The sequence below is a fragment of the Sturnus vulgaris genome, chromosome 10, assembly GCF_052056855.1.
Source record: "Sturnus vulgaris isolate bStuVul1 chromosome 10, bStuVul1.hap1, whole genome shotgun sequence".
NCBI lineage: Eukaryota > Metazoa > Chordata > Aves > Passeriformes > Sturnidae > Sturnus > Sturnus vulgaris.
This window is the reverse complement of record NC_142252.1, coordinates 9,098,090-9,386,447: the sequence shown is the minus strand read 5'-3', so window position 1 is coordinate 9,386,447 and position 288,358 is coordinate 9,098,090. Positions and strand designations below refer to the sequence as shown.

Genomic DNA, 288,358 nt, shown 5'->3' with positions numbered 1-288,358 from the left:
TGGGTTGATCTGTCCCGTAGCTTTGCTGCATGGGGTGTCTCTGACTGCACTTGGAGGAAATCTCAACCCAAATCAATTAACTCTGAATTTAAAAACAGAAACATGGAAATAATAATCAGCATTGGCACGGAGATCACAGTGGCAGAAAACTGAGCCTAAAGATACTTAATGAAATACTTTTTGAAAAAACATATTGCTCTACTTTACAGCTTCATTTCCCTCTCCCTCTCTTTTATGACTTTTCACAGCTAATAATTTAATTTTAATTTTGAGATTTGCAAAATTTCCAGTTTTCCCTTTCCAGAGTTGAATGGAAAATGCTTATTTTAAATGCACATTAGAAGAGCTTGGATCTGTTTTAAGGTATTAATTATCTTTGGTGCTCTCCACCTCCTTGTAACAAGAGAATAAGTCACCACGGCAGCTTGCCATAGAACCAGAGACAAGGAACTACTTAATCTGAAAGGCAGCACTGGCACAGGAACAAGTATATGGATTGATCATAAATGCATTTAGGCTGCAAATGAGAAAATATTTCTATGCATGCTTGAGCACTTTTATGGGGGAAGAAAATGTAATTGTCCATAAAAGGTAAATTTCTGTTTTTGTGAGAAGAATTGCAAGATATGGTGTGTGAAGACAACTGGAAGTGGTGACCCTTGGAAGGTTTGTAGATCATCTCTGGGGAACAGGCATGCCTAAAACCAACAAATTACACGTTTGTGTCAAATACAAACTCACATCTCTCACTGTCCTCATTTTCCCAACCCACCTGCCTGAGACCAGAGCGAGATCTGTGGCAGTCTAGCTACCATGTCATAGCAAAGTGCACCATCTGTTAGCCAGAGAAAAATTATCCTGGCTTCCTATAAAATACACATAGCAATTAACTGCTACTACCTTGATTTCTGCTGGGAACTCTGCATAAGCATAGGAGGGCCCCCAGGCAGTGGTGACTTCTGCTCTGCAGTTTGCAGCCCTTGTGAATGCACCTGCACACAATTCATCTGTGTGAGGTGGCTGGGTGCAATTTTGGTCTTCATGGTAAGTTTATGCATAGAGTTGTGATGCTCCTTTTCTGCTACCCCTTCCATCTGTGGTGGGTGACATGCACAGGGGCTCTAGACATGACAGTTTCTCAAGTATATAGTTCTAAGCTACCAGACCTCTGAATTGTACCCAGCTCTGCAGAAATTAAATTAGTGTTGTAAAAAGCAATATGAATTTTACTTTGCCAATATACTAAGGAGGAGACTCTCAGGTATAGCTGTAATGCCAAGGAAGGCATGTGAAGACAGCAGCTGGGAAAAAAGTTATGGAAAGGGCCTCTAGAAATCAGGAAGAAGCATTCTGAGAATTAGCTCTTTGAACAGGAGGGTGCAGTAGGGTCTGGATACCCTGAATTTTGCCTGGTTTTTGGAGTTTGGTCTCCATGGAAAAGTAGCAGCACAGCTAAGCTCTTTTCAGATAACTGGAAAATCTGAGTGTTCTAAATAGATTCTCACCTAACAGCTTGATCTGTGACACTTAATCCAGAGAAGACAGGAAAGTTGTACATCAGGCTAGAAAGGACATGGTGATTGAGTGATTATAGATGTGTATATATAGGAGATTGTTACATATGTGTTTGCTAAGGCTTGTTTCAAAAGTGTTAATAGACCTGTAATATACATAGAAACTGTTTCTGAAAAACCACCTGTTTTCTGAAATTAACTGTGTTATTGTCCCTTAGATTCAGAACCTGGACTGAAATTTTTTTTAGATCAGTTTTCAATTTATCAGAGCATTTTTTACCCAGCCTGTTCTTATGACTTCTGATATCTTGGTGTAAAGTCAAAGTATGCAAGGATGTTGTGCACTCGGTCAGCTGTAATATTGTATATGTAAAATTCTTTACTGGTATTTGGGCTGTTATAGAGGGTGAAATTTCATCACCCATGCCTCTGCATTCAAAGCTACAAATAGCATAACTCTCATAGAAGGAACTGTGGAACTATTTTGAAAAACTGAAGGAAGGCACAATGGTGTCTACTGAAGTTCCTGGGGGGGGTAGGGTAGGGCTGTCATTTTGGTTATCTCTGAAATGCAATCTGTATACAGCACTAAGCAACCATGAAAACTTCTTTTGCTGCAGAGAAGCCATGTATGGGTACATATTTTTGCAAGACAAGAGAGTTTTCTTAAGTGCATTTCCTGATTGTTTTGGTTAGAAGAAACAAGGTTGTCAAATCCACGTAGACAATTTCCTTTCTGCTGCAGCATTAAAAATGGTGTGATACCTCTGGCAAACCCTGCAAGAGCTGGTGAAGAAAATCTAATAGTTCTCCATTATGATTAGGACAGCAGTTTGCTGCCTATCCCTGCTCTTTAATGATGTTGAGAGGCTTGTGACAAGCCTGGGTGTCCTGTCTGAACTCATTCTTCTAATTAATGGTAAATGAATGTGTAACAACATTTCTCCGGAGGTGGTTGAGTAGTGGGTATATTGCACTTCACTGAGCTTGCTCTCTTTTCCTTGGGGACTAGTTAAGGGATATTTTTTTAACTATTTCTAAATACCTAAGTATCATATTCTGGCTAGGAGGGACAAACTGTTGCCGCAGGAGTTGCATTTCGATAAGGGAACACACTCTGCATACAGCATTGATTCCACAAACTTCTCCTGTAGTTTAATGTCTCAAAGAATCCTGATAGAAAATATTTGGCTGCTGCTGTTGCTTTGATGGTATCTTTATCTGTTAAAAATGTTGAGGGATCTGCTTTGATATGAGATAAGGTTCTTAGCTCGCTGAAAGTGAAGTGAATACTGTTCATCTCTACACTGCATTGTAGAGTATTTGTTCCTGGGACTCCTTCACAAATCAGTTAAAAATGCCTAAAAATCAAGTAGACTGGAACTGTAAAGAAAGGCTCTGTGATCAGCTCTTCAAAATCTGCAGAACAGATCCCCAGTTAATTAAACTTTTCATATCTCCATGGAAGTTGATGGCCCTGTAGGTCAAGATGATTTTCATGGAAAAGGCCACGCTACACAGGGACACATCTGACTGATTGTTGTTTCCTGCTCATCGTTATCTGCATTCATTTATTATTATCTTTCCATAGACCTAAAGATTTTGGCAAATGTTAATGTAGCCAAGTGTACACTGAAATATATAGCTGAGAAAATTACTGCTACAATCCAGAGGATCAAGCTGGGAAAGAAAGAATGCAGATGCCTGGATTAAAACTATGTAGGACATGAAGTTTGGAAAACTATGCAATTCTGACAATTAGTTTTGTCTGATAATTGTAACATTTTCTTTCCGTCACATCCTTCATGAGAATAATTTATCTTGTAAATATTTTAAATTTTTCTACCCTATTTTTCTTTAGCTTCTTTTTAATACCGTAATTTCATATTACATGAAATTTTTCCTATTTACTCCATGCATTGTTATGTAAAGATTTTCTAGTCCTATTCACTTCCATGATATTTAGGCCTTCTACTGCTGGTGTGAAATCTTTTCAAGTATGTTAAGAATTCTTTATCCTTTATCGACTTTTATGCACTGCTTCACTTGTCTCCAAGCCTCTCCAAGTTCTCTTCATTTAAATCAAGCCCTAAGACCTGACAAAGTAAAGTGTGTTTCTCTTTTTATGTGAGCACATGTCAATTATTAATGCTAATGGAAATTAGGTGTATGCTGAGACTAGAACTGACCTGGTGGAGACCATTATGAATACTAAGAGAAAAAGAGATATTTTGACTGAAGAAAGATAAAGATATATCATCCTTTTTTTGGTCATATTACTTCCCCTTCCTTTCCTGTTTTTACTTCCCCTAAAAAGTAACCTTTTCTTTTTGTGTAACTCAAGGAGTTCTGGAAATATTGACAGTAAGAGAAAATAGTGAAAAGGATAAATGAATGGAGTTTAACTTCTCTCCTTTATATAATTGTTTTTACTGTATTTTTCCCAATAAAAACATGAAAAAGTTGAATTTTTTTTTTTTTGGTATTAGTTTCCATTATATTCTTTACAGAACAATAAAAGGAGATAGCATCATACACCAAGATATCTCAGGCTGGCTTGGTTTGCTCTCAAATATCAGGCCATGTGTTTTAGGCTTTAGAAATTAATTTTGTCTCATTTCTTTGGTACCAGAATGGTTTCACTGAGATTTATTGGTAAATTTTCTTAATGCTGCGTTATCAGCTATATTTTGAAACAAGGATTTTGTGTAATAAGAATTTTTACATTTATATGTGCAGACTCCTTTTGTGGTTAAAATCTTCAAGTTTTTGATGGTTAGGGGTATGTCCATTTAGTTTATGTCTAAATCCTTCCCCCTATTGTTCTGCAAAGAGCTGAGCATGCTCCCTTCAAAAATCAGGCCCATGTCTCAAAAGGTGTGCTCAAAGGAAGACACTTTTTAATGTCATGATATTAGAAGAAAAAAAAAATAAAGTAGCATGCTTAGAGAATTGGCTTGAAAGCAGAAGAAATCTGGGACTCACATGTTGTCATTTAGAGTATGGTCCTGACTGAGGCAAAGTTCTTCCTCAGAATCTTCCATCTTCAAGGTCATCTTGTCCTTCATCCCTCAGATTCAGCTGCCTGTAAAAATGCCCTTGCCCTCCTAAAGGCAGTGAGAGCAGAGGCTCTGGTCTTGAATTCAGAGTGGGGAGTGTTGCTCACAGACTTGCCCATGAGCTTTGCTGTTTCCATCTGCAGAGAGAATTCCCCACAGCCCTGCTGGCCTGGCTGGATGCAAAGCTCTGCTTAAGGGTTCAGCACTGAGCAGGAAAGGCTCAGCTCTTCAGTGCCATTGGTGAAGTTAGGGAGATGTGGCTGAAGATCTGGTTTTGGTGCCTATTGCTTGGCAGAAGACTTTGAAATGCTGATGTTCTTGAATCCCAGGCTAACTAATAGCGCAGGGGACTCTTTGTTACGGGGCTAGTCAGTGGTTTTCTGTAGCCAAGGAGCCCTGACTCTGTTGCAGCTGTTGTAGAAAGGAAAAAGGATTTTATTGCAGGCTGGGCCATGTGTTTGCACAGCTGGTGCTTCCTCTGACTGTTGAGATGTGATCATACCTTCAGCTTCTACTTTGGTGGAGCTGCAGAGCGTAGGGCAATGGTTCTGGTTTTTGCATCTGTGGTGGATCTTTTGTGACCTGAAGTCAGCAATTGTTTGGAGGACTTGCTGGTAAAAATATCAGCAATGGATCTTCATGGTAGGGAGGCAAACAAATCATCCTGGTGGAACAGCATTGCAGTGTGAATTCATTTTAAATGATGTTATGTGCTTTGTTTACTCCAGTCTCTTTTAAAATATATGCTCAGTAGAAGGAGGGAAGCAGGAAGTGATACAGTAATTGAAGCCAAGATACTGCACTTAGATAAATAGATGTCATATTTTAGGGCAGATATTGATTTACATGTATTATGCTTCACTGATCTTGCTCCTCGATCACACAATCTGTGCTAATTGACACAAATATATTTCCTGTAAGTTAACTCAGAAAGCATTTGTCATGGCTAAGTTCATGGTAACACACAACAGTTGGTAGGAGTAGCAGCCTAATGATTTCCACTTTGATAATGCAGTGACATTGCTTTTATATTTAATAATAGAATTTTGGTTCCTATCAAAAATAAATTTAGGAGATTTATTAGTTTGAAGAAGGATGTTAAATAATTTTGTTAGCCTCCAAGTGATTTGTACTGAACAGTCTATGTAGAAGTCTCTCGTAGCACTGATAGCAACATGAAGAATCACACATTGTTTTGAAAAAGTGTTAAAATTCCCAGAAAATTCTGTGAATCTTTGGGTGAAGCAGTAAAAATATCTCGTATCTGTTAATCTTGTTCCCTCACTTACCCTGCTGTAGCGAACTGTTGAAGGTTATGTAAGAACAAGGCAACTTTCCTTAAAAAAACAGAACTTTCCATGAACATACTGGGGATCAGAGCTTGCCTACTGAATCAGCTCTACCTTTCATGTTTCATAGCCTGTGCTGTTTTCTTCCTGCTCATTGGCTTCATGGGCAAATAAAATGAAGAGAAAGCAGCATCACTTCTTTTGTGCTGTGTTGTTTCATGGTCCTGCCAATTTCTGGACAGTTTGGGTTTATTTTCTGGTTGCTCCTGCCCCAGCTTTGTAAATGAAAGGTTTATTAAAACCGCTGGTGTAAACCTTCAGGGCAAAGAGCCCAAGTGCAAATATGTTGCTACATTTTGACATCCCAAAGGTTTCTAATCACAACAGAATTGTGGTTTTTCTGGTTTAGTAGCACACCTCTGCACAGCCCACCAGTGGGGTCAGTCAGGGGGAAAAACTGGATTTATTTGTACTGTTGCACTTGTAAAAAATCCAGTGAACTAGAAACTACCACTGTATTTCCACTTGCCTGAGTTACATTATTCCAGAAAAGAGCAAGAGACAAGGGAGCTTTTGTGTGTGTAAAATCTGGCAGGTTACAGTCACGTTTTCCTTGTAGGCATTTGCACTAAGATGAGCTGAGATTATCCACAAATCTCATTTCCCCTTGTCTCAGGCGATATCAAGAGCCTCCTAACAGGATTACAAGGACTTTGATCTGTCTCCTGTGCTGACTGCTGACCATGTGGCACTGCTGCATGGCAAGAGGGATAAAGGAAGCTGCTGTGCCTGGCACAGCACATGCTCTGGCCTTTCTGTCTCACACTGTTGCTTTTGCTTATCTTAAATAACACTCCATGGGCAGAAGATTCGTGTGCCGACCTTTTTGTTGGCCAAACTCTTTCTTTCCCTATAAAAACCAATTTCAATAATTTTTCTAGAAGTACACCAAGCTTGTCCTCCAGAGGAAGCTCTCCAGATTTAAATGTCAGTTAAGCACTCCAGATCAAAATGGTAAAATCTTCATCTAGCAAAAGCTGTGGCAGTTGTATTGAGCATCCTCTAGAACAACATAATCCCTTTAATCCCCAGAAGACTTTAACTTGGCCCTGTAAAAATCAGATTTTCTTCTCTTCATAAAACCTTTAACAAGCTTTAGTAAGTGCTGATAATAAAAGTGTCCTGCCACCATAATTACACATCCTTGTCCAGACCAGATCCCATTTACTCCCTGTCAGTGGATATGAGAAAAAGGGGAAGATGTCTTGGAGGTCAGTCCACAATGGCACATGAAAGATAACTGGGCATGTTCACTGTAGAACATGAGCAAAAGAAGGTGTGAGTACTTGAGAAAAGTATTAATGAATAGTAAATGTGTGAGAAATAAAAGGAAATAAGGGGGAATTGCCTGATGGCCATCAGTGTCTAGTGTCTTAGGAGGGAAATGATGTGGAGGAATACTCTGGAGAGGATATCTCTGCAGACAGATTATCAAGCTTTAGCCAAAGCAGCCATTACTCCTGCAGCACCAGCACAGATTTGGGATATCATGGTAAGATTCAAATCAGGAGTAGGGGTGGGAGAGAAGCCTAACATCCATCCTAGGGATTTCTTCTGTAGAGGGGCTGTGAACTTCACAACTTTCTTCTATATTCCTGAGCTTTCATAAAATGGAATGAGCCAGAAGATGGTTGCAGTTGTCACTTAGATCATGCCACTAAATTAGAAGATTTTTATAAGCAATAATCATATACACAATTTCTTGAAAAAAACGGGAGAAATAATAACATCCCTTATTTATTGTCAGTCATTTTACTTAGTACTGTTCAATAATTCTTTAAATTTTCCTTTACAATGCTACAGAACTGTGAATTTTTTGTTAATTTTATTCACCTGAATTCTGGCCAAGTACATCAGGATGTTTCAAGACGTTGACCTTACGAATATTTCTCTAACCCACCCTGTAAGTGAAGATAATTTCCAAAACTGATGTTAGATTGGTCCTGTAGAAATCTTGGAAGTGTTTTACTCTTTGCAAGCAGTGCAGGGGGGGAGTAAAAATGAGAGTTTAGCAGGCACTATATATTGACTTCATAATTTTTCATTGATGTAAATTAGGTATTTTCACTTTCCCAGCTGAAACTTCACTGCAGAGGGGAATCTGAACCTAAGTTTTTAAAAGGCCCCACTATGAAATTTTAATTTGTGGCTGATTTCAAAGGGTGGTTTTTTTTTTTTAATTTGAAATTCTTTCATCTTTTACGTGTTCTGTGCTGGAGAAAATATTGTCCACATCCAAATATGTTAAATTATGGTAGTAGTCCTGCCTTTATGTACTCTGTTGAGCCCATTATTGCTGTATTTTTATGTACAAACGGTAACTTTTAACTTTAAGCAGCTTTAAAAAATCAGCTGTTTTCTAAAAATTAGCTCAAAATTTATCAGAGAAAATCTAGCACTAAACAGGCTGTGCTGTCACATGGACTTGGAATGCATTAAAATTCAGTATAATTCAAAAGTTTTAAATATTACACTCTTATGCTTCTACTTCACTGCATTTCTTGAGGAATTTAATGTGAAAAGTTAACATTTCTGCTAAAAGGATGTTTTATTAGGCTGTGCTGTTTTGCTCATCGTGCCATTAGCATATTAATAGCTATGTATTTTAAGAACAGTAAAATACATGTCTCTGTATGGCATAAGATAATGTGAAGAAATTAAAAACAGTGGATTCTCTGTCTTCCTAGCTCTAGGTAGCTGTAGCATGTGACCTAATTTTTGGTCCATGGCTATAAAAATACCCCATCCTTAAAACATAGAGGTTACCTCAAATAACCCATCCCTACACAGAGTTATATTGCTGGCTTTCCAAATCATACAAATTACTCTGAAGTGAAAACCGCAATGGAAACAGTCCAAAATCACATTCTTGGCTCAGCTCATCATACCCTGTGTTATTTGCCAGTTCCCTTTTCCATGAGCTTTTAGGATCATTTACGGCAATGTTTGTGTGTCACATTGAACACTCAAACCAATGTTATCTTCTCCACGTTCATTAAGTGCTGCTATCAAGACACTGTATCAAGAAGAAACAAATTATTGTAAATCAAATGGCACATATATAGCTTGAGCTTCTTTATTATGTTAAAAGATGGTAGGTTTTATTGTCTTTATATGCTCCTTGTAGAAAATATTATAATTCAATACTTGGAAAATAAATAAGGTAATGAAAAGATGGAAAACATCTTTGTGATATACCGCAAGCTGTTGTCTTGTTGCTCAGATCTTCAACCAATCACTCATGAGTTTCTGGATTGTTTAAGTGCCTTTGGGGAGGGGTGTTTCTCAAAAAAGGATTTCAATGCAAGACAACATGCAAATAATCAGAATATGTGATCTGCACTGGGCATGTTCCAGGAGAATGAATTTCAAGGAAAAAAAGAGACTTAGTCCAAAATATCCACATGCATGTAGCACTGGTAGGTGGTAATTTTGCAATGTACATTCTGCAGTTTGTGTTGTTCTGTTCAGTGCCCCATTAAAAAGATTGATTGCTCCATGATGACTTGGTTAGAAGAATCTAGGCTCAGCACCTCGTATTCAACAGGTAAAGGCCAAGGTGGACAAAAATTACTCTATAAAGAGGAGGGGAAGGGAACATATAAAAACATGCCTGAATATCAAGGAGAAACTTTCTGATATGTTCAATTGAGAGGATCCATACTGCTTAACACACTTAGAAGAAGCTAAGGATCAGATTATGATATCCTGCTGTACCTGACAAGTCTCATGAGTCTTCCAACAAAGCTAATAAAATCCAGTTGGATTAGGAAAAGAGGATGTTATTCTGTAAAGGTAAGTGTATCATAATCTCACTATTAAATGGTAAATCCTCTGAAGAATTTTTCCTAGAGTATTTTGGAACAGATATGTTATTACTATTGTTCACTATACCCAGGCAAAGTAGGGCTGAATTCTAAAGACAATTACTTCCCCCTGTAGAGGCAGGCAATGTAATTCCAGATCCTGAAAAATGAAGCCCCTATATGTTTAATCCCAGTGTTTGGGTTCCTCTTTATTCGTGGAAGGACAGATTTAGTTGGTGATTTCAGCCCTGAGTGAGTGTATCAGCTTGTAGTGCAGTTTGTTCTGAGACTGCTCCTGCTTCACACTTCAATGATCTATAGGTAGCTTCATGAATGGACCAAAACTATGCTGGCAAGTGCTCCCATGCTCATCCCAGGCTTACTGCAGCCTTTTAGTATCTGGATATTTGTACTCCTGGATATTTGTACTGCCACAAACATTTGGATGATGACTGGTCTTCACAATTTTTTAGTCTTGTGTGAATACGGTTATTCATTCAGATGTAAAACTTATTTGCTAATAAATCATTAATTTAAAGATTTCAGATATGTATCTTGGAAGAAAAAGAAAAAAACCTGTATGATATGAATGACCAGTTACACAGCATAAAAGTGGGAAAGAGTCCAAGTGAATATTTCACAAATTCTTTGCATAAAGTTTGTTCATCTACAGCCCTTTCCCATAGCCCAGTGAAGTCAATGAGAGTTTGGGGCTTTGGCTCAGGCACTTCAATTGTCTGTCCTGCAATTACAATAACAAACACAGCAGTAGTCTGTTTGCAAACAGCTGGTAATTGGAAAAAGGACTGAAGTTGTCAGCAAATGTATTTGTCAGCACTGATTTGACCAGTTGTACACATTACCTTAAATGACATTTCTTCCCTTCCATGAGGAATGTGGAGTTTGTGTCCAATGAGTTTCCTTGGTGGCTGTCATGCAGTGAGCATGGCAATCTGTGGTGTGTACCCTTTGCATGTTAAATACCCTGCAGCACTTGATGTTTATTATACAGGGTGAATAGGCTGGTTTCCAATTCATTTGTCAAAAAAACAGTCCTGGTAACACAGTAGACATATTTGTGACAAGTGGATTTAGGCAGCTCTGTCCAACTTCAGATTTGCCTATTGATAACAGTTAAATGTTCCCTTTTGGCAGGAGAATGGTGACACTTCTAGAAGAAAAATATACCTTAATCCAAGCTATGGTTTTGTTTTGTTTGGGTTTTGTTTTATTTGTTTGTTTTTTTCAGGTTAAGAAACATCCTAGTGCACAGTTCTCTAGAACAAATCAAGTCTGTGTAGTAGTCACCAATGCTCACAGAGGACTTAATTGAATTCCCCTACTTTATGTCCTTTTTATAGGATCATATCTCCCTGAACTTATCTGCATTTCTAAAGGTCCCTTTACCTGAGAACTGTGCTGAATCCCTGGCTACAGTAGAACCCTCCAGTGTGATAGCACAGACGGCTCTTTTGCCTGTATGATGTAAGTGCTGCTATTCTTGCACTTTCTCACGTTTCCCTTTCATGTTTGCAAGAGCCAGCAGCTATCACACATCAGCTCGTGGCCATTCTCCTGTTTCCCACACTCTCTGTGTGGGTATGTGGATACCTTGCTTTTCTTTTTTTTTTTAGATTTTTTTAAGAAAGTAGACGAAAAACTCCAGTCACGTTTGTCGGCTGAGACAGGGTTATTGTTCTGGTCTGAAGTTTGTATATTCTTTCTTATTTATGATTTATGGTTGGTCCACAGGTACTGATAGCAAACGTTCATGGATGACTTGTTAATCATCTCTTGATTTCTTTCTGGTTTGTTATCTTGGGGTTTTCTCCTCCCTATATTGCAATCTACCTCTGTCCATGTTGTCTTCTGTTCTTTTTGCCTGCTTGCTGTATTCATCTCTGAGCAGGTGCCTCTACAGCCTGGACATTCTGTATTAAAAAATATGTTGGCATGCTGTTCCTTCTAAAATTGCCTGTTTCTTTCTGTGTCCTACAGACAGGAGTGAAGGCAAGGGTCACTGTGCCTCAGCTCTGGTCTGTGTGTCTCATGCTTCTGTTACTCAGGCAGTTGTAAAATTAGGAAATACTCTTGGTGCTGTCATTGACATATGAAGAAAAAGCAAAGCATGAAAGTGAATTAATAAAGTTTTTGTGAAGCAAAGAAAAAAATATGGATGATACAAGAGCAGTTTTGTTGGAAATTATTTTTGTTCCCTGAGCAGAGGGAAACACAGAGAGCAAAAAGCTCTTATTTCTCCTAATATCAGACACAGATTTGGATTCCTTTGGGTAGGAAAAGAATGGGATGGAGAAAAGTTATGAATCTTGCTACTTTCCACTGCACTGATAGGGTGAAAACATACATAACAGGCTTCATGGGGAGTGAATCCACTCCTGTATTTCATACTTGTTCTGTTGTCACTTCTTGACTGTAGAAGCTACCATGGTTTATTGCACATCCTCTTTGCTTTAGTTCCCTTTCCCTGGCTTTTCAGATTGTGGCCATGTAGATTGATAGAGAATTTTGCCTTTACAGCATTCCCATAATGGACTGAATCATTTTCAAGCACTCAAGGAAGAGAATGGCCTACATTAATATAGCCAAGTAAGTATACATTAGTATAGCCAAGGTATCTGTAAAAACATTACTGGTTTTGCAAGCATGAATTTTGGAGTTATCAGGTTAATCAGGAGTTGATGAAATTAAATGGTAAAGTGCTGAAATATTAGCAATTCATTATAATGCTTAACAATTAGGAAAATAGCCTATGGGATGCATATTTGATCAGCTGGGACAATGGCACTGTTGGTGACACATTACCAGTCTAGTGGAAGGGAATTCTGTCTCCTGTGTGTCTTTTTCTTTGCCCTAACACTGTGTGTGCTTTCCTTCATGCTCTGTGCTTATTGTTTGTAGGTTTCTCTTTGGGCTGTTAAAGGTGATGTTTACATTGGCAAACTTTTCATTATCTTCTGCCACTAACCTGTGATCCAGAGCACAGCCTGGTTCACCACAAACCCTTACCAGGATCCTTAAAAGGCAAATCCTAAAGTGGGAAACAGAAAACCTGGAATGAAAATTCTCTCATCTCTACATGTCCCATTATGACAAATGGAAGATTGTTGAATATTTTTCTACCAGTAATCATCATGTCAAGGCTAGAAATATTCTATCCACAGGGAGCCAGTGGATACTATGCTTTTTAAAATATTCTATATGCATGATAAGACTTTCTTCTCTGTTGGCTTGCTAATCATTTTGACTATTTCTTTTGAAGTAAGAAACAGATGGCAGCATTCACTGTAATAAGTGCAGAAAAACATGCCAGCCAATTAGGGATGTTTCAGCTGACTGAAAACCTGGATCCTTTTCCAATATTTTGGTGATTTTTCACTCCCTCTCTATGTCTAGAGGAAATTTTTATTTATCATGTGTTTAATAGAATAATAAAATTAGAGATTAGAGCAATCTTACATCATTAAATCTCTAGTAATGAACCTAAGAACAAAGAGATGAAATACAATTTATGGATTCTTTTGTTTTCCAAAAGTTTGTTATTTGATGGAAGATAAAAAAAGCCCCAAATCAAATACCCTTGTTAATGTGAACCCCATCCCTCACTTGAAGGGCCAGTATAAAATGTATCTGTATAGGATCCAAAAATATTTACTATTTTTTCAAACTCTGCTTCATTCAAGAAGTTAATTTTCAAATATTGTAGCATTTAAATACCTCTTTCATCAATCCTTAATGTTATGTTCCTGAAATTGTGAAATTATAATTCCAATAGTTCATTTCTCAGCAACATTTTGCAGGCAATATATGCTCTTCTCACTTCCTCATCAGGGAAGGTTACTGTCCTCTCATTTCCTACCAAAATCAGGCAGAGTTTAAGGTATTTTAGATCCCTTAGAAAAGGAGATTCTTCTTTGTCTCGTGCTATGAAACTGAAATTAGAGGTCACTGCTGAAAATGCAGGTCACTACTGATCTGCTCCTTAAGCACCTGTTAATGCCTTTATCCCTTTATAGCAGTCAGTATTATTGAGACTGTAGGAAAAAAGGCATTCTGGCTCCTAATGCGTATTTTAGTCCCTGGTTATGTAGTGCTTTGATCATTATTTTTTTGTTAGGTATTTTGCAGTCCTGTCCTCACTTTTCCACTGTTTCACTTCAGAAATAAACCTATGCAGATTTCACTGCTTCAGAGTTTTCAGTCTAACTTGTATATCTTTCTTTTTTTTATTTTATTCCACTGCTTTCTGTTACAACATTTCTATTCTTGAGATTATACCCTCTAAATGTCTACTTTAATACCATTATGTATATTTTTCTACTAATCTTTTGGAATCACTCTTCTTCAATGACTTCTCAATTGTAGTCAATGAGCTTCTAAGGATGTAACTTAAAGCAAAACTGGTGCCACTTATTAGGGTCGATTTAGCCTATGAAAGATGAAATTCTGCTTCAGGCAGTAAAGCAATTTTCAAAGTAGCATATTGGCTTTTATCAGGCTTGGTCTGCTCTTCCTAAATGAAGACATTCAGTCTGTTTATGGGTGACTATGGTCACTCTGGGAAGCATTTGGTGGTAGTTAAGGGTAAAATACTGATTGTTCTTCAAAATTAGAAACAACTGGTAGCTCTGCAGTGATGATTTAAATTTCTTTTTAAAATTCTTTCAAACCACAAAGCAGTGTGTTGCTCAGTGATTGAATGCATTTGAACTTATGGAACTTTTCATTTAATGCTGCTCTCCATTGTTTTTGGCTAAAGCCCAAGCCTCACATCTTTTAGTTGCAGGATTCCTTTCTGTAAACTCCATCCTTTGCTGAAGCCTCAGTGTAACATGAGACCATCCCTGTTTCCCAGCAGGCAGCACATTAAAGGTTTGCCTGGTGACCAGCTGCAAAGACAGGTGTTTTCTGCTCTTATTTTTCCTTCTCCCTTTCTTTGGTCTTATAACTTCCCTAACACACTGTCAAGTCCTGAGTGAAATGAATGATTAAACTTTATAAGCCTGGAAAAAGCTCTGATTCAAACGGAGTGGAGCTGGGGATTTTAGTCTAACATTGAGTGTTCTTAACTACTTGTTTGCCACATTTTCTTTGGGCCAGCAAGAGGCTGAGCCAGACTGGAAATTCAGCTCACAAGGATAACGGCAAAGATCACAGGCATCGAGCATTTCTCTTTCCAGGGCACTTAGCACTTACAGCACCAAAGTGCAGATGCTGCAGGAGCCTCAAGGTTTGGGTATGGCACACTTGTACTCTGCACACAAGTGTTTCCATGTAAAAACCTGTGTGAGCCCTCAGTGCACCCCTCACTGGTATCTATCCCACACCCATGCTGGGTCTGTCTCACTGCAGTCACAGGCTGTGTGAATCACAGACTACCTCTGCAGTGTTCACAGATCTTCAAGAAGAATAAGTAAGGCCTGAGAATGATGGGCAGTGAGATCGAGTCCAAAAAGCAGTCCTGTCCCATTATTGATGAGATGTAACTCTTCTTCCTGCTTTTGCTGCTACTGTACACTCCCAATATTCTGTTTAAAATCTAATTAAAGCTATAGTTGCCTCTGCCACAGTCCACTTCTCGTGCTTGCCTGCATGGTACCATGTATACGTCTGGTGTTCTACTGGTAACACAGAATAACACATTTTAGGAGCAGATTATTTCTTAGAGGACAGGAACTGCTCTACCAACAAAGAAATGACCTGGAATTCAAACCGATCCATGCCTTTAACTTCCTTTCCTACCAGTGAGATCAACTCAATCCAGAAATGCTCTGTCCATCACTTAATTTATTTCTGGGTAAGATTTAATACTCTACATCAGCTTTGTGGGTCTCCTGCCCTGCTGTGTTGAGAATTGAGAGCAATGCCAATCTTAAGGCTCAATTTTCAGCTACTGCCTCTTTTTAGGCCTCTGATAGCATGAGAACATGGGCATGATCAAAAAGCACTGAGGCTGGTATATTCATGGGTTCCCTGTAGGCACATCCTGTGCTGCACCCACTGTAATCCTGAGTTCTGCACTAAGAAAGGCCTGGTTTTGTTACAGATGCAAAGGTATTTACAGGTAAATCAGAACAGCCTCATCTCTGAAAGACACAAATCTTTATGAGTGAAACCCCTTAAAAAAAAGAAATAAACAATCTTCTCTAAAGTACCATCACAGAATGCATTAGCCAGCAAAGGCAGCAATGTCAGAAATAGTGATAAAACATAGATAGCTTCCGAGAAAGTGAAACGTGTTTAAGTTTTTTCAAGTAATAAGGGATTTGCTTTCAGCTCTGTGGGAAATGCAAGATTTGTTAAACATCAGATATGAGCTGAAGCTATTGTAGAATCTGTTTGCATTTCCTATTTGGATTTCAAACAAAATTCCAGAGAGTTTGTAACTCGGGACTTCTATCAGCTTGCTGTTAATGTGTGACACCTATATATAAACAGAAGATCAAAAATGGAACTAAAAAACAAATTTAGACTCTGAAGATTGACAAGATACCATGCATCATCCAAGTTGCAATATTTATTTCTGTGTGTTTCAAGTAGTAGCAAGAGAATAAAAATTTGGATAACCCTCTTTGATAGCAGGCTAAGTTCAATTGAATTAAACTTGCAGTAGACTGGTGAGTATATCCAGACAGTTACTGTGGCTCAGTCAGTTTGCAGTAGCTTGAATTCCTTGCATCATCTGGCATGTGTAACTCTTTTGTTTTGGGTAGCAGGAAGCTGTTGGCTGCACAAATCTGAGATATCTCAATTTTCACAGACTAATTGTATTTCTGGACTCCTCTCTACAAAAGACAGAATGTGATCTTCCTTCATGGAGCTTTTGGTTTATAAAGACACAGCTGTAGAAGTAACACTTATACTTTCAGCTGAAAAGGACCCAATTCTGCAAATCATGTTCTGTCAGTACTTTTCCAAGATAGCTCATTGACATTTCTTGTTGTGTTTCTCCACACAAACAATGCTACTCCAAATCTCCTGTACTGCACCAAAGCTGTGCATTGAGCTGGCATCTCTTTCTTTTTGAAAGCATTTGTAATTTCATTTTTGGACTGTAAGGAACGCTGCTAATATGAAAAACACCAGCTTCTCCAAATGTACTTCTCACCACAGCATAATGACTATAATCTCATCATCAGATTTATCATGTTTTAATTTGACCAGATATGTCAGTAGTTTAGAGGGTTTTGCACTAATAAATTGCTTTAGGTTAATACGAAGTACCTTCAAATCATCAGAGATTTCATTGTGGAAAATGTTTTGCAAAGCTGCATATCCTAAATGGCCACACTCCAGAGTCTGGAATTCAAATCTCATTTACTGTAAATGACTGGCAACCAGAAGATGTTGAAGTTTTTTTAACATACTTAATAGAATATAGGGGAAAGGGGGCTGATTTTTCAATTCCTATGTAACTCAAATGGGTTTATTCAAGAAATTAGCTGTAAATAAAAGAAATACTTGTCAGATAGTAATTTGGATAATGTGTATAATATTTGAAAGCAATACTATGAGATTTGACATGTTCTCAAGTAGTGGTATAGAGCTCATGCTGTTGCTTCTGTGCCATTTGGTGATCCCTTTCAGGTGTGGTTGCTCAGTGCTGGTCTGAAACCTCGAGTTACAGAAGCCCAGTGGGAAGAAAGATTTAAATGGATGGTGAGTGCTTTTCAAAGCCCCACATATGGGCCCCTAACAGCAGTTATGTGGATGTGGGTGGGCTCTAACCTAGGAGTCTTATGTTCAGCTGGCAAATCAATGCTTGTTATCCATGGTCCTCCCTACCCAAAGCCACCACCTGGGAATCGAGCAAGAGCCTAAAAAAAGAAATGTGGAGTCTAAATATGGACTCTTTTTTCAAAACTGTGTATTGACTTAGATCTAACATCTGTTTGAATGGACTAATAGGCACTGTTTAGCTCTACACACTTTCAGTATGCAATTAAAAATACAGTAGCTTCCATCCTAATTTTGGTAACTGACAGTTACAATTATGAGCATTGATAGGAATAATATTTTGCAATAAACAAGTTTTCTTTATTGTTTTTGGGGGAGTTATTTATCCATCTGCTTCATCCCATAGCAGTCATTACTTCTCCCATTCATACAAAGGAGATCCTTCCAGTTTCCTCCAAAGAAAAAGTTTCTATTTTGAGGAGAAAGAAAGAAAGCAAAATAGAGCAAAGAACAAATGATGTCTCTAAATATTAATGAAGGACTTGTAGTGGCCTTGCCAAATACTGTAGACTAATCAGGCTCTTGATGGGCCACATAATTCCCATTGCCACAAGTAGTACACTAAGAAACTTGGATTCTATTTCTGTCTTTGCCATTGACTGGCTGGTGTAACCCTTGGCCAGACATTTAATTCCCTTGTGGTTTTGTTTTCCCTATTACACATAGTCTGTTTTGTCTGTTTGGTTTGTAAGCATGCCTGGACAAGGATTGTCCCTGGTGATGTTTGCATAATGCCAAGCTGACAGGGCTTCAGTCTTGGCTGGACCTTTGATGTGCTACCTGGGTATAAAATTATTATCATGTTAGTACAGTTAGCAGTTATCCCAGTTTATGTTACACTGACAGTTTGCTTCTTTGACTCTTGGTAGTGTAGATGAAATCAGAGTGGGTCTCTGTGTATTCCCACTGTGGGCATTGCTGAGCTATAGAAATAAAATAATCTTAACAAAGAATTTGTTGGCACCTTCTGTGCAATCCTGGCACCATCTGAGTTGTTGTAACAACTCTTCCTTTCTTTGGGCTGAATCAGTTTTGGGATAGAGATTGTAATGCTTTGAATGGGAGCCACAGTCTCTGCAAGACACCGAGTGACTGTGGCAGGTCACATCCCTTGGGTTAAACACCTCTTTTCAGAGCCATGGCACTTGCTGGCTCCACAGGGATGTCACAGGCTGGATGTGCTCAGACTCTGAATTACCCTGGGTCTCACCCAGTTCCCCTTTGAGCACAAGAGGAATCCCATTCCTTTTTTCATGGGAATGTAAAGGGGGTGGAGATAAACTAGATGTCACACTGTTAGATTGCCTACAGATAAAAACTGTATAGATACAGTTTTTTAGATCAAAGGCACTCATGGCAATTTTAAGAATACAAATAAAGCCAGAGGAATGTTGCTAGAAAGACTGTCTATCACCCAATGTGCTTAATCGTATTCTAAATAGCTTAGTCAGTATGCCTCTCAACTTTTCAAATGTTGCTCTCCATGTGATTGCTTTCATGGGCCCTCTGGCAGCAGCCCTGCTGGTACTCACTGCTGCTGTGCAGTGTGGCAGCCAGGCACGAGACCATCCTTTTGGGCTGTGACCACGAGATCTTCTTTTCTGTTCTGAGATATGAGCAGGCAGATCTCTTCATCCACTGCACTTTAATGTGTGCCTTTGAGGGCTTTCAGAAAGAGAATGGGAATAAAGCTTAAATAAAGCTTAAATAAAACCTATAAACAGAAACCCCCAAAACTTTGGCCCAGGGGAGAAGCTGGCACTGTTCATAAATAAAAGATCCTGAGGTGTGACCTTGGAGATTGGAGCAATGTCCATGGAATACTTTCCAACAAGGTGAGTGGTGAGCTGTGCTGGCTGTAGAAGCAGCAGTTTCACAATACTCATGGAATAGGAATAGCACAGGAGGGAACAGTGTAGCAGGTAAGAAAAATTGCCTTTGTTTTTAAGTAAGTCTCACTTTGATAAATATATTCTTGAGCAGCTCGAACCTTACACATTAAATAAATTATCGTGGTCAGTTTGGCCTGTTCCAGCAAACAGGTACCATTCACTGTTGCTAAGAACAGTTGTAATCTGGGGAGTAATGGATCACGTCTGAGTCAGAGATTATTATGGTCATCTCTTAGGAATATGTAAAATCAGGAAATTATTTGTTCATACTGTTACAAATGGTGGCTTTTGCTAAGTATAAGGCAATTCCTGTTGCTGAAATGTGTATTTATACTTGAAGTTTTTCCACAGAAGTGTGGAGAATTAAATCTCTTATGAATTATATTGATTTAAATTACATGGATCTAGGTTAAAAATGCAGGTCTTTACTTGTTCCATAAAGTTTTGAAGCCCCCTGTAGTACCCCATGAAATCCAGCACCTACTCATGACACTTTCCCTTTTAACTCAGCAGTGGGTGATTGCTGAGGACCTGAATCTGTGATCACCTGTTTGCTTATGATTGTCTCTGTTTTGATTCTTCTTGGAGGTGTGTACAAAATGTCTCTTTTAGCTGGGATTGTCACAGTGTCCCATGTTTGTACAGAACACTTGTTTTGTGGCTGGGCTTCTGAGGAGCTTTCGAAAGAGAAGGTGCAGTAAAGAAAGAAATTGTTTTGTTAATGGATTTAGTGTGGCTTTCAGTGCAAACATACACTAAATGAAATCTGGCCAGAAGTTTGGTTCTTTGGTCTTGCTGTGAATTTCCTAACATGCCAAAAAAACATGATTAGGGCTTGACCTTGCAAGGTGCTGATCATGTTTGGAAACTCCAGATGTTGCTTAACACTGAACACAGGATCTTTTCTCTTAAAAGAAACTGTTGCACTTTGGACAGAAGCAGCTTGGAGTTCTCTGAAATGGCAAATGTTTTGGAAGAGACATAAATTACTATTCGCTTTTGCAACAGTGGGCTCTTTGGAAACATTCCCCTTGAATAACATTAAAAGCAATTCTAACTTCTGTAATTTAGCTCATCAGTATGCATCATCAACATCAATAAAAAAAAATTTACAGATTCCAGACTCACCAGGACCTTTCCTTGGTATGCTCAGAGCCAAGTGACTTATAAACAATGACTATTGATCTCAACAAGTGTGTCTGTTCTTGCAGGATGTTTGTGTGTGCTGAAGTGGCACCAGAGGTGAAGAGCTTCAGCTGCTGCCATTATACTTGCATTGATACCTGTCAGAATCACTACCAAAGCTGCACTGGCAGATAAAACCATGCAGTGTCTGAGAGGTTACCCAGGTGTGAACTATTAAGATATAAATTGTGTAGGAATTAAATTGTATTTTAGCTTAAGGGTTGTGCAAATACTAAGAGTTTTAATTGTTGTATTCTTTTGGCCTCCATGAGCACCATGTTTTGTAGTGCTACTGTATATCCTTAGAAGAATTGCCTTCATGTTACCTGCATGTCAGAAGATTTTGGTGTGAAGAGAATGAGTTTTCTAAGAACCCCAGGCTTTGCTGTATTATCCATAGCAGTAACTTGTGTGCTATTGCAGGGGCAGGAGTGAAAGGCCAAGTCCTCAGCTGATAAAACTGTGCACAACCAAAACATCTTTGATGGTGTCCTGCACTGCTGTTTTTCTACCTCCAATTCAGCTGAGTCACTTTCCCATAGCCCTCTTGTACTTAGCTGAAGTAGCAGGCCTGAGCCATGATTTTACAAGGGTATCAAGGCCCTTATTCTGTAAGGTATTGCCTATATGCAACACAGTCCCTGCTATGGTATGAGCTCAGCTCCATCTTGTACACTCACAAAATTTCTGTGTTCCTGTGGCAGAGTTCCTAGGCCATTTTTCAATCCTTGTGCTATTCCAAAATATGTTCCACCTGCCTCCCAACAGTGGTATGAGATGAGATGCCTTTAGTTTCCCTGTCGGATGGAGGATACACCTAAGACTCACAGTAAAAAGACTGCCTTTTTCTTATCTTCTCCTAGTGTTTTTTCATTCACAGAATTGAAACCTGTTGGTTTTTGTACCACTGGCCAACTTAAAAATATTAAATGTGCCATCTGCTTTCAGGCTGATACAACATTCATCTTCTTTAGCAGAACTGTCCCCTGGCCCTGTGTCTGTGCTGGCAGGTACAAACTCTTTGCAAGTGGCACCATTCCCAGTCTGGCCTTGGCCTGGCCTGTGCTTGTGTTTGCTCCTGCAGTCTGAATGCCTGCCAGGAGGGCTGTCCTCATTCCCCTCTGTCCTGTGTATTCTTTAAGGACTCTTGTCACATCCTTGGTGGCATGGTCATATCCACTCCTCATGGCTTTCACTCAGGCTTCAGGACAAGTGTCTGTCAAATTGAAATAGCATATAAAGAGTTATTGTGAGGTCCTTTTGTGCTTTAAGTTTTTTTCCTGGATCCAAGTCACCTGCTCATCCCAACACACACTGGGCCTTGCTGCTCAGCTTTAGCTGAGAATGGCTCTTCTGCTTCCTTGTGCTTTTTGTTTATTTACAGCTTGTTGTTGTTTCATTTCTGTGCAGTATGCAATACTTAGATGGCTGCAATCTCAATGCCTAATTAATAGCAAAATAACAAGAACATTGCAGTGCTCCTGAAGCAACCATTTCTTTGCATTGCTCTGTCATGTGACTGGTTTCTCTTTGCAGACACCCACCACTTGCAGGTAGCCAGTGAACGTCACTCAGTTGTCTGAATTAAGGGTCTAAAGAGCTTAGGGGATAATGGGAGACACTAGAGAGATATGTAAATACCCTTAAGATATAAGCACCCTCAAGATGTAAACTCAAAGTAACTTTCTCATTTTCTGAAAGCTGCAGCTTCTAAGAAGCTTCAGAATCTCTGTTGTCCCAGGGAGAAGACAACAAATACATTTTTTACACTGAGCACCATGAGCTGTATTCAGTGATAGTGCAGGGTTAAAAACTTCTTGAAAGAGATCTGTTGCTCTGCATGGCTATGTTTGAAAAAACTTCCCTGTACCCTTACTAGATGTCTAGAGTCTGGGAGACTTCTTCCTTAAAGACAGAACTAGGAGAAGGAACAACTTCTACAGCTATGGAGAAGGAAAAGAAAGGTACACAGCCTTTGTAATACCCACGTCATATGAATTCATCCTGCCTCAGAAGGGCAAAAAAAATGCAAGTGAGAGGAGAGCAAAGCTTCTTCTGGGCTTTTAAGTTGATATTTGCCCTTTTTGCATGTTTGCAGGATCACCATCCACATAATTGAATTGGCAAATGCATAAAGCTGTAGTCAAAGCCTTTGTTTTGTATTGCACAATGAGATATTGTATTTCATTTCTCCTGTAAGATGCTTTATTCTTTTTCAGAGTGTTTTAGCCAGCTTTTTCTGGCTTGAAGCAAATACTTTTAATAACTGAGACTGACCAAGAGGATGTTGTCTTCTTCTGTAGTTTAGGCATGAGGTATGATAGATCATTTTGTTACTGTCAAAGAATGGTTTTTTTCACTCAATTGGCAACATGTTTAATTCTGGATCTTGTTATTCTGCTCTCCCTCTGCTGCCATTCACCAGGACAGAAAGAGGAGAGGAAAGAGGAATTTTGCCTTTGAATGTTCTGCTGAAGTCACTCATTTTTATTGAGAGGCAAAAAATGTTTTATCCTATTTGGAAATTAGCTCTGCAAATTGACTGACACATTGCTGGAAGAATAAATAGAAAAATACAGAGTTGCTTGTCTATATCTGACAATGTGGATTTCTTGTGAAAAATTTAAGTACTGGATAGCACCCAAATGTAAAATCTTGTGCTGGCTAAAATCTGAAGTGTTCTTAAAATCAGTTTCATTTGATTTTGGCTGTAGGCTGAAAGGGCTAGAGGTTCAGTCTCTTTCCAACAATCAATTGGTGAGATTGCAACTCCTCACCTTTCTAGTGAAACCATTATGTTAGATTAGGGCCTGATTATCTTTTCAAATCAGTTTTATGGGAGAAAAATACCACTGATCTCACCCAGTGGTTCACCCAGGGGAGTGTCCTGATTCTCCTCTTTTTCCTGCTCCTGCAGGCAGGTTTTATGTGAGCAGCTTTTAGAAGGGTCTATGCTGAGAGTCCCTGCAGTGTGTCATTCACAGGCCTGGAGGATTTTGTCAATAGGTCTTGCTTTCCCTAAATACCTGTTGCACAGTGTCATTCTGGGAGCAAAATGTGGACGCTGATCCCTCTGCTGCCCTTCCTGCCCTGCTTCCACACAGCCCTGCAATGCCAGCCCCTCACTGCAGAGCTGTCATAGCAGCACTGGGGTCCTGCCTTCTCATTCAGGGGCTTGTTCATTTGCATTCTGGCTGAAACGTCCTGAGCAATGTCTTTGGGAACGAGGTGCTTGGAGTGGCTTTTCACTTGAGGTTTGTTTTTTGGGGTGTGTCTCCCCTGTGGCTAATGATGCAATGGCAGCTGTGGGGATGGAGCAGATCTGCCCTAAACTGTCTGGGGGTGATGACAGGGCTGTATTCCAGGGCACATAGGGATCCCTGGGATTCTGCTAACGTGGGACTCTGGACCCTCAGCAAGGGCTCTTGCACCCTGTCAACTTCTGTGCTGTCACAGCTGCAATGTGATACCTGCCTGTGCTGGCTGGATGTGCTCCTGTTCCTAGGAGAACTACAGCACCTCAGCCATCAGCGCTCCCACCTGGAGATGTGGGCTCTCTGATGAGTAAGGTAGGTGCTCATGTGAGCAGGGCAGCACCCAGTACCTTTGGATAGGCTGTTGATTGCCAAAATCCCACTGTCCAGAAAGCTGAATAAGATTTTAAGACAGGATAGATCCAATTCATTTTATTTGGGAGTAATACAACACTGCCTTTTGGTAGCAATAGTCAGTTTTATGTAACTGCTTGGGAATTATGGACTCGTCCTGATGGTGTCACAAATTCCAGGGGCACTTGGACTCTAAAGCCAAAGCTTGGACTACATGCCTCAAGTTGCTGAAAAGGTCTCAGATCCTAACATATCCCACAAAGAAAGTGCTTGAAGACTAGGATGTGAATTTTCTAGTTCTGGATTATTGCAATCAAATTTTGTAATAAATCCAGAGCAGGAGATGCTATACATTTTTTCAGATTCTGCTCAGACTGTATGCTTAGAGTACAGTGTGTCACTTTTCTAAATGGGAAGTCTACAATTCCACAATTTTTGGCTGTATAAGCCACCTCCAGCTCTCTGCAACAGGATGGTGGGCTCTCTTTAGTGTGTTGATATGCACATATGGTACATAGGCAGTTGGTGAATGCTAAAGGAATGACCTTCAGGACTGACATTCTTCTATATTTTCATGTTTTTGTCATGCTGTGGTGGGTTTGTTCATTCCTCTTTCATCTCCTTTGAGTGAAAAACTTTGCAGTCTTCCAGACAGCGTCTCTCTCTCTCTCTTTTTCTCTCACTCACTCAGACCATCTGTTCCCAGATTACAGATTTCTCTGCATGAGTACCAGGTAACAGACGTGACTTTGCCCAATAACTACAGCAAAAAAGGCTTTCACACACTCTCCACAATCTGTGAACATATGATCAGTCTAGGATAACATGTCGTGCCAAGCACACACCAGAGACATTTATATGCAGTAACAGAATGAACCCTGAAATCAGGTATTTGGCAACCCCAAACCTAACGTTTCCTCTGTGTGTTTTGAAAAGAGGCCTCTGTGCCCACAAGAAAGTCTGTGTTCCTGCCCTGGTGCCTTTTACTCAGGGGTGGAAGAATACAATCCTTCTTTCAGGTTTGGCTTAAAGGGAAGCTGGTAATATCTCACTGCCCCATGTGAGTCCTCGAGGCTGGTGTGGGAATGAGGTCTCTGTTCTCTACTGGCAGCTCCATAATGAGCATTTGCCAAGTGATGGGAGACATCAGAAAGGATATTTTATCTATCTTTTATCATATTCACTGGATTCTTGCTCATTTTGGGAGTAGGATACAGAGACAGACTGATACCCTATACATAAGTGTGTGCATGTAATAAATCTTCAATTGTATATCTGAGCTCTTTTATTCCCTTTCCCATTGTCACATCAACCCTCAAAAGATCCTAATGAAACTGAATATTAAAGCAGGGGTTTTTTTAAACCTGGGGAAGCTGCTGCTCACTTACTCAATGGCCATTGAGCACTTGCCTGAACCCTGTACTGTTCATTTTAAAATTTATTTTCTGTAATGGTTGAAAAGTTAGGGAGCTGACTTGAAGCTGACGAACCATGTGTGGGTACCAAAGATAAATTAAGTACAAAGCAATGGTTTGTTGAGCTATCACATGATCCGTGGGCCAAGGGTAGTCTTTATCTCTGCTGCAGGGTATGTACTGCAACAGATTCTAACTGGTAATATATTTATTTTTTGATAAGTAGATGTGTATGTTAAATGTCTCATGTTAGTCTTGTCTACTCCAGTGACTTGAAATAAGAAAAAGACCTTATATAAATTAGTACCCAAGAGGAACTGGTACAGAAGCTGGAAGGCAATTTGCTAGTAAGTCTTTCTTTTAAACGTCTTTTACAATGTTGTTTACTATCCCTTGTGTCTTATGAGAAAAGTACTTTGTCATCTGCTACACAGCTACTCAGCAACTCAAGACCTGAGTGCAAAGATTTTTCCTAAAAGTGAGAGAACTTCAATAGATTGTATCTATGTGTGCTAGCAACCACAGAAGCAAAACTATAAAATAATGTTCAGAGAGTTGGGATGCACATTATATATTCATTTATTATCAACCTGCCTCATATGGCCCTGCCTGAGTCTTGTTTCCCAAGAGCCAACATCCACTCTCACAGTGACAATATGAAAAACAAGAGTGATAAAACAGTATTTTGACAAGACTGAGCTGGAAAAAGAATGCTCCCTCCTAAACGTGGTGCAAACACAGGGCACAGAGATGCTGTGAGTGTCCAAAGGGTGTGGTCCAGCACAAAAGACAGTGAGTGTGTACAATTTGCTCCGTGTGAACTATTGCCATGTGCTTACCTGGGACCCCATACTTGCTGCTCTAGGCTTAATTCAGGGATGTGTTGCTGTTGGGATGAGCATGCATGTCTTCTGAATGTCTACAAATGAATATACTCATTTAACAGAACATCATCATTTACTGTGCTGCTTTGTGATTCAAATACACAAATCTAACAGGGCGTTGTTGGTGTAAAGGCTTAATTTTATATTCCATAGTAAAGATGACTTTTATTGTATGGTACATAAGCTATGAGCAAGCTCCCAGTTAAAATATGACCTGGTCTGATGCTTGAGAGACACTTGCCACACTGAAACAATTTCTATTCTGTTTTTGCCCTGTTTGCTGAGCAGCTGTTTTTTGTGCTAACAGCTCTTATTGGGCCCTAAAAAGGATTTCATACATGTAGGAGATGCAGTAGGGTGATTAAGTGGAGGTTGACCTCACATTTCCTCATGCAGTTGTAATATTTTAGTCAGTCAGTACTGCTTGGGTTTCAGTAAGAAATTGGAGAAGGGTCTTCTCAGAGCTGGGCAGAGGCCCTGGGCTGTGTCTGTGTGATGAGGTGTGAGCACTGGGTGGACAGGGCTGAGCTTGGGACATAGTAGTGCCCTGTCACTCCTTGGGGTACAGCAGAAGAAGGGCTTTCTCCACTTCCCTCTCTTCAAAGCAGGGATAATTTTCCCATGGAGTTTAGAATTGTTTCTAGAGCCTAGGGGTAACAGTGCAGTGTGTTTCTGGTACAGAGAACAGGAAAACTTGTCTATTCCAGCTTTCAGCCAAGGCAATTCTCTTGTGCAATCAGACCCACAAACAGTTGCTGAACACAGACACACTCAAATATTTGAGAATGAAATGTAGTTATAGACTAATACAAAAGAGAAGATTTCCACTGTAAGCAAATAATTTGTTGCTATTCTTTCCTGGAAGATTAGCTCTCAATTTGGAAGAAATCTCCATTTATCCAAGGCACCCTCCTGTCTCTGCTTTGGAGAAAACAGGAAAAGCAGTTATTTAAGCTATGGAATGCTAATATCTTTGTCAGAAGAATTGCTATGTTCTGAAAATCAAACTGGTCTGGGTGTGATTATCTCTGTGAAGAGATTTATGTTTTCAGCATTAGGCAGAAGGTGTTAAATAAGTGTTGACTCAGGCTTCTGCCTTTTCTCTCTAATTTCCCACATCTTAATTCTTTACTTTGGGCAACTGATTCTGAAACTTGGAGGTAAATCTTCATTTTAATGTTCTCTTTTATGCTTCTTTCACTGCTTCATCCACATCTTTCTGCTTTAATGCTACAATAGTGTGTGGGAGGATTAGTTACATTGATTAAAAAAATAAAAAATAGAGCAAGAATGAATTAATCTACAAGCCAGACACCTTCATTAAGCAAAGTAGGGAGAATAATATATATAATTAGCAAGACTTCTGCTTACTATATGCTCTAATGTAATATATTAGCCATCTCATTATTTTAAAATATTAATTGCTTTGAAATTGGTAGCTACTGTTGTTAATAGCCAATTAGGGCTACTCTTAAAAGGGAGCTATTTACTGATAATAATTAAATCTTAGAAAATTGGGGTACTTAGCCACATTTGCTTTCATACTTTTTGTTTATTCCTTTTCAGAATCTATAATTTGTTTCTCCCTTAAAACAGAAGGGCAAGGAGAGACGAACTCATGTTACATAAAAGGTATTTACACTGGTAAAAAATAGAGAAAAAGACCTTTTATTTTTCTCCTTTTTGTTAATATGAGTGTCCAAATACTCAGTAAAACACGTGGTGAAGTGGAAGCCCATCTGTTTACTGCTCTCTGCAGTGCTCTTTGCATTGTACCTGTGCTCCACAGCAACATGATTGATACTAGCACAGCCTCTGCCTTATTCCTGGAAGTATTTTTCTCATTTAATGTTAATGTTCTCAGAACAGAGATCAAATTCCTGTTCACCGAGCTCCAGTTCTGTAAAATTTGTTCTGATTCACTCAAAACTTTTGCATCCATTTCCTTCCATGTTATTATAAATAGTTATTTATTATAAAATAAAAATGTATGTTATATATTATATTATTACATGCAGCTTATTGCATGGTGGGTGGAGGAAAGGGCTAGAAAAAGCTAATTTTTTTTTTTTGGGCATTCATTTCTGCATAGAGAAAGGGATATACAGAAATGCCCAACTGTGGCTGAAAGCTCTGGCATCTATGAAGGCTGTAGATAATTTTCTTTTCTGCTGTGATAGCTGGACATTTACAGAACCGACAGAGAGGACAGTGGCAAATATTCTTTGTATAACAGAAATATGGGTTGTTCTGTCATTTGTCCCTTGCTGGTATGCTTGTCCTGAGCAGCAGGACATGACATCTCCCTGAAACAGGGACATGACAGATACAGGAAATTTAGCACTTCCCCATCCTCCATGTCTAATTTAGTATCTCCTATCTATAACTAGTCTGGCTGAGATTTCTAAGGAAACTTAGAGAATTAGGGACTGCTACTGAGCTTCTAACCCTCTGTAGGCCTTTTTTGGAGCCCTTGCTCTGATTTCCAATGGCAGTCACTGTCACACAGCCAGCAGTGGCTCTCAGGGTCCCCAGCAAGCAAATCAAACTCAGAAGAAACCCATCAGCAGCTGGTACTTCAGTGGTCCAGCCTTCCCTTGGTTGAAATAAGCCCAATCTGTTAAACAAGCAAAGATGCTTCCACTTTTAATCTGGTTGTGATCTATTGACTGTTATCTGATTATGACTAAAATGAAAAGGAAAACTCTTTAAACCAGGGCAGACCTTGATGGAACATGAACCGTGCTTTACAAATCTATCAGAGGTCTTTGAAGAGGTCAATAAGAAAGTGAATAAGGGTGAGCTGCTTGTTATACTTGTATTTCTGAAAGGATTTTCATGAAGTCCTGTGCCAAAGACTTTTAAGGGAAACCGAGAAAATATGTAATGGATCTCAATAATGGAGTTCTGCATAATCTGTGCTGGTAAATACACCATAAACTTCTGGGAAAAGAAGGTGAACAGAGAGGTGAGACAGTTTGAGGATGATAGGAAATTAGCTATTCAGGGTAATAATGAATGTGAAGGCCACCTATCAGGAAGCACAGAAGTACCTCAAGAGACTGTGTGGGCAAATGAAATTTAATGTGCACAAATCTAAACTGATGCATGTGGGAAAAAGCAATCCTAAATTCACATACAAAATTATAGACCCTGATCTGACCTTTATGACTCAGGATCTCAATCCTGGGATTATAATAGTTTGTTCCGTGAAAACATTGTCTCAGTGCTGTGAGGCAGCCAAAATGTTAATCAAGTGTTAAGTGAGGAAAAAACTAGAGAGCAGCTCTATAAATCAGTGTTCATCCATGTACTGAAGAGTGTACATAATTCCAGTCCTTTCACCTCAAACGGAGTGTAGTTCAATTGAGATGTGCTCACAGAAGTCCAAGCAGGGTGCAATTATTTCCACAGTAAGAATGGTCTGTGCATGCTGGGGCTGTTCAGTTTAAAACTGTGACAGTCCTACAAACTGATGAACACAATGGGCAAAGCTGGGTCTTTGCTGTCTCTTCTAATGCAAAAGAACCATCAAATGAAGGTTGTGGGAGCCAAGTTCAAAGGAAACTAAATAAAGTTTGGTTTCTTCATGCAACAGGCAGTAGATGTGTAACTTTTTCCAAAGGATGTGGGGGCTACTCTAGCTTTACATGGATTTGACGAGAGACTGCACAACCCTCTGGATGAGAAATTAAGTAAGAACTATTACATTGCAGAAATGGAAACCACTCGGAAAATCCCTGCAGCTAAAAATAGTTGTTCTGTGGGAACTGCCATACGTACATATCCTCTTCCTGCTTTTCCCAGCTCAGCTCCTTGGAAACCTTGCTGGAGACAAACCCTGGGCTCAATGGGCATTTGATGTGATCCACTGTGGCTCTCAATATTCTAACAACACTGGTTTTGGGCCTTGGTGGTGTCAGAGAGGTTTGGGCTGTGTACAAATGGCTGGGGTAGTGAGACACTTTTCTTTCTTTCCCATTATCGTGTGCTGTGATAGATATCTGTTAGCCAGGAGATGATCACCTGGTCCTTAACTGACCAAACCTGCCTTGCCAGAAAGCACAATTTTAAACTATGCTCTAAAAATGAGCCACCTCTGCTGTATTGGGCAAAGCTGCAGCAAGTAGCTGTACCAGTTGACAGACCTGTGAGACCCTGAGTCTTATTAGATACCCCAGAACAAATAAAAAATTCTTTCATATTGCCCATGAGGAAAAGCTGTCAGAAAATGTGATAGTATTTCCTTCACTGCGAATTTATTTCTTGTATTCCATAGATAGACCAAAGCAGGATAAAAATCTGGCTTTTGCAGAAATGATGTTACAAAATAAGGTGTACAAAGCCATAGGACGATGAGCTCTGATTGCTCATTCCTAATTTATAGCAATATACTGATATAGCAGAATGAAAACGTACCTTAGTAAACTGGTACTTTTAAAGCACAAATGCAAAGGAAGGACTGTGTTACCTGTACCAGTGGTGCAGGAACTATGCAGGCAGTGATGGGAGCAGTGTTGCTGTTGAGGCTCAGAGAAACCAGCCCAGATGTGGCTGTGCATTAGCAGCAAATTAAAACTTGTTTTAGAATCCACAATGTTAATTTGGTATGAAATAACACGAAAAATACAGCTATTATATTCCATTTCATCATTAAATCAGTTTGGAAGATTTGGATTTGACCAGGTAATACAGAATTAATGTTTGTTAAATTCTTAATTTTTAGTGGTTTAAAATCTGAACTTCAGCAATTTTGGTTCTTTTGTAAATATAAAGTCCATGGATAGAAATAAGGGAAGGCTTATGGTAAGAGATGCTGGTTTTTATGTGGTGTGTTGAGAAATGTTTGGGAAAAAAGGACACTTGAATCATAAAACCCCACAATCAAGTAGAATGAAATTAATTGAGTTTCTAAGTGTGATTCCTTCTATCTTGAAGACAGAAAAGCAAATGTTCAAAACTTACCCAGTTGAACAAAAAATAATTAAATTTTACAAAATAAAGAAAAGCAGTTTGACTTATGGCACTCCAGTTGCAAAATGTCTTTCTTGAGGGAAGACATCTGCCATGATACAAAATACATTATTAGAGGGGGTGTTCTTTAAGAAAAGACAGAGAGACCTTCCATTAAGTTCTGATTGTCATTGTGTTGGGAAAATTACAGATTACTGAGATATGTAATTTAAAAGAGTTCTGCCACTTGAAACATTGAGTTCTTGGCTAGCTTGAGGTTGTTCAGCTTTTGAGACAGAAGAGGTGACTATAATCAAAATGGGCCATAGTAATTCACAAAGTTATTCAAGCCACAAGCTGAAATGTCTTTTGTAAAAGTTCCCAGTCCTGAAAAGTAGAGAGTCTCAAAATACCAATAAAATGATGTCTGGACAATATTTGACACTTATATTTGAGGTGTCAAGGAGAGGCTAAAAGGTCTTGAAGAGGCCCAATCCATTGTTCCTGTGTTTTTGTTTTTTCTTTTTTAATGGTGGTGCCAGCTGTCTGTAGTTGATGCTAGTAAATTCTTACCATAGTAGAAAAGTGCAGGGAACATTAGAAGCATCTTCCCAAAGATTTTCCTGATTTGCCTTGGCTCTGGCTTTTACCTTTCTTTGAAATGTGCTTATTTCCTTTTTTTTTAAGTGCAGGGACCCACTAGAGAATGAACTTCAGATAATGCATCCCAAACCTGAAATCAGTTGTAGGGAAAGCTGGAACCTCCCACAAAGTTCACTCTGTTGCTTAATTCAGAAGTCAAGAATGGATTTGACTAACTTGATAAAGGAGTTAAGGAAACTGAAATAGCACAGAGCTCTTATAAAACACTTAAACAGAAGTTTACAAACTTTCTCCAGAGAAAGTTTGCCCAGGGCTGAGGCAGGTACTGTAATCTTTTAGGAGTTTGTTTATGAAATGGCTCAAGGGATAAAACTGTAAAAACAAATTACATGGAACTCCTTCCACCCATGCCCAAATTTCCATGTGAAAAGGTGAACCAATTATTACAGTTACTTATTCCTTGTTATAGTATTTATCTTGTCTGTTTCATGATTTCTTCCCCTATAAAGTTGAATTTGGATATTAGTTTCCTTTAGGAAAATAAATCCTGTAGCTGTTGTTATACACCTCACAGGATAAATATTCATGCAAATCAAAGGAAACCATCTTAAATGTCTTTGCTGTACTCTGTGCTTTGTACTTTTGAGCAACAGGTAAAGATTTTTCTGGAGTTTGATCCTGTAATGGTCCATCTCCTGTCTTCCAGGCTTGTAAACTTCAGTATGATATTCAGGCTTGCTTCCTCTCTTTCTTTCTCTGCCCTAGTACTCACTCTAACTCACTTTGCAGCACCTGCTGGGAAACAGGGGTATTACTACGCCAACAAAGTACTTGGAGAAAGACAGAGTTCAAACTAAAAAACCCACATTCCCCAAGCTATCCAATGAAACCAGGCATTTTTTACAGAACTAGGACAGTGGAAACCACAAAACATTTCAGTTCCCATTCAACTCCAGCCCAAAAACACACAGCTCAATGCAAGTCCTCAAGTGAATACAACTTACTATCTTTGACTTTTACACATTGGAACACCTAATCTTAAATACCAAAATGAATAACCTTTCCAACCATCTTCACTGATAAAAGCCCACACATACCATTTGTATGTTCTCCTAGGAGAAAGAAGCACCATTTCAGGAACCTACCTGCTTATAATTAGAAAAGATTGCTGATGTCCAAGGTGGAGATAACAAGTAGAATAATGACATGTTATGTTGTGATGAACTGAGGCTTTGTGACAAGAACTTAAACTGTGATGGAGTGACAGGGCTCCTTTCAATTCTTATTGTTAATCAGGGTACAGCACTATTGTGAAATGGCTTACTCCTGTTTTGCATTGAAGTAAGGGGGAACTCGTTTAAGGAGCACCAATTCTCTTTAGAAGATATTACTAATGTTGCTAATATTTCCAGTTACTGAAATCCAGATTTTTATATTGTGCCTGCAGCTTGTTGTAGTTATAAATTGTACCGAGCTTCTTGGTCCAAAGTGAGAGTAAGCAATATCTTAGCAGCAGTCGTGATCCCTGTACACCCTGAAAAGTGAGAGAAGCAAAGCAGCACGACTGGAGAAAGATTGCTCTGTGCTGGGGTTCCCATAGATCTGATCTCCTACCTGAGTGTTCCTGGTGTGGGTGGGTTCTGCAGGAGCTCACTGATGTTGATGTTGATGTGTACACACCACTGCTCTGCTTCCCAGTGTGGCACAGACATGGAATGGCAGCTTAGACCATGACTCAAACAAACACCACCCCCTCTGTCCTGAACCTCCACAGCACCAAACCTTGAGAGATTTCTCTTTCTGGTGTATTTGTGACATACAGAGGTGAACAGTGCAGTGGCAGAGGATTGTTAAGCAGCTCCTTCAGTTTAACCTTGGGAATGCAAGTTCTCTGAAGGGCCCTGTGAATTACATGAGGATGGATGTTTTTGGGATACCATAGGTATCAGGCAAGTTAACCCTGATTTATGTGGAAACAAGTGATTTCTCCTCTTCACAGTGTGCTGAGCTTGAATTTAATTTGCAGTGAGGCAAAAGTCTGTTCAGTAAGCCAGTCTTGCCTAGAAGAGAATATGTCTTAGCTTTTGAGCTTTCGTTGCAAAACTGAATTTCCTGAACCACTACAGGGAAGGAAATGCTGTTTATAAAAATTCAGCACTTCCCATCTTTCAATTAAGAACTGACAGATCTCTCACCTACATGTTTCTTATTCACTCCAAAGTCAGTCTTGTTTTGCTTTGTATTTCCAAAGACAATTAGAGAGGGAAATCAAATGAAATCTGTGCATTTTATACATCTAGAAACATTCTCACACAGAGAAATGTAAGTCCTTCAGATCACCCAAAAGAAAGAAGAACCTTTCTGAAGACCTGATGCGGTGCTATTTGCTGTCTGGTCTGGTTCACTGAGGATGTGATCCTAGGCATGGCCCTGTTACACCTCTGTCATTCTTAGCAATAATTACAGATTAGTTGGGAGCTGTGTAGGGAGTGCTGGTGCTTACGAGTCAGACTTGAGGAATCAAGCACTGCATTTTTGCAGCTAGCTTCTAGATTTTGTTGGGAAGGAATGGTACAACTTGCTGCATGTGTTGTCCACCCACAGGTCACTGTGTAGCCGAAGCTGAATATTTAAGTAGGTTACATGTATTGTCACTTCATCCTGTGGCAGCTGTTGCTGAAGTGAGAGGCTGTGAGGCCTTTCCTGGGGATGTGGGGATGAACCTCTGCACAGGCTGCATCCCAGAGAGAATGTCCTATCTGCTTCCAAAGGCACAGCTTCTTTTCCTGACACTTAAGACTGGTTAAACCCATGCCCAAGTGTGCTATTTATTACCTAAAATTATATTCTAAGCAGCTTTTAAGCCTGTTACTAGGCTAAAAATTACAAATGATCTTGGCACCTGGTGCATTATTACAATGTTTTTGTCTGTGAACAAAGCAAGCAGGTTTCAAGTTAGCATCAAAGATGTGTGATTTTGAGATACCAGACAGTTTTTTCATGGTCCTGCTGATGAAATGGATCGCATTTAGCCTGTGGAGAGATTAATATAGATATCGTGTGACATCTTCTCTGTGACCATTATTAAAGCACAGTGCTTTGTTGTGTCATCCCTCACCCATTTGTCAACCATACCCAATTGATTAGGCTACTGTAACATTTTTATTCTGCACGTGAAGTTCCCTCCTCAGCAATCTCTCCCTCCCAAAATGTACATTCATCATTAATTACAAAATCAATGGGAGAGATGCTCTGGACATATACAATTGATAGCTTCCCTCTTCAGATTAGCATAACCTCCCAATTCATTACGTGGAGTGAATAATGCAGTTGCTGCCACCATGAAAATGGGCAGGTCACCTGCTGTAAATTTCTTAACAAAATGTGGTGTCATGAGCCTTTTCATTTGCTGAGTGTTTACTGTGTGTTTGGAGGAGTCCATCTTTTTTCTGAGCCTCTCTCGGCAAAGAAGCAATCATAAATTTAGACAAATAAATGCTTCAATGTTGAAAGGCTGAGAAGTTCCATGTGAAAGCTCCAGTGCTCAAAGTGAATCCTGCAGAGTGCTGACACTGCAACTGTGAATAAGAGATTAAAAAAGATGATCAAAAAATTTGGTCCCTATAAACCCAGTGATGTTTCTTGCCTGAGAAAGGTGATGGGAATTTAGGCCACAGTGTGCATAATTTTCCTGTGTTTTAACATATTAAAACATTAAAATCTCACAGATTTTATTTTTTTTTTACTCTGTACTATATTTGGATTAGAGTCTAAGAAAATATGCTTTCAGTCACATTTTCCAAAATAGCCTCTGTGCTCTTTTAGTAGCTACCCACTTACAACTTTACAAGTCAGGTCAATTATGAAATAGATGCAACATTTCCTGTAAGAGTCAAAAATGTAACTGATATTAATAATAGAAAGATAGAAGAGTTCCACCCTTTTTTTTTTTTTTTTTTTAAATGACAATTGGGGATCAGGTTCTGATATTGGTCTCTGTGTTGTACCTTACTCCAGCAGCTTCACTAAAATTAATTGGACACCTTGGGGAATAAGGAGGTGGACAACAGAGTCTTCCTGTCATTGCCAGGACACTGGAACCTTTATGCTGAATAAAACTTATCACAAGGTAGACACATATATGAAGCACATATATCTTAAATTATAAGATAGGAAAGATGATTTAGCCATTTAAGTAAAGGGAATGTATGCTTGCAATTCCCATAAACATTAACAGAAATTTTATTGGAGTTTTAGGGGAGTAAAACATCATTCCAAATTAATTAACTTCAAGACAGCCCTTCACCTCAGCAGGATTTGGACTAGGTTTCAAGTGATTTAGTGACTTTAATAGACTTTATTCTAGGGATTATAAAACCATGCCTTGTAATGTTTAAATCTGGGTTATAAAACAAAAGGTAGGAACTGAAGCAGTACTAGAAAATTGACATTTGTGATAAATAAATAATATACAATACCTGAAGCAAGGCTAATACTAGTAATTACAACCAAATTCAAGCCAGACTATGAATAAGAGTATTGATAATCGTCTTCCTTGTTATGAAATGGTAATGTAATTATCTATGTGTTAGAGGTCAATGGAATATACAGATGGTTACAAACGTGCCTTAAACCAGATGTGTCTTTATCTACTTTGGTATGAACAGAAATTTATGGTCTGATTTCATTAGCACTTCTGGGTTGTCCCTTGAACTGCTTTTGCAAAACTCCCAATGTGATTGCCATCCACGGGTTTTATTTAGATCTCAGTGAGGAAAATGACTGCCATCTCTTGCTCTTCAAATGCACATTGTGAGTCAGATACTCCTTTCCCAAAAACTTTCCAATAGGATTCACTGGTGAAAATCCAATTGCAAAATCAAAGTCTTTGTCTATTGAAATAGTAATGTCTTTCAGCACATGAAATAAGGGCAGAGTGCATGAAATGATTGAAACCATATTTCTAGTGGTACTTCCCTGTAAAATATATATTTCTGTTATTTGTTTCAATATTATTTCTCATGTTCCAAATCATGGGGCTTTCCTGTATTTGTCAGCTCCTCAGTCATCTGGCAGGTTTTCCTAGCTGTTGTCTTTTTCCAGTAACCATAATTCCATGATATTACCAAAATCCTTGCCAGAACCTTTTTGTCTCACTTCAAATAATTCTTGCACAGCCTCCTGGGGTGCTCTGCAAACCTCAGCAGCTGTGTGTGGCACCTTTCCTGCCTTTCCCAAACTGGATATCCAGCTCTGTCACTGCAGCACATGGAAAAGGGAAAGAGGGATGAACCCTATCTGACTATTTCTGCATGAATAAGGTTTTCTTAGCTAAATAGAGGCCCTTTTCATGTGAAAAAAATCCCTTGCAGACTATTGGCCTGTAACTACATTTATGAAGTTTTCTAAAAGAATGTTATTGTCTTGTTTGTGATGCATTGTTGCTACATTTTATTATATAAATATATACTTAAGAGCCTTTATAAAATGCAGATTATTGACCCAGTCCTATATATATTTACTCAAAGTTTTAAACCTGATTGTATGGATATTCATTCATTTAAAAAAATTGAAAATGCCCCTGTAGTATATATGTATTGGGAATTTAAAAAATAGTTTAGAATTACCTCAAAAAGCTGTTAATAGTACTTTTGGAGTAATTTCAAACTTCAGACATTGTGTGTTACTCTTACAGTCTAATGGCTTGCAAAATTTTGTGTTTAAGATATAATTTTTTTTTTAATAACAGGAAGAAAAAAAATTTAAATATGTTTCAGTTCTAGAATCTATTTTTTAAGTTTCAGCCCAGAGCAAAATTTTTATGGTTGAGTTACAAACCTCTGAAAATAGGGGTTTACAATGGAAACACTGACACCACTTTAACTATGGCAGTACTGGCAGAGCAGTGTAAGATACACTAGAAATAGAAAGCAAGATTAAAGATGACATTTAGGACATGAGGCCTTCTCCAGGCTGCGGGGGAAAAAAACTGTGTTCTATTTTTTTCCACAGCCTGGAAAAGGCCTCCTGGTCTAAGTGTCATCTCTGATCTTATTTCCCATTCGTACTGTGCATTTAAGTAACTCCTTTTTTAATTATTATTGGCAGCAATTTGTTGCAGTTTTAAGTACCAAGCCATGTCCAAATCACAGTGTCCCTGGCTAGCACATGCCCAGGTGATGGGGAGGGCACCAAGGAGACCGAGTACTTTGCTCATATTTCTGTCTCAGAGAAGCCCAGTGCCACACCTGGCTGGCTGCTGTGGCTCAGGGCAGGGCAGAGCCCCCTCACAGCTGTGCCAGAGCAGCACTGTGCACACTGTGCACACCTGCAAACTGCATTTCCTAAGGGCAGAGCAAAGCCTGACAGTCACATACACACACCCTGGAGTGTCTGCAGCTGTAACCAGGACAGGCAGGTACTCAGGTGCAGTGACTTCCACCACCACTTCTGAAGCAGGTCACATTTCCCACCATAGTTTAGCCTTGATCCAGGGTCCTGAGTACTCCAAAGTGAGGATGTCCTGAACACTAAGAAATAATTTGGTAAGATGTGACTCTGGACTAGTCTGCCTTCACCCAAAGCTGTGGTGTTAGTATTGTCAGGAAGATCTCTCTACCTGTGTGGTCCCCATGAAAGGAGGGACTTGGTACTGTCTCCAAAGGGTAGCTAACCCTTTAAGGGTTAAGTTTTAGATTTCTCTATTTAAACCCTTTCTCCATACTTAGGCGTCCTCTCACTCATAGCTGCTGCAGTTTCATATTCACTGCATTAAATGATAATTCCCTGTGTACATTTATGGCCTTTTAATGCCTACTGTGCCACAGCATTACTTTGCAGTGATCTTGCAATCTCCATTCTCAGTGTGGGGTAAAAAGTAGCAATAAGGAAAGAAAATGCCAGTGCAGAACAAATGCAATTGTAATTATTTCTTGCTCCCACCAGAAAAATGCCAGTAGGAGATCCATATCCTGAGGGTGATCAGACAGAATGCATCTATCCTGTCTATGTTGCTTGAACAGTCAAGGTAGAAACTTACTCCACATTTGAACTGCATTTTCAGTACTCATCTGATAAATTCTTTTTATTGCTGTACTCACAGTAGACAGACACTGGTAGCTATTGCCCATTCTCCAAGAAATGTATCCTGGGAAGTCAATAATAGAGGCAAATTTATTGCTGAAGCAATTGCCTAGTGCAGGTGCTTCACTGCAGTACTGTGGAAGCTGGTATTAATGTAGGGATAAACACGACCTGTTCTGTGTGTACATGTAAGTAGGTGTATAATTTTGTTTGTAAGCACAGTGTCTTCTTGGCAGGTACTCTGCAGCCAGCAATTGCCAGCTGCTAAATGTTCAACGAAACATGATTTGAATTTTTCTCCACATTGGGAGAATGGCCAGGAAAATGCACTTAATATAATCAGTGGATTCAATTCTTACAGCAGAGATGTAGAAAAATTTGCTTACCTGTGGACACCGTTTGGATTTTAGTTTTCAGAAAAAGCAGTCAATAATAACAACTATTCTTTCTTGCACAAATTGTATGTCATAAAGTCAGAAAAATTGAAATATTAATTATTTGGTAAAGTTGAGCTTTCATGTTCATTTTTCTACAAGATTTTGACATTGTTATTGGCACAATACTTCATTCTATTTCATGTTGTTTATAGATCCAGAAAAATGTCATATACTTTCTTTAATCCTTACAAAATATAAACAATCTTTTAAAAATGTTATTTTCTGTGGTTAGATCTCTGACTGAACAGTGCTTTTTGCCAATGCCAAATGCATGATATAGTCATTTGTCAAAAAGTAGCATGAAGATTTGAAATGCCATTAATTACTAAAGCTGCTGTAAAATGCTGGTAACCACAGTACTTGTGCACAGGCAACCACTGGGACACAGAATGTTCTTCCAAAAGCACCTTCTTGGTCGTACAGGGCTGTGAGTGGGGGACATGAAGAAGGGGTGGATTAAAAGTCTCTGTTGGGAAACCAAAGCCTGCACTTGAGGCTATAGCTGTGCTAATCCCTGAACATGGAGTGCAGTTCCTGTCAGAACACTGTGTTACACCAGCCACTCTGTCTCACTTGTGACAGCCCCATATCATATTTTTGGCCAGGAGAGCCAGACTAGAAGTTTCTGAGACAAGATTGTCTAACCACAGAAGCCGTGAGGAGTTGACGTGAAAGAACTCTGTTACAACAGTGCAGTGGAGTGAGTTGGCACTGATGATAATCTCACCTGGTCCGGCCCAGAGTGAACCAGCGTAACTCTGGTTAAAATGATTACATGACTTTCCATGCAAAAACCAATTTAACCAATTTAAGCGCAGTCTTGCATCTTCTGTTGCCATGGCAGAGCCCTATGTCCAGGTGATTCTATCCCACCCAACCTGAAACAAAAACTGGGGCCTGCTGTTTCCTAGAGGAAAGAAATGTATTTACAAAACAAAGCTGATGGCTGGCAGGCATGGATCTGCAGCTTTCAAGATCACACCAGCCATGCAAGTCGTTGACCCAGAAAAAAAACTTACATTCCCTTACTAGGGACAGTAAGTGACCTTGGAAGGACTGTGGCAATTGATCATATCAAGTCAACACTAGGTCTTTTCTTCTGTTTGCTCTTGAAACATTTTGTGTGATGATTCTGAACATACATGGTACTACTGTTCCCCAGTAGTACTGTCCTCAGAATATTAATTCTGAGCTGTAACATGCAAGGGGAAAGAGAACATGACAAAATTTGCCTGGATTTGGCACTAGTTCTGATTTTCCAGCACACAAAAAATTAAAAGTCATTGTTGGGATATTGAGCAAAGCAAACCACCTCCTGGGACAGTTTGCTAAAGCAAAAGTAAACTAAAGTTCAGAGCGTCACACAACTCTGTGTCCAGCTTATCCAATTCCAGCAAAACTGCATGGCTTCATACTGCATTTCTTCCTCTGAAAGTGTGTTGATATTTCCTGGTGTTTTATATTCTTCTTGTGTACCATAGAGTTGTGACAGTGAAAGCTTAGTTGCAGTGTGCACGCACAGCACAGGAGTTATCTCCTCCCAACAGCAGGTCCTGTTCTTCATCACTTTGTTAATAGGAAGCATTAGGAAGAACGTTAAAATGCTAAATTGTGAAGATTTACAGTAACATTTTTCAATGATAACCTTATATTTATGCTAATTGGAAGCTACTTGTAGTATCCTGTGGTCTTATAGTACTACTACACATAATCCATTTTTATCTTACAGCTTGGGAGGCACACTGGCTAGAGTTGACTGAAGAGATTTTACTAAGTGATGAAGATGTCTTCCTCTAGACTCACCTTGGTTGGTTCCCCTCCTTGATGAATCTCTTCTTTTAAGTCACTTTAGGAAGCAGAACTATTGGGAAGCAGCAGGAATCCTCCTGCAAGAGATGAGGACTCATGTCAGGATGACTATGCTGAGGATTCACAGTACATCAACACAGGTAACACTGTCCTCCTTTTTATAATGTGGTCCCTTTGGATCAGGCTGCAAAGCTGACCATCAGCTCTCATTTCTAGGTGCCCTGACTCGAGTCTGAAGCTCCTGAGTGGCTGGAGTTGGCTCTTCACTCTTTTACTTCACTCTCATTTTCTGTGCCCTACACATTCTTTACTCCTCTCTGCAAGCAGGGATTTGAATCACAATTTCCCAGATGCCAGAGAGTGCCTTGGCCACTACCAAATAAATTTGCAGTACTCCTTTATCTGGTTCAGGGACTGTTTTGCTATTCAGACCAGGCTGAAATGCCCTGGCAGGTGGAGAGTCTGGCTCTCAGTCCAGGACTGCCAGTTACCAGGTGTTCTGGGCACTCAGCTGGTGAGGATGTTCTTGCTCTGACTTAGAAGAATCTGCCAGTCATTCTGAAATCCTCTCCCATTGCATCAGATGTGTTACTCTGTGGGAAAGTTCACATCTGAGAAGCTTCTCAGAAAAAAATACTGATGAGCCTAAAGCCCTTCTCCATCCACTGACATCTCATTTCTTTCTACTCTCTTTGGTATCCTTTTCTGGAAGTCTAATCCTCTGCCAAAGGCAGGTTTCCCCAAGAATATGTGCAAAGACATTTAATAATCCAGAGTTTCTGATGCTGACCCTAAACGAGTTTATGCAAATGTTGTTGATAAGCTTTCTCATCTTCTTTTGGTGCTGCTCATTGCAAACAGGGCAGGTTTTCTCTTTGGTTTTAAAGAAAATGCCTCTCTGATTTGCAAGTTAAACTATTAAAAAGTGTAAAACTAAAAGTTTTATACATAGTGTCTTACAAAAACCCTTAACTATATCATGATTTTGCAATACTCTTATCAGAATTAAGTTATAAATTCTTACATTGAAACTGCTGTTTTACAGACAGAATATTGCCTAAAAAAGACACTGTTAATTATGGTAGTGGGTAATGCCAATTCCTGCAGTCTGGTCCTAGACTTTCTTTGAACATTTGTTAGGGAAAATATGTAAAATTGATTAATTTCTGAAGTGTAATAATAGCAGCAATATTATACTGTAGTGAAGGTTATTTTGCATAACTTTAAAACACTTACAGAAGGCTCAACATTTGGTGCCTTAATACAGAATTATCTTCCCAGTGACAATTAGTGGTTTGTGGTGCCTGCTGCAGTAGCTGCCACAGCCCTGAGGGTCTCAGTTTGCCACACACAGGGCACCATGCAGTGCCCACACCTTGGTTGGGATCAGTCCAGGGTGTTGGCTGAATAGCTCAGACCTCAGCTGTGACAAGTGGACAAGCTAGGTGACAGTGTCCATGCTAATGTCTGCAGGAGTTTGCACAGAGGGGACCAGGGCAATGGTGAGAGCACAGAATAAATCAAAGTGTGAAAGCAACTGCAGTCAAATATCACACCCAAGCACTCAGGGGCCTGGCATGCTGTTCAGAAATAGGTTGGGTTACCTGTCAATGTGGCATTTTCTTTCTGTTGCTGGAGAATAATGTTACCTGAGGATAAAACCTAAGGAGCACAGATGGTTGTTATACAGACCTGACCCTCTAAACCCGTGCCATAGCAAATTATTCCATTGACGTAAATGGGATTACTCCGATGTAAAAGATCTCAGTTATATTATCTAATTCTTCCATTATTGAAGTTATCTGTTGAATAAGTTTTGAATAAGAGCAGTTTTGTTCTTTGTGTGTGTGTGTATGTCTATACATATAAAATTAAATAGTGTTATCTGCGGGACAAACTCTGTCATAGCCCAACAGTACATAGTAGTCACAGACATTATGTAGGACTGTAGGATATAAATTCTCACTTTATGAGAAATTAGAAACTTTATTTCTGCACTTTCTACACAAAGAGATATAAATCCTCATTTGACTTTGGAATTTTCTTTGCTTGGGAACCATCAGCCCAGAGTCCAACACCTGTCTAAATGCTTCCTTTTGTAAAAACATAGACATTGAGGACTTGTGGTTGTGGAGCAAGAAGAGTTTAAACCATAAGCAAGAGTAAAATAGATTAAAATTTATAATCAAGTCTTGTTTGTTTTTACCTATTTTAAATTACTTTATATATTATGATGCAAATCTCTCTGCATTTCTTGAAATACTGATTGTTTAAATGTAAATTATTTTTTCAGCTGCTATTTCTGTTGTCAGACAAGCCTCTAAACTCTGTGAATCTGTCATGAACAGAGGCCTTATTCCATTCATTGTTTTAGGAAACAGTCCTGCTGGCTTCTGAAACATCAAAATAAGGTAATTTGCCCTTGGATGGAAATCTTGCAGCCAAGAAATTGACTCAGTTGCTTAACTTTACCATGTACCTCACAATGTCACTGCACAGTTTGGTTGGAAAACATTTCTCACTTCTTTTTGTCTACTTAGAACTGAAGCCAAACCCTTGGAAATCCCTTTTATCTAGGAAAAGATTAAGCGTAAATATTGAATGCCTTCTCTCCTTCAGTTTTGAGAGGAAAAAATTACAATTTTTGCATAAAAGCCATGCAGTTCAGCTCTGAGCCTGGCAACTTTCAGTGGTTGTAGTAGTTGGGCATTATTTAGACCTTCTCATTTACAATCTACTCCACTATTTTTAATTTGAGGATACCTGCTCCTCAGGAAAACCTGAAATGTTAGAGTAGAAACTATCCCTGCTTAGGGGTTTGAAGCCCTGGATTACAGGACCACCCTTAATTTTTAAATCATGCTGGCATGACTGGACCAGGTAGTGACAGACTGGTTGCACAGAAACGAGCCATGGTTTTTGAAAACTGGATTCCCTCTAATTAAAAACACATTGTGAATTCTCTGAAAGGAAAAAAACATCATACCATGGCTGATTTCCATTATAGCTGTGACACCATGGATTCAGCTAACTGAACCATTTTTTTTATGAATAACATTTACTTTGAATTCTGGAACTTTCAGTTGAGGGAGTATTTTTTCATTATTTTACCAGAGATGGATTGCAATAAATCTGACCACAATGCTTCTGACCCCTTTTTTTTTTTTTTTTTTTTTAAAAAACAGAACCAACGTGATGACCTGCAAATGTTTTACTTATTTTTGTTCTATTTACTCCAGAATTCTCCTCTGGTAGGAACATAATTCTTCACTAAAGCCTGCAAAACATAATGGTATTAGTCCTAGGTTCTCACACTCCAAAACTATGAAGGAAAAAAAATGGAACCATTTTCACAAATAACAGACCAGCCCAGAGCTCTTTTTAAAAAACAATGCAAGGAGACTTTATACAGCTGTCTGTGCAGAAAACAGACAATTCATGTGGTTTAATTTTTTTTCACAGAAACATTTTTGCCTCTGCTATAATGGAGAATTCATCACTGCCCTTTATCTGAACCTAATCTATAGAAATTGTTTGGAGCTAATTTTCTGGAGTTCCACCTGAATCTCACTATGTGTCCATATTACTCATACTGTTTACAGACAGTAACTTGTTTGGTGACATGAGAGGAGAGCTCTGTATGTCGAAATGAACGGGCCTGACACCATAAATGTTAATAAAACAGTGCCAGTGAAGCACAGTGCAAGCTAATTCTGGCATTCATTTCGGAAGCTGTAATTTAATTCAGTCATAAATGAGCTTGGTACAAGTATTAATTTGAAGTCGCTTTTATTTCTCATCTGCTGGCTAAAGCTTGCAAACAATAGGGGAAAGGTCTTGCTATATTGCTACAAATAAGTAAACAATCTTTTCTGCCAAGAAGACTCCAGTGTAAATGCAGAGTCAGGGAATAATTTTTCGACTAATTTATCCTGCATATGGATACTTGGAACCTGCAGATGCTACATAACTATCTCTATCTAGAAATATTTCCCAAAGGACAAGAGAACTTCAATTGCACCTAGCTTATAATAAATCATTGCCATGGGCTGCTGCTAGCCCATATTAGAGAAGCACTGTGGACAGGGTGAGGTGTGGGTGAGCAGTCTGGCTCAGCCTTAGGAGCACAGTTCCCACCTGAGGTAAGGTCAGAAGCTGGGAAGAGGACATGAAGAGGATACAGAAGAGAATGAAAATCTCAGTCTATCAGAAAGCAGTTGCTAGAGCTTCCCTTCTCCCTCCCCCAGTGCTTTCTCCCTCCATGCTTTGACCTGTTCCTGGGGCTCCTCTTCCGTTATTCTGTGCATACCACCAAACCCTATCCCAGAGATTGCAGGAGTACAGGGAAAACAGGCTGCAAAATGAACTCTCTCTGTATTTACATTGGTTTCCAATTCCTTCTATGAACAGGAATATGGTGTTAATCTAAACTGTCCAACACATTATTGGGAGGGAATGGCACCCAGAGGATTATTGCAACATTTTACCTGGCAGATGCCACCATACTTATTGGTATGAAAATTTCCTCCCTCCATAGCAGCTACTGAAACCTCCCTCTGTGAAATTATTTTTATTTTAGGCATAGTTCTATTAAAATATTTTGTTAAACTCCTTAAGTATTATTGTGTCTAGAATGTACATTCATTATTCAGGAAAAGTTATTGCTAAAGTCAATAGAATTTTAAAGTAATGAATGATGTGTTTATTGTAGTTGGCTGGTTGAACACATTGCATTTTTATGAGTAATTTCTGTGGGCTACATATATATGTGTCCATATGTATGCACAGGTATATATATGTATGTATAAGTGTATATATTTATGTAGATTTGTGCATTTGTATACATATGTATTTTTGATTTTGATCTTCAAATCTGTGATTTTATATCAAATATTACTGAAGGGAATACTAAAATCAATTAGCAATGGTACATCAAAATGCTAAAAAGGAAGGCCAAAGTATCATTGAATTAACTTTCAGATAATCCTGAAATGTGTAATAGTGTCAAGCCAAATCTAGAAAGCATTTATAAAATAATGCAGGATATATTTGAAAAAACAAAATTAAAAAGCAAAGTTTCCTTATTTATCTTTTAAAAATAATATTTTGCAATAGATTTCCTACAGATTTTATCAAATAACCAGAGCCACTATAAATATGAAGAAAACAGGTAAAAGACAATTTTAAAGGCATCTTTTGAAAGGCAAACACTTTCAGTTTGGTTTTATTTTCACAGAGAAAAACTATATTCAATTCCATCAAGCTTTCTGTTTTCAAATATTTTGTGGTTCTGGCTTAATTCCAGAAAGGGGAAAAACTTCAAAGTTAAGGATCAAACCTCCAATATGACAAAGTTGGGTAAAATTAAAGCTAGTAACCTGTTGTGATAGACAGTAGGGAGGGAGTGATCTCTGACCTTGAATTTCCTTACTTTTGCTCAAATCATAACAAACCTCAAATACAGATGAGTTTCTTTTGCTGTTGCAATAATATGTCTTTTTATTTTGGAAGCAAATAAAGTCTAGAATGTTTGCATATGTGTATTGGTAATAAAACATTTCATAGCTCTAAGATAGCTACAAAACCTGACTCCCCCTTCCTGGGGAACTGTTCTGGGTTCTTTCTGTCCACAGGGCCTTGCAAACACCCTTTTCTTCCCTTTAGTCAGCATGAGAATGTGATCATAATATCCAGTGGCATGCAGTATAGTAGCATGTTGTGTTCTACTTCTAATAGGACTTATATTTGAGAAGAGTCAAGGTCCACACATGGAAACATCATTGATAAATCCATTGATAGAGCTTGAGAAATTGGGCAACTTTTTGGGCTTGAAGCTAATCACCTTTAGTGCAATTTTCTGTAGCAAGGCAAGTCAGTGGACATGCAGAAAAGATTGAAGGGGGGGGATGTGTGGAAACCACACATGTTGCTACATCTTATAGATTAAAAATTTTCCATCTCCATCTGTTCCTTAAGAGGAAAGTTGGATTTTGTGAACATATTTTTTCCACACACAAAAAAAAAGTAACTGCTTTCTGTAGAAAATTAGAGCTATTCATCAGACAGCCAAACACCTGCAAGCCAAATATTTCTGGCTGAAAGTATTGATCCTCTAAAGAGGATGGGAGTTTGGTGCTTCATTTCCATGCTCTTTGTGAGGGGCTTTATAAGTGCCACATTTTCAGTGTCTTGTGTGGCTGAGCTCGAGTGGGGACAGGAGCACACGTGACAGCAGTGCTGCTGTGGAACTGAATTTGGGTGTGAGCTGAAATCCCACTCCACTCCTGCAAGACTAGAAACTGCCTGCAAGCAATCCAGAGCAGTGGGGATGCTCAAGGACCTTGGGCTGGAAAAGAGCTCCAGGATCAGCTTAAGCAGACACAGATTCTGATACAGCACTGCAGAGAACAATCATTTCTTCAAGTATCTAACCATTTGCATGGTTAATGTTTCTTGCTGTGAGTTTTCAGATGGAACCTTTGTTATTTTACTGTAATAAAAACAAATCTTTTCAGATTTTTCCAATTAAAAACAAATCAATAAGCTCAAATAGTTTTTGGAAAGTAATGGGTCTCACTCTGCTCCATTAAACTCAGAGACATTAATTGGGCAGTTGATTACCCAAAACAGAAGCTTGGTAATGCTTGAATTTAGATTAGATATAAGAAAGAAGAACTTTGTTTTTTACAACAAAGTTGGTAAAATTCTGGCACGGGTTGCCCAGAGAGGTGCCCCATCTCTGGAAACACTCAAGGTGAAGTTGGATGGAGCTCTGAGCAGCCTGGTTTGTCGGAGTGGTCTCTGTGTATTGCAGGGCGTTGGAATAGATGGCCCTTAAAGGTCCCTTCCAGCCTAAACCACTCACTGAGTCTCTAGTTATTGTTAATAGTTCTATCTAACAACTATTTATTTTTTCAGAATTGCATTTTAGTTTTGGTCAAATTGAGTTTTGAAATACAGCTGGCAAAATAAAAAATAATCAAGAAAAGTATATTTTTTCAATCCAAAATATTTAGTTTCACTTCCAAAGAATGGCTTCATTTATGGTTTTGAGCTCTTTTATGTGTTTAAAAGCTTTTTCTCTTTTCTTTTAAAATTTAGAGGAATTTAAAAATGGACAGATTAAAAGCTTGTTTTGAAAGTTTTTGAAAGTGTTTTGGCAGTTCTAAAATGAACCACCCCATTTTGAAAATACTAAAATGAAGTGCTTTGACATTTAAATTTTTTTTCTACATTGTTTCATCTGGGACTATTTGCTAAATTCCATTCAAATTCATGAAGAGTCTCACTAACCCTGAAATTCATTTGTGTGGTGTATTTATTATTTGTCAGACAGCAGTGGTTCATTAAACTCTGCATCAGTTCAACCTTAAATAATGGGAGAGAATTCTTAATAGGGCCTTGTTCATATACAGCTACCATTCTCACTCCCCTTATAATTACTGCCCTAAGGGGCACTCAGCTGTGCAGAGCCACATTTACCTCTCTGGGAGAAGAGGTGGCAAGACAGACCTCAGCCCTCTGAGCTGGTGTTGCTTCCTCCTCTCCACTCAAGAAGGAACTCCTGGAGTATCCATATCACCCTTACAGCTTAAACCAGTGTTTCTGTAGCCTCTTGCTGAGCTCTGCCTTTCTGCCTCAGGCTGCTCCTGCCATCAAAGGAAGACACTTTGCTGTTAATATCACTATATGTGGTAACTGCACTTATGCTTTATTACCTTCTTTCTCAGTTTTTTATCATTAGTGAAAATTGGCCTGTTTATACTCCAACTGGTTTAAATGTTTCTAAAAGCCATTCACCTGCAGTAGCAGTCAACAGCTGGCATGCCAACATTTTTGTCTTTTTTGGCTGCTCAGCTTCACCAGGGCTATTCACAGCTTGCACTTTGCTAAGGTCGTTGGTATCACCCTTACACATTTCCTGTATTACATGAGGATCAGGTTCCAGTAGTTAACAAGTCAAAAAATATTCCTGGGGGAGGAGAGGAACTAGGTAGATAAGTGCGTTCCACATGTGCACTTTATTTTGGGAATTACTGCCTTCACCCATGTAAGAAATAATTGTGATCAAACATGGCTCTGAAACATGGCAATCCAGATCACACAGAAATGCCTTTGTACTCTGAATGTTCCAGTCCAGCAAGGCCAGAGTATGATGGGATGTCAACTGCTGGCCACTGCTCGGTGCCTGAATCTATAAATAGTCTCTGGGTCAAACTTTGCACTACTGTAATTGGGAATAGCTCCAGTAAAATCAGTATCTCCACATTTATTCTCTTGAAATTTAAAGCCAGGTTTGGCCCACTATGTGGACAGAGTCCAACTGGAAACTAGGGCCAACCTGACTTATGGGAGAGGAGATGAGAACTAACTTTCCTGCAGTTAGTTAGCCTCAATCCTCACGTGTCTCCCAGATATAACTGTTCTGACCTCAGTGGAATTGATCCTAATTTATGCCACTGTAACTGAGATTGCAGTGTGCATTGTTTGAATTCTGTTGGGTGCGCCTTCTTCTAGATGGAAACTATTTGCAAACTATAACAGCCTTTTTCCTAACGTTGAGGCTTGCCATATCTGAAATTTTTGGTGGGGCAGGGGTGTGGAGAAAAGGATATGATGCCAACTTTGTGCTTAGTGCTACCTAGTGACATTAAATTCTGTGCTGTTCTATTAAATTATCAGTACCTAATTAGGGGATTAGAAGACTACTCTCCTCTCATCCTAATTACAGAATGTGTTCCAAGATCACCCAAAAGAACGAAGGAGGTAGCTTTAGGACATTCAGAATGGCAATGTAGTGATTCTGTGCAGGCCTTTTTTCTTGTATAGGCGTTCCTGCTAATTGATTTTTCTTGCATCTGCAGCTTCTGTTTTTTCCAGCTTTACATATTACATTGCTGGAGCGTTTGATGAATGGGATGCTGTGCAGCTGAAAGATCACACGTCTCAAATGGCTCACTTGGCGTTCTCAGACTGAACTGACTGGCAGAGTTGCAGCTCTCTGACAAGGGGAATGGCTGCTTTTCTCTCAGAAAAGCACTGTAACTCTTAAATGCAACATAAAGGCAATATATAGCAAGATATTATGCACACATATATGAGTGTGTCTGTCTATATACACATGTATATGTGTGTGGATATATGTGTTTTTAGAGTGAAAGGCCACTTTGTCTTCCTGTAATTGCACTGGAAATGTTCAGTTTGTCAGCCTGACTTTTTTTCCCTGTTAGCAATGAAATTTGGCCAGGAGTCCTAGCATGCCATAAGAAATCAAGCCGTGACCACATTAAGCATGAATGGCAGGGCAAGGTTATTGCCTGTAACACTATGCTGGGGTGACCTGTTGCAGAGTTAGAGGCTGAGGTGTGAGGCTGGGTCAGATAACTATTTGCAAGTGAAGCACAAAATGAAACTCAAAGCTGCTTTGACTATTTACTCTTTCAAAAGGCATTTAGTGAGTATTTTTTATTTTGAAAGCATATATAGAAAACTTCAGCTGCAGGGCTTGCAGCCAACTCTCAGAAATCAAACCAGAATATTCCTTAATTTTACCTACAAGTACACTCATGGCATATTCCTACTTTACTTTTCAATGATTTGAAAAGCTTTTCTATAAACTCATGTATAAAGTGACTGCTGAAAAGCATCTGACAAAGATGGAGTGAAATAAAGCACAGGATCACCCAACCAATAACAGGAGTAGGTTGGTGGATCTTTCCTGTGATCACCTCTGGAGTTGTTCTACTGAGCAGGAAGTTAGATTCTCTTAAAGAAGAAAAACAAGAGAGGTGCCAGGGAATTGCACCACCTATAAACTTTCTGCCCTAGATCTGTCTCCTGAAATACTGAATCAAATTCAGATTAAAAAAAACAAAAACAAAGACATGTTTAATTTTGAAGCCTTCTTATTAATTTCTCTCTGCCTTTTTTTTTTTTCGTTTTTGTAATTTTTGATTTATTTTGCTTAGTAGACCCTTTAGCCCAAGAAGTACATTTGAATGCAGCTTTGAAGGGAATTTGGCTCAGTGCTGTAAGGCAGGCTAAGGAAGAGCCTGGTCTTAAAATAGACACAAAGCACAGTGCATGAATTGGCATCCAGGATCTCTCTGAAGCAAAACCTGAACTTTGCCTTGTGGAGTAGAAAACTTGAAAAGTACAATGAAAACTTTCACCAGAACCAGGGCTGCAAAGGATCTGCTGTGTCCCACCCTTTTACTGCAGCAAACAGGCTGATGTAACACTGGTCACCAACCAACACCAGCTTTGCCTCTAAGACTGCACACTTTTGTGTGGAGTCACTTGTGAGTTATCTTTCCGTGAGGAGAGGACAGTCTGACTTTTTCATCCCTCAGTCAATTGGAAAACTATTCAAATTTCATTGGATATCACTAAAGCTGATAGAAAAAGAACATTTTGTATTTGTAGGTTGTGGCTCATGCTTCATAGTAAGGTCTGACTAGGATAGAGGTGTTTGGAAGATTTGTACTACAGCCTTGTTTGATAATATAATCCAGAGCTGGACGCTGGACATAGGTATGAGATTGATGGCAGCAGCCACAGCCCAGGGAAGTGCCAGAGTTCAGCAGACTCCTTAGGAAGCTGTGGATTGTCCCAGCAGGAAAACCATTTCCTCCTATAGCACAGAGCAGCAGAGCATTACAGAATGCCAGTTCTTGCAAGAATTTCCAGATTAGCAACATTGTGAAGCACTTTCTGCATCCTGGAAAGCTTAAGATGCTGAGGACATAAAAGGTCATTTAAGGACTGCCCCAGTAAAGGCCCAGCCATATCTACCCCATTTCTGATTGACATTAGTCCAGTCTGTTCTTAAAACCCTGGTGGCACAGTACCTCCATAGCTTCCTACAGAGCAAGCTCTGCCTGGACTGGTCCTTAGCATTACAAAGCTTTTCCTAATAATGTCCAGTACAATTCTTTCTTGCTGCCAGTTATGCTGCTTTCACTTCTTTTCTGCCAAGCTAATTCATTTTTATACCAACCTTTTCTGTGTATGCTGACTGTTATCCCAGGTATCTCTTCTGCACGCTAATTATCTATAATCATTCAGTCTTACCTTTTAAGCTGTGTTTTCTAGAATTTTGGTTCTTCTCAGAGCTCCATCTAACAGCAGTCTGTCCGTCACTTAACAACTTTCTGGAAGTCATGTGCTCAACACTAGACCTTGGTACTTTAGCTGAAGCCTTACCCTCATTATAGGCTACTTTTAGCCTCCCTTGCAGGGCTGCTTTCACCAGACACACCCATGACTGCTTTCAACACTTAATTGTAAATAGCTGAGGCTACTTATAATTAAATTAATTACTTGATATAATTAAATAATTACTTGAGGCTGAACTGATGCTAAGAAAAGCCAGACATTCATCTGGCATAAAACTGATGCAGTGTCTCAATGTCTCTAAATAATACTGACTTGCATTATCTGAGCACAGTGTACAGGTTTACAAATGCCCTGGCATTACAACACCTGAGTCTCCTGAGCTATTTCACTACAGGTGCTGCTTCTGTCAACTGCATCTGTGTCTCAATCTGAAGCTCTTTCACTCTTGTGATGGACATAAACCCCCAATGCATGAATGATGCATGATTGCATAATTAGTACCAATTTTTTAACCAGAAGCATTTGCTGCATAAAGTATTACATCCAAATACTGCTTTGTTTTTCTGTTTTATAGATACTAGTGTTTAAAACTCTAATTAAGACATTATAATTAATGATTTAAATTCTGTTAAAATGTACAACCAGTGTGTTATATTCATAATGCCATCAGCTCTGATCAACTCTAAAATTGAGAAACGTTTGACTGATTTAAGGCATCACAAAATTATCATAATGTTATTGTAATTAACAATGTAATTAAGATTTACAGGTTGCATAATTCATTTCACATGTATAACAATTGAAGTTTAATCAATAAAAATTAAGTCTGCTAATTAGCAGTATTTTCAGAACCAAAAATGTTTCAACAATGAAATTTGGATAATATCGTTTTCCTTTCTTACCATTCTTTGCTGGATTGTTATTCTGCTTCCATATTTTCAGATTTCCAGATCTTCTCTTTGGTTGTACTTCTTTACTGTAGAGGAAAAAAATGAAGTTTTTAAAAACTGCAAATCTTTAGCTGATAAACCATATTATTCCATTTTAAGTTGCTCTTCTTTTATCCACAGTGGTCATTGTACTTGCTGCTGCATGTTGTTATCTACACCTTGGTCATATATTCATTTAAGTCATTTTATAGTAGAAAGAGCGTGTTATATTTATGGATTTGTAAGATTGAACCGTTTTAGAGACTGATTGCTGTAGTTTCATTTATGACAGTGTAACTTAGTTGGAGTCTTAGCTGAAGCCTTTTGAAATGGAATGGATCAAGCAATAATGGTCATTAGAGTATGTTTAACTAAAATCAGGCAACGCCCTTTTCTGTTGCTATTGCTGAACATGTAGCAATAGCATGAAGCAGTAGAGCTCCATTGTTTTAATGATTTTCCAGTCTTATTTAAATATATTGGTAGGTCCCCTATCCTGATGTTGTGATGAAAGAAGACAGTTTTGATACTTACAAGAGAGATTAAAGCGTTTAAAATGTGGTCCCTGTCTGAAAGGTGACAGAGTAGATCATTCCATGTAATCAAAGCAGATAAGAGATGGCAGTGATTATTGTAACTGCTCCATAGTCTCTCCACTGCTGTACCCAAAGTCCTTCAGTAGAATCATTTTTCTGAGCACTGTTACTACTTTGCACTGGCTTTGTTGCTAATACTCAATGCAAGAAAACAACACTACAGGTGTCTTTCAATGCTGACATTTACTCATTGTCATGGAACTTCTGCAGGTCACACCTCAGAGTGAGGAACCGCTGGAAAAATAGATCTTTTTATTTTGTTGTTGAAGGAGTCCTTCAACATAAAAGGACACAGCTTACAGGATTGGGCTGTCAGACAGCAGCTCATGACTTGCATTATGTTATATTGACAATGTCTTGGCAAATAAGACGCTGACAAATTGTTTTGCAATGAAAGCATAAACTATACAGAATATTGTGCAAGGCAGATAATATAAGGAGACACCCTCCAGTCTCCAAGGACTTGCATTTTTTTATTGCTTACCATATTTTTTCTAATATCTGTGCTGATGCAGTGTCTGATTTGGGAAGTGGGATTTTTTTTCCTTTCTGCCTCATGCAAAGCACCTATCGAGGCTGAGCCCAGCACCACTTGTGTTTGTCAGGGGATGCAAAGGAAACCCAGACTGCTGTGTTACAGAGGACAGAAGCTGCAGTAGGGGCTAACATCAGAGACTGAAAGATTCTAAGTATTCCAAGAGGTAATGTCAAAGAAGATTCAGGTTAGACTTTAGGTCTACAGAAGTGCAGGTGGATACATTTTATCTGCATGTTATGGAATATCCATCCTGGTCTTAACAAAAACCTAACTTTAAGAATAATAAATAAAATAAAATCTCCTACAAAACCCCACCATCATTAAGTTAAAAGCAAAGGCAGCATGCAAATTTGATTCACTGCTGAGAATTCAGAGGAACTCTTGCAGCCCCTTCCACTGCTGCTTTTAAGGTCAGATCTTGAACTGGTGCTGAATTCCTCACATTTGGGTGCACTCAGCATGGTTCACTGGTACTGATTTGTGTTTATCTCCCTTTGGTAGGAGTGGGGATTTAACTGCTTGACAGTCCTGATACTCATCAATGCTCTGTCAATCTTGTGTTTATCAAAATTTCAGACAAAGTGATGTTTTTAAAATACACTTAGATTAAAAACAGTAATTATTAGATGTGGCTGCGTTTCAGACTTCAGCCATTCTGGAGAGATGTTTCTAAAGAGATTAGGTGTGTGGCACCAGTTTACTGTGCAGAGAAAGATGAATTTTTTCGATTTCTGTCTTTCAAAAGCAAGCAGAAAATGGAGAAAATATATTTTCTTTAGCTTGTTAAAATCTGTAGTTAAATAAGCTTTCCACTAAGGTAACATATGGAAAACACTGATTCCAAAGAAAAAATAAATCTAGAAACGCCTGAATTAGTGAAAAGGGAGATAAAGATGAATGTAGTCTGTAAATAAATGTTATAATAGAAATCACAGTGACATAACACTATCCTTTCTGTCATATTTTTATGCTCTAATGAAGCCCTGTTACATATTTCTGTGGCCCCCTCTTTGATGAGTTCTTCAGTACTCCCTGCTGTAATAAGCAGTCATCTGCAATACCTGTGGTACTGGCCTCTCCCAAGACACCCAGTGTGGATTGTTCCCTAAATACTGATTTCTACAATTTCAATGGCACAAAGGATTCTGTGTTTTGACAGGGAAATCTTTATAACTTTAAAAATGAATTAAGTATTCATCCAATCATAAAATGACATCATGAAAGCAGCTCTTTCTCTGATGTGGTGACTATAGAGTTGCTTGACATTATTCTGCTAACACAGTTTGACTGGATATATGTTTTGACATCCAGACAACAGGGACACTGATGGAAACTGATGGACCCAATGTCAAAAGAAGAAAAGCTGGCTGCAGGAGGACACCCAGAAAATTAATAGGTGGATTGCAAAAAACCCCTTTCCCAAAGGGCAAAGTCAATAAAGTGAGGACTGAATAAAACGCCCAAAAACTGAAAAGAAAAAACAATTTGTATAAAAATAGCAAAGAGATAGTGAGAGGAGTTTTGGATGCAGGCTGAGGAATAGTTAATTTGAACCTGAATAGTTGACATTCAATATTCATATTTTTGTTTCTGTCACAGCCTTCAAAAATAACTGTGTTGATACTGTTGAGAACCTCATTATTAAGCATCCTTAATCTTGTTCACACTTTTAGTCTTTTCCTTAATTTTCACCATAAATATGTTCCAGCATACTATGAAAAAAATTCCATCCACAGGAGGACTAGCATTTTTAGATATTTTGGGAGGGGACATTTCAATTTAGAAGCCAAGACCTTTTCTCACTTCTATCGAGAGCCTTTGTAAGCAGTTCTGCTTGCACATTTATAAAGTGTATTTATATATAATCTTCAAAATCTCCAAGATTAAAAAAAAAAAAAAATCCAGTTTTGGAATCAGCCAGAAACATACTCCTTCACATATTTTGCCTATTCTGAACTGAACATTTGTATCTATCATAGACTTGTCACTTTTCCCTGTGATTGAGTGACATATGTTATAGGTAAAGGACTTGTGACAGGGCTCAAGGCAGGACCATGTTAAATAATGCAGTGCCAAAAATCCAGTATTTGCACAGTCAACAAACTCCTCTTCTCCAGGTAAATGATAACATTTACATATTTTGCCACCTGCTGACATCATGCCTCCCTTTGCACTGACTCCAGTATCAGACTATTTCTAAAACCAGTCAGAGAAACTTCATTATTCTGATTTTTTGGAGTAGTCTCTCAAGCCCCTGAGAAGCAGATTTTGGAAACTGTGAGACTGGTATAGCTAATATATGTTTACTGTGCTCTTATATTCTTCTGTAAGCCTCCAGTGGTGGCCACTGTTTGATACATGACACATATTTGCAAAATGGACCTTTGACTTGCTCCAGAATGGCCATTCTATTGTTCTGTGCAAAAAAACACACCAAAACAACCCTATAAAAAGCCTCAATCAAACAGTCATCCAAAGTACTAAATAACAAGAAACAATTCTATTACCAAGAAATGATTCTTAGATCAAAATACTGAAAATCAATAAAAAGGAAAAAAATAAGTTTTGTGAAAGTAACTTGGCTTCATTTTCTGTAGCTCTTGGCTAGTGCATTTCCATTGATAGAGTTGCTAAGTGTATTCTATTTACAAATATAAACACTTGATTTTGATCAGCAAAAATGCATCAGCACACTTGAACAGTGTCAATGATGACATAATTACACTCACAATTTCCTCTCTGTAATGATTTTTAAATGTCAGCAGTCATTTTTTGTCTAATTGTAGCCTGCATGTCAGCACTTCCTCTTAAAACAGCATGTTCCTCTCTGCTGGAATTTCACACCTCTCCACTCACTCACTCTCTCACTCACTTCACCAGTGAAGATAATGAAGATGATAAAGGGCTCCAGGATATTTTCACTCCTGTGCTGCTTCACCATTTAACATCAAGCAGGCAGAATGGGGACTTTTTTTTTTTTTAGTAGAGTTTGATCAGTTAAATAATTATTCGATTTTAATGAACAAATCAAAAAGAAGTTTTCGTTTTTCAGACCCCCTCCTGGTGCTTTGCTAATAACCTGTTAGAAAGTTGGGGCTTGTGATAAAAACATGCTCACGCATGGAGAACTGAACTTACTCACTGGAGGAGAAGGCTGACCCTGCAGTGCCAGCCCTTGATCACTTCAGTGTTTAACACAGTGCAAAGCAGGTGATGCTTGCTCTTCAATGGCAGCCTGCTTAGAGATGTTATCGCTCCCATCTCTTGCTGCTGCCTAGAAAGTCAAATTTCTAATTTCAAATGTTCTTTTGCAGGATTCCAGGCCGCAGAGCCCACAGCATAACAAATAGGTGCTCCTCAGAGCTCTCTTCCCCCTCCCACAGTTCACAGACCACATCATCAAGTGTATGGAAGTGCAGCGATCTGGAAGCTTTGCACTGAGGTTACAGCAAATATTTTCTACTCACCTGAACATACACTGGAATTGGAGACAGGGGCAAGGAGACCTCCTTCAATCCCATTTGCTTACAACTCATCTTCAGCTCTCTGATGATGCTTAACTGTAGGGTTTAGGATATAAAGCTTATAATTTACTGGCCCATTTAGTATCAGAACGGGTGAAAAGCCAGAAAGAATTCACACAGTGAAATCAAATCATGAAATAAGGTTGAGATGTCTGATAAAAAAAGAATACGATTATCTCTAATTACAAATACGCACATACAATGACATATCAACTAGTTATTTGTCTGAATAGGTCCCTAGAATAATGAAAAATTGAATAAATTGATAAACACAGGTGAGGGGGTGGGAGTATGTTTTCTACAGCTCATGATAACATTCATTATGTCCCTCTGTGACACATCACATGCGACTCCTACTTACCCAAATGACTGCATACACACAAGCGTGTGGTACCGTGCACAGATTCATACAACACCAATGCAGACCTGTGGTTTATGCTTCATTTTGTGCCCTATGTTTTGAACTGTCTTTTAGGGCTAAATTGGTGCCTCGGAAATCTGGAGCTCTTGGAAAGGGCAGGGTTTTCTTAACAACTGCATCCTATGCACTTGTGAGATGTGTGGATGTGTAGGGACAATCTGAAAAGAGATGCTCCTGCACCCCACTGCAGAGGGATGTCCCCAAGGAAACAAAGCAAACCAAAGACATAAACAACCAAGCAATCAAGAGCAAAAGAAACCAGTCTTTGAGTACTCCTAGGAGAATATGAGTGCTCAAGACAGAGGAAGACCTGCCATGGGGAGTGTGGTGTGTGCAGCTAGCTTGCCTGTGCTCACTCTTGAGAGAACAGGAGTCAAAATCTAAAAATACTAAAAGCTGAAAGGCTATGTATGAGATGAACCTGGAACAAAGGTGCACTGCTCTAGAACTTTCTTTCTCCCCTACCCCTTTCTTTCCCAATCTTATACCAAAGAGAAAAGTAGACAATATTTAAATTAGTTTTAAATTGGGTGTAATATGCCCATAGGTAAGTCAGCTATACCGGCGTGTTACCACAAAGCTACCTATGAGCAGGCTCCTCTTCTGTGCACTACACCACAGAAACGATCAACACTTCCTTGCCAGGATGTTCAGCTAAAGGCAAATTGAGAAAAGGGAAAGCAAGGTAAGAGCCATTTCTGGAGTCTTCTGCAGATCCAGGTGGCTTGCTAGAGGCCGTGAAAAGGTTTTTTGTAAAGCTAATAAGGCGAAAAGGCTACTTTGAAGAGCATGTTCTTTTGTTTCCATAGAAGAGCAAAAAGGACATTTACCAGTCAGTTTGCCTCTTTGGGATTACCTGCCGAAGACAATCAAACCCCACACAGAGCTGAGATAATACTCAATTTTCCTGGACAGGACGGTTTTTTTGTTTTGGTTTTTATTTGTTTTTTATTTGGTTTGTTTTGCTTGTTTGTTTTTTATTTTGTTTTTGGGGTGGTTGTTGTGTTGGGTTTTTTTATTATTATTATTACTTTTTAAAATTTTTTTTTTAGTTTATTGCTGAGTTTCTCTTTCAGCTGGAGCTGAAACCCCAGCTTTTTAATGAACTACCAAAGGCAAATTGCATATTACACCCACCCCCAACATTTGACCATGAGGAAATTTGCAAAGGGAAAGGGGAAATGGAGTTTCTGTTTCAATGGACCAAAGGTACTGGAATATTGATGTTACACATAGGAATTGAGCTTATGTTTTACATTACAGTCAAGCATTCCTGTAGCTTCAGACAAATAAATAAAGGCTGCTGAGAGAATGACACACTGTTCATTTAGTGTCTAACAGTGGTAAGTTCAGCCTGTAGGAGCACAGAAACATTCCTTATACTACCTGAAACAGGTTTATAACCTTGTAAAAGAAGACTGTCACGGATTGTGCAGTTTGGCAGATTATTCATGACTCACTCACTGCATACAGAGCTTTGGCTTCTGCTGTGTCTGAGGGTGCTTGACATCTCTTAAAGTCGTGCCAAAAGTATTGCAAGTTGGCCCCTCAGAAAACGAGGTACATTAAGTTAGAGACCACGTCTGAAAACTTCACTTGATTTGCTTCACATGAACTTGAATTGAACCTCAACCTTACAAAACACGGCATATTAAAACATAAAGACAGCTGAATGGTAACCATGACAACACTACTTCCAAAAAACCCAGAGGTATAGCCAACATTTATACATATATACTGTGAGGGATAATGCATTCTTTTGTACACTTATTAATAGCAGTTCATGCTGTGTGCATGACTTTTCATCAGCAAAACTGTATGTTACACAGGAATTTCCAGATATTAATTTACCATTGATGTTTCTCGAAACTCTGATAAGGCCCAGGCAAAATGAAATTAATCAAAATGTTCCAAGTTTTATGCTTGGGTGCAATATGGTCTCAAAATATTGCCTCAATTTTAAAAGTCTGTCTTGTGGCAAAATCTGTGCTGCAACTATGTGTTGCATTCCACTGAGCCATAATATCAGTTATAACATTTTAATTCCTTTTATTTTTTTATTGTGACAAAAAGAGTGACTTTTTACATTGTTGTATTTTAGGAAGATGAATACCAATTTTAGAAATAGATTATTATGTTAAATGAGCCTTTATTCCATCTAAATGTCTGCTATTTTTCAGTCTTTGGACTAAAGGATGATTCTTGAGTTTGGGCCCTTGTCAGCACTGATGTAAAGTGCTTTATGTCTCATTTTTATAACCCATTTTGTCCCAACTGGGGTGCCTTTTTAATCCCCTTTTCTCTACCTAAATTGATGAATACAGCCCTTTCCATCAGTTTGGAGAGGAATATGTTTAGTTTACTTTGAAATACCCTGCCAAGGGACATTTTCTTAAATGAGTATTTTCTAAACTTTAATTAGTATCACAAATACTTTTGCTGCCTGCACATTCTTCCAGTCACTGCATTCTGCATGTCCTGTGGGACTGTGTGAGGAGCTACACACTCTCCTTTCACACAGTGAACAAAAGCTAAATTCTTGCTTTCTTTTATTTCTTTCTTTTCCTTAGGTCTGAAATGCTAAAACTATTGGTGCAGTCCTGAGGGCTGAATACTGATGCTCAAACCTTCTTGGGTGGTACCAGGGTAAGGCTTGATGCAGGTCTGTGATTCATCTGCCATCTCTTCTTTTGCAATTACATTGTTTTTCTGACCTTTTATATATTTACTTCATAGCATAGATACAGTGTTTACTACTTTGGGGACATAATGAATTGCAAACACAATGTCCTTTCCCCCAGCAAGACTAGAGCATAAACAGTTCAGTTGCTATCAACCAGGAGCACTGCCCATAGGTAATTCCTTATGTATTTTTATACATGTATATATTTTTACAGATATATAAGGTGTAGAACATTGACAATGTACCCATTATTGACTTGGGTACGTGTCTTTGGCATCAGCCTCTTCTATTACACAGCACACAAAAGCAATAGCAAAGGCAGCCTTAGAGTGCAAAAATCTCTACTCTGGTACTATTAATGCTTATCATTCTTAGCTCATCTGTGACAAGTTATGTTAAAGTTTTGCTAATTAGAACTGAAATCATACCTTTTAATCCACTCTGTGCTTTGGAAATGAGACCTGGCTTGCATCTGGTCTGTCCTCAATAACTGTGCCTGCAGTCTCAGAGCACTGATTTTGGTGAGGTTTATCCATCCTGCAGGAAGAAACCTTAAATATAACCTGGTGTTTAATTTGTCTTGACTTTCCCTGTTGGCTTCTCCCAGGCTAAAACCAGAATGTAAGCTGACACATAAGGAGTATGGATAATATGAGTGCCAGGATTTGACTGTAAACTGCCGCCCAAATTAGCACAATGGTATAGTTACTATTAAAATAAATTGCCCAGTGTTATAAAGAGACCTCCCAAAGTTAAATTAGTGAAGCTCTCATGGTCTTAAGCACAAGTATCTATTTCTTGCCTTTTCATAATACAGAGCTTGACAATGAAAATGTTCACTGCCCTTTCCACTTGCCTATTCCAGGATTCATGTAGTTTAGATTTAATTAATTCTCAGATAAAAGGCCTGGTATGTAAGCACCAGTTATGAGTGACAGCTGCAGTTGTGGTGGCATCCACCTCCTGTTGGGTTTTTTTGGTCTATCCTTTCCTTAGTGTATGGAGCCTTGTTCTCCTTTAAGGACAGCAGGAATATGTAATCTGAAACATCCCATCTCCATCTGGATGCTCCCCTCTTTTCTTCATCCAGCACTTATTGCATGAATGCTACTGTAAAGATACCATGAGACTGTGCTAAGAACACAAACACAGCTCATTAATTGTTCTAGGAACGAGAAATGAAAGAGCAGTGACACCCTGGAGGCATTAAAGACAGAAGAATCATGGCATGAGCAACAAAACTGTCAATCCTCTTGCTGCAATCCTCACTCTGGCTTTTCATTCAGCCTGGGTGCTGCTGTCATGACATGAGCTACCACCATGGCAGCAGCCCATGCCATCAGCTTCTGTGACCAATGCCCACTTAGGCTGCTGGGCAGGCAGAAGTCCAGTCTGGAATCAGCCATAGCACTGCTGCATCTTTGGGTGTCACCTGCACTAAATGAAAGGGCAAGCAAGGCCCTTCCATAGCTATTATACAGTGTCATCCTTTATTCTTTAATGCAGTTGGCCTAAGAAAACTTGACATTGAGAGCAAGGCTAGCTAGGACTGATGTTGCTGTGATGCTGTGAAATCTGTAGTGAAATGGGGTTTGTAGCTACTAATACTCCCCCTCTCCTCACAGGCAAGACAATACCACCCCACTGCACAACCTGTGCTAGGAGTTACCAGCCCAGCTGTGCAGGGCATTGCTATGCAAGGCTCTGTGCTGGGCTGTGCTGCTCACAGTGCCACACCAGCCTGTCTGGGATCTACTCTAGCTGGGCTTGTGCAAAAAGCCCAGCACTCTGCAGTAAGATTTGAATTCTGGTTTGTAGAGAATATGGAGAAATGTTCTGTCTCAGTCTGCTGTGAAAAATTACTGCTTCCTCAAATGATTAAGGTCTTTAGGAGACAATCAACAAACTGACTTATTTCTCTATAAACGGGAAAAACACATCCCTTACTGCAGCAGAGGTTCCTAAATGAGGCACAGCTGGATGGCTGCCAGTAAAGCCTTAGTATAGCAGTTGGCTGGGGAACAAGGATGCCCTGGCAACCACGTGTTTGTTAGCGAGGATGCTGCATAATTTTTAACAAATGGTTGTGAGCTAAGGTTGGGGGTGGGGGTTTGGTGAGGAGGGAGGTCTGCTTCCCAGAGATTTACACAGGAGCTGCTTCAGAGAAGGTAAGCACTCTCCATGGAAAGCAGTACTGGACCAACAGAAACCTTAGATGTTTAAGGCTAAAGAACCCTCATTTTGCAGGTGTAGTTAACTCTTTCTTCTGCCTGCTTGAAGCTACAAATGTGACAAGGTGCCTCATCATCACAGGACAGATCTAAGAGAAGATTGAACAGGCTCCTTTTGAAAATAACAAAAATTAAAGCTTACAGAGAGAAAGAGTGAAAAAGCTGGGTTATGAACTGTGATTGGTTTGGGCTGCACTAACACGTGCTTGATCTCAGATTTACTTTTGTAGTTTCAATCTCTTCCTTTGTGTAAGTAAGTGTGCATCAGTGCACTACTCGCAGGTACTGATGGTTTTCTTGAGCTCCTAAAAAGCTAGGTCAGGTCACTTCTTGTATACTGAGAAAGAAAGGTAATTCTATTTCAGACAATTGCTACACATAGTTTTGTTGATCTCAGCCTGAAGCAAAGATCTCCAGGGTAAAGGTTTTTGTGCTTTCATAAATCTAAACTTCTGAGGAAGACAATAATGCACAGACAAATACACTATTAAATAAATCTGCAGAGTACCATAACAATTGCAGCTATTAACTGAGGCCTTGCAAGCGTGTTCATTAATTCTGTCTACTAATGACAGCCCAAAGCCTAGAACAACTTTCTGTGAGGGCAGGTGTGTTCTGGTGACCTTGCACATATATTCAGATGGTGGTTCTTCTTCCAAACCTTCGCACAACAGGAATGGTCACTGCTAAGGAACAGATGTGCTTAACGTCAAAAAAAGCTCCAGTTCATTGGCCTGGGGAATCAATTCAGGGGCATATCTCATGTATTTCACAAAGATGGTGTAAATCTTATTATTTGATAGTATTAGTTAATATTTACAAAGTATTTTATATTCCCAGAGAAATCATTATGAAGTTGTTGTAGACATTATTATTCCTATTACTGTCAGGAACAATATTGTGTTTTATAATCTGCACAAATACTAATATTGTTTTGTTTCTTAAGAGTACTTATGTGCTTTATAAAATGTCGTGTATTGTTCACTGTGTCCTCTGATCCGCGGTAACTTCATAATGATATGAAACATTGACATTTGGGAATTGCTTTTTACTGTCTTTTTTTCATACAGACTTCCATGGAGGATTTGCTAATGGTATATGTGTGCGTTTGAATTAAACCCTTTAATGCTAGGGGAGGAGATCAGTTTGACACGGAATTCAACAGCTGTTGTTTCTTTAAAGAGAAAAGGCCTGCTGGATTTAAGTGTGTTTGAGTATATCTGGTTGACTGAACAGTTTCCTCAAGGAAGTATTCATTCAGTCAATGTCCTGAAGGGTTAAGAAAACAGAAACCCATAGTGTTACTGAGTTGTTGTTATGTATGTTTCCAAGGGAACTGTAGCTGGAATGTTTAAATGCCTTGTTTCTCCCCAAACCCACAGGAGTGGAGCTTGAGTGTCTTGGTGTGCCCTAATCCTCACAATTAGTTTCTGTGTGGTGGGGAGGGGCTTATGGGGCTGATCAGACTAAATACATGTAGTGACACTGGGTAACATTCCCACCGTGCTGGACAGAGTGACTTTAGCATCATACTCATCACTTAGGAGAATCACAACCAAAAGCAGAAAAGGGAGTATATTAAAAGCCTCCCTTTTTGCTTCCCCCTGAGCCCTGTGGATTTCTTTTAGTAATGCATAGTATAGAAATTAATGATCTACAAGTAGATCTCCTTAAGACTTTGGTAAGAGAAATCATGACAGTGATTGATCTTGACTCAGATCTTTAGTATCAGTATTGCTTTGTCCCACATGCCATCTAATTTGCTTCACTAGTGTAAAAAGGGAGGAACATTTGTTGCAAATGACCATTTCAACAGAAGAGGCAATTTTTAGCCTTATTTCCATGCAAAGGTGGGGCTCTTGCACTTCAACAGATCAGTCTACAAAAAGTCTAATCAAGCACTCCTTATTGCCAGATAATTGTTGTAAGAAAAATACTTAAATGTATCTGTAGAGGTGAAGATATTCCATAGATATTTCAAGAAGCTAGGAACAACCCTTCCAAAGCCTTCCACTGGGCCATCACTCCCAAATGTTTGGCCTGTTTTACCACCATGTTTTTTTCACGGGTGATTGGCAGCACTCTGTTGAGTCAAAACTAGCTGAGGAGCACTCCATCCCTTGTTGAGTCAAGCATTTTTCCAAGCACAAACTGACCCACACTTTGACTGATTTATGTATTTCTTCTGGCATGTGGGAGGATTTGCGTTTAAGGGAATGTTTTCACTTTTGTGCTTGTACCCCTTCCTATCACCCAACATAAGGTTTTTAATATGGTCTAAGATAATTCTGTCTTAATATTCTTTGAACCAAGTCTAGTAGCAATAGATGTGGAAAACACAGATTACTTGCTCCTTGCAGCTGCCCCTCAAGTGCAAAAGCTCAATGCTTTCCCAAGGCACATGTTCTGAACACCTGATAATTCTTATTGCCTTCTAAGCAGGACCTACATGTTGAGATGGAAATATCCTGAGACAGAGGAAGGTCTCCAGCTAGTCAGCATTGGGGCAGATTACTTTTTATCTACAAAAGTACTGTGTACACATCCTGTTGTGATGTTTCCTTTTTTTTTCCTGTTCTTTTTCTCAGTATGAAACCACTGATCTACAGGCCAAGAGGCCTTTCTTTCTGTATCCAGATAAAACAGTGAGCTTAGGCTTCATCATGTCCTGGAGCCCTCACCCTCCAATTGTCCACACTGGGAGTCACCTGAACTGCAAAACAATGAGGAAGACTGGTTCAGAGTCAGGTCTTCTACCAATTGATTTCAAAAGTTCTTTCAAGATCTTAGATTTATAAAAGTTAGGAAACCAGACACAGTGATAGTAGAATCCTGGGGAGTTCCATCAGTGCTCAGAGGCCAAGTGTCCTATTTCCACTAGGATCAGAATGAGTGGATTGTGCTAAAGCTTGGGAATGCTGACACCCCACATTTCCCAGCTGTGATGAAATCTTATGATTTAAAATAAAAGAACAAAGAAATAAAAGCCGAAGCTTGATCAGTGATTTCTGTGTCTCTTTTACTCCATGACTTTTGGTATTGTGATGCAAAGAGGGACAACTCACAAGCATTATTTTTTTCTTTATTCTATTACCTATTTTTGTGCTTTCTGAAACTCCTGCACAAGTTAGTTTGACCAGGCATTTCTGCATAGTTCTGAAAGTTTTGTGTAGGGCAGCACTGAAATGCATTGGCAAGAGCTGAATGTGGCTTGCCTACAATCTTGTTGGCTCATGTTTGTATTTCATCACCCAGATACACCCACGTTTTTATTTAAAATAGTCTTTTAGAAGTCTCTTTAGGTATTCTCAGGTCTTGTAAACTGAATTCAAAACAGAAGCTATGATATGAGCAGAGTCCACTATGTAAAAGACAAACAACCTATTAAAAACCCTATAAAAAGCAATGTAACAAAAGCCTTGCACTCAGAAGAGTTAATCCTGCAATGGGTGCTAAACTCCAGAGCCCTAATGATGGGGCACTCCTTACCTCTCTTTCTTTGCTATTTGCAACCACAAGGTGAAGGTGAGCAAAAATCTGACTTTTTTCTTCTATTAGGTGCGGGAAACTTTTGTTTTGGCAGTGCTTCTTTTTGTCCTTCACAGAGTTTGTTTTTCTCTTGATTTTTTTGGGCACTTTTTATTTCCTGTCAGAGTGTGGAGGAGAAAGCTGTTCTAGTCTGAAAGTTATGCACCCCTTACAGTGCCCCTTAGTTACACAGCACAAGGAAAAGAGAAACAGAATCCATGGCACCGTGCAGAAATGCTGCACTATATAGTTTGCCCTGGTTAAACATTTCCAGAAAGGGAATAACACAACGCTGTGGAGCTCCTGAATGTCTTTTGGCCCTTGTGCTGCAGAGGTGCAGGCATTTAGGGTTAAACTGAAACAGTGCTGGATTCTGGGAAAATTGGTTTTCAGATCTGAACTGCACAGATTAGAATTATTTCCTTTTCATATTACCACAACACTGTCTCCTCCATACCTGAAATAAGTGGCAACTGGAGCCTTGAAAAGCAATATGCAACAGCTGTGTGAGAATTTAACTTGATATAGCCACATGCCCCCATCTTCAGTCATCTTTTTTGATCTTTCTTCAAACAACTTGTAATATCTACAGAATAATGCTGAAAGTCTTGTATGTACAAATTTTTTTGGTAGTATGTAATTCTGTCACTTTTTGCCTTGTCTTCTCCACATGCAGGGAGATGTCAAACTGGAAAAGAAGGAATGGTTATTTACATTTTTCAAAGCCTACAAGAGACAAGAGTTGCATTTTTTGAATGAGTTTGGGATAGTCTCACTTTCTCTTCAGCACTTAGCTTGTAATTCACTTTATCTTGCTCTAAAACGTTTTGGTGAGGGAAGGTGAGCACTGAATCTAGTCAGCTCCTTATAGCTGCTGGGGTTTTCTGAATTCTCCCTCAGTGCATTCATGGCTAGTGGTGCCTAATGACGGAATGGATCAAACCATTAGACTTAAGAAGCAGCTTACATGAAATTTGAATGTGCACCTGTAGTTTGTGAATCTTGTGTCAGCTGCTTCTTCTTTGCTGCTAATATTTTAACCTTGCACATTCCTACATTCCTATGCATATGCTTTAAAGATGCAAACCCTTTATCTGTTTATACTTATCCTTAAAGCACCATGTAGACTTTCAAGCTGCAAGGACTTCCCAAAGCTAACTTTGTCTATGAGAGGCTGAGTCCAGAAAAATGCTGGATGGTAGAGCAGGTTCTGGATGTGCTCAAAATCAAATGCAAGTGGGAGACAACAGGATTTTAATAATGTAAACAAGAAAAAAAGAGTCTACCTATTAAAAGTGTAAGTTGGAATTATATGGTAGCTGAGAACAAGTTTCCAGAGCAAATGTACTATTAACTAACAGAAAAGCTCTTCCTGATTTGAAATAATACTATTGTAAACTCTGAATTATAGTTTATCTGCTGTTCTACCTATTAATAACTTTCTATTATGTTCAATTAATTAGCTATTGGAAAAACACCGAGGCCAGCAGTCATACAAACCTTCAGCACTGTCAGATGCAGGGGGTGCTGGCACACATCTGCCTTTTCTGCCAACAACAGAACAACAATAACAACCCCAGCAGAACCATGGCCTTTGGTCAGCCCCTGCGCTTTTACACAAGGATTTGTTCAGTTGATATAAAATGGTAACTCAGGCAGTCCAAGTCAACACTACAGGGGGCCTCTATAGGGGAAAACACAGCCCCTAAACAGGCTTCCAGAGTCCCCCCCCCTCAGGTTCCAAGAATGCGGTTTTAACCATCCCTAAGACGAGCCCCCCACCAACTTTTACAGAGGCCACCCTCTGCTCACAAAACCTAGTCCCTTCCCTGAAGGCAGTCAGGATCCTGTGAAATGGAAAATTTATGCTGTACTGAAATAGTTCATACTATAATAAACAACTAGTGCCATCATTCTGCTGGTATTCAGAGCGCAATTAAACCTGAACCTCATGTGAGGACTCCATTTGGGGTGGAAGATGGTGCTGTGGGGAGGACAGGCAGCTCGCCCCAAGAGTCTTTCCTACTGCACCGGGTTTTAGTGCTTGCCCTCCCTGCCCCTGCAGTGAACAGCCCCCTTCTCCCTCCCCACATGTACATGAGGCACGGGGGCTTGTGGGGGATTATATAACTTATAGGTCAATTTGTTGTTTGGGCAGAAGAATGTGGTATGTTGGCCGAAGCTGTTTGTTTGCTTAAGTTCTCAGAGTTCAATGAGGTCATTTTCTCATCTTCCCTGTGTTTTCTGTATTTTCCACAGACCTGCCAGCCTCAAACAACACCCTCTTTCTTCGCATTAGAAATGGAAACACGTCCTCTGCAGGAATTTTCCACTTAATAGCTCCTGCTTTCCTACCGGGGGCCTCAGTGCACCACCACTGCAATGCTGTATTTCTTTCCACTGCAGTTTGACATTTTGCAGCCAGAACAACGAACGGCATTCACTCCATCCTGATTTTTGAAAAACATATCTCTATAGGCCCACAGAACATACCCAGTGCAGCAATCACCAGGGGAAAATGGCAAAGGTATTTAAACATCATTACATGTCACTGAGGCTATGACATTGTCTGGTAAAAATGCTCTTTTATACATTTGCTTTTCCTAACTCCCCATTCCTCCCCCCTCCAACCCTTTATAGACACAGACACAGACACAAACCTCTGCCCTGCTCTCCCACCACCAGCCACTCTCTTGTTCTACACTCGCTTGTAATTGTTTGCCTTTGTGAATTATTTCCTCTGCATAATATTTGCAAACAGTGTATCAGGTCCTGACACTGTGAGGAGCAGAAATGCACATTGCAGATAATCTGAGCAGTAAACAAGGAGCCTGCTTTAAAATGCACCAGGTGACCTGTCTGAAGGCAGCAATATTTGCAGATTGTTTACTGCTGAGATGCAGTGATGTCGCTGAAATGCAGCAGCTTGAAGATTGGAGCAAAATGGGATCTCAGACACTCAGTCAAGCACAACCTGTAATTTTTTTATTTACTGTTTGTGTTCTGCTTTTTTTTAAAGTTAGAGATGTATTTTAAATTATTAAAAGCTATTTTCTAAAAATCTCTTTGCTGTGTCTATGAAAAAAATTAATTCCTTTACAGGGAGCAAAATGAATGGAAGTAAACATGTTTATTGCTAGAAGGAAGGTTTCCCCTGTCTGCACAGTGGTAGAGTCTCAGACAGCAAGGTCCCAGTAGGTCAGACTGGCACATTGAATTGCGTATCAAATGAAACCGGTATTCTGGAAAAAGGGTGGAAAGAGGAAGAGGGGTGTTAGTGAGGAGGTTGCTCAGGCCAGGAGGGTGGGCCACTGGAAAACAACAAGTTAAAAAATAGGATTGATGATTTGCAGGACACCTAGGGTATTTCTTTCAGGGGGTATTACTTCCACTTTTAACCAGGAACAAGAGCTAGAAGAAAAAAAAGCGGCAGGAGCTGACAGCTTTGTGCTGATCAAAGGGATGGAGCATTGAATGCCTTCTTTTGCTAGCTATTTATTAGAGAGAGAGAAGGGCTCCTTTGCCATTCTACTTAGGAGAGAAGGGATTAAAGATCAAAAAAAAAAGGAGGGGGACCGGCATGAGTTCTTTGTTCAGAAAATATTTCTCTCTCTTTTTTTTTTTATGGTGTGCCGTTCTGTCCACTACAAGACAAAAACAACGTTTCTTTTTATAGCATTACTCTCTTTCTTTTCTCACTGACCAAAATTTCTAGTGATAAATAATTGCAGTAGCATTTTTTTTTTTAATGTAAAGAAGGCCCCCTTTGGGAAACTTAGTTAACTGTCTTTTAGCCTGATTAACCTAGGAAATAAAGTTTAAATGCACTGCTGGGATTCTATTAGGATCATCAGTTCATACAGATAACAGCAAAAGGTGTTAAAATGCACTTCACTGGTGCAAGTGATCTCATGTTGTAAAAATGATTATCCCCAGCAGAACAGGGAAGGATTAAGGGGCCACGTCTACGTCTGGGAAACTCCATAAGTGTTTTATTAGCATTAGTACATGTATTAATCACACAGACACAAAAGAAGGCCCATCAGGATGGTGGCAAATGGCACAGTGCATTAAACCTACTCTCTTAAGTCAGTGGAATGCGAGCATCTTTATTCCTAGAATTGCAATAAAGCTGTTAAGTAGTATGAATGAAGTTGGGGAAAGCCTGCTTGTATGATTGTGGATCATTGTGGATTATCTAAAAAGAGAGACTGCTTCTAAAGTAAGGCACTCTCATTGCGGAGACTTTGAAGAAATGAAGGGTAAATTTAGTGTTCCAGCCTCAAATGAGTTGAACTACACTGCAGATGTTTGATCGCAGTGACCTAACTGTTCATTTATATTCTGGTTTCTGTTACATAGCTCAAAAAGGAAAAGTCTGTCCATGTCCCATGCTTCTGCTCTGTCCTCTGCTCCTTGGTTCAGGTTGCTGCTTCCCAGCACGAGAGAGAGTCAGGCTAAATGGCCGTGCAAGCAAAGCTGAGGTAACACTGATAAAAGCAAATGTTGCTGATCAGACACGTGAATAATTCATCAGATGATCACTGTGGGGTTTGAGATGAGCAGCATTTTCCACAGTTTCATTCCATTTCCATTTGCAGCCCCTAAATTTTGTTTCATCTTGATAGCCACCACAAATAAAAAATGAAGCATTGCCAAATACGTGGTGATTTTACAGCCAGCTTTTTATAAGGCCTATTGCCAGCATTAGATTAGCAAAACAGATACATGATGATGATATTTAGGGTTCTCTTTGATCTCCAACCTTTACCACCACCAAAACAAATCTAAATCCTTTAGTGGAGATCAGGAATGCAACTCTTGGAGAAAAAAAGTGCTCATGTTTTTGCTGTAGTCTCCTTTCAGCTCTGTTTGTTGACAATCACTACACTAGAGCAGCATCTAGGAAAGTCTTGATAAAAACTACTTTAGCACCATGATAGATGTGATAGTTAGACATATTATTGACTTCAATGCTAAAAATATTATAGTTATACATGTTGAAATCCTGTCAAGAAGTTGCCTCTTTCATTCCAATATTAAACACTTCTCTTTCAGTGGATATTTGGAATATTGTATATGTCTGTCACCACAGCAGTGACATTTGTTATTTTGTTCATCAAAATGTCACCTGCCTATCAAGATAGCTAAGATAAGTAGGACTGGGAAACTTTGTTGAATCATCATACACAGGCTTTTTTCTGCCAGCAGATGTATTACATGAGACACTTATATTGATGTAGAATAGCAACAGAAGTCAGCTTCCTTGTCTGCAAAGTTAAAGAAATTATCATTTGCCTTAGAAGGATATTTTAGCAATTCCTTCACAGCATTTAGGGGACAGATGGACTATAAAACCAGTCAGTCCCTAATAATACAGGGTTGTTCTTGGAGTACCTAGAGTTGCAAAGAACTTTGAGGAGGAAGGGGAGTCTGAATATTAAGCATTTTAAGTGCCATAGTATTTTAAGCATGCTTAGCTAGCTTACTTGGCTGCCCTCGAAGCCTGAAAAAAAACAACTGAGGGCCTAGTAAGTAGCCAGGTGACAAAAGAGACGGGAATTAGGATGCTAGAAAAGTGGAAATCAACATTTAAACAGGGAAACAAAGAAGAAATGAAAAAACAAGCCCATATAAACACGGAGAGGGTTTTAGAACTGACACCACTCTGACAAAAGATCAACACTGTTTCAAATATACTGTATTTCTCCACCCTCCCCGAGTAGATCTTAAGTACCCTTCACTGCCTTGGAGTCAGATTTCAAGCCAAAATGTCTGTGTTGCTAGTTTTGCAAGTGCTACCACTAATTGAAACCACATAATGTTGCAGATCTGAAATAAGGCAGGCAGGGCATCCCTGCTGAAAAGCTACCCAGCAGGACAACCCCTTTGTTCTCTTTTAAAATAAACTAATTCAAGGGAAATGTTGTATAAATCATTGCTTCTAAATGTATACAAATTTTCCTCCCTGCTCCCCCCTCCCCAGTTTTCCTGATTACCTATCAAAGGACTTTGTTATTCTTGTAAACTGCAAAAATGGTTTTAATATGCATGCTTGTTGTTTCTAGGTGTATAAATTTTGCTTTTGCAGGAATTTTACATGGCACATATTGTGATCACCTGTGGGTAGGGTAGTTAATTAGCAGTCCAGGTCCTATTTCATTTAATTTATACTGGAGCAGTCTAAACTAGCAGAATGATCACAGCTACACTCAGTAATTTAACTCCCTCCTTTCAAAGCTGTTTTAGTAATTATACTTTGGTTGTAAGTTTTCAGAAAGCTTTTACAGTACTTGTTTTCTAGCCATGTAAGCTCCCTCCCTTCTCAACTCCCCTCAATCCTGGCTTTTGTCCTTCTGGGTACTGTTGGCTGCATTCCATTAAGAAATTAGAAAGGATGCAGCTGTCATTATTTTGTCAATCGTAAAATCTAAAACATGGAAAAAGTCTTAGGAAGGCAGGGGAGTCATGTAACTTCTATTGAGAAAACAGATTATTCCTCAATACTTCCAACAGTATTTTCACTTGACCTAAAAGGAAAACTTTTATGTGGTGGACTTTTATGATCCAGGCTTGGATTTCCCAGTGGATCACTGAGATGTGTGTACATAAACATCACTTTATACTTGGTTTGGAAATTCACAAAGCCACCCTCAGCACTTCTTGGGGACGAACTCATTATATAATTTCATTTTGAGCCTCATCATCATTAAAAGTTTTGGATCTACAGCAATAATTTATCTACGTACATTAACACCCGTGGCATAGACAATATGCTTGCAGCCCAGACCAAATCAAAGCATGTTTCTTGTCACAGTGATTGGAAAAACAATAGCATGTAACTGGTAATGTGCTTATAAGTTGTTCACTTGTAGCTTGGCAATGAAGACCTTGCTCTTTGTGTGCCCTTTTAAAATTGATCCTATTTTACAGTGACTTTGAGATTTAGAAAGACTTTAAAGGATGGAAAGACTTTAAAAAATCCTGCTTTTGTTCTTGTCTCTGAATAGATACAAGAAAAATAATTTCACTGTAATGTCAAGAATTACACAAAACCCCTGCAGTTTTGCCATTGGAATTTTGATTGCAAAGTAGCAGACAAATAGGTTAGTGCTTGCTTGTCACTACTGTAAGAGAGCTGGCCTTTACTGACTCTGCTAGTATTTCCAGTTAACCATATTCTCATCAGACATGCATTACAATTTAAAATGAAATAACTTCATAAATTCCTATGAGTTTCTGTATGTCTGCTACAGATTACACACCAAAGATCAAACTTTTAACATCTGTTCATGCTGGAAAATATTTTTATGTGTGTGTTTTCTTGGCTAAAAATTCTTATTTAAGTATGTAAAATAATTTGGTACTTATGAAAAATTCCTTCCTGACCAGTGTTCATCTTGTTTGTGTGTATGGAAGCCCAAATCTCAACAGTTACATCACTTTTAACTTAAACAGCTGGTGGCAGTCTAATTATTTATTTTCTTGAGTCCATGGCCTTTGGAGACACAGATTTCCAGTAACTGGTTAGTTTCCAAGTAGTGGGAAACCTTTTGTAAAATATGGCACTTCCAAAGGAGGACGGAGGGCTTTTCTTTAGAATAAGAAAAGTGTCTGTGTATTGTGTTTGAAGAGACAATGTATGATTAATGATCCTCTATTCACTGGAAAACAGCAACTCTTATTAAGTGAAATGAGAGTGCATCAGAGTAAAATGCAGCCTGACTGAAAAAATGAACTGAGCCTAGGAAATCCAAGCATCAACCTATTTTTCTGGGCAGTGAAAAACAAAGTGTAGATGTATTAGGCTTAAATTTCCAGTGAAGAAGCTAGATATATTTTGTTGCTTTCTCGCCACCATATTGATTGGTCCTGAACTCTGCCAAGGGTTGCATGTTGCTTGTCTGGGCTAATGAGTAAGATATCAAAATACAAGATTTATGACAGCAGTCAAGGAATTAATGAGCAGAGTTCTGAGGGCTGAGGAAGCCTTTGCAAATCCCCAAAATAGAGAGCAATTTCTGCTTGAATCATCTTCTGTTGTGAGTTGGTATGGCATCTGCTGCTCCAAGTCTAAAAGCGGAATGAATAGACAAAGAGTTTCAGATGTACAAGCTATGCTTAATCACCAAATAATAACAAATAGGAACTCCCAACAGCCCTCTGTGTGTTCACGTTCAAATTAGCTACACATTCAAGTTTTAGAGCAACAATTTCCTCACTTCTATTTATGGGAAAACTGCAGTATATATACCAGCCACAGAACTTCAGTATCACATGACATGGATGATTTTCTAATTGACTCACTCTCTCTATATTGCTTCATGCATGGTCTTTTAGGAGTTTTTTTTCAATGAAGCTCACTGTAAAGCTCCTCTCAAGAGCATCTCCTGGCCATCTTTTGGATGTGAAGAACAAAAACATTGTCAGGCATTTCATGGTGCCTAAGAGAAATATTTTGTCTCTGAGCGTTTATATATTAGTCCTGGCTATATCTATTTGCCTCCTGTGTTTTCATGTCAAACTGTGTCAGATGACACAGAGAAGTTTGATTGCTACATAGTGTTTTTCCTACTGAAATTATCCTACTAAACATAGACAAGTTATGAGTGTTATCAGAGGCTGATAAGTGTGCTTAGTGGGTAAGCTGAATAGAGAAGTCAAGTTGTGTTTAGTTATAATCCACATAAAATCCAGACAATGAGAACTTTTGTCTGAGTGGGAGAGTAGAGAAATCTTGGCCATAGAGTATATCACTGTACCCCTGACTATTTTTCCTTTCATTCTTTCCTCCCTCACCAAAACTCCCGCTTAGTTTTTAAAACTCTGAGAGTAGTCATCCAAACTTTACTTTTCTTCTGCTCCTTAATGTGCCTTTTTCTCATTCAGGCAGCCATAAAATACTGCACTTTGCTGCGTAAAGAATGAAGTGTTTTAGGAGTAGATTTTAAAAGTGTTAGACACCTAAACAATACAGTTAGTATGACAGCAGGATTTTTCAAGGTAGAAGCAGAAGTAGGAATTATGTACCCTTTTGCTTTCTTAGCTGCCAATAAAATAAAAAAGAAGCAAAACAAAACAAAACAAAAGAAATCTTACTCTATTTCCTTTTGACGGTCACTTGTCCAAGACCCACTTAGAGAAGAGCTGGGCTGAATAATTTGGGTTAAGGGGAAATTAGAAAAGTAATTGGAAAAAGCAGAACTTCTTTTAGTATTTCTGAAATATCGGGCCCATTAGAGTTTATGTGGTGTTCTGCAGAACAAGATATGTGTCCTGTGCCTTGTGGTAGAGCCCCCTTCAGCACAGCTCCACAAGAGTGTATCTGAGGCCCTCAGATTGCATTCTGCCCATGACGCACATTTACATTTTGGGTACTAATGAAAATACAGCAATGCTCCAAAAAACTCACACCAAGAGCAACTGATCTATTCATTCAAAACTGTTCTTTGAGTTGCTGTCTGAACTATCTCTGCCAGATAGTTTAACACGATTCTGTGGGTCTCTCTTGATGAAGCCATTTTATTTTGGATGAAGGTCTACCTTAGTCAATGACATAAAGAGCATTTGCATATTTACCCAATGTAGGGAGCAACTGGGTGCCTGGCTGCTTATCAGCTTCAATACTGGTATGTAGTCAGGTATTTAATACAGAGCTCTGGCCAGATACCCTGCCACTCAGAATCACCCATAACCTGGTGTTAAAAGTTTCTCAAAAAAGTAGAAGGCTTAAAGAGAGTTTTATTACAACATGAGAGAGTGGTGTGGATATTCCTGTATTTTCATTGCTGTAAACAAGAATTTTTTTTCCAATTTCTTGCATGTATAAATCATGCCTCTGCATTTCCACTGCTTGGCTTTAAACAAACACAAAAATAATACAAATTGATGCCTGAAAGGGAAAGAATATGCTTTTCAGAAGACTGAGTGAAAACAAATGTCAGTTTTTGGTCGACTGAAACATTTAATTCCACCCAAAACCAATTGTTCACACAAGGCTAAATAAAAGGTGCTAGAACCAAGCCATAAAAGCTGTTGCCAGAAGCAGAGCTGCATGTGAGTTACTCAGTGCTCTGAAGCTGTCTGCCTAGCTGTGGTTCAGTCACTAGAAAAGAAATACATATATTTTCATGACAGATAGTAAAGACTTCCTTCCTTCTCCACCTTCACTGCAGGTGGCTTCTTCACCATACACTGTCCCATCCTCTCTCTCTGCTTTAGCCACAATTAGCACACGTTTTCAAAATAAAAATAAGCCTCTCCCTTTGTCCTCCCAGCTGTGCTTCCCACCCAGATTCCCATTATGAATCAAGACAAGTACATGTGTTTAAAATAACAGAAAATATGTATTTCTTCCCTCCCTAGGATTGCTGTCTTTTTCTACCCATCACCTCAGCTTCACTGAAGTATTTCCTGGAGGGCTCCAGAGTTTCTGCTGAGCTGAAGGTGCCGCAATGATCTGATTTCTCCTTCAGTGTTTTAGAGCACCACATGACCAGCATTGCCCAGCAACACTGGGCAATAATGTCAGGAGTCTCTGTCACACTTGTTTAAGACAGTCAGGCACCAAAGTACAAGGCAAGCTGCATGGAGGCTCAAAGACCAGAGGGGTGAAAGCTCTACTTATGTTTGTGATTCCCCAGGGGTTCCACTGCAGAGCTGAGCTCGCTGGCAAACAGGCCCTGCAGAAGAACTCTCAGTTTGAACATTAGTCAGTGTGCAGAGCCCATAAGTACAGAGGGGTGGGAGAATATCCTAGTTGGGCAGGTTCACATATATTCTGCTAGTTGGATTAAATAATAGGTGCCAAGGAAACTTATCTATGCAGGATTCCCTCCACTATTCTGGCAGAAAATGAGAGTATTTCTGTAGGTTTAAGTGACACATCCAGCAGCTCTTCTCTGAGATGGAAGCATGTAGGTTGGTTGGAAATGCCATATTTTTACCACGATGAGGATAGTTACATTCAACATCGTTCTCCATGCCTCAGTTCCTGTGGAGCACAATTGCATTAAATACCTATTAAATATCTTGAAACACTTCCGAACAAGCATATTTGTATTTCAAGGTTGTCAATAAAAATGCTCTAGATATTTGAATAATGTATGCTTTCTCAGAGAAGTTTTTATGTTGTTTTTATTCAGTGTTGTATGTTTTCTAAGCCAAACACTAAGGTAGCACCTGTTGAAATCCAATCCATATTTTTTCAAACCAAATCCTACTTCATGTTTCTCACCCTTCCACACCTGAGCTTCCATTCAGCCTTCAGCTCACTACTCTGTGTAACCAACTGAAACTGAGTTTCCATCCTTAGGTCCCTGTGTTCTAGTGAAGCACTGCTACAAATGTATAACATTTGAGACAAGTTTGTTGCAAGGTCCAAAACTGGCATTGTCTGGACACTTCCCTGCAGAATTTTTCCCGCAATGGATACCACTGAGGATGTTCTTGTTTCCAGTAACTTGCAAGAAGCTGTAAGGGTCCTGGTTGCTTTAAATAAGCTTGGCAGACTAATGAAGAAAGTTATTTTTTGCCTGCCTAACCCCTAGGATTGCATTCATAAACAAGAGGCCACGGACATTTGCTCCGTTTTCTGATGGCTGAAAGAGCATATTTTGTACAAAATTGTTACAGTTTCACCTTCTACAGTTGTCTTTTCCCAGTATCTTACATCCATACACAAAATTTCAGGACTGGCTGATGAACAAAATGCCAAGTGTGAGCCCTGATTGCAGAGCAGAGCAGGTCCTGAACCATGCCAAGCTCTCTGAGCCCTCAGGGTAAGTGGCCAAAGCAAGGGCCAGCTAACAGCCACCATGCACATGCCAAAATCGGACCCTTAGCCCACGGGATGGGCACCTGCCTGGCTTGCCCTGCCCAAGTCTGGAGCACATGTACTCCAGGCAGGTGCACCAGCTTTTTCTTTTTCAAAAAACCCAACCTAGCTCAAAATAATTTTCTGTCACTAGGAAATAGTCAGTTCAATTCTTACCATTAATTACAAATATTCATAAAGGCACTATCCAGCAAATCAGAGGGGACATTTAAAGGACATCTCCTAGTATGCATATCACTATTGCATTGCCTGTTGTCATTGCTCTGTGAGAAATTCATATTTATTATTTCAGGCTTCTAAAGGCTGAAAAGGCCAGGACAATAAGCTTACCATAGGTAGGCACCACCTCTGTATGCTGAACTATCCATGACTTGTTTCCCAGTTTTCTTTTATGGGATCTCACACCAGTCCACCAGCTCTGATGCCTCCACATCTACCAAAGACTTCGTAAGGAAAAGGACAGTTTTGATCCTCAAAAAAGGACAATAGATGACATTTCTGCTACAGAACATTTCTTGTCTATGCTGATTCAGGTTCCAGGGGGGTGAATTTGAGAATGTAGTTGTTCCCTTGAGGGCTTAACCTCCTTTTCCAGCAGCCTTTGATGGAGAGCAGCACGCAGGTGCCTCCCCTGGCAGAGCTCTACCTGGCATGGGCCATGGCTAGTTTCAGAGCCAACAACTACGGATGAAATACAGCCTCTTATCTTATTAACAGAGGCCAGAACAGGTCTTCAACCCACAGCATGGCTGTTTATTATCTTCATTCGCAATACGAGTTAAAACATGTATTTACTCTTCCCAAAGCAGCCTGGCTCCCCATGGTGTCCTTCCCTGGAGGATGAGCTGCCTCTGTGAGGATTGCCTGTCTTCCTGTTCTGGCTGCTCCCTGCCCTGAACATCCCTGCTTGGAGCCAGTGCTCAGCAGCCAAATGGCCACTGCAGCAGAGGGGCACTTTGGCAAGTGGCACCTGGCCAGCACATGGGAGGCAAGATGGGCTTGGATGTGGAGGGGAAAGGGGTTTTGGCTGTCTGTGGCAGTACAGGTACCATATGCTCAGGATCAACCCTGAACAGCCTGGGTGGTTTGGAGTGAGGCAGTTAATGGGTCCTTGACTGCAGCCAAAATTCTCTATCATTTGAACCAGAGTCAAACCTTGGTTTCCCACAGCTCCTTTGGAAGAAAGCTCTGTCCTGACTCTCCTAGGTAAGATACAAGGTGATGCCCTTAAAGCAGAATGAGCATCTGCCCAAACTATCTTCATCCTGATCTTGATGCTGTGAAGAACCTTTGTTGGTAGGAGTGACCCATGGAAGCGCAGGATAAAGGATAGTAGGATTCCAAGCACTTGGTTAGGGTCTGCTGGGAGCAGGAAACTGAAAGTACTGCTGCCTTTCATGCTATCAGGCATGTCAGAGTGCAAAGACTGCAGTAAATGTTTTGATAGTCCTGTAGACATGAGGCATAAACTGCACCAAAGGAACACAAGGAAAACCACACCTTGTTTATGCCATATTTATGTCTGGTGAATACACTTTTCAGAGAAGACACTTCTTTTCCCTTTTTTTTTTTCCTTAAGAATAGGGTTTGCCTGCATAAAATTAATTCTAGGCAGAGATTGTACCTTGGGAAGATAGAGTTTAGGGTAATAGATGTTTTTTTATGGTTAGTTATTAATTTATTGTGTGAGCAATGCTTGAAACACATTAATGCTGCACAAGCATGCCCAGGGAAAAAAAATTAAAAAGTAAATTGAATCATTTACAGAGAACAGGATGGTGCAGACTTTCTGCTGGGGTAATCAGACAGGGGAGAAAGTATTAATATCTCTGCATTATTATGCTTTGGTGTGCTTGTCATAACCTTCTACTAGCTTTTGCATTTACTGACTAAAACCTGGCTACCAGATGGCATTATTTGGCTTTGCCTATGCTTCTGAGACACCCTAGTATCATCCTGTATTCTATCCAGAACCCCTTGGTGTGTTGTTATACAGTAAGAAGAGTGAGTCTGGCACCTTTCATTAGCAAACCATGCAATAAATAGTACGAGATCCCCAGGAACAAGCTGGTGCTGTTTTAATGCTTGTTTAAGCCTAGTGTTTTTCTGGCCAGTCTTCTCTGGATTTTAATTTATATAGTAATGTCATACTTCTATTTTTGCTTCTAAAAACATCAGGGAAAGGAGGCATAAAATCTTCAATCAATTAATTCCTCTCCCATTAGTTTTCTGTCTTTATAATTCTAATATCAGTATTGATTGGAGTTAACCCCTAAATTTACTGCTATAAATAAAAAGCAAATTGGCCCAAATATATTTCTCATCATCTTCCAAGTATTTATTTTCTACAGCAATTTTTGTTATTCTGCCTCACTCCAGTGATGCCTATCAATATTTTTAGCTTTTAACATTTAATGAAATTATTTATATCTGAAAACAGAATTTTCCCCCCCATTAAGTCTCTATGAAGCAAATCATGAGGTTAAGAAGTTATGGCATTTCATAATCAGTTGACTAATCATCCTCACATATTACTGATAGCTAAATTTTAGTTCTATTAATATTTTGCTTATAGCTTCTATTCTATGAAGTTTGGGGCAATTGTTTGCAGCATTGAATGCTGCTGTGAGCTGTGAGTCTTTAATCTCCCAATTTACTAAAGTGCCTGTGGTGGCTACCTCCAGCCTTAGGCACTGCAGAACTGTGTTTCATAGCTTACAGAGGTTTCGGGTTCTGTTTTTTTTCAAATCAGTTCTGGAGAACAATCACATTAAAAGTTCCAAAGCTCTTTCAAAACAGGGAGCTAGCAAGCCCTTGACTATGAGGTTTTATTTGTCAAGACTGAGATAAAAATCCCTACTTGCAAGAAGATGTTTGGCCCTTCAGCCTCAGTTCTCTTAAGGAAACCTGTATATAGATCCTGTAAGGCATGTGGCTCAGTATGGGATTAACTGAAGGATGCCTTTAGACCTGATGTTCTCCTGAACTTCCTCTGGCTGTGGCTATGTAGATAAACCCTGGGTCCTGTGGCCTCTCCTGTTCCTCTACACAAAACTAATTCCTTTAAAGTCTTTTTTTTCAAACTTTGACTTTTTCAAACATTGGCTGCACTGACAGAGTGTGTGCATGGGGCATGGACTTTGAATTAGGAAAAACCCTCAGTAGGATTCAATTAAGATTGCATCGCAACTGCTTGTTAGTATCTAATTTTAAAGGTATAAAAGGAAAATTCATGGTCATTTGCCTATATAAATAATGAAGGAGAACCTTGACATCCTGCTGCCATGAGTTATGTTGTGTAGTAAAGCTCTTCCGATAGGGCCTGGTGCAAACTGCAGAGTCAGTGCCCTTGACACACATTTGCCTCTGAGCTGAATTCCATTTTCTGTAGCTAAAGCACAAGGACAAGTATGTTTACAAAATTTTAGGACTCCACAGTTCCCTTTGCCAGTGCCTCCAAGTAATGGCTTTTGTTCTGTCAAGCTTGAAAGGTCTTGCAGTTAAATTGCACATAGAAATCTGAAGACAAAGCAGTGAATATAGTGAGTATCCGCAGCCATTCATTCACTGTATTTCCATAATGCAGTTGCTTGCCCATGTGGTTAAATAACATATCTAAGCAAAATGCAGCTCTGCAGGAACAACATTCTACATATTAAAATCATATTTGTCACCTACTTTTGGATTCCTCTAGTGATATTACAGTGAAATGACATGAAGAATAGGAATAAACATTTTTAATTTGGTGACTTGTTCTCAGTATTTCTATAGAACTGGGTTCTACTACAAAGACATCATCTGTGCTTGAACATTTGCTTCTTTTTCTCTCTTTGTAACCCAAAGTAGAACATAGGACAAAGCCATTTCTTGTACAAAGGAATCATGGACGTTGTCTACTTTTTTTTCTCTCTCATCAGATAGTTTAATATAACCTCTTCTCTTCTTTTAGAATCAGAATTGTCAGGGCTGGAAGAGATCTTTAAGATCACCAAGAAAAACTATCAACCCAGCATTATCACTGTAAGTCCCCAAACCGTGTCACTCAGTGTGACACCTCTCAAACACTTCTGAGGATGGCAACAACAGGGCCTGGCGGGAAGACTGGCATCTACCACGGAAATGAGAAGACACATCTTCATGGAGATCAACAAGGCCAAGTGCAAGATCCTGCACAAAGTCCTGCACATGGATTGGGGCAATCCCAAGCACAAATACAGGCTGGGAGGAGAATGGATTGGGAACAGCACAGAGGAGGACTTTGGGATGCTAATTGATAAGAAATTTGTCATGGGCCAGCAATGTGCACTCGCAGCCCAGAGAGCCAAAAGTGTCCTGGGCTGCATCCAAAGGGGTGTGGGCAGCAGGTGAAGGGAGGGGATTCTGCCCTTCTGTTTTACACTGGTGAGACCCATCTGGAGTCCTGCATGCAGCTCTGGGGCCTTCAGTATAAAAAGGACATGGACCTGCTGGAGCAAGCCCAGAGGAGAATCACCAAGATGATCAAGTGGCTGGAGTCCTCTCCTATGAAGACAGGCTGAGAGAACTGGGAATGTTCAGCATGGAGAAGACAAAGCTCTGGGGAGAGCCTATAGCATCTAAAGAGGCCTACAAAAAACCTGGAGAGGGACTTTTCCTAAGAGTATGTAGGAATTAGACAAGGAGGAAGGGATTTAAATTGAAAGAGGGTAGATTTAGATTAGCTATAAGGAAGAAATCCTTTACTGTGAGGGTGATGAGGCACTGGAACAGGTTACACAGGTGCCTCATCCCTGGAAGTGTTCAAGACAGGGCTGAATACGCCCCTGAGCAACCTGGTCTAGTAGAAGGTGTCTGTAGCCATGGAGGGGGTGTTGGAAGAAGATGATCTTTAAGGTTCCTTCTAATCCAAACCATTCCATGAGTCTATCTCTTGTGTCTGAAGACCCTGCACTGGAAAAGTGGCTTCTGGTTGCTCTATTTTCTGTGCAAGAGAGGATAAGTTTCCATTTGTTTATAGGGTTTGTGAATGATTATCAATCAATAAATCTGCCATCCAGGATCCCTCAGGAAATCATTAGAGCTGCATTAACTGCATTCTCCAAAACCAGTGACCTTCGTAAAAACCTGATGAGACACTCCTGCTGTTGGTGAATGTCAATAACAGAAGCAGAGAGAAAGCTGTGTGGTCAGGTTCTGGGCTGAACCCCAGATGTGCTAAAAACTTCAGTACAATAGCCCTCACACTTTACTTCTCTTTAGAAGTCCCTGTCACATCATCTTTTAGTCTCCTTATTTAATTTACAGTGAGTACTGTCTTTCATTGTGCTGTCTTTGCAACACAGCTCTCCTTAGAGATGCAAAAGCCTGCTTTGCTGAAGACACTTATACAAACCCCTCATTTGGAGCTAAGGGCTAAGAACATTTTCTTTTGGTAAACTTAATGGAGGCTTTACCACTGGTGTCAGTGAAGCCAAGTTCCCACCTCTTTTTCAGGCAAGACTAACAAAATGAGGTCAGGTGAGTGGTGGAAATTATGCAAGAATTATAACTCCCAGGAGAGAAAAACAGTAAGGTGTCATGTAAATCTTTGGTGTAACAGGATCAATGAATGTCAATGCAGTTTTATGAGTAGACATTTATTTATATATATCTCCCTTTTGAGGCACAGCTTACGTGTCCTTGGGAAGTGCTGCAAAGCTCCCACACCTCGTTATATAGGTGTATGCAAATATGTCATGCACAGTAAATACACTCATAAAGTTTTATTTTTGAAGTTGCCTTTTCAACCTCTTCTAATGTTAGCTCTGAGCAAACAGGCAAACAAAACCTCACAACCACACAGGGAGAAATGAGTTATGAGCAGCATTTAAGTCACCTGTCCAGGAAATTGCTTTGGGCCCATGAGATGTGCCAGCAATGGAAAGGTCTGAATGAAGATGCTGGCAAATAGGAATGGAGCACAGGGTATAGCTGTGTTCATATATTGACCATTTTACTACTCTGTCAGAGTCTTGAGACTGCTGCTTGGGTTGGAAATGGCAGAGAGCAGCTGTGCAGGTCCTTTCAGCAAGGTGACCTGGGGACAAGGGCCTGAGCAGACATTTATGCTGCAGGGGGTGATTAGGGGGCCTCTGATGAAGTGGAAGGAGCAAGGTATGCTCAGCTTTCGGAGCAGAAAATATGAGGGCAGAAGAAGCTGGAGGAGGACACTTGTTCCAACAGCTCTGGTGGTGTCACAAAGCCAACAGCACCCAGATGCACTGACTCCACACAGTGTCAGGAATCTGCACAAGCAAGACATTCAAGTATGCAGCCAGCAGAGCCCACATTCAGGCAGCAAACAGGAGAGAAGTCCAGGAACATGCTGAGTAAGCTCTAATCTCATTTCTCATCTAGTGAGGGGTGGCATGTGCTAGTGTACACCAGGATGAATTAATAGGCTAACTTCCCCAGATAATTTCTAGAGAAAGGCTCCTCCTGAAGAATCCTGGACTGCCTTAAGTGGCAGAATGATATAATCATCCATGGACTGATAACTTAGCAGTAAAAATCGATGAATAAATCAGAGAGAGCACACTTTCCAAACACATCACCAAATATCAGAACTCCTCCCCAATAAACAGACCACCCCAGTGCTGAAGTAAAAGAAATGGCCAAAAATTTCTGACTAAGTGTATTTCCTTAGAAATCAGTCTCCACTATCAAAGCATAAAAATTTCTGAAAAAGTACAAATTCAACAAGTTTATACTGTGAATAATCCTGTGGTGCAGATCATTTCCAAATAGAGACCTAAAAGGGAAAAAACAGGCTCAAATAAATGTGATCCCCTTCCTCCTCCTCCAATATTTAATATAGACAAATCCAGCACTCCTCTTTTGCGATATTTTCTGAAGATCATATTTTGTGTGTGCTGGGGTGGAACAAAATTAATTTGAGACCTCCAAAGTTATCATAGAATGGAATTGTTGTTCTAGGGCCAATTATTTTAGCAGACTTGAAGTTATGAGAAATGTCCTTAGAAATGAGAGATGTAAACAAAAAAAAAAGGGCATAAGAGCTGAGAAATCTGACTCTATATTTAATTCAAGGGAAAAAATGGTAATCTCTTTGATTCCAAAGACAGTAGTGTCTTAAGGGCAAAACATAAGACCTTTGGAATGGAATAACCTAAAACAAGTGACGATGCACCCAGAAAGTATCTAATAATATCATAGCAGAGAGATGGGGTATTTTTTAAAGTTGCCTTTATCTCTTTTCAAATAGCCTTGTAGATGCATAGCCCAGCCCAGAGACTTTGCAAACATTAACACTTGCAAATAGCTGATAAGTTCTGCAAGAGCCAATGTCTCTCCTAGGCTTGCAATAAATAGAGATCAGAATTTTTCAGATTATTAGAGTTTGGCTGTGTAATGCTGAAAGCCAGAGATTCTTTTTAAATGAAAAAAAAAAGAAAGCAAGATGGTCTCTTTAAAACATTTTTATATTTATGAAAAGAACTTGCATGCTGTTTCTGCACCTCATGAAATCATTATTACTGGAGGAGCTATCATCACCTAGTTCACCAGCTGGCCAGCCTTTCAGTATTGGCTCCCCTTTAAAACAAGACATCAAAATCAGTGAAGAAAGTTGCAATGATTGTTGCTAGAATTTCCCAGTTTAAAAACAAAGAATTAATCAGAATGCAGAGTTTTAGAAAACAGAGTAGGACAGAAGACAGGCTGGCTGCCTTTCTTTCAAAGCTTATCCTGAAGCCTCCATATCAGCTAGAGAAGCTGCAAACCCTTTGGGAGCCAGGAAGTCTCTTGCTAATGTCTGTAAAGTCCTTGTCACATTTTCAGCTCTGTGTTACTATTAAAGCCAAGTTGTAGATTCTAATGCTGTACAGAAAATGAAGTGTGTATTAAAAGGAGCAGTATTGTGCAGCTCAAGCACGGTGTGTATCTGCTTCATCCCATTGAGACAGCGTGTCCTTGTGCCTTGTTTGTACAGCATGCAAAAACCCTGATCCGCAGGTGAACAGTCCTTGCAATTGCCCACATTGCAATGGAAAGCATTTACTGAATATTCTTCAGAGGAAACAAACTTAAAACGTGTTGTACTCTACTGAGAGATAGACGAAGATATGCAGTATGAATTTATTTTTGTTAACAGTCAGAGAAATAATGCTAGTTATTTTAACTTGCCATTGGAGTTAGTGCTCTGAAGGAATGTGCTAAATGCTATGCATTTCTCATGTGTCTATTTGAATATGAAGATACAACAGCATGAGGCTACATCTGTTCCAAAAAAGAGAGATCAGTGCCTGGCATCTTGGTGTGTGCTGTGTACAATTCATTTGATTCCTTGCAATGCAGCTAAGATCTACATTTTTAATATTGGCTAGCAGTGCCTCCAGTTTTGGGTTGTGAGCCTAAATTGCCTTGCAGATGTTGGATGTTCTGGGAGTGAGTACTCTGTGCTGCTTTGAAAAGCCTTAAATGAAAAAATTCAGTATTATTTTGGGAGGCACTCAAGAATTATCCATTGCCTAAATACATGAATATTTCAAGTGCTCCTCAAGATAATAGTGCTTGAAATCCTCATGCAATAATATTCTGATTCTGTAGAGCTTACTTCTCATTATATCTCTTTGATCATTGATTAAATATTATTCACTACTTCTTCTACAATTCATGAGAGGCTCTACGCGACTTTAAAATATCTTGAATTTGGAGTTGCTTAGTCAGGTCAGAAGCCCTGTTGCTCAGTTTGAATATTTATCAAGTTCAGATTTTTTCAAAGACAAAACAGCAACACAGTATTTTTTCCATGGCCTCAAATTTTGCAAGTCATTCCAATACTTTTAGGTAATGACACTGAAATAGTCTAACCAAGTGCCATAAGCAGTGCTTAGTATCACATAGAATTAAATTAGAGTGTACACAGAAATTATTTCAATTGAACCTGAAAATCTCACTTAATAAATAAACAAACAAAAAAGTCAAACTCCCTGAGTTCCAATTTAACACACACACACAAAAAAAATCCAAACAAAGAGAGTAACAAATACTGACAACTGTATCCATATCTAGCTATAATTTTCATAACTAGCTTAATTTTTGGATTGCAAGAGAGGCAATAACCAACTAGTGCACCATCTGAGACTTTCACTATTCAGCTACATTCATTTCATCCAGCATAAGCTATCCAAAAATGGTGTGTCTAAACTGGATATCTGTACTGCCTGCCTAGTCACTGCAATGAGAGACTGATACATCCAGAGATGTCTGAGAGAGGATGCAGTGAATAGACCTTTGGAGGTGCTACAGCTGGAGATAAATGTCTCTCTATATTTGCTAAAAGATGGAATCTAATTCAACTTTAAAATACAAGCAGGCACTTGGGAAGATCTGCATTTCTAGTACTGTCTTACTGTTTCATTAAGTCAGTTCTGCATGTGGACATTTGCATCGGGTAGAATCTGTGCTGCTGGACTGACCCCAACACACACATTCTTGACACTTTTAGAAGTTGTGTTCAACTGTTTATGAAACAGGAGTTTCAAAGCTGTATCACAGAGAATTTGTGGAAACAAGGTTTTATCCAGCACATGTGAGGAATTGCTTCATAAATGCTTGAAGATGTAAAATGTACTGTGTGACTTCTCTGATGAACAACAGCTCAACAGCACAGCTTGACTTTCAAATATTCATAATCAATTCATTAAATAAAGAATGAATGGAAGAAAATTATGACCTCAGATATTCCACAAACAGAAAAGAAAGTGAAATGACAGTTCTTATGTATCCTCTGAATATTTTCATGAGGAAACCATATTAATATTTAATGCATGTATTACCTTTTTCAGCCAGCTCTAATTTAAGTGAATTTCATTCTCTGTGAAATGTCTACTAATAGAATACTAATGCTACTAATAGTTGCTTGCCATACTTGGAGAGGCGGGAGTTAATATTACCGACGTCTGTGTCTAAAGATGTTATTCTTAACACTGAATTAGAGAATGTTGTAACCATGTAAATTTATAAACTAGCACAATAGAAATGGAAGCAGTGTGTCAGAGAGCTATTTAATCTATCTACATAAATACATAACCTCACAGATGGCAAACAACCCCAGATTTGAGAAACAGACTGTGAGCAATACTGATACTAGAGAAAAGCATGTCTCTCAAATGGCAAAAGCTGGGGTGTCTAACAGTAAAGTCAATACACCATGTTTCTAATTAGCCTGAATTGCTAAAGACCTGCTTTGAACTGCCAGCTTCTCTTCCCAGGTCTGTGATCCTTTCTGTGGTGGAAAGTGCTCTTCCCTCCCTCAGGACAATCCAGGCTGTGTCCTCCATGGCTACTGAGCAGCACTGCTAAGGGTCTCCAGCCTGGTGAGCAGAGCAGGGGAACCTTCCCCACGCTGGCTTTTCCTGCAGACAGCCACTTCTCCTCCTTTCAGGGCTGGCACTCCTGAGGCCTTGCTGATTCACAGGCTTCCAGGACTGATGGTAGAACAGGACCCTAGAAGCCTCAGTGCTATCAACCATGTGCAACTCCCCTTGCATGCAGCAGTGAGTCTCTCCTAGCTCCAACTGGCTTTCCACTGGTAGGTTCAGTCCTTGAACTGGGAAGAAAAATCGCAGTATAGCTGAACAGCACCACAAAGTTGCCAGAATCTGCTCTAAAGCACAGAAAGGGGGTTTTGCAGCTGACATGATCTACTGTTCTCCCAACCTTGTGCATTTCAGAGGGTATATGGACTCAGGATGATGCTAAATTTGGATTCCTTCATGTGGGAGAATATGAAAGGAAAGAATATGAAAATAGGAAAGCAATAATCCCATCTCAGAGGCAAGCATAAATATTGCCTACAACTTGAATGCTGGAGGATTTCAACATTTTCTTACTTTTTACCTCACTCTAGTGCTATTCAAGCATGGGAATGTAAGAAGTCAATGCAGTGAGGGTTAATCCTGGTGCCTGAATATCAGATGGGATGACAGTCCTTTTACTGCTATGTGCAACTGATCCGAAATCTGAAGAAGAACTGAATTAGATGCTGAGCCACTTTTTTTTTTACATCAGGTTAGATTTACAGGAGACACCTGTACAAATTCCAGATATCTTTAGGAAATCCTCAAGGTGTTTCTTCTCTTTCTCAGTCTAAACACTAGAAAACTCCTTTAGAATTGAGAGGTGTTTTTATAGTGTTGCCCTATTTAAGTACACCCACTTTACCTAGATCAGGTCATATCCAGATATGAAGTGCACTGAGAAAGTAAGTTGCTAAATATGTTTTGTTTTTCAAACTTCCTTATGTGAGGAACTTTCTGTGCATGGGCAGTTCCCACATCAAAACATGACCACTCTGCCATGTAATAGGAAAGGTGAGACTGGAGTATCTCTCCAAACATACGAGAGCTCGGATTGTTCAGCCTGAGGAGGCTCAGGTGATCTTCTGCATATCTATAGTACCTGAAGGGATGGTGCAAAGAAGGAGGAGCTGGGCTTTTTCAGTGGCAACCACTGTTCATTTGGCTCAGGGTGGCCCTTCTTCATCAGGGACTTGGACCAGATCTGGAGATCCCTGCTAACACTAACTGCTCTGTGAGTGTGTGGCACTGGCACAAAAACCAGCAGAAATAGGACTGCCTGAAATGGACCTGAGCAAACACAGAAATATGAAGCCCACTGCCAGACAGGCTTTCCATCACAGTATTTGTCTCTGCAGCTTGGGGAGCTCCCAACATTGAACTGCTGTCCACACCTGCCTGTCACTTTGGCAGGCCTTGCTTCCCCTGAGTAGACCAACATTGGTGCTAAGAGTGTTGGAGTCCATGTCTGACCCAGCAAGGGCAGCTGAGCCTGCTTGGGGCCATCACCAGATCGCCTCCCAGTGCCTTCTGCCTTTTAGAGAGATACAAAGATGGAAAATCATGGAGATTTAGATGGGGAAATGCTGGCGAGTGGGAAGTGGCTCTTTGGTACTCCCCAAAGTCTCACTCTGAGCAGCATTCTCTCATCAGAGGTCCCAGGCTACACCAGGCATCAAGGTGGGCCTTTCTCTCCTTTCCCAGCACTCTAGGGAAGCAGATGGGAGGATGTTTGCAAGCAGCTTACTGATACCCAGAGGAAGATCTAACCCTCACAGGGCCTTTGGCAAAATCCCTGCTCAGCCCAGCATTTGGCAAAGCTCTGACCCTTACCTGCCATGCCAGCAATGAGAGAGTGTGCTCTTGTGAAACTCAGATTATTAGAGCCACGTGGTGCCTGTGGCACTGGGATCCATTTCTATGTTTTGTCCTACATCCCCACCATCTCACCTGTGCTGCTGGCACAGCATGACCCAGGCTGGTGCTGCAGCTGTATTGCAGGGCAGTGTTAGCTCTTTCCTCATGAGAGCTGAGTGGCAGCCCGTGCCTGGGTCACAGGGATATTTAGAGCCTGAATTATTAATGGATGCCCACTGCAAAACTGGTATTTAATGGCTTTGATCTGCCGCTTCGTGATTTTATCCCAGTTCCTTAATGGAATTTCTCACGTGTAAGTGAGCCCCACTAATCCATCCTGTCCATACACAATGGGTGCTGATGAGGGAAGGAGCACAAACAAACCTTGCTGGGTATCAGTAACAGATGTTCAGGCAGGTGTGGGCAGTTGGCTGCTTGTGAAGGATTAATGGGAATGGCTGCAAGGGATCTGAGGGCTTGTCACGTTCTTAGCTGTAGGAAAGGCGAGGCTTTCTGCACAAAGCTTTGGTGGACACGGAGCATTTCATAGTGCTAGGGCATTGCCCATAAGAGCTGAGCCTTTCTCTCTCCTCTTCTGGAGCAGGTGAAGTGCTCTACTGAGAGCAGGAAAACAAATTAGGTCATTGACCTTTCCCATGACCTTGACACAAATTCCAGTTTCCATTAACCAGCAGAGTGCCTGCTTGAATGGGACCTGTCCTATCCCCTTTCTCACCACGCCTCACCCATTTCAAAGTGGCAGAAACAGAATAGAAAATGAAAGTTCAGATATAAAGAAAGATATTTTAATAGCAGAACCCTCTTGGGGCCTCCCTGTCTTCCTAATTTAAGGAAACTAAGTTATTTCATTCTAATTCTGATATTTAGCAATGTTGACAGCTCTAATACATTGTAGATGCTTCAGATCATATTGTTAAACTGGCTCACTTTTACAATTTTATCTGAAAAAAGACAGATATCATAAATTGTGAGGCTGATAGGTAATGACAATTGTGGCTGCATTTAAATGCAAAGTGCATTTCATTCCTTCTTGTGCTGCACTCTCTAGTCAGAGAGCACTCAAACATTTTCACAGCAAGGTTTGTATCTTAACAGTTTGTTTTATGGACCACCTCTTGTGTCATGGGAGACCAACACAGATCACTTCTCCTCCCTGTTAGTTAAATACCAGCAGTATAACAGCTACAGTTGTTTATATCACGTTCTTCATAATAAAAAAAATGCATTTAAGTTTGTCTTCTAAAGTATATGGCTGTGCATGTAAACAAGCATTCAAGTATGGCCACAGCTTTATCATCATTTAGACTGGGCCTGCAAGATCCAGGCAGCAGCTTTTTGGAAACTGTGTCTTCTTGCAACTGAGACATCTCCTGCATGCTCCCTGACTAGCTCTAGTTCTAGGCTGGGAGTAGATAAATATCTGGAGGGTTTTTCCCAGGAGTAGCTATAAAGCCAGTGCTAATGAGAGGATAAAAAACTCTTCAGTATCACTCCTTCCCCAACGAACCCACGATTTTGTAGGTTTCCCCAGACATCATACCAGTGATTACTGCCTCACCAGGAAGGGAGCATGAAAGGAGCTGGAAGCACGGCCTAAGGCCATTAATTGCTGAAAAATTTTTCTTTAGCTAATCATGATGCAGTTTAATCGACAGAGGAGTAGGTCCAACCCCATGTGCATAGTCACAGCTTTCAACACCCTTTAGGCTACTAGTTGGTTTTGGATGATGATTTGAACGTATGTGACAACCAAGAAAGTGTTTGCCAAAGCATTCATCACAAGCCTAATTTGGTCTCCTGTAAGTCAATAATGAATTCTTGAGTTTCTGTCAAACGAAGCAAAGTTAAGCCAATGCTAAACAGTTTTTAAAAACTCACCCAAAAGTTATACCTGGCGATTCAATTCCTGTTAAGGATCTGCTTGTATAAATTCACAAGTGATGCAGATGCAGTCCTAACATGGGACTGCTCCCTCCACACAAACAGGATGGAGTGGTTTATGAGCAGTTAGCAAAACTGACACATCCCTGATCCTTTTACAATTAGGTATTTGATCTCTTTGCATGAGGAATTCAAGTGTGTGCTCAGCACAGGTATAAGTCATTGCCCACATATTTTTGCTGAGGGAAAGAGGGTCAGAATAAACACTTTTTTGTTGTTAGGTGACTTTTCTTGTTTATGAAGACATCTTTCTCCTTCAGCTATACAACCTTAAACACAGAAGAAGGTTCTGGTTCACAGAAAAGCTATGTGCTTTGTTTAAGATTATCCTAACAGTTACTCAGTATTTTGTTGTTTTAAATAATTATGCCAGCTGCAAGTTATTAAGATTAAATATGTGATCCTATCCTAAGAAGAAGGCCAGTCTCCCACAAAGGGAGATGTGCCAAAGTCTACATCAGCTGAAATAGGAATTTTAGTTTTGCTCCTCAATTTTTTAAGGAAAATGTTTATATACAGTGCTGGCAGAAAGACAGATGGGTGAGGAAGGTTGATACATGCATGATCTGTCATGGGAATTTCGGATGAACTGCAGGATTTTTTTTTTTCCTAAGTAACAGGAAAGAAAAAACTTGATTAGGAGGATGTTGGAAATCAGACAAGCAACTTTTTACAGAAGGCTTGACAACTTTTCTAAATTACTTCAGTAGAAATCATCATAGCTATTAATATTCAATAGCTAAGTGAGAGATCTTTAGCAATAAATAGAGAAAACAGGAGGAGGCACTTGTGTATTTAAAGCAGAAATTACTTATCTGTCTGTAAGGTGTCCCTGGGGATTTGTGCACTACTCCTTGGTGACCAATGTTTCATTTTCTCATCTGTGAGTTTACCCTGACATTTTCATACCAAAGCAGAGCTGCATTTCTTGCTCAGTGTTTGAGCGCCTCCTTCCTCCTTGGCCCCAGGCTGGAGCTGCTTGTCAGGAGAGCACTGCGAGCTGGCTCTGTCTCACTGGCTCTCCAGACACACCAGAAGGAGGGCTCTGGTTTTTAGCTCCCAACCATTTTTAAATAAGCAGTAGAAGTTTGCTGCCATGCAGCGAGAGCGCTTTCCTCAGCCTTCCCCTCTGCCACCACTGTGCCATACATGATCGTAAAAATTTTCAATCATCATAGCTATAAAAAAGCAAAGCTTTATAGTAACAAAATACTTATTTGTCTCCTTAAGTGCTTGTCTGTAATTCAGTTTAATGATGCTGCACTTTCTTGTGGTCTTTCATTGCCTAGAGGGTACTTTGTATTGATTAAGTCATTGTGTAGGTCTCAGTAAAAAACAACCACATAAAATGCAGACTGGAAGAGGAAAAACCTTCTTCAGGTGGAAAACCTCATATATCAGAGTAATGAAGCTTTTGATTTGGAGAAGTATTTAGAAGAAATACGAAAAAAAAGAAATGTAGTGCTTAAATAGAAACCTTCATGAAGAGGATAGGGAAATAACTCAGTCTGAGGTCCTCTTTCTTTTCTTAAACTGACCATTCCCATCACAAACCATGAAATACTCCTCCATATGCACTGTGTCAAGTCCCAGTGAGAGATACAATTGTACTGGGTTTGCATGGCCAGGTTTTTGCAGCAGAGGGGCTAGAGGGGTAGCTTTGTGAGAAACTTTTTTTTAAATACTTTTTTTTTTTCTGTGAAATCACTAGAACTGGGAATTTCTCCCCATGTATTTTGTGCCATTTTCATAGAGGCCTGATGAGGAGGAATAAGTGTTATAAAAAAAAAGTTGTTGCAGGCTGTCACATCAAAAATTTAATTTCAGTAGCAGATTTTGCTTCTTTGTCAGCCACTTACAGACATCTAAGTCTTACTTAAATATATTTATAGCAAACAATTTAATCAATTAAATAGATTCCTTAAATAAAAACTACGTTTGTAAGTGTTCTAGAATTTTTGAGTGCATTATTTCTATTCAAGCAACTAGAAATAAACATAATATTCATATAAAAATATCACATGAAACATTAATACTACAGCACTAGTAATAGTGCTTGAAGTAATTTATGGCAAATAAACAGCACTTCAGGCATTTTCTTTGGCAGCCTTTAACAAACCATGAACTCCAGGTTTACTACAAGTCCTCACAGCTGACGTATGATACTACAGGGTGTTGTAGCTCAACCAGAAGAGAATAAGAAGGTCTCCCCACTCCAGTGTCTTGAGCTGATTCACTGACACTGACCCCCAGGGCTGCTCACTGGTGTAGCTTTACTGAGGAATCAACAACTGTATAACCAAACATTCAATGAACTTTCCAGATTTTAAGAATATAGCCCTCTGTAATCTGAAGCTAAGAATCATAACCAAGATTAATGTTTCACTCCAAAGGAGTACATAAATTGACAAAAGAATTAAAAAAATCTCATGTAATCTATGTAGATAACTGAGACAGTAGACACAACTTCTCTGGTGACATTTTCTGTTCATACTTAGGACTCAGATCCTGTGCAATACAAGAAATGCCAGATTCTTCACAGGGTCTGCTTCCTATGCAGGATTCACAGACTAAGTAATTACATTTTGCTGCCTGATGCACTACCTGGTGCCGGTGGCTGCTGGAAACAGCACATCATACTAAAAATATATCAGCCTTAGAGAGTAGCTACAGGATGTTTCCTAAAGCCTAGAGCAGAAATGTATCTACAAGTAAAGCCATTTGGAACATTTTCTTCATTCAAGTCTTCCAAAAGATATAATCACAGTGTGGGAGACAGAAACACAGTGTTGCAGGGGTAAAGGGAGGGTAATAACTTAGGTTACTTGATAGTTTCAACAACCCTAGGAAGAGAAGCAACAATCCTATTGCAGAAGAACAATGGAGAAGCCAAAAATTTGCATCCTTGTCATGCAAATCCATGAAAATCTGTTTCTAGTCCTAAGTAATCAAGCTTTCATTGCAAACAACAATTTCTCTTACCTCCACTTAAAATAAATCCAGCCTCTAGGAAAAAATGATAAAGGAACAGTGAGAACAACGTGAACATTGGCCCAGAGTGATTATGTTAGATGGTATGGACTATCTACATTACAAACCCTTACTTTCTGTAAATGGATCTGTTAAATGCTCAGACCCCTACCTTATGTTCACAGGCACTCTGAAATCTGGAACTCAAACTACTCACAGAAATGAGTCTCTTCAGTCATTGAAAAATTATTTTGAAACTTCACATCAGTTGCTGCATTGCCATCTGGGAATGCCAGAGCCCTCATCTTCAGCCTACATCCTACAGGCTCTACTCACTTTTCAAGCAAGTCCTCCTGAACTGGCTGTAACTTGCACAGGGTTGGGGTTGTAGTAGGTTACAGCAGCACTGGGCTCACAGCCTTTTACTGATATTTCCACTCTAAGATGTCTTACTTTTAATCAATAGGATAACTGTGCTTTTTCCCAGCAAGAGTAACAAAATGTGGATTTCTGACACCAAGGAGCCACGGCTACTGCAGATGCTATCCCTGACCTTGAAGGATAATCAGTGCTTCACCTGAGTGTCCCAGTCTACCCACACCCATGATGCCAGATGATTCTAGCTTGTCTTTGACTTAATGAACACTGTCAAGAGAAAGAGGCCTAAGGCCAAAGACAGCTTATAGCACAAGACTGGGAGATGCCATCCTTCCATCACCTGGGAGCAACACTAATTTTTAGAGAGATGTGTTCTGTTCTGGGCTATGTGCCTGTCCCAGTACAGCCATACAAGCCCATTTCAGGATGCTGTTTCATGCTGTGAACCGTGACAGCTTGCTGCCACTCTTCCCCATGGGAATGGCAGAAGGGCAGCTCGTCTGCAGGAGCATAGGAAGCTCCTTCTGTCCAAGACCTTTGTGAGCTCCAGGAAAGATTTGCTATTAGGCCAGGCATAGCAGAGAATGCCATTTGAGGATGGCTCCTTTAGAGACTGAAACTGCTCAGAAATGGGAGTTCTTAAGAACAAAATGTGTCCTGGCACTTATTTTGTAATCAGCTGTCAGAAATAGAAAATAGGCTAGAGAGACTTTTTGTCTGGTCCAGTACTGTTATTCTGATGCTCTTGTTAGAAAAAAAGCTGATTTGAGCATGGTTTCTAGAAGCACCAATCATAAAAACCATGTCTAAAATCAATGGCAATTTGGGTGTTCAAATCTTCAAAAATACCAAGCCTAAAGTACTTAATCTATTGAGACTAACGACCAATTTGAAATTAGCAACCAGTCTGAATATTACCACTTTACATGGCACAGCATTCTTCTGGCACAGTTCTGCTTTCCAGGAACACCTTGGGAATATCTCGTCATTTGTGTTCATAGGAAAGCTAAATAAATGCAGGCTTAAGTAGCACTGGTAGCTCTTGTGATGTTATCATAAATCTGACAGTATTTTATGTTCTCTTCAATGTCTAAAATCTTGGATTTTTTATGAGAGTCACAGATTAGACATTTGAAAAGGCTTCTGGTTCTCTCTGCAGAGAAAGCTTGAATATCTGAATTTAGACTCCATAATCACAAATCAGCCACTTCTAAAGTCTTTCTGTTAAAAAAAAAAATAAAAAGGAAAAATAAAAAAGCACTACATATTTCTTTTGGGAAACCTAATTCAAAAATTGAATGTTTTGGTTTGGCATTAATGCTTAACTTCAGCCTTACAAAAGAGTCATGTTAATATCTAAAAATGAAGTTTTCCATATGAAATTGGCAGCCTTACATATATGTTAGGGGCTGTAATTCCATGACTGATCAATATGAGTTTGCAAAAGCCATAAATACAATTATTTTCTCACATACGTTTTCTGGATCACGCCCCACTTGTTGGATTTCCTGAAGTGAAGGAGGCAAATATTTATATTTCAAGCACATTCATATTCAAAGCTTCTGATGGCTTCTATCAGCACTGCTGGACTCTTGTATCAGCACTGCACTGAGAGTTCTGACATTAGGTCCAGAGCAATGTGCATCTGCAGCTTCTCGATCAGAGAAGGACAAATGTTTAGTTTCTTCCAGATTGAAATATAAACTGTGGTTGACCCTTGCTGGCAGAAATGAGAAAAATTGATTTAGAAAAGAGAATACAGAGATTTAAACCTAGCTGAGTAACTGCCATTTACTGCAGCTGCCCTGATGTTTGATTTCAGCTCTCATTTCGTGGCTCCTCCTCACCTGGAGTGGACAAGTGGCAAAGTTGTCCCAGGTCATGCAGCCTCCTGACAGGTCTCTGGCCTGGCCAGGAGGGCAGCCAGTGCTTAGCATTGAATAACATCATGAGCCTCTGTGCCAAGCCAGGCTTGTCTGATCTCCTGTGTTGGATTCACTCATAGTTCTCCTTAAGTTTGCCTTCCTTGGCAGGATTGGCAGATGGAGAGAGACAAGTCCTGCAGTATCTGCCAGACACCCACAATGCAGTTCAGAGTGCAGTTGTTAAGGCTGCAGACAGGAGTTTGCTGGATCCCTTTGTGATGCTCTGCTAAAGGTTTCTTCTACATCCCCATCTGCAGAACTCCTGCAGAAGCTTGCTTTCCCTGGAGCTCTCCAGCTATGCCCTGCTTTCCAGAGGCTGTGATGTTTAATATTTGTATTGCTGGGAGAGAAAGAGAAATTTCAGGTCCTGCTTTCTTGAGATAGGAAGTAAGTATTACCAAGCACTTTTTCTTTGACACCTGCTTAATGCTATAGCAGAAGGGATGACAGGAATATGATCCTCAAAGGACAGAAGTGGAGAGAGGAGCCTGGTGACACTCAGGTATCTCATTTACCTGAAAAATTCTCTCTGGAAACAATGCTGCAGATTGTTGTTACTGTCTGTTGGAAGCAGATGGCTTGCAAGGTTCTATCACAGGGGATTTGGTGGTAGAATTCAACCAGCTGCATCCATACGTTTTGCAGGTATCAGAAATATGGCATCCAAAGGGTGAATAATAAGCAAGACTGAAAATAAGCCTGAGTGCTTGTGTTTTATAGCTTGAGCTGTGACCAGAAAGAGTTACCCATGCTTGGTGCCTCTCTTGAAAGCTGAGAACAAGAGGCAGTTCCCGATCACTACAAGCTATCAGCTCCAGCTCTGAGCCACCACAGCCCCTGGGAGCTGACCAGGCAGAGCTGAGACTGTGCTGCCCTTCCCCACCTGCCCGTGGGAGCACCAGTATGGCCACAACTCTAGAGCTTGCATATTCTTCATTCCAAACACAGATTCTTTAATAGGCACCAGGAAAAATTATTCTCTCACCAATATGCAAGTTTTTTTCCTACCTTCTCCATCCATGCAGAAAGATTTCAATAGATACTAATGACATTTTATATCAGATTAAGAAAAGAGAAAGAAGTAGAAGAATACTATTGAAACTCATCTTCAGCATGACCAAATTGTAGAATATTTAGCTTTTGTTAACTGTTTATTGGTACATAAAAAGAGGCTTTCATCTGAAATATAGCCCTGTGTTATCCCCAGCAGAAAACTAATATCCCATCTAATATTCACTTTTTTTTCATGGAGAAAATGAATAGTCTGTACTAAACTTTCCTCTTTTAGGGAGACTGTAAAGCAAGATAGTGCAGTCTGAACAAATAGTTTCAGTGTTTTGTCACCAAAAATTTTAGGGGGCTAGGGGAGAAGGAGAAGGGTGGAGGAACCTTCTGATCCCCGAGCACTCCTAGATATCAGAAGTTCCTGACAAAACCTAAACGGAGCTTAACAGGGAAAAGCACAACTAAGCCTCTGTAAATAAGTGTAATTCATGTTAATAAAAGGGGAGGGAAAAGGAAAGAAGAAATTTAGTAACTTCAATGTCATGCTTTCTGAGATACACAATACATAGTGACCAAAGGACTGTACATTTGCCTGAACCCAGCCAACTAAAATTGAAATGAAATGGGTCTGAAAAGAAAGGTTATATAATAAAATAATTGAGAAATACCATTATAAGCAACATGTGGTATTTGCATGCCAAGCCCAATATCACTTCACACCTGCCCTTTCTTGAACATGAGGTTTACTTGTCTTTGGGGCAAGGGAAGAAATCTCACAGCCTTACAGATAACTCTACCAAAACCCTGCAACAGGCCCATTGCTATGAACCAGTTAATAAGGTAATTCTAGAAGCCCAAGTTTGTTTCCGTAGCTACATAACATTACACAAACATTTTGGTTGCAATTTTGTGGCAATGGTTTCAGTTATTTGATTAAACTGCAGGGCTGTACTGCTTGGAGCCTGGGAGTGTCTGATATCAGTGAAAGCTCTTTAGAAGTGCTACAATTTAAAATTATAGCTTACCCAGTTTGAAGGGATATTTTTAGTCTATTTATTCAGAGTGTAAATATAGTTCTGTACATCACTGGTTTAATGTCTCTCTTGCACTGGTCAGAAAGACATTTTACCCAGCACCAGACAAAGGTCAACAAATGGGTATCTTTTTTTCTCCCCTTCCTTTCTTTTTTTGTAAAGCTGCATTAAGGGCTTTAGAAAGCAAAGTATCTTGTAAGCAAAGGCTGCACGTCTAACCCCTTTACTGCAGTGACCTACTTATAGGAAATACTCCTATTGAAAGGGGCTTTTTCTAAGACCTAGCATTTCAAACAAAAACATATCTACAATTAGCTGGAAAGAGTTTAAGGGATCCCTGAGCAAAAATAATCAAAAGAATAAAAGGCGAGGGAAGGGAAATGGTGATGAATCACCACACAGTCAGGAGGAATGATGTAGTGCATATTTCTATGAATGGCCGTTCTCTGGCTTTATTATCAACAGCTCCGCGAGTTTTTTATTTCTGATTGTTTGTTTGGGTGTCAGGGGGACTTTTGTGCCTGCAAACCCCTGGAAACCAAAGTTTTATGTACATACAAAAGGCACAGTAGTGACAGTGCAGGCAGCCACATCTCTGCTCAGCTGTTGCCCTTGTCCTTGACCTAAAGGGACCCTCCTTTCCACACAACCACCCAGCAGCACATATTTGGTTTCTGTGTTAATGTAGCTCTGGGCTTTTCTTGAGCTGGGCTTGCTCATTGTGCTGAACTGTGACAAATTCTTCACAGATCAGTAGGGCTGGGTTGATTTCAGGCTTGATGTGTGCTGGGGGGAATGGAGGAAGAGGTAGAATTTCTTCTAATAATGGCTTCTCCTAAACACGTTGTCCTTCCAACTGGAGCATACCTAAACCTTACTGTAATTTACAGAACTGGGCACACAGAAAAGACCACAAAACTAGGCTCTGCAGTTCACATCTCAGTGGAGTTCCCACCAGAAAAAATCCACAAAAGCAGAACCACTTTCGTGTGGTGTTTCTCAGCATCTCATTTGAGAGGCACAAAAATCTTAACATCTTTCATATTATGAATTAGGGAGTGACATGCATGCAGGGGGGCAATGCATGTAATGTCCTTTTGAGGAGTCAGAGAAGATAGTCAAGCTTTTTGAGGTGAATGCCTCAATGAAGTAGCAAAGAAGCTTGTCCAGGATCTGAGGAAAGGCAATGGGATTTCTGCATATGTGGAAAAAGCCTTGTGACCAGGACCACAGGCACACAGATGTACACTGCCCTGAGAAATGTGTGTTGTTTCTAAAGAAACACATTTATCAAAGTACATAATAGCTGTTCAGTCACAAGATTTTAAACATCTTTTCAAGATGTAATATTTGAGATAATCTATTTATCACCAGCTTACAGTAAATAAGCAAATCTTCTTAGATGGAGCAAGGTTTCAGTGAGGAATGTTGTTCTCATGATTTTTTCCAGTTTTGACTATGTATTTGGAAGATCTTCCCCAAAAATCATGCTCCAGAGAGGCAGGAGACTTTACAAGTCATTTCAATCCTGTGCCCTGTTCACTATAAGTCTAGGCATGTAGCATGATCCTTGTATGTCCCAGTTATTAATGAAAAGTCTCTGGTGAATCTCCCAGTTTTATCTCTGCAATCTGAGATTACACTTTTAACACACTTTTACAGATTACACTCTTAATCTACCACACAGACAGTGGTGTGACTAAATAGCACAATTACAAAAAAAAAAAAAAAAAAAAAAAGAAAAGTCTAATTAGTTTAATCCTCACTTCATTACCCGGCCCTTTTTTTTTTTTTTTTTTGATTCCTTTCTTTACTCTCCCCGTTTCAGGAAATAGAGATTTCGACTTTCTCGGGACGATTAAAATGCAAGGAAGAATGTGGAGCAGTGCTCTCCTCGGCAGGCTGCAGCGCAGGGGCTGCGATCCCCGGCTCTGCACTCGCCTGGTGTGTGGAATACATATCCACGTCAAGGGGAGCTCCTCCCGCACAACAAAGCTGGAATGCGCAAGCGGGAGCGGCCGGGGCACCGCCGAAAAACAGGGGCTGCTCCTGTGCGGCAGATGGAAGATAAATCCAGTCTCCATTGCAGGCAGAAGAATGGTGTGACGTAAGTGGTTTTCCTGCTCATTTCTATCCCACCCCAAAGAAACCTTTGGACGAAATCTCCAACTGCTCAGCATATAGAATAAAAAATATTGGAGAAGTCACTTGACACTCCAGTGAGGTACGCTGGAGCCCCAGAACAGCATAGTAACTTCTGTGTTGGGTGGGTGGTTTTTATCCCCTGAGTACTCGAAATACAATTTGCAATATGTGCAGGCTGGGACAGGACACCCCTGAACACTGCAGTTCTCACCACACAAAACCTGCCAGCTTCAATGTGCAAACAGCCCTTTCTGTATTCTGCTTGTGAAAGACGGGTGGGTTTCATTGTGATCTCAGCCACCAGCTATTCACTAGATATCCTTTTCCATTTCCTTGTGAATTATGATGGTCAAAATAAGAAATATGCACTTTAATCTGGACTTTTGCAAGTCTTTATGATCTATGTTGCTTAGTTGGAGAAGTAAAACTTGCTAGCTCCTTCCCCAAGTTAATTTGTATTTTTTAATTGCTGCTAGATTAAACAAAGATTCTCCATTATTTTTTTGTATATTTGGAGTTTTAGGACTACATACAGCAATCTGTATCCTACTGCCCCTAGAAAAATGCTATTTCCTATTCATGGGGTAGAAATACAACAGACAGAAAACAATATGATTGCTGCATAACACATCACCTACCCCACAGCAAGGACTGCACCTGGAAAATGTTTATTATAGCCAGAAAGTCAGCCCTCACTGTAGATATTTTAGATATGACTCATGATAATGACTAATAGAAAGTTACTTTACTCATAAATCTGCCTTGTCCCTAATCCATCTGTTATTCTTGTTCTTACAAAAGACAAAACAATTTAGCTGAATGTTTTTACACAGATATAATACATTTATATGATCGACTCTCCATTGCTGCTGGAAAAACAAGCCACTCTATCGTGAGAATATAGTATAGGAATTCCTCTTTTGGATAACATTTTTGCAATGGCAGCTCCAGGTGAGCCATCTAGAGGCAAACCCAAGATTTTCTTCAGAATTCTCCACACTAGTAACATTATAAATTCCTCTCAAATAAATGTCCTCAAAAACTCAAAGTATCATATATACCAAGAGCTAAGATTGCCATCTGTTAAATTCATAAACCTCTTACATGCTTTAATTTCCTGCATGCTCATACTATGAGTTTAACAGTTTCCTCTGCTTTTAAAAATAATTTCTGAGAGTAATAATAACTTCTTGGATTGCTTTATGCTAATGTAGTATCAAGAAAAGCCTATTAGTTATAATAAATAATGTACCAATTAAAGGAGGGATTGTAGAGTTAAGATAACTTGGAGTAGTCTCTTCCTGCTCTTGACTCAGTGTGACACTGGAAAATTCTCTTAACTGGAATCAGTTTTACCACCCATAATGTACAGCTCATGATTTTACCAGCTTTGCAAAACACTTTATGATCTTTGACTGAAATACTAAAACACTACAATAAAGATACATGCACAGTAAATACAATGCATGGCCACATTCTGCCTTTACTTCCCTCTTGCTTAATCCTATTAAAATCAGAACTACACGGTGCATAAATCAGAGCAGAGCAACTTTGCACTTAGCAGCATCACAACACAGCTTATGAAATGGGGATAAAAGTCACCAATTTAAAACACAGCTGGGCTCATCTTAGAATAGGGGTGCACCTGGTGCACCCTCTGGGAGAGTTTAGAGTGGGTAGTAATCAAAGCTGATTTACTATTAAAATTGCTAAATTATTTTGAAAACATTTCAATTCACACTAATTTTCCCAATGCCATCTAACTCTACAGAAATAGGAGATATTTTTGACAGTGTGCTGGCTAAAGTAATGCAGCCAAAAGCCTGACCTCCACCACAGGACCAGCACTCAAGCTGATTACAGGGTGCAGGCTCAGCAGGGCTGCCCAGGCTGTCAAGTGGGAGGTGTAGCTTCAGCCCCAGGGACTCAGAGTCCCAAATCAGACTGAGACTACCCTGATTTAGAAATTGCTGATGTCCAGTGCAGCCACTACTACACCAGATACTAAAAGTAGACACACACACTCTGCCTTTGTACCAACTACAGCAATTGCAATGGGAAACAGAAGTGAAAAACCTCACTTAGTGGCTTTGTTCCAAGCCCACACATGGGCATCTCTGCTACACACAGAGTCACTCCTGGGGTCTGGAAGAGTCCTCTTTGGGCTACCAACAAGGCCTCAATGACTGTGTTAAAAAATTTGTATGAAGCCTGGGATATAATCTATCGTTGAACTTTTCCTGGTAGTACAAAACATGAAACCTACAGCATATGTCAGACTGGACACACACTGCCTTGAGTACTGCTGTGTGAGGCTGGTCTCCCAAGGACAGAGGTTATTGCGGCTGGGAGCTTTGGGAAGCAAGGAAGGATGAGAAAAAGGAACAGACTGGTGATTTCTTCCCCCAGGTTCACAGAGCATACTGAGATAGCCACTCTGGGAACACACTGTGTTCTTGTCAAAACAATAAAGGAAACAGGTAGAGGCAAGGAGACAGAGGAATCATTACATAGAATGAATTGGAGAATGTCCCATACTCTGGAAACACAACCTTTTCACGTGGCATGACATTATGCATGGAAGGGGGTGGTGAGGATGCACAGACGAAGGTGAAAGTCAGGCTATGAGAGCACATGGACTTCTGCCTTGTTTTTTCCAGCAAGAGCTGGTGTTTTACTGGGTCCCCTAGAGACAAGGCTGACCAAGTTCACAACCTCGGTGTCTTGGGTACTGGGGGGTGGTTTGGATAAGGAGATTGACCCCGTGCCTGATCCTCTCTGTACCTCTGGACTTTGTGAGCTGTGGGCAGCCCTTGCCCTGGCTCACACCATGCCCCAGGTGTTCTTCTCTTTTCTGTGCAAGGGTTGGACTGCAGTCCCCGTTTGCTGCAGACAGCTGTTGTCTCCTGGGGCTTCCTTCTCTGACCCAACACCATAGACACTTCATAATATATTTGAAGAGGTTCTTTCACCTCTCTCTTTTGGGAATTACAGAGGATTTTGTTAACCATTTAAATAGTGCCAATAATAGCCTCGTATCAGCCTCATATTAATAAAAGAATTCACTGATTTTCCACAGGTACGAGCAGGATAAACCTCATGTATATATCACAGACACTTATTCAGACAGAATAAATAAATCCCATCCTACAGCTGTTTCCTAGGTAACTGAACCAGGACTACAGATACAGAATGTGTGCAGCTTAGAGTTGAAAAAACAAAATGCAGCATTTCTTTGTGTCTCCAAACTTTTGATTTTGTGGGGTTGCAAATGTGATGGAAATTTTTCAAACATGAAATATGTAACTGGGAAACATGCATCTATTCTCATACAGCCAAAACATGCAATTCTGAGAGTCCTGCAATATATCACTTCTCTAAAAGAGTCAGAACAACCTTGTCTATGATTGGATTTCTGGTAGTGCCCAAACCCTTGGGAATCTGCAGGGAGCAGTCACCAAAAATTTTGTGGTTGTGTTTTTCAAACATGAAATCCAGTCATCTTAAGCAAATAGGCTTAATGTGCAAGCTGAGAGGAAGTCAGCCCTGTACAAGGGAAATTTCTGGTGTCTTCCAGCAATGTAAAGTCTCCCCACCATTAACAAGCCAGAAAGTCCCAGTGGATGGTACCACCTTGCATCAGCAAGGTGTGAGCAAAATCGTTCCTTAGAGAAACTGCACACCACAGATGTGCTGCAGGAAAATGCAATCAGATCATTTGAAGCCCTGTTCTACTTTATCTTGTCCACGAGCTAGAGGGGTAAAAAAACCCCAGCAAAACTAAACACCCACAGTCTTTGTCAGGGAAAGCAGCAGGTGCAACTTTGCACCTGCAATGACAACAAAGGGAGAGCAGTTGTGAAAATTCACTGGAGTTAGACAAAGGTAAAAAATTATTTGGCTTCCCACAGTTCAAAAGGCTGAAGTACTTTCTGTTAAGACCTTGCATTCAGCTAGGAAAATCAGAGAAAATAAAAGCCATTGTGCTGGGAATACCCTCCTTTCATCAATGGGAAGAGTAGCATATTAGTAATCAGATGCTAAACTACATTTGTTTATGACATTGTAATAATTACGTCCAAATATATATTTTGCTGAAATAAATATATTCGCTTTTTTGTATAAAGCTATGGAACAGTGCTTCTGCCTTATGAATTAGCACATTTTTGTGGATGAGAATCTCTCAAAATATGACAACAACCTGATAAATATTTAACTGAACTGTTTTGTTAGCTGTAGGACTACAGAAGGGCAAATACACTTGATCATCATTAGAACTGAGGTGATCTAGTTTTCATCTCCTGAGTATGAAATACTCTGAAAAATCAAGAAATGTAGTAATTTTAGTGTAAAAAAAAAAAATTAAAATAATAACTCCCTCAGTTGTTCTATTACATCTGATCATTTTTTAAAAGATGCAAAACATGCATGCCAGTGTGGGGAAGGAAGCTCTTTAAGGAGTGACACCAAGACTAACTCCTATTTCTGTATAAAAGGGTCATAAAATCATGAATACTTGTGGGAAAAAGCAAAGTCTTCTGTTTTCATGATGAGTTAAATGCAGTTTTTAGAAAAGGAATTAGAACACGTGCCTAAAAGGAATTAGAACATGTGCCTATCCACCCCACCCAGAACCTTGAGTTCATAGACTGAACTTCAGGAAACATGGTGCCAGCTTTTTGCTGAACTACATTTTTGGGGTTCTAATGAAGGCAGTGGGGTTATATGAGGTGAAAGTCCATGCAAAAATGGACTCAGGCAGTCCCTCTAGAGGTGCATATAACCCATAGGGCCATAGTCCATCTCTTCACTGATTTGAATGTGTTATGTTAAAGTCTATTGACTTCAGGGGATGAACTGTTAATGTATGCCTATGTAAATGTAGTTAGAGTCAGATCAGCCACAGCTGTATCCAGCCCTGCAGCTGTGAAGCAGAGTCAAATTCTGATGATATGGGTTCAATGGTTCTGGCCCATTTCACTTCCATATGCAAATTCTTAATCTGCAGGGAAACAAGTTCCCATCTTTTCTGCTTCCTATTTCAACTCAACAACTCTGAAAATTGCTTAATCTTCCCTTTCGCTGTTCATTAGCAAAGGGGACTTGCAATAGTAATTGTTCATGTACAGCTCCCAGTAAACCAAAGAAAACAAGTTTTCACCTGTACTTCAAACAGAACATCCTTAGGTGACTGGAAAAAAAAGCTTAGTTTTCCTGTTACTTGGCTGGTCAGAAGCATGAATTAAAACTGAAGAGAAAGCACACTTTGTCACCAAAATTCAGAGATTCCATTTCAAAGCCACACACATTTGTCAAGCAAGAAGGGATTTAGTTGCTGTAGTCCCTTGCCTGAATGTACCTATTTTAAAATTTGATCACTGACATAAAACTAAGAATAGGATCATATCATTTCATTGGCTGCAAGTCATAACCTTTCCAGGTCCTGTGAATACATCAGGCAGTAAAATCCTGATGTTCCCATATATCACCTAGCTAGAAACAACAGTCCCCTGGGGTGAAGCTCTTTAGTAAGCATAGCAGGTCCAGGATTTTGCAGCCCAGCCGGTTCAATCTTCCTCTAGGGAATGGGGAAGTGCTTGAGGGCCAGGCTGGGCACACAAATCACTCAAGTTTGGTGCTTTCTCTTTCGACATAGCTGGCCAGACAACCAGGACACAGCCTGCTGTTACCTGTTTCCCTGCCAGTACAGATGCAAGGGGACTTAAGGTACTCTGACTGGTTAAAAGGCTGGGGATACCTCTCCCGAATAGAAGGTCATTTGCCACAGAGAACACCTGATGTGAACAGAAAGCTGCAGCCTGCCAGAGGAGTGCAGATGATCTCCAGGTGGATTGTTTCACATGGAAATCTGCCTCTGACTTGTTTTGCTTCTTCCTGCTGGACAGTCTTACTTACAAAGAGAGTTCAAAAGCAACCTGTAGAATTAATACATCAGTGAATTACTAAAACTAGATAGTCTGAATGTGCAAATACAAAAGGGAATGTAAAAACAGACAAGAGAGCCCTGAGGAGTCAGAGTCAATGCCATCCTGATGATGAGCTCCAAGAGAAGAATCTATTAATACTGCCTGATGAGCTTGCTTGTCCAACTTATTGGAACACACAACTAAATGTATGAGAAAGCTGTACCACAGCTAAACTTTAGAACAGAGATAAGGACATGATCACGAGTAAAGCTACATACACTCACTGAATTTTCTAATGCAAACTGCATACAACTTACAAGGCACAAAACGAAACGTATCCATGACTTGGTTTATATTTTCCACTTACCTTACTTTTTCCACAGCTGTAATTAATGTTACAGCAGCACAACCAACTGCCTCCAACTTCTACCAGACTGCTGCTATCTCGGGATTAATATTGGGAGCAACCCTTGTTTGAAGTAATCAAAACCAAACAAGTTCACTACTATCCAAAAGAGCTGATGGAAAGATCAAAGGCAGCTTGACTCAACCTCTCCCTTTAACTGATACACACCACTTGTAGAGGAGGATATTTCCCATAAGATATACACTCTACTGTTTTTAGTACATCAGGATGTATTATAACATCAAGCTCGATGCAGAATCAAAAAGCATATAGGAATTAAGGTTCATTCATCCTCTCTCTTAATCAGCTCTGTGAACCTAACAGGATTTTGTCCTCTTGCTTTTGGTTGCTTGTTAATTTGTTTCAGTCATTCTCTTCTGGCTCTGTTCTAACCTAGCAGACTTTTTTTCTATGCAGTCTGACAGTGAATTGAAAATATAAATCAGAAGGAAGGAGTTTAGCTTTGTTAAGTTCACAGGCTGCACCATTTATGCACATAGAGAGCACAAAACGTACACCATTTGAAAGAAAGCAAGCCCCAAGTAATTAACCTCAAATACTGTAATTATCAGTGTTGTTTTCTTTTTAGTCTAGACTCTTAAGAAATCACTTCAATTACTGTTTTGTTATTATGGAAACCGCTTAATACAAAACACCTCAGGTTAGAAATGTTAATAGCAGATGAGCTTATGTGATCACAAAGTCATGCAGTGATGGATCAATAGAGGTGGTGTAACTGGCAGGCAGCCATCAGCTCAGTTGTTTCTTCTTTGTTTTAGAGCTATTTCTTGTAGAATAGTCATATACAATTAAGTGAAAGATGTTTTCCTTAGGTTTACGTAGTGAAGTTTTTCCTGACTGATACAAGAGTTGGTATTGCTCACAAATACAGAAATGCTCATAATTTCCCACTGCACAGCTAAACCAAAATGTGCCCTTATTTCTCACTCCAGCATACCCTCTCACTTTGCAGGAATGACAGGCAGTTGGCACACACCACTTATTTCAGCTGACTGTGGTTCTCTTCTACTCCTTTCTTCCTTTTTCTTGATCTACTGCAAAGCCCACTTTTAAGAAAAATTATACTTAAATGACCAGTGGAATTACCCAAACAGCCCTTACTTTGTTGAGAGTTCACTGAGCCAGGCTTTCACATCACTAAGGAAAAATAGTGGGATTTAGATGCTGCAAGCTCAATATCAACATTTCTCATATGAAAATAATTGATACTGTTCTCTGGCTCCATTTCCACTGAGACATGAAATCTTTTTGGCAATGATAGCTCCATGCAATGAGCTATCGGTACTTCAAGGTCCACCTCAGAGCATGGACTCTGCTGGACTTGCTGGTGTGTAGACTTTCAGGTATAACTGAACTATGAAATGAAAAATAATAGATAAATATTGGAGTCTACTATAAATCCAGTTTGCTGGTGACACAGAAGATTATACAGGCAGAACATGGTTGTTACACTCACATGAACCATGACACTCTAATTTTAAAGTGTGAAAATTAGAAACAAAAAGCACACAATGTTTGCCTCACAATGGCAAATCACACTTTTGCAGGACATATTTTTTCCTAGGCAAAATTCTTACTTTTTATGATATTCACAAGTATCTTCATGCTCTTAGAGAGCTGAGCAAACATCCCAAACATCCTATAATGTTGCCAAACCTACTACTTCCTTTTACTGTTTGAAGATAAAGGAGAATGCATTGGCACCATCTTGGCAAAGGAGGGAATCTTCAGCTTCCATACCAGAAACATCTTCATCCCTAGACATATATGCCCCAGGACTAGAAATGCCTTTTCCTCCTTTCATTATATAATCATTAACAGCAATCATTTAATTGATTTATTATAATGACAAGCAACCCTGACATCCAACCCATCAGGGAACTGCACAAGCAATTAAAAATACAATCCTGCAGAAAGCATCATGAAACTGATAACATAAAATGAAATAAGTTATTAAAGTTCCACTTAGAATTCTTATGAACCTATAAATATACAGTGAAGTATATTTAGTTATTTCTCCCAAATGTAGATAGCTAGCACAGAAGCATTGAAAAATAAGGTATAGAGTGAGAAACAAGGGACTCAGGCTTCACTCTATAGATCTGAATAACCCCTTGCAAAATAAATTATGCAAAAATGTCTCACATGCTAATAATAAGAAATTCTTTGCTCTTAGGGATGACATATTCCCGAGATTTAGGATGCATGTTCCCACTTTAATTTTTTTTCAGAACCAGAGAGAATTGTATAGTAATTGCTGATTCTGCAATAAGAGTGCTAGCAATATAGTTAACTGATTTTCCCTCCCAATTTCAGTTGGTAATACAGTAATTTTTCCACCTCCAGGATTATATTACCTGCCAACACAACCCCAAATGGCTTGGAAAAGTAGGGAATTTTATTGCGCTGCTTTAGGCCATGTCTACATTGGGTAGTTGTACCACTTTAACCATGCTTAGCTTACATTAAAGTAGCTGGTGCGTACATCAGACTGGATTTCAAAGTGATTTAGTACCTCGGGCTACGCTAAGCAGCCCTCCTTAGAGCAGACATTAATCCATTTTGCAGGAAGCCTGTTCCCTGTGGAGTTCATATGGCCCTCGCTGCTCTGCTGCCACAAGTCCTTTACTTAGTAACTCTGTACTAAGTAGCCTTGATATTTCCGTGTCTCCAGTGTGTTGACACTGCCTTTGCTAGATGCACTTTCTGTTTAATTATCAGTAGCCCTACAGACATCAATGTACCAAGCTTATCTATCTGCTCTAGGACACATGTACCCCCCTGGGTCTCTTCATGGATCTGTGCTTAGTTCTTAGACCCAACTGCACTTGCCAAAGATACTTACTCAACCTCACCACAGGAAGATATCCTGCAGTATAGATGCTTTCAGGGAATTGCCAGAGCAGAAAGGCAAAAGGCTGAGTTAACACACAGGACTCTGGCAAAAGTGCTGTAAAGAAAGAGGCCATAATGGAAACATAAGTAGACCTCCTAGACATAAGGTGACAATTGTATTTTTGCACCTAGGCTATAAACAAAGCCAAAAACTTAAGGGTGCATGGTGCCTGCACTGTGATAAATACCCACAACGGAACTGGCAGGCTCTGAGGTCTGACCTGGAAGAGAGTTATTTAGTGGCTGAGGCTATGCAGATGGGATGGAGGCAGAGAGAGCCCAGGAAGGGCAGCCACAGTCAAACACAAACTCAACAGGCATCTTATCACCACTGCTGGGCTTTGCCAGCAAGTATAACGTGCTTTATTGTTACACAAGTGCCCACAGGGTTTTCAGATGGCTGGGGTTTTTCTTATTAACAGCTCAATTGAAGGAGATAGCTTCCTTCCACCGATCTGTTCAGCCTTCTCACAGACATCACCTTTGTCCTTTAGTGCTTGACATTCATAGCTTTCCTCTGTCATGAGGAAATTCCTGGGTCATTCCTCCCAAATCCTATAATCTCCACATTAAAAATTAATACTTTTAATTTCTGATTTAGGGTACATTTTTGTGTTCATATTTAGGGCTTCATCCCCTTCACACAACACAATCCCATGTCTCAAGGGGAGTGTAACTGTATGGAAGCAACAGGGATAGGCAGGGCTCAGCCCTTGCATTTCAGCACTCTCAGTCCAAAGCAGCAGGTGGTGAAGCCCCTGCTCTGCACAGCAGCAGGAGAGTGAGTGGCCACAGAGATGCTGCTGCATTGGGAGCAGCAACATATCCTGCCACGGAGGAGATTGGTTTGGGACAGGAGGGGGAAGAAAGGAGAACAGTCACAATCTTTCCTGTACTCTACCGTGCAACTGAGTGAGGGTACAGGGAGGACTTGCACTGCATCAAATCTTGTCCTGAGCTCAAACACCATGGCCTCTGGTCAGATGAGAAATGCAGCCCCCATGAGATGCTGCCCTTACTATCCTTGAGATCTTCAGAACTGGAAGAGTTTTTCAAGCTCTGAGAGTTTGCTTCTTTTCCACAATAAATGTTCACTGTGTATGCAATCCATTCTCTCTTTCTCTCCATTTGGGACAAACAGGCCAAATGTAATCTGGGATTTCTTGCACTCATAACTCGAGTAAAGCACTACCATAATTTCTACAGATGCTAAGTCTGCTGACAGTCAGCAGCTACATCCAGGAGGAACTGGTTCTATTTTCACTAAAATCAACTATAGAACGTCTTCTGCAAGTCCCTGTGTAAAGCCAGTGAATGAGGGGACCCTGCAAGCTTGCCACAGTGCAGTCTTGGGAAAGTCACTTTTGCTAAGGTGAATGCAGGGCCAGGAACTACTATTTATGTTTTTATGGCTGAGAAACAACAGACTTTCAAAGTTCAGTCAGGGAAACGGCCTGCAAAGACAGGTGAGCTATAATATCCCTTGATTAAAACTATTGAATTCCTACTGCTTCAGTATTCAAATTTCAGAGAGAAGGGCTCTTGCTTCTCACTTCAATTCTGTTTCAAGAGAAAAGACTCTCTTCTTTTCCAAAGACAACAAAAGATAGTAAATTTTATTTGTTCCAACTACTCTATGAATAAAGGAGGGCTATAATTCCTAGGAAAATGAAAGTAGTATATCACCATGTTGCCTTTGTATTTCTCTTTTGTGTTGCAATTTCTTTCCTTTACTCTTGAATTGGCTATGAGTAAAGGGAATGAGGAGAACTGAAAATATAATCTTGAGACCTCTGTATGCAAAAGCATGAATCATGAATGGTTCCTGGCTTATTTGCCTGTCTAGAAGCATCTAGTGCCAGCTACCTATGCAGAGTAGCCTGCAGGGCTCCACACATCTATTCCTGAAAGCTGCAGATCTGCCTGAGGTCCTTCACTATGACTACACCTTCTCTATGACTCCCGTTCTTAACACCCAAATGTTTCAAACTACCCAGGGTGCTTTCCTTTGTTCAAGATACCTAAAGTAAGCCTGCTGCTGCTTCCAATATTTTTAGTTTCCAAGCCACAGCATAACTCAATATGTAACACAGACTCATATTTAACATTGCACATGTGAAAAACTTATTCTGAACTGAGTCACAAATTACATTTAAACACAGGTCCCCCTTACTCCAAGAGGCTCCTACTTCTGCTGTACATTGTGGTCCACATTGTGAGGCAGCAGTAAAAAATGTAGGGTCTGACTGCACATCTTTAGTACTGCCTTTGTGGGCATAAGAAAAGGAAAAGCAATGATTTCACATAAGAAATCAATTAAGCATTGAGCCAGCTCACGTTATATTATTAAATGTGTTCCACATCTATCAATTCCAAAGCACAGAACTGCTCCAACTAGGAATAAAGTTCTGCAACCAAGAATGGATCTCACTGAAATCAAGTGGTAAGACTGCCACTTGGCTTCAGCTAGCCCTGCTCCAGAGGGGTTGGGACTACAGTTTTTATTTTGTTTTCCTAGGGGAATGGAATTTATGCAATCTTGCTTTGTTTATAAAGCATATCAGTCTACCCCAGTAACTTTGTGCCTACTGGAGAATTTCAAGACAGCCCAAGGACATCAAGTTTCTATGAATTCAGTAAAAATAAGAAGATGGGTGGCAGAGAAAGACCCTATCAGTGCTCAGTAAAGGCCATGGGGCAAAACAGCTCACAAATCTTTCCATATCGGATAAGATAATCCACGCAGGAGGCAGATGTAGAACACCAGAGTTTAGTCCCTGCAACCCCTAGAGCAGCTCACTTTTGATGCTTTTTTGAGAGTCGAAGTTCAAGATTCAGGATTAAAATCATTCGAGGTTTGGGGTGTTTTTGTGTGATTTTTATCTCATCAGAAGACAGAGCATTCCAGTGGCTGCACAAGTGAGCAGAGGTAACAGTAGTAAGCAGTGATCAAACATCATTCCTTCCATGCCACCGTCAGACTGTCAAATATCCTACCTGCAGAAATAAGTGGAAAGTGATTTGGAAGAATAGTTTGATGAGTAAGGTATTGTAAAAGCTGACTGATCCTCCCTTTATCTCCTCTCTGATTCTTGCTGAGTCACAATGCATTACATTAAAAAAAAAAATCTATACCGCACACATTTTTCTGAATAAAGGAGATGCTATTCTACAGACAAATAGATAATTTATTCTGCATTGTACCCCCGATGGAAGTGTTTTCACAGTCATTTCATTGTGTCAAAATTGGTGGCGTTTTTTTCAGCAATAATCTAGTTCCAGGACACTTGCGTGCTTAGAATCAGCCTTTGTTAGGGTGTGCAATCTAACAAACATAAGAAATATCCCTGAATGAGAGAGCCCAGAGAAAAAGAATTAAGTTCTTCAGCAACATTAAAAAATTCTGTTTTTTTCTGTACTATGACACAATTTCTTGAAGATACTACCTCATGTTGACAACTTCCACTGACTTCAGATGAATTTATACATAAATCAACATACATGCACATGTGTATTTGAGTGTGCACATATACAGCCTTGAAGTCTTTACTGCATTACAGTCTGAAGATTTTTGCTTTATCTCCAGTTGCTTCAAGATGCCTTTCTTGTTTAAGGATTTGCTTTTAAATCTCAAGGCATTTCTCCCTTATTTATCTCTTCTAGGATCCAGTGCTCTACTTCTGACAAATGTTAAGCAGTTGCTTGTCTCAACAAGGGTTACATCCTTAATATCTATAAAGGTGTCGTCTTATTATTGTGAAGCAATCAGGTTTTTTTACTGGATTACACAAAGTAATCTACTACTTGAGAGCAATATTACTTTAAAGTGGAACAGCCATTTCCTAACAGATGTCTGAAATCAGCAAGAAGAAAAGGATAGAAAAAGTATATAATGAATATATTATGAACAGACTTTGTCATTAAAAGACTTGAAGCTAGATTTTAATCTTACTCTGAGAAGAAAAACTGTGATTACAGCATATATACAGTAACTTAACATTATTAGAATTACATGGCTTAAGTGAGAAGTTGCTGATATTATGACATGATCAACAGGGGTTATTAAGGAAAATTCCAAAACTAGTCAAAAGGTTACAAACAGAGTGTAACTGTTTCTCAGTCTTCCAGAAACAATTTGTATCGGTTGCAACTGCCAGTCCTTAAACAACTCTCTGTGTTCATTGTGAGGCAGGATAATGGTGAAACAGAAGATATGGGTGATATGACAGTTTTAACAACATACAAGATTGCCACAAGAACAATTTTCAACCTTCTAGTTGAAATACTTTAACAGAACTGCAATAGCTGTTCAAAGAGGCTTGCAGTGGGTAGAGAGGATGCTCAGGGTCCTAACATCACGATACACCAACAAGGACTCACAAATACAATGCAGCCAACTTAGAACTTAAATGAATTCCAGACCTTACAACAATCAACCCTCTTGCATGATTTAAGTTTTTTTCCCCTTATACCCTGATGGTTCTTCATGCCTACTTGTTTTATAAACTACGTGATTATATACTTTTAAAATTATAATAATTAGCTATATACCACATATATATAGTGTACATAGAATTTTGTATCATGTAGAAGAGAAATGATTGAGAGATTATTGTAAGAAAGCTAAGAAAATGTGCAGCTCTCTTGCATGATGCCTTGGCACCAAAATTTTCAAGTAGATGACCCAAGCAAAGCTTGGTCAGTTGCTTCCAAGCCCTTGTACTGAGTGAAAGGATCTGACAGTCAAGGGCTCCAACATGAGCTTATAAAAATACAAAATGCAACTTGATTTTTTTTCTACTGGAAAACAAGATATTTTTTTTCCTACAGGGAAATTATTACAGGAACCATTACATAAATGACATGACCATGTAGATTCCACACATAAGACTGGAAGATTAAAGTTTCAAAGAAGGGAGACCCTTCAATGTCTTACTTTTATTGTGTTTCTTAAGCTTCTCTGAAAACACTCTGCCTTTCTAAAGGCTAGGGTTGTTATGTTATTTCTAAAGACTTCAGCAGGGCCAGAGTTCCACACCAGGTCTTACTCTAAAATAAACATGCAGCCTTAACCATAGGCAAGAGCAGTTGCAGCAATTTCTGTGAAGTTGTGTTATGCTGTTTGTCAGAGGCTGCTCTAGATGGCCAGAGTGGACCCTTGTGGCCTTATGAAACAATCAAGATTCACATGCCAGAAACATAATCTGAACAAAGCAAGACCTTCGCAAAATCAAATCTCATGGATTTACGCACTTAGCTAAAGTTCGGCAAAGTCCAGATATTTTTCATTCTTATTTTAATATCAGATTTTTATTAGCTGGAGTGCTTAGTAATTGTGGTTGCTTGCTTTATTACAAGAGTATGTGAACAGCAATCAGACATGCCACTTGAAAAATTCACTGTGCCCATTAGAAAAACCCATTGAAAACGTTGCACAAGGTTTTAGTGGAGCATCCCAAGGCTGCAGATTGGGAAGAGTGGCTCCCCTATATAGCTTACTCTTTTTTTTTTTTTTTTTTTTAAGTCTCTGTCCTGGTGTTACCACAGATGTCTCCCCAGGGGAGCATAACAATCTGACAGGAGCTCTTGCACAAAACAAAGCTGGATTTTGCTCCACCACCCAAGACAAAGTGCCTCTGTGATTGCACAGCCCTAGGCAAGCTCTACAGAGCTGTGATGTTGGAGGATGTTGGAGATGTTTGTGTAGGAATAAGGCTTATTCTAGAAATCAGCTCTGAATTGTTCACACTCATCAATCAACAACAATTTTTTCCCTTTGTCAATCAGCCATGAAGTAGGATTTTGCAGGAAGGAGGTGACAATATTTCTGGAACTGCTCCAGTACCTCCCCCTTTCCTATGCTCAGGGGCCAGGTACTCTATCCAGTCTTATAGCTCTACCTGTTTATTGCATTCCATAGAATTAGTCTGCTGTAACTACAGCTCCATGCTTACAACAGCTGGAGCTCTCTATCCTTGGCAGGAAAGATCAAGAGCTCTGGTCTCACACATATAAATGGTGTGATGAATGCTCATGTATTGAAGATTCAAAGGTAAATTTGGCCTCAGAACTGCATTGCACACTGTTAACTACTTGTGAACACAGAAGGCTCTAAGCTCCCTTCAATGAATTCACATATAATTTTTGCATCATGTGCTCAGGGACAATTTGGCAACGTATAAATTGTGGTTGCAAGATGCCTTTTTTACTCTAGTCACTTGAGTGACTCTTTTTATTAGTTTTCAGACCTTTGCCATTATTTCACCATGGAAGCAGTTTATATAGAAACACACAGCCATACTTCTGGGGCTTTGAATTTGCATTATTCCAATTAAAAATGCAAAAACCAAAACCCTAACAAAACAATTAATAAAAAGCTCTTGCTTTGGGCTTCATTCATGATAGGTTTGGACTATCTTCACTTAAGAACACAAAACCAGGTTCTGCTTTTCCTGTTGAAGCACATGGGATTTGCTTTTGCATAGCTGATAGTGTTTAACTAGGGGCTTGAAAGTTGACTTGCACAAGCAGGTACAAAATCTTTTGCATCACTCCAGACTATATTTTATTTAATTCAATGTTTTACTGGCATATAGTAGAACAGGTAAAATGAATTTGTGAATTCTAGCTAGAATAGCAGTTATACTTATGAAATTCTACTTCCACTCATGTTTGGGGTGTGCTCCCAGAAAAGTTGGGGGATTTTAGTATAAAAATCAGCCTTCAATCATGCAAGTATTTGTAGGTGAAGGAGCCAAATATCATCCAGGAACCACAAAATACATATGCATGAGAATATGATTCAGACTGAAGTAAAATCTTTCACTTGTCAGCAGAAGGGGAGAAAACTAAACAGTGCTAAATACAGCCACTATAAAGAAGGTTAACATTTTACCAGTGTATAGTTTCTGCCCAGGTGCTCTAGGGCAGCTTGTTCACTGTCTTAGCATTGTACTATTTCCTGTGGGTGCTGCCCTGAGAGCTTGTAACATTCAAGGGTAGACCTAGCAGACAGTTTTCACATGCCAAGTGCTATTTTCAAAGCAATCATTGCTGCTTTTAACTTGTAACTGGTGTCTACAAAGAGCTAGAGACTTCATTCAGAAGAGCACGGGAATAATATTATGGATATATAAACAATATATGAGCATCTTAAACCTCTGTGCATGTAAGAAATTTCTATTTGAATGGCACCAATCACCTTCAGTATGGCCATTCATCTCGCAATACATTTCCTAATTAATTAGTTCTACTAAATCTTAGAAATTAGACCTTTAACTTAGGAAATAAAATATTATTCAGCCCAAATATTTATTAGAGTATTTATTAAACGGTACAACTAAGCACTGATTTATAAGCCTCGAGAAGACAAGGCTCCAAAATTTTTTTTCCAAAATAGAACACCTTTAGAAGTTATAACCTTGCTGACAGAGGTTAATTTTTCTATGTAAAGGGAGTATGTTCCCCTTAGCATCTAAATTCACGTCAATCTTGTCTAAGTAACAACCGGCTGCTGACTGAGAATTATACATAAGTAAGCATAGAATGAAACTGGAACAAATTTTTAAACCTAGACTGCTTGATAGTTAAATGGCAGTAACATGGCCCAAGTCAAAATGGACTATGCATCTGAAAATTTTGGTGCTGATAAGCTACAGGGTTGGGTTTTGTTTCTGAAATACCTGGTTCAACAGTTATTTGTAAATCATGCCTAATTTAAAAAAAAAAAAACCAAAAAACAAAAAAAAAAATTACATTGGATTCTATATACATAGTTATGTGGAAAGCATATGTTGATGCTCAGCAGCACTCAGGAAGCCAAAAAGATGTGAAAGCATGATAAGTGTAATGAACCTAAACAGAAAATGCCACCACTTCACTCTGCTAATCTATGGCACAGCCACTCCTTGAGACTTTGTGTAGTTAGTCCTCTCACTTCAAAAGAGGGAAAAAGACATAAATAAGAGTGATGAAGATGATCTTAAAAACCTGTAACAACTTCCATGTGAAGACAGATCAAATCACTCAGCATTCTGGTGAAAGAGCTGGAAGAGGGGGACTTTCAAATATCAGAGGGGTGGATAAGATTAACACTGATATCGGGACATAGTCATGAAAATATGGAGTGGCAAACTCAGAAATAAAACCAAAGGGAGCACTTTTTCCATGTTTATGTGTAGCTGGTTGCAAAACACTATCAGAGGTATTGAATGCCAACAAACAGAAGAACATTAACTTCTACACAATTTATACAAGTTCATAGAACAAAATCTCAAAGGACTATTAAAAACATTAGTGCAAATGCAGTCTTACTGTTTAAAAGGCTACAGATTACCAAAAACTAGCATCTTCACAAAGAATCATATGTTTGCCCTTATTTATATTCCTTGCCTCAGCATGTGCTGCTGTCTGGCTGCTGTCAAAGGCAAGATTCTGGTTCAGAGGGACCATTAACCTAATCCAGTAGGGCTTTTTTGGATTCAGGCAGGTCAAAATGACATATGCAGTAGGTCTTATGAGCTTTGAACATGCACACTTTATTTAAAATTATTCAAATGGCAACAGAGAAGATTCATAGTAAAAAATGTAATATCATTCCTGGTTTAAATAATAACTAAAAATACGTAATAGATTTAAGATGATCTTAAGAAAACAGATTGTAAAAGAGACATTGTGAATACAATTAAGTTTTTTCCAAGAGCCCATGCAATCCAGATTCTTGGAGGCTCAAAAGTTTATTCTGTACCTCCATGTAACAGAAGGAATCCACATTCAGGCATTGACTTGGAGCATTCCTAAGCGCCAGGATGCTCTTTTTCTCCTAGACTGATCAGAGGATGCACCAACATCTATCCCAGTTGTTTACCAACAGCAAGGAATTGAAGGAATGCCACACATCATTCAGGATTCACAAACTTTTCTGCTGGTAAAACAGCAAAGTAGCAGAATGCCTCAGTAAGAAAGTGCTCCCCTTTTCCAAGGAGTTGACTTTGAAGTCAGGGAAGGGATAAATGTTACTAGGAAAAGGAATGGCTGTAACAGGTACCAGGGATTCGTGTCCTAGCAGATAAACTGCAAATACAGGACCTGAGCAGCCAACGCTTGTCAGCAGAAGGCAGGAATCCAAGACATCAGATGTTTTCTATATTTTCTTGGTACATTCTCCACAAGCCACAGGGACACCAGCCCAATTTATCTGTAAGGATGTACCTTGAGCACTCAGCATGCCAAAGGAAGAGAATAAAATAGGAAAATATAAAGTCAGATAAGTGGAATTGCCTTTGACTTATAGTTTGCACTTTAGGACAGTTTTGTTGTGGTATGTCCAAGTCCACTGGATGCAAGTGCACCAGACCAACAGAATAACTGTCCTTTGTAAATTGCTCAAAATAGGACATCCCTTGATACTGAATCCATTGGTCTAATAAGAGATGTCGCTGTTCTGCACAAGCCTTGCTTTGTACTGAATCAATAATAGTCAATATCTTCATATTTCCTTGGGGTAATATTGTCCATTTCATTAAAGAATAGAGAGAACAATCAAAACATAGATCTACTCTGATTTTCACAAGAGTTTTGAATGCAAGGAGGCCAATCAAGAGCAACTCTTACATTTTGTCCTAAAGTACTGATGGCTACATCCTCTATGAAACTGACCAAAAGTATATTATTTATGTAGCTTCATTTTTTAACAAAAATAGAGCATCATCTCATTAATCCTTTTTACCTCTGGGCACTTCTTCCCTTTTTAATATTTTCAGAGTAATTGACCTTTCCTGCAATCATTGTTCAAACCATTGTCAGCTGACCATCTTTTTCATCCTACCCTCAGGTCCTATAACCATTTGTAAGAATGCTACTGTTTTTTATAATTATTGCTGTTAAGCAACAAATGCCTTCTATTATAGTAAGTCACCAGTATAAGCAATTTACATATCAGACTTTTCCATTTCCAATTTCTTCTCAACTTCTTCCTCTCATGTGGGCCTATTCTCACCATGCACTTTTTGAGCTGGAAGCATATTTGAACCAGTTATACTGATACAGCTGAACTGCAACAATGACATCACCCTCCTCCTGAAAGTGTTTAATGCTATTTAATTTTTCCCCTGTGTTCAAATTTCCTTTAAAAACAGACTCAAGAAATGAATGCAAGAATTAAGGGGTTTTTAAGTGTATTGTCTTCAACTTCATTTTCATTTTGTTTTACAGAATGTGTTTGCCAGCTGTTCTTTTATTGTTTTCATACCTCTTTATATCCAACTTTCTAGTTAAATACTTACTATTTGGCCCAAATTCTGCTCCCTAGTGTGCATGATCGGAAGTCACAAGTATATCCAAGAGCTGGAATTGGCTCTAGCTGTTCACCCACAGCCTGTCACATCTTTCAGTACTTTTTTACTATATCTATTTCATTTTTCTTAAATGATCTAAGCCATTTTACTGAGGCAGCTTTTAACAGACAAGTGTGTATAACTAACAGCACCGTCACTGAATTTAAAATTACCCAGCTCTTATGTTTTAAAACTTAGTGTGAAGCAGGTTATTTTAATACAATACTCCTGACAGTTGAACAGAATCCAGTTTTACTCACAAATTGGTGTAATTTTAAATATCACTTCAATTAGGAAGCCAGATCACATGAGTTATAGATTAAATTGGTTAGAAACCTTATATGACACAAGACTTATTTGTCAAGTATTATAGCATTTAGATGATATTACTCAATTTCCCTCCTCTTACAGCTCTGTAATATATTTCCAGGCACTTCTAGCACCTCACTCTATATGAACAGATTGAAATTTTTTAGACAAGCATGGAGTTAGCTTGCCTGTATATAACATAAGTTACAGCTGCTAATTCATGAAATGCAGAATTTGGAATCTTAATAAGGTATTTTTACTTTAACATGAGGGACAACATTTACACATGTTGCCATTGCTTTACCCTTTATTTTAGAGGCTGACAACAACTAATTCAGGAAAAAGGGCATTTTAAATTTGTTTTAAGTTTTCACACACTATATTTTTACTAAACTAGAGGTTAAGGGAGAAGATTGTCCTAAAGAAATATTTCTTAGGTCAGATGACTCATTTATGCAATTAGAAGTTTGCTTTCAGCAAAACCTACAATGTTGTAAAATTACTTTTACTATCATTAAGCTTTTGCTTAGGCTTTGTTCCACACCTAGTTGCAGCTAGCACCTGCTGCTTCAGGGCAAGCTTGAACTCTCCTCTTGGTGCCCGTAAGTTCAGGCCTTTACTGTAAGTTTTACACATGAAGTGGATCTAAGGACTTAAGAATGAGTCAGTCACTGTGAGTTACTGCTACTGTCAAAACCATCCATCACTGAGTCTAAAGATTCCCATAGTTGGCTGTGAAACTTGTAGATACCTTGTAACATGAATGCTATTGCAGCTGTACTCAGTTTTATCAACAGATGTTTTATCAGAGACAGGATGCTGAAAGAAAATATCCCAGCTGGCTTAACTTCAACATGCAGAAAAATACTTGGAGTCCTTAGAAATATTTAGAAGATAACATGACATTTGACACGCCCACAATGGACATTACAATGTAACAGAAAGGAATGGGGTTGATTTGACATTATTTGTTTCAGATAACAGGTGCTAGGGGCAGAGGAGAAGCAGTAGATGTCATGCCTTGACTTTAGTAAGGATTTTGAAGTGGTTTGAAAATCATATCCAGAGAGCAGCTGTCAGCTGCTCTCTGTCAGGAGAGAAGGGTGCCTCAAAGAAGAGTTCTGCACTGGCTTTGGTACCACTCACTCTACGGATCTTGGATGGGCAAAGTCAATTTGAATTCTAGACAAGCAAAAAAAAAGTAAACCCACAGATAAAAGTCAGTAGGTAAACAGAGTACTTTTCTTCGGAAAAAAAAAAATTAGCAATATAGGATTGTGCATGTAGCTTATCTATAAAACAGGATCAAGGAATTGCAGCCAATTGCAAGCACAAATTCCAAAAAATACTCACTTTGCTCTATTGATCTTCCACTTGTCACAGGGTAAGGACTACCTCCACTGTGGCCACCAGACTATATCAATTACAGCAAAGGAAAGAAATTAAAAATATTCAGTGCCTAGAAAATATAGCACAAACTATGGCAGGAAAGGAAATCTTTCCATTCTTACAGAACATAGGTTTAGGCACTTAGAGGTTTCAGCTGGTGGAAATGACACTGAAGAAAATGAGGAATAGGCAGTGTTCAGAAGTGCAGGAGCCAGCAACTACTGCAGTGACTTTTACTGCAAGGTTTTACAGCAAGGAAACAGAGGCAGAGACCATGGAGGCACAGCTGATCCCACCTTGGGAAAGGAGGGTGGTGCTTGCAGATCTGGAAATAAGTGGCCTGTAAAGAAAGTGAGGTTTTAATACCAGTCCTCTTGTGTTTCTGCTGCTGGACTGAAACTTAGACCTCTGTTAGATACGTATTGTTGTTTCCTCTCCATCTCCTCTGGAAGTTCATTCCTTTGCTGCTTGAACCTAAATTCCTTATGTTTTCTACATCACCTTACAGAATATACTGTGCAATTTCTCATAGCTGGCCTGAAACTAACAGCACAATTAGCTAAAAGGTACAGATCTGCAGGACTACAAACAACGATAAACCATCAGAGGGACTTCTGCCCCATGTTGACTTCTGTTTGGGCTACAAAATACTTCAGATTTTGTCTTTTAGAGCTGTTTCAGAAGTGTAGAGTTTTTATGGCAATATGTACTATTTGCTTATATTTTGAAGAATAAATTTAAAAAATATTTTTGATGGTAAACTGTTCTTTGTCTTTTTTTATGAAACAAAGCTTTACTCCACAAAAGTATTTTGTATACATCGACAGTATACAGATTCCATCCAAAGATTCAAACATTATTTTAAAATGTCTGCAGTATCATCTGACTTATGGGGTAGATGCCACTTTCTTCCACATTGCAGGGAAATTGCATCCCATGTGACATCTCCCAGATGATTACTTCTTGGTTTTCAGACAATACTTACACCTCACCCCAAATAGACAAAAGTTTTCCTTGGAAGTTACCTCCATTACCCCTTCAGCTCTTCAGAATTTTCAACGGCTATTTTTTTCAGTTTATAATGTATACCTGTTCAACTCTCAATTCATCCAAAGAAATAATTATATTTTTGATATCTGCTCTGTTTAAATTGAGAGCTCAAGACTTTATCTAATTCTCACCAAATTTCTACATAACAATAAAATCCCCTATCCTTCTCTATCAAAAGACCAGCTGCCTTATTCTCCTTCTGCAAAGACAAAACTAATATGCTACCCTTGGCTTCAATGACTGCAAGGCTGTGTTTCTAGAAATTGTTCCTTAAACTGGATTGCATTACGTTTCACTTCAGCCCTTATTTTGTCAGATGCTAAAATAGCTCATGAATTTAGTCTTTTAAGATGCTAAGCAAACCTATGAATTTAGAATTTTTTTCTTTAAAGTGGGCACTGATCTCCATTACAACAGAATTAAGACAGTAACAAAGGTAATACAATTATCTGCTTGACAACCATGTGGGAAGAAAAAATTGTAACTGTTCCTCCCTCCCAATCACTCCAGAAATCAGGTAAGGAAGTGACTGTGAACATAATCATGGTACCAAGAATCATATACTCACGGATCATAATATTTTCTTTAATCATAATTAGTTAGTTACCATGTTATTTTTACTCTCACAATGGTTCTTGAAGGAAGTGAAAGAAAACAGTCCTAGAAATGCACTCAGAATTGGCTTTGAATAGATGTACATTGGTTTTAGCTTTGACTGAGATGAGCTTTAGACTATAGACCAGATGGAGGAACAAGAATTTATTTAGGACTAAATTTATTACCCTGTTTTTATAAAACCAAGTCAAGAAACAATGGGACCTATATTAGAGGTTGCTTACACCTGCAACAGTCAGGACAAGAGCAGCTCAAACACACCCTTGGGCACTCACAGCCACGATGTACTGGTCAAAAACTACCACACACCATCACATCATCCCACCCATGGTACTGGTGCTACCCTGGTTTGTCCAGGAGAGTTCAGAAGTGCAAGCTGAGCACAATGCAGGCATTGGCAGGGACTCATCCAGCCTGTGCAGAAGTCCAGCAGCCAGAGAAGTCTTTGAGCCACAAAAAAGCCCTGCCTCACTCTGAACCTTCTTTGTACCCAGCCACAGCCCAAGGTAACCAGGATTGTCCCTACTACACTCAGCTGAAGGGCTCACAGCCAGCCCTTGGCAATGGGGCAAGCAGGGACAGCAGTCACAGGTTGGCCTGGCAATCCCATTCCTGCCAAGCCCTGGGCTTCACCTTGCAGACACCACAGAAAAAAGGGAGAAAACCCTGCCAGGGTCCAGAGCACTCACTAATATCACCCAGCTGAGAAGAGACAGCGGGGCCCACACCCCCTTTCCAGAGAAGTAATTTTTAATCTCTGCTTACAAAAACATGAGCTAAGATTGTTCTGTAACCTGTATGACCATCCTACATGTAGCTATTAAATAGACAGCTAAGTTAGTCACACATTGAACCAGAGCATATGACTCCTCCTGGATAGGCTGCAATAATTTTATTGAAATAAATAAATATTTTCAGTGGAAGTTGACAACGAGGATGTGTTGGATTTAATGGGTTTTCAGAGGAATCTAGTCAGTTTTGAAATATGTTCTCAGATTTTACTATAGAGACAGTTCAACCTTGACAAATCCCAAGATAATGATCTTTTAAGGGCATTATGTACTTAGCTGACACAAATAGCATATTTTAATTACAGTTAATAAGAGTCAGATTTTGTTTTGAATTCCATGATGTCAAACCTGGCATGCTCCTTTAAGGAGTCTGTACAAAGAGCACAATAGTTGTTTTCCTGTAACTCATCTAGACTTTTTTTTGCTAATGTCAATTTGACCTTGAAGAGAACATGGTGTCCTTTGAGGTCCTTTTTTAAAGAAAAAGTCACACTCAGGGCCAGCAATTCTTTCCCTAAGGAGACCTTTGTATCTCTAGCTGGTGAAAGCTGTTGCTCTACCATGCACCAAGAGGTAGTATTCCTTGTCCTGTTTGTTTACAAAACAGTTACAACTGAACTCTGATTCCAGAAGCATTCACCACCAGTATGGGAACCTTTTGTACCAGTGTTAGGAGTCTGCTGAGATAAGGTGTAAAACATAGAGCAGACCTATACAAGCTTATATGAGCTCTGATCTCGTAGTTGTTTACATAGGATAAGAGGCTCCTGCAAGTTAGTAGACAATGTGAATAGACCAATTGATTTCAGTAAGCACATTTATATATCACCCATTATTAAAGCGTCTGTGAATTTGGGCTATTACCCTATCAATTGTAACTATGACAGTTGATTTATTACATTTGCCTGCATGTAACATCTGGTGTTTTTTACTGATATCACAAGCTGTCCTTCAGATTCCATCATCCTGTAATAGTTTTGCAGTTAGCTGTAAATATGCCAGCAGCCTTACTAAGATTTCTCTAGATAGTTCAGTGGAATTGAGCAAACAAGGCTGATAACAGAGATATTTTCTTACTATGACTGTTCTAATGGATTGGGATTGACTACAAGGAGGCATTTAGAAATTCCACAAGACTAAGTTTTTCCTACATGCAGTGCCAGTCAATTGCTTGTGGGCAACAATTTCTTTACCTGATCCATAAAGTGTGCTCACAAAATTCATCAAGTTCAATAGGGATATACATCTAAGATGGATTTATATCTCCAAATAATTCTGCTGGCAGCTACTTTGTCAGGGAGTGTAAGGCAAAAAGGGACTGTTAAGGCAGTATAGTCTGGTCCCCTGCATAACACAGGCCAGTGAACCTCACCTAGTAATTTATGCTTCAAGACCATAATTTTCTTTTGAATTATAGCATCTCTTTTAGAAAGATCTTCACTCATACACTAAGTGGAGGTGAAATTATTACATGTCTAGGTAAGTTGTTCCAGTGATGAATAACCCTTCCTGATAAGAGACTGCCTTATCTCTGGTCTGAATTTACATAGCTTCACTGTTCATGATGAGATTTCTCTTTCTTTTCCAGCTGAATATAAGAACTCTCTATAATTTTTCCCTGCAAAGACACTTGACCACTGTTAAATAGCATCTTAACCTTTACTTGGAGAAGTTAATGGACCAAGTAGACATCTTTCAATACACAGCATGTCTTTAAAACCTAATTAATTTTGTAGTTCTCTGCATTTACTCTCATTTTTAATGCATCCTTTCTGAAACTTCATACAGAAAGGGGCCTATAATTTCTATACTACCAAGATTTTCTTAATTTTGTACTTAGTGAGCAAATCCTCAGAACCCCATGTCCTCATGAAACCAGGAAAAAATTACTTACAGAGAAGCTTTATAGCAGAGTAATTGAAAACACATAGGCAATTAAAGATGCCTATAGAAATCTTAGAACATAATTCTCACTGACAAGATGAAAATACCTGATGCAGGATAAGTCTAATACTAGACAGGATGCAGTTTGTTATGAAACAAAAATTTCTTGTAACTATCACTAAGTTAACAGAAGCAAGACCAACTTTAAGTATTTTTAGAACGTCCAATTTTATCTAAACTTCAGATTTGGGTGTGTCATTTTTAGTTTTAGATTACATTTTAGGTCCAAGAACCTTAGAAAAATCTACTTAAAGACAAAACCACAAACTTTTGTCATTTTTTATCCACCCTTACAAAGTCAGTTTTGAGAGGAAAGAAGTTGTTTGCCAGTAAAATCTGCATTGTTGGAAAATAAATAAATATAAACAAGTAATTAGTTCTACTTGATGCTGTTTAGAAGTGGCATAGAGTTAAATAAGCCCTAAAACTTCTGAAAGCTTATGCGTGGGAACAAGCACTCTAAAGAGCACCCACTAACCCATTCCTTTGCTTGAGCCAGGATTTCTTCTGTTTCTATGTCAAATTGTCTCCCAGGAAACTGAAGAAAGCAGTCCCTTCTCAACTCCCCACAGATTTGTGTACCCTACTTGCTGCTTTTTCATCTCTCTGGTTCTGTTGGGGAGCTCACTGATTTCTCTTCAGCTATTTATATACAGCTTGTGCCTGTATTTGCAGTTATTTATATACACAGATACCTGTGGATGTATTCCAGCTGAAGTGGCTGTTGCTTTTTTAAATGGGCTATGCAGAAATCTTTCCTCTGGCCTGTGCATCAGTTCACTGCCTAGGCCAAGCCAGTTACTACACACAGCAACACTTCATGAGGCTCAGGAACTACTGAAAATTACTTGTATGCATAAATCATTTCATAGAAGTAGGGAGACAAATCAACTCGAATTTAATAGATATTTATTCTGTCTGATTAACAACTATTTGAAACTGAGCTCTTTTTCACACTTTATAACTTAGACTTTAGGATCCAAGGTGACTGCATTGCATTTGAGAAAAAAACCCAAAACAACTAGCACTAGAGAATCACTAAAGACAAACTAAAATTGACAGGTGTGACACTTTCTGAATACCTTGGCTATCTAAATTCCTATTATGGATTGAACAACTCTGTCTTTTTCACTGCTTTACAGTCTTCATATAGTACTATGTGCTAGATACATGACCACCCAAGGTGGTTGCTTCCCTTATTGATAAGGCAATTGCTAGAGCAAATGGGGTTAGGGGATTTCTGTTCTAAAACTGACAATACTAGATCAAGATCCAGGGCAACTAAGTTCAAGGTTGTCATTAAAAATCCAGAGGACTTAATTACGAGCATTTACAGTTAGAAGCTAGGCACACTGGGAAGATGGAATATTTAATGAAACCCATGCCTCAGGCACCAGAGTTGGCAAGGCACCTCCTCATATTTAATGCATTGCACAACTATCACAGATTTTGGGTTTCTGTTTTGTACAAGAGACAGGGAAATACAGGACAAAGATCTGCTCTAGTAGATGCCTTTCTCAAATACAGTTTCAGCAGTGCTACTGGCAGCCCATTCAACATCTAGGTGAGGCTGTGATGGACCAGAACAAAAGAGATCTTGCCCTTCAGGGATGCTGAGCAGGCCCTCTCAGCTCTGGGTGTAGAAATATAAGCTTAAAAGTTACCCTAAGGGCCAGCATAGCACTAAGAACTGTGGCAACAGCTAAATCGTTAGCTGTTAGAGATCTCCTTTGCATTATCTTTCTGCTACATTGTTCATTTCTCCCCTGTGGTTTTGAGCTTCATTTAACATTCATATTTCTAGGTCTCTTACTTGTTCATGCACAAAAAAATAATGTAGGTGTATAAACCCCCAAATTGGGCATTTTCCACACATACTTTAAAATAAAAGTGCCAAACTTATCAATACAATCTTTTTCTTGTGACTAGAAAAGACTGAAACATGTTAGCAAGAGCAAATTTGTTCCTTGGTTTCTTCCTCCAAAATTTCTGTAAAATTTCTTTTTAACAAAAAAGTTTACCTCATGAATATGAGAAGCTATATGGAAGGAACGAGAAAGACCCAGTGTTACACTAAGCTGCAAAAAATTAAGTCACTTTTAGGATTTTCTAATGCTATACATAATTAAGGCTTTACCTTAAAGTAATGCTTCCTCCAGATGCAATGGGGAAACCACCAGAAATCTGACTTATTACTGTGAGTTATAAATCACAGATTGAGTCTTGATGAAAGGAGCCATGGAACAACCCACACAGTTGAGAGATATTTGATGGTATAAACAGCCATAACATTAGTAATTCCCTTCAACTTGATCAACTGAATAAGAGCAATTTTCTGAACTACTGCATTATACTCATGTGGTTAAATAATGAAGGCTTCATTAGAACCATAGAATTATTTAGGTTGGAAAAGATCTTAGGATCATCAAATCTAACTGTTAACATAGGACTGCCAAGTCCACCACTAAACCACGTCCCCAAGTGCCACATTTACATGTCTTAAATACCTCTGGGCAGCCTATTCTAGGGCTTAACAACTCTTTTCAAAAAGAAAGTTTTCCTAATACCTAATCTAGACTTCCCCTGGTACAACCTGAAGCCATTTCCTGTTGCTCTACCACTTGCTAAGGGAGAGGAGACCAACCTCCATCTCACCTCTCTCTGATAGCTGTACACAGCTCTGTGGTTCTGTTTTATCCTCCATTTCTCCAGATCCCTCAGCTGCTCCTGATCACACTCATACTTCAGACCCTTCGCCTGCTCCCCCACCTTTCTCTGGACATTCTCCCTCAAACACAATATGCTGCCCTCAGTTGACTTGTAGCAAGCCTTGTTCCATTTGAGACTTTAAGCTTCAGAGCTTATTTCTGTTAATAATAAATAAATGTAAAGTTTCAAAGATGCTCTTATTTTTGCAAGACTTTCAGAATGTTCCTTAGAGCAAGTTTGTTTTTCAACACTATATTTTTAAGATTTTTCCTTTTCAAGCACAGTATTTTTATTTTTTTTTAACATCTATGATGTGTGTTGTAAAATGGACACACCTCAACTGAGAGCTTATAGCTTCAAAATCCTTTGTACTCTGAACTGAGTATGGAGGGATCTAAAGCAAAATAAGTCAGAATCAAGAAATATACAAAAAAATCCCCAACTCTGTGTCCTTCCGACAATCGCAGACAATAACAATAAAATTTCTTTTTCCGTAGGTAACCTCATTGTCACTGATATTCCAAACAAAAGATATTGGGATGATTATTACATATAACCCTCCATGAATAGTAAATCCAAAGTATAGAAATATATAATACTGGCTTTTAGACAGGAAGACACCTTGAAGTTCTCTGACTTACCTTTACTCACAGCTTTACAGGTAGTCTAGGACAAGTCTCCTTTGCTCTGGAAACAATTACTTGGTTCTCAGTCCACAATTGGTGCACTCTCTGAAAGAGGAAAGAAAGATGTTCTGGTAAAGGAGATTTTTAGCTTACCATATTTAAGAGAAGCACATCTGCAATATCATTCTTCTGAACTTCAGCACAAAACTTCCACAGCCCTCCTCACCTCCAAGGCACTCATGTTGGCTGCACTCTCACTCCAAGCCAAAAGCAGCCCCAGGTACACCCAGGGCTGCTTTTGGTGTGTCTGGGTGAACACTCCCAGATCAGCTGAACCTCATCACCCTTAACAAGCCTAACTCCAGAGCTCCAAAGTGGACACAGGTACCGAAGTTGGCATTTTTATCACAGTTGGGTGTGGTTAATTTAAGTGACAAGCTGTGGGTGAACTCTAAGAAATGTTGCACATGATACAAAACCTTTTGCTTCATCACAGACAAAGCCGACTTTGATACATTCAGTTATACTTGAGAGACTGTTTTATCTGGCAGAACATTTCACAGGTGTAACATTTTACACTGTAATTCAGCAGGATTGCCTGACTCATTTGATAATTAGTGAGAGGTCTTTTAGCAGGCCCAAACAAGGACCCAGGAAACTAATACCTTCCAAGAAGCTTCTTATTCACCTCCTAAGGATTATATACCAGAGTGAGGAGTGGCTGACCATGAGCAGAAACACCTGGCAATTACCATTGCAAGGTTTCTGCAGAGCCAAATTAGAGACATAAGCAAAAAGAGACAAATCATAAAAATGATACTATTTTAGTGTTTCCAGGTATACTTTGGATATTCATATAGCCACATGCAGAAATTAAGAAATTGTTTTAATATGCATGTTGGTGATTCTAATCGGTGTTGGTTAAACTATTAGGAGTATTAAGAGAAGGATACTTCAAGTCATTACTTCTATAGCACCCTTCATCATTTTACACCTCCAGTATGATTGTCCAAGCAATTAACTAATGGACCTGTTGTAAAACAACATCCAGTGTCAAGGAAGAGGGGGGAAAAAACTTAAATTGGGGTAAAAGTTAGTTCTAGGAAACCTCAGTAGGTTCATATTGCCCAATAACCTCATTCTTTCAATTACAGTTTCTGTCACCCTGCAGGGCCATTGTCATGGGTAGAGAATGCAGTGAGAAATTAATCCTGGGCTTAGGAGGATAGAAACACACATACTGTCCCTCATTTCAGGACAGGCCACCTCTGACTTGTTGTACCTCAGGTTTTTGATGAATCCAATCCAGACCAGTTTAGTTTTTGCCACCTGCTAAAGGCTCAATATTAAAGAGTCAACATTTGCAGGAAGAGGTAATAGCCTTTGTTAGAACAGGACAAAAAAAGAAACCTGGGAAAAGCAGAGTAGATGGCAGGCACTCAGCCTGTCAGCCCATGGTAGGCCATGCAGAACACATTGTCATACATGAAGACAGGCTGAGTGCCTGAAAGTATCTATTTTTCCAAGACTATCAATCTAATAAAAGCTATTATTTCTGCCCACAGATCATACCTGCCTTATACTCTTAGACTGTCATGGCTTCAGAAAAGATCTTACAAACATCTGGGAGCCACTACTGGCAGGGACGGGTGAGTTCCAGCAATGCTGTTCCCTGCCAGGCCACCCTCTCATTTCCCAACCAAAAATAAAAAGATGTGCTCCCTAGAAGAGTACTCTGAAGGGAGGCTGGCCATCATGTTCACCACAATTAAAGAGCAGGCTTGTAAAAAGTATGCCCTGGGATTATAAAAGAACAACCTTGCTACTTCTGTGTCTCTAGTTCAAAGATGCCAATCCTGCCTCCCTTTGCGGGAATAAGGCTGATTTAGACCACAACATACAGATTGTTACAGAAAAATTGCCAACTTCAGGACAAAGGGACAACAAAATATTGTTTTTAAAGAGGCAGGTAGAGCTTTGAGAGAAATGAGTCAACCTTTCCCATTCGCCTCTGACCTTTCACAGTATGTGAAAAGTCAGTCAATTAAAGAAAACAAAAATTAAAAAACAAAAAGAAAAAACTGGATTTGCTAAAATTATAGTTGAGACCACTGGAAAATTGCTAGGGTGATAAAACAACTTATATCATAAACACTACTTTCATTCTGCTCCGTGGTTTAAAAATGCATCTGATTTACTCTCTAGCTTTTCTCATCTGAAAAGTGCAGCTATACAATCCTTAGTGGTTAAAACTATGGCTGAGTCATTCTACTTTGCCACAGCTGACTTATCCTTCAGAAAGCTCCCACCATGCTGTCTGGAGAGTGACTGGGCATGCCTTGGCTTCTGCACAACCATCCCATGGAAGGAGACCATGTATATCCCCAAAGCTTCAAACTGTACAGGGAGTTCTTTGGAAGCTAGAGATGAGAAAGTACTACAAAATGTGTGCAAGGAGCACCTAAACACAACAACAGGAATTGCAGAAAAGTGTTCACCAGCTGTTAGACTCTTCCCATCATAGAGTGATCTGGACCTGAGGCTGCTTCCTGCACTCCTCAGCTTCTCAACTCCAGGCTCTCGTTGAGAGGATTCACTGGCTGATTGTTCATATGGGAAGCAAGAACAGATGCAAGAGAGCAAGACTGGGAGAAACCAGAAGTTAAGACAAGGTCAAGAGAGAGTGTGAATGGTTGGAGAAAGGTGGAGAGGCAGAGAAACCCACTATAACAAGACCACTTTTTATTGTGTTCTACTTCTGCTCACCAATACTGCCTGGTCATCCCATGCAAATGCAGTAGACGCCATTACTTCTGCTGTTTCTGTAAATACAAGATATAAAAATGCCAGTGACATGGGAAGTATGCCCCAATAGACTCACCAGGTTTTCACTGTGTGTGCCACCCAAGAATGAAGACCCTGCTTTTCTACCATGAGTAGGAATTTCTCCCTTCTCCAGAAATTTTTACCAGTCTGTCCCAAAACTCAGCATGTCCCTCATTAACTTTTTGACGCTAATTGGTTTATCATGGGAGAAGATGCTAAACAGGTGGTGAAAGTAGTCAGGCAAAAGGAAACAACCAAATCAAACCAAGTATTTATTTAAAACAACCCTATGATAAAGCCTGTGCTTTGGCTTTCACATCCCCAGAGTAATCACAGCAGATCTTACTGAAAGTAGAGGCTTAGATATGATACAGTCTTAAATAATCAGAGACAAAAAAATTCAACAGGCTGTGTTCTCTGCTCATAAAAACACTACATTAAAGAACATATTTAATGTATTAATATATATTAGTGTATATTATATTTATATATATTATGTCAATTATATTTATTAATTATATTAATATCTTTAGAAATTATAAATACATATTAATATATATTAAAAAACATATTTACTACAGCCCTCAAGGGTGCATAGTAAAAAGGTACATTTTTTACTCTGCAAGACCTATTCCAAGTCTATTTCATTTCACATGGGAGTCTGGATTTCACTGGATTTAAATGACTTCCTTCTGCTCTGTGCCCAGTGAAAGAGCACAGTACAAAGAACAAGCCAGGTTTATTTATTTAGTAGCATGCTCTCACTGCATAGTGGGATCTTAGAGTGCTCATGGGTAGACACTTCGTGGCTGGGTCAAGCTGCTCTCAGCAGGTGGATGTGGCTGATTCCAGGGGCTCCTGGCAGGTAAAATTCATGTAGCTCAGGAAAGGAAAGAAGCTCAGGACTCTGTGCTGGCACAGCAGCGTGGCAGCACTAATGGCCAAGGGTTAAGTGCAATTTAAACACAACATCCTGTCCTGGGCCAAAATTGTGCAGAAGTGACTTGGAGAAATTTTTCACCTCATGACTGCCCCTTGAAGAATACAAGAGACATAAAATATAACCACAAAGAACTGGTCCAAAATACTGATAATGCCTTAAACATCTGTCATCTCCAAACACAAAGCCCAACCTTTATCACAGCATAACTCTGCAGATCCTTTGCTAGCAAAAAAACCCCAGAAAATGAGGTAAAATTTTTCCTAAGTATACTTTTACCAACAATTTATCACCAGTATTTTAATTTCTAAGTGCAGGCAGAAGTCATGGTTATGTTGCATATTTTTTACCAGGATAACCCTGGTAAATGCAGCAGTTCTAATAGCAGGTTCCATAAACAGCACTCATAATTCTAAGACTTTTCCCAAATATTTTTCTAACAGCACCTTTTTTATCCTGGAGTGCACAGGTGACTGAAAAATCACTTTGCTCTTAGCTCCATGATGTAAGTGTTGGTCAAGGACTGAGAGGAAAAGAGAAGGGGAAGCTTTCACTGTCAGGTAGCCAACCTTGCTAGGGAAGGGCTTCTCTGTCATGCTCAGATTCTTCCCCAGGATTTTGAAAACTCTCAGAGTATGCAAGCAGAAACATGAAAATGTCATATTATTTAAAAACAAAACAAATAGAGTTGTTGTTTTCTAATCTAGATGTGCATTAGGCTGTCAGACATGAGCCCATAAGATATAATAGCAGAACTACATGCAGTCTGTTACTACAATCTAAAGATTGTATTGTCATGACAATATGAAGGCAGCACATTTGGTTAGACACAAAATCTTAATGCTATCATTTCCTGATTTTTGAGTGCATAACAATGCATTGAAATTCTCTTAATGCAGAATTTTTAATTAGCATCTTTTTAAGCCTTAGTATTCTGTGAATGTAAAGTCATTCAAGCATAAAATTGATAATATTTTAGATTCTTTGAATTTATAAGTACTCAGGCTTACGTAGGCTTACACTCCTCTTCCTTCATGTACTCTTCAAAATAATTTATTAACAGACATATAAGAATAGGCATTTATAATAGAAAAAAACCAGCCTCTATAAAAGATAAGTATAGCACAAGAAGAAACATTCAGTTAGTCCCTAAGGAACTGAATAGTTTCATCTACAATAACGACTTTTCAGGAAACCCTCAACTCTATTTTCTTTGTTGTGGTTCATATTTAGTTTCATTCCTGTGAGCCAGGTGGTACATAAAGATGTGAAAATCAGATTTTTCAGATAAACCACAAAACAATAGAAATTAGGGCTCTGGCAGATGGATTATCACAAACCCAGGAAAAAGACTACTAAGAAAAAAGATTCAGAACTAAACTGCTGATTATTTTCTCAAAAAAATCATATCTCAATATGATGCCAGGGTAATATTGGTATTCAACAAACCTCTGGAATTCAGAAATCCATCTGTGCTCTTGGATCAATTAGTCCTAATACAATGAAAAGCAAATTGTGGAAGGCATCCAAGGCAGGCCTCAGTTGCTGTAGAGTTTGCTTGGACAGATTTCAGCTCTGTACCCATTGTCTTTATGCAGCTTCTATGAAAATTTGACTGTGATATCAAATCCATCCCAATATTTAATCTGTGGGAATTGAGTGCATCCTGAAGCTTAAGCAAACAGGTGCAATGCCACCATTTCTCAGAAATTGAGATTTTGGCTTTGCAGCTCCAGTTTTGCAGAGCAGGTTTAACAAAACTGCAAAGAGGAAGTGTAAACAAATGCAGTTCACCATCCTTACACAAACACATACCTATCACAATTATATATGTATATATAAATGCATACACAACTTTATTTCTGGATCTGACATAAGTTAATAAAACTTCGGTTTCTGAAGCAACCTACCTATCTATCCACAAATAGCAATAACCACATTAAACTGCCTGGAAAATCTTCCAGATCAGCAAACCTACTCTCAGTTTTTTGGTCATTCTTGGTTTTCTGGGATTTAGGCATTGGTTCTGTTTCACCAACTAAAATTTCTGATGGTCAGGCTACATGTTGCTGAAGACTGAAAACTAAATAAGAAAATGTCTCCCAGTTTTTGTTAACTGTGACAAAATTTCAGAAATTTTCAGAAACACAGAAACCAAAAATAAACTTGATATATTTCTCACCTTCATAATTCCCATTTGTATGTTTTATATTCCTGAGTCATTTAATACATGTTAGACTTAAAATGATATGAAAGATTTTGAGGAAGTAAATTGTCTCGTGACCCACACAGTAAATGTCACTGCATATAATTTCTCTTTTTTTAAAATGAGCTATGTTGATCTTAACAGAAAAATAATAAAATTCAAAGACTACTTATCCACTTTGTGAAGGCACACATAACTGATCATTATTTTTAAATCATTATGCGGCTTTGTATTTCTTAAAATGCATCTTCATTGAGTAATAATATCTGCCTTGCAACCTTAAACTATTTTACTGGTAATATTTAATGAATTTTATATTAAAATATCATTGTAACTACAGCCTCATGGCTTCTGTAAAACTCAATGACCTTAAGGAAAGGGATTAGTAGATTAGATTTTGTATTGACTTTTTTTTTTAACTATACTGTTGAATATTTTTCTTTTTTTTCCTGAGGACATATATAGCTCATCCAACTTGCCTTAGTTTATATCCATACATATCCTCACATATATATCTGTGTGACTTAAAGAACACAAAAATAAGAAATTATTTTTGACTGGTTCTTGAACTTGGAGTACTGGTTAGAGTGATGCAATACTTGATTACCTGTTTGTATACTAAATGTCAAAAATTCATTACAAGATAAAGAGTTATGCAATAGAGCATGAAATTTCTTCACCTTTTTCTTAATCAACCAGTAGCTTCTAAAATGAAGCAGAGAATTTTGCATGAGCCATGTCTTAGCTCAAAATTACATTTTTAAATTATTTTTTTTATTTTAAATTGCAGTATCTAGAGAGAAGAACATGAAGAGAGGTTGATGTGGACAAAGAAAAGGCAGTGGCAGTGTATCACATATTTTGTCCTTCCTGAAACAGTGCCCTCAACAGGTATTTTCAGAGAAGGCATTGGTTGGCCATAGGCTTCACTCAAGGTGAGGTTTCTGCAACACTGAGAAATCTTTCCCAATAAATACATAGCAGTGATTTACTCTATTCAGAGGAGAGTATTATAAAATTCAATGTAAAATAACAGCTTGACATAAACCTCCAATCCGACTTCCAGTCAAGAAAAAAAAAAAAAAAAAAAAAAAAAAGATAACGGATTCTGCCTTCCCAAAGATGCTCACCAGATCCAGAGCAGCTCCTTATGTGCTTGCAGTGGTCCCCAGAGAGTAGAACTCAGTGGTTTTGTCCACAACCTAGAGATAAGGGATGAGAACAATATCTAGTCACATCTTAAGTCTCCATGAAATCAGGGAAGCCCACATTCCTATTAGAATTTCTGTTTTGAGGCATCAGCCCAAGTGTTGCTATTGAGAAAGGTGCAGGAGTGTTTTATCAGCACAGAATTCCCATGACTCAAGCACAGACTGTCCAGTAACCAGACATGGACAAAGTGGTAACCAACAGGGTAGTAACACTCTGTTGGTTTTGAGTGTTTGCATTTGAAACATTTCAGAAGAATGAAAAATCATATATTTTGGCAGGTTTAAATGAAAGTTTTCCAGGTGCTGAGTGAAAAATAGAATTCCATCTTATTATGTCTTTGTGACTAATAAAATTGGACAAAACAATTTTCTAAAATATTGTATTGCAATTTGACAGCAAGTATAAAGGAAGTGAAAAGGCTTTAATTTCAAATAATAGAATTTAAGCAAGCTCAAGTATAAATGCCTTGCTGTTAATATTTGAAACTACTCGACCCAAAGTAATTTTAAGTTTAGCAGATGAAACTCTTTATTTAATAGCAAAACCCAACATAATTAATCTTGGATTTAAATGCTATTTAACTCCAAAGTGTTCAAAATGCTGAAGTCAAATATTGTAACCATAGCTAATCTCAAAACAAACGAGAACATTGCAACATGTTCAAGCCAAGGAGGGAAGCTGAATGTTAAACAACATCTGGGAGCAGAACAGTCTTTTAAAGAAGTTTTTCCAAAGGAGACTTCCTAGGCAAGATAAAAAAAATACATTCTCCTGTAACAGAATAACTGAGTTCTGTGCAGCGCCTGATGTGTCCGATACTGTAAGTGAGGGGCAAGAGACAAAATCCCCTTCAGAGCTGTGATCTGCAGTCAAATACAAATGTGGAAACGAGAATTAATATTTCTTTCAAGATCTTGAATACATCTTAGTGCATCATGGGCTACATAAACTGCAATACTCCCTCTAAAAGTCTCTAAAAGCAGAATAGGGATTACAGCTGCACAGGCTTTTTTTCTCTTGCACAACCTGGATAGAAATAGATGTGTTTCCTTTTTTTCCTGATGGAAAAAGTTATTGCTACAAAATACCAATAAACTCTACTGAAACAGAAATAGCACTCAGGAAATCATTATTTTACATTCAATCACCAAAAATTTTCATTTAAAATTGCAGACAGATCAAACTCATACCTGCTGGGCAGGCAACCAGGCAGATTTAGATGAAAGTGTATGTGACATAATTTTTCCTGGATTTCTGAAGGAAAGTTTGAGCTTCTATTTGAGGTCCAAGGACTTCTTATTAATTTGGAAAGTATCAGGTAAGTATCAGTTCCAATGAATCAATAAAATTAATCCCAGAATAGGGAGGGAAAAAAAAAAAGACCAAAAAGACCCAAAAGGATCAAGTCCCATAAATAAAAGTATTTTAAATGAAAAAGAAAAGTACACATATTCATATTAATACCTTGCCACTCAGGGAGAGAAGAGCATTGTTGTTAAGATGGTGCATGATGTTGTTATAACTATCATTGGCAGAAACATTCAGGCTGTGCCATTTAATTTTATATTTTCACTGTACCAGATGGAATGTTGGTGTCAGTGTCCAGTTATTTTCTTCTCTCATTTCTTGACAGTATCTTTAGACATAATGAATGTTAAAAATACTATCACCAGGAGGAAATGGGATTGAATACAACAAATTTCTTGTCCTCCCACCTCCAAGAAGGAAATTTCTAAGGAAAGAAAAGTAAGGGGATTGATACATGTAGCCGTGGAAAGGGGTTTTAACCCTTTCAGTGAGGCGGAAAAAAAATGCACAGCTACATGGTCGTCTTTCATGATAGGAAGAAAAAGACAAGTTTATTCGGAAACACACTTGGTTTTATAGCATGACTCACAATTCCAAGAGTAGAGAAAAGGTGATTGGTTCAGAGAGAAGACACCCCATTCCCAGGGCCTGGTCATGCACCACAACAGGAGTTCTATCTTTGTTATTAATTCCTTTTTATTTTGACCAAATTCTCACCCTGGGAGAAATTCTCCCTAGCCTTGAGCTGGCCCAGCTTATCGGCTGGGAACAGAGCTGAAAAGCTCCAGCCTGGAATATTTTTTAGGCCGTAATTTTCTTACTTTCTCAATATGTGTCCCTACAGATACATAATGAGAAAAGTGACAGTAATCAAGGGAAGATAAACCAGAGGAAAGATAAGCAGGGAAGAACAGGTGGGAAAAAAAAGGGAATGATTAACAAAAGTTGTTTCATGAGACAGTTGTCAGATTTTAACACAATATTGATTGAGAAGTTTCATTAGAGATTAGAGCCCTTGTGGGCAGCCTCTTTCATCCTGAAGCTTTGACAATCCTATGTCCAGGGCCACTGGAAACTCAGAGCTTCACCTGCACTAGGCACAATGCTCCATCTCACCACAAAACACTCCATGTGTTTTGCTCCACAATCCCCATGAGATGTTGGACAAAAATCCAGTGAATGTCTTCAGTAGAATACTTGAGAAAATCACATCCATTCCTTCAAAAGAGTATAGAGTTAGGAAAGATTTCTTCCTTCTAGGAGGGTCCAAAAACTTAGAAATGTGGCTTTTTCTCCCTTATTGACCAGGAATTCTAGGGAAAAAAGGGACTGTTTTGGAAGAACAATAATGAATTATCTCTCCCTGCTGCCTACTTGAAAGGATCTTGGGAATTTCACAGGAATAAAATTGACCTGAACACAGCCTAGGCTGACAGAGAGAATCCAAGCTCCTAGAAATTTTTGTTTCCCTTAGCTGGCTGCTTAGATGGTAGTGAGACTGCAGGGTACTCAGCTTCTTCATCTCCCTGTGAGATATTCACAGGAAAAGAGCTTTTCCGTTTCATTTTCTCTTTCAGGCAAAGTTTTCCTGAAGAGAAAATATTTTCTTTCCTGTAAAACCGTAGTTTTGGTATAGAAAAATAGGTTATTTCACCCAAAAAGGCATTTCATTTCAGAGAATTTGCATGACAGAAGAGACCCATATGATTTTATCATCTGATAAAATTGATTTCACAGTAAATTATTTAAAAATATTTGCTGGGAACAGATTATTAGCTCTTGAGAAATCACTCCACTGCTTTTCTATTTAGATCTTAATACTTAACATTTTTTATAAATCTAACTTCTTCCAAAGGAATAACAAAAATAAGTTTCCTCTTTTTTTGCAATTATTGTTCTTTCCAATCTCTAATGCTTCTTCCAATACCCCAGTGCATTGGGATAGTAAAAAAATCCTCAAATTCATATGGTGAAATGCTCTCAGCATCTTAAAATACAGAGATGTTTTGATTGTCCCTTGTGATTCCTGGGAAAGGTTCAAGTCATCAGTGGGCAGATTCTGTTACTGAGCACACAGAGTCAGTGAAATCTCACATCTCGGGCATGACACAAGAACTGGGAAGGACAAAGTAATTTTAGATTAGATGGGACCTCCACTCTTCAGAGGTTCACACGGTACAAGAAGCAGCATAACCACATAAACTCCTTGTGCCCTCCTCATATCATGTCGTGAATCAAGTTCAAGATCCTTTTAACTTGAATAACTCTGCCTTCTTGCTCCATCTTACCAAATTGATCCTTTAATCTCCACGCACCAAACCGGAGGCTTTGTTCTCACACAGTGCAACTCTTCCCAAAACCTCCCTGGAACCTCAGGGGCCCAGACTATTTTTTGACACTCCCTGGTTTTTACTGCAGTGATTTGTCCAGCACATTCAAGAACTACAAGGCAATAACCATTAGCACCTAAAACAAGCTTTGTGTCAGTTTTGGTTTGGGTCATTATTATTCCTTCATTCACTCTTACATCTGTTCTTGGGGAGGAAAAAGATGAACAGAAGTCCAGTGCTGCCTTGTAAAAATTCTGGCAGACATGTGTTAGCTAAAATCCTAATAACTAGAAACTCTCACACCTATAATGATTCTCAAGGTACTTAAAAGGCTGAACTAACAATGGCTTTAAATATCAGCTTCATACAAACCATCAGTTGAGTCACAGATCTTTGTATAAATATGTACCTGGAAAATTGAAACAACTCCTGCATGATGCATTTTGAAGAGGAAATGTTCTTTGTGGAGGAAACTTCATTCTCTAAGGTAGGGGCATTGCAGATCCAGCTCAGGTACTGCAGACAGGACCAGTTGAGCCTGTTCAAGTCAAAAGGAATTGCTCACACAGTATTTTCAGGAATGATTTGAGATAGTCACACAATAAATGGGGTGACCATGAATGTGGATCATTGGAATGTGATGCCAAGTGACTGTTGCTAGATCTGGGACAATTTATGGTGCACTTAACCTGTCTCAGACTCAGAGGCCTGTAAACTCCCTGTAGTGCTGTTTTCTGCATGACTTTTTGCAATAGCACAGTGGGTGAGGAGCATTTGCTCATGTTTACAGCAGGACTTGCACCCCTATTCTTGCTCACATACACTTGGGGTAAACACAGCATTCAACCTGGTATTCAAATACAGAGTTTTCCAGACTTAAGAATAAATGGATATGTAAAATGAAAGCAAAACCAGAAGTATTTTGCTTTGCTAGAGGTTTCACTTCTTTCAGACTTCAATTGTACTTCTGTAATTTCAATTCTTTTTCTTGCCTCGAAACAAAATTGTTTTTCGTTATAATTTTTGGAGAAACTGTATGTATCTTGCATTTTAATTATAGTTTTAAGGTACTTATTAACCTACAATTAGTATGGTGTGAAGCTGAAGGGCTGCCTTGGTTGGGCCCAAAATAACCTTGTAATTTTCTCCTTATTCTCAGTTTTCTAAGCTCTAAGGCTCCAGATTGTTTGATTCCCATTTGGATTTTTAGCCCATCGTGAACTTGACACAGTTGCTAAGATACATATCAGTCTGCAACGTGTTGATACAATATTATTTAAACACTTTAAAGGGCAGCCTAACAGTTCTCTGTAAACACAAAACTCCACCATAAACTGTTCTCTGCGGAAGCAAGCAGCCCTGACACAAAAATTAAACCCAGGGTATTTCAGAGATTACTGTGCCAGCCTTCATGAGCATCTGCCCACAACCAGGAAAGCACCCCACAGCTTTGTGGCCACCCTGGTGTGGCTTCATTGTGCACACAGTCCCCTGGCTCGATGCCTGCAGCAGCCACCCTGCCTCAGCCCCCTGCCGTGCCAGGTTCCGCTGCTGCTGTCGCTGTCACCAGTGTGCAGCCAGTTTGATTTGATTTGATGGTGGCAGCCCAGGGCCAGCAGCTGTTTCCAGGCCTACCTCAGTAACCTGCCCAAAATCTATCTGAGCACAGCCCTGCTCATGACCAAAGGCCTTGCCACACTGCATAATATTTAAATTAAAAAAAAAAAAAAAAAGAGAGAAGTTCACCCCTTTACAAAGAAGGGCCAGAGTTCTACAGTTGGCGGAAAATACAGGCCGAACTCACAAGGCCGCTCCCGTAACTGTTTGTATTCCACGGTACCTTGGACAACAACGGTCAGGAAAAAGGTTTAAAGATTCCTCAGATGATGCTAAGAAGTCTTCCCTGAAACACAAAGGAACCCTTACACAGAGCTGAGCCTTGATGAGGATGTTTTCTCAGGAGTCTTTGGTGCTCGGCCTGTGAGCCGCGTGTCCCCGCGGCCGAGGCCGCTTCTCTCCGGCGTGGGCGCGTGAGGGAAAAGTCACACCCAGCCACAAACCACAGCACAACCCTACAGCAACAGCTTCATCCTCACAGCTGGGTCACAGCCTCACGTCTCCCATCACCATTCCCAACCCTCCTAAGATACTGAGGAATATCTTATGCAAAATATCCCTATCTGGGACCCAACATCCCGAGATCATGTCTCATGCTGTGTTTACCCTTGTGAAATCATTCCCTGCACCGTGTTTGCACTGGCAATAATGGACCAAGATTTCAAAACAAGAAAGAGCTTCCCCAAAACTCTGTATTGTTTTCAGAGTAAAAATATTTGTATCCACACTATACCTCTACTCCACAGTAGCACAGTCTTGATGACAGTTTCACAAAGGCCATGCATCAATATGGGTGATGGAGGGGCTAAAAACACCTGAAAATTCTTTCCCACTTAGTTAATCCCTAGCAGGTTTATTGTTTTAAATAATTATTCTAAATATCCTCAGGTTAGTCTTAAATTTTAACAGTATTTTTGGCTGTTTTCCTGTACTCCATTAAGTACAACAGTGGTAAATGTTTATCTTCTCCCTTCTAGTTTTACTTTCTCCACTAAAGCATATTCAGCCTGTTCATTATTTCACTTTTTTTTGGGTCAGGCTAAAAACTTTTCAGTGTCATGTGTTCTCTCTTCTATGGTGGTTCAAAATTGCTGCATCAGCTTTTCTTCTACCTGATTTTGTCCTTTTGTAAATACTCCTGTTAATCACTTCAACTATTAAGTTTCTAATGATATGATGAGTAAAAGCTGAGCAGGCTGGGGTGCAGTTAACAATTCAGATTACCAGCAAAGTTCAAAGCAACAGGGCTTTCTCTTGCAGAAAAAAAATTCTATCTTACAGAACAGGCCACAAGAAAAAGCATTTTTTTTTCTGCCTCAGCTTTTAGTCACATCATTTTGTGTGGCCACAGAGACAACCACTTCTCTTGAATCTGAGGGCTTGTTTTGGGGTTTTCTTGATATTCATGTTGTCTTCTGACACTATGCCCACAGCCAACTCTTCTGAAAGACCACACTGTGGCCACTGTCCTGGTGTTTATGTGTCAGTCTGTCATGCTCTGCTGTTTCAAATTCCTATCAGTTTTTTTTTTTATTTTGTGGATCGTGTAATCATTATGCAACTTGTTTCCAAAGGAAACAATGTTTCTAGCCTTTCCTATTCCGAGGTCCTAAACTTGAGTAACAGCACCAAAAATGGTGATTTTTTCATGAGCTTTTTATTATTATGCAAAACATTCAAAAATTGCTTCATATTTTTAAACCAAACCAGAATTTTAACATCTTCTTCAATTAAAATAAAAGTCTCTAGTAAAAAAGACTTCAATTTCAAATTTTCTAATTAACTGTACTTCCTGTTCTTTACATTTATCTACCTGATATGACCTATCATTTATAATATACAAAGAAGTTTGTTCCTCTTTCTCCTGTGAAAATGGAAAGCAATCCAATTAATATTTTCACCAAAGCCAGGCCTGAGTGTTGCAGTAACATGAGACCACAATTTGCCATGCTACTGCTAATCCTGCCACACCTGACAGATGTGAACACCCTTCCCTGCACAGCCATCAGAGAGTGCCAGCCTGAAAGTCACCTCCAAGCACACAGGAAGCGCTTTGAGCCACCAGAGGTCCAAGAGATGGAGTTGATTCCCTACATTCTCTACATGCTCAGCAGAAGAAGAGAGAACAGAAATTATTCTCTAGTCCTAATCTAATCCCATGAAATTTGGAAACCCAGTAAACTGAAGGCTTGTGAAGACACAAGATATTCCAGTCAGCACATTCTAGGATCTGAGTCACACTATTTCACATTTGTGAATTAATATTCTCACCAATTTTAAAAGAAAAATGAACCAAAGAATGGTTTTAAGATAGAATCCTTGGACTGACTCTTTTAAGATCCATGCTTGGATGAATACTGCATTAAGCATACCTTTTTCATTCTAAATTCAGAACTGCCAAGTGTCCCCACATGTTCTTAGGCCACAGTGACAGTCTCTAGTTAGGACTTATGAGGAGGGCTATAATGTAAGAAAAATCAATATTGTTATTTTAAAGTGTTCAGCCATGAAAGAACAATCAACGGTTGAAAAGACCAGGAACAATCGATTTCAATGAGCAGTTCATATTGGGTAACAAGGCAGCACAGAGATAGATGAAGATTGAACTGATAGGAAAGAATATTTAAAGCATTAATTAGATACACTAGAGCTTAATGCTCCTCAGTAGAGTTTTTAAAAGAAGACACTGCCTTAAAGTTTCACATTCCATTGCAGAATTGCATCCATCAAATAGCACTTGACAACTGTGACATTGAAAGCTATTTTCTTTTAAAACAATAGTAATTTGTTAAGATAAAGCATATACTGCTGTTTGAATTCCGTGGAAGCATGTAATGTCATTTCTTGAACTCTAGAGAGGAAAGTTACTCACACGTCCAAGAAAATAACTGCCAAAATCTGTGGCAAAGTAAATGACATCTTCAAATTGGGATTCCAAGCTGGAGCTGTCATAACACAGTATGAGACTTTCTTAATATGAAGGCCCTGACTGCCAAAAAGGCACATAATCCTGTTTTCTTCTATAGGAGCACTTGGAAGCAGGTACTCATTTTGGTTTTGGGATGTACGTACATACATTAATAGATGTGTGATATGCCCATTCCTTGTCATGGAAAACCAATTTATCCCTTATTTCAAAGGTTTATGTGAGAGTGTCAGGGGAATAAAAACATATAACAAGACTTACAACCCCAAAACCCAACACAAATGATCCACAACAACCTAGCAAATAGCAGGAATGTGGAGAGCATCTGTAAGGTGCACATTGTAGAAAATGGGACTAAATTTTAAAAAATGGAGAGAAGAGGTAAGGGAGTACTGGAGGTTGAGGTCTCCCACATTTTAGAATGTTCTCTGAAATAGTGAGATAGGTTGACACTAATCTTTCATTAAGGCTTTGATTTATCTTTGGCAGTATCAGACAGTCACTAACAGTCCACCCAAAGATAAATCAAAGGTGTATAAAATATTTTTGGTCCAGAGAAAAACTAAGAATGTATTTGTCTATGCTAGAACAGCAGTAAATGTACCATTAATTATTCTTCTTGGATGTATTATCTAGTGCTTTTCAGTCAAGATAAAGTTTGAAGGACAGAGTACTTTGACACAAGCGAAAATCCAAAGTCAGCATTTGTCCAATTTCCTATTAATTTGTCATGGAAACAGTATAAAACTTTCCTAAAACATGCCTTGAAGTAGCAGAATATATACATTAAGTGCTATATTTCACCACACTGAGACATTAAACAATCTTTCCCTTCCTTAAATCCACTAACCTCACTTGCCAGACCTCTCATTTATCTTGTGGACGTACCAAGAAAGAAAAACCTGAGTGAAAAGCACTACATATTCATTCTTTCTCAGAGAGAGAAGGACAGAAAGGTGATTTATATGTTGTAAAACCCTGTTAATATAAGCAATAGTATCTCTGTGGAAATTAAATAGGTAGTAAGAAAGCTTTCTTATTGAAGTAAAGAAAGCATGAACTCAAATTTGCTTTTCTATTGGATTAAAACTTGTCAGAATTTGAAATTCTTGTGGTATACCAAGTTTCGAAAGATTATTTGTGCTTGAATTCCTGAAACAGACGGAAAATAAAGGAATATGAAACTTTTGGCAAAAACAAAAATAAGAATCAGACATTTTACTTAGTTAATTTCAAACCCAGCTATTATGAAGGGCTTTCAGCATTTCTCTCAGCCCTAGGTTTAGAGTATTAATTTGGACAGTGTATTGGAGATTTGTACTTCTGTCTGTGTCTACAAAAATAGACATAAGTGATGAAGCAGAGGGGAGCTTCCCGGGATAAATGAAACAGCAGCAAGAGTACAAGGCAAAGCTCATGATAACTGGTCAAACTCAGAGTTCCTGTCAGTCCACAGCAGTAAATCCCTGGCACAAACGTTGGCAGGATCATTCCAGCACTGTCTGCGGTGACTGTGCAGCACCTGTTTTGCAGGGCTCACAGGGATGCCCTGGTCACACCTGAAAGCACACCCACACCCACAGGGTGGGCAGTGCCAGGGCTGCCCGAGCTGCTGCTCGGATGAGATCCTGGCTGGGCTGTCCCTCAAAGGTCACTGCCTTTCTGTAGTGCTGCAAACCCCAGGGAGTACTGCCAGATGCACTCAAGGGGTATTGAGTGGCTTAGGTGAGCTTAAATGACCTTTCCAGGTGCTGATTTTTAACCCTCTGACCCTGTGTGCAGTACTGCAGGCTTTCCCCTGGTGAAGGCTGCTGCACAAAGAGTAGAAGTCTGGTTTTTATTGAGGCTAATGGCATTGCTTACAACCTGGAGTACCCTGAATAGGTTGGATCCCAGTTCGTTTCAAAATTTGTCCTCTTATTTGGACATACCACCAAATTAGACACCTTTTAGGAAGCTAGGCCAGGTATTCTGTCACCATGGCCAGGAACAGGGCAGGCCAAAGCATGGGGGAGAAGTCTTACCCATGGTGGGTGTGGAAATTGTAAGTGACGCAGTTCAGAGGATGAAGAAACACTCTCAGGTAGTGACTGGTCAGTGAAATACGTTCTCCAGGGAGAAACTCATCCTGTCAGCTTATTCCATCTACAACATGTGCCACCACATCCCACTCACAGGGTAAGAGCCAGAGAAAGAAAGCGTGGGCTTCTTGGATGGGCCACAGTTCAACAGAAACTGTGACAAAATTCTCAAATGAGCGTAAAAGCCAGGCGGAAAGTGAATGTCTTTGCCTGCTTGGCCAAGGACATCTTAGCCTCTTTAAACTTAATAAATAAACACACTAGCCATTCAGTTGTTGTGTTTACAAGAACAGTAAAAAATCCCTGAAGAACCTGGGAAAGAGCAGAGCTCTTTGGCAGGAGCTGGATTCCACAAGAGTTAATTTGAATTTCCCCAGCCAGCAGGAGTCTGGGGAAGGCTGATTTTCCAGCGCCCTGCACCTTGTAGAATCATTTACACTTCTCAAGTGGATGTAAGAGCACGCTGCAGACACTAACACCACCATTTAACACCCACTTTGCAGAGGTGTTAACGCCCAAACAAAGGATAAGGTCGCGGAGTGCAGGACCGAAGGCTTTCAATTGGGAGCGGCTGCTGAGGAAGCGCAGGTTCCTCTCTCCCCCTGGGCGCTTTCCCTGCTTCCCGAGCACGGCACCCTGCGGTGGTCACCGACAATCTGTCACAGGAGGTTCCTCCTGGTGGGTGACACTTGTGCGAGGGAAAAGGACCCTGCCTGGCTCCCTGCAGGGTCACTGTGGCCGCCCTGCTGTCTCAGGAAGCTCAGTGTTTCCCAGCTGTTCCTCTGTGAAACTTGCCGTGTATAAACCAAGAACTGCATTGATAAATCCTACCTTCTAAAATAAAATCAATGGTGGCTCATCCTCCTGCTCTCCTCGTATGTTTTCATGAGGGTTAAGAGAGCACGGAGCCAGCTGAGAACAGGAGAGGTAGAGAACATTAATGGGGAAAAAAGATCAGATGCGAACTCTTGTACCTACAAATATATTCCCCAAAGAGCATCATGAAAGAAAGGATTGAGACAGAAAGAGAGAAGGAGACAAAAGAAGATGAAAATATACCAATATAAAATATAGGTGGGGAAAACACCGAAACCACCACCCAACAGTGCCAAAAATCTCAATTAAAAAGTGACAGATGTGTAAACTTGTTTTAAAGGAAAAGAAAAAACACCATAAAAGACATGTTGGCAGGTTTAGAAAATAAATGCCAAATGTGTTCAGTCTTGCCTTTGAGCAGTGTTTCTTTTCAGTTGTCTTTTGTTTTTGTAAATTTTATTTGGTTCCCTGCAGTTCCCTTGCCAGCTCTGAGTGCTGGCTATAGATCTGAGAGATGTTGGCCCATCTTCCCTCTAAGGGCTGCCTGACTTCCCTGCTGTGCTCAGGGCAGGTTACTTGTTCCCAAGCAAGACAAGCCCCTCTGTGCTTTAATTGCTTCTCAGCCACTCTGGCACCAGCTGGGGTCACTTGGAGTGAGAGTGGGGGAGAAACAGCAGCAACTCCAGCCAGTGGTATTGTGATGGCTTTCAAAATGCAAAAGGAGCAGAGATCCAAGATAGAGCACTGCAGGCACCTTTCCACTTCTAAATAAACTTAGAGAAAATACAAGTATAAAACTCAACTGTTGCTTTTTATGGTCTTGTCTCCTTTTAATTTAAACCTCTTCTGTTTAAAAACCAATGATATATAAAAAGTGTTTCTGCAGTAGCAAAGAAAGAGAATACACATATTTCAAATAGGAAAAAGTCTGAATTTGCCCCATATTTATGCATTTGGCAATCCTTCCATTGTATTCCTTCTCTGTTTGGGTGCTGCTGTGCTCTGAAGTGGTCAGGCATGTCATATGGAGTAAGGTGAATGTTGTAAGTCAGCATGGTAAGCCTTTAGAAATGAGCTAGGACACAGGACTTTGTGACCCATACCACTGAAGAGCACAGACATGAATCTGAAAAACTGACAAATCTCTTTTCATTTTTTAGGCTGGAGAAATCCCTGTAAAACAGCATTAATTTCTAGTCATCTGTATGGGGTTTCCACACAAAACATAGAGCCTGTGAGAAAAAGGCTGGACTTTGCTTCAGAGGATGACTCCCTCTGTACATCCATGTCAGGGGATGGGGAGAGTGTGAGGAGCATGAAGAGGTAGCAAAGCTCTTCATCCTTTATGTGGGCCCTGTCAATGGCATTGCTGCTGAGGACAGAGGCTGTGCCTTGGGAAAAGCAGGAGACTCCTGGGGCAGAAAAGCACTTGGAAAGCACCTTGTGGATCATTTGCAACCTGTCCCAGAAGCAGCTCCCGCTGAAGACAACCAAAAGCTTTCCCTCAGTGCACTTCTGCATGCAGATCTGTACAGACAAGGATAAGACCTTTTTTGCATATTAGAGGCAGCTTTTTTTCATGAAAGGAGAGAAATATGGTCTTAGTGCCACATCAAGAGCATTACTGTTTCTTACTGGGTTCTTTATTAACTACTTGCTTACTTGTTCTTGGAAACATTTTAAAATTACAAAATGCCTTAAAAATATTAGGGAGGATGTCTTCTTAAAAAAGTTGTGGAATTCCTCTGCAAGGGCTGGGTTTTACATCCTAATGGGACTAAAGCTTTTATCTGGAAACAGGAAGCTTATGCTTGCTTTTGAGCAGATTTTTGAGAGCTTTATGGAGAGTGTGATAGGTCCCTCTCCCATTTGGGGATATTCTGCAAATGGAGATCTTTGAAGGGGGTGTCTTTGAAGTGAGCATCTGCCATCCCAAACTGTGAAAGGTGCTTAGGCAAAAAATTTGTTTGCTCTTCAGAGAAATTTTATCCTAAGGATTTAGTTGAGGATGGCACTCATGGCATTAGATGCAACGAGGCATGACTTGCAAATACTAACCTATTAAAGCAATTAATTCACTTCCTCCAACAAATGGTACGATTAAAAATGTGCCTAGGGAATGCTATAAATATACATCTATGACTTGACTTTTCTTCCCAGGCATCTCTGGCTAATCCTAGTGAATAACCTGTCTCTAAACTTAAACTATCAAATGAAAATGAACAGCCAAATATTTTAAACTATTGCTTTTTATTATAATTACACTGGAGCACAAATAAATAAGCACTAAATTATTGTAAAATATTGTCAATGCACTAAAGAAAGCAGAGTTGATCTTCAAACAACATCTTATTACTTCAGAAGTATCAAAGTACATTTAATTACATCTTACCTAAAAAAATCAAGTACAAAAATGAAAAGAAAATTAATATGTATTTATACTGTGTATATAGAAACGGCTAATAATATATGATTACAGTTAGCCTCTAGCTACTCCTTAGTCCTACACAATCTCAGGCACATACCTGACAATTTCTAATGAAATATAAAAAAAAGCAACATGACATTCAGTTTCAAGATATTGGTAAATGTATTACATTGGAATGAACACAGAATGATTTAATTTTATTTAAAAACCCTGTCATTTAAAAACATAGTGCCATTGTCCACTTAAAAATAAACAACCCAAACCAAAAAACCCCATACTATTTTATACCATTTGCTTTAATTTGTCAAAAGGAGCGATAAAGTAGACATACATTGGCTAATATACGTAAACACATTTTTAGTGCAAGAATTACAAGACCTGTGACTTTACTGTGCTTTCTTGAAATCACAGTGCACCTTACACAAATTGCTACACTATAATGTTTAACTTTAGGAGTTTAAAGCAAAATAAGTGCATACCAAACAATTTCGTATATACAGTCTCCATAAGTGTGTGTATATATGTGATCTGTATGTATATACAGATTGCATATTTATACAGACTACAGCTTTAATGACCGTGTGTAACTAAGCACTGTCATTCACCCTGTGACACAGAAGCTGCTGAGACAAGAGGTGATGCAGGAAATGTTTGACACACTGTGATGGCAGCTCTCGGCAGGACGATGTGCCTTTTACCCGAGCCATGGGGTGGGCCAGCAGTCAGGGGACAGGGCAGTGGCTGTGTCCTGCTCTGGCTCTGTCCCTGACCTTCGGAAACTCCGCCTGAGCCTCACGCCCCTCTCAGTAGAACGGCTCTCGCAAGCATGAGGTTTACTTCACATTTCTAAAGTGCTTTGAAAGTAAGTGCTAAATTATATTTTACTTTTTCATGTTGTCGCACTTTAAAACAAAAAGCCATTGTTTCCATGGGATACAATGGAGGTCTGGAAGCACGTGGGCAGTTATTTAAGAAGGACAACATAAACAGTGGTGAGCAATAAAAGCGAAACAAGGAGTTTGCAGTGGGCTAAGTGTACAAGCAAGCCTGCTTAGGACAAGAATGCTTCAATTCCCTGATCGTTATTCCTATTACATCTCGATATGGAAAGGACAGGATATAAACAAACACTACCAAGGACAGAACTGTTCACACTGACACTGCCTTCCCCCAGCGGGTGTGCCCGGGGTCTGCGCTGCTCTGGCAGCGCGGATTCAAAGGAGCTGCTCCAGGAGGAGACCAGTGAGGACCAGAACTGGCAGAACTGGCTGAACGCCGGCTTGCATTTTGTCACCAGTGACTTTGTGCAGATGGGGGAAAGGGCTGAGCTAAGTATTTCACACATGGATACCGAAAATTCTTCTCTTCCCACATTACAAGGAAGACAAAGCATGAACACTTGCTGAATAATGAACCTGTTATCTCAACAGATTTCTCATGACCAACAAGTTGTCTCCTTTCCAGCAGATCCTGGAACTTTGCGAGATCACTGGAGTTGTTCTTCTGCCATTTTCTTTCTTTAAAAAAAAGGAGAATAAGCAGAATAGACGGTTGGTGTCTTTTGGACGTAACGTGTTCAAAGATTCCCTCACAGCCTCTGCGTTTTTTCATGTCTTCTGTCATTTTGGCCGTGAGGGGATCTTCAAATCTGCATTTCAATTCTGTACCTATTCCATCCTTTGTATATTCATAACACACCAATATTTAACGTATGCAGATATACGTATGCACACATCTATGGGTATATATAGATACATGCATATATACATGTATATGTGTGTACACATATGCATATATACATATACAATAATGCTAATATACATACACACATATAAACACACACTTCATCTTTTACAGAAATCTCAGTTTGGACATCAAAATATACATTAGTTAATTAGTTATAAAATATTTAAAAACTTTATTTCAGAGGCTGAAAGGAAACTACTACTGATAAAACATTACTGAAACTCAAACTTTAGCAATATAGATTACAAAAACCTTCTAAAATTTGTTATTTTTGGTTTTTTTTTTTGATCAGCAATTACAGCTGTGGCAATGCTGTCAATATAATTTCAAAGAAAAGCCAATATAACAAGAAGTTTCAAACAACACACCTTTTCTTCTTGGAGAATAAAACATTAAAATGATTGTTTTAAAGAGGGAATTTTGTACTACCAAACTTCAGACACATAGAAATTTTAATATACAAAATATATGCCATAGATCTCTTTTACCCCCCTACTCCACCGCAGTACAATTTTCCCTCATCCTCAACAGATCCTTTTGGAAGATATTTCACCGCACAGATTTCACCCTCATAATCAGTATAAGCCATCTCTTTCTCCCGTTAAAACCAGGAGGTCATAATTCTTTGGTCATGACATAATATTCTGTTAAAACGGGTGTAATATAATACAGGATTGCAAGCCAATTCCAGAAGCAGCCAGGAAGAAGAAACGGCATAGGCAGGAGAACATGTTACGCGGGCTTCTGCTTCAAAACCGCATGAAATCAAGAGGGATTTCCCAACAGCCTTTCAAGGGGTCTGAAATCCAGCCCACAGAAACAACAAGCAGAAATCTGACACGGTGTAAGGAAGGATGTGCTGCTGGATTTAAAAATAATAAACATGTAAACATATTTTGTCACCTTTATTTTCTGGACCGTTGGTAAATGTGGACAGGGACGGCGGCCGCAGTGGCACCGCCTGAACCCGCTGAGCGACCGGCTCTCTCTGCCAAGGGCTGCACAATGCTTAGTCACAGTGAACCATGGTCTCTGCTAATCAATGGGACGTCATCGAGGAAGAGATTCTGTCGCAGGCTTTGCTGCAGAAAATTTAGTTCCTTGGCCAAATCATTTTAGTAACTGGTTTATATGAAACCAAGGACGATTTATGTGGTTACCGTTATGAGAAAACAGGTGCAGAACAATTAATGTTTTAAATGTAACTTGGGTACCTGCACTAAGCACTTGTATTTTTGGTGCTGGCAGGTTTGCTGTTTCCCACCAGAACTCTCCCCTTTGTCCATCCCACCCCCAAGCTAAGGACATCTAACAAGGACGACTCTAGTTATCTTCTACAGCCCTAGCACTGAGATGCTTTGTACATTGTCCTCTCCAACAACACGTACAACCACATGCTTTTGTACAGAGGCCACATCTAGGCAGGTCAGAGAAATAAAACAGTGGCGGTGGGGGTGAACAGTAGAATAGAACATAGAAAATAGGTAATAAAACAGTATAACAGTAACATTATATAGTAAAATTCTCCATAAATTTTTGAATTTATATATATATATATATATTTATATATTTAAACAGTGTATTAGTTTGGGTGTTTTCAATATATTGGTGAAATATTTACATTTTGATATCTTCTGGATCCAAAAAAATCCTGGGTAAATATGTATGCCTTAATCCAGTCGGAAACTTAAATCTCTCTCTTGATTGACAGGTGAGCACTGTACTGGTGTGTTTTTTCCTAGGAAGTTCACCACCTGCAGGTAAGTCTTAGGTTAGAGCCTTTGCCTTTTAAAGAAAGCAGGCTACCTGTGCTTGGTGCCACACAGTGGAGAGGGCATCCTCCACAGGCCTGTCAAATTGCAGTGTCCCAGAAAACAGTCTGTTGTTTGGAATAAGGAGGAGGGCTGTACTTCTTGGTCCCAGCATTCTTTTTCCAACTCGGCAAAATAGGCATGCTGTCCTGTTTGCAGAGTCCTTTCTCTGATTTCTGTCGAGCTTTGATCTCTTTGCAGAGGCAACGCTTTTTTTCAATCATGTCCAGCATCGTATGGTCCCCTTGCAACCATTGCATGCACGTCACCTATTGGGGGAGGTGGATGGAGAAGAGAGGAGGGAGAAAAAAAAGAGGGAAAAAACATACAAATAACTGTCTTGGTCATAGATTAAATATGCTTTTTCTTTGCAAAGTTATCTTACTCTTATTTGAAACACTTTAATTTTATGAATAAAAATCTCTATGCGAACAACAGAAACAGTTAGTCTTTACTTCTAACTGCTTCTTTAAGGAAAAAAAGGGTAATAGAAGATCCCTGTTTTAACTTCTTCAGAGCACTAAAATCTAATAAAGATAAATGGCTTTGGCTATCTAGCACTGGTTGGATTTTAAATGATAGAATAGATCTTAAAAAGCCACATGGATCTTAATAACATCCTTAAGCTGTGGAAATAAAAATTCTACACAGTGAAACTCATGTTTTATATTGCTTTCCAAATCCAATCTGTCACATTAAAAGCAGGGTGTTAACATTTCTGAGTATCAAGCTAAATATAACTGTTAAATTTTGTTAAAATGATTTAATGAACTCCATGCGAGTTATATGGATTAACCTATACTACTCTGTGATATTTCATTAACTGGAAGGCATCAAGAGTTAAGAAACTCCATGTTTTCATGCAGGTGGAATACTGGAGAATGTGATCGTGATCCAAAAGGGGAGGTTAGCATATGTTTAGATGTAAGTACATGTCACAGCCCCTCTGAAGCTGAGAATGTGACTTCATTTGATTTCAGTGGGGAGTTCACAATTGAAATTGTGTCTTCAGAGGCTTTAGACTGGAACAGAAATCACTAATAGTAAACTCCTCTGAAAGGGCTCATTGGTTTTGGATACCACTGCATACCTGCAGCTCAGACAACTTCCTCTCAACACTTACTTTGGAAATTTGAAGTGATGTCTTGAGTGTCCCCACATTTATTTCCCAAGAGTTAGGGATTTGTGTGTAAGTAAACACATGATACATTCACGGGGGCTGTCCAGGTACATCTCTGCTCTTGTCATGAAAATGAACATGTACAGCAATACTTTGTCAGAGTTTGCAGTTCATGAAGGAAATGTATCTTTATTATTAAGGGCATTTGAATACATTTCATAATGCATATACCTTTCATTCACAAGTCTGAGAATGCCAAGCATGGGCATATACCAAGTCCCTAGAACTGGGGCCTGGTTTGTCTAGAATCCCCTATAGAAACTTCCTTGGATCTCAGTAGACTTTGTGTTCAGCTTGAAGTGTGTTTAGCATTTATTGATAATGGATTAAGAAAATGCTCAGATTCATAGCAGAAAGCAAAGCAAAAGGAATAAATTTAAGAAAGCCTACCAGCAAAAGTAATAAAAATTATGTACTCAAACAGAAAAATTAATAGAACACAGAAATGTCAGTATTTTTTGTAAAAAATAAAGGGGGCAAAACAGGATAAAAGAATTTTATCACAAAACCATGCTTACCTTATACATTAGATAGTACTCTGAGTAAAACAAGTTTAAACCATAATATGAATTTTGTTCTTGAATGTTCTTATGGATTTTGAATTACACAGGTAACTTATCTGCAATGTGTCCTCCTGAATGGCTGAGCCATTTCATCAGGAATTCTGCTGTGCCTGCACTTTTAATTCAATACTTATTTTTCATTTCAGGCATGATCTAATGTTTTCTGTGGTGCAGGTGGGCATGAGGCACAGCATCTGCCACGGCCATGAGGAACCAAGCCCAAGCTTGGTTCCAAAACTCCTTGTGTGAACTGGAGATGCTCCCCTCCCACCTCTCAGCTCCACTCCACGGATCTTTGGAGAGGCTCTGCCTGACCCAGATTTTCCTGCCACTCTGCTCACCAGTAGTGGGTCAGTACTTACACAGCAATGTCTTCAGCTTGGCTGGGTCCTCCTCCGTGGGGAAGGACAGGGACACAGTCTGCACACAATTCATTACACAAATATTCACCAGCACAGCAGCTTCTGCGCCAGGCTTGACGACAACAGCGCTTGAGCATGGATTTCCTCTCGTAGGCGCCGGGAAACACCTTCTCTTTTATAGCCCATCACGTCACAGGCAGAGCTGTGCCAGTGCCAATCCCCACAGCACGGTGTGCTCCAGCCACCAAGTGTCACAAGCACCGCACGCGCCCCGTGACAGCCCCGTGAGTGTCACATCCCGTGAGCCACCCCCGCTCACCGCAGTGCTACACACAGTGCAGTGCCAACACCGTGCCTTGTGGTACCCAGCTCCCGCAGTCCAGGAGCTATTCAAGGGGATGGAAGCAGCATTTGGACATGCTGATTTCTAAAATGCCAATTGCAGCTTCCCAGAGATAGAAATGGAGTCGTAGAAAGTATCAGTTACAGAGACACTCTGCCACCCCTGCAAAACAGCACCGAAAATATACCCAAGAGTAGGCAGCTCCAAAATCCCTTTTTTATACTGGCCACTGTATTTTGTTACAGTTAGTGAATCATTTACTGTGAAAAATTTGAATTTTCCCACTTGCTCAGACACAGATTTTCAAGTCTACTTGGGATTTTTTTAGTGCTATTTTTGTTTGATGGCTAAGTCCTTCCTATCAGCATCTTCTTAGGTGTACTGTCCATTTGGCACAATCCTCTTCAGGAACTGCATTCAGTAACGGTGTGTGCAGGGGGAACATGTAGAACTGGGATGGGCAAAGTCATTTACTAAAATACACCAAGAGAACAAATATGATCTTGAAAGGCCTGAGGGTAAAAAAAGCTTTAATATTAAAATAAGCCTAAATGCTAAAGGTTTGTTTGATGTTTGTTTTTTATTTTTACCCAGTTGTTTAGTGTTTAAGTGCAACAAAATAAAAATATTAGGAACAAAGGTTCATGGCCACTGGAAGCTGTGGAACAGACCTGAGAGGAAATCCCCACTGTAGATCAATGAACTACAGAAATGACAATAACCATGTTGATGATACGAAGTCCTAGAGTGTTAACTCAATTTTCAGTGTGTCCTAGACAAATAACAGGCACTGAGGCTTACAGGCCAGGACTCAACCCAGCTGTTTAATCACAGCAAAAATGCTAGATGACTTCAGTAGGGCTACTGAGGTGTTTAAAGCTAATGTGTTTAACACCACAGTCTTAGGCCAAATCCTCCCAGTGACTGAACTGATGGCACTCACACTTAGTTCCAGCACTAATTTTTTCTCATCCTCCCTCCTTTTTGGCTTAAGTCTGCTCCTCTGGTCATGCACCAGGCTGTTAATACCCCTGCTACATCATAACAAGGAATTTGGTCAGCGTGAGAAACACAAAAAAGAATGATGTTACAACCTAATTTATGGAAAAAAGTAGAGCATTCAAAACATTTTACAGCTATACAGCTCTCCTGGGAAAGATCCCATCGTGCTTGAGGAATGGTGCACATACTGCAGCATGTCAGAGCTTGGCTGCAGATGTGGATGTACACAGACAGGCACAAAATGCATCAGTACTGGAGGTAACAGCCAGCAAGACAGAACACAGGAGAGGAAAACTTGGTTCTGACCAAAGAATCTTGGCCCCAAGCCTGTTCTTACTGAAGAGGGAAGAAAAAGCCAGAAACTAAAGTTAGGATTGTAAGAAGGGACCTTCTGGAGATTCCAGGATGTGTACCAGGTACTATGTCCCATAATATCCGTTGGATTATAAAATTTGCTGATTGCATATGAATTTTTATTTTGATGGAATTTTTACTCATTAGATTATTCAAGGTATAAGACACTTAAAAAAATATTTTAAATCAGAGCGAGAGAGTGAAGAAAAACACCAGGCAAAGGCCCAGAAGTTTGGACATTCACCAAGAAGGTGTTAGAGGTAGGCTCAATTCCTTGCTCCTAAGCAGGCAGTAAAATCTGTGTGATACCCAGATGTGTAGGAAGCAGACAGGAATGTAGGGTGGTTGGATAAATTCTCTCTCCTGAATGTGACTGAGTGCAAGAGTAAACTAGAATGTCTGACAAGTTCATGGTAAACACACTCACCCTTTGATTAGTCATCAGTCTCTAGTTTTCCTTCAAAAGTTTTCCTCAAAGCAAATGCTTGTGCCAAACTTGAACATCGACAACAAAAAGTAAGAAACTTCTTCCATTATACAAAACTGAGCTTTTCCATACAGTTTTTATCACCAACTTTGCAATCTTTAGAAGAAACCAGTCTATGTTGCCACCTTACTTTTACTATTTTCGCTCAGTTTTCTGGTATTTTTTAATTTCCAAAACATTTGAAATAAATATTATCAAGAACTTTTATGTACTCTTGGGTTCTGTGTTGGTAGTGCCATAGAACAAGAAGTAATATTATAAACCCATCTTCAACTAAGATAAAACAACTTTACATATCCTCAAAACAATGCAAAATTAAAATCTTTCAAATTAAAAAATAGATCCCTTCTGGTGGGTGTTTCAATGCTTTATGAAGGTCAAAGAAACAAGCTAGACAAAGTAGTTCTCTTCTCTGCAAAGTGAAAATGGAACATTTTTGTGTGTGCCTACATTAGCAGTGGGCCTGACCTCATATCTCATCGGTTTGAAATTTCATATTATTCCAGAAAGATAATTAGCAGTCCCAATGGTTTCCAAATACATGTATTGCTTAAATTAGATTGCCCTGAGCTAGACCACAGAACAGTCTTGCAGCAGAGGTTTGATGGGCAGAACATGTCCAGTTCAATCGCTCTTAGAGGCCAGGACTTGAAGCCAGAGGTCAGTACATGCCATAGATCTCTGCCACATCAGAATTTACTGGGAAAAGCACACAATCCCAGGGAAAATTCAGAACAGGCTTTGGGGAACAGACAGTGACTCACCCTGCCAGGAAGCCCCTGGTGTCACAGCAGACTATTTCTGTTCTCTGTTGCCCTGGCCCTGTCTCTGCCCAGCCCTGGGCACCCCACCACTGACTGCTGGACACTGCTGGCCTTGAGTGCTGTGACACTGCACCAGCACACCCACTAAAGTGCTCAAAACATGGGTGTTTGAAGCAAAAAGGGAAGTGTAAATGAACATGGTTCTTTCCTTGTTCTCAATCAAGCAAAATAGTTTGGTTTGGGAGTCACAGTTACAGATAGAAAAAGAATAAAATATTATCCAATGATACAATTAAGCAGCTACTGATGAACACAACTTTACACACGGGCTAGCTGTGCTCACCAGGGGTAGAAAACATCTTGTATCTTTTTGTGGGTGAATATCACACTGCGAGGTCAGACTTTTGGGCCTTTCAGGAACTGGACTATTGCTATAAGGAACACCAAGCAGGGCTGTGCAAGGCTGAACACATGAATGACACTTAAGAAAGACGTCATGATACCTGTAAGTTATATACAAACCAAATGATCCCATGTAGCATAGACATTCCAAATGAAAAACGTGATGGCTATGAATAGAAAAATCCATGAGCAGAACTAAAAATAGAGTGAAACATCCTCAACACCAGGCCCGGGACTCTTCGTTAGCTGTGAAAAATGTTACTTATTCATGTGTTACATAAATAGCTACAAAAATGGACAATGCTCTCTTCTTAGTAAAAAGCCCTTTTGTGCTACAGAAGTCCCTCATATATCCCCTTGTCTCAAGCCAAGCCCTAGGTAACCTTAACCCTGAACACTGGGCAGTCAGGAGACAAGAGGAGAGCAAGTGCCAGGAGCAATTCTGCTCCTCCAGTGTCAGGCCACTGGGGTGAAGTGTGGTATGAGGACAAAGCCATGCTAATTCCCAGTGCTAAGAGGTGTTTCAAGAATCCTGTCATTGAAGGTGCACTATAATTTTTTGCATGAGTGCCCGTGAAAATATGTGCTGCTAAAAATGGTACGTGGGAGAAGAAATACCTGAGTTATTGTACACAGCTCAATTAGTAGTCACTAAGTTTGAAAATGTTGAAAATTCTCATTCATTTTTGAGGAACCCTTTCTAATATTTGAAGTGACTGCACGATATTTCATGCTCTGGACACATCTGCAAGTGGAGTGTTCTTTTGTGGTGTATGAACTTTTAATGACCTAAAAAATATCTTCCACTATAGTTTACGTGAGGGTTTTAGACAACACCATGTCCCCTTCAGCTGTTTCTCCTCATGACATCTTGGCTGTTAAATTCTTTGCTTGCCTTGTTTTAATGCTGTTGGTTTGTTTGACATGAAATCAGAAGCTCTGGGCAATAGGACAGCCCCAAAGTTGTGTTTCCATAATTTTTTCCTAGTAGGGTAGGTTCCCACTTATTGTGCTAAAATTCTATAGGTTATAGGGCTGAGGAAGTTACTGTTTGCTTCTGGCCCTCGTGAGCATCTCCCTCTTCTGCTGGATAAGAAGAGGGGATGAGTCTTTAAGAATGGGGAAAATGACACCATACATCATGGCTGCCCTATAAAAATATCCTTTTCTTTGTCAGAAGTGCATAACACAGATAAAATAAAAGCCCAACAGCTGAAGTGAGGCTGTAACAAAATGATCTTAAACTAACACAAAATACAATGAAATAAAAAAAAGGCAGAAGGAGGAGATTATTAGAAATGTCTCCTGCATCTGTAAGCAAAGGGGGGTGCAATCTGTGTGCAGTGCTACACATCATTCGGCAGAGCCAAGCATGCTGGTTTGTTTTGGCAGGCTGCAGTAAGTGAAGAAGAAAGGCTTTCTGAAAGCCACTTACCATCCTCTGGGAGGAAAAGGCACTCCCTCCCTCATGCCTGTTCTCAGACAGGAGTTTCCAACCTCTGTTTCCCACTGAAACTCTTGATGGCACTTTCTCTGGTGCAGATGGCTCCCAGCCCCCCGGCCAAGTAAGGCATTTCCACTGGGAAGGTGTGAAATCCCAATCCTAGAAGGCAGTCCTGTGCCCCGGGGGCAAGCGCTGGAGGGATATGTTAAGCAGCAACAGTGACTTCGCTATCTGATACTTGTCTTGACATGCAGGTCCTCTTAGCACATGTTCACAAAAGGGGAGTTGTCCAAGGAAGGAGTTCAGGCAGAATCAGGTTTCAGAAAATCTGAGCAGAGAGATCCTCAACCATTCGAAGCCAACAGGAATTTACCATCTGACCTCATGGGTCCAAGAATTTGACTACAGTTTGCTTAAACAAACAGTAAAAATAACCTTAATAAAAATGTTTTAAAAATACTGCAGAAGACCACTTGGAAAATTATGTTGGGTAAGATTTCTTTTGCTAACCACGAGCTATAAGCCTTGCACTGCTGTTGAATGTTACTTCCAATGGCTGCAAAAGTCAGTAAGTCAGGATGGAACTACAGGCTAAATTTGCAGTCATTCTCCTCTCTCTGACAGGTATCCTGGAGGAATATTGCCATTGAAGACAGCATAATTTGGCCCAGGATAGTTACTTGTTTGTACAGCTTGGTACTGCTAACACATTCTCCTGTTACTGTCAAATTCAAAACAACAGTTGATTATTAATACAAAAGTGATTAAAAGTAACAGTCTGTTCAGGAACACGCAGGATGTGCAAGGTGAGCTGTGAGAGCAGACACTCTCCATGCAGTTTGGAGTGCCTGGGAAGGCTCCCTGGGAAAAGTGGACAGCAGAACTGCAAATTCCTCCCTAGGAGTGCCTCAAGCGTTTTCTAGAAGCCTTTCTCTGATGCCAGCAGCCACATTAGAATGATCCTGTGCATTTATGTACTTGCATCACGAGCACAAGTGCACACACAAGGTCTTAAGCCCTACACAATCTGCCCTTTCTGACCTTTCACAAATTCTTCTTTTCAAGGGACACAAGCCCAATCTCTATTTTCCCTCTAAGAACATGGGAAAGAATTTCCCCATCACACTAGTTTTTATTTCAACAAAATGTGTAGAAGTGAACATTTTGCAATCTTACCCTGTACATATTTAACATTAAAAGCATCACTGACACCTGCTATTTCAACCTGTGAAACAGCACATGCAGCACATTTTAGGGCTCTTATAACATTTGAATTGCTATGTTTAAGGTTTTGATTTACATTATTCTAAATTTCTAAACTGGAAATATGTTTTATTTCAAATTATATTACTACAGAAAAAAAATGAAAACAAGAGTCCCTGTAAAAACTGTAAAAAACTAGAGTCCTAGACAAACAACACTATCACTCAATGTAATTACATGATGCAGTACTGTAAAAAAACTCTTGGACACCCTTTTTCAAACTTAGAAGTAACTAAAAGACTTGACTACACTGTGTTGTGCTCTATGGCCTGACTAATCCACCACTTCAAAATGACTGCCAGGATTATTTGGAACTCCAGGAATTCCCAAAGATTCAAGATTATGAGCAATTAATACTTATCCTAAAATTAAATTAGCAGATGATTAGTAAACCTTCAGCACCTCTGGTTCCAGACCTCCCGTTTCATGATTCATTGCTTTCAATTACTAAATGTCACAGTTACTTTATTCAGAATCAGCCCTGCACATACTCCTATGCCTCAAGTTTTCCAGTGGCCCTCAGATTAATGCTAATAAAGCAAATTTTAGGTGACAAATTCATTGTTCTGCTTTCCATTTTCATACTGGCATTCAGTCTAGCTATAGACCTTTCTGAACCTGCATTATTATCTTATTTGGAAACATATTCTTTTCATCTAAGCTTTTTTTTTTAAACACCAAACAACTGCCCAAAATGTACTGCTTGATCACATTTTGTAAATACTTCCAAAAGAAGAGCCTGTAAATCAACTGATATTGGGGATGCTGTGGAATATCATGCATCTCAGTGGATCATCACAAAGTGCATTCCTATTGAGATCACCCATTAAAAATCAAAACTTCATCTATGCCTTTGCTAAGGAATAAATGCAGAACTCAAGCAACCCACCATTATACTTTCTGCCATTCACTGTAAAATAGAAAGGAAAATACAACATTGTATTAGGTCAATCACAGGAGGGACAAAGGACAGACACTTTTAGACAGACATCTCCTGTGTACTGCATTTTGCAGTGCAGCAGCTGCAGCGTAACACCCTCATGTCCTAGATTTCTTTGGGGGTCACTAACCCATTCTCTCCAGCATTTCTCCTTGCTGGAAGGTGCTGCTCTGTGCCACAAGTGCTCATGAAGCAGAATTCACACAGCAGGGTGGTTTGAGCTGTGACCCCATGGCCACTGCAGCTGACCCTACCCATGTCTGGGCAGCTGTGTCCGAAGTACAACCCACCTGCAGTTGGAGTTCCTGTGAGTTGTGGCAGCTCTGAAAAACAGCCAGATTGTAAATCTCACAGGGAGATGAACAGCCCCCCTGCTCTGCACTGACAGGTGGTGTGGAGCAGTGAGGGCTGCTGTGGGCAAGATCCTTTCCTTCTCTGCATCCACAGAGTCCCTGTGGTCTGCAAAAGCTCTTGTGTACAAGGGAGCTGAAGGCAGCAGGGTGCATGCTCTGGATACTGCTTGAACCAATAAGGGCCCAAAAATTGAGAATGGAAGAATGAAAATTAATGGAAACCAGACCATAACTTTGGAATACCTAAGAACTGCAAGAAAGTAGACATTAAAACCTGTCCTAAAGTTACAAAAATGTGACACGTGGGGACACCACAAATTCCATTTGTTTCCCCATTTTATTTGACCTCGTGGTTTCCAAACTATAAAAAAACCATGGCCTTCAGCACTATTTCTGTGGAAGTCAGTACTTGAACTCAAGATTTAACTAACTTTTATTGCTGCAACAAATGAAGAACTTCACCACACCACCTTACTAGCAAAGCTCCTAAGTCTGTTTCTCTATCACTTTCAAGAAAATGGCCAAAAAAGAATTTCAAAATTAAATATTAGCAAAATAATGTATGTAGAGAAAATGCCTCAGCACTGGAATCTGCTTTGCTTTAAAGTTGCTTTACTTACGAGAAATTTTGAAATATATTCTTACATTTCTCAATTTTTGATAGTGAAACTGACTTAAAGATCATACTCTTAGAGTAAATGCCATTTCTCAAATACTATATGGATTTTATGGAGGGAAAAGTGTTCAGAAAAGCATGACTAAAAACCAGCACCGAATGTTCAGAGATGATCATACTCTTGTAGGTGGTCACAGCATCCTCTTAAAAATGTGCAAGAACATTATTAAAAGACAGATATCTCCAATAATAATTTATTTCTAACTAAAATTTGAAGTGCAGTTAAACAGCAGTTGCTGAAGTTATAACCCATCCTGAGAGTATCTGAAGAATACAAAGATGTAAGAGCCTGCCTCAGTATGAGATAGCACGTCCGATATTACCTCACAGCAACATCATGTAATTTGATTTGTATCAGGAATGGCTAAACTTTACAGTACCCAAATCTAATATAGACATGATTTCCTGGCACACAGAATGGCTGAGATACAGCAAGTGACTCAGCCTGGCATCCGTGTGCTTTAGAAAATGGGATTCATTGAGTTCAGAGATTCCCTGTACCTTGCTTCTGTTTTCTGTTTAAAAGGAATCTCAAGGGATGGTGCTGCTGACAGAGTGTGTGAAGCAGCACTAACACACTCCACCAGGAGCAGCAGCCTCCTCAGCCATGCAGTGACCTGGCAAACTCAGCTTAGCCTACGCCAGCAGCATGGGCTGTGCTCAAATTCACGTCTCCAGAGCAGGAAGGAAATTTAAATATCCAGCTTAAAAGGAATGGCTAATGACAATGCAGGACAAAGAAAACATTGAGCTTCTTGTTAACCTCTAGACACGTATCACCTGTAATATAAGCAAACAAACTCAAACAGAAAAAAACTGCTGCTTTTCTCTGATTGTGTTTTAAAATTTGGTGCCAGGAACCATGATCTGACCAATGTTAATTTTAAAAATGCATATTTCTATTGTCTTTTCTCATTTTTCTTCTTTTGTATTGCGAATGATATAACTGTGATCAGAAACACCAGGCAGCAAATATGCTTTTCCAGACTGTAAAAAAAGAGAAGGGTCAAGCGAATCCAAGAGTCCACTAACTGCTACTGACTTGTAAAAGGCTTAAGATCAGGCCATTGGTTCATAAACTCCTATCTCAATTAGTGGAATATATCCTTTCTCCAGTCTATGTTTTGTTGAGGAAAAGCATTCCTTGGACATTCTAGTTGCAGCTTAGGAGTAAAATGGGAGTTGATGTGTGTGAGGTCAGAATTTAATCCTGTAACTTTAAATAAAAAATGAAAAGGATTTTCTATTATGCAATTTTAGTCGGGGTGGAGGGTCTTCCTTACAGTGTATCCATCACCCTACAAGGTTCTCAGTATTTCCTGCATTAAGACCTCTTTTGCTGAGGTTTTTCTGAGTAGCTGCTGCCACTCTGCTGCAGTAACTTACTGCACACTGAGACTGGTGCAGCCGGACAAGCTAGTACAACGATAAAATTAACTGTGAAGGGAGAAAATGTAACACTCACAGGTCTCATAGAGAAACACAGATTATTATCATTTAAACTTCAATTCAATGGATAACCTAAAGACATGCTCAACTGGAACAAGTGTATCCGTCATACTTCTGACTAACAGAAATATTTTGCTATTTAAGACAAGCCAGTGCTTTGCTGCCTCAAGGCCAGAAAGCTGTGTGGTGATTCATTTTACAATGGGCTAATAAATGACTGTTAGCTGTTTTAATAAATGCTTAATCAATTGGCAATTATGTGTTACTGTGAACTGCAAAGGGTAAAAGGTTTGACAAATAGTCTGCAATGCTCCCATAAAATCCACTTATAAAGTTGGGTATTTTTATCCATTCCTAATGCTCACCTGCACTGGAAAAACTTTCTTTCCAGCCTAAGGACCTTCTATATCCAGTATTCATGTAAGATATTATGGATGAGTCACCCCTAGATTGACAGCAAGTCCCTCATATGAATAGAGCTGGGATCTGCAGCACAGGAGTCCAGCTGGTTTAGGGCATTTCTAAACCTTGGAGCACTTGATCTGCATAAGATACAGACAGCCAAAACTACACAAACTGAGCTGTTTCCAAATATTTTTTTACCTACAGAAAACGGTCAGGGGAAACACCAATATATTTACCATTTTGGATCTGAAAAATTGGAAACCTTAAAAATTAGTAAAAAGAATAATCTTTTAAAGTTATCATTTAAAATACATGACATTTTTATTTTCATTGTTTTAACAAGACAAAATGAGAATAAAATTATGTTATCAAAAGTGGGTGCTGGCATTCATACTTTTTTTTTTTTAATTGACATACACATAATGTATATGAATAGCCACACATTTCTAGTGAAAGACTATGAACAAACACACGTACATATACAGAGATAGAGAAACGTCCTATACATACATACATGAGTGAATATACATATTTATGTGCATACAGTATACAGACAGGATACTATACAGGTACAGTCAGTGCAATATACTGTATAAGGCTACACAAACACCGAGAGAGTCTGGTGGGGTGGTGACAGCCATGAGAACAAAGCCTGGATGGTTGTGACTCAACGCAGAAAGGGGACAACCTGGCTGCTCTGTGTCGTGTTTTATGCATCAGGCACACACAGTTCCAACAGAAACATGGTACAATACCCTCAGCTCAAAAAAGGAGGACAAGTGGGAGTGTGTGGAGGAAACTGAAATGTATATGAGCAGACAAATAAGGTTGTTCTACCTAGGATACAGAATGTTTGGTTCATTTACAGAGAATGCCTATATATAAACCCATGCTTTCATGAATTCATGCCATTTTTTATTTCTATCTTTTCCTTTAAGAATATTATAAAATTCTTGCCCTGAGTTAAACATAAATACACACAGAAAAGGGGGTGGGGAAAAAGGAAATTGCATGCTTCTGGGTTTTTTACATAAATTTTTAACCAAGGCACAATGTCTTCAAGAGTGGTTGCAAGACCATTTGAAATAAACGTAGCAAGTGCTATTGTTCTGGGACTGTGGCAAAACTAATTGTTTGCATACAAAAGTCTCAGAACAAATTTTGAAGTGAATTTACAAGTTTTAGAAGAAAACAAGTAAATTTATTACATATGCCTTAAAGAGAGATTCCCTGAAGAGGAAGGAATGCTACCAATGCCATCAAACTAATTATTCTATAGGCAACTTATTGATGTTTAGACTGAAATTATTTCACACAAATGACATTATATATCTGTTTAGCATTAGTTGTTACCTATTTTTAGTAGAGCCATGTACAGTTCTGTAAGAGCAGCTAAAAATGAGATGAAGAACTTCCAGATAATTTTCAGTTTCTTTAGAAGGAAGTACACACAGTGGTCTCAGTGACTCAGAGAGCTGCAAGAATCACTGCTCGGGCACAGCTGGTCAATGATGGCATAAGACTTTCAAGGCTGTATCTCTCTCTGTCATTGACCTGCATATGTGTTTCACTGGAAATATTAGTTATTAGTGGATCCCATTCTGTACACCCATGCTCAAGTCTGACTCTCAGAAGAAAGGTCAGGGTGCAGAGGCCATGTTTGGCTGTTGCCCCACATTCAAGCACTTGGGCTCCAGAGACACACAGTTGCCATCAACTTCCAGGCATTCTGGAGGGTACCTCAAATTCCAGGGAACAACCACATTCATTGTGCTGCATTGGCTGCAGCATCTTTCCCCATAAATCTCTCTGTTGAGCTCAGTGTTTTTCAAAGTGTTGAAACACACCATCTCAACTCTACCAAAACCAGGCATTACATAGCACCCCTCTGAAACCTCTGACCACACAGGTGAGATCTTCTCATGTCAGCCCTGTGCCTGTTCAAGAAACTGTAACTCCCAATCTGAGAAACAACTAGGTAAGGACAGTAAAAAAATGTTGAGCATGAAAGTGAAAACCTCATAAATGCCGTGTTATTTCATCCTTTGTCAGAATATCATTGCATTTGAAAGGTTTCAACAATTTCTGTCACGGAGCTCACCTCTTTCTGTTCTCTGCTGACAAGCTTAAGTTCTTGCAAGAATAAGATATCAGGGTAAAGGAATGGAATACCCTTTCATCTCCTCTCTTCCATCACTCCTATAACAGTGGCAGCCACGCCAGCACTCGAGGGCAAGGCAGGATAACAGACTAGGTGTGGTGCTCAGATCAGTCACTCTGCTCCCACATGTGACACCCTCCTGCTGTGGCTTTACTTTTTCTACAGCTGGTCTGCTTTCACCCATTACTACCTCCCCGTGACACCTTTATTTTGTGCCTAAACCCCGTGCTATGACCTGTATGGAGAGGAAGAGTCACCCAAGCCATGTTGTGCCTCGGCGCGTTCAGTGCAGGCTCGGATCCGCCTGTGCCTGCTGTCCCCTGCTGTGGGACAGAGGCTGCTGCGGCAGTCTGGGGCTGTACTCAAATCACAGTCCTGGCAAAGCAATGCACCGGCCTGCTTCTGCTGCACGACCAACCCAGCTGAAGGATGAAGAAAAGATGTTGGGACAGCAATAACAGGCTTGTCTGCCAGTAAAAAGACAGATTTGATACATTTGCTTCTCATGCCAATCAGTCAGGCATGTCTTGGAGGTGAGGGATGATGGATGTGACAATTCCATCTATTTCAAGGTTTGCATTTGCTTTTTTTTTTTTTTTTTTTTTTAATTTTAACTTTTTAATAAGCTTTCTCTATTTGCAGTTTTTATATTTAGAAACCATTTGCACTGCTCTGGACCCATGCACTGATTATGTAAGACCAGATTCAAGCTGAAACTCAACACAATGCAATGTGGAGCCTTCCCCAAAGCATTAACATTCTTGTTGTTGCTCTCATCCAAAATGTTGACAGCATATTTTGCTGGACTGTCGACAGCAGAATTTTGCCTTCATGTGTGCAGGAGATTTGTCTTTGCAGGAAAAATGCAGAGCTGTGGAAAGTAATCCAACCGCTCCCTCTCGTGGGCACAGGGCTCTGCTGCACTTTAGAACGGCACAAATCACGAAAACCCAAAATCCTACACACTTTTAGCAGTGCAAAGTCCCCAGACGACTGTGTGACACTCCAGGACACAGTTCATGCCTCTTGCCCCAGCACTTCTTTCAAGGTGATGGCAGTCAGGGTGACTGATCCCTGATTCTTATGAAGATTCAGTCTGAATAAGAAACTAAAATCTTACGGCTCTGGATTCAGGTTTCTAAATACACTCAGGCCATACACACTGGGCAAATCCAGACATCATCTCAAAGTAAAATTGGCCTCTGTCCCCTTAGTGAAGTGACTGTGCCACGGGCTTCTCTCTGTACCCCACTGTGGGTTCGTCTATGCCTGTCCATCCTCCCAGGTAGGACTCAGAGGATTTCCTTTCTCCCAGTCATTTGCAAAACCAGCAATCACAAGATTCAGTCTATACCTACATTCCTTTTTCTTTGCCTACACAGGCATTAAATATTTCTACATGACAGGGCCATTTGAGAGAGAGACATAATTTGTAAAGTGTTACGAGTAAAATACACCTTTTCCACTTTTAGACATTCAAATGCATTTCATTGTATCAGTGACACCAAAACTATGTAAAATCACTGTCACAGATACAGTAGATTGCACCCCAAATAATTTTTTGCACTTTCTAATTTCACAGAAACTAAACCTTAAGCAATTCCTGAGAGTCACACCCTTACCAATCTACTCCCATCTGCAACCTCTTACTTTCTCATCTATTACACTGAACTTCTGAATTCTTGGGGCAGGAACAGCCTTTGTTCCATTCATATTGTCTACCAACAAATAATTACGACCCTTGGACATCACCACAATCAATATTGTGGTAGATCCTAGTGGCCAACATTAAGCAGGTTTTGGATCCAGTGACAATCCCAAGCCTTATTAAATGTGATGGCTAAACATAAGGAGTAATTAAGTTCCTTTAAGTGAATATCTTCTCAGGCAAAAATAGAAGCTACCATCCAAAGTAATAAATAGTGTATAGAAAGTCCAGACCAAAGCCCCATGGGGCTCTGATTACAGAGTGAGCAGCATGGGACTGTTCCCACACTGTGGACATATATTTTGGATGAAGAAAAAGATCAAGTATCAAAAAGGAGCAACCATAACCTTGGCTCCAGGAGCATGGAGACAGACATCTCAGAGGCATTGCAGTGGCTCAAGAAGAACACTTGGCATGAACACACAGGGGGAGGAAAAGGATTGCCATTGTCCCCTGAATTGTTTCATATGTTTTGCTATTCTATGTCCAAAATACACAACAGACTTTCAGAACTTCAGAAAATTAGAGGAGAAAAGAGAGACAGAGGAAATTATAAGAGTGGCAATTAGTACAGTAGTTAGATATTCCCTTTGAATAGAAATCTGGGAGAACATGGTCCCTGAGATCTTTAACCAGCAGCCCACGGGGATCATTTTTCCCTTTGGTCCAGAGGGCAAGGATGGCAGAAGCTGATTGTTTCTTTGCAAATCCTTGTGTATGATAAGAGCCAAAATAGCAGAATCACTAGAGTCTGATGCTAATTCTAGGTTGAGATTCATCAAGGAGTGCATGTAGCACAGATTGGCAGTACTGAGTGCTGACATGGGTCTGTGCTGTGTAACACACACAAATTCTCTTTCTAGCACAATTTATTTTTTTACCATTTCCCTAGTAATCAAACTGGATGAAGGACTACTTCAGTCCACAGAGTTCTCCATCTACCTGAAATGATTGTATTTCTTTCATATAATGGAAGCTAAAAAAGAGATTGCAGTGATCAGATACAGAACAGTGGATCTTGATTTATAGGTGCTCATTTCTCAGCAGCAGAATTTATTAACTGCAGAATCAGGAACCCAGCTCTGCTACTGTGCCCCATAACTGCAGGGTGTTTGCTGACTCTTTGAACCCTTGTATACAACTGCTGGGAAAAAATGGCAACTTTAAGCTGAGAATAATAGAAGAGCACAGATGCTTTGTTTATGCTCACAGAGTATTCACTTTCAGATGCGCATTTGCCAACTAAAGCATGATAATGTCAATTCATTGGGGAAGTACTTTGTCTAGGTGCCTTCAAAAATAATTATAGCCATAATGGTAACAATTTACATTCCCTGCATTCATTAATTACAGGGTGACCACAATGCTTACAAGGCACACAAAGACTAGAATATGTTTTGTATTCACAAGTAAAGCTAGAGATATTACAAGCTGGGCTTGTGATATTTAACTGACCCAATACAGAGCGAACTTAGGCATGAGACAAATATGTAGCTATGTTGCTGAAGAGTACTCAGTACTTGTCAAAATTCAGTTCCAAATCATTCCTTTAAAGTTTTGTGTATTTTTTACAATGAGCTTTTACTGCACTTAAACTGCAAGGTATTGCTCTACTCATGCATATGAAAAGCAGCTAAAACACGTCTCAGCTTCTTTGCAGCACTTCCACCATGATTTTGTTTTAAAACGGAACAATTAGAATAGGTGTTTGGGATTTTTCATCTGGAGTACAAAATGAAATAATAGTTGCCCTGAAGGTCTCACATCTAGTTTTAATGCTAGATTTATTTTTTTTTCTCACAGTACAATGTATGCATTTTGGTTGCATTTCAGTTAGCATCTAAATACTGAGTCTTAAATAAAATTTTATCTAAATTGTTGTGTGGAGGAATGGGGATTTAACAGCTGAGGCTGGAGAAAGCCTCCTTCTCTCCTTCTCCTCTCCTCTTCCTCTCCTTCTCTCCTTCTCCTCTCCTCCTCTCCTTCTGTCCCTCCCTCTGGGCAGCGCACCTCCGGGGCGGGGTGGCCCCAGTGAAGCCTCTGCTTGCCCCGTGGATGCAGGATGTGGGATGAGGGATGTGGGATGGGCCGGCTGAATGGGGTGTGCTGGGCACAACTCCCCCTCAGCCCAGAGCTGAGCTCACCTGCCCTCAGTGGGGCAGGGGCAAATCTCAGCAGGACACTGCTTTGCCTCCCCAGCTCTGGGGTAAATAAAGCTTTTCCTAATCCTGTTGGATTAGCCAAAGTGTCCATTTTGAACAGTTGTTAAAGTGCATTTTCACCCAGGCTGCCTCTGGCACAGATCTGAGCGATCCCAAGGGGCTTCTGTCCTGTCCTTGTTCACACACTCGGTGTGCACTACTCCTGCCCCAAAGGGACAAGAACACAAAGACAAACCCTCCCAGCTGCACATGCAAAGTAAAAAATCTGCTTCTTACTTCCCTATGTACATTGCTATGTTGGAAAACTGTGCTGGAGAACTCCTGATCTCTGCTTCCCAGCTCTGTGAACCTTGGATTTCCATGTCTGTACCACAGCTCCCTTAGCCTGCCAACCTCAGGCACCAGCCTTCCCCAGCACTTGGTTATTCTAAAAGTCTTTTCATTTTTCTACCTAGATGTGAATTTGAGGAGCCAGTTTGTATCTAAAATTCTTGCTTATCAAAGACACATTCTCAAATAAACTATTGATGTATTCACTTCATTTGGTGCAAGACAATGCCCAAGTCGACTCTTGGGAGGCCTTTCCCCTTTGCTATAGGATATTCACACAAATCATAAAATAAGTGAGAGCTGTCCTGAAATTTGGAGGGTAATGGTTAGTTTGTCCATCTTGTGCCTTCTGCCATGTTTACTAATGTGGTCATGTGGGAAAAGTAAAATGCTGCCTCAACTTGCAGAGAGCTCAGGCAGATACCAGGCAAGTAATGAACTGAGCTGCTATTTTTCTAAAATAAACCCCAAAAAGTTTCAGTGTGATGCTGATACATTTTCTAGCTTTTTCCTCATTCCTTCAATGCACATTGAGGCTCCTTAATTCATAGTCATTGATGTATCTTCATTTCCTCCTCTGAGTTATTCCTTCTAATCTCAGCATGGTTTCTGGATTTTACTTTGATAATCTCTGTAAAGTTTAAATCTTTTTTCCTTGCTTAAATTGGAGCTAGATATCACTGCCTGGTCCACTCCACAACAAGACATCAAACCTTAAGAGGCATCCAAACTGTCAGAATTAAGATAACATACCTTGAGGAGGCAACAGGAAAAGACAGTGCTGTCTGGTCACTGAAAAGCAAGAAACTAACAGGCAGCATGAAGAGAGGCTGCACATTTGCAGATAAGGAACACAGTTTTGTGGAAATCTGTCTGAAAATAGGCTCTGCTTTGCAGGAAAGCTAAAATATGAAACTCTAGTTATCAGTAGTTTTGTTTTCGAAGACTGTTTTTCTTCACACTATGGATCTTAAAAACATGCACTGCTTTGCTGCTATGCAGCCCAGTACATGGGATTTTCCAAGCACTATCTACAAATTAATGAAAACAAAACTCACTTTGCAAAGTTCATTTGCAGAAAAAAAAATCCCAAGGTGTTTATATGATCTCTTTTTTTCTTAAAATGGAAATCAGTGGGGATTTTCTGTGCTAAAGACTGTTTCAGAGAGGCATGGCAGTGATACAGACAGGATTTTATGTACATTAAAACTCTGGATGCAAGACGTTCTCCTCTCCAGCAGAGGGACTTCCACAGCCTGCTTGAAACATTTTCTTCTTTTGTGACAGACATGCTCAGTGCACACATACCCTGTGTGCCACGGGGATATCTGAGCTCATCGATGGAAAGTAAGCCTTTGTTACCCTGCAGTGAAGATGTGGAGAAGGATAGGATGGCAGGGAAACATCACTGCAAAGCAGTGATACCTGTGACTCCAAATCCTGCTTGCTTTACACAAGTGAACAGGTTTGTTCACTGTGGTTGTCCTGTGGCAGGACTGAGCCTTTATCACTGCAGGGTGAAACCCTTGACCATGCCTGCTACAGAAGTCTCAGGCACCAGCACATAGGCTCCAGCAAAATGGGTGAGGAGTTATTTACTGGGATATCTGTGGACCTTGTTTATTGTACCTTATAAACAAAGTGGTTAAATTCTACTGTTCTCTGTCCACTTAGATGACTATAAAAGACAGTTACTTTTTTTCATTTCCATATAAAGGCCAAATACAGATGGACTTTTACTACCTCTAATGTTTTTTCACACACTTCTTTTCTTTAAGATGTAACTTGCTTTACTTTCTACAACATTGTTCCATTCCCTGTAAGCTTTTTGTAAGCAATGTCGTACTATTATAGAATGAGAATCACTCAGGCTGAAAAATGCCTTTAACCCAGCACTGAAAAGCCCCCTACTAAACCATGTCCCCAGGTGCCACATCTACATGTCTTTTAAATACCTCCAAGGATGGTAGAATGGACTCTTCCTCTTCCCTGGGCAGCCTGTTCTGTTGCTTGACAAGTCTTTCCGTGACGAAATTTTTCCTAATATAAACATATGTTATCCTACTGTGTGTGTCTAAGTGTTAGAGCAGGTCACTGACCATTTCCCCATGGATTATGGGGGCTGCATTCTGCTCCCTGTGTCCATCTTCCAGCTCAGGGGGCTGCTACCTGGAGAACAGCTGGTCTTACTATTGAACACTAAGGCAAAGAAGGCATTAAATACCTCAGCTTTTCCTCAACTTTTGTCATTATGTTCTCTCTGCCATCCAAAAAGAGGATGGAGATTTTCTTTAGACTTCCTTTTGCTGCTTATGTATCTATAGAAACATTTTTTATTGCCCTTTATGAAAGTAGACAGATTAAGTGCTAGTCAGGATTTGGCCCTTCTAATTTTCTTCCTCCATAACCTCATCACACCCTTGCCCTCCTGAGTCTCTTCTTCCAACTTGCATAAACTCTCTTTTCCTGAGACCCAGTAAAAAACTCTGTTCACACAGTCTGACCATCTTCCCTGTTGGTTTGTCTTTCGGCACTTGAGGATGGCCTGCTTCTGCATGTTTAAGATTTACTTCTTTTCTTCTTTCCTTTCTTTACAAGACAATACTTCCTATCTGGAATACTTCTCTGCTATTTACACCCCTCTCTGTAGGATATTTTTATTTAGATATGCATTTAGGAAATACAGCTAATATAAATGTGACACTTCGTAGCTCAAAATATTCTATGTTTCTGCTATTATTACAGTTCCAAGCCCCCCACCTGACTTCCTCTGCTACTTCCTTAATTTCTTAAACTTTGTTCTTTCACAATCAATAACTTCAGGTCCGGGATAAACTTGTTTATCTTTCACTTTAAATTGAGACAATTCATGACTTCATCCAAGGTTGCCTCCTGCAACCAACTCTTCCCAAATGCCCTCACCATTTCCCAGAACTAAGGACAGAAGGCAGGCTCTCAGTCTGGCTCAACATGTTGGTAAATGCTGGCTGCTACTACACTACAGAAGTTTTAGTGTTCTCCATCAGAGACCAGCCACATAATTAATCTCTGCCTATAAGCCCTTTCTTCTTATTTTTAGGTGATCCCTCTATTGCTTCCCATCAATATACCATAGATATATTCTGTGAATACTAGCTGATTAATCCTCACAATTCCTACATCAATAAGCAAACAAGAAATAAGAAAATGAGGCATAGGGGAGTTAAATGACAATAGTTACATAATTATCTAAAATATTATTGGAATTATAAGTTTCCTTAGATCAGATCTATTTTTCATTACTAAACACAGTCACCACTTCTTTGAACAATTGTATTAAAAATGATAGGTTTTGAGAACTCAGTTGCAAATTTATCTTTTTTTTTTCCAAATTAAGTATTTTGAAAACCATCAGTCTGGGATCCATGAAGATTTGAGAAAAGCAATTGTCAGTAATCTGCCCTTTCCCAGATCTTATATTCCTGTTTTAATGTTAGCTGCTCCCATCTGATCAACAAAGAGGTGGATAACACAATAGGTCTCCTCAATCTTTTGTAAAGTCTAACTGCTCATGATGACGTTGTTAAGGAAAGCAGTATCAATGCAAACAATAGCCACAGCACACAAAAATAGATACCCTGTATGCCACAACCCAGCAGATTGAGAATAGGCTAACAGCCCAGCTGTTGGAAACACATTTCACCTGTCATCCATTATTTGCACATTAAGATAGAATAGGTGTTGAAAGAACAATCAATGTTTGTATTTGCCATGGAGATAAGACTTTTGTCATTCCTCTGAAATCCGGATCAAATCCACAGCTTTAAATATTATGCTATCATAGTAAATTGCAACATAATAGATGGACAGTAAGAGATTGTCAGCTGGAAGGGGAGACTTAGGGAGAGAAAGCTTGTACTAGTTTTTCTTGTTTTTCATGAAGTCATGACCATAGCATACATTATTCAATTAACAAGATCACCCTCCTTCAGTCACTTGAAAATTCCTCTTATCATCTTTGTTCCTTTCTTCTGTATGAATTGAGGTGGATTTTTCCCTCCACGGTTTCAGTGAACCCTGGCCACAGCTTCTAAGAGGCTCATTATCTCTTCTATCACATCAGCTTCTGCTTTCAAGGCTTATTGTTTAGTTCTTACTATAAACTGACAGGCTAAAATCCCTTCAAAACACCCAAGGTGCCTTTGCCACTAAGTAAACAGCAAAGCATCATGAGTGCTGTAAGACCCATTTAATCAAAAATATATACTACATGAACACTGGGACACTGAAAACCTTTGGAAGTACAATTACCCTAATTTCTTCCTTAGATGAAGGAACACCTGATGTGTTATTTAAATGGGCTGTCATTTTGAATCTCCATTATGGATTTGATTTGCTTATGGAAAATATGCTTTAGAAATGTGCAGGGTTCTCTCAGTCTTCATGTCTCACAGCACTCAGAAGTAATACAATCATATCAGTTCATACAGGTTACAGAGCTGTAACCTGTACAGACTTGGCTATCCAAATATAACCTTCTGAACAAGTTGCTGGCTGTCTGGAGTGGGTAAATCAACCTTACCCTTGTGTCTTTGCTTTGGTCAAGACATTATTGGAGCAACTCACCAAGAACACAAATATGTGATTATTGCAAAGCAGTGCTCAAGGAGATTTCCATTCAAACCTCAGTGACGTTCAATAGGAATCTGGGGACTAACTCCCTGAAAGCCAGTCAAAAATTCTCCATTAAAATAAGAGTGCCTGTGTGTGTATACATATATTTATGTGCACATAAATCCATCTATGTTCCTGTCTCCTTGTGCACAGACACCCCACACGTACACACCAGTGATGCAGTGCCACAGTGCTTTGACAGAAGCCATTCACATGATGTTTAAGCAAAACCTCTTCTTTCAATTGCTACTCTGAGCAATTCTGAGTTCTGTCAAACTAATAATACAGGTCTGTGCAACAAAATGTTACAATATCAGTATTAGCATATAAAACAAAGGTAAGTATAGGTTTCCCGTGTCTTTATTTCTTTTCCATTTTCTCTCTGTTGGAGAAATTTGCCAAACCCAAACACTTTCTTTTTTTCCTATGTGGTAGTTTTGTTTCTGATGAGGACAAAAAAAGTATCTCTGTTTAGGATAAAAAGATATGTTGCTCCTTTGATTTGTTCTTTTGATTCCTAATAATGTACAATAAATATAACTACAGTGGACTATTTAACAGTCCTGTAAGCATTACATGGTCTATAGCTGAAGAGAGTCTAGTTGCCTCAACTAAACGAAATCACTTGCTGTAAGAGCAGTTTTCAGGACAGTGATAAACCACAGTGTAATACAATCATGCATTAAGCTCCAACCAAATGTGAGACTGGCACAAATATTAAAGTACAACTGGGCAGAAGTCAAGTATGTACAAGTCATTGACAACATCGGTGTAAGTGCTCTAGACAAGACATTTAAAAGAAATTTACATAAAAACGTAGATTAAATTTATCAAAGTTTGATAAATTTTAAGACAGTAAAAAAGTACAGAAAACATGAAAAAATAAAAAACCCAGCCAGTACATACAGTACAGTTTTACTACATTTATACTACAGAATGAAGACAGAAAAAGATACAAGGAATTAAGAGCAAAGAAAATTCTGCTGGCTGTAGCCAGTGGAATTTCATTGCCAATGAGAAATGCGCACACACAGATGCACGCACACGCACAGAAAATAAAGACATAAACCAAAAAAACCATTTAGTGTAACAAATGACAGACAGAGAGGTGGGGACATTTGGCATGTTGCAGCACATGGAGTCATTCCCGATTGGCTAACGATGGTACCTGGCTCGGCTGGAGGTCGCTGGGCTGCCTGAGCGGCGCCACAGACGGAGGAGGCACTCCTGACGTGGACGCGGACCGGCCCAACCGGCAGCTTGATTTAGACTCTGGAAGGGGAGAGAGCAGAAACACCAGTGAGCAGGAGCAGGGTACTGCTGCAGCAAGCTGAAACACCGTGGATCCAGGATTGCCTTGAAATGGGCACTCCAGCCTTGGTAACCAGTTAAAGTCTTGGGCATTTGGCTGAATCATGAGTAGAAGTTGAGATCGGAAGAGGGATTCAGACAGGACTCATGCCATATCCTGGCCTCTTTGCTCTGGCATCTCTGAAGGATAGAGCATAAAACAGCAGACAGGAAGACCAAAGGAGAAGCATTCCTGTTTCCCCATTCCCCTGCTCCCCAGTGCCTTTTCTACTCCTCATGCAATACAGCCGTGATTCAGGGAGTTACAGAGGCTTCTGGTTTCATCTCTCCATACCAGAGCTGAGGGACATGGTGGCCCAAAGACTGACTGTGCTGAAGGAAAGCATGAAATGCCAGAAAATGAAGGAGGTGGTATGTAAAAGTGGTGAGGATACTGTCACACTTGGGGATTTGGAATGACACCAAAAATACTTGGGAATCTCATGTCAGTGGCAATGAATTGAGAGACATAAAGTAGGAAGAAGAGACAAATCAAAACATCAGCAGTGGCAAAGTCAGTTGTTCAGAATCAAGGTGATAACAGGAACAATGTTTGCCTTGAGAGAAAGCTCCTCTTCAGAGAAGAACTGCACAGAAATGACACAGTTATTTGATTTTCCTTCTGCTATTTTACATGGAGTAATTTCTGAGAAGGCTCCCCTGATTTCCAGCACAGGTTACTATTGCACACACTGACACAAGGTGACCATGCAGTTCAGGAGGCCTGGATGAAGGTTTTTATATCTAAGCCATACTGACACCCATGTGCTATCTCAGCATTTAGCTGGTCTGGAGGAAACTGTCTTTTCCTGAAAAAATGATCTGTCTGTTCTGCCCAATAAATTTTTTTTGTCCTTATATTTCCTATATATGACTGAGGAAGCATCTCTCAGCCTATGGCTCTGCTCAGAGCAATGTGTTCATGCTCCTCATGTTTCATAAACCTTCTTCTCAACCCTGCACCTGCTTTTTCTATTTAGTGGGCAAACACTGAAAACATTTGGACTCACCAGACAGATTTGGTTCAAGACCAGAGTCTCACTTTTCACAATGACAGTGCTGCTTTACCATGAATAACAAGTAATTACAATACCATGCTTCATTACAATTTAAAGAATTTTAAGTCTTTTAAAATAAGGTTTGAAGAATTCCTCAAATTCCATGTTTTCAAGAAGAAAGGAAGGACCTATACCTCATGCAGTTGTGGTTTAGCAAGTTTGCCTCTGAAGCACATGTCTTTTGCCTTTGTCTGTCTGAAATTTATTTTCTCATGCCTCATCTACACAGCTGCTTTCTTTATGTTTGTTTTACACCGATTTTTTTATTTCCTGTGTGGATCTCTAATATCACCACTGGCCACTAGTTGGGCCATAGCTTGAAAGGAAGAAGATGTCTGTCACTAGCATGTCCTTAAAGTCACTTGGCACACACCTTAGAAACTTGAGGACAGCTGGCACATTACTCCACACACCAGCAACATGCTGAAATGGATTCTTCCACTCTCACTGATGCTTTTTCATTGTCACCTTAAATACGTATTTTCCTCAGATATTTCAGAATTCAACAGGGCGTGGAGAAGAGCTATCCACTTATGCTGGAGCACTTAGACCAATGAAAGCATCCTTATGGGTGAATATTCATCAACTAAATATTAATAGGTTAGTTAACATCCATCTGGCTGAGCAGCAAAAATATTTATGCTGTTCGCCGAATGCATTATTCAATTCACTCTCTCATAGTCGGTCTGTAAACACACCACGAGTCAACACAGCCATAGGCACTCAGGAAGGAGCAGACTGGCCTCCTCCAGAACCTTGCTTTTGTACACAGTCTGCTGGTTTGCTTTTTTTGGACTTGGGCAGTTACTCTGAAGGTTGATTAGATTTGTTTTCATTCTGATTTCACGCTGTCTGTGTGCCAGATTTCTGACTGTTCCTTTCAGTAATATAGATGTAATAATGGATCTCATTATTATACCTCATCTCTCATCTCCTGGAATTTTGCTGGGGTTTCAGAAAGGACAAGAATTAGGGTTTTTTCAGTTATTTTTTCTCTACTGCTAAGTAGAGATTCTGTTTTTGCTGTGACAAGCAGAATCAGACACTCAGCCCATAAAAAACTCCAAGACACTGTCTGACTGCTTCTGAATTATTTTCTTTGCTTTAGGAAAGCAGAAAGAAGTGTCATAATTTCCATAATTTGGATCTATGTGCAACAACAAGAAATTACCATTTCCTTGCCAAAAGAGACTCCTTTCATCTGGCATCAAAGAAACAAAACCTATCACACACAGATGAAGTATTAGTTCCTTTATCTCCCTGTAATATATGTTACAGTATTAAATAAACTATTGTGATTTCCATGGTGATCTTCACCAAAAGGTGCTGCAGACATGGCTCCATCTAACTTTTGTGTCTCAGTGGCAGTATTTTTAGACCAAATAAATACTGTATTCTACTGTAATTAGTGGTCTGAGTAACAGCACACCACTGTGGGGGAAAAATGGTCCATAAATGGTCTGTTCTTTAAATGCTGCACAACTCACTGCTCTGTATTCTGCAGCATATTATTTTTCAGCTATGGGCAGCTTATTCACTGTACTGGGGCTATCTGGGTTTTCCTATTTAATGCCAAGAATCTTAAAGGAAGGACTACTGCCAGCAAATATCAGGGATGGTTTCTAGTGTTTAGAAATTTGTCTTTATCTCTTGTGGATGATACTGAGACAGCTCAGTATTGACATCTGAAATGAGTAGTTCTTGAGAAGTCCCCTTAGTGACAGTAATCATGGTGTGGAGCTGAGTTCTATCAGCCATCCTGATAGGCACATGGGGAAGGCAATGCAGGCCAGGGGATGCAGGGCATCTGAGCAGCTTTTAGAGATGCCCATTGCAATCAATGGGGAGCACAAGCTCTGAATCCAGCAGATTCTTGGGGGTAGCCAGAAAGCTGTGAAATGTTATGCACAAAAATGTTCATAAAATTCAGTTGGTGCCTTTGGAATTTTAGTAATATTATTTTGCACAGCTTCAAATGTTACATCTCTCACAGTGACATGATATGAAAAATGCACTGCAGGTCACTGAGAGCCAGGTGCTAGGAGGGCATGGTGAGCCAGTGGGCCTCAGTCCCCTCCTATGGCACCCACAGTGGCCACAACACTCGGTCAGTGGAGTAGAACCACAGCCCCTTCACACCAAGGAAACCCACACACAAAATTCAGCTGCAATGGGCAGAGCATCACTGCACTCGTGGGTTTAAACGCAGTCTTGACAGCACCAGGAAGATTACACATGGAAACAGGCAAGCAGTTAGTTGCAAGGGGCAGCATTAAGGATGAGAATTTTAGGAGAGACTGTGCAACACAGAAATACAGGCTTTCCAAACACAAATAGGATTGCCTTAAAATTGTGTATTTAATTATGTGTGTAAGCACTCATATAAATGGCTTGTTTTCCAAACTGCAAGGGCTGCCATCATGACTAAAGATGTAGAGGCTTGGCTGATTGCATTTGGAACACTGGGGTGTTGCAGCATTTTCCTCAATAAAGCACAGTGCTGAAATGCCACAAGATTTTATGGAAATATTTTCAATCAGTTTTATACCAGTAGTTCTATGGCTTTCTATATTCTCTAGAAGCACAACTCTTCACGATTTTTTTTTTTTTTTGGATCTTAATGGGAAGAGTTCTTTATTCACCCAAGGAAGTCTTCATTCTGCCTACCCTAATCTTAATTCAAAAAAATACTCTGGCTGTCACTTACATTGGAGAAGCTTCTTATCCTGTCACAGTCTCTTCTTTGCACATGAAAAGAGAAATATTGCTTATTTGCTACAGCTGCCAAGAAATGCGTTTTGAATTAAACAAGGCAATGTGACAGGTTGAGAGCAATCACATGAAAAAAAAAAAGGGGGGGGAAAAAAAAGAAGAAAAAGAAGAAAAAGAAGAAAAAGAAGAAAAAGAAAGCATGCATACTGGAAAAATACATCACACCAAGTATCTTCATACTGACCTAAAAAGAGATGAGTAAGCTGAAATATAACTTGAAATTATGAAACATTAAGGTGTAATAAACTATATTGTATTCTCTTATATATAAAAAAGTATTTAGTACTTTGCTATTGGCAGATGCCAGTTAGTGCTCAAATATCACAGCAGTTTTCACAAGGGGAACACTGAACCTGTGGAACTCAGCGTTACTCATGTCCATAGGTTAAAAGTTTAGCAAGTCTCATACCCAAGTCAGGTAATGAATAAAATCATGTCTGAAAAGGAACCCTCTGTTTAGGTTTAGGGGATATTTTACCCAAAGGGAAAAGCTGTTAGTGGAATATACTTTGTATCCTGAAATATGGGTGTCTATTTTCTTTGTAAAGCTTTAGTTGTAGGATTTGGCTGTGTTTATTTGCTATTTCCTGGCTTCTTCGAAATACAAGGAAGTGTTTTGCATCTTTGCTCAGGTTTTTTGTGTGTGTTTTTCTTACACCTAGGCAACATTTTTACTCCAGCCAGAACCGGTGTGATCCTGCACCCTGGAGGTGCAGAAGGACCATGGGCACTGGTGGGATGCCCTCAGCCTGCAGCTCCCAGAACTGCTCCTCTTGCTAAAGGTGACAGGAGCTGCTTAGGAGGAGCTTGTGAGCAGAGAACATCACTGCCCAGTGCGGGTGAGGTCTGGGCCTCACTGGGCACTAACACAACACCCCTGCATTAAATTGCCTTCACGTGGAGAATCTTTGTGGATTTAGGAGCACAGTGATAGTGCCTGTGAGGAGAAAGTGTGGGGGTTGTGGGACTGCTGAGTCATCTTTGTGTGAAGCACTTTGGCTGGCATGAAGTGGCTTTTTGCTGCCATTCCCTTCTTATACCAATGGATGCATCTTGTGCCTTGGGCTTCCCAGGCTTTGCCCCTTCCCAAATAGATGAACTTAAAATATTAATCACTTTTGGAAATCACCAATGATGGCCAGTAACTTCAATGAAGGGTGAGCATTTACTCCCTTTCTGATTACCTACAATGTTTTCAGATGGAATATTTATGGCTGGCTGAGTGACAAGCTGGTGGTGATTCAAAACCAGGACGCAATAGAGTTTCTGAGATTTAAAAGGCAGGGCAGTGCCTGTCTCCAGCAGCAGGTGGCAATGCAAAATGCTTCTTCGTTGCAGTTAGGAAAAAAGCAGCAACATTCCAGAAAATACTCTTCAGGTCTCCTGGAGTGCAGTTATACAGATTCTGTGTTACAGATTGTGTTTGGCTGTTCATTATAATTGCACCGACTTTCCTAAAAGTCAGCATGCCCCCAAATCACACTGCTTTCCATAAGAAATTATAGAATGCCAAGAAACATAAAGTGCCCTTGACAAATCCTGTCACAGAACAATCAGGCACTAGAGACAGTGATAACTTTGTGCAGCTGACAGCCCAGGCTCTTTGAACAAAATGGATAGAAAGCTCAAGATTCTGTTTGGAGATGCCTCATTCTCCCTCTGATCTTAAAAGCAGTTCGAGAGTTGGGGAGAACTCACCAAAAATCAGTATTCTCACTCAGGTATTTGCCCAGGCCACTCCAATTCCCAGCTCGTCTGTGCTGGAGCAGAGCTGCCTGATGAGCACAGAGGGAAGTCCATTCACACCTTTTCTCTTTTATAGCAGAGCAATTAAACCCCATTAAAAAAAAAATTCCAATATTTTCCTAATAAATGCCTGTATCAGTGTGAACTAGGAGGTAGGTACCAAACTGTGGTGTTTCAAGGACATGTCTTCACAAAAAAAACCAAACCAACCAAACAACCAACCAAACACAAAAATAGCCCTTTTTTTCTGTTATCTACGATGTTGCAAAGAGAGCAGCTGCAGTGATGACTGTACTGGGGACTGCCTTGATTTTATTTGGTCCTGCAGTAAATCTAAGTTCTAATTGCTAATGCAGAATTACTTTATCTCCTTGACTCCAGAAAGCATTTGTATTCATATAAAAGTATTAAAGCTCTCCTCTTGCATTCTGTTACAGTTTTAATTTAATTGCAGAGAATGAGCTGTTACAGTTCATGTACAAGTTCATTGAGGAGAACTGTGTATAGCATTCTCAATGCAGTGCCCCACTGAGTAAAGGTAAAACATGTTGCTCAGGCAACAGCAAGAGGCACAGGGGAAAAAATATTCAGGGCAGATGAGAGGCAATATTCATCAAATGAAATATCATAAATCTGCAGGGAAAGAAAAGTCATAATCAACTCTTAGATTTTAATCGCAGAAAGGAGTCAAAATTCAGCCAAGAATATAAATTTTTTCTGTGACAGTCCTAGAAATGTAAGACAAAGTCACAGTTAACTAAATCAAGACATGATTCAACAACTATTGCAGTTTGCTGATGCCAAATGGAGATTGAGGCCAACATGTTTTGTCTGCTTTTGGAGATCAACCAGCTCTCTGAAATAAAACTGCTGCAGAAATGTTGGACAGCAATGCTACATTTTGCTAAGAGCTTACTCTTCAATTTTAACTTCTTTACTACTTTGCTCCATAGTGTCATCTTGCAGAACTGAAGAGATTGGTACACACCTTTTGTCTAATTATTGGATGTCCCAATACTTTGATGTGGTAGCTTTAAACCCATCCTTTAACCTGCATTAGCACAAATGGTGCTCTAACATACTGGGAACAGAATTTTTACCTAAAGGTATGAGCTAATCTGGAAAATTCCCACATTCCAGGAAGCTTTGTGAGAACAGACAAGTAAGCAAATGGCAGTAACACACAAAAACCCAGTGCTAGAGTCATAAGTTTTGCAGAAAAGTCACTTTCACTGCACCAGCAAGGACAGTTTGGGGGCTCTGTAGCAAGTAAAGCTGGACCATGATTGCTGCAAATGACATTTCACATCAGCAAAGATTCTTCAACCTATACACTGAGTTTCAGGTGTCATTTTCAGCAATTCAGGGACAATGTGAGTCCCATTATCACACAGGGAAGCAATGTTCTGGGTGAGGCATGAGCATCTCTGCTCACTCAGCAGTTTAAACACTCCTTGCTGCCACTCGCTGCCCAGCAGATCTCTCAGGCAGGAATGATTTCTTGTCTGAGCAGTTCATTCGTGCTCTTACACTCACTGAACACTGACCATGAGGCTTCAGTACTAGACATGCCAACTCTCCTTAAAGTGGATATTTCTCACAGTCCAACTAATAAGCAATGAAATTACTCTTTTATGAGAGCTGTCAAATCTCAAAAGTACCAATAAGTACTCATGCAAGGGCAATAGATATCTCTATTCATTTATCAGTTCTGTTTGTCGCAGTCAATTTATAAACAAGACTGCATTAAAATGCCATGGTTATGGCAATTTACTATTTAATATGTAAACATTCTTGATTAATAAAATGAGTAGGTGTGAATCTGAGACTTCTGAAATCCACAGTTACTTTTCTAGAAATTTCTGTACAAGCAGAAAGCAAAGGCTGCCTGTGTCCTGTCACTGTGCCCCTCAGTAAGACAGCCTTGCTTTTGCACAGTGTATTTTTGTTATTTTATGTGATACCTGAACTTAACAACTTCTTCCTGAGGTGCCATCCTAGGAGTGTCTTTGCCATAGTGTCCCTTTTCAATGTCAGGGGGAATACTTTACTTCATTGAAAGTAGATGACTAGCATGTTTATGTGCTTCTTTTCCATGCCACCATCCCAGCTGTTCTGGCACAGAGCACAAGTACAGCACAAGCCTTATTAGTGCAGCAGTCAATGGGCAGAGCCAAATCTGGAAGATATTTGGAAGTCTTAAGAACCTGGATGCTTCCAGACAGGTGTATGTGTATCTTTAGAGATTCTTCATCTCACCAGGAGATTCATGAGATCTTCCCTGCTCTGCCACTTGACATACCTGAGCTGTTGCCTCCAGCCAGCATGGTTGGGCTGACAGAGGATCTCCCCAGCCTGCTGGACACCACAGGAGGGCCTGGCGTTCCATCCCATTCCTGAGCTTTCCCTGGCTCCCTAGAGGAAGCTGTCCCATGATGTCCTCTCTCTTTGTTTTCCAGCTTTGGGAGTGGTTCAGTGCTGTGACTTCTGATCTTCAGCTCATCCAGTGGTTCTACAAATACATAAGTGCACATTTCATTATAGAGTAACTGCTAATCATCCACATCATGCAATAATCTTTTGTCAAATACTCCATACATTTCAATCATAAATCCTTTAAGGGCAATTTATAGCATGGTTTTACCATCTGGGCCAAAACCCTGTAGTTCACCTAGGTTTCAATACATTAATTATTAAAAGCACACACCATGCAGCAGATGGATAAAATGTAACATTTCTATTACAACGTTTATATGCCAGAAAAATAATTTTGAAAATGGTTCCTTACCAAACTGTAGTTTATTAACAATTTATAGAAATACTTGATATCTTTTCAGCTGTCGTTTCATTGGGAACAAGTTCTTCAGGCACTTTCTAAAGAAGCTCTCTCCTAAGGCAATATTGTGCAAGCAACATATCTGTACTTCTCATAAGCTCTAATAAAAGCACACAATCCAGAAAACAAAAGAGCACAAATCCATTTTGGGTGTGCCCAGCACCATAACCTAGAGAATGAAATTGCACTTGGCTGGAAAATCCTTGGAGTCAGAAAATTACTTTCTGCTTGCAACACCACGAGTCAATGAAAAGAGGAGCAATTCAAAACACAGCTGAATGATTTTTTTCAAGTGAAACAGTGATGTCTGCTTTCTTCATGGCTGGTGATTTTCTGTTCTTTTCTCAAGACCCTAATTTCTTTTCTTGAAGGTTGAGCAATGCATGGAGAAAGAATTAATTCCTGCTCTTTCCCATCTGTAGCTGTGAAAAATTCACATGGAAAACTGGATACAGAAGAAACATTAGATTGCTCTTTAGTTGTAAGAGTTAATTATTGTGCTACTCAGTTACTCAAAGCTGCTGTTTACCTCCTTTTGAAAAAAAAAAATCAGTTCTCAGTTTGGAATTTTATCTCAAACCCAAAGAGATCCTTACATGATACTCAGTTCTAGTCACACAGATTTATTAATCAACCACCTGATGTACCTTTATTTCTGTATGTATCTACAGCCTTGGAACCCACATTTGATAGAGATAACAATCTTCCCTTGAGCTCTATCTCAAAAACTTTTAGTGGCTTCAAGGGACTTTGGAAGGTTTGAGAGGACGAAGCAAAGAGAAAATGCCAGGAGCCATTGAGAGGCAGGAGATGCCAGCAGCTCCCTGAGGGGCCCATGCTGAAAGGCAGGGCAGGACTGACAGTCTGAGTTGCCACTTCCTCTCCCAGTCATCCCCATGGCCAGGAACTGGGACTGTTCAACAGGGATCACCACTCAGATGATATAGTCCCAGAAAAGGACCACATTCAAATCACTTTGATTTGCCTGTGGCTCAATACCCCACAGGAATATGCACTGTTAGACATCTGCGATGGGTGGAGACTCCACCTATGCACGACAGTAACAAAATCTCACCTTGTTTTGGGTTCTCTGACATTCCAGTCTGCAGATGACCTTAATGATTAACAACATAGTCAGCCTGGGCTTTCCTCAATGAAATATCATACAGGAAGCATGAAAAAATATCTAACTGGATGTGCAGTGCAAGATGTAGTCATTAGTGTGTTTCATTAATTACTATTGGTTAATAGTAAAATGTAATGTTAAGGATATCTTACCACAGCCTTCAAGTAGTAACACTGCATGAGAAAATGATTAAACCACCCCAGGCTAGGAGTGGTAAATAGAATTCAGTGACATTGTATGTGACAAAGACCTTCAAAACTCAAACCTCTTCCATGAACTTCTAGGTCACATACCTACTTTAGTGCATGCAAAAAGACACTGCAGTGAAAATCCAAAGTGTTTGTTTTTCCTAGCTGGCAACCCCAGCAGGCTCCAAGGTTGAATAGCAGTCTGTATCAATATAACATGGCATCTGCCTTTCAGGGACCTTTGCTACGAGATGTCTGTGCCACAGGTCTGTCTGTGACTGCACACAGAGACCTGCTAATACAAAGAGCTGAGAGAAGAGAGGGAGCACCCAATTACCAGGATTAGAACTGTTTCAGTTGACAGCATTGAGCTATCAAAAATACTGATGTGTTTTTTCACATAACATATGCATGCAATCATATGTGATTTTTTTTCTTCACACCAATAACATTCACGTCTTTAAGATATTACTCTTCTGGGAAAAGAAAACATAAAAACAAAGTTTCAAAATTCTTTGGAAAGGCACACAATCCTCTTTCCCATTAGTACAGGATGGTGTCTAGATTGCAGTTTATTCTTCACAGCAAAATGAAGAGAAAGCCAGAAGACTAGAATGTGTTTCTAGAAAGTAAGAATTGGGCCCTGCAAGTGCCCTACCAGATTAATGCATCATTCAATAGAGTTAATTTACTATGTCATCCAGCTGCTCCTGGAATGGCTGTGACTACCTTAGTGAAAACCTTCTTCCCGTGTGCCTCATTGACACTACTTGAACACCACCCCTTGAAATTTCACACACATGCAGTCAGCCCTTGTCACAGTGGAAATGCTCTGGCTGAGTGTGTAGTTAAGGATTTATCTACTTCAGTTTATTTAACAGAGAAGCATTTGTACTTGTTGCCTGATAAAAAAGATTTGTGCGTCCTTAGTTTTATTGTCTGTTGAATCAAAGCACAGCAGTTCTCTGCAAACAGCTGGAAACTGTGGAACTATTCAGACTAAATAAAGATTTGGTTTATAGTCTAGTTCTTTGTAAGGTTTAGAAAATCAGTTTTCATCTGGCTGTCTAGACTTAGTAAATTTACATTCCACTATCCTTTCTTGGGGATTTTCAGTTCACAGTTTATCTGAAAAGTAATATATCCTAAAAATGAAAAGCAGATTGAAATAGATTATAACGTCATGTAACCCATCTCTGGGCCTGAATCATTATTATTTGGTGATCATTATCAGTAACAATGATAGACAGAAAACAACATATCAATGTTTTATGTAGTTTTCTGTAATATTACTTTCCAGCTCACTTGTAAATACAGAAAAAATGAAAAAGAAAATTATTGCCTCAAATATTTTGAGGAGAATTTTAGAATAATTTCAGCTTCTTTAATAAATTTCAATGGGAATCATACTCAAACTCAATTAAAAAAAAAATTAAAAATCAGTCTGCTACTTCTTGGTCAACTGAAAGAGCACTTCAGTTCCAATGTGCCCAGGACAGCTCTGGAAATGCAGAATGCTCCCCTGCCAGGTCTCAGCCCATCACTGGCACATTTGCTGACTGTCCCAGCCACTTGGATGTTTTTATCTTGTCAACTACTCCTTGCTGCAAATGTAGCTCCATGGAGCAAGTTAAGTGGCACAAATGATTGTGTCTCATAAGAGCACATTCCCTGCTCCACGTTTTGGCTCCTGCAGCCTGGCAGAAGGCATTGGCAGAGAGCAGAACACGCCTGTAGCTGCTGGCTGTGGGTACCTGAGGGGTGGGGATCTCATCATCCACTGAAAAGCAAAGCAGGATATTTAACACAGAGTAACCCTTATAAGACCAACAGCAGGATTTAAACGGCCACTTTATCCCTATTGATCTCATCCTGAAAACAGGCACTCTTACCAGTCAGATATATCTGTATACAGAGACACAACTGAAAGGAAACAGTAGCTGCTGCACAGCTCTTTTAATTTTTTTTTTATTTGGGAAGTGCAGAAACATAGATTGGATCTAGGATATCTTGTGCTGTTAAAAACCTTAATTTGGAGGTAGGAAATATCAAAGCTCAGTATGAATCGTATGGTGACCACCAGAAAATCTTTTTGCAGTCATGTGCTACTTTTTGAAAAGCTGAAATTATTATGGAAAGCATCTTTATTATTCAATACTTCTTCCACCAAAATGGTACATAAAAATGTAAATTTCAAGAAATAATTCACTGCTTTAAATATTTATGGACACAGTTGGTTAAACTGCCATAAAGGCACTCAAATGTTTCAAGCACTTTCAGCTGTCATAGTATTTCAATATTTAAAGATATGCATTTTTCTTATTTATTTCACCTGAATCTCAGACTTTTCCATTCCAAGTTTAAAATGGTTAAAATCTCTTGTAAAATACATATTTTACAAATAATTGGCAAGTGCAGTCTCCCCTCTAGGAAAGGTCCCCTAATATCTCTGCACTAGGCAAGGCCAGCACGTGAACTGTGGTACTATAAAACCTGGAAAAGCTCAAGGAAGTGAGAATTAAACTGAGTCATTTGTAACTTGGACCTAAGAAAACTGAAATTACAGCTACGGAAAACATCTTATCGAAAAAGCTAGCATTCAAATGAGTATAACTCAGTGGCCAGTGTGCCACTCTGCTCTTAAACACAAATTAATTTCAGGACCAGGTGGCTTCTTAGTGCAATGCAAAGTGATAAACGGCAGAACCTTTATTACTGCTAGGGGTTTTGGGGGAAGAAAGAAAAGCGATTGTCTTAAGGACCTTAAAGTGAGGATTGCTCTTTACCATCTCTCTCAGCTGTGAGCTGAAATGTATAAGCTAATCCACACATTATTAATTTATTCCTTTTGTTTCTTTGTGTTTGTTATAAACCTAAATAAATAATATATAACTCTAGGCAGAACTCCCATACTGGTGGAAGCAAATGGTCTAAAATTCATCATTCACATAGAGGTGCAAAGAAAAGTCATTTGGGATGGGGTTTAGATGAGAGGCAGAACTCCTGATCTCCTCCAGCTTCAACATATCAGACCTCAGCTCATCTGGCCTCAGGGCAGGCATGGCCCTGGCTGAGGGAGCAGGAGCACAGAGCACGGCAAGGGCACACCTGGAGGGGGGCAGATGCAGGCTGAGAGTGCAGCCAGCACACCTGTGTGATGGTCACTGCTACCCGGGACATGCCCCAGGCACAGCTGCACCAGTGTCCCTTTGCCACGGCAGCCTGTGCCCACCTGCCCGACCCCTCGCACAGGCACTGCATGGGGAGCAGTACTAAACCTTTCAGAGAGCCCCACAGTTTCTTCCATCTGCACCCCAGGGCTTTTATTTACCTTTACTACACATCTGAATATTAGAACTGCCTTTTAATGGATTTCCTGATGTGTGGTGCTTTGTCTGATCTGCACAGCTGTAAATTTATCCCAACCTCTCCCAAAGAAAAATAACCAGCGATTAATACCACAAGCAAGGAACATGGATAATACTCAGTGTTTCAGCCACTAAAAAAAAAGAGCATATTATACTGTCAGTAAACCCATATCCTCATCTTTATTAACGATAGTGGTTTGTCTATTCTGACTTCATCTGCTTGCTAATTAAGCAGAAGTTTGCTTTGCATATCAATTTTTAATACCCCTTTTTTACAGTTAAGTGAGAGTTGCAGCAGCCAGCTTGTTCAATTAAAAGCAGCTCTGACCTAGTTCCATGCAAAATCAATAGAAAGCCTGAAAGTCTCACAAACCATCTAACATTTAGGGAAGACATGGCTGAACTGCTTCTTGGTGCTCATGGAACATGTTCCTGTGAGCAATGTAGGGCTTTTTTTGCTTTATGTGGTGAAATCCAGTGGAGACCACATTGGCCTGCTACAGACAGCCAAGGGAGGGGAAGAGGGATTGCTGAGGAAAATGCATTTAGTTGATTTCCTGTGGCTGTCCCAAACCTGCTAAGTGTGCAATCCTGGTTAGAAAAACAAGACAGGAGAAGAAAAATCCGCAATACAACTAACTGAAGACTAATAAAAGAAGGGATAGATTTATAGCAAAATATTTATACCACAGATTTATCAACCAAGGCTGTAGAATAAAAATATTGAAAATTATGAAAGCTGTGATCTGGTTGAAGAAATAGAATAGAATTTGTTAAGTTCCAATAAACTTCAGCTGGTGTCATTAGTCCCTTAAAAGACAAATTTTTAAAAAATCACCACTGTAGACATAGTCAACATTATTTGATGTCCTATGGTAACAGAAAAAATTATCTTGTGTATTGATTAAAATAAAGGAACACCTGTTTTTACTCTTAAATAAGGAGAGATATTTTCCAGCCCTGGAAGTGGTCAAAAATGTGTGGATATTGCATTTGAGGACATGATTTAACATGATTTAATGTTGAGTAGGGTGGTGGTGCTGGGCTGACATTTGTAACTAATGTTCTTAGAGGTCTGTTCCATCCTTAATTCTATGATCCTATGACTGATCCAAGATGATCATATTTTGGCATATATTACAGAAGTGATGACAATCACCTGTTTCCAACAGGGCCATCATTATTTCTAAATCATTCACTCTTTGCTTGATCTTTTAAATGTGCCTATTCTGCTGCAAATCACATCACAGCCCCGTCATCTGACCAAAGAGGCCACATCTGGAAGATGTGCACTGTACAGATGTACTACTAAAGCAAACAAAAGCTGTCCTGGGACTCTCAACATTACATCAAATGACAGTCTGTTAACAAGTTTTCTACTTAATTCCGACTAGTCACAATTACATAATTAAGCAGAACACATTATTATCTGACATTCACTGCATTTTTCTTTTTTTATCATATTCCTTTCAGACCTTGGAATGCTGGAAATTGGTGACTTGCACTTAGAAAAACCTTAACAGAAGCCTGTGTCCTCTGGTGCCTGTTTGGGCAAAAAACCTAATCACAGCAAGTCAAAGGGAATTCTGTTATTTACTTCAACAGAGAAAGGGTTTTCCTTCCAGCAGTTGTTAGGTGGGGCTAGCCAGCCATGCTGATTCATATGAATGTATGGAACAGCTGATCACAGGGAGCTGTAAACATTTCTCTTCCAAAGTTTGCATACCCAGATCTGCTGATAATCTAGGCTGTGCTTTCAGTTAAAAAACTAAATGTGTGCACATACACACATAGGTGGGTATGAACAAGGTCTCTGCCTATTTGCAGCAGATAGGATTTAAGTAGGAGAAGGAATAAGCCTACTCTGAAAAGTCTAAGTGTGGCAGGCTTGTGAAACTTTGGTTTCACTGCCATGAACCTTGGACTAATTAGCAACACTCATTGCACATAAGTACAGACTGCCATTCCCATCCTAAACTCTATAATGATCAAAGAAAACACTGTTAAATGAAACCTGGAACGAAACTGTGGAAATCAGTCTCTGTAAAGGTGGCCCAAGTGTTACCTGGCATTTGATTTGAAGGGATGGTGCCTACTCTCACTTAAAGGCTTTCCTTCTCAGCCCCATTCATTGCACCTCTCACTCATTCTGTTATTCAGGTTCTTAAAATACACCCCTGATCTTTGAACGAGGACACAACGGTTTGATGGGTCCTGCACACACCCTAACACAGCATGGCAAGAAATCATAAGGCAAGAGTAAGTCAAGAGTTGAAGTATAGAGACATTTCAGTAGAAATGCATTTGTAGAAAGTTCATGACCTTATATTTCAAAGCTTTTCTTCAAAAACATCAATCTTTCATGGAAGTCCTGACTATATTAAACTTGTCAACACTCTTTTGTCAAGTTTTCTGATGAAAAACAGCCTTTGAACTCTTTCAGGAGTTTGGATGTAAGGTTTTTACATTTTCTGAACACTTCAATTTCTTCTAAAGAGTATGTTTTTTATCCAGATTCAGTAGTAAATGTTAGTCAGAAAATGAAAATATAGTAAAGGATATGTATTGTGGAAACTGGGGACAGAAACACTCCCTTTTGTATATGAACATAAAAACATCAATTTCAAAGTTGAAGTGAAAATTAATTCTTTCCTGGCTATTTTGTCTATGGTTTAACTAGCTGTATGAAAAACATTTTTATTAATGCATTTCTCTTTATTGGCTTCATTAATGAATTAGAAAATTTGTCTTTCATTATTAGAACACACATGTCAGTTGCACAGCTCTCCTTTTATCCAGCATGTTACCTCTAAAAGGGAATCCTGACACTTCTGCACACTGACCTCATCTGAATTTTGGTCTCTTCTGCAGAGCCGGGCACAAGCAACTAATGTTGCTGTGCAGCCTCTGTGCCGAGCTAGCTCCACGTCAGGATCCTAAGAAATTTTTGCTCTGCAAATAAATGCTTAAGATTCCTCTCTGTCACAGGATGAAACCTTTATGTCATTCTGGCTTTCTATGCATTTTAACAGAATTAATTCTTTTAGGCCCTCCCCACTTTCTAATTAGAGGTTTCATTTTGTGAACTGGTTTTATTCTTGCTAGAAAAGCAACTGTGAAACCATGCCAGCACAGACTTCCGATATCGAGGAAATAAGTAGAAATGCAGATGGTCTTGTAACAGCTCTGGCTGATGTCTGTACTTGCAAGGCCTTACTATTATTGCCTTCACAAGTGTGCAGAGCAGCCACTGTGGCTGGCACTAGGCTGTCTGTCTGTGTTACAGCACATGCAAACTACATACAAATTACAGAAACATTGCTGGAGTAGTAAATTAGCTAAATATTTCCTAGAAGAAGGTGTTTTTTGAGTCATGAATTCAAATTCACACACAAAAATAAAGTAATTGCCATCTTCAGTAAAATTAAACACACAGCTTCTCTCTTTCAGATGAGTAGTTACAAGAACAATAGTTCTCCTTACTCATTCTTAAATGCCAGATAAAGTGCTAATTGCATGTTACTGTCTTAACAATAAAATAATTATTAGGGATGGATAATTCTGTTCAGAGGAGTGAAAGGAACGTGAATCTTCACATCACATGGAATGTAAAGGAACCTGATTTTTTAATATGCATGATTATCCTAACAATTATTACCTCCGTGCTCGTGTATTTTTCACCTTTTCTATACCTAGCATGTTTGTACACCCCAGCAATTTCACAGATTTATATTTGAATCACTTACATGTATAACCTAAACAAAACCATTTCTAACACTTAGATTTTTCTTATTACTGATAGAATATTGGAAGAGAAAATTTCAGGGGAGCACATCTACCTTTCCTCCATTAAAAACACAAGACTCGTTATCAGAACATTATCTCTTCTCCCAGGCTAAAGAAAACAAATGAGGAAATGGCCTCAAACTGGACAAATGCACTTGAATCATAATTCAAAGAAAATCTGACTCTTAATTCAGAAAAAGGATGCATTTTCAGGTTCAAAGCTTGGTTATAAAGAGAAGTTCTGAAAGAGCTGGAAGCTTGTGCTCTGAAGCCACTGGCACTGCCAGCCCAGCCAGCTTCATCCGATGTGTCTGTGCCAACTTCCTGAGTGGAGGAAACATAAATAATCCTGCACCATTCTATTAAATCAAAGTACTTCCATTCCTATCCTTCTTTTTTTTTTTTTCCTTAGTTCTTTCACAATAGGACCTGCTACCATACACCACATCCCCTGAAAAAACCAATTGGGAAATTTTAAGAAAATGCATTTAGCAGTTTTGTTGAAGCCAATATATGCTTATGGAAAACATCACCAGATTAAGCATTTCTTGCCATTAAGACTGAGCACCCATAAGTTGGTCATAAATTGTGTGGTCCTGCTTGAAACAGAAAGGCAATAAACTCTCCAATTCAGAGTCCTGCTGTATCACTGCACCATTTTGAATACAAGCTGTTCTAGTCACAAAGGACACATTTATTTTCTTGAAGCCAGAGACACAGATGGTATAAACTGGAGTACCTCTCCCGATTTCAAATAAAAAATGGTGATTTATAAGTGCTGAGGATTTGGTCTAAAGGTCAAGATATTTCTCTGGCTTTGAAAGCTCTGTTCAGGGGAGTGGGGAAAATCAATGGCACTTAAAACTGAGAACCTATTATCATTATCCATGTTCTTAAGTGCAGCATATGTTCCTTTGCTTATTTACAATACAGTGAACTGGCTGCCAGTAAGTGAATTTAAGGCATTTTTCACCCTCTATTTTTAACAACTTTCAGATATCTCACATCTTACCTAAAGAGAATGTTTTTTCTTTACCTGAAGCCATCTTTTACTTGAAATATAACAGAGAGAGAATAGCTTTATCTCTTTTTCTCTTTTTACCCCTTACAAGTTTATTTCTTCTTCAGAAAAAGAAATTTTATCAAGCAGTCGAGTAATATAAACAGAAGGAATAAATAAATCTGTATACATCAATCACAGACAGCAGCTGTTTCCAGAAAAACCTGAGCAATTATTTATGAAATTATGTCTTCTTGAATGCTTCTGCATACCCTCAGAATCCCGGGAGGGCCTGATTTCCTGATGAGCCTAAATTGCTGAATTAGGAGACAATGCCATGGCACCAATTAGCAAAAAGTATTGCATATAATTTCAAAATGCTTGTTTTCTGTTTTAATAACTGCATCTAACAAAGCCATTCCTTCATCCTAAGCATGGAGGAACACCCTCAATGAGCATCAATGAATTGAATGACTAAATGCCCTTAAAATGGCCATACTCACTTTTGTGCAAAAGCAGCAAGACAATAAGCACACAGCATGCATTTCAATCAAGGAACAGGTGTCCATTGATTTACCCATTGGAAACAAGTTCTTAAACCTGGCATTACCCCTGGTGCTGAGAAAGAATGGAATTACTGTCCTGCAATGCAGAATGGGGCACTGATGGTGGAGCTGTGGCATGGAATGATCATGCTGGGATGTGCAAGGTGCCACAGGGCTGTCGTGGGTGCTTCCACACATTCCTCCTTTGTAGCTTTGCTTCACAGCTCACTGCTTCCCCTTTACACTAAACAAGCCCAGGTGAAACGATGTCTTCCTGCCTTTTGTGGGCTTAGCTGAAAGACCTTACTGACACATTACGATTTTTCTTTCCAATTATTGACTATGATTGCTAATTGGGGAACACGTGCCAGCTTCAACAAGAGTCCTCTGGCCGGATTAGCTGATCAAGCCCAAAATACTCAGTCCAGTGCACACCTTCCTTTGCTAGAGGCTTAAGGACTACTGTGGAAGGACAACATCAGGCACGGCTGAAGCAGCATTCAGGACCACTGAACTGCAAAGTGGATCTTGTTTTTCCCAAAAGTTTGGCTTCTGAAGGATGCTGACCACATCTGGTCATCCCCATGTGTATAGTTCAGGCATTATCAGCGCTGTCCCACAACCTGGCACAGCCCCCAACAGACCTGTCCTTTAGGGGAGGACAGAGACCCAAGTGACCCTGGCAGACCATGACCTTTGTGGGTGCAGGTGTCCACAGCTCTTGCCCCAAATATGCACTCACAAGGGAGCACCTGCAGAAAGTATTTCTGATGCTACAACTCCTTGGCTTGCTGATATCTTGGTACATTGGAATAGATTTAGCAGCATAGCCCTCTTGGGGTTTGACTAGCTGGAGTTAACTGTGGTAAGATCATATCCTTCCAGGGGTGGACGAGTGTCATTCTCTTCAAAGCTGGTGTTTTTACCTTTTCCTCTGGCACTTTCACCTGCTTCCACTAAGTGTTTGCTTTCAGACCTACTTTCAGGACTGTCAAATGAGTGTTTTGATCACCTCATTTAATCCCACACATATCATGGCTCACCAGATTACAAAAGCTTACTATTAGGGAAATGGATGCTTCTTCAGTGATGAAGAAATCAGTACACCTTTGGCTCAAAGGTTCAGGAATAACTGAAAAGCTGTAGCTGTCTCATTAGACTGAATATAACATTCATACTTCATAGAATCAATTGCTACAATGCAGAAAAGGGACAGATAATTGAGCTGACATCCCTTTAGATAAAAGTATGGAAAAAATATTAACCTAGAGGTTAGGAATGAGGTAGGCATTCAAATTTTAGTCTCTTATGCTGACTCAGCTGTGCAGTAGTTAAGTAATGGATGTAATGAAGTATCTATAATGATTTTTATGGCCAGCCTCATCTTGCAGGCAAGCTTTTCCTCTTTAGGACAGCTGTGGCTGAGCACGTATACAAATGAGAAGGTATGGACACAATGCCATCCCAATCCCACCCTCCTTAGGCCAAGATTTCTCATCCTAACTCTGTTAGAAATACATTCACTGAAATCCTGCCCAATGTCCTTCATTCTGGACTTAATGCATGAAGACAGAGGTTAAATGGGCCCACGTGGGGTGAATTTTCACTTGATGCATCTCCCAAAGTCTGTTCTCCATCACACTGTTCTATCTAACAAGGAACCCAAAGATGACTGAGAAACATAGAATGACCTGGATTAGAAGAGACCTTAAAGATCATCTAGTTTCAACCTCTCTGCCACAGGCAGGGATGCCATTCACTAGATCAGGTTGCTCAGGGCTCCATCCAATCTGGCCTTGGACACTGCTAGAGATGGGACATCCAATACTTCTCTGGGATTTCTAGCTTCCTGGAAAGCAGCAGCATAAAAGAATAAGAGGAAAAAAAAATCCTACTCTAAGTCTCAGCTGCCTGAAATCAGTCTAAACTCCTTTTTAACAACCGAGCTACTTCAGCATCCCTCCTCTCCTCACACTATTTCATACATTTAGGTTCTTAATTCAGCACCAGCCAGGAACAGGAAATGTTAATAATTATCCCAATTTTCAATCACTATAACTGATTTTTCAAAGTAGCATGTTCACAAATTTCCTCCCTTTATGCGACTAGAAGCTGAAGAGTGAAAGTCCGTGTAGGCAAACGCCAAAGCAGCTGAAAACAAAAACCTGAGCTGCTGTGCATCACTTGTTATGATCTCACACCTTGTGCTCATGCAGAGTCAGAGCACACAGCTGAGGTCACTGCTCTCTTGTGCAGTTCATTAGGGTCAATGTCTGCCATAAACACTCGAAACTGGCATTCAGCTCGCAGGAAACTGTGAGGAAACAGAAGCCTTAACAAACAGAAACAATCAATATGCAGAAAGAAAGGCTGGTTCTGACAAGGATTTACAGGAGCAAATCACAGAAAGCCTTGGAGCCACACACAGCCTGAAAGCCAGTGCAGTGCAGATGCACAGCAGCCTCTGCTCTGCTCTGTAGGATGTGGGGATGCCTTCAGGCACATGACCCCAGTGCTCGTTCCTCAAGGAGCACAGCGTGTTTCTATGGTACAGAAATGACAGAGCAGCAAATACAGCTCCAGAACAGCTCCAGAGCATTCCCTTCCTCTCCTCCATAAATCCCTCTTTACTGGAGGGCACAGGGAACACAGACACTCGGTGTGCACAGTGAAACAAAGGGACTGTGTGGTTCCACACAGCTGGATTGAGTGGCCATACTTAAACACCCTCCAGCTGCTGCAGAAAAGGGCATAGAGCAGCAGCCCAAGGACACCTTGCAGCGTTGGTACCCTTTAAATAGTTTCTCTCTAACCACTGAGGACTGACATTGTATTTCACAGGGGTCTGCCAAGTGTTAAGGCACACTGCCATGTTATCCCACACAAACACAGAAGGGATTAAGGAACAGTCAGTGACAATTAGCAATATTTCTTTTTTCCACTCTTTCACATTCTTCGTGTTCTACACCTTTCTTCAGTTTTCTGTAGGGTTGTCTCCATATTTTTGTATTTTTTTTCATATTGTTCCACCAATTTTTTTCATTTCTTATTTGGCCTTACAATTTACTTTTCTTTGTTATTTTCTTCCCACTTTCATAATTGTTTGTAATATATATTTAAGATGTTAAAAACAGACAAAAGGGTTTTTACAAAACAGGACAATAAGTGAGCTGCTTATAAAATCCAGATTGGCACATCACAGCTGCAGCCAGTGGATGCTGAGTGTGTTCATCAATGGTCAGAGCTTCAATGGAAGCTCATATCCTCAGAAAACATGGCCCTGAGGTGACAGACTCAGTACCACTGATTTATCCCAATTTCTCAATAACACAAATGAACTCTAAAGAAATAAAATGAATAGGGATAAAAATTGAAAAATGGCAGAAAAGTGAAGAAAATAATGGAGAAAGGCTAAAAGGGCAACTTGACTTATATACTAAAGCTTTTGTCTGGAAACAATTTTTGTGCAGTCCCACTTCTTCAGAAAAGAAACCAAAAATAAAATTAAAAAACCAAACCAAAACAAACAAACAAACAAACAAAAGAAAACAAAACAAAAAACCCACTCAAAAAATGACACAAATTAAAAGCCAGAAAATACATTTTGATTTTGGACTTACTTGTTAGAGTTCCACCAAGTGAGTTGCAGTAACCATAAGGATGAGACAATTAACTCTGTCATTGCTGAAGTATTTTCCAAATAGACTAAGCTGAACATAAAATTTAGTATTGTGCTTTTGTTTCAGACTAGCATAAGGTAGTGAGAACTTCAGACAAGTAAAAGAGGCAGTCTTGGAGGGTTCAGTGAGAAAGTTGCTTGAGATGTTGTCAGAATAATTTTATATTTTAGAAGTAAATATTCTTAATTTCCTAGCATGACTTTGTAAGAGTCATATATCTTCTTTTTTGTATGCTTATTATCCTCTAGATTATGGAAATCTTTCTGTATGCTGAGAACAAATTACCCTGACAGGGCAGTCCCAGTTAATCCCACTCTGCATTTGGTCTCCCACTGCTTCAAACAAACAGCCCAGAATGGTGTGGGTGCCATAGGCTTCCAGAGTGATTTGCAGGATCAAGGTTTCTTTAACATATCAGATGAGTAGCCCAGTCTCCCCTGTCTATCATCATGATAATCATGACATGTAAATGTGGCAGTCTGGTCAAATGCTGTGTTCAAATCTCCCAAGTTAGATTCTTTATGGTGAGTCATTTCAATGTAGAATTGAAAGACATAAAATGCCAGACTCTTATGTGTTTTCTATAAATCTTAGAGTGTCTTCTACTTCTGCAATATCTGAACACAAACCTGATTCTTGCTCAGGGCAGTAATCCCACAGCATTAAGTCATACTGTAAATACCAGACAAATTACAATCGGATTAGATGGGCAGTCTGTTCATTTACTCAACACAGCTGCACTCCAGAGTCTTTTCACCACTGGTGTCTATTTATAACATGAATGTGTTTTTCTTAAATAAATGGACACCAATTTCATATCTATCTTGTTCTTACCATTTGTGGCCAATAAGGAGCACGTTTCTACTTCCTAAGGAACAAAGAGAGTGCTCCTTGAGAGGCCAACAAGGCAGTTCTTGGTACAGATCTGGCAAGATTTAGTTTAAATTTATCAGTGAAAAGTCCTTTGAAAGTTTTGCATTTCATTTCAGTCGAGTAGAATATAGCAAACATACTCTGCATATGAGACAGCACCACAGATACACTGAAATTTCCCAGGACTTGCAGTATTCATGACAGGAACTTCTCCAGGTTCCAAACTTGCTTACACTGGTGAGTGTATAAACCTCACCACGTAGAACTGGTGTAGCATGGGATTTACAGCAGATTTCTGGACTTAGGAATAAGAAATATATTTTATAATGTTCAGTATCACCTACCAAAATCTTCCTAGCACTTCACTGAAATTATTTATAAATGTCACATCACATCCCTCATAATTGCTCCCAATTAAAAGAATCATCTTGCCTTTTAGATACAAGCTCGCTTCCATCCAGCACACAAATCCGGTGTTACTGTAGTTTTACTACTGCAATCAATTAATGAAACTGTACTGAATCATGGAGCTGAAACTTTCATAAAACAGGATTAATGACTACAGGCCATGAAAATAATAAACGCAAATTAAGCAAACTGCTGCACCAACTACTATTCTCAGTATCTCGCTAACTCTATTCTCACCTTCACTTTCTGATTGCAGAGCTGTTACTCCTGATGTGCACAGAGATAAATAAGAATAATACTGAGGCTGGAGAAGAGGAGCCAATGAGTCAGGAGGGGTGAGGTAGAGGCCAGCCTAACCCATTGCCACCAAGCTTCTCCATTCTTACACACAGGCATGTCCTCAGTCAGCTGCAGAGGTGTGAGGCAGACAGCTCTGCCCGTGCAGGGCCAGAGGAGTGTCCTGCTGAGCACCCTGAGCGTGCCCAGAGTGCTGTGACCACACTGCAATGAGTGACATAACAGAGTGGCACAAACACAACCAGAACACAGTGTGGAATTCACGTCCCTTCCCTAGTGATACTGTAGCCTGGAAACCAGAATACTCTCTTTTATCAGGTATAAACCAGTGCAGTTTATCACACCATATTGAATATGTTAGAGCTGTCAATAGCCATAATGTAGTACCTGCACAAACACGAGATCAGCTGTTCTCCAAATACAGCTTTTTCATTAGGCAGGTGTCAACAATTCAAAGTCATAAAAAGATTTTACTGAAGTGGAGGAGAAAGCATCCTAAGTCTGCTTTGCACTGAGACAGGAGGTTTTAGAAAGACCTTCCACTGCAGGACACCCACTGAACAGGAACATTTGTGTAACAGAAATACTGGTGCCAGGCTCTGCTTTCACACATGTGACTCCTGTTGATTTTAAAAGGAGTTTCCATATTTCACTAGCTCGGAAGTACAGGGTGTACATGGTGTAAACCTGAATGCATATGGAACATTGATTTTATGACACAGCATATGACAGGTCAATATTGGCTTAAGGTTTTCCTGCAAAGCTTCCTTCTGTGCATTTCTTCCTGTGTGGGTTTATAGGTTATGTGCATTATAGGCTATGCTGTATTTCAGATCAATTCACAGCACAACCTTCCAACCAGTCACACTAGTCCAGCTGAAAGAGATATTCCACAGCACAGCATGGAAAGAGAGGAATCACAGAATCACAGAATCATTTAGGTTGGAAAAGCAATCCAAGATCATCAATCTTAACCTTTGCCCCAGGCTTAACCAAGGTTAAGCTGGTACCTTTGGCTGCCATCATATTTTCCAGGATTTCTGGCCAAGTTAAGGACAATCAGTGGATCTTTGCAAATAATCCTCAATTTTATATATAGTCTTTGGTTATTTTGCTACAAGCTGCTAAAGGTCTTAGCATCCATCAAAACAGGAAGGATGTGACAAGGTGGGAAGATCCCAACTCACATGGAACCTCTACAGCTGTGGAAAAGTTAGTGAGAACTGAGTCTTTTTGCAAGACCAAGGCATGAATTGTACTTCTAAGTGCAGTACGCATAATTAAAAACCTTAGAAATATAACAATACAAAGACTAAAGCAATTTTAGCAATAATAATTTTTCTTTTCATTACAAGACTATAAGGAATTCAGAATCCTGAGTTTTTTAAATTTTTGCAAGCACTTGATTTTGTAAAGTACACTACCAGATATTATCACACAAAGATAAGGAAAAAATACATCAAGAACTTACTTTCTGCAGGTTCCTTAGATCTTCTGCCACTGGAGGACTTCCTCAGGAGACTTCGTCCTGAGGTGAAGAGGCTGGTTAGCTCCTCCAGGGGACTGGTGGGTGTCCGAGAACGGGAACTGCTCTGAGATGATGATCCATAGGTGCTGACCGAGACACTGACCATCTTTCCTCCTTCTTGCAATGTGTTTCTGGCTGTAGAATGAGGCACTGATGGAGAGCTTCTTGAAAGACTTCCTGAATGTACAGAGTCGTAAGGTGGAGGTCTTTTGAGGCTTAAGGGGGTAAGAGACCTACCCATACTGACAGGAGAAGGTGAGGCAGAGTGACTTTTAGGATAACCGTGTGGAGACTGCGTTCTGTATAAGGTAGAAGGATGAGGAGGTGAGGAGGTGTGCCCAGGGGTGCTAGTTCCATGAGATACTGTCTGGTCTTTCTCCAGTTTTTGATGGCCTGGTGTATGAGGTGGCAGTGAAGATGGAGAAGCTCCAGCTTGCTGTTTGATGTAAGACACATTTTCTAAGACGGGAAGCTTTGTGACCTCCAGAGGAGTTAGAGGAGACTCGTCAGAATTGGGGGAACACTGCACTGGTGCTGGTGGGAACACCAGCAGTGGAGGTCTGTGAGAAAGCAGGTTTGGAAATGGCGGGGGTATGTCACAAAGCAAGCCCTTGGGAGTAGATGGCACTGAAGACTTGGTGAAATCTAGGTCAGGCACTGTGGGAGTAGCACACTGAGAAGAACAAGTGTGATGGTCATATTCACATTGACATTTTGAATCTTGGCCTACATCATCAAATATAGGGTATTTCATCTCCTCGTAGACCGCTTCACTTTGGTCATCCTCATCTTTTTTGAAGTCTCTGAGAATATTCCCAACCATTTCAATATAAACAGGCTCTTCTTCCTCTGTGTCTGGAGCAGGACTGCTGACCTGTGAGAGTGAGGCATCCCTAGTCAGGGTTGCCTTCATAGGGCCATGCTTTTTGATATAAGTTTCATCAAAAGATGTGCTTAGCTGAGTGTTTGGGTTTCGTTTCGGCTTAGGAGGTGGAATCTTCTTTGTGTACTCATCACTGTGAGGTCTTGGTTTGGCTGACACTGAAAACAGAGCAGAACATAAACTTGTCAGATGCCTATAACACAATTTGTCAACCACAAGGTCTCTTTACAGTGTCACAATTCTGGAATGGATTTCCTGGGACCAGCTTGTTGCTGTTTTTCTCTGGTATTACATCAATAGAACGCTATAAAAATAACATTCAATTCAAAACACTCCTAGACTTCCCCTAGAATGCTCTGACACTCCAGGATTAAGTAACTAGTGAGTGTTTCTCTTCCTCTGAGACATCTGTTCTTTCCCAAACTCTTTGGGACAGGGGACTTTCCATTTTTAAATATGACACTTTTCAAATATCACTGTAAGACCCAAAGAGTTGCCAACGACATAACACTAAATATCAAAATTAACTGCTTTTGGCTCCAAAAGAACAATTAAGATCTTGGACAGTCATACTGGAATGACAGTGAGGTAACTGCAGTGACAAAGTGATGAATCAAGACCTTTTTATTTATAGTAACTTCTTGCATAAAGCACAACAATTGTCTTAGCATTAACTGAGAAGGAAAATACTCATACACAAACTGTAAAATCTGCTGTTGAGATAATCCTGGTGATTTATCTGGACTCCATTCTATTGTTAGAATCTCGTGAATCTCTTCACCAGATTTCTGTGAAGTCAAGGAATAACAAAGTTCCTCACAGATTTGGATCCTTTCCACACTGGTTACTTATAGAAACCTTGTCTTTGAAATTATAAATCAAAACATTGTGATGAAATTCATTTGAAATGAGAGGTCAAGGGTTTCTTGGAAATTATCCTTTATGAATTAAACAATAAAGAAACTCATGCAAATTGCATTTTGTTCACTTTGCATAAAGAGCTAATAAAACATCTCATTAAATGTTAGGGTTAATAAAATGCCTCATTAAATGTTTAAGTGAAGTCAGTTTTTATCCTAAGCAGACTCAACAAACTTGTTCAGAAACAAAATTTATCACATACACTAAACCTAGCTTGTATTTCTAGAAGGTAATTGATACCTCTTTGGTAAGTTCCCCAGTTCAAACAAAGAACAAACACACAGAACCAAACCTGTGGCCAGGTTAGAAGGGTAGCTTTCCTGCCTTCCAAATTTTGTTGCTCCTTGTAATTCACTACTGCATATCTGCCAGTTTGAACTCAATGCTCAGAGAAATTTCCAGACACCTTCTGCTCACCTATCAGCAAACACCCAGCAAATGTCTGATGCTAAACCAGGCAGGCAGCACTCGTGGAGTTGAAAGTCCTGTTTTAGACACAGCCATAAACATATTCCTAAAGGCAGCAGTAAGGCAGTGCTCTGCCAGCTCAAACACAGCGTTTGGAGTCTGGGAGGATGCTGGCTCAGAGCTGGACGACACCTGCATTAAAGCACCTTACTAATGTGGTTTGGTCACTATCAGAGGAGAATTCAAACCGTGTTATCACTTTGTCACACTTGTGCTTTGATCTGCTAAATAACTTCTGTTCAATTCCCACAAGGTGTAGCAGTAAAGGCAGATGATAAATAAGTTTTGTTCAGGAATAAGGAGCTGTGAATATGTACATATATAAAGTAATGAGACTACTCTTTGTTAGCAGCATTTGTTTTAGCTTAACACATAACTAAGGCACAACAAAGCAAAATGCAAAAGAAATCTCACCAGAATTAAAAGGAAAAAAAAGACTCAAAAATTATATTATACTTTCATGATGGTTCCAATTAATGTGTTCCACTTTGCAGCAGGCTGGGGACATGCAAAAGCTACCACAGATAAGAGTGTTTGGTAGCTTGATAGTTTTTCACTATGTGGATATATCCTAATACATTTTAAATTTGTCTTTTTAATTAACCCAAATTAATTTTCTTGAATGTATTAGGCTAGACTTTTGGGAATAAGATGTAGGCTACCAGAATCATCTGGGCTTTGCAGAAAATATTACTTGTGATGTATTTGACAATACTAGCAGATTTTTCTTGCCTGCTTCCAGCTAAATCACTATTTCATTTCTGTTTAGTGTCTTATTTGTATATTATGTTTTTATATATTCTACTAGCATAAACTTGATCTCAGTCCTCTCTCCAACCTCTGTTAATCTGATTCACAACCCTGTCAAAAGCAATCTTATTCAGATTGCTGTCATTAAAATGAAGAGACTGTCAATGAAACTAGCACAAACTGCCTGATCATTTGTGAACATGTTGTACATGACCTGAACTCTACTTCAGCTACATTTGAAAATCCTGTATTTTGTAAACACAGGCTTCTCACAGTCTCCAGTTCCCTGTACATCACGCTACCATCATCAATGGATACCTGAGAAAGGAACATTTCCTGCTCCTCTGCTTCCTCAGATCCCTGTTCCCAGTGCTGCCTTTTACATCTTCTGTGCCACAGGTGTCACACTGAGAATGTGCTCTGTCTTACAGCCACAACCCCACTCTTTGATGTCTTTATCTGGATGGATGTTAATGATGGATAAAATAATCCAAAGCTGAGTTAATCTTATTGTGGTCATTCAAGGCTAATGTTAACTGATATTTTTTCTAAAACCAGCCAAAAGTGGTCTAAAATACTGTGCTTTTAAATTGCTAGAAAAAGCATATTTTCCTCTTCCCTCATTCCATTTTCACAATTTTTATCCAGCTGAAGAGCTTCTGCTACATGGTATAAACTCGTCCTTGGGTTTTGGAGTTCCCATATACAACATCCACATTACAAACAAGGAAATGAGAAATGTCAAGGAAAAACAATTAACATTCTGCCATCTAGTCTTGTATTTTTGCATGGGTTGAAATTAAGTACCACAATGACACACAGAGCCTCATCTGCCATTGCATGATATGTAGCATTAGCCTAGAATATATTGGTGACATTATCAACAAAAAGGTCAAATGACCTGGTTCTGCTGTATGAGACAGGGTAAAACATGACAAGGTGATTCACTTTCCATTTGTTTAAGTTTTTTATAAATCTTAAAATGTACCTTCTATATGCTGCACAGAGCATGAACATTTGCTGCTATAAGACTCCCTAGAGAAAATACAGAGGTAAATAGATAGAGTTAATAAAAAAGTAAAGCTTTTTATCATTACTGGGAACAGAGGAACTGTTCACACCCGCTAGGAGCTCCCTCAGCTGCAGGAGGACATTCAGTGGGCAAACTGAATTCTCTTTAAGAAGGCTACAGTGTAAGACACTTAAATTCATTTAACAGCAGTTTCTGCTTTGAAATACAGCTCCCTGGCTGAACTCTACAGCACACCTGTTAATGGAATATGGATCATGAACTACTGCTCCAGCCCAGAACAATAGAGAAAAGTAACAGGAATCCTGCAGCTAAACAGAGCTGTCCAAGGCTAATGAAAGGAGCAGGGAGTATTTCTGCAGTTCCTGTGTTCCCAACATTTGGCAGGGATAGATGTTCATGAATGCAGAAGCCCTGGCAAGATCCCACACCCAATGAAAGGAAATTATTTGGCAATCTCCATGGAGGAACAGGCAAGATTGCTTAAAGTACTTGACATTTATCAGGCAGAAAAAGCATTCAGTGCCTGCTGGGAACATAAACTTCTATGAAAAGCAAACTACGGTGGCATATTGGTGATACACATCCTACCGTGTTGTCTGCTCTAAACATGGAGTAATTAAGTGCTTTTCAACATGAATTACTATGTCCTTGATGAAACTGTTGCTTGTAACTTGTGTTGAGACTCTGCCACTTGTATACCTCAGAGTACACGAGCCCTGATCCAAAGCTAAGTGGAAGAAATGAAAGTGAGAATTGTTTCTTTCCCCACCAGGGAAAGAAACAATGCTTTCCTCAAGAATCCATCTCAGAGTGCACCACAAACCTCTTGTGAGTGCTTCTATTACAGACACACACAAACACAAGGCAGCACCAGGCCTGTGAGGAGTTTGAGCACATGGGAGGTGCTCAGGGGATGATGCTCAGCACCTGCTCCATGTCCTCTGTCCCCACAGGAGCTGCCCCAGCTCAGAGCTCTGAATGCTGTGCCAGCACCTCCTTGTTTGCATCAGAACCACCCAAGCTACCACAGCTGATAAACTAGAGGCACAAGGATCCTTGCAAACAAAAGTGAACTCTCCATGTAGGACACTCATTCCAAGCAACCATCTGGCTCCAACAAACTTCAAGGGAAACAAGAGATGCAGCTCTGGTAACTCCAGGTCTCACCTCGAAGCAAGAAGCACAGCGCCTAAAATAGCCTCATGGAAGCTCTACTGAATAAGGAGAATATGACATTTTTGAAATGAGATATTTGTAGTGGAAAGGTTATATATAGCTTTCAGACATGCCCAGATAATCTCTCTTCCATAGTTAATTTTGGAAATAGACAATGCTTCTGCTATTATCCTTCTGAAGTATCTTTTTATTCTTTAAGGAGAGACTGAAACATGAAAATATGTTGTTAGATTGTTGTTTATTATTTGCTCACTGTATAAGGTATGAGTGAAAACATCTAAAAATTAAAATTAATTTTGCTATTTTATATTGTCCTTTGGCTATTTTCCAGCTTTTGCATTCTACAGACCAATCCAGTGAATTGTTCTGTTCACTGTAACAAAGAGAATAAAACCACAAACAGGAAAATTGTTCCCTTTCAATTTCTACAAGAGGCTATAGATTCAATGAAGGAATGATTTGGGACCTACAATTTAAAAAAAATTCTTAAAAATGTGACTTTAAATGCAGAAGGAATTAATCTTGCTATATTTTGGGGAGTACCTCTATCAAAAAGAGCCTCCAGGAGTGAAAGGAAATAGAATTCCTTTAATTAAATCCTGAATGTGCTGGATACTGAATCACAGATGCAGAGATTCTGATTTGCATCCCATAACTCTAAAGAGAACATCCAGCTTTAGGGTAGTACAAAGGCTATAGATATATGTGCAAGTTCAAGACTATGAACAAGCAGTTCATTTCATTAACGCCAGTGGGGTTACTTGCAGAGGATCTTAAGTGCATTTGTGCACCAGTGCTTATATTGGGTTTAGATTTCATTATCTCTGTAGATGAACTTTGAATAGTCTTAGTGAAACTGATTTTTAAAAGGCACAGTCATATGAATTGTGCAAAAGACTGGCACACAGGAGACCTGAGTTTAATTCATCTCTTTTCACGGGCCATGGGGCCTCACCTATCATTTTACCTCCTAATGCCACTTTCCAATATTTTTCTTCTGCCATATTAGGCTCTAAGGTATTTTACACAGGGTTTTATTTTAATTTATTTGTTTATATCAAAACTTGCACAGGGCTCCCTATCATTGGAAAGCAACAGAAGAAAAAAATTAAATGTAGTTATTGGAGACATGCAGTGTTGAACATGCATCTTTTCTTCTCCAAGAAGTGTTTGAAGGCAAATGTTCTTACACTGTGAACAGCCATAAAATATACACACAAAGATGCATCTTAGCAAGTGATTATTGAAACATCATCAGTAGTTTGAAGTAACATCAGAGAATGTATTTCTCTCAAGAAAAAAATCTGGCTCTCAAAATAGCATTGTCCTCATGGACACAAGGCCCTTCCCTGCAGGTCACCTCCTCCTTTCCTAAAAGATGCTCTAAAAGAAGGGAAGCACATGGGGGGAATAAAAGGACCATCTGATTAATTCAAACAGGCAATAGGTGGTTTCAGCACAATGGCTTCAAGCAGTACCTATTTGTTCCCCCTCCTGAATCTAATAGCTCTTACTGGAAATTATTTGGGCATTTAAAGAGGACAAAACTATACTGAAAATGAAAGGACTAAAAGTCAGTGTCATAAAATAATACTGATGTGCTACTTGTATGTCTCAAGGCTATGATTAAGGATACTTCCTCAAAAGTATTCAGGTCTCTTTATTTTGGCTATGACTTCTTTTGGCTTTTAAAATGATTGATTTCTGCTCTAATTCAAAGTGGTGGAGAGCTTGTGGCTCTGGGAGTGATAGTCCAGAATTAAGTATCAGTACAACAGAGAGCAGAATCAGGGCCTGCAGTTAAATCCAGTTCTGCATTGCTCCAGCAGTGCAGCCACTGCAGCTGGCAGGCTGGTTGGAGACATTCTGCTCCCAGGTCCAGCTCAGGGCTGGGCCACAAACCTGAACTCCCAGCCCCAGCACCACAGCCCCTTACACTCCGCACATGCCAAGGTTGCCATGCATTCCCTGGGCTCACAAAAGCCAGCCTAGGGCACCAGTGCCTTGCTGCCAGAGCCTCCTCCCAGCACAGCAGGGGCTGCCAGCCCTTTGCTCTGCAGCATCAAAACAAGGGCAGACCCAGAGGTGCCAGGATAGGTCAAAACCTTTGCAGTATCAGTATGGTGCAGGGAGTCCCTACCCAAATTGTCACATTCCAGAGCAGACTGACGCCCAGGTTTTCTCTTTCACAGCCCTGACTTCTCTGTACCTCCACCTGGCCAATTATCCTTTTTTGCAGTGCAAAGATCTCCAAAAACTTACAAAAAATTACAAAGGGAATGTCTCTTCCTGAATGCCCAGCCTTGTGCTCTCCAATATTTTGAACTTCACATCCTTGTCTTTTTAAAGAATGAGCAATTGACGTCCCCTATTTTTCCAGATAACACTGAATAGGTAAAGAAAAACAAAAAAGAAAGGGGTATTTGAGAAATAGTTATAAATTATTTGCAATCAAGCTGTTCTGTACTATTCACTGAGGCAAAAAGTTATTGTCAGTTTGCACAGGCCTGGTAAGGCAGAAAAAGCAAGACTTTGGATAATTAAGGAAAGAATTGTCAAATTGAATCATCCTCCTTTTACAGGAAAACTGATATGCTGAGTGCAAATGGAGGCAGATGAAAATCTCAGGGTAACTTCTTTTATGTTAATCTATGGGTACCCATGTAGAAAAATATCCTTGAACTAATATGACCAGACACAAGGGGCCAGATCTCTGGCATTACATGAGTTTAAGTTATAGAAGTTCCAATGGAAGAGGCTTTGAGGACAGAGAGGTAGGAGGATTACTGGGGAAAGATCCTCACGCTGCCCACACATGCAACGAGTATTTTCGAAGTTCTGGTTCATTCTAAAGTCTGCAATAAGCAATACAGGTTTTGCAACCAGTGTTACAGTGACAATAAAAATTTCTGTAACTCTATATACTCTGGAGGAATTCTAGAGAAAGGCAATTGGTATGGAAATTTCTCTATCACAAGCATCATTAGTGAAGAATATGCAAACAGAACTATCGAATCATGCATGCAGACAAATTAAGTCTATGTGCTTGTTTGTTGGTGTCTCTCATGCAGGAACCTGTACAGAGCTGGAGTTCTGGGGGGTTAAGCATGTTCATAGCAGAGCACAGTAAAACAGCCACAGAGCAGAAACATCAGTAAAGTCCTTCTAATTTAGAGTACCATTTATGGAGTCTTGACATTGGGAAAATGAAACCTGAAGAGTTTGCTGCTTCACTGTGAATTAACTGCTATTGCTCTATTCTTATAGCTCCCCACAAACTGACTGCATTTCACAAGGAGGACAATCAGTGACACCAGCCTTCTCCACCTCCCCAAATCAGCATTTTTTTTGTGGTGCAGTTCTCATGGAGCTGCCACCCTGCACTAGCTGCCCCTTCTCCCTCTCTGCAGCCACCCTGTAGCTATTCCCTGACTATCAGAAGATGGTGATGTTCTGAGTTTTTATAGGCTGTGCCATGGGATGGCTGCAAGTGCAGCAGCAATTCTGTTGGCCTGTAGAAAGAAAAGCTCTCTCCTCTGTCCAGGAAAGGGAGCTTCTGTTGGTGTGTGAAGACCTAAGTCCCACCAAGACATGCCTTAGACAACTACATCACATGATGTAGGTAGAGGTTGTAAAGGACACCACAATAGCAGTGAGTCTTTGAGGGCTAAGTTGCTTATTCCTGTTAGCTGCTGCCCAAAGGCACTGAAGGCCTCTGTGGTATTTTCTCCTGGTATTATCCTTTACAGGATGCTCCTGTAAACACAAACAGCACTGCTATTGATTACTGGCTGTGACAGCTGAGGGCAACAATGGGGGAAATCATTTGCTGAACTTTCATGAACTTCTTGGAGAAAGTACAGCACACAGGCTCTCTGATCCAGTGCTCACAGAGACACTAAATGAAACAAATCTTTGCAAGACTTCCTGGCTCTGGGGGAATTTCTAAAACCAGGACATGCACCCAAATAGCAAACTCCAACATTATTTACTGGAGAAATAGTAAAGAAAGAAATCAAGCCAGAGTAAGAGCAAATGCTAAATGAAACAGTAAGTTTAACTCACCTACTTTATTTATCTAGAAAGAGTCTGTATTTGCTCACTTGATTTGTTGTTTTGGTTCACAACCAACCAGACCAGAACTCTAGCAATTACTAAATGCAAAGACATGAATAATTTATCCAGAGATATGAGACTTCTCATTTTTCAGATCCACAGCAATGCCTATCTTCTATTTACAGCTAACATAAGTAGGTCAAATGCATTATTTGCTTATATAACTAACAATCTGTTTGCCAAGCTTCTAAAATAATTGCAGCCCATTAAATCAAACTGGCAGGCCTACCAAGGTGGTGCTGTGCAGAACACTGGGCTCGTGGAGACTTCAACATGAGATGTGTTGTGTCCAGCTATTCCACAGGCAAGGCAGCCCCACAGAGGCTCCTGTGCTTCCTTGGTGCCTGCACCAGCGACAAGGAACCAAGAGATTTCAGCAACCCCCTCTCCCTCAGAAGTTCAGTGGGTTCTGTACAGTTCTTGAGGCAGTTGTACAAAGCTGCCACTGACAGACACATCCAGCAGGTCTTTCTGCCACCACTGAGCTCACATTTCAAAACAAAGCACAAGGTTGATGGCCAGGGTCAGATGAGTCACCACAGCAGGAGCATCAGAAAATAAATGAGCCACAATGAACAAGGGTTCAGTGAAAGGGGCACTCTTTCCTTTACCAAAAGGCCGCAGGGTGACCCTGCAAAAGCAGTTCCTGTAAGTTGTCACTGAACATTTTTTGGTGAATATGATGACAGCTGAAGTGGACAGAACACTGCTGGAGCAGCTCACAGGCAGCAGCACTGCCTGGAAAAGGAACAGCAACAGCACTGTGGTCAGAGGCTGAGTGGTACGAAATACTCACTGTAATCAGCTTTAGGAAAAATGCCTCCCAGCTATTAATTTTACTTTCATCTCCATAGGGGTGACTCCTCTCTCCTCAACTCTAAATACAGTCTTGACAAAATTACAGACAGGCCACACTTTATCAGCTGCCTCACACTCAAAGCTTCTCTGTGTGCCTGGAATCTATCATTTCATCCTGCATTTATTTGCAGATAGTGTAGTGAAACTAGTAGAGCCTGTAATAGTGTTGATCTATGAGGGTCAAGCAGCTGGGCCTAATCCCTATAAATTCACCTGGAATGACTGCAGTGGACAGTGCCATTTTGACCATGTTTTGTGCAGTTCCAAACAAGCTTTAGGAGAAGCATCTCCTGCTACAAATGTCAGGCTTGACCTCATTGTTCCACCTGAAAAGCAAGATGGAGGATGAAAAGGCAAAGCTGGAGCAGAAAATGGAAGGGAAAAGCAGAAGTCATTGCTATAACCTAGTGTTTACAGCCTGTTTTATTTTGTTGTTTTTCAGAAGCAAAGCTCTTTGCAGGAATTCATTCCCCACCACCGAGGCACAGCCTATGGCAGAGCACAGCTCAGAACAGCCTGAGCTCTGTGGGGGTTGTTACACACCATTTCCTGGGACTGCCTGTTCTGTAAACCCATGACATTCAGCATTTCAGAGCTGCACCATAATGGCAGCTCAGATTTTGCCGTCCTTATTCACACTCTGCAGCATCAGTGATACCAACAGGAGGTTGAGAAAGGGAACTTAAGGAGTTCCTACACTGAGTGGCTGCTTGAAGTCTTGGTTTCCACAGTGACTGCCCTAAGCCCACAAATTAAACCCTGCCAGTTGTGTGGAATTTCACATTAGCAAGGACAGTGTTTTTCACATATTCCTTCTCCACTCAAAAGCCTCTTTCTACAGTGCTGGTCCCAAAAGCAGTGTCCCATCAGCTCAAGTTTTCAATATGAGCACAAATATTCTCATCATAAACTGATTGCAAATTATCTCACTAAACAAAGCTTTTGTCACTATCCGTGTGATACAAAGCAGGAATCTGTGACACTGAGGGACAAGTGAAATGCTCAAGGTCATCTGAGCCAGGGGCTCTTCCTCCACTTATACCCCTGGGAGCTGATGCTTAGTATTATTTTACAAAGTCTCCATTTGGCATAACCCTTACTGACATGCAAGCATGCATTTGCAGAACTGGGATCATATGGCAATGAGTCACAGCAGATATTTGGCCACACCACCCGTAAAAATTATTTCACCTTTAACAGAAAACAACAAATTCAGAATCATAGAACATTTTGATTTTTCATGCCTTTACTTGCAAACACTCACAATTAAGAAAATAAGTAGGCTAGACATCTTATCAAGCTTTTACATCCACACTAGTCCTATAGTTTCACGTTTGTTCTTGGCACACTTTGGTATGTTTGCTTTTTTGGTTGTGGATTTTTTTTCTTTTAATCAAAAGATTACTTACTATCCTATTCACCAAAATTCAAATATTAAGGGACTTCCATTATCATAAACAAAATCCTAACTCCATTGAAACTGAGACTTCTGGCATCACCCCAGTGATTCTAAGGCAAGTTTTATAGCCAGTCCATCCTTTTGTATTCTACCAAGAGGAAATAGGAAAGAGCTCCATTTGCAGTCATGCATGGAGGGGAGAATCTCCTCAATCCAGCAATCTTAATCCCACAATGCACCATTAGAGCCAACAACCCAAAGGTAATACTGCTGTTTTTTCCAGGCATGTTTATGCTCAGAAAGTCCTGTACTTGTAGTATTCATTTTACCACTAAGCATAAAGGGAGCTATAATTCTTCAATCCTTATATGCAAGAGTGCAGTGAATTTGAAGGTAGAGTATTATTCATGATTATCTCAGAGAAATTATGGGAACCATGGCAAATATTATACCAGTGTACTGGACATTGATATTAAGCTCTTGCTGATGTCAAGTGCACTATGTTCCAGCTTTTTACTGCCCATTTCTAAGCCTTTCCTCACTCTGAACTAGCAGCCAGCTCCGAACCACATCACACTTTGGGACATGCACTTCTCATTCGACATGCCAGCGGTTCAAAGTTACTGCCACTAAAATCAGTACCCAAATTATTCGTGCATTGTTTTGTATTTTGCCCTCTTGCATCCGTGAAAAGCCCAGGCTGGTACACTGCTGTGCCAGGCAAGTTGATGGCACTGCAAGAAGGAAGCTGTGCTCTGTGGAGCTGTCAGTGCTGTGCACATTACCCCAGCACAGCAGTGTTTGCACACGGACGGGCAGAAAAGCATGAAGTGCCAAACACAGTTGCAGCATGTCAGGCATATGTTGCCTGATGTCATTCAGCATTAAGCCAAGTGGAAGGGATGAAAGCAGCAAACCAGTGCACCAACCAAGACTACTATATTCAAACAGTCATTACAAAGAGCCTACCAATGAAACAGAGGCTGGACATGACAGGATCTCACCGGGAGCTAAACCTGAATTTCTTGGGATATGATTCTGTAAGCACTGTGCATTCCCAGTAAAGCCAATGTGAGTGCAGGGGGCACAAAATGTTTTGAGAGCACAGTCACGCTTCACTTCATAAGGATTTGTCTCATTTGGTTGTTAAGATGAGAAGATAATTAGGGCACCAGTTAAAAATAAGGTAAGACAAAGAGGTAGAAATCCAATGTACTTGCTGTATAATAAAAAGTGCAGCTGTTTTGTGTTTTTTTTCTTTAATTCCAAATGAATTTTGCCACACACATCTATTATCACAGACCAGCTCTAAGAGTAAACAGGGCATTAAGATTTCAGCCTGATCCCTCAAGCCCTTACTCATTTGTCCACAATGCCTTTAACAGAAAAACATGCCAAGGACAGTATATGAAACAGAAGTGTAGTAGGAGTATTCTCAGATTGTTATTTTTGCAGTTTCAAAGGCATTTCATTTTACTTAACAATTTGTGATGTGCTGTCAAAATAAGGCAAGAGAATTAACCTGGATTTCTCCTCCTTCCCTCTCCTGGCCCTGACTTCAGAGCCATTCAGTGAAGCAAAATAATGCAAGAATCTAGTATTTCATAGTATTTCAGCTCATAATATTTCAGTACTATGGTCCCCTGAGGCATAAACAAAACAAAAAATGAAATAAAATCATAAATATGACTTACAGTCACCTGCTGACAATGAATAGGTTTATTGATATTATAACCTTACAGTTACATAGGGTCTGTCTATCGGGGCTGCAAATTAACCATGCAGTGAACAAGACCACCCACACTTCAGCTTTCTTCAGAGACTCCCTCTTCATTCTGGTCTTCTTGTCAGCCATTATTGATTTAGACACCTCAAAGAGCACGTCTGAAGTACTTCCAGGAGTGGGTTGACTCTAAAAGCAGCCTAGTGGCTTCCATATGATGTGAAACCTGTGCTAATATTCTGTCCTAGATCCCAGGTAACTGCATGAATAAGTGGCTCATATTTCCTTGTCTTGCTGCCATGTCCAGGAGCTACAGTGACCTGTACAGTCAGAGGACAGCAGCCTGAGAAACTCTCCCATACAGTCTGTCTGCTTTATGCCCAACACTGCTCTTAGGTCTGAGACAGTTCAGCTAATTCCAGGGCAGAATGATGAGAATTCAGCAGTTTGGACCTGGGGTTGTGACCAGGCTTATAAATTCTCCTGACCCCTGGAGCACCAGGGCTCTGTACTGAGTGTGCAGAAAAGCCCACATGCTCACAGCAGGAGTCCCAAATGTTTAGCAGAGCTTGCTGGCCTCAGCTGAGGGTAGGCAGCTCCTCCTGGACTGGCTGCATTTGCAGTTAATCTGGTAAATCAGCAAAACACTCCCTGAACTCGCATTATTAAGGTTTTTCCATTATCAAGAACATCATAGCTTCCATCACCCTTGAGAACAGAGCAATAACTGTACTGCAGGGGAGCTGCACATTTAATTTTGGGCTTTTTTAACCTAGGTGCAGAGTCTCTGCAAATGAGCAACATCCTATCGTGAAAAGAGCGAGGAGGAATATATAAAGCAGCTTTCTTAAATTAAGAAGAATTAAAAAAAAAGTCACTAAGTACACAGGATAGACTAGCAGAACACAGCTAAAGTACCAACTGCCAAATCCTGGGCACTGTGTGATTCTCAAGTGGGTAACAAAGCTTCGTGTCTTTTACCACTGCCTGGTCTATTTTCTGTTCAATGCTTGCAGCTTCCATTAACATTAATGACTATGCATATGTGCCTTGAGGGTTAAGAACGTATTCCCTCTGTGGCTTCAAAACTTGTTTATAAATCCCTCCAAAAATTGTGTTCATTGCTCTGCACAGAAAGCTATTAGAACAGCTATAAGAACTGCTATGTTCATTCCCTCCTTTCCCCTTGCCCTTGCTTATCTGAGGGACGAGGAAACAGACCTGGAAAGATGAAGGGCTGAAGGAGGTGATGCAGGGAAGTAAACCAGCTCTGGAAGCTGCAATCTGAAAACTGACTTGCTGCAGAGACGGGCAAACTGAAATCTCAGCAAAAGCAGAGAAAATAAAATCCCAAAGCACTGAAAAACTACTCCCACCACCAACACCCCAAAATGCAAAGCCTTTGAAAATCTCTAAGTTATTAAATCCTAGAGAACAGACCAAAATCTTTGCCATGTCCTACCTGCTTGAATGCAGGTCAGTGGAAACAAGCTGCTGGGCAGAGTCCCAACACAGTCAGGCCAATGCTCCACCCTGCTGATCCCTGGGGCAGCAAGGAGGCTGTGAGGGGAAGGGCTGAGCAAAGGGAAAGACATGCCAGGGTTCCATTAGGAGTTGCATGGCTCCAACACTGCTGAAGGCACCGTATGCATCCCCATGCCACCCGGACACACAGGACACACACTTCTCTGGAGTCAGCTATGGTAGTTGAAAGCCAACTCCACCTCACTCTACTGACAACAATACCTGTGATTTCTGACTTTTCTGGCTTTGGCTTTTCCCTTCATCTGTGCCAGCCTTTCTCCTGATGTGCACAGATTCAAGTTAAGCTCTCTCGAGCCTCAGAGGCTGCAAGGGATACAGTGTAGCATCCAAACAATTATGGGTAAGACAGCTCTGAGATCAAGAATCAGATTAAGGTATGTGAAGGAATACACATTGCTCTACACATGGCTCAATACCAGCTCACATTATATCTATATAGCTAATGTGAACCAAGCTGCAGCTTCCCACAGGGAAAAAGGCTGTGCTCAAAACACAGTACAGGCTGTGGGAAGAGGAAAATGAGCTGTAAAATACACAGTGCACAGTATGCAAGTTCTGAGGCCTCTCAGGCAATGTGACCCGCTGCAGCTCAAATTGAGCACCTGGCTGAGGAGCCCATGCTCTGGGAGGATGCCCTGGAGCTGGAGCTCAGGAGGCAGCACACCCTTGTGCTGCTCTGCCATGCTGCCCTTCCTGTCCCCAGGCCCACATCCCCACTGCAGCAGCACTGCAGGCCACAGTGACAAGTGGCCCTCGCTGCAAGGAAGCTCCTTGCAAGAGCCATGGCACAAGTGTGGTGCTTACTGCACAGCACTCTGACTGCAGCATGCTGCTCGCCAGCCCTGCCTCCACTCCTGTGCCACAGCCCCTGGCACGGCTGCAGCAGCACGGTGCCTCCAAGACATGTCCCTAAAACACTGCACTGAGCTGTGTCAGCGCTGGGCTCTATGGCAGCAGGAGGCCAAGCACACAGCCCAGAGCAAGAGCATCTCAAACTGCCCACAGGTCAACCCACCAGAACTCATCTGTCAGTCCCTTTAGACTTGTTAGGTCTGAATAGGGCTCATTAATGATATTTCTTCCTTTGGTAGGCATGGTTGAAAAGATCTGGGAATAAGATCTGGCTATAAGGAAGGACATGTCATGGTTACCACAGAGGACACTATTTCAAAGTTCAGGTTAAATACATTATTCACCAAGGTAGGAAATAAAAGGAAACCAGCTCTGTGTAAAACCAGCAAAAGTGCTAAATCCCTTTAATCCAAACTCTGCTTAATGAGAGTACCAAAAGTTCAAATTTACAATGAAGAGCCACCAGTCTAGCTGACAGAAAACTAGATTTATGAGAGAGACCAGCTGGACTGTAAGCCCAGTTACAGTTACTGTAATTGCTTTTCTCCTGAGAAGAATTTTCCTTACAGGCTGCCCACCTTTAGAAATTGCTGAGCTCACTGCAAGGGCTTAGAAGGCAGCAGCAAGAGGGATATCTTCTTTCCCAAGACACTTGGAAGGAAAATATTAAACAAAATGAGTGGGTTCAAAAGGTGGGTCTCCTGCAAGTATTTTCTCACATCAGTGGTAAATTTTCCTTCAGCTCATTTTGAAAATGCTACTCTGAGTTTTAACTGGTATCTGTGTGCACATGTTCATATGTCCATGCAAGTATACAGAACCTGCTTTTTCACTACACGTGTATGTTATGCAGACATAAAGTTTATAATTAAATTATATATTTCATGTGTATTTCTTTATATAGTGTAGTACTCCATATTACTAAGCAGAATTTTAACAAAAAATTAATTTTCAAAATGCAGTTCACATATATTTTAATTTTTATTTGCACTGCAGCAGATCTGTAGACATGCAGTGATCATATCAAAAAACACTGCTTGAGGCTGGTTACATCAGTCAATTATACTGTTTTATTACTTCCTTTTTCTGCAAGATCAGGCACTGAAAACAAATCAATTAATTACACTCCTGCATTTTCTCAATAAAGAGCCCTTCAGGATCAAGATTATATATGCCTTCCACACTGAAATATTATTTTAAATTACCCTTTTCAGAACACTTCTCACTTCCAATGTGTGATGCATGGGGCACAGCTCCATTTATTTGCTGCTCCTATCAGAGTTTGAAAACTCTGAAGAAAAGACAGCCCACATTTTAAAAAAAACACTTTCTAGAAATCTGTCATGGAAGAGAAATGCATTAGGTGGAAGGCGTTCAGTGGGTGCATATGAGAGGCAGCCAGAAGAGTGAAAAACGGAATATTAAAGCACAAGAAGGGACACAAAGTGTGGAAACACAGCAACAAAGCTGAAGTCAAGTTAAGGAGAAGGACATCTTCAGGCTGGAGAGGGTTCATTCAGGCAGAGCCAAGGTAGGCTGGGGTGAATGAAACAAACCCAAGTGTTGCCATGCTGCTGAGGGCACAGGGACAGGGCCAGTGTGTGTGTCACTGCAGCCTAAGGGAAGATTCTCACACTCCACAAAGATGGAGGCCAGAGCACTTACAGGAAAAGGGCACAGAATCAGTGTGGGTGTTACTGCTGCTGTTTGTGCTTCAGGAGGAAAAGGTCCTTCAAGCTCATGACCAAATTTCTTCTGCCCCTTCTGCAGTAAAGTCAGACATAATCAAGCCAGTCTAATGTTATGGCAGATATTATGATGGGATACATTTAATATTTTGATTTCACCATGATCAAAAAAGAGTATCAAAGTTACTATCAGTTACTGCTTTTGTTTGTATACACCAGATCACTATCAAAAAGTAAAAAGTAAACATGTTTAATAAAAAGGAGTGATGAGGCTGTCCCTGGTTGTCTAGAAAGTGTAGCAAATTCATTTTGCCACAGGGTCAGACAACAGACATTATAGTCTGAATTATTCTGCACAACCATAAAATAATTGAGCTGGGAACAATTTTGTGACAGCTTCTTTGTAAAGATTCCATGGTAGTTGATGGAGAAACAATAGAGTTTTTCATCATTATTTTCCATAGTTTCTGGAAAAGGCTGTAGTCATTCAGCCTGCAAATACCACAAGTACATGCAAATGTGTGAGACACATGCATATACAAATATTTGGGTACAATATAGACAACAGTGACTGAAAGTTTAACCTGCCTGTACTTGGACTTGAGCTTTCAAAGAAATACGAAAAAAACAGGAATATTGTATCCTATGGAATTTCTCACCTGAAATTGGGAATAGGCAGACTTGCAATATCTTGAATTCAAAGCTACTAGAATGAGAACTGCTACATAGGTAAAAACATAACCAATGTCCCACAAAAAACCAAGACTAGTAGAATCAGAGCTTCATAGGCTTCTCTGAGCAAAATTTCAGATACTAAATTTGTTGGAAATAATTTTAGAACAGTAATAATTTTATATTCAGTGACAAAGCTTGCCTAATATTTGTATCAATCAATACTGCAGGTAATGAACTTTGACTTCCATCTGTTCTGCTCATCTTTAGAGGTTCTCATCAGTGTATGACCATAGTTTTTATATAAACATTCCTATATTAGCCAGATTACTGTGAAAATTCATCAAAACAAATGTTACCTTGGAGTGCACAGGTGATAGCAAAGCCTCTCCTAGTGAGAGCAAAACATCTTAGAAATCCAGTCTGTTCACCTAAACACCATATTGTACCACTCTTGAGTATATCTGTGTCAAAAAATTGACTGCTCCCTTAAAAAAACCCCAAACCAAACCAAAAAACCCTACAATATGATCTTTCTATGTATTGAACTCCTTGGTGAAACCCCAGTATACATAGAAGCAGGGCAGGCATTCTGAACACATAAAAACAACAGTGTGATCAAAGGGTTCTGTCAATTGAGAAACCTACAGGAACTTCTTCGTTTTAGCCTGAAAGTGCCCATTGCTGCTCTAATGCAAAGCAGCAGAATGAACATAATACATGTCATAAATTAAATATCATAGAGATCCTTAATGTTCCATTAAAGCATTTATTCACACTGAAAGGTAATATTTAGGTATTATATTTTATGCTAGTGATGGAGTATTACTCATTCATCAATTCTTTCCAGAGATTTTGCTATGAATATTCAGCTCTTGATTCCAATAATGAGAATCCAAGGTGCTCTACTTGGACTCTGGTATACTACCATTGCCATACAGCTGAACCAGAGTGAACAAGGCTACAGCACCACACATGTCACTCACAACCTCATGTGATGGGATAGATCAAGCTTAACCTGCATGGAGTGGAGGAGGAAAAGTGTCTTTGGAAACAGAAATGTCAACCAATTTCAAACTTTGAAATCTGTCAGAAGGGACATGACTAGATATTCCTTCCTTGGACTCATATTTCAGATAGCAGAAGAAGATGAGGGAAAGGAAACAAAATTTTCAGAACCTTCCAGAATGACAATAATGCTGAAGAAAACCTAGTTCTGTGAGGACAAAGGCTGCTTAAGGGGTCTGCCATAACTTCTGTGAGGCTGGCCAAATACTTGGATGTATTTCAACTATTGTTATCATTATTATTGCTATTTCATGTCTGTCAAGTTCTCTTGGTCTCAGTAAATGAGGAAAAGGCTGGGATATGGATGCAAAAGACACTCCATTCCTAATCATCCTAGAGGTAGTGGCAAGGTCAGCTATTCTGAACAGCACCATGCACTGTGTGACAATGCACATTTGCAGGAGCAGTCATTAAGCAAGTTAGAAAACATTAAACCCTTTCATACTACTGTGTCTGCAAAACAGACTTCATCTAATCTTGGTGATTCTGGTTGGGCAGATTCAGGGGGAAGAGTGCTCAGAAATACATTAAAGAATTATAAGAAATACTTTAAAATGCTGTATTTTTTAAAAGAAATTTTGAGTAATGTAAGAGCTCCAGCCTTTCACTTCAGACCATATCAGACCAAGAAGTTTGTGCCATGCATTCTTTTTTTCTATGAAATTAAAATTTGGAAGACTTTCTGATATGAGAATTTAAATCTCAAAATTAAATGGTTTCTGTGTAGGCTTTGGTCCAGTAAAATTGTGGAAAACTGCTTTTTTTTAAGGACAGCTACTCAATGCTTGCATTTGTCATGTTTGTCTGGGTGGAGTTCATGTCATGGTCACTGAAGAAGACAAGCTATGGAAGTAATGAAAAATGTCATATGCACAAAAACTACCAAGAGCATTAATAAATCCACGGCTTTGTTCAGCACTTGTGTTCAACTTCACAATCATAGACATATGTGTCACCATGATTTACACATTCACTGGCATCTTTGTTATCATTGACAACTTTTCAAAATCAGATCTGCTTAAAGGGGATATTAAAATCAGATATGCTTAAAGCTAACAAGTATTTCTGGCCACAACACCAAGCAAAGGGATACACACAAAGAGGACAATGTGCTGTATCAGATGTCAAAACCGATACGTAGCTCAGCAGTGGGAGACACCAGCACTAACCAAAACCATTTGTCCTTATGGGTTCCTTCCTACACTTCACACTGTGAAGCAGAGCCATCCTGCTCTCTCCTGGGAGAGAGTACAGCTGGTCCTACTGCTGCACAGAATGTATTTACAGCACGGAATAAAGGAAGGAGATGATCCCTACAGCGTCAGCTCATCTTTATCAGCGCACAGTAAGGAAGCAATATCCTTACTAAAACTATTTGTTAATTCTCTTCTGAAGGCTGCACTGGCTGAAATGTAATTGGGAGGAATAGGAAGAGAAAATGTAGACTCAGAAACAAACAGAAGCTTTTGGCAATCTATTATATCATCCTGGCTAAAATTTTTACTGTTGGATGGTATTTCCTTACTGTGGAGTTTAAGGGCCATGCAGTATTCTTTTTATTAATTTTTTGTTCTTCACTCCTTTGTTGAGGAGAGCTCTTTCCAGAGCTGTGGTTTCCACCATGCTAATAATATGGTCAGTGGTCTTTGGCTGGTGGGCAGATAACATTGGCCTACATTCCAGCTGACAGCAATCTCTTCTCCCCTTCACTTTGAATAAATTCAACTCATCCTCCAGTATACATCCAGACCATGTAAGTGGTGCAGTTCTGTGACAAATGCCAAAGGCAAAACTACCCAGAACAGTTGGATAGTTGGTCCAACATTTAGACATGAGTGGTCTAGGGTACCTGTGTTGGCACTGTTACACAAATTGGGAAACATACAAGCAATTCTTAAATGCAACAGGATAATCTTAAGACTGGTTCACCAACACCCTTTTCCTCCAAAGAATGACAGTGCTTACCTTCAGTCCTGTCCGGTAGTTTCCCACTTTTGCTTGTTGTTCCAGTGTTGACTGTTTCAGACGAGGTGCTCAGTTTGGTGTTGGGGTCTCGTTTCGGTTTTGGAGGTGGCTGCTTTCGAGAGCTGCTGCTCTCATCATCGGTTCCTCCAACTGAGTGAAGAGACTGGGATCTGACAGTGAAGCCACTGGAGCAGGGGTGTGGCAGTCTGTCCTGAGGAGCAGGCATTGTCATAAATCCCATGCGGAAATGTTTCCCCACGTAGCTGCCTTCATTTCCTCTTGCTACTTCTCCACCTATGCTATAAGAGAAAATACAAATATAAGTAAAAGGTCCTTCTTTGCCTGCACCATACCTGGAACCAGGGTCTCAGTTCTGTCTGTTACAAGCAGATCATGTTTTTGAATTTGAAAACAAGCAATGCTCTTCCCTGAAAGGAAGATGACTACTAGAAAAGCCTATTTTTCAATTTAAGCTGCCAACAACTGAGACATAGATACACTGCTATGCACTCAGAATTTTACAAGAAGAAATCAAGAAAAGCTTTTGTCAGGTTTCATAGTATTGTAACTAGAAATTTTCTACAGAACAAATTTCAAACATTGAAAGTCAGAACTGAGTTTGCAGGAAAACAGAAGACTATGAGTAGGGAAAAGAATAACACATTAGAAATACAACATGGTGTATTGATCCACACTCCCTGACACTCATATTTGACTACAGATGCTCATGTAGCTTGGGAAACAAGGCTCATGGCATCCAATCAATCTTTTCCCTTGAGACTAAAGGGTGGTAAAGAAGAAATGTTCTAAAAATTACTTGGATATAGAAAACTCAACATCACATCAAATCCACATAAATCTGCAACACAAGCAGCTTCAGACTAGTAAATTACAAGTGTAGGAGATGAAAAGGCCATGGACTTTGGGACACCAGGAAGAAAATAACCTCCAGTCATTCAGAAACACCGGTAAAGAAGAAAGAAAGTTCAGTTGAAACAAGTGCTACCATACCAAAAACTGCGTATTTCTGTGGGTGGCATGACTGAGAATTTGATATTATTCCTGTTCCACTCATGCTTATCAGTTCTGAAAAACAGCTCTTACTGGTGTTTCTACTGCAAACCAACAGCGCATTTCAGTACAGACAAGTCAGTGACTATGCAAAGAAACTCAGCAACACACACAGGTCAACGTGGGCCTCTGCAAGAAAGTTTGAAATGGTACCACTGTGGGCACACAGAAATGTCAGTACAAGAACTGTGAAGTATCAGAAAGCTCTAATTAGCTCCTGTTTTCCCTACACAGAGTGAAGTTGGGTCAGTGCTTCTCTGCAAGTTTCTTACTTGATGTTGCCTTGGACTGGTGCAGTTAATTTGGTGCTGGAACATATTTCCTTTTTTAAAAGACGAGAACATTTCTCAAAAGTGTGAAGAGTATGCAAGGTCACCTCATTTCCTGATACTGTCCCCATGTTCACTGTAGGTAAAACATAAGTTGTATCTAATTGTCCTAAAAGCATCAGATTGGCAATGAGCAATATACAGCTTTGTGCATGATAAAGCAGAACCTTGTTTGCTTATTATTCTCCCTGGTTTTTTACTACATTTCTTCTCTAAGTGGAGATGTCCACTTTCAAAACTTGTTGACATCAGAACAGGTCTAACTGACCAAGTGCCACTTTCCAGGGGCACTGCCACCTACCCACATATATAAAGGTGTGCACACACATGTACCACTCACATATGCACACACTGGTCCATGTTCATAACCAAGTTGTTACTAAATCCTAATTGGCATCAATTCCAAAGGGATTTGCAGCCAGAAAGATCAAAAGGTAAAACTCATTAATTTGAATATTTCTAAAAAACCTGTAGCTAGTTTGAATGATTAACTGTGCCTGTACTAATCTTTCATAAATTGTTCTGAAAATAATATAATCCTCTGACACTGGACTACAGAAAGAGCCTGTCATATTATTTAAAGAAGATTACTATCCAAACATGCTGAAGAATGCAGGTGGGGAGTCTGCTTCCTTTCTTAAGTCCACTGGATAATCACGTTTAGCAAAGAAAATTTCAGTTTGCCATGACACCAATGCTGCAATTCTTAACAGTTTACAGTATTTAATTACTGCATTTACTTCACTGATGTGTGAAGATGTTTGAACCATCCACTATAAGCCAGGTTCTTTTCCAGATGGACTTGCACAAATCCCTCTGAGGTGATATATTTCACCCTTGTCTTAAGAATACACTTAAGAACTGCATTTATATGAAGCATGGGGGTTTTTTTTGCCAAACTGCTGCATCTTGTATTCCAGAAATAAAAACTTACAAAATGCATGCCTGGTATCCAAATGCACGGTCTTATTAAACAATTAAATCAAATCCTTCCTTTTATTCCCCCCCTTAATTTTTTCATTCTTTACTTAATTTCAACATAGATTAAACCCTCACCTACTTCCTACACTTTCTCCAGAACAAAGAGCCTACAGCCAGGTCAGAGAGGTTGTGGGTTCAGATGGGAACAGAACTTGCTGCTGTTCAGCATTGCATCTGGAGTAGATCTTGCTTTCCTACATCCTCTGCTCAGCTACCAGGCAAAAACAGCAGGGCACCATTTTCCCGGTTTTGATCACATTTAAAAGAGGATGCATTTGTCTTTGAATGTAGGAGCAAATGCTCAGCTGGTGGTGCAGCATTGTAAACCACAAGCTGAAGAAGATGGCCTCTAACCTTTGCTCCTAGGCCCTGGTCATTGGCCAGGATCACAAAAGGCTTAGGCTTGTTCCTAACGCTGGTAGCAATTCCCAGTATAGGGCAGTGGGTGTTTCCCAGCTGAGTCTGAGCAGTTCACAGCAGCACAGCACACAGTGGGGTGCCAATGCAGACCAAAATCCCCTGTGTGTAAAGAGAAAGGAATAACTCCAGACTCACACCCAGAGTACAAGTTCAAAAGCAGGATGGCAGATTTCAAACGTGGCATCCCCTGCCCTCGGGCAGCAGCATCCTGAAGGTCCATTTGGACTTGTGCAACGCACAGTGTTGCTGTTGTTTCATCATGAACCCAGACAGAATGAAAGGATTTATTTATACACTCCTCCTGCTCACAGCCACAGGAACTGGCTGAGGCTAGCGTGTGTCCCACTACAGCACAACAAGCTGACAAAGGCTTAACATAACATACTGTGCAGCAATGACTACAGACACAGTGAGAGAGAAGGCAGGTGTGTAGGTCTCACTCCATTATTTCTGACAGGTGAGACTCTGTGCTTCTCATTGTACTGATAATGAGTTCTATTTAATTTCAAAACTGTATTATGTGAGTTGCTGCAAGTATTACATAGTTTATTAATATATATGGAAATGCAGATTTGGATTATTCCTCTGGGAAGTTTCAATTTGAACTTGGCCAGGATCAAATGCTTCTCTGACAAAGAATTATGTACAGCATTAAATAACCATTAAAAATGCAAGACATTTGTCTGCAAAGAGAGCCATGATTATATAACAACAAAATTAATCATATGATCGCTCAAGTTAAACACATCAAAGCTGACTTTGTGGTAAAAATCTGCTTCAGTGTTTGCCCAGGTCTAGTGACTGATGCTGCCACAGGTGGAGAAAAGGGCAATGCCAAGGTTGGTGTCAGACACCTTTAAGAAGATTGTTGTAAACCATCTCTCCTTTCAGAACCACGTTACAAAACCAGCTAACCAGGTTAATGTAGACCATCAAGTGCTACCAGGTTACATGCTCTCTCCTTGGGTGCACTGCAAGGGAAGCAAGATCCCATCCCTCTCCCTCTTCCACACAGTGATGGAATTAAATCATTACAACAAATACCAAAACAGTCGGATCTGTCTTAAACCAGTAACAGCAGATTCCAGCTTTCATTTCTAAAATATGAACAAGAGATCTGACTGATGGATCCAATGAGTCTCACATCTCCATACAGGTTTTGTCTATCAGCTGAGTTTTTTGAGGTCAGAACTGGGCTAGCATTAAACCACACTGGCCTTGCTGCTCCTACAGAAGTGTCAGCCTGCTGGCACATAGGCTGAGGTCATGGCAGTGCTGGACACTTCACAGCTCACTTCTGGTGCTCTGCCTGCCCTTTTCTACTGAGCAGATACTGGAGTATTGATGTAACTATAGCATAGAATAATGGAAGACCACCTCTGAAGAACCACAGAGGAGAAAGTCTTTTATATTATTCATTTCATTACACATCACAAGAGTGAAAGTTACAGAGGAAGACTAAACATTAAAAATTAGCACAGAAAGTACTTTAAATGCAAACAGCACGGGGAAAGTCATTCCACCTTGCTTTGCCATGAGTCATAACGTTCCCGTTGACTGTGAACATATTTTCAAGTTGTTAAGTTAGAAAACTAATACAAATAAATTTTCATCACATTGATGAAAAATGCATGGCAAACAGGAAGCATCCAGAGACTGTCTACATCAATCAGGATGGTCTTTTTAGTTTTCATTTTTCCTATTTAATATTGCAAAGAACAATTCTAATTTGCTGTGCAGTTTCATTACTCGGTCCAGACAGAAACTGAACTAATTCCTGGAAAAAAAATTAATAGTTGTATGAAAGCTTTAGTTTTACTTGGTGTCACTATTTAACTATAAACAAAATGGAATATTAAATTCTTCAGTGCAGCTGTAAGGAGTAGAAATCTTGGAATGAGACCATAAAGTCAGAATACCCTGGAGATGTATTTTCTTCCCACCATCTATCTACTCTGGTTCTTGGTTTTCTGCAAAAATTCTCCTATCAGTTTAAATTTACACTGGATTATTTTCCTTCCTCAGGCACTAAGAACTGCTTCTTAGTTCTCCTCATCTTTGTATGGGTTCCTTTTTGCTTCCTGTGGTGCTTTACATGGGATTTTGTGCTTTTTAGACACAGGTTCAAAACGGGAGCTACACCAGATTATGAGATTTGACCTCCAAATCAGGAGGAAGAGGGATGTGCTCTGCCGGGGGCATGGCATCTTATCAGGTATTTTACCATTTCTTTTCTGTGATACATTCCACTCAGGGACACCTTAGAGGGTCACCATCCTTCTAAGTGTTGAAGTTCCAGGTATCCAAGAGAAACTGCTTCAAGAGCAGCTGCTCTTGTGCTTAAAGAAGATTCATCACAGATACTGGTTCATTTGCTGGCAGAAACTGAGCTGGGAGTCTCTGCAGGCTCCTCTGTGGAACTGGGGAGAACTATGAATTACAGGGCAAGTGAAGCACATGGGTGGCCAGGCTCCTTCCCTCTAGGGAGCTGTAAGCCCACGCAGAGCTAAGGCCCCATGACACTTCCAATCCACCAGGGAAGCCATCTGAGTCAGAGACAGATGAAAAGTCACTAAAAAATTAACTGATAATGTAGGAAGAATTTTCTGTAGAAATGACTAATCATCAGCAAAACAAAAGGAATAAAAATACCTAACTCAAGGATTTTATACAAGCTGGCTTGACTGTGGAAACAGTGGTTTATCCCATGGTGTATTTCTGTTTTCTGGGTTAAGAGAGTAGCTACTGCTGGTTTAACTATTTCCTTGCTCTTACAGCACTGAACATCCAGCTGCCCTGCTCATATCAAATGTTCTGCATATGAAGGGCTGAAATGGCTTTGAAATGTCTATTCCCCATCAGAATAAATTATACACACATATACTAAGGATGACACATTTTACTTTGTATCTGAGAAGCACTTTCAAGATTAGCATAAATTATATTTGTAAATTAGAGGTTGGATGCCAAAACAACAGAAGATATACTATTTTTATCCCCCTAAACATGATTTCAACAGACCATGAAATATAATACGGAAGAAATAAGGACAAGAACACAATCATGGATGCAGGAACTACAGTGTAGGTATGGTTTTACACAAATCTATACCATTTTTATCACAAAAATTAAACATGCAAACTATACACATTTATCTCTATTTTTTAAAAATAACACTTCAGAGATCTCCCTTCTTATTCCCAAAGAACATACACACTTTTTTTTCTGCATTACTTTTTTGAAATACTCCAAATGATTCACCATGATCTTCAGTCAAGATCCAGAGGGTAACACTACCATCCTTTTAGATTTCGGCTAAAGCATAAATGAGTCGTGACAAAGGTCAGATTTAGAGCCATTTTGTGCACCTGGAGGACTGCCTAAAATGAGCAGCCAATATGTCTATGCACATCAAACTTCTTCCCTCTACCATATGCCTCTGTTTTTGAGGTAGGTGATCAGGTGCTGCTTAAGAAGTCAGGCCTCTCAGGATATACAGAATACATTAGTGCTACAAAATAAAATTTATTCTTTTATCCCACCTGTCAAACCCACAGGCCCAGGGTTTGATCCTGCAGACATGCAATGGGCTGACAATCCTGCTTTGAGTACCTGCATTATTGCAGTGAAACACCCAGAAAGCTTTGTGAAAATTGCTTGTGCCTCATTAATCTCTTGTAATCAACACCACTTGCAGATGTATAACCACTGCCCATTTTGACACTGGCTTATTTCTTAAGTCCTTTGTGCTGCTCTTGAGAGTCTGCCATCCCCAACAGGACTCACAGAAGATTCTCCAGAAGAAACTGTACTGCCACAGCACATGTTGTGGTTGCACTGTAAGATTAACTGAATCCCTGAGGAGCAACCAAAAGACAGCTGTAATCCCTCTGCAGTGCACAATGGATAATAAAAGCAAAACTAACCAAGACTATCCACAGCAGGTTTTCCATATGATGCCAGAAAATCTGATTTCAAATGATGATCTGGTATGCTCTGCAGTGAACTACTTTTATAAAGGAAAACATTGAAAATGCTAGCAAGAGTTGGACTTTTGGGGCAAAAGGAAACAAAAAAGCAAAATCAGAAGGAAACCCAAAACACTTTATGAGAAATGCTGATAAATTAAAAACTTTGTTCGCTATTTTTATAACAAATCTAATATAAGCTAGACAGCTTGGAAAGCAGTAACTGAGGAGTAAAGACCTTTCTGATCCACAGAGAACTCAACAAAATTGTTTTATGAGTCTGAACACAAGTGCAGGTACTAATTCTGTTTTTCACTGGCACTGTTTCCATTTGTAGCAGACTCCCTTAAACCAGGGACTAAGGATGCCTGCATTGGGCTGAGCATGCACAAAGGCCTGAGGCTGCTCTCCTCAGAAGGACCAACCTCCAGTGCTGTATCTGGGCTACAGGGACTCCAGTGCTGCAGCCCCACGTGTGCCTGGTGACCAACTGATGCACATGGGAACATCTGTGGGTTGTGAAGACACAGCATTTAAGGGGCTGGAGTGAAAAGTGCTCTGCTGTTATATGGATACAGTTATTTTTAATTTTGCATTGGGGGATGCACAGCTAAAAGCCAGCAAATGAAAGCTCATATGTTCAGAGTCACCTAGAATTAGACATGGAGCATATGCAATGTTTAAACTGAGTGCAAATGCATGTTCACATTAATGGAGTGGGGTTTTGCATCCTGTCAAAAACAGGTGGAGCTCGACCAAGGCTGTGTTTTTATCACATTCACTGGAAAACCACATGGCGCAGACTCCACTCTGCCTGAGCAACTGTGGCTAAGTAAATATTTCAATGAGATATGGGAATAAATTAACATATAAAATAATTCTTGGGTATTTCTGTAAGAAAATGTTTCTTCAGTTTTGAGTCAAAGTCTCAATGGAAAAAAGAAATCTGAACAGAGTAAAATACCCTTTTTGTGGATGAGATTCTGTGGAAAGTTAAAACCTGAAGAAATTAATGAAATGTGCTGAAACTCTAAGACAGAGACCTGTAAACCAAGAGCTCTGTGTGGGCTGAGATGTTACACTGGGTCTAGCCTTTCCAAATTCAGGCTTATTTCAAACACTGATTGTACAGATGCTCTTCTCAGTCCCTTGAGCAAACATGAGACTACTTTTTTTTTTTTTTAAATCCAAGCTCAAATTGGATTGACAAGGAAATTATGTTTTTAAATAAATGCTTCCTATGGTATCCAGTTCCAAAGAGAAAGGACTGAAAGTACTCTTCAATCCTGAGTGGTAGTGAACAGGCAGAGCAGCATTTCAGTTTGGAGGAAAACTCCTGATGAATTGCACTTTAGCACAACATACAGATTATTTTTTACACAACTAGTGACCTGAAGGTCTAGTCATTCACATTATTCTTCCAGTAGTATTGTCATTCACAATTTGCAGTTAAATATACATTCACTGAGCTGTTCTGCCTCTTCATTTTCTTTTCTAAATGCCCTGTGAGTAGGTAGGAAGGGGAGAGGCACTTCCTGGCATAGTGGGAGGTCTCAGTTACAGTAGGGATGGGACAGGGATGCAGCTTCCACTGAAGGGACAGTTTTATTCAACAGCCTATCTTGTGGCAGCTCACCACTCCAGATCTGTTATATTCATATGGGGCAATTTTGCTCCCAGACGTCTCAGCACATGACAAAATTTGGAAGTTTACATTCTTTAGATCAGCCATTTATCTGAATATCTTGGGTACAGTTTTAGGCACTGCTTTAGTTGACATTCAGGGTCAACTGGTAGTTATTAAAAAAAAAAAAATCTGCACATTAGCAATTTAAATAGGACTAAATAAAATTTAACCTAAAAATTGTATATTAAAATTTTAATTTTAGGGGAATCACAGTACAAGTTTTTACAAACAGTGCAAGACATATTTGGGTATTTTCCCCACTTACAAGGACTCTGGGTGCTGGACTGGTCTTTGCACAGGAAACAAACAAAAAACCCCAAAACTTTACAGCAGTTTACCCAGCCTAACTACATAAATGTTCTGCTGGATACATCACTTCACTGTCCTAGATTCTGGAACCCATAAAAGTATCCACCAGAAAATTCTTTTTCACCTGCAAGAGCCCTGCCTGAGCCCATTGCCTTGACTTTACAATTAGAATTACTACCCTTCTGCTATTAGGTATCACCATCTCTGTTCTTTCTGGTGTCTGAAGGAAAGGCTTCAGCTCTTTTGTCAACCACCACTCTGTATTTTAAGTGGACAGCAGTGAGTATCTCTGCTTTGTGAAATGAAACAGACTCAAAAAACTAAGTGAAATATTTTGGACTGGTGTAACAAACCCAGAAAACAGGTTAGGGAACCACTCCATAGATGTGTACATTGGTGTCCCTCCCTCCTTCCTCTCTGGACAGCCTCAATCTGCTAAATAAAGCTATATGAAATCCTGTATATCAGTGTCAATGACTCTTATCTTCAGAGCCTAGAGAGGTTTTTTCACTAAGATACAAAGTTCTTGGGAAGATCTCCCTGCTTGTGTCACTTTTCTATGTGTAACAAAGTGATCATTATTGCCACAACAGAATATTAATGTGCTTCATATCTAAGTTTAGAAATAATAATATAAAAATCTCTTTCCTTGTCTTGATGGATGTCAGTTTCTGAGCCAGGGCTGTCAGAAGCTCCTTATTTGTGCATAGAAATAAATTTAAAAGGACACTTTATTTTCAGAAACACAGTTAATTTAATACTGCACGTCAGAGCATATGAAAAGCAAGTGTAGTGGGTGTATAGGTGGTCAGGACTAGTGATTTGAGTCAGGACATTGAACGGGGCCAGCCAGCAAACATACATCCCTCTCCACTCATGCATGTACCTGCATGACCCTGAACCCTTTCCACACTAAGGTCTTCCAACACATTCATTGCATCTCCATTCCCTTTGGAAATCAAGGTGAAGTGTCCAAATGCAAAGCACAGAAACTCCTTTCTCCTCTGTATCCATGCACAGATGTGATGGGCCAGACCCAGGAACTCCAGCAGACTACAAAAAGGTCTTTATGCATACAGGAATTTAACACCAGAGACAACTGGCTACAAAAAAAAGCTGCCAATAAACTTCCAAAGCTGCCAGAAATCAGCACATGCTGATTTTCATCACTCTCAGAATTACTTTTGCAAATGGGAATGATCAGATAATTTTAGGCACTGCTGTGCTGTGCTTTTTTTTTTTCCTGCAAGAGTAGCTTTTTGCCAAATTTCTGAGGAAAAACTATGTCCAACAAGGTCTAACAGTGAAGGAAGATGGTACTTAAATGCCCCTTTAGGGACATGTACTTACAGTGCCCAAAGGGTCATCGCTACAACCTATGAAGCTGCAGTGAAATGGAATTTTGCTAAAGCAACAGCTTGTTTTCCAAGCTGTGAAAGTCTGCGTGAGAATTTGTTAGAGAGATAAAACATTAAAACAAAGAGTAAACAACCTTGTAACCTGCATTTAATGGTGTAATGGTAAATTAAGTGGGGAATGTACTAGTTTAGTTCCCTGCATGAGAGGTGATCAGCTCTGCTCACACTGAAAGTATGTAAATTTATTCCTCAGGCAACTCTTCAGAGCTGTCATTTATTGAAGTGTCTCAGCTTGAAGAAGTAATGCTGGGTGTACACTGAGGTCGTGAGTTGTGGCAGCCAGGGTCACACAAAGTCTGGACCTAATTTTACATAAATATGGTAAACCAAAAATAATATGGTGTTGCTTTCCTTTGCTCTAAGAATTATTGTTAAAATCTTCAAAGCTGCTGGTAATAAGCTGTAGTGCACGTACATTTCCAGGCTGCTTAAACCCCTTTGAAAAGTCTTCTGTCTAGGAACAATAGCCCTGACATAATATGAACTGGATTTCCCTCTCCCAAAGCTACATTGCAGGCTGCAGCCAACTTTAAAAAGGCTGAAAGGTGAAGAAGCTCAGAGACAATTTGTGTGTGAGCTCCAAGCACTGAACTCCAAATCAGTTATCTGCACAACCAAGCTGCACACAGGGGATGTCTCTGTCCCTCAGAGGAGCAATTCAGCTATGCTTTTTAACTGTTTATGTGTTTTTAAGCCCAAGAAAATACTATTCTCTGCTCCAGAATATGTGATACCCCTTTCCCCACCCTGTGGCCCAGTGCCCACACAGGACACAGGAGCCTGTTGCTCTGTCCTTACTGCACCAGCTACCCCAGAGATGTCAATTTTGAGATGCTAAGACAAAAAACTTCCTTCAAGATGGTCTCATGATAAAAGTTTTAAACCAGAGCAGCCTCAATAGAAACATTTGGGGTCATTATGTATAGGACTGGAACAGTAGACTTTCAAGTCCTACAGAGAGCTCATGACAACATATTTTTTAATAGGCACTTTCACTCACTTAATAAATGTAGTGATGGGCTGCTGAGGTATAAGGAATAGAATTACTGAATCATTAAAGTTGGAAAAGATTTTTAAGATGATCAAATCCAACCATCAACCCAGCACCACCACCATGTTCACCACTAAACCATGGCCTCAGTGCTAGGAAGGATGAACCTTACTGGATTTCACACACACACTTCTGAGAATTTGCATGTGAAAAGATTTTGTACCCTACCTAGAATGGCACACAGACATTAATGTCCTGGTGATGACCAACTCATTATTCTGGTTTCTAGAATGTCTATTTTATTTTTACCTCAGTAAGAAGTAAATAAGAGCTAGCTGCACCTAGTTATTTAACCAGTGGATACACTGCTTTACAACAAAAGTAGATGATTAGAGGTAAGAAAAGACAGATGCACCACAATTACATTATTGCAGGTCTAAAATGCCATCTAGAACCTGTGGGGGTAAAGGGTAAAATCAGCATATTTCCCATGGTGGGTTTGGAGTTAACAGTTACCTCTTGTCATATTTTCAAGTTTTGCCTTATGTCCACAACACACTTAAAATGAGAGCCAAGACTTTTTTATAGTCCTGCTATTGGACTCTGGAATGGAAAACTAAATGCAATCTAAGGTTGAAGGATAATAGAAGTCAAAACTATGGAGTTACACAGATGTTTGTGAATGATCCAAGCTAACACTTTTAATCCACTGTCAGATATTAAAAAAGGGATATTTCATAGTATCATAAATATTATAAATATAAATTCATAGTAATTTTACTATATCCAGTAAAATTAGGATAGCTTTGATTCATGACCCAGAACAGCTTCAAGAGGGCTCACAAAAGAATAGCATCAAGGAAAAAAATCTCCTTAGGAGAGATTTCCTCTTATGACAGTGACAAAACTGGGTCATCTCCTAGATGCTAGCATCTGTAATTCTTGAAATGCAGATAAAATGCAGATAAAAATAAATACAAAGTATAAATTTTCATATTACATTGGAGTTATTTATGCATATACTTACTAATCTGTGTTTACTGCCCTTCGAGCTGCATACAGAAACAATTAGATGCCTTTTTAGAGGGGTAGTATGGAGCATGCAGATCTATTGCTTTGATTTAAAGAGTATGACAGACAATCAGTGTGTGTCAGAGGAAGCCCATATCAGCAAAGAGACATGTTAAAGCCACATTTGAATTTTCTTTTTTAGGACTGAACAGATGAATGTTTTCTTCATATTCTGAACACAGTAGGATTGGGAAATATTCTGAATTTCAGGCTAGAAAAAACTGCTTGCTTCAGATTATAGGAAAATAAGCAGCACTGATTTTATTCCTCACTTTCAGCAGAATTGAGTAGTACATAGCAGAAAAAGGAAAGCCAGATGCATTCCTAAGTCTGTTATATATTTCCACCAGAAGTAGCATAACAACTAGAAATTAAGTATTTCCCTAGACTTTTCACTCTCATGAGATAAACATTAAATTTGGCTAATGAACTGGAAAGAAAAAAGAAAGTCTATGGATTAATATTTTTTTAAATGATTAAATGAAACAGGAATGCAGGCAGGAAATTAAAGGCTGTATTCCTATATTAATACTGATGTACAATGAAAGCAGCTAAAGATCTCTTTTAAAAGGACATCAATATTACTTCCACAAAAGGTTTACATCAGTTGTGAGAATATGAACTCAGGCTATTTCAGATGGGAAGAGTCTGATTGCAAAGTCACAAAATTGTTAAAGATGCAGACTAGTAGGAAAAAAACATCTAAGCTGAGCAAATGGGTTGCATTTTGTTTTTTAATCAGACTCAATCCATTATGTATTAAGTCTGAAAGAAACCACTACAAAATTGAGAAACCTGAGCAGGACTCCCCAGTCCCTTCTGTCCCATTTCCATGGACAGTCTTCTCACATCGTTTGTCAAAGCCAGGCTCAGATCTGTCCCACTGTGCTTTGTCAGGACTACAGAGCCAGAGAGGAGTATAAACAAACTGCTGTGTTTTCTGTGGAAATAAACAAAGGTCAGCTTTTTTCCTCCCAAGTCAAGTCACTCTGTGACTACAGTGAATATGAATGGCTGGACAAATGTCTAAGAGTGTCCCAGGAGAGGAGCACTCTGTGCCCTGTGCTTCTTGTGGCCATGAAGAATGTGAGCCAGGCAAGTCTCTGTCCTGCTTTTTAACTGCAAAGTGCAAGGTAATTGAGAGGCAAAATAGAGCCTGAATCACCCCAAAACCAAAATCCTTGAGATTCAAGCTCCCCAAAACTTCCTTTAGAGACAAGTATATACACATGTACCACTCACACAATCTCATGCAGAAAGTTTCCATCTCAGCTAGTGCTGTTTCCAATAACAATGTTCTAATATGTGGTTTAATAATTCCATTGGTATTCTATGAGAATAATGACCATTGTTGTTCCTTTTTGTTTTGCTGCACTTTCTGTCATTTTGCTAGCTTCCATCCCTAATGTGTTTTATTGTTATTCAGGTCCTTGCCCACTCTGTCTGTTACCTGCTCATTAGAACTCCTGTGGGAGAAAATGTTCCTGCAAGAACCTACTCCTAGCATGTTTCAATTTATTCTCAGGCTGAGTGAGTCTAAAGACCCAGATTATTAAGGTGAACTTGCAGTGATGTATTTGATTGACTGTGTTTTTGTTGTATAAAGGCAAAGGGAAATTGATCTATGAAGTTTTAAATTATATACTTGGAAAGCTAAACAAAAAGTAAATCTAGACCCTCAAAGAAGCATGCCTCCACTGGGGCTAAAAGCAACTATGAGGTCAATGGGAAAAACAATTTAGGACATTTCTTTGTTAGATAGATGAGAGGGATACATGGCAATTAGCAACACAAGCTTGTTCTGATGACACTTCCACAATGGAAACCCACTTTGGAATTCTTCAAAAGAGCTTGAAAATTTTAAAGCAGGTGTTTTTTGTTTAAATTGCTAATAAAACCACTGAGTGGGTCAGTGAGTTGAACTTACAGAAACCTTCAGCAGTGCAAAATTTTTATATGCAATTTTAGGGCTGAGTTCCCTACAGAATGACTCTAGACTTCTTGCTGAACTGCAGTTATAGCTATAAAATACTAGCAATGTTAAGTAAATTACAATATATTATATGAGAAAAGCACTCCATCAGGTAACATATGGGCCTCCAAACTATTCAGAACAGGCCTTATTACTTGTCTCCACTTTATTTTAAAATCATCTATTTACTAAGACTTAATTTAAAGAAAAAGAAAAAAGAAACAAAATTCTAAGAGTTTAATCATAGCTAAAAGGTTTACAGCATGTACTTTTTCTAAAATTTATTATTAAAAACAGCAGCAAAAATTGACTGTGATATTGAAAGGGCAAGAGAAAATTAAGCAATGCCTCATCTACTACTTCCAACTCAATTTTAAGCACTCTGGGTTTTTTAATATAAATGGCAATTTTATTGCTGGCATTAGAGGAGTAGTTATCCTGCACTCTGAAAATGCCTACCACTTTCTGGGCAAGTGTGTGGAATACGTGTAAATGATTAACCACAAGCCAGGTCAGCTCAGACACAGAGCAATTACAGACTACTGCAGAACCCTAGAAAACTTCAAAGCTACAGGCCAGCAGAGGCTCCAAATGGAGAGATGCAGACTAAACCAATGGCCAGCCACTCCTACCAGAACAAGGTGGTCTCAACAGTCTTTTCCCTTGCATTGATTTCTCCTCATTTCCTGAGACAGGACCAGTGTGCACACATCTAGCAGGCAGCACCATCACAGCCAGCCCCTGGGAGGCTCTGGTCTCCACAAGAGCTGTAACAGCCCAGAAGCATCTTGTCAAACCAGCCAGCCTGAGCAGAGGGAACCTGGCTGTAGCCCAGCCATGCCTTAATGAGAATATCATCTGCCTTATTACAAAAGACACCAAATAAAACTGGATATTTAGGACTCATACTGTCATGAGAGGGAAAACTACTACTAAATATTAGCTTATCACTAGGTATCCAACCAATTTCACAGAAGAATAGCAGCATCTCGTTAAGTTTATATATATAAACTATCATCTGTTCAGTCCATTTATAAAATGTGAGAAGGCAGCAGGAAACCTAAGGATTCATGAGGAGTTCTTGGAGAGAAACATCCACTGCTCTCTTCATCATTTCTCTCAGCCTTTGATTATAGCCTCATTTTTTTTACAGTTCTTTCTCCTCCTTTCTGCATGCCCCCTGCTACTGCAGAACCACCAGTCTAACTCTGTGTTAGACACTGAGGGAGCTTCTGTGCAAATGCTCAGCACCAGCACAGCTGTCAGCAGCTGTATGCTGGCTCTGACATTTTACAACACTTTCTCCTAATGTAGGGACAAGGGAAAAAGAGGGCATGAGGCAAACAGGGGAAAGCTGAAGCCTTCCTACAAAGCTTGTTTTGACAAAACACAACTAGGCCCACAAGTGGAGTTGCAAGTCAGCAGGAGGGCAAGGGCTTCAGAAACCCCACAGAGTACAGGGGATCCAGCTATGGGCAGCTGTCTTGTACAGTTATGTAGTCCCAGGGACTTACACTACCTTGGCCTCTCCTGATCATTTTCTCTTGGACAGCTGCTATTGCCCAGTTTCAAAAGCTGGCAGATGCTGCAGAACAAACAGCTGAGCCAAAACTGAATTCATATCCCACAATTCCCAAGCTGCAATCACAAACCCAGAACCACCCTTTCTCATGCTTCTGCTTTTCTCTATGTGCTTAGAGTTTCACCTCTGAAATACACAGAAACACTGGTCTGAACACAGCTTCAGAGCTCTCAGAGGGCACCCAAGGCACCACACGCCAACTCAGGAAGGAAGTGTTGATGCTATGAAGACCTCTCCAATGCACACTCGTGACACAAATTACAATGGCAGTTTCTCAGGAGAAGACCAAGTCTTTGGCCTGAGAGCAGAAAAGGGGTTTGCTGTGAGGCCACAGACCTGGAAAGCAAAGCAGAATATGTTCTTGGCTTATCTACAGCTGCCATCTCATTACTTCCTACCTTGCTGTCCAAAGTTCTCCAGCATACTAGCAGGAGAAACAAGTCTGTAAAATACAATATAAATACAAAAAAAAAAGAGGATAAAATTAAATACCTCATGTTGTCAATATGATATAGTCCTTGGCCAGCAACCTGTGAACAGATTTGAGTATTTGAACAATCTGTTCATAACAAAAGACACAACAGACAGAAATGCAAGAGTGTGTCCAGTAAACGCAGTGAAGTGCCAAGGGTGAGAGGATCAGTAACAACCAGAGAAAAACAAGTTCTTCTGTTTTCCACAAGCCAGATAAACAGGAAGAGGAAGATGAGCAAGAAAGGGAGAAGTCCTGCCCTGAGTATGGCAAGATTCTTCATGGATGGATGCATATTTGCTGCACTGCAGATACACTTACACATAATAAACCTGAATTCATTAATACTAAATATTTACACTCAGCTTGTAACTCGTCCAAAAAAGCAATTATGATATATCATGTTGACGGAGAGTATGAAACCATTAAAATTTGGATCACTGACACAAGATATTGTGTCAATGCATAGTTAACAGTAAAATCCCTAGTACAGTACATTTAATGGGAATACTCCAATGCTTTCTAATAAAGCAATGCAAAATCTTTTGCTGTGACACTGTCCTAGTTCCAGGTGGGATGGAGTTAATTTCTTCTCAGTAGCTGTTACAAACCTGTGTTTTGGATTCAGAATGAGAATGGTGCTGATAATACACTGATGTTTTGGTTCTTTGCTAAGTTGTGTTTAACCTAAGCCACGGACTTTTTTTTTCCTTATCTCATGCTCTGCCAGTGAGGAGGTACACAAAAAAAACCCCAAACAAACAAATGAACAAAACCGCCAAAAAAACTCACAAAAACCAAATTTAGCATAGCTTATCTAATAAACTAAGAGGCGGCTCTTGGGACTGAACTCTGGTTGTAATATTTTCCCCACAGGGTAACATGTTAGAGATGTCATTCATGAGGGACTGAAAACACAGAGATAAACTGGTAGCAGGGGAGGAGAAGCTATACAAGAAGAGACTCCTCAGTGCCCATCCTCACCTTGATTCTAGTCCACCTGAATAACTTCAAGAAAGGGCTAAACAACAGAAACTCCTTGGCTGGAAATGAAGAGTGGAGCTATCAAAAGCCAGACCCCAAGATGTGACAGTCAGGGTTCTGTCTTTCACAAAGAACAGTTGTCAGAGATTAACCATGTGGTCTTTTAAAAGGCAGCATGTTCCCTGTAGGAGTCAAATCCATGGAAGTGCTGCTGGATGTGGCTTCCAGCTCCGACAGCACAGTGGCCTTGGAATCAAAGCCTGATTGGAGACTGTAGGTCTTGGCATTACCAACAGCTACTTAAAAGATATGTAGCCTAAAGCACAGTCCAAACACACTGGAGGGAATCTGATATAAGCTGATGAGACACAGGTTTTAGGGGAAGTAGCTGTCCAGTTTGGCACGGGGAATACATCACTACAACAACATGACCTACACAAGTTGTGGCCACCCCTTTGGATAACCCTGTATATAAACACATGGTGCCAGTGGTAAAACATCGGCTGGCAGGATAAATTGTAAAAGACGTAGTATTAAATCAGGCATTTTCAGGGCTCAGATCCAAAGATACTAATCCTTTCATCAGGATTCAAACTGGCAGTATTCCAATAGCATGACATTTGCTTACTCTCCGGACTGGATATAAAATTCATCTGTTCAAGAGAGTGAACACTCTTCTCTTCTACTCTCAACTCCACTACTGAGGAAATGCAGAAAACCATGTTTGCCTTCTGTGTGTCTCCAGAATTACCAGAGTGACCACGAGTGCAGTGACAAAGCAATGACACTATTTGGGGAGATGTAATGCTCAGATATAAGACTTTGGATGGTGTTTCACAAAGCCCAGTGATGGTACAGGAGCATGCAACAAGTTTGACTTACACCAGGATCAAATATCCTCACTCACTGGGTTTTGATACAGGTCCACCTTAGTATATGGCTTTATCAGATTCTTGAGCTCACAAACAAACCTAAAGTTTGTATTTAGATCTGCTGCCAGGGGTCTCAATGGCAGCACAAGAATGGTATTCAAAATTTCTTTGTTTGGAAATAATTCCAGTGTTCTAGGTACCACATCATAAAACTGCTGACTTTTTTGTAGTGACTGCCATTCCCTCACAAAACTCATCTACAACAAGAAGCTCTCCAAAATTGCCATTCTTATAGAGAAAGATGATCTGATGATTTAAGTCAGACAGTAAGGAAAACGAGTTGGAACTACTTCAGAATATTCCATCTATCATTTCCTTGAGTTTCTGTTTTTCCATTTTGTTTATTATTGAGGCCTGAGAACTTATATCCATGCTTAGATCAAATTGTATGTTGCTACTTTGGGTGACCACATATAGTAAATATCACTATATGTATAAACAATAAAGATGTCTTACACGTTTCTCTGCTTCATTCCTATGCACTAGGATGTTTACAAGGTGGCTAGAGCCAAATAAATCATCATTTTCTGTGGTAGGAAAAAAGCATGATCATTATCTTGAAAGCTCTATTTCACCCTAATACCATGGGACAGGATTTATGGAAGGGCTTCATTGATCCAAACACAAATCACAGTTCAGGTTTACCCAGCTATAGAAAGCCCAAGGAAGCATTAAATGAAACGTTAAAATTAATGTCTGTGTTATCTCCCAGGTAATTTAATTAATTATTGCAAAGAAATTCCTCCAGTTTTGTGTTGGCTATCATACGTGGTAAGTGAAGAACCTCAGCTTGTGGATTTCTATATGTATAAGCAGAGCATTTTCAAGGCCACGTTTTTTCTACTAGTATGTGTTAATGCATCTTATAATGTGTGAAATATAATTCAGGCAGTCTGAAAATCAAATCATTTTTGTTACATATACTCATCAAGTCAAGATGATAAGTTTTTGGAAAATAATTGTGGTTTAGAAATGGAATTCTATAATGTAAAAATAAAACCAAGGCTTGATAAGCTGTGTTTTAGCAAAAGGAGAAAACTCCTAGTGGAAGCATGATATAAAGTATTACTTAGCAGAAATCATCAAACCACTGTCTATTTTCCCAGTGTTTTATAGAGCACTTTTGTGCACAATACATAAAAAGACATACTGAGCATTAACATCATTATGGGAACTCATGGTCGTAGGACATAGTGTAAAAAGCATCAAAATCCATGGCCTTAATAACTTTTTATTCATTAGTTTCAGCTCAAAGAAGTGTCATGGAATCATGATAAAGCATGTTCTTTATTCTTTTTTCAAAGAAAAGTAATCTCTGTATTTTCAGGTTTTTCCTGTGCTGCTTCTAGACGGAGTTACCCTGTCAACAAAGTGTCATAATATTTCTTGAAAGTATTTGAAAATACTTTCTAGATGTGTTTTTTTTTAGGAAAGATTAAAGCACAATAAGCCATTCCATTTCCTTAGAAAAATTATAACAAACTAATGTAAATCCCAGCATACCAATGAGGCCTGATTGCACACTGCAGCAGTTAGTGAGGGGATACATCTCATTTAGCCATCTCCAACAGGAAGGTAAGGAGGAAGGGTGCAATAACCCAAGCCCGAAAACACAAGCCACAAGCCCTCTCCTTGCTTCTGAGCAGTCAAGACCCTTTGCTTCCAGCCTGCACCATACAAAACCCAGAACTGGTCAGGGAGAAATATCAATGAGACAAGCCAAATGAGGAGGACAGATTTTCAAAGAATGACAAAACTACCTGCTCCATATGAGCAACTATATTTTGCTAGTTAAAATGGCCTGAAGGAGTGGGAGCTGGTCACGGAGTAAAGTTCAGTGCAGCCTAGGAAAGGCAGGGAAAGTGATGAAACTAATGGGGCTGCAATGCTGCTGCAGTAGTGCATGAGGCTGTCTCTGGGAAGGGAAGGGCTGATAGCATCCTTACACTTTTTATTCGGGTCTAGAAATGTCCCTCAGAAAGAAAATTTTGCTTTATATCTAGAGGAAACACCTTTGGATCTGTGAACTGCCACGAGCTTTGTGGGATGCAGCAATACAGCCTTTGAGCCTTGTCTCCTGCCCAGTCTTAGGTCCTAGTGCAATCAAGCCCCACAGGTGAGGTGATGACCTACTTGAGGAGATGGATCTTCTCATGAAATAGAAGTTTCCCATTAGGAATTTCCTAGCTTTCTCTCCCCAAACCAATCTGCAGGGAAATTATGTGCCTAATTTCTGATTTTATATAAACACTAGAACTCCCTTGTCCTTCATAAAATATCTCCAACTGACCGACGTGTAACCCCAGGTAATTAGGTAGATTCCTAGATGGCAAATGCCCAAGATTCATCTTTAATCTCAAGGGAAAGAATAGTGACAGAGCTTTTAAAAGATTTTCAGGTAATTCACAGAGACATTACATCCCTCATTATAGTCATCTTAAATGCAGCAGAATTGACTGAGTCGGAGTTTTGGAATGAAATGAGATACAACCTAAAGCATGCTGAACAGCCCTTTCCTAAGCATCTCCTGTTTCCTACTCAGCCTCCTCAGACAGGTGATAAATGCAATCTCTCCATTTATTGGGTCATATTTCACCAAACACAAATGTATGTGTCACTGTACATCTGTGAGCACCCTACATGGCCTCTCCAGATTGTGCTAATGGGGCTGCAGCACAACAGAACCTGCTCAAGGCTCCATCAAGCAGAACTCGGGACAGCAAGGGATGCTGACACAGGGAAACAGTTTAATCTGGCAATTAATTCAGGGCCTATGCAGAAAAATAAATGATCCTCTTCTCTAATTTAATTCTCAGCTAAACTGAAGAGCAGTTTCTATTCTTTTCTGACTTCAGAGGTCCTGGAGTCAATACATGAGGTGATTCACCCTGATCTGGGATAGGTTCAGACCTGGTTCAGGGCTAAACATTAGAGAATACTCTCAGACAGCAAGATTCCAAGTCGGATGGTCATATCAGAAACCTAATATACTGTGTGCTGAATCAAGCAAGCTAAAGTCACTTTTATTTCTTTAGTACTGCAATTGCTCTTAAAGTTCTCGACACCCATCCTATAGACTATGAAAAAGCAAGAACCCCAGAGCTAGTCAGGAACACAGGGAACCAGCTACTGACAGCCTCTGAATTCTAAATCAAAAATTCTCAAAATAGAAAGTAAATAGTTTATAAACTATTTAACAGCTCAAGGATTAGCCACAGAATTATCCAAACAGTTATAACAAATTTATAAATCTATGAATAAAATCATAAGCCCCCCTTAAGCAATTCATAAAGCAGAAAAACAACATGTCAATTATTTGCTGTAAAAAATGTTTTCTACTTTAGCTTCTACATAAGTAGCTGCAAAAATAAATAGCTTAACAGCCTGCAACAATGTTAGTTTGGCACAACTGCCTTTAAATTTAACTCTCAGCAAAAAGAATTTATGATTTACATTCATTTTCATTTCAGAGAAACAAAAGAATATACTTTTTTTCCTGTCGTTACATTTATAAAGTAGAGGGCATGGACCTTACAGAGAACAGCATACAGCATGCAAATCTGGACTGAGGGAATTGCAAAAATGCCTCAGTTGTCCCAGGCTGATCACCAGGAATCAGTGAGAGTCAACTCAGGATTCAAAATTTCCTGCCTATCAAGGATGAGATGTACATTAGATGTGACCTATTTCAAAGTTCAGTGAGGTTCAGATATACATTTAAACTTTGTCTCAATTGTGGCAACATACAGTAAAATACTAAATCCAAACTCATTTCACATCTGGTTAAATGTAAGGTTTGGGTCCACCTACCTAAAGGTTATTCTAGAAACCTCTTTCTAGACAGAAGTACAAAGCAGCAGAGGCAATACTATGGGACTGGGTAGTCTGATGGACAGGAAAATTGGGAAAAATGGATAGGGAACGAGTGAGGAATTACATCAAGAAGTAGCTGAGCTTCACTTAAGAACAAAACAGATAGCTGATTTCAAAGAGAAAGATAATGACAAAATGAACTCTGTGGGGAAACCTGAGAGAAGCTTGATACCTTTCAACACTTATGACGTGGTATTCTTATTGTGCAGATCAGCTCTAATACTTTTGCCATACAGACTGAACAATTCCAGCCATAAAAAAGAGTCAGTTAATTATACATGCATACTTGTATGTAAAATAGGTAAGAGTATGTAGTTGTTTTTCAGAATATGGTCAGATTTATAGTTCTGGAATTGCATACCTGATAATATTTCTATGCTTTAGATATGCAGTGGAAAACATGTGAACTGATTTTACTTAATCAAACAATTTAAAGTTTGAACTGCTTTCTCATTTAGCTAACAGCATATAATAACCATTAGAACATGCCATAAAGTTATAATCTTATTTGCATGACAACCATACTAGAGGAAATGAAAGCATTCCAGATTTACACAGTCATTGAGAGGAAGATCAAGTCCACAGTGTATAAACATTAAAAAGACCCTAATTAGAATCAAGTATTTTTGACAATTTTATTTCCAGCTAATTAGCACTGATGTTTTAGTACTAGGACCTGACTGCATTGTATTCTGCAATAACGATGATTCATATCTACATTCAAATAAATAATTCAGCAAAGAAAGATGCATAGAAGTGCTTTTGTTTATAGTGCTGTCAAAATGAAATACTTGGGGAAAAACAATAAATGTTAATCGTCATCCACTTTTAACAGGTTGAGACTAGACTAAGTGCTATTTACAGGGAATCAGCCGCCCTGCAGACTGGGAATAATTAGACACCAGAGCAGGTTCTTTGCAACCTGACTTGGAAAAGGCAATTTCTGGTGTGCCCACACACTCCCACGTCTGCAAGGGGAGAAACAGCTCTCTGTCTACAGCTGGGAGATTGCAGCTATAACTGTGTCATTATGTGACATATTTGGGTGGTGGCTTTGCCCAAGCCTCTCTTACAGGGAGAGGAGGTTCTGCTGGTAGCAGGGGGAGAAACCTGCCCTATATCCTGTGGGGGAACAGGGTGATGCACTAGCACAATCCAGCACTCGAAACCCAAGTCAAGTGCCAGGACTGTGCTCCACCCTGGGGCTTCTGCCACACTCCCATCCCATGCAGGGAATATTGCTGCCAGAATACCCCACACCTGCTGTAAGACTGCAAAGGTACATGGAATTTGCAGGTAGAAACACAACAAAATGGAATCAGTGCATTTGGAAATGTGTATTTGCATGTCCAAAATCTTCTGTACATAAGCAAAACATACAAGCCTTAATATTTAATGGAGAACCTGTAGATTAAGTGGCCTGGAAGTACATTAAGCACAGAGAGAGACACTTCACAGCCAAACCCCAGAAATATATTGACAGTGGGAAGCAGAGAATCCTGAATCACTCTTGTGTACCAAAGAATTACTATGTCGAAGGTCATTTTAAGAAAGAAATGGCATGGCTGCCATCAGAAATGGCACAGAGGATAAAAATAAAACAGAATAGTCTAAGGTTGCTATGGAGGAGGGGACAGGCTATTCAAAATATTGAAGACCTCCCTTCATCTCTTTGATTCATCATACACACTGCCTAAGATTTGCTTAATCCTTCATATCATCATTTATAAAAGTATTCATCCTTTGGAGGCTCCTGTCCTTCCACAGCAGGTGCCCAGGCTGTTCAAATGTGTAGTTATGAACATTCAAACCATGGGACTAAAATGGGCTGGATGGTGGGGGGTTGCCCCATTTTGCAGCCACACTGTTAGCATCACGTGCACTGTGGGGCAGGAGTTGCTCCAACCAGCAGCATGCCAGTACTTACACATCCTGAGAAGAAGTGGGGAATCACAGTTACCATTGGTCCTGTTTGCAAACAAAACCAGTTTAACATGTCACCAGCAGCAGCTGTAAAATGGATCCGTATTTTTTACTCCAACTTACTATCACTATGTATAAACCATCCCAATGAGTATAAATAATTGCAATGTCCTGTTTTGCTCCTCTGTAAGTAACAGTGCCTTAACTTTAGCCAGAGTAACAATCCAATACGTGAATACCTTGGAGGTGATGTTTCTCTTCCCTCGTCCCAGCCCTGCTTTGAGTCAGATTCCCAGCTGGTAGGCTAGAAAACTTCACAGGACTGAAAAAATGAAGCTGACTTATGGCAGCTAAGGATCTCTGGTCTGTTAAGTATGAGGAGGAGGAAAAGAGAAATTTATTAGTGCAGTTACTTTAAAAGGCCAATTAGAATTTTATTGGAGGAGAAGCTTCAGCAGTCTTAGTTATTTACAATTTAACAACCATGCTATGAATTTAATTGATATAAACTTTTTCCTTCTCCAAAATAATTAACACAATAAACAATAAAAATGAATTGAGTGTGGATCAAGACAGTTTGGAGTAGTCTTGGTGTTATTTTCCATTTAGAGAAAATGGTATTTTCCATTTTATTATTACCACTTTAATGACCTGAGCTTAGACATTCTGCTTCCTTTTACCATATGTCACTTTTATTCTGCCCTTCTGGATACACATGTGGAAAAGAGCAGGCCTGATGTATATTGGAAAAGTTAAGTCATTCAATTAATTAAAGCCTTTGTTTTTACTTTGCTAACACTCATGAAGTAGAAAATACAAAATGGATTCTAAACCAATAATAAAGAATCAACAGCATAATTAGACCTTTAATAATGAGTGACAGTAACAACCCCAGACTAAATTCCATTTTAACCATGGTAGATAAAAGCTGATGCAAGAAACTTGTGGTTTTTTGGTTCACTAGTAGAGCCTCATGTAGCTCACCTGGTATCTCACCTGAGAGATAAAGTTTCTGCTGAAGTTTCAGACAAGGTACCAAATTTGGATGCAGTGACTGATTCTGTTGGATGGAAGCAATTAATCTCCTTCCTTATTCCCAGAGAGCTGACATGAGTGGCCAGAGTCTGATTTCACACCAGTTTAACACATCAGTAATATTTCAGTAGTATAATTCAATCTCAAACTATGTCTTCACTTACACAGATAGCCAGCCAAGGTGAAAAACTCCAGAAGCAAGGTTGCCATTGCTTGGAGACAGAAAAGCACATACCTCCCACATATCCATGCTCCACAGAGAGATTCATTTCATCCATTCACCCAGTACAAGCAAACCCACAAACAGAAGAAATGAAGTATTCTGCTTCAGGCTTGGATCTATAGCATAGTTGAGCTGAGGTGCATTCCCTCTGCATTGGCCTATGAGCAAGCAGCTCCTACTGCCTCAAGGGAAGAGGGAAGGTGGGGATAAGACAACTCCACCACACCCACACCTACCTGCTGCACCAGCAGGACAGGCAGGACCAGGGCACAGCGGGACTGGAGCCAAGACATGAATTGGCTCTGCTCTATCCAGCCAGCTACAACTGCTTCTCCTCCCACCCTTACTTAGCTGTAGCTTGTTCCTCTAAGCTGCTAGCCCAGCCTTGTGTTTTGGTAACTCCATCATGGACTGGGAAGGAAGTGAAAGCATCTCAGCCCTGTAGCTGCTGTTCCTCCCCAAGCACAGTCCTTCCCCAAGCTTCCCGTGGCAGTGCTGCACAAAGCAGTTTAATCCCTGAAGGGAAGAAGAGCTTGCAATCCCCAGTTCTGAAGTGAAGGCACATTCATTTTGAGCAGGCTCCAAATGCTGCAGAGCTCCATTCTTTTTTTGTGAGATCCAGTCTGTCAGCCATTAAAACTGACTGGGCCTGGCTGCTGGATTCTGCTCGCTTGCATTTTACAAAGCAGCCATGGCAGCTCCTCATTTGCTCCTCTGTGCAAATGTTAAGAATTACAGCTCACACAGACATGAAACATAGGTATGCAGGCTTAATTGGAGCTGAAAAGATTTAAAGACAAATATTTTCCTTAGAGAAAACCCATCTGAAACCATACTTCAGACACTTGCTTGGACAGGTTCTTTGTGATAAGAAGAGTTATCCACACTGCAGTGTGCTGGAAATCTTTAAGGAGAAGAAAAGAAGGAAGAGCTCAGAGCAAGCTTTAATTCCAAATGCACCACTGATGTCTATATTCCTGTGATCCCTTGACAGGTTTCTTTAACCAGCCATCTGGGATTGCAGCCAGGCCAGCAACATTTAGTTCCAGAATAGAGGAAAAGCTATTTGCACATTCAGCCCCCTGCTGTAGATGAGCAGCATTAATAGTTATCGTTATGTTATATATAACAATGAATTAGAGCTCAAACATTAACGAGCTTTTAGCAGATGCGTTCACTAGACCCTAGTGCAGTGAGTCTGAAACCAAGCAAAATGCTGTCACTTGTCTCCTGTGAGCTGCCTGTTACAGTTCCATACTGACATTTCGAGTAATTGGAGAGATATTTTTGAACACCTTTGATCAGGTGTTTTTGCAGAAATAGCTGAAAATAAGGAGTGTCTAGATGCCATGTCATCCTTTCCCCTCACCTGCCTCTTGCACTGACTGATTCCAGAGAAGAAAATTCTTTGGCTAGTGGCAGAATTGCTGTCACTTCATGAAAGCTGGTGGAGCAATCTGAGTTTATGTGCTTGAAAATTTGGCTTGGTAAGGATTTACCTAACATACTAAAATGTGGCCCTGGACAGAAATTTGCCTTCCCTAGCTAAATTATAAATACAAAGTTAAATTTGTTTAAAACACTAAAACAGAAAATTTATTTTCTTGAACAGACCTCATGTGGAAATTACAGAAATCTGAATCTTTATAAGCAGATTAACTTTGGCATCTCCCACCATGAAACAGGAATATTTAAATCTAAAAATAGTATGCTAAAGCTGTTTTAAGTTGGATAATTCAGCCGGAGGTGGCTTTCATTTCATCTAGCTCTACCTAATTTGCTACAGTTAAAACCTATTTGAGACATGCTGAGCAAAACGGACAAGCAAAGCATCCCCTTGTCCACAGCTTAAAAATCCACTTTAAATCTTGCAAGTCACTGCACACATTCTGCCCTATATTTAAAAGGTCACATTTAACCAAGCTATAATTAATCATACAACTTCACAATTTAATCAATTGGTAGAGAGATTATACTAGTAGCTTTCTATAGCAGCATACAAATCTTTTTTGCCCTACTTCAGTTTCTTTCCAACAAAACAAGTCAGTTTACAGCAGAAATGTGAAAAGCTAATGCTCATCTGTTAGAGGAGACAAACACAGGAGATGCCTCTTCCTTTTGTTTTCCTACTTAAAGATCAAGGAGAATGCACATAGGTATGGGGAGGCTGATGTTTAATTATACAATAGCTATGGAGAGATAAAAATCTCTTTGAAGTGCTTTAACTTCTGTGCCACTTGAGAAAGTGAAAAAGGAAGGAAGATACTTATCACTTTGAATGATGCCAGTTTAGATGTGGGGGAGGAGACAAGGGAGAAGAATGTCACACTAAGGAAAATATATATTCAAATTGATTAATAAATGTAAACACATCATTAGATTAAATAGCGGGTTAGTTTCCTGACAGGTAGATTGTCAGGAGGAGAGAAAAAGAAAGAAAGGAAGATCACAAAACCCAAACAAACAGGTGCTAAAATAATGGAGCTATTTGGAGCTTGATTCTGTTTCTATTTGTGTCGTTGAGAATCTTTCCATCAACTGGATGCAGCAGGAGCAAGTCATGGGCTGTTTTCTGCAGTTCTTTGTGTTGGTGTCAATTACCAATTCCTACTTTATTCAACTTATGCACAATTAAAATCTAGATTTTAGCCACAAAGTGATTCTTCATCCCTGTCCAGGATTAGGTCTGAAGTTCTTTCATGAGGGATTTCTTGTTTCAAGGAGCATGTTCTGGTTAGGCGCAGGCAAGGATACCTTCCTGCTACCTGCAGAAAGATTCTCTCTTCAGCTACTGAAATGTTAAGAGTAATCAAGAGGGAAAATTCTGTAAGTGCCTTGAACTGATCAAATCTGGCAAAATAGAAAGGGATTGATTTTAGATTAATAACTTCTTGAACAGGGAAGGCAGAGTACAATGGCAGAGTTTTTCCTTCCACTAAAATCCTTTATAAATGTGTATTCTTAGTAGGTAGACTATAAACTTTAAAACAAATCTTTAGTAAAGAGAAGATCTATACAAAGAACACAAAGAAGAAATGAAATTAATTCCATTCTCTGTTATTTACTGAGGGATCAGAAGTGTCCAGCTGTGAATTTCTCTGTTCAAAAACTCATCCTTTTTTAGACATAAAAATGGCAGAATTTAGTAAATAATGGACTGATAACCTAAGCAATGGAAGTGTTGCCAATTAAATTATACAGTTGATTAGTACCCATTAAAGCAGAGGGAGAAGGGAAGTATGATAATTTAAGCATAGTGTGTGAGAAGACTTATAAACTGGTACCCTTTCTGAGGGCTCCAGATCTGATCACATAATCTTCTGCCACTGCTTACAGAATTTTGGCCCTCTCCATGGCACATTACTTATTTAATCTTACATATCAGATGAAGGATATACATTTAAGCCCATACATGTTTAAAAATAAAGTGTTGCTTAATTTAAAATAAGATTTTATTAAATAATATATAATTTCCATGTGCCATATGACACACATGGTTTGATTATCATAGCAATAACTTCCACTTATCTCTGTGCACTTGCAAATACTCCCTAGAGGCCAATAAAAGGACATATGGCATAATGGCATCTCTTCAACTGTAATCATTATTACTGGTACATATTAAAGCATTGAAGGTGAACTGACACTTGCTTTTTTTCTTTCAGACAAAATGAGTACTACAAAAGAGGGTACCTTATTCGTGGTGGTCTATATCATTTTGAAATGGGGGTGAAGTTTTTGGAAGCACCTAGTTTTGACAGGAAAACTGACCTAAGTTCTACCTCCCCTTTTCTTTTTTCATAGCTCAAAAGCACTTTCTCTGGGCTCGTGTTACAGTTTGTGATAAAAACAACTCCCTTTTATTTGGAGGCACAACAGAAATTTCTTCTCTGTAAACATACACATACAAGTGTGCTCTGTTCCTACCTTAGAAGGCTTACTTCTGGAACTATCTCATTCCATTCCAGCAGAACAACTGGTTATCTCCTATTTGGAAAACACAGCTTTATTTCTGTGGCTCAGAGACAGGCAAAGTTTATGAAAGTATGTAACAGGCAGTGAAAATTGAATCCAGAATTAGAGCTTCAGTTAAATTTTTCCAAATTTTTGAGAGCTGTCTGGATCCACGGAGTTATGACTGTAGGCCAAACATCAAGGTTCAGTGCCTAAAATAACATACGGAATATGATTTTAATTTAGAAACAGGGCCAACGTCCAATGATGGCAATGAGGACACTCATTTCTACTCTCCTTACCAGTGAAGGGCAAGCGGGTGTAAAAGAGGGAACTATTTGTACAACAATTGCTGTCTGATGCAATGATGGTAAGAGGTCACCATCTTGTGTCTGATACCAAGTAGGGATTCTCATCCCAAAATCACAGCTTTACTTGATAGCTGAGCCTTCAGCTTTCATCCCAACAGGTCAGAGGCATCCAGATCCCCTGAACAGATCATCCAGACTCTCCTCCCAACATCACAAATCCACACAGAAACAGACACTGCCTGAGGAATGCAGCTTGAATATCATACATCTCACAGGAATCCTCTAACTTAATTCCAGCATCCAAACACAAGCTCAAATAGTCAGTGCTTCATATTTTCTCAGGAGCTGCACTCAAAATAGCCAGGCCTTCAGAAATGTCATTCGAGTGTGAAGCATGAGGTTGATTTAATCTTCCTCAGAGCTTCTGGATGGTGCAGTTGTACAAATATCAGACAACATTATTATTTATTTCTTTCTAAACAGGAATAATAAGGATGTCTGTGAGTGTTTTTCTCATCAACATCACATTAGTAATTCTGGGACTCCACCACGTGTACCTACCTATGTGTATACACAAAAAGTGGAGTTGGTTTATCACTCCAGATGTTTGGTGCAAAAGAATTGTAATCCCAACAATAACCAAAAAACCTGGGACATTAAACATGCAGATGTAAGCAGCAGTTTTAAACCATATTCTACTGCCCCTCCAAATAAACCAGCTTAGTATCACTTCGAATCACACTAGAATTAACAAGCTGTTAACCCAAGCTGCTGACAAAAAGGTCTGTTGCCTCAAAATTTACATCTCCACAGCTGCTAAAGGAGTACCTTATTAACTCTTTTCATAACTTGCCTTCTCTCCCTAATAAAAACTGAAAACTTGATTCCTGTTGTTTCCCTACAGGTAATGGAATTATATGGCTTCTGAACTTTAGTTTCACTCAGACTCTGCAATTAAGGAATGCTACTGCCATTTTATATTTGGAGATCTTTCCATTATTAAAAAAAGTATGGCAAGATATAAAGGAAGAAAATCAGTCTGAGACTCCTAAAATTATCAACCTCTGATCCAGGAGCATTCAGTTTAAGATGATGAAGAAGAGACCCAAGCAGCCTTTCTCAGGAGGCATGGAGGATACAGCCCACTTCTCCCACTGAGGCTGAGGGAAGTGTCTGTGGGCAGGACACTCCAGTGCTGCTGCCTCCAGCATCCCTCACACACCTCCATGGTCCCATCGTGAGCACAACCACAATGAGACATGGTCACTTCTGCAAGGAGTTCATAATCTGTAGATAAGAAGCAGGCAAAGCAGGGGGGCAAGCAAAGGAAAACAAGTTTAGTGATTTTCCTCAGGTTTAATTTTCTAACAACTGCAGAGAGAAAAGAAAATCCTTCTCTCCAAAGCCCTACTTTGGTAACCTTTTGTCCTCTAAAGTGCTGCTTATAGCAGGGGGGTTCAAACGAGTCTCTCCAGCCTTCTTCCTTCTTCCTTGGACAACAGGATATCCCTCTTTAAGCTCTTGTCTGACATAAGGCGCTGAGAATTTATTTACTCAAGCCCTCTTATTGGAGACTTTTGATACATATATATAATTTCCAGGAGATCTTTTTTACTGTTATTTATATTCCTGTTACTATTTCCTACTCCTTGTCCTTTCTCCCTTCCTCAATATCCACCTCCCCTGGAAATCAGATGAATTGCAACTTTCACAAGAAGGAAAGCAGCAGAGAAGCATATGCAAAAATTCTGCTGCAAGGGGAAAACAAAAAAGCAAACAAACAAAAACACAAACAAACACACAAGAAGAAGAAAAGACATCCAGTTAGGCATAAAAACATTTCCAGAGAAAATCCATGCAGAACCAGATAACACTTGGTGTTTGGACTTAGAATTTTAAGCCCAACTGAACCACTATGTGACCTTCTGCTTGAAGATGTAAATGGCTTCAGCCCTAACAATGCTTTTATTGTTAAAGTCAGCACTGGCAAAGCATGACATAAATATTTTTTGTCTCACACAGGAAAGGATTCTGTTTGCTTTGGGAACTATTCAATGTTATCTACTAGCCTCTAACTTAAAAGTTTTGTATCGTATGAAAATAAAACCAAACACCACGCTCACACACAAAGAATAACAAGCACAAAACAACTCACGGGTACTCTATAGGCTGAAATTTGTTTGCACAAATTATTCAGTGAGCCCTTATGAATAATGAATGCATTGTGGAAGTCACGACTAGCTTATGAATTATTTATTAACTGAAATATGGGCTGAATTTGTCAGATAACCTTATTTTCCACAAAGCATTCAACCATCTCCTACATTAAATGGTACCAACTGGTCCCCAAATAGCCCTACCTGCAAAATAAAATCTTTGTTTTCTGTGGCATGAGAGGAGCTTTTTAAAGCAAATTTCTGGAGACCTTCCATAATATTGTCTGTCAAAGCTTTGCTCAAAAAACAAGTAATTATCCAGAACCAATACTAATGCCATCCTATATTTTAATTACCAAAGGCTATAATGTGACAGCTTGGCACCTATCCTATCAATCCCAAATCTGAAAAGAGAGTATGGGTGGAAATTACCTACCACATAATACTTTAGGAATAGTCCTGCCAATCACACTGCCTTTAAAAGGAGTCATTATTTTTGAGTTGTCTAGGAGAGAGAGAATAACTAAAACACCCCAGTAAGTGAATGAACATGACCAGAAATTTAAAATATTTTATTTTGAAGTGTTTTTAAATGCTTGGGAAATTAATTCAAACTTGACATTTTATAACATAGCCTCTTTTCCTGAAGATGTTGCTCTATAGCCTGTTTGGGACTCTGAAAGTAATTTATCAGTATATGTAAAAATCTTCATATGGGAGGTAGGGTAGTATTGGTTCACAGAAATTGTCTTACTGGGTTGGACCTGAAGCCTAGCCAGCCTGTTCTCTTTGATGGCACCCAAAGTTTACAGAAGGTTGCAAAAAAACCTGCAGTAAGCAGCCAGATCTCCATGATGCTCACGAACATCAGAAGAGCAAGCTGCTGCTCTTGACCCAATTCCTCCCTGGTGCCAGAGGCACATGGAGGCGTTATCACCGCATCCCTCCAGATCTCAGGCACCGCTTATCTCTGACCCTGTCACAGCAGTCACCAGGCAGAAGGAAACTCCTCTCCGTGCCCTCCTTTTCCGAGCATCTCAGAGTCAGATTAAACTTGGCTGAGCGTGAAAGAGGCAACATCCCCGCAAAAAGCACGGTGATTTTACAAGTCGCCTCTCCAAGGCGCAGCCAGCAGCGGGTCGAACACAGCATTGCTGTCAGCCGTCATCCCGCGATGCCCCCGATGCGCTGAGCGCACGCCGGGATGCAGGCGGCGGCACCGGCGTCGCACGCGATGCCAGCAGCGCCGGGGCAGCTCCTGCGCAGCGTGTCACACCTTCAAAGGACGGCGACGGGAAGCAGCTGCTGTCTGCAGCAGCCAGAGAAACAACTCAGGTGGGATTTCATCCCCCTTGGGCTGCAACAGCTCCACATGGTAGAAAGCCGCTAATGATCGCGCCGTGCCAAGTGAGAAAGGCGCTGATTGTGCTGCAGTTGGTGCTCGCTTATGCAATTGTAAGGCAGGATTGCTGCGGCAGCGCCACAAGACCTGGGCTGCTCCTGACCTTTTGTTTTGCTTGCTGCAGTCTCTGGCAGCTTCAGCAGCGTGATGGCTCATGGCAAGCAGCAACCACTGAAGTATTTACTCGAGGTACAAATGAATAATGAACAGGAGCTGAATCAGGACCCCCTACATCAGCATTCTTACCCTAATAATGTCAAAATGCAACAGGCTACTCACAAATAAACCATGAAGAGACGAAAAAAAGTAGCATTTCCCCAGCGGCTTATTGCAAATTCAGTTCAGGAATAAGTTCATCCCAAATGTTATTCTGGTAAATAAAGGAAGTTGAACTAGATTTTGTTAGCCTTCACTGCTTCAGGACAAATTGTGAGCTTGGAAAAAGTGGAAGAATATACTGATTAAAGATCTATTTATTAATAGATCCAGTTGGAATCTATTTCTAGCTTCTCATCTGGACAAACACAATGAAATCAAAGTGGAAGTAAATTTACCATCTTCTGCAGTGGTGGGTGCTTCATTCTCTTTTTCTTTATAACTACTATCCCAATTCAACAGGTGTTCTACCATGGCTGAGATGTGGTTATTGCAATAGGATGCGTTATCAGTATGTCCAGGAAATGGTTCACTTGAGGCAATTAGAACTGATATACAAGCCTTCATTATAATTACAAAATTGGGAGGGTTTTTGACCACACAGGCTTTTTTCCCAGTGTGGATATAGTGTGACCTGACCACAGACTCATCACACATTCACATTAAAAAAAAAAAAAAAAAAATCAAAAGCATCAGTCTCCAAGGAAGAGGATAAAGACTAAACTGTCTTAACAGTTTCCTCCATGAATAGGCATAAAGGCCCTAAAAGAATAGCAACACAGCTGTTACAAGAAGTGGAAATCTCATTTTATGAAAAATAGTCACAGACTGTGCCTTGTTGAGAAGACCTCTCTCCTTCTGAGGCTTTGAGGGACTTGATAAATAAAAATAAAATAAAATTAAATTTAAAAAAATAAGAGACTGAGAACTCTACTTCTAAAATTACTTCCTGTAGGCTGAAAATTAAATATTTAATCATGCATGCAATGAGATTCTAAAACTGCAGTGGGAGAAAACTGGCTAATTTTAGGATTAGGCTAAATTGGCTTCTGAATGCTTTACCAGATTATAAGAGTCATTTGTTCTAAAAATGCACAACTGCATCTCCTGTTCCCCTTCTGTGTCCAGGTGAGTGGGCTCAGAGCAGGCTCCGAGTGCATCCTGTAAAAGCCTCATCCACCACAGCTCAAAATGCCCAGACTAAGATGTTCCACTGTTTCCTATGCACATACAGAGAGAAAGATGAAAAAGACTGGGAAAAGTGATTTGCATCTCTTTCAGCAGAAAGTATTGCAAAGAGACAAATGAGGACACAGCAGTGAAAGCAAAGCAACTACAAAGCTTTAGGTGAGGCAATCAGAGGGTATGAATCATCTGAGGAACTTTGCCACTGCTTGTCAAACAAATTATTCATCAAATTACATCTGCTGGTCTTTGACAGGTTCTAATAAATTTCCCAAGCTTTAAAAAGAACTGTAGTAAACGAGCAAGATTAGGTATCTTTGTATCTTGTGGTCTCATAAACACAATGAAGAAACTGAAAATTCTTGCAAATTGAAGATGCCACTGAGGAGGCAAAGAATCAATTTTGATTAAGCAACCTGAAATTTGTTGTAGTTCAAACTAAAAGATAGATCAATGCTCTGACTTCACAGAGGAGAGAAAAATAGCAGGCAATGCATTTCTTTCTCAAGCTGTCATTTCATGTTCACCCTTCTAAACAAGTTCCACTCACCTCAGCTATCTTAAGGCTACTGCAGACTTTTAAACCAAAAGTTTTGTCAGGTCTGCACCCAAGGGGACACTGCATCCTCTTGCAAATTCTAAGTTGCTTACAGCCATATAGTAAATATTCAGGCAATCCTGCTCCTCCAGGCTCCTTCTGCTACAACTTTAACACCTGGGTCATATTGGTAGAGACACTTACATTGGGACACAGTGCAAAATTTAATCTGAAAATGGCTGAATCTGAGCCCCATCTGCTCATGGACACAGCTGTGGTTTGCAAAACCAAAAGATCCCCAACTTGATGAACCAAAAGATGACTGCTGTGTGCTGTGAAACCTTGCACTCACCAGAAGTGCAAAGCTCAACACACACATTAAACTGCCAACACAACAATCAATTCATCTAAACTTTGCAGGCTGCAAGTCTCCTGAAGCTCTGGGATTGTCCAAAACCAGTCTGGCTAGGAAAGGCTACTTTAGCAAACAAGCACTTCAATTTTCTTCATGTGTACATCTGTTCTCCTGCATTGATCTTCATGACTGAAAAATGGGAAAAATATGAAGTCAGATATGCAAATAATAACAGTAATATTGACAGTCCTGGACTTAGGTCAGGAACCAAGGCAAAGAACTGAAAATTAAATGTTTTAAATGAAACAAAGTTCAATTTGCTCTTTCAATGAAATTAAAAGGCCTTCCTTAATGCACAGCCTAGCACTATAACTTGCTAAAGAAAGATTAATCTTAGATCTTCTAAGAGAACTTACACCTTTTTTTTTTTTTCCCTGCGAATTGACAGAAGGTTTCTATATGCTATGGAGGACATAGGAGAAATGGCTTCCAGTTCCCAAACCAAGAAATGGAAAGGGTGAATTTTAGGACTGCAAATTGCTAATAACACACAATTACAACGGAACATCCTGTTCCTTTTGTTTTGGAAGTAAAGAAATGAGAATTCCAATTCCTCTGCTGCCTCTCTGTTCTCCAGTTTCTGCTTCACTGCCTCTGGTCGTGGAGAGTTTTTTCCAATAGGTTGACAAGCACTATGGAACGAGTGGCACCTTAAATCACTGATGGTTCATAAAGCACATTGAAATAAACATGGGGCAACTGCTTTGGTCTTCACATGATCTCAGTCTGTGAGGTGTCTCCTTGCTCAGGCCCCCTTTCACTACTCCAAGACTGCTCCTTATGCACTTCACTGAAAGCCCACACAGGCACATTTTCATGCTGTCACCAGCACAGAAACCACAGTGAAACCACATCAAACCCACAGGACAGAACACACATCCAAAGGATCTGCAGCTTACAGCCTTACCAGGACAACAGACACGAGTGAGCATTTTAAGGAATTAGGCTGAATGTTTCCAGTACATCGGTTGGTTTGGTTGGGTTTTGGTTTTTTTGTTCCATCCCACTCCTACATTTTACCATATTTAATCTGGAATCTCACCTTATGTGAGAAGATGATGAAAGATTTTGCTGAAAGCCAGGCCATCTGCAGCCTGTGCCACTTTTGATAGTGTTTTAGGTCAAGAAACAACTTAAAAGTGAGCTCTCCGCTGAATCCATATGCAGTGGTCACATTTGAAGTTCTTAACATGTAGATGTTTCAACATGAAGTGACCTTTAATTTCAGTATTTTAAAATTACATATCGAAAGAAAAAAAATAGACTTTGGCTTTTAAATTCATTTCACAGAAAAAATAGCAAACAAAACCAAACAACTCCAGTTGGAAAGCAAAATTCAAAAAATGCAGAATTTCCTACAAAACAGAATTTTAAAAGTCTGCATAATGTTTTTTCAATTCCTCACAATTATTTTGTAGGAACAAAACATAACTGTGAAGCTGAGAAAAAATTTCTCATGGCATACATAGTTATTACCTAATCATCTATAGAGTAAAAAGCCACAAAGACAATAAATGCTGGGTTATTATTTGCTGCATTTGGAGGTATTAGACCAGGAGAATTCTAAACATTTGGAATATTTTAACTTTTGCATGATTTATCTTATGTGTTTCTCTGCCTTGCTTAGATCTCATCTTCCTCAGACCACCATTCTTGAGCTCTGTTCAGTTAACAGGGAAAACTGTGTTGAACTCTACCTGCAGATTTCAAAGCAGGCAGCTTCTAACTCTCAGCATGCTCTTGCCAGGCTGTTCAGATTAGAAATGGGAAAAGCAACATTATGCAATATTTCTGCTAGAATACACACGGGCCTAATATGCTCTTTAGGTGTTATAAGAAAGCAGGAGATAGAGTGACAGAACTTTCTTGGGAGGTAATTTTTTGAACAAACAAGAAACTAAGACAAGAAGAGAAAAATTATTCCAGCCTTCACAAATTTGTCCTGATATTTCATCCTCTGTCAATAGGAGGAAAGCAAATGGTCTCCAGATGTTAATATGGTGTACCAGTTCTTTATTTAAAAAAGCAGATTTGAATTTCCGTTCCTTTCACGTGGCAGCTCTAATGTTTCAAAGGCTAATATGCTGACAGCCATCATATTTTATATGTTACTTTATTTAGTAAAGACCATTGCACAGCCAACAAACACTACTGTAAGTAGTCAGAGATGTGTTCCAACCACCAAAAAAACCCCTCTGACTTTTGTACCAAGCATACTCACTTAGTTTAAATAGAACCTAGTAGCCTCCAACAGACACCTGAACTCATCTGCAGTACTTGTTCTAAACTGAGTTAATAAGGATTGAAAGAAAGGTCCTGTAGCTGTATTTTTATTTGTACAAATGCCTTTTCCCAGGAGCTGCAGGCCCATGCCAGGTGGCAGCAGCTCTCTTCTGGAGCACAGGGCAAAGCTTGGCTATGACACTGAGAAAAGCAGCTCAGCCTTGTGTCCCGGGTTTGTGCTGTGATGGGATTTGCAGCTGCCAGAGGACCCCAGCTGTAGAGCTTTCCACCCAGGCCACCTCCAGGATCACTGTCCCCCAGCCTGGGCAGTGCCTTGCCTCCCTCCTGTCTGGCTCAGGGGGCAGGAGGCACCACAGCACTATTGAGATGCACACCAGCCCCCGCATAAGCAGTAAACCCAGGTACTGAGCAACTGTTGGGTGCTCTGCCCCATAAAACATATCCAGGACAATGACTGACACAGACAGAGGGCACTGAGGCTTGAGATTAGGTGAACACCTCTGCTGGTCATGTGGAATTTGACCTCACACCATAGAAACCCTCGAGGCAGGTTACTACAACTTTGTGAAATCAAACAGACACAATCAAGGACCAAAAAAGCACAACAAATGTGTCAAGCATACTAAAGGCCAGCAGGCACACTGACAGATTTTTCCACCAAAAGGAGAAGCATTTTATTCTGTCTTAATGCAAGACATCATGGTATTAAACAACATATGGAATGACAAAAGACTTCCTAAAATATTACTCAAAAAAATAATGGTGAAATGTTGTTTATTTTCACACAGAGCCTGAGCTATACACCATTTATTCATGAAAATGACCTTGCAGTTGGAGGTTTGGTGAGACTGTACAGCAGGACATGTACTAGAAAAAACAATACTTGCTATGCATTACCTCAGGAACTGGACTAATGTAGTTAACATATATATGTGTAAACTAACTGTTAATATGCTCTGAACAATTATTTACATTTCTTTAATTAATAAAAATACAAACAGCCATATGTTTCATTAAAACAGATCTTAAGGTCTCTTTTGCAAGTAAGTATCAACTAAAATCACTAAACAGCATCACCTTGTGTCAACAACATCATTAGAGTATGCATCCCAGTCATTTATAAGGCACTTTATGATAGAAGGTCTACAATAAATATGCAGTTCTGATGGCCTTGCCATTAAAGACTAAAAAATGCTTTTTCCATCTCCTTATTTACATGAAATGGACAAAAAAAGGTTAGAAATAACCAACCTCTCTTCTATTTTTCTGTCACTGAATTTCACTTGCTCTCAAAGAACACCCCAAAGTAATTCTGAAAAATTAAAGGAAAAAAATTTGGAAGAAGTTATGAGATTCTGTACAAAGAGGGGAGAAAATTTACTGATTCAGTTATTTTCCATCTCAACAGCTGGGCATCCAGAATTTGAAATGTATAAAGGAATATAATTTATCTTATCCTATTTTTCCTATGTGTTTAGTGTGAAGTAGAACAAAAGCTGTCACACAAAAACAAACCAGAAAGCTTGCAGCAAACCCCTTCATGGTGTGGCATCCCCTTACATTGAGGGCTTCTACAGCAAGACCCAGCACTTGGGGGTGCCAGTGCAGTCACAAGAGATCACCCAGACAGACAGGACAGACTTCACAGGCAGCAACTCTCTTCAGGCAGACCCTTGGTGTTACACCTGGGAGCCAACTGCACATCACTGGGACCCCATGGAGAGAAGAAGCACCCACCAGAAAGCCCCTGTTGAGCTCCCACTGCCTGAGACAGCCTTCCAGAGCAGTCAGAAGGTGTCAGGAGGAAAACTGGGACACAATCCTTGAGCTAGCCAATACAGGCTTCTGCTGTTGAATTGCCTCCACTGGAACTTAAAAGAATACCCTGTGACACAGTCCAGTGTGCCTGCAGCCCTGCTGTTTCTCAGGCAGACTTTAAAAGATGGATTTCATCAGAACTAAACCAGGACTACTTTTGCAGCCACAAGGATCAGAGAATGAGCCAGACTGACACTGAGAAGCTGATGCTGTCTCCCTAAAACTCCTGTGCTTCCCCAAAGATCTGGCTCAGAAGGTACAGGCTAACAGCATCCAGAAAGAAGGGCTTGCCTGATAAAGTTGTTCTGGGACAATTTTTCTGGGGGAATGATCTGCAGTTTGGCTTTGCTAAAGCTTGGTAAATATATCTACATTCATACATCCCAACGAATCTCAGTGAACACAAAGACTCACAGCCCTTGCTGGGGCGAGGTACAGAGGCCAAAGAACACACTCCAGGACAGCCTGTCCCAGCTTTCCCAGATCAACATCCCACAAAACAGTAATGCACCTGTATGGAAATGCTTCAGCACTACATTATCAGAGATACTGATTGAACATAGACTCAGATTCGAGCTCATTATTAGGCTGGTGAGAACTGCTTATTCATTTAGTATTGTGGGGAAGTCTTCAATTCTACAGCTAGAGTTTCACATTGGCTAAAAATGAATATTTATTTCAATTAAAGAAAGAGCAATGCAAGAAGTTACCATTCAGAAAACGGGCGAAAACTCTGCTTCTCTCTGTTTCTCTTTCTGCCCATATTTAATTTACAAGACACATGCCTTTAAAACCAAGAAATGCAATAGCTTAGGATGGTGTAAATCTTATATTGCCTACATAATAGCCATGGTGACACCAAGAAATGAAAACTTCATTGTGGCACAAACTACATTTGCACCCAAAGTTAATTGCAGTATTTATCTCAAAGTGCAAACCAATCCAAAACATTTTAGAAAAAGAGACATAAAAAGAGTCAATAGCACATGCTGGTCAACCTTACATTAACATCAGCATGCATTAATAATGGCATCATAACACAGGAACACTGAACACTGCTACTTTTAAAGAATGTATCATTTACAAGCAAGCATAGTTGTTAATTCTCTTACTAGAAAAACTGCTTATTTCTATACATTTCATTTTTTCGGGTTTTGTTTTGTTTTATTTTTTGAATTAACAGTTAAAGTGCATATAATGTAGATTTGGAGAGAGAGAGGGAAATAAAATAACCGATATTAGACATTCAGGAAGAAACCAGAGGTCAAAGCTCTTGTGTCACTTCCAAATGCCCTTAAAACTGCATTTGACAAGAAAATGCCTTCTGCTTATTTTGTGCATAGCTTAGAATTCAGGGCAGCCCACAGCTCTCCCCCTTCCAAGTGTTTGGGAATGGTAAACAAATTGGCAGATAATTACATTCCGTCTCTTAGCAACCCTAAATGTATTGCAATGAAGTTATTGGGCTTTTTTCTCTGATATGTACTGGTAGTAGCATTATTTCCACAAATTTTAGACCCAGTCCAACAAACCCACTTCATACAGAACCTCCTGGATCAGCATTCCATTTAATGGCAGCAAAGATCAGCTACTGAAAGCTACCATCTTGTTTGTAATCTCTTGGGAAGACAATTCGCAATAAATATATACTGAGGAAAACAAATGACTAAGTAGGAAGAGGCTAGTCAAAATATTTTGTCATGAGCCTAAATAGCCTTTTCCACTGCCATAACTGCAAACAAACAATACAGAAACCTGTGGTTTAAACAAAAACCTTTAGACAGCAAAGTTCATTAGTTAACTGAATTAATGAAATTTGAAATTTTAGAAAAGAGGTTTGGGCCTGTTTCTCAGGAAAATAATTGATTGTGGTAATATTTTCTGAAAATGAAATCCCACTTGTAGGCACGAAGGAATTCTAGAAAGCCAGTTCATGAAAGGGGAAATATTGCTGCCACTCCTCCCCTTCTGCAGACACAGCACAACACAGCAGCAGCAGACTGCTGGGAGCAGTTGTCAAAATCTTCACTACATTTTAGTGGAGTGGAGAGGGCCTTTGTTCAGTGCCTTGCCTGAAAAGACAATCTCTAAGTTTCCTTTCCCTCTTAATAATAATATATCAGAACAGGTATTAATAACAAATAAAAGATGCTGAAACTACTGTCATAAAATACAATAAAACCAGTAACCTAGAATACCTTGTTCTGCCAAAAGAGTTTTTATTACATATTCTCCTTATTTAAAGGCTGTTTTTGTATTAGAATCTGTGTACAATCGCTGGCAGAGATGCATGGATACACACTTTGCCACTGTGTCCCTAATAACACAGATACTATTTCTTCTCTGTTGAGTGGTCAATTTAGGTACAAGTACCTCTCTAAATTAATTCCCAAAGCAGGTTATTGTTCTCTTACCATAGATCTTCCCCAAAATGATAACCAAATAGTAAACTCATTTGAAACAGAGGGAACAAGTAGTCTCTCACTGAATAGTGTTAATTATCAGTATTTGCACCTTGACTGATTACTTGCGAAATGAAGATGAAAATCTGACAGCCTGGAACTGGACATTCAAAATAGAATTTCTTCAAGTTCAAAAGCAATGCCATAAATCAGAAAAATTAACCTCAGCACATGTACTTAAGAGTTGGTCTCTCTATAATGCTTGATAAATTACATCTGCATAGCATACAGGAGCCTAAATAACTTCAAGGGGTTTTGGCAATAACTAATTAAGACAAACGCAGTATTTCATAGTGTTTTGTTGCTGTGCAGTGTTCTCCATTTTAGTCAGACACCTAGTGGTGTAGCTGGGCTCACACAAAGTTCTTGACACAAAAACCTCAGGTTCCAACTAGATGAGAAAGAAAACCACATTGCTTCAGTCAGGCATCTGACAGAGGAGAGGCAAAAAGAAGGGAAAAGTGATTCCTTTCCATTGTTTCAGTAAAGACCAGTTTTTCAGGAGCTCCTTTCCAAGTACAAACTGTTCCAGTGGGTGGCAGAGCTGACACTGACAGCAGCATATGCTGCACCTGCCCTATAGCAAAGGAACCAGGGCAGCACTGCTCTGCTGCTGTTCCCTTCATGCACATTAAGGTGCAGACACTTGCTTAACTCCTGCCTCAACTCTTAACTTCTCCTTGCACACCACCACTCATTCCTGTGAGACAGCAGCCCTCCAGATAGCCTCATGAAATGCCATAGATAATTCCTTTTAAACAAGCAAAGTTAGGGGAAACTTGTATTAGTCTATATTTTGCTGGGTAAGGAGACAGAGATCATTGTCATAGTCACTGTCATCATCCAGTCTAAGAGGAAGTGTGTAAAGGAGCAAAGGTGGTTTTGGAATGTTTTGTTGATAATGGAATAGACCATGGTTGGTTTTGATTTTTTTTTGCTCCTCATTTACTCTTCTGAAATCTAGTAGAAACTAGGAGGTGAGAGCAAAAAATGTTTCCAGAAAAACAATATGAAATTTCAAATGAAAAACAGAAGCGGGAAAAAAAAAGCTGTGAGCAAAGCCTTTTCAACCTTCATCCATTTTTTTAAATGCTCAAAGCAGCATCTAAGAGGAGAAGGAACACAGGCAAGATGATGCTGGTGAAAGCCCTGGCGCTCAAAGGCAGTTTCCCTTTAAGGAGCTGCCGGGGCTGGAGCAGTCACACGGCCCCTGGTGTGTGTGGGTCTGTGCTCAATAAGCCATGGAGCTCTTTGGCTGAACCAGCCAGTGTCATGTGAGCCAGGGGTTGCCATGGCAAGCACATATGCGCCTCCCGATCTGCTTCAGCACCGAGGCAGCAAAATTCAGATTAACAATGCACGAATATGATTTCCTAGGGAAAAAAAAAAAAATCTGCACTTTGCTTTGCCTAATGGTTTGGATGTAAAGCTAAAACAATTAAAATTATCTCTGAAATGCTATTTATGATAAACTGCTGAGAAACCTTTTAATCTCAGAACAATAGCCATGTAACAAACACGAGCAGTTCAATCTTTGATAGCAGCTGCATTTTGGCATAAACTGCAGTACATGGATTTCAGAATATTTTTCCATTTAAATACCAAGAATATTGAATTTCTTCTTCATCTCTTTAATCACTTACAACTGGAAGGGAGAAGAACAGGAGATGGTTGTTACAGTGAAATAAAAATCATGTCAAACCAACCTTAAAATTCACTCTTTGCATTTCTCAGTGTGGTAATCCGCAGGCTGACATTCCATGCAGGAAATCTGTGTGAAAGGTGTTCCTTTCACACTGAGGTAGCAGTTTATCATCAGAGTCCTAACACCTGGTACCAAAATTAAGCAGCTTGCTAGTACAGCAGGCTAATGAAGACCTGCATTATATGGGCTGCCATTCCTAACTTGGTGATGGAATGCAGCTGGAGCTACTTGCAACCCAAAGGCAGGTTTATTGAAGGGATTCTGTTTCTGTAGGGGCAGGCACAGGACTGTTTTACCAGATTGAAGTGAATTCCAGCAAGGCAGGTTGTTCTTGCACTTCCAGGAACCTCACTATGATGCCAGGATCTAATATAAAATGTTCAGAGACCTCTGGCATACCACGGCCTTCAGTGTTTAATACACATACAGGGGATATTCCAGTGGGCTACTGCTTTCAGAGAAAAGATATTCAAGCCTTGAAATAATCTCAGATAGAGACTTTACACAATAATTTTAAGGAGCCTAGCCATAGAGCCTAACCATAAAAAGTGAGTGCCAAGCCTTTAAGCAATTATGTAAAAGCAGACAGACCTCAAAGTAATTGAAATTTTTAATAGAAGTCAATCCTTTGTCTCTATATTTGTAGAAGTGCCTGAAAAGGGATAACTTGTACTGAAAAAGACAATTGATTCTCTCAGTATTTCCTTCCTACCAGAAAACCAAATAAAAATTTAGTTTTAGTTAAAGTCAAACAGACTCCCCATGGGCCTAACTCTGCCCATCACTTGTAAGGGGCTGCTCTCAAACCTTCCAGCACCATCCAGCCTATAACTGCTACCAGCTCAGGGCATGTGGAAGTGCAGAGCTCTCTCAGCACAGAAAGATCATGATGTTGTCTTTGCTCTTTCCCCTCATTAGAAGATACTCTGTTGAGGCTTAATGGGTTAATTTCAGATCCTTGTCTATTTTAACCTTATACTTTTTACTGCACCCCTACACATTTCCCTTCCAGTGCATACTATAGTTTTTTTTCCAATAGCAATAAAAGGGAAAATCTCCATTGCAAATCACTTGTTGATCTAAAGGAATCAGAATACTAAAGCACAAAGTGATGCTCCAGGATTTCCTCTGCATTCGAGTGAGCAGCATTTAGCATTGATTGCTATTATTTTTAATTGGATGTCCAGAAAATTGAAGACCCACATCACTACTGATCCAATCAAGATGCTTCTCCCACAACGAAATTGCATAACAGATTATATGAATTTTTACTGAAACTACCTTGATTCTCTCTGCCTACAGAAGACGAATATCAAAATCTAACCACTAAAATATTGGATGTAGACTCAGGATGAAAAGAACTGATTTTGTTGTGCTACTGAGTTTTGTTAATGACAAAATTGTTGATATCTCACTCAAATTCATCTCATCACCAAAAATTAGAAAAATGAGATCAGCAGTCAGGCTCCTCCTAATGTGATTTGGTGTTAGGAGAATAATTTTTTTATTAGCCTCTCTTGCTTTACATATTCAGACATGCCCTTTGTGTTTGGCTGCAGGATTGTCTCACGTCAGAGTCATAAAACTGAGCATAAGATAAATAACTTCTCACACTCCTCAAAACCTCTCTTTCAGCCCTGAGCATTCTGCAAACAGCAGGAATTTGCTACCCCATAGCTGCACACAGAGAAGCAAAACAAACTTTATGTTTAATTATAGAAGATTATCCTCTAGATGGGCTACATTTTTAAACAATCTCTTTTTGCAGTACTAAAGGACTCAGCAGTTTCCTTTTGTCTTTAAAGATTCAATTAAAAGTATGTTTCTGGAATTAAATTACAGCATGAAATTAGCTAAGGGTATGAAATACTGCATTTGCCCTGGCATTCAGGGGAAGGCTGTTCAAAGCAATTCACTTAATGGCTCCAACATGTGATCTCAACTTAATAACTAAAGTGCCCTCAGCTCACAGAGGATCTACTGGTGAGATACACCCTGTATAATCTACCATAAAGAGAAATGGATTAAACCCAGGTAAATCTTATTAATTTATGGAAAACTTTGCAGTTACTCTCATGTTTGATCTTTTAAAATGCTACCATTTTGTCAAGAAACACACTTGTTGGCAGGAATATTTCTGTGGTCTTTAGCTGGCTTTGGCCTTCTCAGTCTTGACACGTTCCAGAAGCATCTGCCAGAGTCCACTGGAAGTGTTTCCTCCTCTGTAGTTTTCAGAGAGAACTGCTGGATGTAATTCATCACAACCACTGGGGACACACTTCAGTTTATTCTGTGCTGCACCAATATAGGGAAGGAAATGAGCAGTCCCCCAACTCCTCAGCTGCCCCTTTAGTCACCTGTTGGGTACAATTTCAGCTCATGCTGTGAGCTGTCTTTGCTCTGCATGCACTGGGTTAGTGTTTCAGAGAAACCTAATTTCCATTTGGGGTCCTTTGGTACTGTGCAATAAAAAGGGAAATGAAAACCAATTTCACTGACGCCCACCTTCGGTGGGACCAAAGCAGTTCCCTGTGCTCATTGCCGGGCTCCTGGCAGCTCCAGGAATCAGCACAGGGAGCTCCTGGCAGTTCCTGGCAGCAGCAGCAGCCCCTGCCCCAGCCCAGCAGGGCTCTCTTGAGGGCTGAGCTGGGCTCACCTGCCGGCTCTACTCCTCCTGAAGGAAGGCCCTGTGCTCAGGACACACCACACAAAGGCCTTTTTTCAGTTGTTTGGTGTTATGTGGGGCTTTTTGTGGTGGGGGCTTTGTGCATTTATTTCTTTTTATATCTATTTTTAACTGACTTCGCTTAGGATTACAACTTTAATTAGAGTAGAAAGCCAGAAGGAAAAATAAAAGCATCCTCAAATTAACTATAAAACCCACAGCTAATAATGTCTCTGCAATCCATTTCTTCTCTAATCTCTCCTTGCTCCTATTTTAATCCAATCACACAAAAATATAGTCAGTGCACACACATATTCCTCTTTTCATACAAATTTTAGCCACTGATACAGCATAACTTGACAGGATGCCCTTCACCTGATGCTTCTGTTACAGAAGTGTGACATTCTCTTTTTCCAGGGGCATACCCAAGAGCAGACTCTCTACTTAATGCTAAGAAAATAAACATGCCAACTAAATAATCAAGTATTATACCATATTTCCCCGTGAAAGAATAGAAATAAATAAATAATAGAAGTATGCTTAGCCTGTCAGGAGGGTGCTGAGGAGAGCATGCAAAGGGCACAGATGCCTGCCAGCTGGATGGGGCTTAAAGCAGTCTTTATTAATATTAAATCCAGCCAAATACAGCTGTGATTCGTGGCCCTGAAAAGAGCAATGAACTGAGCTATTTCGCTCAAAGGAAACATTTGTTTTTCTTCAACTTTATGAATAGTTATTGTTAAATGATGGATTTTCCTGAAGGTACAGAAAAATTTACTCTTACTATTCTGATGCTGGCACAAAGCATCAGTTCTGCTGGGTTTTCAGACTAGGGCTGTGTGTTCCTAGTGTCTAGGACCATGGCTAGCTGCAATTTTGCTACAATGGGTTGTGAAATTTCTTTCTACATGTTTTTTGTGCAAGTATCTGTCCTCTAGGTTGCAACACAAACTCTAAATTTGGGTCACAGGCAATTACAAAACTTTTCAGGCATCAATAAACTTCAGCATGGAGCACTTTTTGGTTACTGGAAAAAGAGCCAGAACAGATCAATGCTTTTAATTGGCAAATGAATTGGGCTGTATTACTGAATGTATTTCTCTATTAATACAGTCCATCCTAAAATAGTTATAAAAACTTCATCTGAGCATACTTGAGAATAGTCTTCCTTATTTTTTAGCCAGTCTTCGTAACAACAGTTCTAATTAAATTCTACTCTACTCTTTGCAATTTTGTAACATATTTGAAGACATTTTCCAAACAAATGCAAACCTTTGACTGCAAATAATGGCACCACCAGAGCTCTATGGACCATGCAAAATATCTCTATTTCCACAGCTCTACATCCATCTCTCTTGCTGAGTGGGATTTTGGGTTAGAAGAAATGCAGTATAATTTTAACTACATCCTGTAGCTGAAGAGTAATCAAAAGATAGCGAGAGATGAGACTGGAAATAGAAGTGAAGTGGAAAGATATGGCTACAAACTGTCCAATAAAATCCACAGAGCCCCCAGCATCTCTCAGCAGTAGTGTGCCAAGGACTGTCCTGGAGGCACAACACACCTCCAGGATGACTCAGTGTGTGCCGAGGTGGCTCCAGCCTTGAGCTTGGATGGGAACACACGCCCAGATGGAACTGGAGCAAGGCCAGCTCACCCATTTACACAGGTGGTCAGGCAGTCCTGTGAATACCAATAGTGTCGAGGCACTTCCCCTGGGTTTTAACAAGAACAGGGGTCTGGAACCCCTTTGGAACCCTTCTCGGCTCTCTATGACCCCATACTCCTAATATGCTTTTAAATAGAGCAAATGAATCCTGAGAGAAAAAAATGCACTACCACTACATAGTGGATCAGTATAGGTCTGAGCAATTTGTGGAACAATGAAGGGAAAGCGACCATGTAAACTCCCTGAGAAGAAGTAAAAGTTGTAGGCAGAAGCCCTAAAAGTGAAGTCTTTGAAGATAACATCAAGATTTAGATAGCAAACTGATAATGATTTCTGCTTCATTTCCTCAGTCTTTTGGATTGTGAGGCTGGATATCAGCCTCTATGGTAAATTTTAAATGACATTAATCACATGACTGTTCTAAAATAAAACTTCTCAGAATAATAGCAACAGCAATATAAAAGAGTTTGCATTGTGTCTGTTGTTTATTTTGTGTGGCAATAATACAGGCAGCCATATGGATATGAGCATTTGGAAGGGAGGATTTGTTGGCTAGATCATAACATCTGTTTACTTATAAAAGCAACAAAAATACATTTGGAGGTCACTGTCTGCACTACCATTTTACTTATTCTTGATGAAAAAAAGCTATCAATGCTACTTTTTCTACATTGAGCCAATTACAAAAGACACCCCAGGATATATGCATGAGAAAAAGGTTTTGAAATCATAGAAAAATTAGTCTCTATCACACCTCATCAGCCACTTCCACCATAACAGTGGTATCAGAGCAATAACTTAATCTAGGAGAAAATGAGTATGCAACATGTCCAGGAGGAAGATAAAGAAAACAACAATGCCCTAGTTAAGCTTCCTCATAGCACAGACCTTATGATCAAAGGAGCACATACCACTGGCCTCATATCCAAAAATCACATTCACCAAGTGAACTCAGATTTGAATTTAAAATAAAAACAAACAGAAAATCCCCCAAACAAACAAAACAAAACAAAACAAATAAAGAAAAACCTTCACAACTTACATTAACACACCGAGCCAGAAACTATGGGTTAACAAGTTTGTAATATATAGTACCTCAATAATGTGTTTACAGGTATTTCAATTGAGGCTCTCACCATGACCCATAATATTTAATGCCCTTCCTTCACCATTTTTTTGAGGTCAGGCTATAAGTATACTGTAATCTAGCAAGCATAATGATTCCTGTAAATTTGGAAACGCACATTTTACTACACAGAATTTCAACTACAGACAGATGTTCAGAAAAAAAAAACAAATAGTACTTTAAACATTCTTTCACTTAAAGTATTGTTCTGATTTCAAGATATAATTATAAAAATTAGGTTCATAACAAAATTATTTTAGGTTATTTTTTATTCCAGTAAAAATATTTTGGTAGAAACTCTTCAGCATGTCCATATAGTCTAAGATTACACACATTTTCTCAGCTGAACAGAGCTTTTGGCAGTGAATAATTCCAATAATAGCAATCTTTTTATATTTTCTTGCTGTCACCCATGGTTAATAACATAACTTTTAGCTGAAGGACACAAAATTTACATCTTGTTCACAAGGGAAACTAAGGATAGGAATGCCGTAAAATTACAGAAAGATAATACCTGAATTAAATTACTTCGACGAACATTAAAAAAAAAAGGAAAAAGCAAGAGAAAAATATGATCTTACTTTTGCTGATGGGGTAGTCTTCAGTACTTGGTTTGCCAAAGAAAGGAGAGGTTATGTTGACAGCTGTTCATTACAATTCCTTCTTTACTACAAGAGCTTAACTCTGCCACTGGCTGGCTGGCCCATTTCTGCTAGCTTTAGCACACAACAGTGCTCCTAAAAGCTCCTCCTCTCGACAGCATCTGTCTGGATACAAGCACAAGCAAGGCTTTCCATGGAGCCATTTAGGTCTTGGGAATGAGCTCCAAGTAAGGGAAACCATTAGAAGTAAATATTTTGATGACCAAGTCCAAAATTTGGCAGGCAGAAATTCATGCCCGCTGACACCACCAGCTTTACAGTACAGTAGTCACATCTTCACAGTGTTAAAAGTGAAAGTGAAGACTTCCCTGACAGAAACAGTAACTTGAATGATGCATAAAAAATAGAAGCCAGACCTTTGAAAGCATGCACTCCTTAAAAGTTTAACTGATTAATGCAACATGTCTGAGCCTTCAGAGGAGGAGGGCTCATTATTTGTTTCTTACCAAGATTTTATATTTGTGCAACTAAAAAGAGAAAACATTGGTGAAGGTTCCACACAAAACAACAATAAGAAAGTATCTAATATGTGCATTTCAGTTATCAATGAGTCAGAAAGCAATTGCTAATTCTAACAGATCCCTATGTAAACTCCAAATACTCACCTTTTTCCTGGCACCCACAATAGCTGAGGCAAAACTACCTTCTGTTCCCAGAAATGCTGCCTACAGCTGATATTGTATTATGGCAAATATACATCTTATAGAATTGCCAGTGAAAATGATACTGCTCCATAACTTTACTTGCAATTTATAGGCTCTGTGGGCAATATGCCAGTACCTTCCCTTAATCTGGACACAGCTCTCTGAATAGACAATGATCATGTAATGAGACCAGATGAATAAAAGATGGAAGAAAAAACATCTATACATTAGGTCCTATATACATATGTATTTATTGTGTCTTACTCTCAGCTACTAATCAGCACATTAACCTTATTTTCTCTGCATGAGCGCTAAGTACCATACTAAAATTAGGTCAGAAATTCAGATCAGATCAGCTGACTCAGCCCAGAAAGATTAGACAAAGACTAGTTGCTTTTTTTTTTCCCCAATCCAATACGCTGTGTTTATCTCCCGCAATGTACAATGGATCCATACATTTTTCCCCACAATTAACCCATCAGAACCAGACACAAGACAGCAATCACACTGAAGGTACATCAGTGCTATTGAAGAAACACAGACAAATGTATCCTTTGGAAAGCAAAACCTACAACAAACGGGGTTTACTTAGGTCATTTTTCATATCTTGTTTCCAAACTGCTCAGACTAATGCATTTCAATGAACTTAAGTCATTCAGCATAGTTATGATTTAGGTAAATAACAGCTGCTTCTAAATAGTGTTGTGTGTGAATACCACCAATTTATTAGACAATATATTACTCATTATTATGTTGTTAATATACACAAACAGCCTTCTTCTAATAGAGACCATCTGAACACTAAAATTGAATAGCTTCTAAATAATTCAATAATTGGACTAGCAGGTAATTCTCTGTAGGTGCCAAAGACTTCTGACTGCTTTTATTTTGATTCTCAGATGGAAAAGAAGAATATTTGTGGGAACCCCCTCTCCTCCTCAAAAATCTACCTGCAGTTAATCACAGGGGATGACTCCCTTGTTGCTAAGGAGATTGTCTTCAGCTATTGGGAGTCTCCACATCAGTGGCAGTTACCACTGCACATGTGCACCACTTGCTATCTAGGCCACGCTCTCAGGAATTAGGATAATAAAAATACCCACCAAGATAAAGTAAAGACATAAAGAATATAGTACAGAACAAAGAAGAAATCAATGATCCTACTTCACCTTTCCTGACTGCTGCATTTCAATAGACAACATGGTCCTGGATGAATCTCTGGAGGTTACTAGAGGGAGCAGACTCAATTGCAATCAGCTTAAGTGACTTCAGACATCGTGGTTCCCTCAGTCAAATCAGGTGTTTGTCCTTGATCTATCATTGCTTTTAGTTTTTCCAACCAAAGGTTGATCTCAAGTATCTTTTTTTTACCTCTCCAAGTTTACATGGGAGAAAGCAAAAAAGACTTAAAGAGCCTTTTTCAAGATTTCCCGAGGTGTTTCCTACTTTGTTTCCTCAGGCAGATATTGTTCCCCCCCTCAGTGTTATTGAGATAAGCCAAGTGGGGAGGGATCAGAGGGGATCACTGCAAACATAGTTTCCCATAGAAGTGCACTGTATTGAGGAAATGTTGATATCTCCAAACCACATACAAATACATCCTGTTCCTCTAATAAGTCCACTGTGTTGCTGGTTCTCTACCTCCTGTCTTCTGGCTCTGTGACTGAGGATAAATACTCTGTTCTCATTGATCTCAGTTGAGTGTGGGCAAGAATTTCATGATTTGGCTCAGCCCTAAATCATCTGTACTTATCCAGAGCTCTTCATCAAATTGCTTTGCCAGGATCAATGAACAAACCACACAAACCAACCACAGTGTAGGAAATATTGTCACTACTATTCAAATGAGGTAGAGAAGCTTGGCTAGAGGACGATAAAGAGCCAGGTAGGTCCACAAGTTAGTCTCTCATGTCCCAAGGAACCATAACAAAATCTGTTCTGGTACTGAGTAACCTTTATGGTCACACATATAAAAGTACATGCAGGCAGATTAGCCAGAGTACAGCCTAATTGGCTGTATTCACCTTGATTTTACATTATTCTTATCACTCCAATGAAATTACTAACAATCCAAATAGTTCCACTTCCTGGATCATAATGCAACCATATTTTTGCTTTAAATTCCTTCATCTGCCTCCTCTCTCAAACTGTGTGTGCTGCTCTTTTCCTTTTAATGTTATATCAAAATTATCAGACTACTGAGGCGTTGCTCGAATGTTCACAGCACAGCATGTCTGTTATACCTGGATGTACAGTACCCAAGACATAGCATAAAATTTAATCACTTAAACTGAAATACAGAAGATTCATGCTGGGGAAAAAAATTCAAAGGACCTCCTATCAGTTTATGCTCAAGCCATCCATTCGCATATAAAAGCTAAGGATTAGGACAGAAGATTTACCTGTATTACAGAATTTTACCTTCAGCTCAAGAAAAACCTACTTTTTATATCAGCAAACGTGTATGTAATAAATATTTATATCTATTCCATTCAACCTCCTTTTCTTCTCCAGGAGGCTGCAGAGATTTCATTGATATCCATTGGCACAAGAGGGCAGGTCATGCAAATGCTCCTCTCATTAACTGTCAATTAAAATCAATGGAATTGTTCAAGAAGAGCCATTATAGGGTTCTGCCCATCAGGGGCTTGATCCATTTTCCTATAAGTGATTGCAATATTGTTACTGACTTCAGAGATCACGGAATTGAAAGGAAAATGTAAATAATAGACACTTTAAAAAAAAAAAAACAACAAAACCTCAGATACCAGTTAGAAAGCTTTGAAAATGTACCAGATTTAAAATTTCAGCTCAAGAAGAGTGTCTTTTGACCTGTGAGACTGTCCCTGTCTTGCTCACGCACAAATACATTTTTGCACAAAGTACAAACTGTTCATCTAAAAGCACTAAGAGGATGACAACCCATTTATCACTAGATCTATATCTCCTGCTCCAAATACCCAAACTTTTTGTTACATATCACACCTGCTCAAGATGCCATACATGCTCAAACTGTGTTTACACAATGTAAACCATATGTGTGAGAGACCTGACAGAGGCCAATGGTCTGCACTGCTTTTGCCAGCAAGCTGTTTAGAAATCAATTGCTCTACACATATTTACCATATCTGAATCCCTTGCTTTTCATTCACTCTGCCAGACTACTCATCTTTTTAATCAAAATATTTACCGTTTTATTGCTTCTTCTTGTTTTCGGCGTTTTTCACTCTTTTCTTTCAAGTAAGCCAGGTTTGTTTCATTCCTCATGCGATCATTCTCTCGAGCAATGTCTGATGCATTCTGTATAACCAAGCCATCATAGGCCTTCATCCCCATGTCTTCAATATACTGGAGAAAAGCGCCCAAAGTGACCTCCTCCTGATTAGAACTCATCATCTTGCAGGAGATAATGAACAAAGGAAAGCAATGTTTCCTGCAGGTTGAAAAACACATAATACCTTAATCAGTAGGAAAATAGCTTATGGTTTATGACGGCAAGATCGTGTCAGTTGTAATTAAGATCTCTGTAAGAGACAATTTTTCAGACTTTCCCATTAAAAGAATAATAAACAAAGCAATTCAGAACACAGAACAACATTACTTGAGACAAGAGGAGACAAAACCAAGAGTCTCTTCTTCCAGGCAATGCAGATCCATACAATTACTCTGTTTAAATCCCCAAAACATTTCTTTCCACCCCTTCCCATTTCCTAGTACCCCTCAGTTGCATAAACACTGCCATCCTGAATCTTTGTTTGAATTTAACTGAGAAAGCTCCCATCACAGGACAACAGGTACCTTTCACAGGTTAGATAAGGCTGCACCAGAGCAGATTACCAGAAAAAACTCCTATTATGACTACCAGACAAAGTTCCTAGCCTGCAGGATATTCTAAAGTTCAGGTGAAAAGTATAGTTCCATTTTTAGGAACAAAAAACTTAAGAGCTTTCTTCAGGTTCAGAATTTAGAAGTATTGTGAAATATTTTCCTGTATTTCATATTAATGTGATATGATCCCATAAACTCTGGTCATCTATTGCTCCAAGAATGGATAAGAATGCCCAGCTGAGCTGAGACCTTCAGAACAGGCCCTTGAAGTCTCCAAGAATCTGTGTTCCAGAGGTATGGCAGACAACTGGAGTTTACAGCACGTCCAGCAAAACACCTTGGATCAGACACACTTAGACCCCTGGATCATCCCTGGGTCTGTGGCAGAAAGCCTTAAAAACTCTACAGAAAGGCCCCAACAGTTTTCTATTCACCAACAGAACTGGGAGCTGCAAGAACTCTGGTATATAGACACATCAGTAAATACTACAGGAGACTAAAGGCAAGGTAGAATTTCAAGAGACAGACTATTTCTCTCTAAAGTCTCTGCTGGATAGAACTGAATTAATCACTTACTAAACAAGTAAAATAGAAGTTTAAAAAAATAGGACTGTTCCATCTTATTTAAATACTGATTCTTGTAAGGTCCAGAAGCATTACAAGCTTGAGTGGCATTGCCTGTACACAGCCCCATGAGAGACCCTCATCCCACAGCCAGGGAGATGGTGCTGAGTGATTTGCTGGCAGACCTGGGAGCTGAACTCAGCTCTCTAAGGCACGTTTGCTTATTCACTGCTACAGCATTCCTCTCTTCCCTGAAGGAGGATGGCGTGGCTTCTTGGAATCAGCCTCAGAAAATGCCAACACTACAACTAGAAAGGATCTTATTGAATAGGCAATTAGAATCCTGTCTGCACACAGATTTTAGGGGCAGGGTTCCTGGGGAATCAGCGGTGAAAATCTTTCCCCTATTTCCGAGTATAATGTTATATTTCTAACATTTATTTCATAGCTGGAGAAGTAAAATTCTGATCTAGGTTGACACTGGTTTGAAAATTAATAAATAAATAGATAGATAAATAAATAAATAAATTTAAATGCTCTTAAGGATTCTAGAAATCCAGTCTTGGCCTTCAGATCTTAACTCTGAAAACACAAGAGTAGAGAAATATATTTCTGCCTTTGAATTTTTTTCCCCCATTTTGATTGGGGGAACTTGTGAAGTGACAGTGCAACATGCAGATAATTTCAGGCACTAGCCTGATTTTAAATACCTTAAAAGCACACTGATAATTTCCCCTTTTTCTCTCGTGTCTACATATCAAAATTATTTTTTTAAAATGGTGACACAACTGTTAAAGTCATGAAGACTCAGAGGATGCAAAGGGTCTTCTCCTATTACCTCTTCTGCCTTCCAAGAATGACCTTTTCTATCAACTAAGCCTGAACATGAACACAAGGCTGATGTTAAGGGTCACTAAAGTGATCTTTAAGCATTTTCAAGCATGGGTATAAGCATCTCCTACCAATCCCTGCAGGGTAAAAACAGTGAAGGAGGTCTTAGTGCAGCCCAATGTGCCTGCATGCCATTTCACACAGCTCTGTCATTGGAGCTGGCTAGAACTCTGGCTGAATACATATTCCAGCCCAGCATTCTATATGTGCACCATAAGCAGCACACTGTCTGCACAGGAGGATGTTGGAAAGCTGACAATGAGCTGAACAGATGCTATGAATGTTATGATTCTTCAGCAGACACAATTTTAGACTAATTCTTAACCTTGCTGATTAAAATAAAGTAAGGCCAGATATCAAAGCCCCTTCCTGAGTCTCTCCCTACAGCATGAAGGCTACAAGATTAAAACCAATGCTAACAGCATAGACAGCTCTAACTCCCCTTTCTCTGAACTCATCAAATGGTATCTGCTTTTTGATGGTTAAAGTCTGGGCCATTTCCCCAGCAGATGGCTATTTTATTGTGTATTCCATTTTGGACTTCTAGTAAAACCTTGTTTCTGCATATGTTGAATTAAATTCAAATAAACCTGCACAACAGAGAAATCTCACCCTAGTGACCCGAATAGCAGTATTGTCATTGATTTCTTCAGTGACCAGGGTTTACTCCTGTAATATAGTATATTTTATACTGACGGTAACTTCAACAGGATTTAAAAAAAAAAAAAACAAAACAGTTCTCATCCATTTTTCCCCAAGACACATCATATGCTATACCTTGTCTTTTGTGACTATACTGCATTTCTTCCCCTCATTTTTTCCTTTCTTTACAGAGGTCAGAAATGAGCTGACAATTAAGGATACACTGAATCTCTTTGTATTATGATGTTTATTTTTTAAATAGGAAGATGAAGTCATTTCAGTTGTAAAAAGGATTAAATACAAAGCCCTTATTCTGCTTCATGAACTGAACAGAGACTTTAAATTCTGGTTTGTTAATGATGCTTTTTATTACTAAACTCATGCAAAACCTTACTATTTACTAAATAGATCAAAATCTTTGATCTATCAAAGATCTATTCTATCAAGATCTTGGATCTATCAATAGATCTATGAAGATCTATTCTTTGTCCTAATACGGGCCCAATCCCACAGCAGTACTGACCAATTGTAGCTACTGAACTCCTCCTGTGAGTTTTGATCCTTGCATGCTTGCAACACGAAATTTGGGGTACTCCTGGGGGTAGCTGGGGACACACAGATATTTCAGGACCTTGAACCTGCTCTTATGGCACTAACTTCAAAGGGCATCTGTGCAAGCAGCAAGCATTTTCTGATTCACACCCCTTGTACCTCATGTGTATGTGGTATTTTACAGTCTCACTACATTTACTAATACTGTACAGTTGTGCATGCTATACTTATACAGGGATTAAAAATGCAAACAGGAGGTTCAAAAAGCTTAATTAATTACTGTAAACATTTTTACAGTCTTAGTATTCCTTGGGCAGCACACTAAGACCAATTTTACTTACAGGTATTAATGCCACTTCAGAGAATATGTTACCTTAGTAAATGTGCTCAATAGCTGCAAGAGGCTGTAATCAACACATATAGCCCCTGGAGTCCCATGCAGTGCCTGCCTGTCTATATTTTTGGAAAATGGCTGGACAGCACTGATCAACGTTTGAGCAAAAGTTCTGATGACTGGTAAACTCAGGCAAGAGCAATTGCTAACCATTTGCCAGGGCAGATACTGGCACAAGCAAGGGTTCTGTTTGAATACATTCATATTTGATTAAAACTGTGCAAATGCAAATTGCTAAATAAGTCATGTAAGCTAAGGCCCCATGATCCTGGTATCCCTAACATGCACACTGTGGTCAGGAATCTTGTTAGCCAGTAACAAGGACTATACAAAGTCACCAATGTATTTGTAATCAAGCTGCTTTCAGTGCATTTTGTTTTCTGAAATCAAGCAGTCCTGGAATATTATAACTGGCAGTTTTACCACTTGAGAAATTCTTCAGACACTCCTTTCTTTTCCCCTCCTCATTGTGAAGGAACAAAAGGAGAAAGAGGGGCAGAGGAAAAGCCTTGGAGTTCAGCTATTGAAGCCAACATACTAAGAAGTTAGCAAAAATTGTTTGGAGGAACTCCATTCTGAGTGTTCACTGAACATGAACATCTTTGAAAGTACAACTGAGCACAAGGACACAAAGAAGGAGCTCTCCATCATGTGCACTTTATTTCTTAAAGACTAACACTCTGTGAAACTTCACGGAGAAAAAGTCACAGTCACACCCATCTTGCCCACTGACACCTGCCCCTTCAGGTACCCTCAGATCAGAGGGACCCTGGCAGAGGAGCACAGAGCGGCTCACACAGGAGCGGCTCATGCATTCAGCTGTCAGCATGGGAGGAGTAAAGCAAGAAAGATTTTTTTTTTCCTTCCCTGCCAATGCATCTGGTTTACTGGCAAGGGCAAGCAGTCCCCTTCCTGGTTTGCCCAAAAATATTTGCATAACTAAATTCAAGATCGTTGTATTGACTCAGATACGATTTCTGTGAGAGCAGAGTGCATTGTATTTCACAGGATGGGTGCATACCTTACTTCTAATCTAACCCTTTGCTCTGCTGATGCCTCATATACAGCATTTTTGATCAAACCACAAACCACCGCCTTTTCATATGATCAGTGTGCAAAAATACTGATTTCAGAATATGAGTAATCGACTGAATATTACAGTATCCAAGCAGTGCTACATGTGAAGATTCAGACATGCCATTCTCTCTCTTATTCATATCAGGATCCCCAAAATATCAGCTGCTTTTCAGCTTGCTTGACAGCCATAAGCTGCAGCTGTGCTGCATTGAAAATTGGCAATGCTGACATTAAACTGAAGGAGCTTTTTGAAGTAATGACAAAGGCATTGATTGCCTTCTTCCAAACCAGAGAGATTTTTTTTTTTTCAATTTTAACGTAGGAGAAGAGACTATGGAAAAACAAGCGTGGGGTTGCCCAGAGTCCTGAGTCCAATCTCAAAATTATAAAGGCCTACTACACACCTCTTCAGTACTGCCTGATTCCCTTCCAAACACTGCCTCCTCTCCCTGAAAGAACATCTGATTTCTCATTACCTTTTAACTCCCTCCAGTAAATTCATTATATCAGAAGGATTCTGCACAAACAGGGATGATAACCAGCTATTCAACCCTTGAGTCTGAGCTGTTGTATTCTAGCTTCTTGCAAGAATAAAAGCAGACAGGCCAGCCGTATCCAATTTTCACAAAATGCTGACCGCAGCAGCACTAATAAGGACCTAATGGTATTGGGTGTACAAAAGAATACTTTCACTGCAATCAAGAAAAATTTAGTGAGGGAAAAATATACTAGAGACTACTTTGCAGAACTCTGTCTCCTATCATAACTGTGCCTTGTATCAAGTGATATTTGAAACACCCAAACAGATGAATGTGATCAGACAAATTGCTAAGACATGCCTTTTAGAGTTCATTCCCTGCTCATTCTTAACAATAAAATGACATTTCTGTTTCCACATACAATGATGCCAGAAATTATAATGTCAAAGAGGAAAGACCTGAAATCAGCTGCAACTTTCCTACTATGTATCATTTGACAACTATATATGCAAGAAAACGAACCAAGGAAAAACTACTGTCATTTGGAAGTACAAAATATACTTTATATTCTGTCTGGGATTACAGATTATATACCTGGTGCTCATTAAATTGCACAGCATGAGCTCTAGCACCTGGGTGAAATCACTAAAGCTAAGTAGTGCTGAGCCCCTCACTTAAAGAGGTTAAAAGTGTCTCCTTCAGTAGACTGAAATTGCTACTGCATGGGTTTAAAGGAATAGTCAATTTCCACAGATGTCCTACCCTTCATAGGGGAAAGCTGTGTTCCCTCTAGTTTTAAGAACTAAAAAAATACCCTGGGCCTTGAATTTTGGCCCCCTTGCAGGTGCCTTTTTGAAAAGGAAAAAGGTCTTTGCTAACAATGACTCCTTTATGACTCCAGGATGTAAAAAGCTGTTGTTTACTTTGCAATACAGCAACTTTTATTCCCAGAGGAAAATAAGGTTTTCTCCTAACCATGTGGATGCTGGACAATTGCAGACCTAGATTCAGAATGGCCAGCACTTAAGTGCAATTATGACTTTTTATCATCCCATTATTATGCAGACAACTTATAAGCAACAACAAGAAATAAAACCACACAATAAGCAGACATATACACACATTCTCTATGCAAATAGGAGTTCACTTGGACTCAGAAGAAATCACAAGCTTCTTACTGGTGGACTTATTTTTTTCCTCCTCTTTAAGAAAATGAAATGGAGATTTCACTACCACCAGCATCGTGTTAAAATGCTGTAAAATATTAATGGTGCAGTGGGTCTGATAAGTGACTGTCATAGATGTTAAAATTATTTCAATTAATGCATCAGAAAATATAAAATAATGGTTTTAATTATTTAACAGTGCTTTTTACAAACAAAAAACATCAGCTGCTAAATATCTTTATTACAAGCACAATCAACATGTGAAGTACACAAAATCAGTCAAATTGACTTCAGCTTTTAGTTTAGCTTTGTTTTGACTAATATCTTCTAAAAATACATGCAATCTCATCACTATGCATTCTGACAACTCATTATTTCATTCTAATTAGCACCATATTTTATTAGCATGCTCATATGATGTATTAAAATAAGTACGTACCAAAATTCAAGTCCACGGGGACCGCTAAGTGCAATAATCAAAGGTGACTTTTGCCTGTAAAAGCCCTTTCCTGTGGTTATCTCAGTGCAGTCGGAAGGGATATTTCAGCACCATAAGAAACAGATTTTCAGTTAGGCTCAGTTTTTTCTTCAGTTAAAGTGCATTAAATCTTGTTGGCAGAATTGCCCAGATTGTAGAATTCGACATCACTATAAGTCAATGTGTTATGTTACAGATCTTCTTAACATACAATTAAAATGGCATGGAAAGTTTGGCTTAAAAAAAATGAAGTGGAAAGAAAAGACAGGTACTTGCTTCTTTAAATCCACATTCAGAGAGGAGAGGGTACGGATAATGGGAGGGTATAAACAACACCCTGTGTTGAGGTCCAGCAGAGAAGAAACTGGATGATTTTTACCCACTTTACAACACAGACGATTACAGCACCATCATATGCACTAACACAGAGATTTCTAAGGTGCCTCATTTGAATATGTTCTGTGGAGACAAAAAGAAAGGAATATAAGGAACAGCAAATATCCTATCCAAATGGCTTCTTGCAGCAGGAAAGATGCTTGCTCGCTCATTGCCACTTACAGAAGGTCTGAAACAGTCTGGCTCGTGGCATCATCTCTGTCTCTCTCCCGTGACTACAGGCAGGCTTGCTCTCTCCAGCTGCCCGGGTCCGTGGATGCTGCTGTTGATTAATCAGGGATTCTCAAACAAAGAGCAAGCCTACCTTCGGGTGCCAGCAGGACTGTGGGGCTCCTCTCCCGCTGCAATCCGGCTGCAACCAGCATCCTAGCACCTCGGACAGCTCCGCCGCGCCGGGCCCATGGACACGCGGCACGCCGGAGCGGGGGCGCGCCGGGAGCCGGCGCGGCAGCGGCAGCGGCGTCGCTCCTGGCTCCGAGGCTCCGGGGCCGGCACAGCCTCCTAGCTAGGCAACAGTCTCGCCCTTATCGCCACTGCACTGAAGTCTGATTAGCAAATAATCCAGTTGGGGGGGGGGGGGGGATTCGGCATGAGCAGCACTGTACATCACATGGAGTCTATAGGTAGGAAAGAATATGAAACAACGCCCTTTCCCCCTCCTTCTCCCTTCCCCAAAAAAATAGAAATTGTTCTTCCACGGAGAATGTGTAAACTAACCTTTAGCCCATATTATGGCTCAAGGAAATGAGTAGCACTTAAAAGAAACACCTAAGCCTCAGTTTGATACCTCGTATTGATGTATCTTTTGCACTCACCCTCACTGAAAAGCAGTGCAAGGCACACAATTACTGCTGACGCAGATGAGAATGCTGCTTGGGGAAGGAGGGGAGGAGCTTCTCAGCTCATCAAAACAACCTCCCACCACCTGCTCCCATTGCACGAGAACAAAACTACGCAGCTCGGCCAGACTGAGCGTGACATTTATGCCGTTTTCCTTATATTGACATGTACACTCTGGAAAGAAGCATTCTGTTTGAAAAGCATTCAGGGTGAAACTACACTGTTTTATGCTCATCCAGAATTTGTGTAATGGTTTGGAAGAAAACATTTCCTTTCTTCTGAACCGGATCAATCTGTGTTACAGCTCCTCCTTGCAGAGTATGTGCAGTTTTGCTTTCTCTCCCCTAAACCTGCAGCCTGGACACAAAGCAAAAGCGTTCACTC

At 39.7% G+C, this 288,358-nt stretch overlaps 2 protein-coding genes and 4 long non-coding RNA genes across 12 annotated transcripts in view; 3 read left to right on the top strand and 3 right to left on the bottom strand.

Annotated features, from left to right (window-relative positions):
- LOC148222636 (uncharacterized) overlaps positions 1 to 53,449 on the bottom strand; it is an 86,936-nt gene extending 33,487 nt beyond the window's left edge. The window contains exons 1-2 of the long non-coding RNA XR_015805664.1: positions 53,373 to 53,449; positions 41,347 to 41,429 (exon numbers count right to left, since the gene is read on the bottom strand). This is a non-coding gene — a long non-coding RNA (uncharacterized LOC148222636). The remainder of the gene's footprint in view (positions 1 to 41,346; positions 41,430 to 53,372) is intronic.
- On the top strand, positions 19,215 to 43,838 carry LOC148222637 (uncharacterized). Its single transcript, XR_015805665.1, has 3 exons — positions 19,215 to 19,318; positions 41,387 to 41,492; positions 43,646 to 43,838. It is a non-coding gene; the product is annotated as an uncharacterized LOC148222637 (long non-coding RNA).
- Positions 53,450 to 57,990: 4,541 nt separating the features above from the next.
- Positions 57,991 to 77,397, bottom strand: LOC148222635 (uncharacterized). The gene is made up of 3 exons (XR_015805666.1): positions 77,312 to 77,397; positions 61,590 to 61,698; positions 57,991 to 58,093 (listed from the first exon to the last, which is right to left on the bottom strand). It is a non-coding gene; the product is annotated as an uncharacterized LOC148222635 (long non-coding RNA).
- On the top strand, positions 63,210 to 78,019 carry LOC148222634 (uncharacterized). Its single transcript, XR_015805663.1, has 3 exons — positions 63,210 to 63,329; positions 69,180 to 69,447; positions 77,286 to 78,019. It is a non-coding gene; the product is annotated as an uncharacterized LOC148222634 (long non-coding RNA).
- A 24,092-nt stretch (positions 78,020 to 102,111) lies between these two features.
- On the top strand, positions 102,112 to 150,067 carry LOC148222633 (uncharacterized). Of its 3 annotated transcripts, none has more exons than XR_015805662.1 (3): positions 102,112 to 102,334; positions 132,954 to 133,037; positions 138,151 to 139,975. XR_015805662.1 is itself a non-coding variant. In XM_088170724.1 (3 exons), exons 1-3 carry the CDS (start codon positions 102,228 to 102,230, stop codon positions 149,636 to 149,638), a joined length of 492 nt encoding a protein of 163 aa, XP_088026850.1. In that variant the 5' UTR covers positions 102,118 to 102,227; the 3' UTR covers positions 149,639 to 150,067. The 3 variants fall into 3 exon arrangements, 1 of the variants encoding a protein (XP_088026850.1); XR_015805661.1 differs by lacking the exon at positions 138,151 to 139,975 and adding an exon at positions 133,671 to 137,699; XM_088170724.1 differs by lacking the exon at positions 138,151 to 139,975 and adding an exon at positions 149,338 to 150,067 and having other exon boundaries at positions 102,118 to 102,334.
- Positions 150,068 to 151,881: 1,814 nt separating this feature from the next.
- On the bottom strand, positions 151,882 to 287,980 carry NYAP2 (neuronal tyrosine-phosphorylated phosphoinositide-3-kinase adaptor 2). Of its 5 annotated transcripts, none has more exons than XM_088170719.1 (8): positions 287,950 to 287,980; positions 286,700 to 287,197; positions 279,858 to 280,100; positions 226,315 to 226,613; positions 205,141 to 206,238; positions 187,865 to 188,074; positions 179,805 to 179,908; positions 151,882 to 155,904 (listed from the first exon to the last, which is right to left on the bottom strand). In XM_088170719.1, exons 3-8 carry the CDS (start codon positions 280,061 to 280,063, stop codon positions 155,677 to 155,679), a joined length of 2,145 nt encoding a protein of 714 aa, XP_088026845.1. In that variant the 5' UTR covers positions 280,064 to 280,100; positions 286,700 to 287,197; positions 287,950 to 287,980; the 3' UTR covers positions 151,882 to 155,676. The 5 variants fall into 5 exon arrangements, with proteins under 5 accessions (XP_088026845.1, XP_088026849.1, XP_014735072.1 ...); XM_088170723.1 differs by lacking the exon at positions 287,950 to 287,980 and having other exon boundaries at positions 151,882 to 153,595; positions 155,631 to 155,904; positions 286,700 to 287,519; XM_014879586.2 differs by lacking the exon at positions 287,950 to 287,980 and adding an exon at positions 287,297 to 287,519.
- Between the last annotated feature and the right edge of the window lie 378 nt (positions 287,981 to 288,358).

Bases quoted from the DNA above. Each gene is read 5' to 3' on its own strand.
- LOC148222633 (XM_088170724.1), top strand. From the start codon at position 102,228: ATGCGCAAGCGGGAGCGGCCGGGGCACCGCCGAAAAACAGGGGCTGCT. The intron at 102,335-132,953 runs GTAAGTGGTTTT...TTCTGCCCACAG, and splicing joins AGGCAGAAGAATGGTGTGAC to ATCATACCTGCCTTATACTC. The intron at 133,038-149,337 runs GTGAGTTCCAGC...CCCACTTTGCAG, and splicing joins GCCACTACTGGCAGGGACGG to AGGTGTTAACGCCCAAACAA.
- NYAP2 (XM_088170719.1), bottom strand. From the start codon at position 280,063: ATGATGAGTTCTAATCAGGAGGAGGTCACTTTGGGCGCTTTTCTCCAG. The intron at 188,075-205,140 runs GTAAGTTCTTGA...ATGTATTTGTAG, and splicing joins ATCTAAGGAACCTGCAGAAA to AACCACTGGATGAGCTGAAG. The intron at 155,905-179,804 runs GTACCATCGTTA...CTCCCCCAATAG, and splicing joins GCGACCTCCAGCCGAGCCAG to GTGACGTGCATGCAATGGTT.